This window comes from Culex pipiens, chromosome 3 (assembly GCF_016801865.2).
Source record: "Culex pipiens pallens isolate TS chromosome 3, TS_CPP_V2, whole genome shotgun sequence".
Taxonomy (NCBI): domain Eukaryota; kingdom Metazoa; phylum Arthropoda; class Insecta; order Diptera; family Culicidae; genus Culex; species Culex pipiens.
Genome location: NC_068939.1, coordinates 117,208,010 through 117,413,494, shown reverse-complemented (window position 1 = coordinate 117,413,494; position 205,485 = coordinate 117,208,010). Strand labels below are relative to the sequence as shown.

The 205,485-nt window shown below is 37.4% G+C and overlaps 4 protein-coding genes and 1 long non-coding RNA gene across 18 annotated transcripts in view; 3 read left to right on the top strand and 2 right to left on the bottom strand.

Moving 5' to 3' along the window:
* Positions 1-6,974: 6,974 nt before the first annotated feature.
* LOC120417913 (thialysine N-epsilon-acetyltransferase) lies at positions 6,975-76,179 on the bottom strand. 5 transcript variants are annotated; one of them, XM_052711055.1, is made up of 4 exons: positions 76,045-76,179; positions 12,160-12,264; positions 11,882-12,087; positions 6,975-7,332 (listed from the first exon to the last, which is right to left on the bottom strand). In XM_052711055.1, exons 2-4 carry the CDS (start codon positions 12,232-12,234, stop codon positions 7,026-7,028), a joined length of 588 nt encoding a protein of 195 aa, XP_052567015.1. In that variant the 5' UTR covers positions 12,235-12,264; positions 76,045-76,179; the 3' UTR covers positions 6,975-7,025. The 5 variants fall into 5 exon arrangements, with proteins under 5 accessions (XP_052567015.1, XP_039436083.1, XP_052567017.1 ...); XM_039580149.2 differs by lacking the exon at positions 76,045-76,179 and adding an exon at positions 38,953-39,071; XM_052711057.1 differs by lacking the exon at positions 76,045-76,179 and adding an exon at positions 17,757-17,889.
* LOC120417910 (box A-binding factor-like) lies at positions 18,134-70,588 on the top strand. Of its 4 annotated transcripts, none has more exons than XM_039580143.2 (8): positions 18,134-18,271; positions 39,639-41,088; positions 58,200-58,413; positions 58,485-58,617; positions 62,554-62,738; positions 65,230-65,394; positions 65,504-65,687; positions 69,108-70,588. In XM_039580143.2, the coding sequence occupies exons 1-8, from the start codon at positions 18,250-18,252 to the stop codon at positions 69,830-69,832; spliced, it is 3,078 nt and encodes a 1,025-aa protein (XP_039436077.1). In that variant the 5' UTR covers positions 18,134-18,249; the 3' UTR covers positions 69,833-70,588. The 4 variants fall into 4 exon arrangements, with proteins under 4 accessions (XP_039436077.1, XP_039436076.1, XP_039436075.1 ...); XM_039580142.2 differs by lacking the exon at positions 18,134-18,271 and adding an exon at positions 21,438-21,694 and having other exon boundaries at positions 62,554-62,726; XM_039580141.2 differs by lacking the exon at positions 18,134-18,271 and adding an exon at positions 21,439-21,694.
* A 294-nt stretch (positions 76,180-76,473) lies between the features above and the next one.
* On the top strand, positions 76,474-133,895 carry LOC120417911 (box A-binding factor-like). Of its 6 annotated transcripts, none has more exons than XM_052711051.1 (6): positions 76,474-76,604; positions 129,613-130,818; positions 130,879-131,163; positions 131,228-131,465; positions 133,170-133,494; positions 133,566-133,895. In XM_052711051.1, exons 2-6 carry the CDS (start codon positions 129,613-129,615, stop codon positions 133,657-133,659), a joined length of 2,148 nt encoding a protein of 715 aa, XP_052567011.1. In that variant the 5' UTR covers positions 76,474-76,604; the 3' UTR covers positions 133,660-133,895. The 6 variants fall into 6 exon arrangements, with proteins under 6 accessions (XP_052567011.1, XP_039436081.1, XP_039436080.1 ...); XM_039580147.2 differs by lacking the exon at positions 76,474-76,604 and adding an exon at positions 89,059-89,213; XM_039580146.2 differs by lacking the exon at positions 76,474-76,604 and adding an exon at positions 119,916-120,143.
* A 20,919-nt stretch (positions 133,896-154,814) lies between these two features.
* The window catches only part of LOC120425706 (GATA-binding factor A), a 67,966-nt gene continuing 17,295 nt past the window's right edge, over positions 154,815-205,485 (top strand). For both annotated transcript variants that reach the window (XM_052711053.1, XM_052711054.1), the window contains exon 1: positions 154,815-155,620. The gene's annotated coding sequence lies outside the window, so the exon portion shown is untranslated. The remainder of the gene's footprint in view (positions 155,621-205,485) is intronic.
* LOC120417882 (uncharacterized) lies at positions 196,526-197,460 on the bottom strand. The gene is made up of 2 exons (XR_005605517.2): positions 197,076-197,460; positions 196,526-197,008 (listed from the first exon to the last, which is right to left on the bottom strand). It is a non-coding gene; the product is annotated as an uncharacterized LOC120417882 (long non-coding RNA).

Sequence of the window (205,485 nt, the reverse complement as noted above, 5' to 3'; positions counted from 1 at the left end):
TTAGACCAAACCAGCCACAGCAAAAAATAATGTAAAAATGGAAGGTTGAAAACAGAATGTTGAAAAAAGGAATGATGAATTTTACCTCTATAATTGTTGAAAAACGAAATTTGTTTTTGTCAAACAGGTTTTACACAAAAAATGTGTAATATTACCTAATTTTTGATGAATATTCAACATTATTTTTGCTACTCGTATACTTGAGTAATATTCATCAAATTTAGGTACAATATTCAATCATTTTTTGACCCAGGGACTTTGACAACTGTCAAACGCAACGTTTTGAAAAGTGGTTGGCAGAAGCCTGTCGGATCGTGATTTAATCGTCGCGTGTCCGGGAGTTTTGGTCGCTCGTGCGTCAAACAATCGTAGCAGATTCTGTGCCGTCGTCGTTGTGTGTTTTGGTGAGTTTGTGTTGGTGCTTCTTCCGGATCGGTTTTGAGGAAGGTGCAAGTGTGTCCGGGTGTTTACGTCAAGGAATCGTCGCAGATTCCGTGCCGCCGTCGTCGTTTGTTTTGGTGAGTTTGTGTTGGTGCTTCTTCCGGATCGGTTTTGAGGAAGTTGCCAGTGTGTCCGGGTGTTTACCTCAAGGAATCGTCGCAGATTCCGTGCCGCCGTCGTCGTTTGTTTTGATGAGTTTGTGTTGGTGCTTCTTCCGGTTCGGTTTGGGAGAAGTTGCCAGTGCGTCCGGGTGTTTACGTCCAGGAACCGTCGCAGATTCCGTGCCGCCGTCGTCGTTTGTTTTGATGAGTTTGTGTTGATGCTTCTTCCGGATCGGTTTGGAGGAAGGTGCCGGGGGTTTTTGCCAGGAATCGTCGCAGATTCCGTGTCACCGTCGTCGTTTGTTTTGGTGAGTTTGTGTTAGTGCTTCTTCCGGACTGGTTTGGAAGAAGAGTCCGGGTGTTTTGGCCACTTGCGCACCCAAGAATCCTCAAAAGGTGGTGATTTTTTGGTTAAGTTTGGAGGAAGTTGCCTGTCGAGTTTTGGGGTTTGAACAGTTCACGATGAATCTGATGTACGATCCATTTATTTCAGGATAGTTGGTAAGTCGGGATGACTTGTTTATCGTACTTATTCATCCAAAATATAATGAAAAATTGAATTTTTCAACAAACGTTCAATTTGAAGTAAATTACCTCATGTTCATTTTGTAAGTAAAAACAGGACTGAAAAATTCCTAAAATATTGTTTTTAATTATTTCTCTGAGTGTTATCAAATTGGCTTGGTGAGAAGCATTCTTTGATGGCCCCTCTCGCGTAAAACGCATCTCTTTTCGGATTCTGGATTGACACCACATCAGTTAAGAGTCCAAATGACAATTTTAAATATCATTAAACATAATTATCAACTCATCTTTACAGCTTCTCAGAACAAACGACTCTTGGAAAATGCCAAAGCCAACGTGGAAAAAGCAGCCGCCATAACTGTGCAAAATTTGTTTTTCGGATCTAATCACCATTAGTCGACGTCTATTTCCACTTTTAGATAAGTTTTGTTTTTTTAAGATTATGACACTTTGTAAAAAAATCGTTTTTTGCAGGTGGATATTTCATGTGGGATAATATCTCAAGGATTTCAACTGGTTAAACTTCGTCTTGCAGCATTTTTTTTTGGTAAGTACACAGCAAAAAATTCGATGGTAAAATCGCATGCACACCCACTCAAATCAATCCGAATTCTGAAACGGAATCTAATTAGAATCGTACACAAATTCCGTTTCAAACGCAACCACCGGTTCGAACACGAAACCGGTTGTTGCGTTTGAAACGGAATTTGTATACGATTCTAAATAGATTCCTTTTCAGAATTCGGATTGAGTTAACTGGGCATCACCATTATGAAAAAAGTAATTTAACATTACACTTTGCATGTACAATTTTTGGAAACACAAAAAAGGTGCCACCGATGGGATTCAAACCCAACATTAACAGTATGGACTGGCGCCTTAGCCCGATCGCAATCAGACAGATGAAGAATTAAAAGGATAAACGAATCTATTAGCTTGACATATCGGTCAAGTAGATTTCCCATACTGATGGGCTACATATGTCAAGGTGTAATATTACATCAAATTTCATAAAACAATGCAAAATATATTTTACAACCAGGCTTTTTACACGCAGTCAGATTAATGCTTTTTTTGCTGTGTAAATTGCATGGTATCTTGTTTTCATTATTTCATTGAATTATCCTCCTTTTTGGACTCAATATTGTACTGACGATGCATAACGTCTTACTCGAAGGTGCTGGGGTACCATTTCGCAGAAAACAGTGCTTCAGATTTCAAACGCTAATATTTCGGTCCAGACGAATCTAAAATGCACGTATCATGCATTCGGTTCAAAATTTGTCAGAATTTTCTATCAAACTTCCTACAATCGTACAAATTTTTGTCCCTTGTTCCCTTCTCTCTGCTTTAACTGTTAAAACAATTCCGTTGGAATGCATACAATTTTAAAGCGAAGTTGGCTTTAAGCAAACACATAATTTAATATCCAGTTATATCAGTGCTTTTACTTTTTGTATATTATAAAAGAAATGGCTCAATCCTAAGTCGTACAATTTATGCAAAAATAATTTACTCTGGCTTAAATAATTTTCCAAATTCTGCTTCTCCAAATGTGTCGACTGCAGATCGTGAAAAAGGTTTGATTCCGCCTTCAAAGGCTCTGACTTAGCAGCTCTGCTGAAATTTTTTTCATTCTTGTGCAATGTTTAAACACAAATAATTGATTGAATAATTCTGGAGTTTTTTTTTTTTTTGAAAATGTCCTATAAACCAAATTTTATTTTTTTGGTTCTAAAAACACCCAAAAAGCAAAAATTGAAAATTTTGTTTATACGACCTTTTCAAAAAAAAATTCTAGAATTATTGAATTCCAACGATATAACTTAAGGTAAAACGGGAAAGCAGCGCCATATTGATACCACGACTAGCATTTTTGGAAGCACTTTTAAAGAAAACACCGTAACTTAAACATTTTCTGTCTGTTGCAGACGCTAAATAGGACGATAGCGAGCAACCTGTCGAGTTCAGACATTTATTTAATTTGAACAAAAGTTGTCCAAGAACTGGCGTTCCGTCTAACTTTAAAGTAATATTTGCTAAAAAACCAACCCGGGTCCTTAGAGCGATCAAGCAGTTGGCCGCTAACTGATTGCCACTCACAAAGTACCCTGAAAGTCATGAAAAAAATATTCGTTTGTATCAAATGTTTTATTTACGTTCTCTGAAATGGATGACAGTTCAATACCTATCCTTCCACTTTCTCAGCAACAAATTACACATTTTTTAATGCAATAATACACATTCTTTCGTAAAATTCATCATTTTTGCGGTAAATTTCATCATTTTTTTAGGTAAATTTCATCATTATTTGAGGTAAATTTCATCATTTTATGATGAAAATTCATCATTTTCTGATGAAAATTAATCATTTTTCAAGGTAAAATTTATCATTTTTTTGGCCACAATATCTGTCACCATTTCCTGATGAATATTACCATCATTTTTTTTTCTGTGAGTCGCATTTGACTCAGTTTAGGGTCGCATAGATCGAGTTTTAATAAAATTTAGGTTTCGGTAAGTAGTTCAAAAGTTATGTATAAAAATGTGTTTTCGCATATGTCCGGAGGTTAGATAAATGACTTGAAATCGTACCAAATGTCAGCATGTTATATATCGTTGGATAGATAATCGTAAGACCTTTCCAATAAGTCCAAAATATTCAAGATCTGGCAACCCTGTCTCAAGTTATGACCACTTATATCTGTGAACTTTTTTTATTCCGGATCTAAAAAAAAATTTTGATGAGATTTGTGTCCAAACCCATCATATCATCCATTTTTGGCAAAGAGTGAGGAGACACCAACCACATAGGTGGATTAAGTTAGTTTTTAGTTTTAAATATTTGGGTAGTTTTTTACCAACTCACACGAAATCGGGAAAAGTTGGCTCGACCCCTCTTCGATTTACGTTAAACTTTGTCCTAAGGGGTAACTTTTGTCCCTGATCACGAATCCGAGGTTCATTTTTTAATATCTCGTGACGGAGGGGCGGTACGACCCCTACAATTTTTGAACATGCGAAAAATGAGGTGTTTTTCAATAATTTGCAGCCTGAAACGGCGATGAGATAGAAATTTTGTGTCAAAGGGACTTTTATGTGGGGACTCAGAATTCCGAAAAAAACGTATTTTTCATCGAAAAAAACACTAAAAAAGTTTTAAAAACTCTGCCATTTTCCGTTTTTCAACTGTACAAATTTTTGGAACATGTCATTTTAAGGGAAATTTAATGTACTTTTCGAATCTACATTGTCCCAGAAGGGTCATTTTTTCATTCAGAACAAAATCTTTCATTTTAAAATTTCGTGTTTTTTCTTACTTTGCAGGGTAGAGAGAGAGTGTAATAATGTTCTACAAAGTTGTAGAGCAGACAATTACAAAAAAATATGATATATAAACATAAGGGGTTTGCGTATAAACATCACAAGTTATCGCGATTTTACAAAAAAAAAAGTTTTGGAAAAGTTACTTTTTGCGTTTCTCTATGTTTCGTCATCCGTGTCTGTCGCGGGTGACCATGAACTTTTTTTTCGTACAACTTTGTAGAACATTGTTACACTCTAAAAAATAACCCTGCAAAGTTAGAAAAAACACGAAATTTTAAAATGAAAATTTTTGTTCTAAATGAAAAAATTAACACATTAACTTTCCCATAAAATTACATGTTCCAAAATTTTTTAGAGTCTAGTAACGGAAAATGGCAGAGTTTTTAAAACTTTTTTAGTGTTTTTTTCGATGAAAAATACGTTTTTTTCGGAATTCTGAGTATGCCATCAAATCGGGCGTCTAATTTTACATAAAAGTCTCTTTGACACCAAATTTCATCGTTTCAGACTGCAAATTGGGTACTAAAGCCCTATGTCAATTTTTATCTACAACGGTGAAAAACACGATTAAAAACCATTTCTGATCACTTTTTTTATTTTAATGCAAAAAAATATTTTGACAAGACAACATTTTTTCGATGGATCAACTATGGTCCCCTTGGAACGAGCTGTCAAGTAGGAGCTTTTCTGTCAAGAAGGACCGCGAGGTTAATTTTTCAAAATTGATTTAAAAATCCATTTTAAACTCTTTGTGGTCGTACAAAGGGTCATTGTACTCAGAAAAATAAGCTTTATCGCTGTAAACAATAATATCAGCAATCTAAGCTTCATTTTAGGACCCAATTATTGAAAAACACCTCTTTTTTCGCATGTTCAAAAATTGAAGGGGTAGTACCGCCCCTCCGTCACGAGGTATCAAAAAACGGACCTCGGATTCGTCGGGGCAACTGCTGTGTGAGTTGGCGGAGAATTACTCATTTAGTTTTTAGTTTTAAGTTTTAAGTTTCAAGTTTTAAGTTTTAAGTTTTAAGTTTTAAGTTTTAAGTTTTAAGTTTTAAGTTTTAAGTTTTAAGTTTTAAGTTTTAAGTTTTAAGTTTTAAGTTTTAAGTTTTAAGTTTTAAGTTTTAAGTTTTAAGTTTTAAGTTTAAAGTTTAAAGTTTTAAGTTTTAAGTTTTAAGTTTTAAGTTTTAAGTTTTAAGTTTTAAGTTTTAAGTTTTAAGTTTTAAGTTTTAAGTTTTAAGTTTTAAGTTTTAAGTTTTAAGTTTTAAGTTTTAAGTTTTAAGTTTTAAGTTTTAAGTTTTAAGTTTTAAGTTTTAAGTTTTAAGTTTTAAGTTTTAAGTTTTAAGTTTTAAGTTTTTAGTTTTTAGTTTTTAGTTTTTAGTTTTTAGTTTTTAGTTTTTAGTTTTTAGTTTTTAGTTTTTAGTTTTTAGTTTTTAGTTTTTAGTTTTTAGTTTTTAGTTTTTAGTTTTTAGTTTTTAGTTTTTAGTTTATAGTTTTTAGTTTTTAGTTTTTAGTTTTTAGTTTTTAGTTTTTAGTTTTTAGTTTTTAGTTTTTAGTTTTTAGTTTTTAGTTTTTAGTTTTTAGTTTTTAGTTTTTAGTTTTTAGTTTTTAGTTTTTAGTTTTTAGTTTTTAGTTTTTAGTTTTTAGTTTTTAGTTTTTAGTTTTTAGTTTTTAGTTTTTAGTTTTTAGTTTTTAGTTTTTAGTTTTTAGTTTTTAGTTTTTAGTTTTTAGTTTTTAGTTTTTAGTTTTTAGTTTTTAGTTTTTAGTTTTTAGTTTTTAGTTTTTAGTTTTTAGTTTTTAGTTTTTAGTTTTTAGTTTTTAGTTTTTAGTTTTTAGTTTTTAGTTTTTAGTTTTTAGTTTTTAGTTTTTAGTTTTTAGTTTTTATTTTTTAGTTTTAGTTTTTAGTTTTTAGTTTTTAGTTTTTAGTTTTTAGTTTTTAGTTTTTAGTTTTTAGTTTTTAGTTTTTAGTTTTTAGTTTTTAGTTTTTAGTTTTTAGTTTTTAGTTTTTAGTTTTTAGTTTTTAGTTTTTAGTTTTTAGTTTTTAGTTTTTAGTTTTTAGTTTTTAGTTTTTAGTTTTTAGTTTTTAGTTTTTAGTTTTTAGTTTTTAGTTTTTAGTTTTAGTTTTTAGTTTTTAGATTTTAGTTTTTAGTTTTTAGTTTTTAGTTTTTAGTTTTTAGTTTTTAGTTTTTAGTTTTTAGTTTTTAGTTTTTAGTTTTTAGTTTTTAGTTTTTAGTTTTTAGTTTTTAGTTTTTAGTTTTTAGTTTTTAGTTTTTAGTTTTTAGTTTTTAGTTTTTAGTTTTTAGTTTTTAGTTTTTAGTTTTTAGTTTTTAGTTTTTAGTTTTTAGTTTTTAGTTTTTAGTTTTTAGTTTTTAGTTTTTAGTTTTTAGTTTTTAGTTTTTAGTTTTTAGTTTTTAGTTTTCAGTTTTTAGACCATAAATGGTATGGAGACTTGTATGGAACAAATATCATGTGAATTACTTTTTTTTGACATTATGAATGTAAGGAGTAAGGACAATGTTTCATCCAAATAATAAAAAAAAAAACTTTAAAAATAGCAAAAAAAGCATTTTTTAATTTATTTGGCATCGTTTATTATCAACAAAATCATCGGTGCGTGACAATTCGACCGCCCTAACCCTCGCTCAGCCGATCCATCTTATCCCTCGTCAGACGGAAAAACTCCCACTGCTCCGTTTCGGTTAAATTTTCCGCCCCCATTCGGGCGTAGAACTTTTTCGCCGGATTCCAGCCCAGCACGTGGAAATCGAACCGGGCGCATCCATTTTCGCGCGCGTGTTCCACCACAGCCTTGAACAGCACTTCGCCGTGCCCGTGGCCGCGATGTTCCGGCTTAACGTAAATGTCCTCCAGAAAGAGGGACTTGCCCCGCCACGTGGAGTACGAGTAGAAGAAGATTGCGTAGCCAATTAGTTTGGTGCTGTTGGGGTAGGGGGAAAAAAAGGAAACATGAGATGAGCTTGTTGTGTGTCGTAATTTGGAAAGTTTGACGAATTTATTATTTGGAGAAATGGCCGGACTGTGGACTAATTAAACAGAAAACGACGTTTATGGCTACGAGAGAATAAATTTGTTTTGATTGTGTCCAGTTTAAAGGTACTGAAGAGGCAGTTTGGGGAAAGAAGAGAGAGAGAGTGGGTATAAATCATAACATACATGAAGGGATGAGAAGAACTCGCAGGCAAGCAATGTTCAAATATGTTTAGTGATAAGATAAGCAAGCTCTCGGACTATGCTCTCTGCTCTGCTCTGGAGAATATAACTAGTCATGAAATAATAATGTTTGTTATCACCACAGCTGTGTGGTTTTCCATGGCGTCGAACAGTCAGTCAGTCCCGCAGCAGCAACAGAGTTTTGTGGCCGAGAGTGCTGTTCAAACTGCCGAACCGATGATGGACAAATATGAACAAATATGAACTAATACCGTACTGGGTGGATAGTATTGGACAAGTTTAATTATTTGATTTAAGTAACAAAAATGGAAGATCACAATTCAACTTTAGTAGTTACAATATTTATAAGGATTTGGGAAGTAATAGTCCAGCGTTTTTTGTACATATTTGATTTTTCACCGAATTTGAATTCGAAAACTATTAATGTCATCCAGAGATGTATTAAACTTGTGTAATTATTATTTTTAAAGGCGAATGCTTAAAAAAGTAGAAAACGATTGAATATAACTTAAATAAATATAATAGCAGAAAAAATCGATTTCCGTTTGAAGGCAGCAAATTTTTTTTTTGCTTTCCTCACCTTACTGAGCAAAGGCTATAAAATCACTCGAAAAATTAACTTCTTATTTCGACCTCGTATTCACGTATAAGTGCTGATATGGAAACATTAGAGGCACTATGAAGTACGATGCTGTTCCCCTAGTTGTTTTGAAGTGTTGAATTTTTTTTGCAATTGCTTTACATAAAAAGTCTTAGAAATATTTATTTTAAAAAGATTGAATATGGATTCTGATCCAGCACCTTGAAATTTAATTTTATTATCCGAAAAAAAATGTTCTTGTATTTGAATATTTGATAAAAAAAATTAGGAGAACATAAAATTTGGAACAACAAAATCAAAATTCTAATATAAATTTATTTCGTTAAGTTGTCATTTCGATGTCAATTTTTTATGTTTAAATTTTTAACGCAAAATAATTTTAATAATTTTATACAAACAGTAAGAAGTTCTAAAATTTACGCTTAATAAAATGAAAATGTTCGTATACAAAATCATTAGAAAATAAATATAAATTGTTCGCTCTACAGCATTGCCTTGGCGTTCTCGATTGCGAGATTCTTACTCGAAACTAGGTGTCCGAAGGCTTGGTTGTTGAGGCGATTGCAAACCTCTTGTTACACCTAAGCTTCCATCCATTCCATTGTCATTCCATTTGTCATTCAAGTCGCGAAAAGGTCTGAAACTCGTTAAAATCCGCAAAAACCGGGAAATAGTCGGGAATTTGTAATTTTTTCTCCAAAAGTTGGAAAATGTGTGGAATCCTTAGCATACTCGTCTGAAAATTATTTTCTATCTTTTGAAAAAAATTGTAATATTTTGTTCTATTTTGGATTCAATTAAACATAATTTGTTGTGAATACTTATCCACAAATTTTGTTGATTTTAATTAACCTGTTGAGAAAATATAATTTTCTGTTCTTCATTTTTTAAATGTCCTAAAATACCTGTAATGTATTAGGGGCCATCCATAAACCACGTGGAAACCATAGAGGGGGGGGAGGGGGGGGGGGGTTTGGAAATATTCTAAATTTAAGCCATTTCAAACATGAAAAAATTGAGGAAAAGTTCATAAAAAACAGGATTTATCATTCAAATGCAATTGAAAGCGTTAAAATACTGATACATTATTAATTAATTAATTAACATGTATTTTTTAAATAAAATATTTAATACACAAAACTGAATTCTTGGATATTTTGACACGACAAAACAAAACTTGTGTCATGCGAAGTACGGATATTTCGATATTTTTTGAGAGAAAAAAATAACCTTAGAATTTGAAATCAAATTAAGTTATTTTAAGTTTTATTTTATTTTGATTAAGTTTTCTTCCATATGCCTCAAGTAAAAAAGTAAGTCTTTCCCTGTTTATGAGGGGAACACCCGTGAAGAGTATCGGGGCCGAAATTTACAAAGCGGATTCAGTGACAGTTTATTAATCAACTTAATGTTAACATGTTGAGCTTAATGTTAACATTCCATAGGTTGTCTTCCTAAGGTGTCTTGATAAGATCCAGTTTGTGACGATACACTACCTTCCCTTTACTAAGCAATCGAATCCAGAAGAGAAAAGATCACCAGCCAGGATTTGAACCCCGATCTACCGCTTACGAGGCAGAAGTGTTACCACTGGGCTACGTGGCTCGGTCAGAGTTCTTTTTTTTATAAAGTCTGGAAGCCGGGCAAAGTTGGAAATTCAAAAATAAGATTTGAATGGCCACTGGAATGTCAAGAAAAAATTAAAATTTTGGAAAATCGTAAGAGAACCCCTGGCTCAATTCTTTATGTAAAAATAAATTTTATAAGTAACTGTGCCAATTTTGAACCAACCGATTTGGCTTTTTATCGTTGAAGTTTTTATGGGAAAATTCAAAAAAATGTATTGGGAAAAGCAAAAATTTCAAAATTTCGCCAAAAGGTGATGAGTTATTACCGGTTTAAAGGAGACGTTTTTGTATGAAAAGTTTTTTTTTTTCACCAACTTCAACGATAAAAAGCGCCCTAACCCTTAGCCGATTTCGCTCAAAATTTTCACAGTTGCTTAATTTTGCCTAAGGAATTGAATCAGGGGGTATCCCTGATGTCAATTGTTTTTATTGTCACCCTTTGAATTTCTGAAGTGTAAATTTGAAAATGAAAAAGTTTTTCAAAATACAACATCAAACTGCACACGATTCTACGGAAGACTACCAAAATGGCCTGCGAGATTCAGCTGGCTGAGGAACACTGGTTTAGCAGGTATTTTTTGACATAAATGAAACCTGAAGTAAAATTTTAAAATTTGAAAGCCATACATGGATTTTGATTTTAAATTTTGAAACAGTAGTTAAATTCCTTTATGCATAGTTATTAGTTATGGTTAAGGCTACCAACTGTACGAATTTTTTCCTTACCATACGGATTTTCGAACCTCTTCGCGGATTTTTAACAGGCCGGAATTTTTGTAGGGAATTTTACGCATAATACGGATTTGTACGGAATTTTAACAACTTTTTAATCTTTTTTGATTTGGTCGAAGCTTTTGTTAACCATAAGTTTTTATTTTTCTGTGAGTTTGATTTAAAAAGGGAGAGTTTTCCGGGGTTTCCTCAATTCAAACTTGGTTATCAATACTCGGGTGAGTTTTCAAAAAGCCGTAAGAGCCACCGTGACTTCCGACAATAATTTTCATTTTTCTCCAAATTGAAACAAAATTTCATTTATCTTTAATGTAGAGCACTTGAAGGACGTGTAGATGAACAATCTCAAGCATTTTTGAAATTGTTTTTTCGTAAGTAGGTCGAGTACCGTTGCAAAAAGGGCTTTGGTTACCAATTGCTCTTACGTCTTTTTGAAAACTAATCCGAGAATAATTCTAGAGTTTTTGAACTATTGTCTTTCATATGTTGATAGGACCTTTAAAAAAAACTCTAGAATTGTTCATTTAAAAATTCCTTACTAAATATATTCCATTAGATAGATATTCCTTTAGAGGCTTTCTAAAACTTGTGAAAACATTTGAACATTTAACAAATCTAGAGTATTTTAAAGGTCCTATAAACTGTTGTGTTTCACATGTTACAGGACCTTTTCAATAAAAAAAAACTCTGGAAAAGTGTTCGTGAAAACACTAAGAACGATATTATTCGTAAAGGCAAACATAATGATTTGATTCAAATCACGGTTTATTTTATGAATACTTTTAAACGTGCAAGTCATAAGCACTCTGATAGCATTTTGTGAAATTTGTTAGCTGTAAAAACGACACAGTTTTATATTTTTAATTCTCAGATTTATTAAATTTAATTTACCTAAATAATTCATTGACAGTTTTTGTTATACCATGGTGTCATATCGGCAAAGTGTACGGATTTTTGCTCAGCAAGAGTTGGTAGCCTTAGTTATGGTACAATAATATTCCACAATCATGGAGCAGTAATTAAATAAAAATCTGCTACATCCAGCAAACGTTACTTGTACGGTACAGCTACGAATATAGGAAAGTCCGTTGCTGAAGCTTAGAAATGGAAATTTAATTATTCCAGAAAAAAAAAAACACGGCAGCGCAATGTGCGCTGGTCTGTGCTGAAAAACAAGAAATGAGCCGCGGCCAGTGCTCAACTGTAAGCCCCGGGGACGGTTCCTTATCAGTGCTTTCTGTTGCCCCTGTGATGCTCAATACTCTCGGCCTGTCTGCCGGGCTTGGACGAGCCGAAGCTCAAGATTTATAAATGTTTTATAAATAACGTCTCACCGGGTCGAAAGGTCACCGCTGCTAGCGATCGTCGATGACGTTGATGATTCTTTGCTGGCGGCAGTCGTCTCGCGTTCCGTGAGTTCGAGCACAAAGCTCTGGAACACCGGCGAAGACGGTCCTTGATCGTCGAATCCACCGTCCCGGGCGAGGTCCTCCACGGTGAGCCGAGGGCCGTCGGACATTTTTTCAAAGTCTGCCAGCTCCTGTTGATTGAGAAATTTAAAAAAATCGATTAAGTTAGTCACTTTCTAAGCCACTAGTAATTTGAGCATTACCTGGATCATGCCGATGATAGCGCCGAGGTCCTGTTTCGTGGTTTTCCTAGCAACTACACCCGATTGAAAGGCCATGGTGATGTGAAGTCCAGAATCCGACCGTTTCTACGGATAATTAGCAACTGATTAGTAAGGAAGAGCTCAGCTGACGGTCGATGCTACTCCCTGTGTTCATTATCAAACGAATAAGTGCGAAAAACGTTTTATCTAATCAGTAAGCTGGTAAGCTACTGGTGGTGGTAATGGGTGATTGTATTGCTTCAAATCAGCTGATACTCATACAATTGGGGTGAAAACTGACGAGCGACATTTTAAGAAATATATATTAGGTTGATTCAAATTTTAAAACAGAATCGAAATTGATTTTTAGGATTCTTTTGTAATCACTAAACGACAAAACAAAACTTGTGTAATGTGAAGTACGATATCTCATCAGTTACTCAGAGAAAAAACTTCCCTGAATCCGATGCAATCGACAGAATTTGATTTTATGTCCACGCAGACCTAGACGCAGACTTAGGAGAATTAGGTAAAAATATTAACATAAAAAATCGAGCAATTGGGTCCTGAAATTAAGCTTAAATTTCAGATGACAACGATAAAGCTTATTTTTCTGAGTTTAATGACTCTTTGTACGACTGATAAGGATTTGAAATGAATTTTTAAATCAATTTAAAAAAAATCGTCTCGCGGCTCTTCTTAACAGAAAAGGTCTTGCTTGACAGAAAAGATCCTGCTTGACAGCTCGTTCCAAGGGGACCATCTCGGGGACCATAGTTGATCCGTCGAAAAAATGTTAACTTGTCAATTTATGGGTTTAATCTTAATTTTTCCGTTGTACATAAAATTGACATAGGGATTTAGGACCTTATTTAAAAAAACCATCTGTCTCCTCCAAAATATATGAGCCATCTGCAAGAATATGGAAGCGCCTGGTTCATAGCCCTTTCCTTTGAGCACAACGGAAACAACCTACATATCTGGAGTTTTTTTTAAAAGGTCCAATAATTCAAACCGCCTTGAGTCAGGGGTATTAAAAAACACCCGAAAAGCAAAAACTGAAAATTTGGTTTATTGGATCTTTTCAAAAAAAAAAATAAAATAAAGAAAAAAAAAACTCCAGATATATAAATGCATAGAAATGTTGTAAAGTTTGGGGGTCCACAACTAGCATTGTTTGTAGTTTAATTAAAATAAATATTCAAAGTTTAATATTTAAATATTTTTCAAAAAAGCTTGTTTTGAATTAATTTTTTTAATAAAATTGTTTAATATGTTTGTAACGTCATGATTCGAAATCCGGACACTTAGTAGCATATCATTTTTGTTTATAGCTGGCAAAAAATCATGTAATAAGTTGGAAATGTAGAAATATCATAAGGATGTAGTATAAACAGTCAGTTTCAAGAAAATGCATGCAAAATATATCTTTTCTAACAATTTTTGATCAGAATTTTAAAATTAAAATGACATGTTGTGCTTCGAATCCCGGACACCGATAAAAGTTGATTCGAAATCCGGACACTTTTGCTTCGAATTCCGGACACTCGATTTTACTTATGAATCGCACACATTAGGACTGAAATGTTAGTGAATGGCATTCTTTAGGTCTCAAATAAGCTGTTAACATCAAACAATCGATAGTTTATATAAAAATTTGCTAAAATTTAAGGAAATCGAAACCATAAATTTCTGCTTTGCCTTCCCGGTGCTTCGAACGCCTATGAAATATTTCAAGTGAAATGTTTCGCATTTTTTGTAAACTTATATTTTTATTGTATTTAATTGTTTTGGCATTAATTACAGCGTTCAAACAAACTTTAAATGAAAGTTGATGTTGGAATTCATCAAATAACACAGTTTTGACATTCATAATGTGAACTTATGTCCAAATAATTGATAAAACAAGATGAAGTGTCCGGGTTTCGAAGCGTCCGTGAATTCGAATCATGACGTTAACTCACAGGTCTGTGTGAACTTCGGGATGTCCAAGTTCATCCGAGGACTCCCTGAAGTTAAGAGGGCTTTTGTTAATTTGATTTGGTTAACCGCGGTGGATTTTCTTGAAATAATTCGAACTGTCAAAAATCCACCAAAACATCTACCACATTGATCACACAAAAAACTGTGGTAGAAAAGTATCCACCGGTAGATCCTTTGGTGGATTTTTGACAGTTTGAATTATTTCAAGAAAATCCACCGCGGTTAACCAAATCAAATTAACAAAAGCCCTAAGATCTTCAAGTTAACCGCCGTAACAAGCAAGAGGTTGTCGGATTTTGACCCCGGATCATGTGCGTATAGCATCAGTGGATATTAGGTTGGGTACGTTTTTCAAAAAGTTCTCGGATCAAGTTTTAGTATGGTTCCCCTTGTAGGGCATGCCCACAGGGACTTTCATGCCAAATATCTGCTCATTTGGTTGTAAACTGGCTGCGCGCATCAGGGTTAAAGTTTACATGGGAATTACTATGGGAAATTGGAACTTTTTGTTCAAACGCTCCTACAGGTCTGGGAAAATCACGCGCCAACTTCTGGTATTGTCAGGCCTATGGGGAATGGTCTGGAGAACACTTTTCCCGAAGAGAGCATATGGATTCGTTGTCCCTAGACCTGGCGCATCGGCAAACAATCCGATGTCTCCGGAATCAACGGTATTCCCTGAAAAAGCATCAAATTTTCCTTAGCATGCTATGAAAGCTTGATGAACACCGCGACGCCATACGTCAGGCAGCTGCCACGTAGGTGAGAAACGGCTGGAATATTCAATTGCAAACCTTTTTTTAACTAGAAAATGATCATTTCGAGTAATCCTGATATTATTTAGTCGATTTCAGAATCTTTGCATAGCAAATTTGTACTTTTTTGCAAATATAACCACGTGGTAGCTGCCTGACGTATGGCGTCGCGGTGTTCATCAAGCTTTCATAGCATGCTAAGGAAAATTTGATGCTTTTTCAGGGAAACCCGTTAATTCCGGAGACATCGGATTGTTTGCCGATGCGCCAGGTCTAGGGACACGGACAACGAATCCATATGCTCTCTTCGGGAAAAGTTTTCTCCAGACCATTTCCCTTAGGCCTGCCCATACCAGAAGTTAGTGCGTGATTTTTCCAGACCTGTACTGCCCCTGATTGCATAAATGTCCCATATGCATTTTCATCGTTTTTGAGTTATTGATGCAGTTTGGTTCAAAATCGTGTGCTCTTTCAAAAGAGCCTGCAACATCCAGTATTTTGTTCTAGAAATCAGGAGGAAATCCTGTTTTTTTCGTGAAAACTTAACACGTAGCCTTATGTGTGGGACAAACGTTAAATGCGTTTTTCTCAGCATGCTATTTTTGCATATGGGACATTTATGCGAACATGGGCAGTGTAGGAGCGTTTGAACAAAAAGTTCCAATTTCCCATAGTAATTCCCATGTAAACTTTAACCCTGATGCGCGCAGCCAGTTTACAACCAAATGAGTAGATATTTGGCATGAAAGTCCCTATGGGCATGCCCTACAAGGGGAACCATACTAAAACTTGATCCGAAAACTTTTTGAAAAACGTACCCACCCTAGTGGATATGGTAGACAACTATACTGCCCATGATCGCATAAATGTCCCATATGCATTTTCATCGTTTTTGAGTTATTGATGCAGTTTGGTTCAAAATCGTGTGCTCTTTCAAAAGAACCTGCAACATCCAGTATTTTGTTCTAGAAATAAGGAGGAAATCCGGTTTTTTCGCGAAAACCTAACACGTAGCTTTATGTATGGGACAAACTTCAAATGCGTTTTTCTCAGCTTGCTTTTTTTGCATATGGGACATTTATGCGAACATGGGCAGTATATGAATGTGTCGGGATGCCCATGGTCATTCGAGGACTCCCTGGAGTTAAGATCTACGAGTCTACCACCGTAACAAGCAAGAGGTCGTCGAATTTTGACCTCAAATCTAGTTAGATGCAAAAATATTAAAATAAATAAATAAATGAAGTAGTAAATCAACAAATAATAGGCAATGATAAACAGAATTGACAGCGCTGCCACATTAAGGGAAACTATTTGTTAAGCAAAACATAAGTTTGTAACAGCAGTATTAATTGGTAAAACAGAGTAGAATGCCCATTTAGAGATGATTTAGATTTAGAGATGATAGAATCTAAAGTGATTTATCAAAATCAAATAATGGATAATAAACAGAAGCCGTAGGTATTAGAAAATCAGTAAGACAAAATAAAAGCAGAAGATAGATAGTCGCTGAAAATGGAAAGAAGAGAAATCCCGTTTTGCGTTGTTTCAGGAACATCCACAACAGTTGACTCAACATGCTGCGAATCAAAACAATACCGTCTACAAGCACAAATTATATTCCTTTCCCACATTGGCGTGCCCTTTTCAAGTTATACATTTTTTTCTTATACATATATTTTTTTAAAACCAAATCTCTTGTTTGTGTGAAACACTAAGCTGGTTCGTTCATGGAGATCCGGGAGTTATTATTTGTTGGTTTACCACCGTAATAAGCAAGAGGTCGCTGTAGTTTGACCCCAGATCATATTAGTTTTGCTTCAGAGAGCATGGAAGACTATTTGCTGATACAATAGGATGTTCCAGGTAATCCAAGGACTTCTGGGAGTTACGAGCTGTTGGTCTACCGCCGTAACAAGCAAGAGATCGCTGGATTTTGAACCAGGCTCATATCCGTATTGCATAAGAGAATCTTTAAGAGATATAACTTTAGGATTTTTTTTGTTGAGTTCACGAGTTGCTGATTTCAGTTTTGCCAGATTCGGTGATGTAGTGGTAAACGTGATCATCCTCTGGCCAGGGTTCAATCCTAGTCGACCCGAATTTGATTTTCTTCTATTAAGTCCTTTCCACTTCGGTTTAAGAACTCACGAATCTTGGATTGCAATTCCGTACAAAAACATTTAGGACATCGTTTACTAGAGAGCTAACGTATTAAATATGTTAGCTCTCTAGTACATCAACAAATTTTCTTCGTACACCTACCGCGGGTTCACCCGTCCGTCAAGTCACTGCTGTACGACGGAGAAAGGCGAACGGAATGAAGTGTTGATAGGCGGCAACCAGCGATCGAATCCAAGTCGTGACTTGGGGCAGCGCCATTTTGCTTTTCCCAGCGTGCTTGCTTCTTGTTCATTTTCTTCTTTTCCGACATTTTACTGTACAATAATATTGAAACCGAAGCAGAGAGCAAGCGAGGTTAAAAATACACTTCCATCAGCATCAAACGACGACGACGACGTTGATTACGGGATTGGATCGAAGAAGCGAACAACGTGGCCGGTACGTGATGAACGCACATGCGTCGTCGTACAGCTTCGCTCGATGTGTAGAATCAGAACAAAGTAGAACAATTCCGAGTCCAGCTCAGCTCACCGGTTTATGTATACAGACATTTTACTGAACTGCTGGACTGTTTCAGGCCGCACACTCAAATCACTCAACGTTGCTCTCGACTACTCCTAGAGTCAGTTGTGGCGCACAGAGTTTGTATGTTTTCGTTCGCTTTCCATGTTCCGCCCTGTTCAAGTCCGATTGCCGTGCGACTACGACGTCCGAAGTCCTCTAACAGCAACTTACGCGAACAACAACTCACTATCGCGAGAACCGGTGAGTCTACACGGGCTTGCGCGCTCAACACGGCGGTGTTGATCAGTCCGGAATTGAACAATCACTGAACGGCTGGAAGCGGCCGAGTGTCCGCCGTGCCTAGTTTTTTTTCTTTCTGCATACCCCCGGAGTCTAGCTGATTACAAATTTCTGCCGGTTTTTATCAAAAAACGGTTTGCGGCGAAGAAAACGTGTTTCCTTTTATCTTTACGTTACTACACTGATAATAAGCGTCGCGCGCGCGTTCAAGTTCTCGGTGAGAAGTGTGCAGGGAGGCCGTCGTATAGATCTGTGTGTGGTGAGGAACGCAACCAGGAGTTCTACAGGGCGGTTGAGCTGATAAATTTTATCGCCTCCAACGTCAGCAGCTGGAGCAGGTCTGTGACGTGACGTGACGAGCCGGGTGACAGCAACCTGGTACGAATCTTGATAACGTGACCGCCACGTGCTCTGTGACGTGACCATGTCTACGAAGGACTATTTCGGTAAGTTTGCGAGCCGCGATCGATTCTTCGATTACCGGCGGGGTTGACCCCGGTACAACGGGGTGTTTACAGATTCCGTTATCATGTGACGAAACCCCGTTCGCCGATTGTATTATCTGTCGGGCGTTATGATAACAAGGCGAGGGGCAGGGACCAGTTTCAAGCGATAGTGGCCGCCGCCGGGGGCTCTCCCCGACGGGGTGATAACGGGATATCAGCAATCGGTCTGACGACGCGTCGGGCAACCCCAAACACTCCCGGTGAACGCTATCGAGCTCCTTATCTGCCGTTTTACGGTGGCGGCGACGACGACAACGTCTACGGCCAGGGAAAGTGTACTGTACACATAACCGTCTTATCGTTGAACGTGAGATTACCCGATGCAGCAGCATTCAGGCAGGTTCAGTCGTGGGAACGTCCTTGCTAGGAATTTCATCTGGTGATATGGGGTAGTGGTTATCTGCACGTGGGTAAACTATCGCATCGGCATAGTTTCATATCTAATTGGGTGAAACAGGTGCCGTGGTACTGTTTGGGTTGGGCCTTTAAAGTTGTTCAAGCAGATAAGATTGTCTCTCATTGAAATATGCGTTTCAAAGGTTGTTTTTGAAAATATTGGAATCAACATTCCTAGATCATTTTTTTTTCAATTCGGCCACTGTTGAAGTTGAGGTACGTTTTGGCAAAAAACAACTTCTCGTAAAAATGTAAATTATTAAACTTTTTTTTGTAATTTAATAATCTCTTTCCACATTGAAGTCTTGTTTTAACCCTTTTTTTATTTTCGAAATGTTTTGATGTTTTTTTGGCTTAAAAATAATTTTTCAAAAAAGCAGCTCTGAGAAAAATATTTTTTATATTCTGAGAAAATTTCCTATATCTCTTTCTAGAACTTTGAAAATCGGGAAATTAGTTTTTGATATACAGCCTCACAATGAATTCGAATCGATGAAAATGAATTTCTCGAAGTATCAGCCTGTAATTTTCAACTGACGATATCTGGGAAACAAATGGTTCGATTTACATTCAAACTTTTCTGATCTTTTCAATAAACGTATTTCAACAATTTTATAATCAGGTCAAAACAAAATAAGGAAAATTATGTATTTTTAGACCATTTCATAAGTTAAGCTTGATTTAAGTTTTTGAAATTATTGTTATTGCACAAAAGTTTCAATGTTTAACATTAAAATTGGGCCAATAGATTCCGAGATATCGTCTGTGGAAAATTACAGGCTAACTGGATTACACTTAGAAAATTTCATTTTCATCGATTCGAATTCACTGTGACTGTATCTCAAAAACTAACTGCCCGATATTCAAAGTTTAAGAGAGAAAATTATAGGAAATTTTCCGGACTTTTCAAAATATTTTTTTAGAGGTTTTTTTCTTCCAAGAATTATTTTTTCCCCTTAAAAAACCTATAAAAAATCGAAAATATATACCTAAAATTTGCTATGACTTGAAACATTACATTTTATCAAACAAATTGCTTTTCGATAGTAAATTCAATTATACTTTCAAAAATGGATTTTGATATTTTTTTGTTCCGGCTTATATCTCCTAAACAAGATTTTGCACCATCCCACTATGGCTCAGAATAAGATTTATTTATAGTCCCCTAAAACATATAAAAAAATAACGAAAATTAGAAACTACGTATTTTGGGAATTCAATTCAATTTTTTTTTTCGCGTGCCCACTTTTTTTTCTGAAAAGTCCTCTTCATAACCTAAAACTTTGCGCAAGACACCAAATCAATCAGAATACCCGTTCTCAAGATACAGAATTTTATACATTTATGACACATTCCGCCGTGACGTCGAAACGCTTAGACTTTTCTTTTTTCAGTATTTCGGCTGTAACTCAAAAAATATATTGAAAAGGTACATATGTTATTGCAGATTCGGAAATTATACTAAATTTCCTATGAGAAAGAATGTTGAAACATTATTTTAAGCGAATATTCTGTTTTTGAGAGGGGAATAAGTAACGTGACGTTGCAACGCGTGACTTTTTCTTAATCCTGACTTAATTCTTGTTTCGTCATAAACTCAGCTCTGTTATAAGGCAAATTTGGCGTTCTTCTTCCGTTTTTAGTGTGAAATTGGCCAACAAATCGAATGCAATCATTAGTTTTTCGAAAAAATCAAATCTTGATTTTTAAAGACCACTTACATTTCGTGACGTTGAACGCTCTGTTTTTGAAAACAGGGTTTTTCGATGCGTTGCAACGTTACGAAATTCTAGTTTCAAATTAAATCATAGTTTTTGTTAATTTGAACAACAATAGGTTATGATTTTATTAAAGTACAGTACAAGGACATGTTAATTGATCCCGCCTATTTTAGCCCTGCCTTTACAACGCAAAAAAATGGCAAACTTACACTAGTTCGAAAATATACTTAACATAAGATAAACTGCAAATCCATGACATTTCCGTTTAGTAAATCTAGAAGCCTACAAAATGCAATCTATAGAATAATTTTTGGATTTTATTTCTCGGAAAACCAGGAGTTTTAAGAAAATGGTTTTAAACGCTGATTTTATCACGAACAGATGCATAACTTAATCATCTTGTACATAATGATATTCAAATGATCAATTAATGAAAACCATGATTTTTGAAGCTTCAAGTAGTCAAGAATCGAGGAAATATATCCAAATAGCTCATACACGATTTTCAAAATTTTATTCTATGGTGTACATTGCCGGAGAATTGTGTCATTTACATACCCATTTTGCGTGACCAAAATTGTATGGAGACATGTATGGAAAAAACTAATGATGCAAAATTACTTCTTTTGACGTAGAGAACACATCGACAAAGTTCATTCAAAACAGAAAATAAAACTCAAAAAATCGACAAAAATTGCGAAATAATTATTGTTTTTCCAATTCCAGTTCCCGAATGAGTAAAAAAATACTTAAATTTGTTACAATACAATTCAATAACAAAGGCAAACTACGTTAAAGAGAAATTCAAATAGAAAACAACAATAAACTGTGCATCGGTGTAACAAATTGAAATGAAACCCCAACTAAACTGCCGTAACTGCGCCGTTTTGCTGTTCTATATGCCCGGTCACACACAAACTGTCGTCGTAGAAGTACCTAGAAACTCTATAATGTCGTTCGATCTGCTGGTGAGCCCGAGGCGAAAACGTTCTGTATGACGGCAAACTGGCCGGTTCGTAAACTTTGGCGGACACGGTTGATGTAACATTTAGTGCAATACTCCGTTGGACGAAAGGCAACACGTGGCCGTTGGACCGTTCAATGCTGAGGGGTGCATGGTGACGGAGGACGAGCAGGACTCCAGCTGGGAATATGCATTGTTTTGAGGGCAAGTCACTCTATAGAAATTGTTTTTTTAAGTGCGTTACCCGTGACTTGCGAGTGAGTTGGGAGAGCCATGAACTTGGTAAGAACTATGTTCATAGATAAACTGCTTTTAAGTTTTGTTTTAAAAGACGAATTAAGTTTTTTTTTTTCAATTCAATTAAAGCTTGTTTTTAAAAACAGAATGCATTCATGACACTTTTCATTTGAGGATACTAAATACTGACAACACTGTTCAAGTTACATGAACAATAAACCCATTCCAGAATGGCAGAGAACCTAATGGCCGATCCTAAACCATCAATCCTTAGGTGCGAGTTGGATTCCCACTTGAAACAAGTAGTTTTTGTTCATATTGTATGCTGTTAACGGTAGAGTAGCAATTGTAAAATAAATTGATTAATTTTGCTAAAATGAAATTCGAATCTATCCTAAGCTAGTATAATTTAGATCCGTGTTTGATTTGATTTTATTTAACAACAAATCGAAACTAACAAAAAACTGCCGACAAAGTGCATCGAAATTGAATAGGTACCAGGTTTCAAGAGTGCCCCTCAAGTATTTGTTTCTCGAGTTCCAAGTGGTCGGACCTTTTCCTTTTGTGTTTTGTATGATGCAGAAATAGATACACGAGCCTTGTCAAAATATTTTCCCAAATGCATTTTTTTGTCTGTTTTTCCATTGCATTGGGACCCTCTCTCGGGTCGCGTGGCTTATGCGTCTTGTGTCCACTCCACTGTTTGTTCTTTCTTTGTGCGATCGTTTTTTTTTCGTTCTCGTCTTGGGTCAAAACCGGAAATCTGGTAAAACAAAAGTATTCCATTTATGTGAGTTATGCGGCCACTTCCTGAATGTACGGAAAGTGTTTTTTTTTTGGTTGAGTACAATTTTATTGCACTTTTTTGTTGTTGTGATCAACTAGACTGTTTGCTGTGGAGTTAGAAATATTTGCACAATTTATGGTAATATTTACTGAATTTCTGGCTTTTATTTGCTTAGGATTTGAGCATTGTTTGTTGAATCTTTGGGACACATTTGGTCAGTATGTCAACAGTTTAAGAATTCCGAAATTTCCCAAAAAAACCACGAAAAGAAAACATCCATAAAAGTTGATCATTTCACACCTTTACGATGATTTACTGTGGCTCACAAGTGATGGTGGTGATCGTCATCTGGCAGAGGGGTTCACGCGTTGTGCACGTTAAAAAATATTATGACACTTGTTTTACGACACCAAACTTTTCTCCGGACTGTGAACCGAGTAAAGGCAGGTCATAAAAACAATCTAAAATTCCAATCCTAGCGCCATAAATTAGAGCAAACGATACGCGAACCTGAACACATCGTTTCACATGTGGCCACTTGAAACGTGCTATCGATTTCAAGGAGGACAACCATTAAAGATAAGGACCTCTTGACTGTATGACACATAACTACTGATATTATAGTTGTAATGATGATTTTATGACGATTTAGAACATTAAATCCTCCAGGAAAGTAACTTTCCATAGTTTTTATGTGTTAAAACTTTCTTGAAAAAGACAGTCCACCAAGAAAGTATGTATGTAATTCAAGCATAAAATGATCCACTTTGTCTAACCCATAAATCTTTCAACTTCACCTTAAAAACATACGTACACGGAAAACACTTGTTGCACGCTTAGTTTGGTTTCATTTTTTTATGCACTTCTTCAACTGAGTCCAACAACATCCACAAAAAAACGTGTGCTTACATTTTTCCTGGACCAGAGCGCGCTCTGTTTGCTGTGTTTACGCGGGGTCATAAACTAGGGATCCTCAACGAGCAGGAAATTCGAGCCGTCCGTTTCATTCCGGGTCGAGCAAAACAGAACAAGAACACACACACAAAAAAAAAGTCCTGGAAAATCCCAACCCGTGATGATACGGGAGAAAGTGTGAGAACGCTACTACAACGCTGTCAAATAATTTGTGGAATAATTAGGACCCGCCAGGGATTTGAGCTCTGATTAATTGCACTTGCTTTTTTAGTCGAGCTTCGAGAATCCCCAGAAGGATTAAACACGGTTCGGTTCGGGCCTCATTTGCTCGGATGACAAATCGGGCTTAACCGACGGTGTAATTGTGGTTGAGCAATTCTCTGAGATTTCGGTCATTTGATTTTTTTTTTGTATTTTTTAATCCGGCTGAAACTTTTTTGGTGCGTTAGGAATGCCCAAAGAAGCCATTTTGCATCATTAGTTCGTTCATATAATTTTCCATACAAATTTGGCAGCCGTCCATACAAAAATGATATGTGAGAATTCAAAAATCTGTATCTTTTGAAGGAATTTTTTGATCGATTTGGTGTCTTGGGCAAAGTTGTAGGTATGAATATAGACTACACTGAAAAAAATGATACACGGTAAAAAAATTTTGGTGATTTTTTATTTGACTTTTTGTCACTTAAACTTGATTTGCAAAAAACACTATTTTTATTTATTTTTTCTGATATGTTTTAAAGGACATCAAATGCCAACCTTTTTTTGTTTTTCGTGAAATTTTTCGATCTTTTCGAAAACAATATTTTCAAAAAAATTCAATCAACACTAACATTTCAAAAGGGCGTAATATTGATTTTTTGGCAAACAGTGACAAAAACTTTTTTTACCGTGTATAATTTTTTTTCAGTGTACTCCATATCCATGCCTACAACTTTGCCGAAGACTCCAAATCGGTCAAAAAATTCCTTCAAAAGATACAGATTTTTGAATTTTTATATATAATTTTCATATGGACAGCTGCCAAATTTATATGGAAAATTATATGAACGAACTAATGATGCAAAATGGCTTCTTTGGGCATACCGAAGGCACCAAAAAAGTTTCAGCCGGATAAAAAAATACAAAAATTACAATTAAAGAAAAAAGACTGATTCCGTAGAGAACTGCTCGGTTGCGAGTGAACGAACTTTGGCTGGGTACTGGAGAAAATTTGTTCAGGTTTTGAATTTGTGCTGCGATTTAATTTGGCTGAATTTGATTTTTGGTTTTAATTTCAAGCCTAATTTTCGAAATTTTGAAATAAAAGTGCAGTCATATTTGAAACAGTTTACAGATCGACCAATAAATGTTTTAAAAATAAACTTCGCTGCACGGAGAAATATCAATCCCAAAAATCGTTAACAAGCATTCATGAAATTCCGAACCACGAACAATGTGTTATGAAAAACTTGCCTTGCAATTTGAACAGTTTGTTCGTGGTACCGAATTTCATGGACGCTTGTTCACGTTTTTGGGAACTGATTTTTCTCCGTGCAGGAGATGGTGATTTTAGCGGATTGCAGACTAGATTTTGCCATGTCATGTGATGATTGTCTAAGCCCAAGTTGCCTAAGAATTTATAACTGGGAATAAAACCAATTCCACTTGAACCAGATGTTAGTCGTACCGGTCGCTCCAATCACCACCGCGCACCAAGGAAAAAGGAAAAGGCTTTGGAAGACGGGAAGTGTTGATGTTCCACTTTTTTAAGGAGACAATGGAAAACCTCCATGGTGTCCCCAAATTTGTTTCGCTTGGAGTTGGACGGTTTTTGGGAAGGTAGAAGGTCTATAATACGCTCTGAGCCAATAAATGTGTAAAAATCATAGAAAATCGATAATTTAACCGCTTGACTAAAAAGTTTAACAATTTTTCACAAAATTATTAATTACATTTTTACAGTGTTCAAAATTGATCTTGGAGAGCTGCAAATTTAAAAAAATGATTTTTTTGAAAACTGGTAAAAAGTCGAAATAGAAAAAGGTTGATTGCCAATTTGACCAAGTTGTTTTCTTCCTCAAAAGATGCCATTTTTTGTCATCTAAAACATATCCAAAAATGAGGTTTTTCAATACTGGATATTTTGCGCAATTCAATATTTTGTATGAATAGTCCAACCAAAAAAATAGTATTTTTTTAAAGGTAACTATTTTTTTCTGATAAGTCCTAAACAATATCTACACAAAATTTATCAGAAAATTCGTTCTTAAGGTTCTGAAAAGCATCATTCCTGGTCGGCCATTTGACGACCATGTTTGTTTTTGAAATACCGTCAGTGAGATTGGGTCAAAGTGATTTTTACTGATTTGACAATTTCTCAGGTTCTTCTCAATGAAATTAAATTCTGTTAAAATGGTTGAGTAGGGGACATCTTAAGATCACTTAGCTGAAAAAATCTCGTTCATACAACAAATCCTGTCATTTTGGCAGCTGTCTTAAATTGAGGTACGTTTTTGGCCAACAATTTCGTCTCGAAAAATCAACTTTTTAATATTTTTGCAGGAATTGCTCGAAAAGTACCTAAATGTTTGAAAAACTCTCCTTCAAACATAGTAGCATGTCAATACGATTCCCTCAAACAAGAAACACTGTTGGATGACTTGTTTTTACCATATTGTTGTATTTGAGCTTAATTTTACTTTCATTTGACCCAATGTCACCCCCTCTAAGGGGTGATATTAGGTCTATTTTCAAACGATTGGCATTTAAGGTAGAGTTCATCAAACTCCACCATATTTTGGGAAAATGTGTGTGAACTATCTAAGAATAATTCTACGTTGAAAGATTTTTGATTTTATTTAAATTGTTTTTGTTAATAAGAAATTACGAGTGGTGTATCGTTTTTTGACCCTTAGTCAACCCCACTGACGGTACATCCAAATCTTGAATCAGGAAGCACCAATCAAAAACTGGTTTTCTACACGTTGTTTTTAGAAGCCTCAGGGCTAAAAAAATGCGGTTTTTTGTCCCCTAAATTGTATAAAAAAAATCTCGAAAATAAAAAAAAACGTATTTTGGGAAAATTAGTTTTTGTGAAAATAAGTTAATTAATATTTTTTGCAATTTTACCGTTTTTGACTTATACGTCATGAATTTATTTGTGTTAAAGGAACGATAGTAAGTGGTATGACAACTGTGATAGTACTTTAAAATAGGTGAATATTCCTCAACAATACCTACAACTTTGCCGAAGACACCAATTTGATCAGATGATTCATTCAAAAGTTACAGATTTTTGAATATTTACGTACCATTTTTGTATGGACAGCTGCCAAAATTGTATAGAGGCCACTTTGGTCATAGGAAAGGCCCCAACAAAGTTTGAGCCAAATAAAAAATTAGAGAAAGTAATTTTGGTCGAAATCGGCCGGCTCAAATGATTTCGAAAAACTGTCAACGTAGGATTGTTCTTAGATAGTTTACCAACAATTTAACAAAATATGGTAAAATCATTTGAAAACTGACCCTATCTCACACTGTCTGACATTAGATCAAATGAAACTAAAATAACGGTCAAATCCAAAGAATGGGTTAAAACAAGTCATCCAGTAATGTTACTTTTTCCCTATCGTTTTAACAAGCTACAATGTTAAAAAGTGGAGATTTTTCAACATTTTGAGTACATTAAAAGCAATTTTAAAAATGAATAATTAATTGATTGATTTTTAGAGAGGTCCTTTTTGGCCAAAAACTTACATCAACTTAAGACAGCAGTCATAATGACAGATTTGCCTCCTCCTCGTTCCAGTTTTCGAGGTTCAGATCCGACTGCGCACCGCATTTGGCCATTTGCCAGGTTAGAACCAGGTTAGCCACTTCAATTTCCAGATGTTTCTTTACGGCCGCAACCACGAGTTATATTTTTGGTTTGTTTTGATGTTTTAACGTTTGTCCATCAGCCTAAGATAAAATTTGAAGGGTAGGAATACGCTAATTGATTAGCGATAATCCTAATCAACTAATTGTAAATTCTAATTAACTAAACGATTATTTTAAGTTAATTAGAGCGTGTGTCTCACCCCTCGGGATTTGTTCTAGGACCAATTTTTAGGTAATTTTTTTCCCAAAGTTTTCTTAAGACAAAACCCCCACTCCCCCCCCCCCTGACGTTTTTTTTTTAGTTTTGTAGAGGGGAGATTCAACCCCAAGCTTCATCCACTTTTTTATCGCTCAGATTCATCAATTTACCAAAAAACGTTTCCAAAACATAGTTCAAAATTTTAAGCTCGATTAACCTTAATGTTTCTCAAACGCTAGTAGTTTAAGCCTTGTAGTACTGGCTGTATTATACCCTTCGAGTGGTCAGCGGATTTGCATATCCTTAACTCATTCCACAATGTCCTGGCTTAGGTCTTGCCAGAAACTAACCGACCCTCGATGATGTGTCGCCAGAGGATCAACTTGAATGCATAATTCATTATTGTGACTTTTGGGCAGAGAACCGCATAATCGCGTGCTTGACGCCCACCGAAAGCTGTTTTGGAAACGTAGCTTACGCTTGTTATCTGCCCTGTATACAGATGTATCCTTAGAGCTACCAATCTGTGGAGTTAGATTACGAGCTCTGCTGGATGTCTAGCCCAGCCCAGCCAGCATGACGTGCGCCCGTGAAGTCTGGCGATACCGCAGAAGAGTTGCCAGGCGCATGTGCCAATCCGTCAACGAGCATTTGCCAGATGCCAACGCGAAATTCGGCGCAGGCGTCCCTCACTGCAATTCGGATTGTTTCTGGGCGTTGGCCATCGGGACGGCCTTCCACATTAATTCCATTCGTTCGTTCCGTTCCGTCCCAGTGTTGGTCCTCACTATCAGCAGGATATTTATAGGTCTGACCGCGCGCACTCGGGGCCATTCCGGAGAAAGGGGCGCATGTGCGCCTAGATTTCATCAGGCAAAATGTATGTACGCCCCTTTTGGAGATGACGTCGGAATGTTACTGCCAGAGAAAGAATTTCTAGCTGTTTTATCACAATCTTTGCACAACAGAGTTCCGTTATCGGAGCTGAGTTTGCTTTGCATGAGTAATTGTTTGCGCTGCTAGAGTGCACTTTGTTTCACTGTAAGGGCTTGAACAAAACATTCACAGCATCACTGGACCTCAGGGTAGGGTGTGTGGCAGCAAGCCTTCAAGAGATAAGGAGATGAGTCATGTTGGGTTTGGCAGGATTAGGTGAAGAGCAATAAAACAATTTTGCTAACCACAGGTGCCAATTATGCGAAAAAAAACATTTAGTTGCGGATGATCTTTCATGTCTTTAAGAATGAGTCACAAACAGTAAGAATTAGGAAGTGGCAAAACAAAAGCAAAGTATCTTTTTAATTTTGTGTTTATCACATTAACATCTTATGAACATGAATGAAAAAAGTGTTTTAAAATGCATCCAAAATGCAAACTTTTGAAAATGTTTGTACCAGCCTTAGTTTGATAAATAAAAACCTCACCTGACCCCTTAGTTTGATAAATTCTGACAAAAAACGTTACTTAATCCACCGTAGGGTGGTTGATGCCTTCCTCACAATAACACAGTTTTGTTTTTGGAAAATTAAAAATGTTCAACCTACAAATGATAGGGTTAGCAGATTTACAATCTTATAGTATCATTTGAAAGGCATTTTAATTATCCAACAAACGATGGATCGCATTATCGATCCGGATATTACTTTTATCGAAATATCTGAGATCCGGCTTCCAAAAACTGTACACCCAGAACAGGGTATCGGCATACGAGAGGATAAAGAGCACGATTCGGTAGTAAAATGGTACTGTGTGCGGACGGAGAGGATAAATCCCGAAATTACCGAGAGTACTTTACTCATGGTTCATCTTCAAAAAAAGTTCATCTATCAAAAAAAAAGTACCGGTACCGAGACTCGAACCCAAGACCTTCGACATATTGAACCGTGCCTTTGCCATATGGGCCACCATGGTTCGGTAACTAAGTGGCGGTCATTTGTCCATATAAGCCACTCAATAGGATGAACTGTTCCAATGAACGAATGAACACGCGAGAGGACTTTACTCTCGCAAAATAGCACTTTCCTCACGTTTCTTTTCGTGAGGACTATCCCCTCGTTTTTTAACTTTGGGTGTATAAATAACACTTAAGTGCTAATTACTTTTGATAGGGTTATCAGATCTTCGAGGTTTTAGACTCATTTCTCAAGGTCTTTCAGTTATCTAAATAACGACGGGTCGCGTAATGAACCTGAACACTATTTTCATCGAAATATCTGAGATCCGGCCTCCAAAATGTGTATAAATAACACTTAAGTGATAATTACTTTTGATAAGGTTATCAGATTTTCGTTAGAAAGGTCTTTTAAATACCTTTCTAAAAATGTATAACAAGAAGGGTTTTCTTACAAAAACCACCCTTTTTACTCTCTTCCGGAGTGCAGTCAAGATCGTTTTTATCATAACTTTTGAAGTACTTAAATAAACTTGCTGATTTTAAATAGAGACTTATGGGACCCCAAGATGGATCGAATGAGACCAAAACGGTCTAAATCCGCTCAGCCAATCCGGATATAATCGAGTGACAGTTTTTTGTCCACCCACCTACACACATCCACACAGACATTTGCTCAGAACTTGATTCTGAGTCGATATGTATACGTGAAGGTGGGTCTAGGAGCTCGTATTAAGAAGTTAATTTTCGAGTGATTGTATAGCCTTTTCTCAGTAAGGTGAGGAAGGCAAAACCGACTAAACCTGCTTCGGTAAAGTCGCTGGTAGGCGGCTGGACTCTTAATCCAATGGTCGTAAGTTCAAATCCCGTTGTGGTAAGCAATTAGGGACAGATATAGGTTTTTTGTCCTCCTTTCAAGCCTTCGGGCGCCTACATTTCTCAAAGAGGTCACCAAGACCAAGAGTACCAAGATTGAATGTTTCTGAATATCAAGTACATAAAAAATAACCTCATTTAACGAAATCTCACATAAAATCACCTAATTTTTTTTAAAGAGTTCCTAAATATCTAAAGTGTACACTTCAACTTTAATCTTATGCTTAATCGATGCAAACATCAAAACTTATGTGTTTTTTTCTAATCTTGAGTTGACTTGATTTAATTTATGCTTAACATTTAGGGAAATATTTTTTTCCTCAACTAAATAAAGAAAAGGTAATTGAAAAACATTTCTAGTTGCTATTTTCAAGAATTTTTATTATTAAGAATACATTATCCGGAATGGACGTTATCCGGAATGAAATTTCCCGAAATGGACGTTTCCCGGAATTGACATTTCCCGGAAAAGTGAGTTTTTTTATATTACCTGATTTGACAATGAATTGATTTGACCTAGTCACATTTAAGGAACTCGATATTTTGACAACAATATGAATGATAAATACATGAATGATAAGTGTAATGTTCGGACACGAACAATAGAAGCAAGCGTTGATTATTGAACCAATACTTTATTAACCACCACGAGATGTAACAATGTAGATCGACAGATATTAGAAAAACACTAGATGTTTTTATCATTTTTTCAATGTGATGTTATGTAAAAATTTTCTTTTCTTTTGTTAACACTGGAACGTCCAACGCATGTCCAACTTACATGGACGCCCAAGCCTCCCAAAAAAGGTGGAACGGTAACTTCAACTCGCTGGTTCTCGGGCATTACTCAACCAATCGGGACGGTTCTTGTTTCCAGTGATTTGTAAGAATGTCTAGATAATCCTAAAATTTTGCAGAACTTGATTTGAACAAATCTGTAATTTCTGCGATTTTTGGCGATTTTTTTTTTACGCGCGAAAAAAAAGTTGGAACGATGTTTTTGTTTGCAAAAATTACAGATTAGACATCCTAATAAATCACTGGAAAGAAGAATCATCTTGATTGGTTGAGTTATATACGAGAAACATTGAGTTGAAGTTACCGTTCCAACTTGTTTGGATCTTGGGCGTTGGAATGTTAATCAGTTGACTTTTGTGACTAAATTCTACCAAATTTTACCACAAAGCAGAATGATTATTTTCAAAGAAGGGAAAACCTCTAGAAAATAAAAATCTTTCATAAGATCAAAGTACAACGTGTACTTTCTTGAGGTTTTCGCTACTTTAAAAATAAACATTCTACTTTATAATTAAATTTGGTAGAATTTAGTCACAAAAGTCAACTGATTAACACAAGAAGGGAAATCTCTTACACGAAATCCCATCACATTGATGAAAGAGTGTTCATTTTCAAAGAAAGGAAAACCTCAATAAAGTACACATTATACTTTGATCTTCTGAAAGCTTTTTTATTTTCTAGAGGTTTTCCCTTCTTTGAAAATAAACATTCTGCCTTATAATAAAATTTAGTAGAAATTAGTCACAAAAGTCAACTGATTAACAAAAGAAGGGAAAATTCTTACATAACATCACATTGAAAGAATTTTAAAAACATCTAGTGTTTGTCTAATATATATCGATCTACATCGTTACATCTCTTACTTTACTTTACTTTACTTTTACTGCTCGTACAACCTCCGGGTCATGAGCTGTCTCCAGATGCGCTGCCACTGAACTCGGTCTTGGGCTGCTAATCTCCAATTCCGACTCGGAACTCCCACACTTCTCAGATCTTCCTCCACCTGGTCTAACCACCTCGCACGTTGCGCCCCCCTCCGCCGCGTTCCAACCGGCTCCGAATTAAACACCAACTTCACCGGATTGATAGTCTGGTTCGGTTGGCGCGCATCCAGCGCGTCCGGCATTCTTGCGACGTGTCCGGCCCACCGGATTCGGCCAGCCTTGGCGACCTTCCGAATACTTGGCTTGCCGTAGAGTTGCGCCAGCTCGTGATTCATCCTTCTCCTCCATACCGTGTTCTCACGCACGCCGCCAAAGATCGTCCTAAGCACTCGTCCCTCGAAAACTTCAAGCGCTTGCAGGTCCTCCTTGAGCATCGTCCACGTCTCGTGCCCGTAGAGGACGACGGGTCTTATCAGCGTTTCGTACATGGTACACTTTGTACGCCGGGAAAGATGACCAGACCGTAAGGTCTTGTGGAGTCCGTAGTAGGCACGACTACCGGTGATGATGCGCCTCCGAATTTCTCTGCTGCAGTTGTTGTCCGACGTAACCAACGATCCGAGGTACACAAACTCCTCCACAACCTCGAACTCGTCGCCGTCGATCGTCACGCTCGGTCCTATGCGAGTCCTAAGGGACTCGGTTCCTCCTGCCAGCAGATACTTCGTCTTCGCAACATTCACCTTCAATCCAACCTTATCCGCTTCCCGCTTCAATTCGGTGTACCGCCTGGCCACCTCCTCGAACGTTCTGCCGACAATGTCCATGTCGTCGGCATAGCAGATGAACTGGCTGGATCGGTTGATAATCGTGCCCCGCATGTTGAAGCCCGCCCGCCTCATAACACCTTCAAGCCCAATGTTGAAACAGAGGCCGGAGATACCGTCGCCTTGTCGCAATCCCTTGCGCGATTCGATCGGGTCGGACATCGCTCCCGAAATATTCACGCTGCACCGCGCCCCGTCCATCGTTGATTTCACCAGTCTGATCAGCTTCCCGGGAAAGCCGTTCTCGTACATGATCTTCCATAGCTCTTCGCGATCGACCGAGTCGTACGCGGCTTTGAAATCGATGAACAGGTGGTGCGTCGGGATCTGGTACTCGCGACATTTTTGGAGGATTTGGCGTAGCAAAAAGATTTGGTCCGTCGTCGATTTCCCCTCCACAAAACCGGCTTGGTACGTCCCTACGAAATCCTTTGCTCGCTCCGACAGACGACAGAAGATGATCTGAGACAGCACTTTGGAGGCCGCGTTGAGAATGGTGATAGCTCGATAGTTCTCACATTCCAACTTGTCCCCCTTCTTGTAGATCGGGCATATTACTCCCTCTTTCCACTCCTCCGGTAGCTGTTCTGTGTCCCAGACCTTGACTATCAGCCGGTGTAGACAGGCCGCCAGCTTGTCCGGGCCCATCTTGATGAGTTCAGCACCGATACCATCCTTACCCGCTGCTTTGTTGTTCTTCAGCTTCTTGATGGCATCCTTAACTTCCCTCATCGTGGGTGCTGGCTCGTCCTCGCCGTCCACCATACCGCTGACGTCGTTTCCCCCGTCGCCCTGGTACTCCGCCTCTGGGCCGTTCAGGTGTTCGTCGAAGTGCTGCTTCCACCTTTCGATCACCTCACGTTCGTCCGTCAAGATGCCTCCGTCCTTACCCCGGCACATTTCGGCTCGCGGCATGAAGCCAGTCCGGGATTGGCTAAGTTTCTTGTAGAACTTACGCGTTTCGTTGGAGCGATACAGCTGTTCCATGTCCTGGCACTCCAACTCTTCCAGGCGGCGCTTCTTGTCCCGAAAGAGATGGGTTTGCTGTCTTCGCAACTGTTTGTACGACTCCTTGTTCCCACGGGTGTTGCGCAGCAGCCACTTGTCCCGCGCTGCTTTCTTCTCGTCCCAAATCGCCTGACATTCCTCGTCGAACCAGCCGTTCCGTCGAACTCGGTCCACGTACCCGATGGCGCTCGATGCCGCTGCGTTGATGGCTGCTTCCATATGGCTCCAGCAGGCCTCCAGAGGGGCTTCGACGAGCTCACCCTCGTCAGGCAACGCAGCTTCGAGTTCCCGCGCGTACTGGGTAGCGACCGAATGGTCCCTGAGTCGCTCCAGGTTGTACCGCTGCGGGCGACGGTACCGGATCTTGTTGACCTCGGACAGGCGTTGGCGCAGCTTTGCCACCACCAGGTAGTGGTCCGAGTCGATGTCCGCGCCACGGTAGGTTCTGACGTCGATTATGTCCGAGAAGTGCCGACCATCGATGAGAACATGGTCGATTTGCGTCTCCGTGTCGTTTGGTGATCTCCAGGTGTACTTGTAGAGGAGGCTGTGCTGGAAGAAGGTACTACGTATTGCCATGTTTCGGGAGGTAGCGAAATCGATGAGTCGTAGGCCGTTCTCGTTCGTCTGCTGGTGAGCGCTGAACCTCCCAATAACCGGTCTAAACTCCTCCTCCTGGCCGACTTGAGCGTTTAAGTCGCCGATGACAATCTTGACGTCGTGTTTTGGACACTTCCTGTACTCGCGATCAAGAAGCTCGTAGAAAGCGTCCTTGTCATCGGCGTCGCTTCCCATGTGCGGGCTGTGCACGTTGATTATGCTCAGGTTGAAGAATCGGCCCTTGATTCTCAACCGGCACATTCTGTCGTTGACTGGCCACCACCCAATCACGCGCTTCGCCATTTCGCCCAGCACGATAAAAGCTGTCCCCAGCTCGTGTGTGTCGCCGCCGCTCCAGTACATAGTATAACCCCCGTACTCTCGGTGGTCCTTCCCCTTCCAGCACACCTCTTGCAGCGCTACGACTTCGAGGCCGCGGACCCGCAATTCGTTGAAAAGAATGCGGTCGCTCCCATCGAAATTGAGAGACCTGCAGTTCCACGTCCCGAGTTTCCAATCCCTGGATCCCCGAAAATCGGGTCGGCGATTGGATCGGCTCGCATCTGGAGCTCTCTGCACTTGGTTTTTACGGCGGGTGCGTGTAGCCATCACCAACCCCCTGTCTCGCCGGAGGACCGTCGTACCAGGACTGTTTAGAGTCCCACCCTGGCACTGGGACTTTTAATCAGCCGCCCCTAACCTGGGGAACAGACGCTCAAGGGGGGGGGGGGGTCCGAACTCTATTCGCTGTAAACCGCTCCTAACATAGAGTACAGACGCTTACCTCGACGCTGGAGCCGGGCACCGAGTTCCTTCAGCCGCCCCTGACCTGGAGAACAGACGCTGAAGGAGAGGGGGGGGGGGGGGGGGTGTCGATGGGTGCGGGACATTTCGCCGAATGTCGTTTCGCCGACGGTCATTTCGCCGAAGGTCATTTCGCCGAATGTCGTTTCGCCGCATGGGACGTTTCGCCGAATGGGACGTTTCGCCGAATTGACAAATAAACGTAAAATAAATATATAAAATGGACACAAATTGTATTAAAATATTTTGAAAAAGTATAATGTCCCTAAAAGGTGATATTGCAATCTTTAAAAAAAAATTGTTTTTGTTTCTTACTATGTTATTTTTATAAGTTTATGCATTATAACATGCAAAAACAATCGCTTAAAAAATAATCTAGTTGAAAAAAATTGTGCGAGTTTTTGCATTCTTTCAAATATAAGCAGTTATTTAATTGCAGCAAACAATTTTAAATCATTTCTGTGAGTTTTTGCATTAATTTCTGTTAGTTTTTTGCATTCTTGTTTTAATATAAAATTTGAATTATTTCTGTAAGTTTTTGCGTTCTGTTAATCATGAGCAGTTCTTTAAATTTTCTGCTTATAATTTTGATAAATTTCTGTTAGTTTTTGCATTCTTTGTTTTTTTAAGCATACACTCAACCCCCGGTGGTTGGTCACTTTTTCGTTTGACACTCTTTTAGTAAAAACGAACTGTCACTTTTTACACGGCGCTCACGCACACTATCAAAACAAACGTTTGGTAGTTTATGTGAACTCCGTGTAAAAGGGGTGTCAAACTAAAAAGTGACCCCGTTCGTTTAACAACAGTTGGTGTCAAACCATCGGGGTTTGAGTGTAATATTTGTATAATTTTTGTAAGTTTTTGAATTCTTTCCAACATGAGGAGTTCTTTTGTTTTTCAGCATAATATTTTGAAAAATGCTGGTAGTTTTTGCAATCTTTGTTTACTGAGCATATTTTTAAAATTATTTCTGAGTGTTTTTGCATTCTTTCAAACATGAACAGTTTTTTTTTATTTTCTGCTTATAATTTTGATTATTTCTGTTTGTTTTTGCATTCTTTGTTTTTTAAGCAAATTATTTGTATAATTTTTGTGAGTTTTTGAATTCTTTCAAACATGAGCAGCTCTTTTGATTTTTATTTGGAATTTCATTTTGGAATTTTTTTGTTAGTTTTTGCATTCTTTGTATTTAAGCATATTTTTTTTTTTAAATTCTGTGAGTTTTTGCATTCTTTCAAACATGAGCAGTTCTTTTAATTGGCTGCTTATAATTTAGATTATTTCTGTTTGTTTTTGCATTCTTTGTTTTTCAAGCAAATTATTTGTATAATTTTTGGAAGTTTTCGCTTTCTTTTAAACATGAGCAGTTCTTTTGGTTTTCAGCACATCATTTTGCAAAATTAGTTTTTGCATTCTATATTTTTGGCATACTTTTCAAATATTTCGATGAGTTTATGCATTATTAGTTTTTTTAAGCATATTATTTCTATAATTTTTGGGAGGTTTTGCATTCTTTTAAACACGAGCAGTTCTTTTGATTTTTTGCATAACATTATGGATTTTTTTTGTTATTTTTTGCATTCTTTGTATTTAAGCATATTTTTTTAATTATTTCTTTGAGTTTTTGCATTCTTTCAAACATGAGCAGTTCTTTTAATTGTCTGCTTATTATTTAGATTATTTCTGTTTGTTTTTGCATTCTTTGTTTTTCAAGCAATTTATTTGTATAATTTTTGGGAGGTTTTGCATTCTTTCAAACATGAGCAGTTCTTTTGGTTTTCAGCACAAAATTTTGCAAAATTGCTGTTAGTTTTTGCATTCTATATTTTTGGCATATTTTTCAATTATTTCGGTGAGTTTATGTATATTTAGTTTTTTAAGCATATTATTTCCATAATTTTTGTAAGGTTTTGCAATCTTTCACACATGACCAGTTTTTTTGTTTTTTAGCATAACATTTAGAAAAATTTCTGATAGTTTTTGCATTCTTCATTTTTTAAGCAAATTTGAATTATTTCTGTGAGTTTTTGCATTCTTTGAAACATGAGACGTTCTTTACTTTTTAATTTATTATATTATTATCTTGCCACTCCTTCTCAAGTTTGCATGAGTGAATTACAAGATGGCACTGCAGCGAACAAATAGCATAAATTGTACAAAAAAGTTAATTTTTATTCAATTCGGCGAAACGTCCATTCGGCGAAATGACTTTCGGCGAAACGTACCATTCGGCGAAACGACATTCGGCGAAATGACCGTCGGCGAAACGACATTCGGCGAAACGTACCAGATCCGTGTCGATCACCCCGAGAGCCGCCCCTAACCTGGGGAAACAGACGCTCACGGATACAAATGGTCGAACACCCTGACGTTTTAGGTCGCCCCTAACATGGGGAACAAGCACCCAAAACGGACGGAGGGGGGGGGGGGGGGCTTGGTTTTGCGACGGGGGTACATCTCGTGGTGGTTAATAAAGTATTGGTTCAATAGTCAACGCTTGCTTCTATTGTTCGTGTCCGAACATTTCACTTTCTTTTTTAACATTCATGTATTTATCATTCTATCAAAATATCAAGTTCCTTAAATGTGACTAGGTCAAACCAACGGGGTACAAACTTAATAATTCTTAACCACAAGTAAGCGAGTAGGCAAGATTCCATTCATTGTCAAATCAGGGAATATAAAAAAAACTCATTTTTCCGGGAAATGTCCATTCGGGGAAACGTCCATTCCGGGAAATTTCATTCCGGATAACGTTCATTCCAGATAATGTCCATTCCGGATAACGTTCATTCCGGAAAACGTCCATTCTGGAAAATGGAATTCCGGAAATTGTCATAGAATCTTGGACTTCAGATAATCGAATCACGATTAAAACAGAATTATCGTATTTTTACATTTTCTTGTTTTTAACACGAAATTGGAGTTCTGCAACCCCGTTTTAGTCAAATTTGAGTTGTTGATTGCCTATTAAAAAATAAAATGCATTTTTTGAATATTACATCACCGCTATTTGGCCGCCATCATGGATTTAAAAATTCTAAATCAGTCTAGGGGTCATACTTAAGCTCGACAATCAAAAATAAGACAGCGATAAACAGTTTTTTCGTGTTTCGATTATCCGGAGTTTTGATTACACCGACCAACAAAATTTCTGCGCAGGCTCAATTCGATGGAAAGCATGAAGTTTGGGGTCTCCAAAAACATGTGCACTTTGAATTTCAAAAAAATATTTGGCATGACCGAATGGGTTTTCTCCAAAGTATGTATGGAGAATTAGTGCTGTTCGCTACTTCTACATATTGCATACAATTTTTGCTGGTATGCAACAGCGAAGAACCGCACTAATTCCCCATACAAACTTTGGAGAAAAACCATTCGGCCCTGCCTAAATATTTTTGAAAAATTCAAATTGCACGTGTTTCTGGGAACCTCAAACTTCATGCTTCCCCTCGAGTTTAGCCTGCGCAGTTATTTTTGTCAATTTTTGATGGTCAGTGTTAGTGACATTTTTTCGAGGCTTTCAGATAATCGAGTCTGGACTATATCAAATATAGGTTTTAGACTTAATTTTCATCAAAAAACCTGAAATTCTGCTTAAAAAAGTGTGTAAATTTTACGTGTTGGAAATTTAATTACAATTAGAATGATAAAACGGATTTGGATCAGTATTTTTTTTGTAATTCTTAATATTGAACTTTTTTTTTTGCAATTTCATGAAACTTAGAAATCACAACTCTTCACTCCATTGCTACCTACTTCTCCAATCACTGCCATTCTCCGCACTCAAATCAATCAAAAAAAAACTCCGCACTCATGGCCGCCAATGATTATGCTCTGCTGTACCTACCTGCCTCTTGTTCACCATCATGTCCGATCCGATCTTCAATCAATTTTATATGAAAACCATCGCGCAGAAGCAGAACCAGGCGACTTCCCCCTCTCACGCTCTTTCGTTTTCTCGCTACTCTCTCTCTGAACAGTGTTGCTTTACCTCCTGCTTCGTTCGCACTCATTCAGACACACACAGGCAGAAGGGGCGGAGCTTCGACATCAAAAGCAAAAAGGGGAAAAATTTAAGCGACGACTACCTACTGAACTGAACGAGCATGAGCGTAACTCGCATGAACAGGAACTCTCCGCTCGGTTCAGCACAGTGAGTGAAGAAAGTGCTTCTTCAGCACGAATGAATCATAAAGAAAGTAAACGGGTGAGTCACTGCTGCAGCGGTCGCTTCTTTCTTTATGATCCTCGTAAAACCCCTTTTTGTTTGAGGTGAATTCTCGTCCTAGGGGGTTCATGCTTGGTTGCTGAAGGTTCACCAAGGACTGATCATCACATTATGTTGTTGTTTTGCGCGTAGAACGATCACGAGTACATAGAACGTCTCGATTGTGTTGCGTCCTGCTCTGGCCGCAAGATTCTTGGTGGTTTTCTCTCCTTCCGTCCGTTCTCGGCTCAGTTCTGCTGAGTTGTTACTCTTTCTTTGCTATAGTTTCTTATGTTTCGCCTTGTTTGTGTGTGCTTATGTTTCAGACGGGACCAACGATACGACGACGTACGATGTGGCCGTGGCTGCGTTCAAGTTACCAGTTGTTGTGTCACCACAAGCCAGTACACAGCATAACAGCGATAACGGCGGCAGTAGCAGCAGCTCGACTAAGCAGACCCGGCAGCAGCAGCAGATTATTGATCAGTGCGCGTCGATCGATAGCGGTGAACAACCGGGAGCGAACTGCAAGGAAGTTAGTGAAAGTGAAAACGCCACCTCTAGTAAACATTCCGATAACGGTGAGGTAGCAGTGAGTAGTGGCGGCGAAGGAGATAAGCCCGAGCCGTTATCAGGTCAACTCGCGAACGGTGAAGGTGTAGGTGGTAGTAGTGCGAATAGTACGGGTGATTCTATGATTTACTCAACGATACGAAGCAGCGAGGAGCACGTAAACACCCCTTCGGTGATTACATCCAGTTCTAAGCAGTTGCAAGAGCTCAAGTACGAATCGCTGGGTCACGGATTGAACTCGTCCCCACCACGGTACTCCACGCTACAATCTGTGATCAGTCCCGGTTTGGTGCATCAGCAGGTGCCATACTTCGGCTATCCCGGGCAGGATTCCGCCGCGTTCAACAGTTGGCCGTATGATCTTTCGTACAAGGCAGCTGATCTCGGACGGCACCACCACGACCATCACTCGGAGAGTGACGAGCGCAGCTTAAGCCATCACAATCACCAACACCAAAGAGACACCGGCTACCACGACAGCCATCATTCGCACAATCCGCACATCCCGCAGCAGCACCACCATTCGAATTTGAGCTTAAATCTTAATCCAATTAGTAGCGAATCGTCCGCCATGAGGAGCAGTCTGCTGGCGTTGTGCCCGACTTATCCCGGGGGACTTGCTCAGCACGTTGGGGACGATTTGCACCACCAGGCCGGCGGCCATCCCCACCAGCACAGTTCCGCCATCGACGAGGTGATCGCCGACACGCTCAAGGATGAGAACTGCTCGATCGTCGATCACTATCTAGGTCTCGGTGGATCCGCAACCCCCAACGGAACCATGGTCGGCCACCACGCAGACCTGTCCGAGGACTCGCCGCAGCATCACCACCACCACCACGACCTGCACGACCTGAAAGATTACGGCGCCGGCCTTTACCACAACAACAACGACAAAAGTGTCATCAACTTCAACCATCACCACCAGCAACAGCAGCAGCAACACCAGCATCAACACCACAACGGCAACAGCAGCGGGGGCGAGTCCCGCAGCCCCTCGGGCTACTCTCACGAGGAGCTGGAGACCGGCCTGACGAACTTCACCCAGCTGATCAACGTGCCGCGCGGCAGTGACACCGGCTCGCAGACCGTTTCCAGCATGTACCAGTCGTCGTCGCCGGTGCACGACCACGGGACGACCGCACTGATGCAGCATGGGACCAGCATCTACGATGCCCTGCACGCTGGTGCCATTCCCAGCAGGTGAGTTATTACTTCTTTTTTTCTTGTTTCGCTGGTGTGTAACACAATACCGGGGGGGGCTGTTCGATTTTTATGACCGTAGTTAATGACGGAAACCGTGCGACGACGGATCAAGTGCTGCGCTTTGAAGAATGAAATTTGTCATCACGTTTCGTTGTTCTTTGATTTTTTTTGCTTTGAGTTTAGTTTGAACGTTAATTGCTATCGAAATGTACGTGACGCATTGTAAATGTTGGGTGAATTGTTTGCAAAATTGGTCAGTTCTGTACCCGGTGCCAAGTTGGCACGAATAGCTTTTATCGAGCAGGAATGTTACAATCCTTTGGAAGAGAGAATAGTACAGATACCTTTTTGTGTAAATATTTTCGTTGATTGTTTGATTTTTTGACACGATCTTATTTTTGTAAAACTAGGAAGATCCAGCAGAAATTATACACATTTCCTTAAATTTCCTTGGGTAGATTTTGATCAAAAGTTAAGTTGTTTTCCAATTATGTCAAAAATATACATATTCTTAAAGCAAATTTGTAATTTCTCTTGAAATACGGTGGACACAAGGCATTGCATTAGACTTGAATAATCACGTTGAATTTATTGCCGTCAAACTTTGTTTTACATTTTCCAACCTACATTTGCAATAATTTCAAATAATAAACCACTTGTATGCAAAAGATAATAAAATAAACTTATTTTTATTCAAATTGTACATTTACTATAAAACTATTTGTATTGAAGAGGCCAGAAATGTTTTTTTTGACAAATTTCAGCAATACCGTAAACCGGGGTGACATTGATAGAATTCCAGTTTATTTTTGAAATATTTTCCAACTGATAAGGTTTGTCTTAAGATTACTATTTTTAAAACATGTACTAGGGTCGGCCACACGAAGTGCATGCACTATTTTTGATTAAAAAGTTTTTTCAATAGTGTTTAAAAAAATGGTTGCATCGAAAAAATTTATTTTGAATTCCGAAGTGATTTTGATAGTCATAGTTAGTCTTGTAAAAATCATATTCAATGTGTTCAAATTTTATGTTTACGTCAAATGTACCATCACTAAGGTGTCTGTAACAGCTTTTAAGAAAAAAAAATCTATGTTAATATATAGTTAACTAAGTTTATAAGCTTTTTAACAAAATACATATAAATTTTAGGTAAAATTGTTTAAAGTCAAAATTTTGCCTAAAATTCATTGAAACTAGTTTTGTTTATAAAATTATCGAATCATATTACACTATAAACAGAAATCGAAGCAATAATCAAAAGTTTTGACATTTTATATGACATTTGTTCTACTGAAAATGCCTATAAATTGAGAGATTTTTTTTAATTATGTTTCAAAAACACATAATATCAATTATTTACAAACTTATTTTACCTTCTCCTAGTAAAAAAATGTCCAAAGAATCCGAAAATGCATTCCCTTTTCCGATTCGAAATCATGTTCATTGAGAAAATCATGACACTTTCAGAATATCAAAATAATGCTATTTATCAACATTTTCTTAATTATAGTCGACTCACTTTTTAAACTTTTAAAATTTTATGAAAACTTAAGGGAGCGGCCGTGGCTGACTGGTTACGGTGTTCGCTTTGTAAGCGAATGGTTCTGGGTTCGATTCCATCTGCTCCCAACGAGAAAGTTAAGAACACATAAATTTGAAATGATGAATATGAACGAAAAATCAAAGTCGCTCGATGCGAGGTTGGATCCCCCGTCCTTTGGATTGGTAAGCAAAAATGCTAACCACTAGGCCATGACGACTTGGTGAGCATGGACTGGAATTAGGAATACTGTTACAGAGAGCGAGTTGTGGCGCTATAACCACGGCAAATAGTGTCCAGGGCATTCGTGGAAATACAATGTCCCATCCCAGAGGGTCCCGGAGTACCAAACCTTCTTAGCATGGTGCTCCCAACGAATACAACCAAAAATCTCGGAGCGTATGGTGGTGTGTCCCCACGCTTCTTCCTCCCCTGTCGACTCAGAATTGTGTTGTTGTTCGAACACTCAGTGCTCAAACTCAACCCAATTACGGAGTCATCTCTGCGATACGGCTTTACGCAGTAGGCCTGGCCGCTTTAACGCTTGTGATGTTTCAATGCATTCTAATGCAATGGCGCACTACAAATGTTAATAAATGACAAGAAGAGTGCTAGGCGTCATCTAACCTAAGGCACTCTCCAGGATCCCTTCGAAAGATTGGCTGCGCTAGGGTCTGATTAGATTAGATTAGATTTTAAAATTTTATGAAAACTTACTTTGAACGCTTCTCTACCACGGTTAGAATGATTCCATACCATTCCGTACGTATTTAATCTGTACTCTTTATTTTGCGGAAATCTCGAACCTATCAAAGTCACCCCGTTTTACGGTAGTTACCAATACATTGGTAGGTGCCAATACATTGTTTATTTTTTATTTTGAAAACCGTGTTTCAGAAAAAATAACTACTCACTAAAATTACATCAAATTACAAAATTATAGGAAATTGCACTGATTTTCACAAAAGAATTACTCCAGAATCGTCTTTGTAATGGCTTTCCTCCCCTTGAGACATTTAAGCATTGCTGTGGAGTTAGGTAGCAACTCCGACTCAGGATTCACTAAATTTGTCCAGGTACTCAAAAGTACTCTAATTTCCTTGATTTTGCAACCAAAAGCACTTGAATTGATCAAAAACTGACTGAGATTCATTATTAAACACAAACGTCCTGAGTCGTCAAGGGTTAAAACATGATTTTAATACGTTCAACTTCAATGAACTTACCAAAAATGCTTTTTGGTAGTTTTTTTACCCAAATAAAACAAAACTTAAATGGCAGTGTTGACAGTTTGTCAACAGTGAGGGATGACTGTCAGGAGTGTACACTGAGCCTCCGGTGGTTGGTCACTTTTTAGTTTGTACCCCGTTGGTTTGACGAAGTCAAACTAAAATTGACGAACTGTCACTTTTTATATGGAGCTCACATTCACTATAAAAAAAAAGTTTGGTAGTGTGTGTGAGCTCCATGTAAAGAGAGTGTCAACCTAAAAATAAACCCCATTGGTTTGACAACAATGGATATCTAAAAATCGGGGTTTCAATGTAATTGGATTGTTCAATTGTGATGGAAGCATGTAAGGAGGTTATGTTAGGTTCTGGAGGTACGTTGGGACAAAACTCTAATATTCCCCTAGCAACAGCATTGAAATATGAACATCCTTCCTAGTTTCAAGCATATTTCTTCTGAAAATTTATGTCGACCATCAGGTGTCGTGTCGTCACTTGGCTCGTCACTCCAGACATGACATTGCCATTTTCTTCAGCCTTGCAAAACATTATGTTTCTGGATGTAATGTGACCTTTTGGCGCGCACACTTTGGAATTTAGCTATATGTGTTCGAAAGCGGCTGTTTGAATCCAATTTCCCGTAATTCGTCACACACTCTTAGAAAAGCGGGGAAAGGGGGGAGGGGGGGGGGGGCTAGGAATAATGAATCGAAACAAAACGTCAACCGTCGCGCCCATAAACTCCAACACCTTAGCTCAGCAATGTTGGACGCGTCTTATTTACGCTGGATGTGGGATTTCCTAACTGCCTAGCGGGAGGGAACTGTAAACATCGCGACTTGGCAAACGGCGACACGCGACCTTTTCCTGGAAGTTGGTTCTAATACAAAAAAAAAAGTTCACAATTCGGGAGCAGCGTGGTTTTCGCGGTTTGAATAGCTGTGGTTAGCCGCGCTGGAAGAATGTGATGAATTCCGCCGACGTGGGTGTTTCAACGACTCATTATGGTCTTTTAGTGCGGTTACATAACAATAGCTGGAGTGTTCATAAGTCGAATCTGAGAGCAGATGTAAGCAAGAGTTGCTTAGGAGAGCAGCTAATGCCAGCCAATAATGAAAACTTGCAAGTCGTGCTTTCGTCGCCGTCTTTACGGTATTTTACTATTCGTGCTAAATTGTCAACTTTGCGCTTGGCTGTATTGCTCGACGGGGTTTTACGGTGCAGACGATGAAACGAAACTCTGTACCTCTGTAACATGATCTTAAAGAGCTGTTAAGGCTACCATATATAACACTTCCTCGCTCGGTTTTATTCTAATTTTTGAGTCAGAGTTTTCCTTACTCAGAAAAAGCCCAAAATTTCGTGATCGTGAACACCCACAGCAGATGGTCGAGAGAAAAATGGCCTCACATTTGTCTGAGAGTCTTTCGTAATTGCGAGGGGGTTATGCTCTAGAATTTAGAACTCAATTTTTGAGACCGAAGTCGCGGTACTGAAATTCTGAGGGCTTAGTTCAATATTAGGGTGATAGTTCGAACATCTTTTAGCGCAAAACACCTGAAAACAAAATAACAAGACCGCTGTCAAAAGTTCAGCGAAAGCACGATAAGACTGAGTTTTTTACTATGTATACAGTTCTTCACGGTAGATCTTCGCTGCGCGCCGTAGTGCGCGATCATTGTTCCGTGACCTTCGGGTACTGTCTGTCCGGGGTCCTGATAAGTGGCTCGATTTTGTTTTGATTTCCAGCGCCAGAACTCTTCGGCGAGTTCTGCTGGCTTCTTCTTTAATTGCTGTACGATCGGCACGTTTGCCCGTTACGCTCCGGTGGGATTTCGATCCATCACAAGTGGCTTGCGGGGATGAGATGGTGATGGAAGTTATTGGTTTCACAATCGCCTCACAATTGCCGGTCAGGGATTTATTTTTATGCCCCTGGCAACATCTACATCGATGGGCGAGGATTCTTGGGTAGATTAAAGTTCAAAAGAGATACGGTTGTTTTGCAGAGATGAACTCTGTACTCTGTAGCTTGTAGTTCATACAGATGTCAAGCCTTATGCTTCACATATCGATTTCAACCTCAAAACGCCCATTTTTTTTGCTATTATATCATCCGTCCATTCAGACCAAGCTTGGTTCGGCATGTTTGGACAAAACATAGAACCCAGTCTCACACGTGCCGCTCGTTCTAATTTAAAATCGTGACAAAAGCCAGCACAACATTGCATAACTGATGAAAACTGAGAATGGTCGCCTCACCTCGTGGATCCCTCAGTCATGCTTATTGTTATGCATGTGGTTTGGGACTTTGGGGTCCCACGGACATATCAGTCCAAAGCGTTTTCAAGACTTGTTGACTTAAAAGCCGTTTTACCCAAAACGTCCCCAAACCGCCAACCTGCAGTTGCTAGTCTTCCAGAACCTCACCATCGCAGCGCAGTGGGACAATCTTAGACTCTTGCAAATGCAGCAACGCACCTTTGCGCTGGTGAGTTTGGCGCGCCAAAACAGGCCAAAAGTCACGTGCGCGTCCGCGGCCAGAGTCGGGTAAGAGTTGTCAGTCACAGCTGGGCCAGCACTAGTCGGCCCAGCGGGGCGGTTTGGGTCAGTTCAGTTCGGTCGGGTTTTGGAGAGTCGGTCTTGTTTGCGGGAAAAACGGCCCACTTTTTTTTAAGGCGAAACGGGGATTGGTGGCTTGCGCTGGAACCAGGAGCAGTTCAAGTAGCGCGGGATCGGCAGTGATAAGTTGACTATCGGAGGGGCTGGACGCGCATTGTCGTTTGGTGGAGTCGTTTGTGTTGGCAAGTGTGATCAAGAAGGTGTTTGTGAAAATGAACTGAACGATAGTGGAAATTTACTTAGAATTATGATTTGACTAAATACATAAACTATACCAAAGATACTGAGTGAAGGAGATCAACATAAGCAATTCATGGATTTCCGAGTGTAAGTAAAAAGTGACCAAAATACTCAAAATTGAATGATATTTTTTCAAACTTTTTTTTTACGACAAAACAAACAAAACAAATTATCCAATTTTTTTTTTTTTTTTAATTAAATATACTTTATTGAATCTTTCTTATAATAATTACATTTGGTTTACATAATAAGTGGTCAGCTGTGGCTCTTCAGCTTTAATTTGCTTTTCGTGATTTAAACACTGTTCATTTTCATAACTTTAAAAATATATGATTTATCATTTTTGTAACACTAGGTACAATGAGGAAAAAAAAAATGTTAAGAAAACATAACCTAACCTAAAACTAACTTAAACCTACAATAAACTAAACCAATCCTTGAATCAAGGGGTATTCAGAAATAGCACATTTTTCCCTGAATTTCAAACATTTTTCTTGAATCTTCTGATCCAACATTTTTACTTCTGCTAATTCATGAACCTCACTTGATCTTGTCCAACCAGGAACATTCAAAACCATTTTGAGTACCTTGTTTTGGACACGCTGGAGCTTCAATTTATGAGTTCTAGCGCAACACTCCCAAACAGGTACTGCATACTCAATAACGGGGTAAATTATTTGTTTGTAAACTGCTAGCTTATTTTTCAAAGAAAGCTTTGATTTTCTGTTAATTAAAGGGTACAAGCACCTGATGAGAATGCTGCACTTGTTCATTATTTTGTCTACATGCTGCCGAAACAAAAGTTTCGAGTCAAGTATGAGACCTAAGTAGATAACTTCCTTTGACCAGGGTATCGACACATCATTCATTTTTATCAAAACATCATCCTTTGGGACAAATCTGGCCGATTTGGAAAGAGGAAAAATGATGGTTTGAGTTTTTGCTGCATTTATACGAATTTTCCAGTCGCCAAAGTATTCGGAAAGAACGTCAAGACCCTTCTGAAGACGGCCAACTAAATATCTGGTTATTTTACCCTTATAAATAACGGCAGTGTCATCAGCAAAAAGTGACAACACACCATTACCAGGAAGAGTAGGCAAATCAGATGTAAAAATATTGTACAGAAGTGGGCCAAGAATACTTCCTTGGGGAACCCCAGCATCAATGTTGAATAATCCAGAAGCAATCCCATTCAGAAAAACCCTGAACGATCTCTCCGAAAGATAGTGCTGGATAATTTTGATTAGATACATTGGAAAACCGTACAAATACAGTTTATGTATCAAACCATCATGCCAAACATTGTCAAAAGCCTTCTCAACATCCAACAAAGCCATAGCAGTTGATTTAGACTCAAGCTTGTTCTGCTTGATGATTTTAGTTACTCTCGTAAGCTGATGAGCAGTATTATGTCCCTTACGGAAGCCAAACTGCTCATTCAAAATTATATTATTATCGTTGGTAAAATCCAAAAGCCTTGAATAGATGACCTTCTCAAAGAGTTTGGACAGACTACTCAAAAGACTAATGGGACGATAACTTGTTGGCGATGTTGGATCTTTTTGAGGCTTCAAAATTGGTATGACTTTGCCCAGTTTCCAATTGGTGGGGAAGTAACCAAGTTGCAAACATTTATTGAAAATATTGGCTAGATGTTGAAAGAACTGATCACTCTGTTTTTTCAACACTAGATTAAAAATGTTATCAAAGCCAGGAGCTTTCATATTTTTCATTTGTTTTACTGCAACTTTGACTTCCTCACCAGAAACATGGGAATCTGCAGGAAATTCAAAGGTAGAGTTATTGATTGTTGAAATACTATTGGCAACTGATGTTTCTTTACGGCTGGTCATGGAAGCGCCAAGATTATGAGAACTAACAAAATGAAGCCCAAGTGCATTTGCCTTTTCCTCGGATGTGATCAAGGGAGAATCCTCAACAATAAGAGGAGGAATAGGCTTTGGTTTGTTTTTAAGAACTTTAGAAAGTTTCCAAAATGGTTTTGAATAATTCCCAAGCTGGCTTACATGTTTTGAAAATTCCTGATTTCTGATATTGTCAAGTCGGTCTTGTATGATTTTGTTCAAATTGTTCACTGAAATCTTTTTGTCATAGTCCCCAGTCCGTTGATATTGTCTCCTATAAACATTCCTTAGTCTTATCAAGTGTTTAGTATCTACGTCAATATCAGTTACCTTAAAATTAACAGGAACCTCCCGAACGTTGGCAGCCTCTGCTTGGTTGATAGCCTGCTGGATCACCTCCAGCGAACGATCAATATCGGTAGAAGTTTCCGGGTGTTGATCATAGTCGATGTTGCTGTCGACCACTTGCTGAAACTGCTGCCAGTCAACGTTGTGGTAATCTTTCCGGGTTGGTTGCCGCTGCGGAGTAACGGATGCTCCAACCTCCACAACCACCGGATAGTGATCAGAACTCAACTCTTCAAACACCTTAGGATGAGCCACGTTCTCAGCCATATTGGTAATGAAGAAGTCGATGATTGAGTGATTCCCAGACCGAGCCACCCTCGTTGGACGATCCGGACTCACAACGTTGTAGTATCCGTTTTGCAGATCGTTGTGCAGAATCACTCCGTTCCGATTCCTCCTGCTGTTGCCCCAAACTTCATGCTTCGCGTTGAGGTCACCAGTGATGATGTACTTTGCGCTCCGCCGTGTCAGCTTCTGGATATCGCTCTTCAGTTTTGCTGCTGAACCATCTCTGGAATTCACCTGACGTGGGCAGTATGCAGCAATGAAGAGTACTGGGCCAACCGAAGTGGGAATTTCCACCCCAACGGCCTCGATGATGTCCAGCTTGAAGTGTGGCAGCCGGCGTGGCTTGAGATCACGATGAACAGCGACAAGCACACCTCCTCCTCCAGAGGTGGTCCTGTCGAGCTGAGTCGCGATCTTGTAGTTTTGCAGATAAACTTTTTCACCGGGCTTCAGATGAGTTTCCGTGATGGCAGCTACGTCGATCTCCTTCTCGCGAAGAAAATCCACCAGCTCTAAGTTCTTCCTCCTAATGGAGCAAGCGTTCCAATTCAGCAGCTTGAGGGACCTACGATCCATACTGGATGACGAACGAGGTCAGCACTTCAATCTGCTGGGTCTTGGTTTTGCATCCACGCAGTGCAGCGGACATCTGTTTGAAAATATTGAGGAGTTCGGTTGAGGTGTAAAGATCATTACCATTTTCCTCAACTGCTGGTTCTTGGGTTGGTCTTGGCTCCTGGCTGAAGCCCGGTGGTGACGGTCTCGGCTCCTGGCTGGAACCCGGCCGCGGTTGATTCATCTCAGCTCTCTTCCTGGGATCCAACGGCAACGGTGCCAAGTTCGGGACCTGGCGTCGCGGTTGAAGAGGTGGAAAGTTTTGCTCCACCAGGGCTGGAGGAGTTCTACGACGCTGAGGCTGATTCTTCGTCGATGCTTGCTGCCGAATTTTCACGAACTCAGCTCTCTTGGGGCACTTTCGGTCGGTTGACGAGTGCTCACCGTTGCAGTTGAGGCACTTAACCAGCGAATCTTGGATGCACTGGGATGTGATGTGCGCATCGGTACCACATTTGGCGCAACGACGCTTTAGGTGGCAGTTCTTACCTCCGTGCCCGAAACCCAGGCAGTTGAAGCATTGTGTGACGTCACGGTGCACTGGTCGGTATCGCTCCCACGACACGATAATGTTGAAAACCGCTCGGATTGCCTTCAGCTCAGGAAGCGTCGTCGATCCCTTAGCCAAATGCAGCAGGTAGAGCTGGTCACGGTACTTGATGTCTTTGTTGCGTCGGCTCATTTTGTGCACGGCCAACACATCCAGTTTCAAAACTTTTAGCTCGGCAGCTAATTCCTCCACTGGCATGTCGTACAGACCTCTGACGACGATTTTGTACGGCTTATCCATGGCGACATCATGGGTAAAGTACTCCGCCTCGTTTTCGGTCAAGTAATCCTTGACCAGTTGATAGTGCTGCCTGGATTGCACCAGCACCTTAAATCCGTCCTGACACAGACGAATGTTGCCTTGGACTTTCCCAGACTTGATGAGTTCAACCAGCCCCGCTCGAAAGTCGATCGTTGCTGCTGATTGCCGCACATAAAAAGGAGGCAGTTTCTCCTTTCGCTGTTTCACTTCATTCTCCTTTGCTTTCGCTACCTGGTCCTCGTCAGGCAGTCCAGCAAACTTGTTGTTCTTCAATAGCTGCTCCTCGTGCGACGAAGAGTTCTCCTCCTCCTCGTCCATCGGTACAGTACCGTCGCTCTTTTTCGTCTTTTTGCTGTTCGATGTCACTTCCAAAAGCACCTTCCTCTTGGAAATCCCCGGTTTTTGGCCATCAGTTGAGGCCTCAACCTTCCTTTTGGAAATTCCCACTTTTTTGCCTGCTTGAGCCGCAGGTAGGGCGATATTGCCGGCGTTTTGCGCCGGGACGCGACGAGTCATGTTGAATCAGACAACCTTCTCCAACGAATGCTCGGATAACAATGAACAAATTATCCACTTTAATGACCCCCAGGTCTTTTGTGGTCTCTATTGCAAGTTTCTGTACTGGCTGGCTTGAATTTGGAGAGCACCCAAACCTCTTTCTTCTACAAGGAAGCTTCCACATCAGGGTTCGAACTGACGACCTTTAGACCAACCGCCGCCAGCGATTCCACCGAAGTAGGCTTGGTTTGGTGTGTTATTTGTACTTATTGCATGGAGACAACTCCTACACTTGGAATGACTTAACGGCCTAGCAATAACTGAGGCCGGGACCGACGTTTTACTTCCCCATCCGATGGAAGGCCTTTTTTGACAAGCTTTGATCCAAAATTTGGTAAAAAAGTCAACTCTAAAGCAATTAAAAAAATGTAATCATTAGAGGGGTGTGATAAAACATTGGAAAATATTTGAACCAGCCTAAATTGTAAAAAAAATCTAATTCAAATAACTTGAATTTTTTTTTTTGCACAAAATCATTGCTGAAGTTTACGCTCACAAGTACACGTACGCAAATAAAAATAACAGTTTCTTATTTAAAGCCATTTAGGTTTTCAACTAAAACATGTCCGATCAATTTTGAAAAAAAAAAATAGCTTTTGGAAGAAGATTTAGCATTGCTTGGAAATTGCACGTTTCTCGCAATTATTATTATTTATTTGTTATGAAAGAGATCTTTTTGTATAAACAGACTCAGTACAAACAATACAAGAAAAATAAAAAAAGTTTTAAAATGTCAATCAAATTTTGTTTCTGTTTGTTTTGGAAAAATGGATTGGTTGGATGCAGTGTTGAAAATCCGACGCAGCAAGTTGACGACTAAACCCAATCATTCAAATTTTTATTCGTCTATGCCACAGCCAGCGATCAAGTGTCAGTCGGGAAAGAAACGATCAAAGCATACTCATAGGGCCTTTCTTCAGGCAATCGTTATTCGCTCGAAGTGATTTTTTTTCAACCTTGGTTGAATGAGTTTTAAGGGCCTATACCAGGGGTGACCAAAGTATGGCCCGCGGGCCAAACGTGGCCCGCGAAGTGATTTTTTGTGGCCCGCGGACCAATTTTGAATGATCATGTAAAATGGCCCGTTGTTGTATTTTTTATATTTTTTATTTTTGTTAATATAAAACTGATAATTTATCCATATTTTGATTCTCATTTCACGACACAAATATAATTTTCAAAAATCTTTCTAATTGAAACAATTTCACACGTTACAATATGAATCAAATAAGTAGGGGAAATATACCCATTTTAATCACTCTAAGCCGTTCGACCAATTCTCATCACTTTTGCAGTTTTCCGCTATTAAATCAACATTTTCAGATGTATCAACAAAGAAGTTGCTTGCTCACTTTTATTTGAGCTATTTATTACTCTGGAACAGTCAAAAACACTTTATGAAAGCTGTAATTCATGATCAAAGTGCTGATAGGCCGATAATAGAAATAGGCTGAGAAAGGGTATAGTTCCCCTAAATATCAAAATTTTCAACAAACTTTTTTGGAAATGTATTAGAAACGTTCAAATTTGACTGAAGAAAAAAATGTAATTATGGCAAAAATATAAGTATTACATATAAAATTAGAAGTCTTGATGACCCTTTTTATGGACTAAGTCTATAACTTATCAAGCACTTAAAAATCTTCCCTATCGGGATTCGAACTAATGACGGTTGGATAACGAATCTGATTGACTACCATCTCATTCAGGCAGACAAAATGTTAAAATCAGAGGAATAAGACTGTTGCAAATATTTTTCAAAGCTTTTTTCAACCAAAATCTTCCTCAGCTCGAAAAATCAGAGACAACAAATATTTTTTTAGGCAAACTTACAAGTTTCAATTGAAAATAAAGTGCGATCAGCTGAAATCAATTTAAAATTCATACCTCTATTCAAAAATAATTAGATATCTAGATATCTAGATTTTCTTTTCGCTTAAAGTTTTATTTTCGTCCAATCTTACACTTTTTGAAAATAATACACCTTCTAAATTTTTTTTTCGTTGCAAAGTTGAAATAGTGTTCGCAATTACAATACTTTTTTTTACCTCCTCTCGCCTGAGTCAAGAGACAAAAACTTTTTTTTATATTTGCATCGACCTTATTGTTGAAAAATAATTTCGCAACTATTTTTCATTTGTTACATGCATGTAAAGATAAAATTGCACCTTACATAAATTGTTCAAACTTCATGTCACTAGTTTATATATTTAAAATTTCAATGAAAACACAAAGTTATACTAAAAACATGCTGTCTTTTACTTGTTAATAACGAAAATGTTCAAAAAATCACAAAAATTTCTTAAAACTTCAATTAATAGATGTAGTTTTTTGTCTTTAAATTAAAATAATTTTTTTTTTTAAATAACCATTTTTATACATTTGGCCCGCAAGCTCATTTGAGCTTCAAATTTGGCACGGCATCCAAAAACTTTGAGCACCCCTGGCCTATACACTTATAGATTTGCTATGGTTAAAGGACCATTTCAAATAAAACTTTATAATTACAAAATGAAGTTACTTTTTTGGAGTAATTTAAGGTCTTGAAAGTGTAATGGAGAGATGTTTATGTTCATTTATATTTTGGTTGAAAACATTTAAATTAAGAAAATCATTCTGTTAAACTAACGATAAAAAAATTTCTTTTAATAATTTTATGTACATTTTATTATGTTTAATTTAATCAATATGAGAAAACATATCTAAATAGTTTATATTTTATTTATTTATTTATTTATTTTTGTTTTAAATGTTTTAACTCCATGTTTCATTTGATGGAATTTTTGTGACTTAAATTTTGTTTTCAGTTAAAGGAATAAACTCAAAATTGTAAATTGTAAAATAATTCAATAATGTTTGACCCTTCCAAGCCTGATGGTGTATGACTAAGGCTACCAACAGGGCATAACAAACTGTGAAAAAAATATGTAGAAAAAAATGGAATTTGGGACATAAAACCCGATTTAATCCCACCTGGGGTGAGAAAGAGCCTTTCTTACTAAAGAATATAACAATGGTAGAACTTCTTTCAACTTTCAACTTTCAACATCTTTCAATTAATAACATCGACTTTGTTTATTTATAACGTCAGCTCAAAAGAAAGTCTTATGATGAAAGCAATGTATTATGATGATATTATGAGTATTATGAATGATATGATTTCCAAAAGAAATTAAAAACGCAATTTTCACCAAAAGAATATTTTAATCGTACAATATGTTTGTACGTTTCTAATCAAACAAGCGATTATGACAAACGCGATCATAGCAAGCTTCCCAACAACGCACACCGCGGTTTTGGTTTTCTTGTTTCGGTACGAGCCCTTTTGTGTGACTGTGTTGGTGTTTTGGTTCATCGTACCAGCGCACCAAGCCAAGCAAAACCGAGGTACAAGTGAACCGCGTGTGCCGCACGGTGCAGGGAAGCTAGCCATTCAGCTTCTACGAGAGTGACAGAGTCAGAGATAGCTATTTTTAACAACCGCACCACTACACACTCAATCGCGAGAACCTTAGGAAGAAAGCCTCCTATTATCCTATCCAATGAACCCTGTTAAATAAACTTACGAAATCACGAAAAAATGAAGTCTACATTTAGGCGATTTTAGGAGCGCACGGGAAACAAAATGATTGTAGCCGGATGAATGTCCTATGTCACAAAGGTTTTTGCATAAACATTGGACAGTTATGCAAAAACGCATAGGGCAAAAGAAAACGAAAAGCTACGATATCTTACATATTGAAGGAAACATCGGTAGACAAGCTACTACAAAATGAGTATAAGTCGAGCCACAAAATAGATGCGCCAGCATTCTCGCGCCAGTATTCGAAGCTCAACTTGACAACTTTTCGACTTGGCTACGAAGCGTCGAAAATCGATGAAGTGTGATTTTTTGACGATTTTTCCGATTAAAATTCATGCTGAATCGACATATTTACGAAGATGGAAATGACGTCCTGCCTTAAAGTAAAACCTATACCTTTCTTTAGTAAGAAAGGCAAAAAGTAAATCGTTCTAAAAATTGATCGGGATTGCCGATCGATGTCGAATTTGTTTCAGATGCTCACTCATGGTCTGTACTATGAATGTAGCAAGAAATTTCGAATAAAATCAGAAATGAAAAATGTTGGCGAAGGTCACCAGGTGGGCTTTTATAAGTTCAAACCCTGCTGGAGCTGTTGAATTTTGATTTGGTGAGATCTATCTATTTTATCTATCATTATTTGATAGATGATTTTATTCCTTTATTTTATATAATATTCTATTGATCAAATGATATATCCATATTATCCCTTTCCCACCTTCCCTTTCTCCTACCCTCATTTCCTCCCCCTCCCTTCCCCCCTCCCCACCCCTAAATATTATTATCTGCCAAATTTACACTTACACACCACACCACAACCGATTCGGAGCGTTTGGTACGGTATGTCCACGCATCCTTCCTCCCCTGATGATTCTGTAGAATGTGATCCGTTTACAGAATCTGTCTCTGCGGTTAATGCAACGCAGTAGGCCTGGCCGCTTTAATTGTTGCTATACATTTTCGGGGTAACTCGGATGTACTGTAATCATTAATATTGACAAGAAAGGACTTGAGGCGTAATCTAACCACAAGTTCTTCCAGGATGCTTTCTTCGGACTGGCTGCGCTTGTATTCGATTAGATTAGATTAGATTAGAAGGTCACCAGGTGGGCTTTTACCTTTTTTTAGGGATTTTTTTTCTTATGGTAGGTCAATCAAACGGCTCTAACTCCAGAACCATATTATGAATCTGGATGAAAATTTGGGAGGTTGTAGGGCTCGAAAAATGCAATTTTTGAGATAAATAAAAGATATGAAAATGAAAATTTTTTACCATATTTTCAATTGAAAACTGTGTATTTTGTTGAAAAGTCTGGCCGCATCCGAAAACAGATGGATATTTCGAAATTTGCGCGGCAACTCGCCCAGATTCAGCACACTAGCTTTCATCTGCATTTAAAAGAATCGAAATCGGATATATGGGAGCAGAGAACGGCGCGACACAAAATTTTGCAAAATTTTACCACATACGAACATCACTCGACCTTCACGGAATTTATTTTATCAAAATTCGAGGGTTGGAGATAGACGAGTTCTGTCAAGGTGAATCGATAGAGCGTCGAAAATCGATGCAGTGTGATTTTTTGACGATTTTTCCGATTAAAAATCATGCTGAATCGACATATTTACGAAGATGGAAATGACGTCCTGCCTTAAAGTAAAACCTATACCTTTCTTTAGTAAGAAAGGCAAAAAAAAGATTAAATAGAAATTAAAAAGCGCTGGTAGTGATTAAGTTTGGCAAAACCATATATTAATAAGAAGAACTACACACTCTTGAACTCTGATTGTAGTAATTGAAAAAGAGCAGTCCTTACTCTACATGTATACATAAAGAATTGAATTGAATTAATCTGAGTGGTATCCACAGCTTAAAAATTTGATTTAGAAGCTTGTGACATGCACGTTTTAAATCATTTTTTAAATAAACCGTAACTTACAGCACTAAATCTTTATGTTTTTCCAATTGAAACGTTTTAAAGTTCACGAACTGTCAAGTTTTCTTTTACGAGTAGTATCGCTTTGAGTTTTTATACGATAATTTCTTTTAGTTCAGATTTTAACAGGTTTTCTCAGGATTTTGAAAGCTCTTGGATATTTTATTGGATAAATTCAAAAATAATAATTGAAAGTAATGTTTGAACTATCAAATTATACTTTTAAAATTTAACTTACAGTTGAATAAAAATGTCTAAATAGCAATGAAAAGCAATTAAAAAAAGCAATTATATTAAAAAAGTTGTTATTTTCATCATTAATTTCTTTAAAAATGCGTATTATAAGAAAAAAAATCAGAACAAAAAACCGGCTTGTAAAAAAAAAACGTGAAGAGTCTCGAAAATCCGTACAAAACGAAAAAAATCCGTACAAAACGGAAAAAATCCGTACAGTTGGTAGCCTGTTGTATTTTTGTAAGGGACAAACAATCATTTCTTGACATTTTTTTGATAAGGTCCTATAAACAAATGTAAACATTGAGTGTATCCCTTTCACACCTTATGTCAAAGTCCATCGGAGTAAGCGGGATACACTCAATGTTTACTTTTGTTTATCGGACCTTATAAAAAAAAAAGTCAAGATTTCTTCAAGAAGTATTTTAGTAAAAATAATCACATAAATTATAAAATACACCTGTAACACCTGCCACAACTGTGATTTACTGGAGAAAATCACAACATCCACCAATCATCATTGGTGGTCATTTCCTGAACTGCAATTACCCTTCTCGATCATCAAGTGCCATGTCTCGTGATGGACAGGGCACCAGTCAGCCCGCCAGCTTGGTATACAACACCGTGCGTCGCAGCCGTTCCGAACAGAGGATGTTGTTGTTTACGAATACTTCCACCTACTCTGGGGCAGCGTGATGTAAACAAATTTGTGAACTCACTGGTCTGGTCGTCCCAGCGACTGTCCCAGCTGTGGGCCCCGTTCGCCCCCTCCCCTCTTCCCCCTTTTGGGAGCCTCCAGAAGAAAACGCGCATCGTTGACAATTCAGTAGCATTCAAGCGTCGCGCACGCGGATTCCGTTCTTGGGCTTGTTGTGGCGTTGTGCACACTTGCCACATGTGGCAGTTTGGTCATGTTTCATTTTGTTGCTTTGTGAGTTTGTTATTTAACTATAAGGATTTCGCATATTCGCATTTTGTTGAATTTTATAAAGTTATGATGTTGTTGTGACAAGCTAGCTAAATCCCTACGATCTGAAAGACTTCCAAAGTCATCAAACAGAAACAATTCGTTCATTTGATATATCAACCCATTCAGCAGTATTTTGCTTGTTCGACTCAGCGTTCGGGTCCGTTGAAGATGAAGATCCCCAAACAAACCCGTTTGTTTTTCGGTGCGCGCAAGGAGAGCAGAAAATCTCTAATGGTGGTCCTTCCCCGTTTTTCTTCCGCAGTCCTTCGTACAGCCGCTTCCCGTCGGCCTCGATGCAGTACTTCAACGGCAGCCCAACGCACGATCCGGCCCACATGTGGTCGCCGGGCGGCGTGTCCGGCCTCACCGAGAACGAGTACCTCAAGGGTGGTGGCCTGCCGGCGTTCCAGCGGATCGCGTCCAGCACGAGTGCGGCGGCACGGGCCACGAACCACTACGCCAGCTATGGACCACAGGTGAGTGACTTTTTGCTTCCCAGATCAATTGAGTACTTTATCTCATCTTTCAATTCTTCTTCTTCTTCCAGACCGACTCCTGGCCCTCGCACTACGAGGCGTACAGCGTCGCGACGTCTAGCTCGTCGGGCGGCAATGGGCGCCGTTCCACCACCACCGTTACACCCACGACGGCCTTCTCGGCGGCGGCATCGCTCACTGCAAGTAAGTGCGGTTCCCAGCAGTGCAATCAACTACAACTAAACTAACCGGTTAGGGGCGGGGGGCGTTCCAGTCAAAGTCAGAGTCCCAGAACCGAAAAAAGCACCAAAGAGAGACGCCGCAGCTGACTTATCAAGGGTTTTTGAATGCACACCAAATTTGACGTCGATCGGTCGGCTGTAGTTGTTATTATGCAAATTTCGGAACGAAAATACCGGTTAACCTTTTGGCCCTCGCGGGCCACTGATAGGTGTGACCCAGAATGAGGCGCGCTGCACTTGTTTTTGCGAGGTGTTTCGTACCAATATGGTTTCATTGGGGTGTGAATTGTAAGCTTCGTTACGAGGAGGAGTGATAAGTTCGCTCCAGGTAAAGGTGACTTTCAGTCTGTGGGAATTGCTACTAAGTAATTGTTTGTGTGAAAAACCTCTGTTATCTCATTAATTGAGGTAAGGTTGTGTGAGTGGATTTTTTTCTGTTCCTGCACTTATTTTAGAATAACTTCATGGGTGCTGTTTTGTTAATAATAGCAGCGCGGAGCTTCTTTTACACGTTTTCGGTGCGATAAGGCTTGTGGTTTCATAATGATGTACCATGTTTGGCTGCCTTCTTCATGGTCTGTACGAGACTGGCAGTGGAGCGTGATTTTGCTCAATTAATTGCTCGATTATGTAATTGTGGGTTCATGGTGTGCCAACACCTGAGTTGGAATGGTTGCAACTTCGTGTTCGATTTTGTTTATTCAATATTTCTGAAAGATTGAAAATCAAATGCCAATCATAAAGATTTCTTTTGAATTCACCCAAAATTGGTGATTTCGTAAAAAATACTCGATGTTTCTAGATTATTTTAAATTTTTATAAGAATAATGATTTAATGATACTTTTATAGAGATTTACCTTTCATTTTGATATCTTCAATTCTTCAATTCTTCAATTCTTCAATTCTTCAATTCTTCAATTCTTCAATTCTTCAATTCTTCAATTCTTCAATTCTTCAATTCTTCAATTCTTCAATTCTTCAATTCTTCAATTCTTCAATTCTTCAATTCTTCAATTCTTCAATTCTTCAATTCTTCAATTCTTCAATTTTTCAATTCTTCAATTCTTCAATTCTTCAATTCTTCAATTCTTCAATTCTTCAATTCTTCAATTCTTCAATTCTTCAATTCTTCAATTCTTCAATTCTTCAATTCTTCAATTCTTCAATTCTTCAATTCTTCAATTCTTCAATTCTTCAATTCTTCAATTCTTCAATTCTTCAATTCTTCAATTCTTCAATTCTTCAATTCTTCAATTCTTCAATTCTTCAATTCTTCAATTCTTCAATTCTTCAATTCTTCAATTCTTCAATTCTTCAATTCTTCAATTCTTCAATTCTTCAATTCTTCAATTCTTCAATTCTTCAATTCTTCAATTCTTCAATTCTTCAATTCTTCAATTCTTCAATTCTTCAATTCTTCAATTCTTCAATTCTTCAATTCTTCAATTCTTCAATTCTTCAATTCTTCAATTCTTCAATTCTTCAATTCTTCAATTCTTCAATTCTTCAATTCTTCAATTCTTCAATTCTTCAATTCTTCAATTCTTCAATTCTTCAATTCTTCAATTCTTCAATTCTTCAATTCTTCATTCATAGATCAGTAGTGTCCCTACCAATGACTTGCACCTATTATAAAGTATGATTTAACTTTTGGTTATTTTTGTTGAGAGCTTTTAAAAAATTTTGTTCATCGGGGCAAGTGTACCATATGGATTTTATGTATGGAAAAAAATACGAATTGCTGCAACAACATATTTTATTGAGGAAAAAATACATAAACGTACTAAAAAACTGATAAACAATTGTAAAAAAAAATGTCCATAGAAAATATAGTGATATTATGAAAATTTACTATTTAGCATCTATGTAATTAATTTTTTTCGTAAAAACGATCAAATTTTCAGTAAAATATTATTGTTTGTCTAAAAATTAAAGAAACGTTTCAAATACATTCTAATCTGATGTGTCTAAGTGATAACAGTTCAATTGTTAGCCAATTAACAAGTTGTTTCATGCATTGTTTCTCTTGCCCCAACGGGTTGTTCGTCTTGCCCCACTAGTTGAGTAGAACGTACGAAAAATCAAAACAAAAAAATGTTTTTGCATTAAAAAACAGGATTTTTTTTCAAAACTTGTTCTATCAAAGCCTTAGTCAAGACCTGGAATAAGATGATTATGAAAAAATCCGACAGATGTTTTAACGTTTTCAGTGGGTTTGAACGAACATATCCTTAGATTGTTACACTTGCCCCACTTTCTCCTATTTAGTTGTATACTTTTATCATTTTTCGATTTTTAATGGTTTTGGTAAGTCACATTTTTACGAAAAGTTGTTTCACATTTGAGGGAAGCACCTTTCGTGGTTACATTTTTTGGAAGTTATATTTTAAAAGTTGTTTTACATTTCAAATATTTATTAAATTATTTTTTTTACCTGATTCAATGCAATTCGGTTTATGGTGAATAACAAAATACGATAAGTTTTTTTTGGGAATACATAAATGAGTTTTGAAGTTCCTTTCAGCTGTGTATTACATCATAATCCATTTTGAAACAATTATTGCTTGTAGCTAAAGGGTTACCAAGAGAAAGAAAAAAAAAATAGAAAAAAACTTACTAAAGTTCCAAAATGATGAATATTTATAATTTAGAATTTTTACTCAAGCAACATGCTTTTTTTATGTTCTCAAAACACAACTGCCACGTGCACTGCACGACGTTATGCGGGTTAATTGCTGGGTCTCCCTCGGGAGGAACTCCAAATTCCGTCACTATCTCAAAACAACAGTACACTTCCTCCTTATTAGTCATGCGTCAAAAAATCATACTTCAACATTGTTCTGTTTAATGTTGGACCCAACCAAAAATCGAACCAAACCGGAAATTCCGACCCTCGTGGGGCCTCCCTGGCCAATGTTGGCCCTGTCGGACTTCCCGTGAGTGGCACTTTTTTTCTTGCTTTCTTTTTTACTGTTGTGTATTTTTTTGCGGTCTCAATGGACCCTCATAAACGGCTACGGCGACGCAAAACCAGAACCTCGGGAAGGAAGAAAAAACAAAACATTATAATTTGTCGCACTCGTCGTAGGTCTAGGCAAATAACGCACATAGTTTTTTTTTCTTGCTTGACGGTCTGTAGGGGATTCTTGGGTTGAATTTAGCTTAGCTGTTTTTAGTTGGGAAAAAAATCAAAATAGTGCGACTTGTATGCTCTCTCTGTTCTCTTTATTGGAGAACTTTGCAAGAGTCAGAAACACGCTGCAGAAGAGCGAAAGCAAAGTGGACGCGAAAAAATGCGCGAACGCGATTCTGTCGGAGAGAGTTTTTTTGCTTCTCTCTTTTTTTGATCTGCAGATGCAATAAAGAAGAGAGTTTGAAGAGATCGCGATAAAAATTATGGAGTGACGTATTTCTTCAAGATCTTCAGATTTGAACTTTTTCTTAGGGTTAAAAGGCCCAAGTTTGCCCCGGAATCCCCTAGCGGTGCGCAAATGGGTGCGCATAAGTGGTTTATTGTACATTTCGACATCGACTCGTGCAACCATGGAGGCCACGGGGTCTGATTGGGTTCGCTTCTTATCAGCTGACGACGGTACGGCTTCCTTAAGCTGCCGTCAACCACGACGACGACGACGATGCGGGACTTTCTTTGGTGCTTTATGTGGTCTGCTGGAAAGTTCAAGTTGGCAGGATACAAGGAACGGAATAAAAAAAACGGTCGGGCCGGGTGGTTTTCATCGAGAATTGTAACTCTTTTAATTAGCTAACTGTGAATATTTGCTGCTTTCTCTCACTTTAATAACTCCGAAGAACTGTCGTGTTCATAGCTCTGTATCATATCAATCATTGTTTGTGTCTTTCATTTTTGTTTCTCTATTCTTCCACCCCTGGCAAAAGTGGGCATTGATGCGGACTTGTTTACCGAGGGACGAGAATGCGTCAATTGCGGCGCGATTCAGACTCCGCTCTGGCGCCGGGACGGAACAGGACACTACCTGTGCAATGCGTGCGGACTGTATCACAAGATGAACGGAATGAATCGGCCGCTGGTCAAACAGCCCAGACGCTTGGTAAAAGAACCTGTAAATCAAACTGCCACATTTTTTTACTTATACTTCTTAATACCTCTATCAAAAGTTTAAAACCTCCCCACAAAACAAAAACTCATCCTCATTTCGTTCTGCTAATCGATATTGGTTCTCGCTTCATATTAAGAGGAAAAGAATTTTGCTTTAAAACTTGAATTTGCATCACTTTACGAACCCCGCCCGGCCGAACTTTTCGTTGATCTTCTTCCGTCAAAACCTACCCCCCAAACTCTTAAGTGTCCTGCGAACTTGAACTTTCTTTAACTGATAGTAAACTAATACCCCCTCCCTTTTTTGTGAAAGTTAGCGCTGAAAAAAAAAAGACAAAAAAAAACCAACCATCAAATTGTTCTTCCGCAGTGGCCGCAGATCAGGGCGGGGATCTCTATAAGAACTATGGCTACGGCAATACCTTGACCACTCGGAGCACCACCGAGGAGAAGCAAAGCCGAAGACTGGTAGGTGTTCGAGCGGAACCTCCCATTCCGCGTGAACCCGCGCAAGAAAGCGGATTCTTTTTCTCTGGATGTTTTCTGTAGTTTGTAGTGATAGTTGATCCCCTCTGTATCATCTCCCTTTTTCCTTCTCATGCAACTCATTTCATCATTTATCTCCTCCCTCTTTAGAGTTTCCTTATTTCCCCGTTCCTATCTTTAGAAGTAGTCTTGGATTAGCGCAAATTTGAGCTGTAAATACACTCAACCCCCGGTGGTTGGTCACTTTTTCGTTTGACACTTTTTTAGTTTGTACCCCGTTGGTTGGTCAAAGTCAAACTAAAAAGTGAAGAACTGTCACTTTTTACACGGCGCTTACGCACACTAGCAAAACAAACGTTTGGTAGTGTGTGTGAACTCCGTGTAAAAGAGGTGTCAAACTAAAAAGTGACCCCGTTGACAACAGTAGGTGTCAAACCATCGGGGTTTGAGTGTAGACTGTTGATTTTAACGGTGTTTTCAACCAGTAGAATTTTTAACTAACGACAGAAAAAAAACTTTCAATAATCATAGAAAATGAACAAAACTTGTACTTTTACTTTTTTATTCCGAAAAACATGATAAGTTTTCATACAATTTTGACAGCTTCTGATTTATGATCGATTTGGTGTCTTGGGCAAAGTTGTAGGACTTCTCAGAAAGAAATGTTACACTCTTACAAATAGTTACCATTTTTTTAAATTCGAATTTTAACGCGTGAAAAAAAATTGCGTTAAATAACCGTTTTTCAAAAATCTCATTTTTGGATTTTATTTAGGCGTCAAAAGATCCCATCTTTTGAGCTAAGGCACAAGTTGATCAAAATTCATTTTAAGTTGAAATCGAAAAGTACTTTGCATAATTTTGATATCGTGCACCCGTTTTTGATCGTGCACCCGTTATGATTTTCATTACGTGATTTTATGTTACCTGTAAAGGTCAAGTCAATAAAATATTTTTTACGAAGAGATTAGAAAATGTCATATAAATTAGGCTTCAAAGACATTGATGGTTGGATCAATGGCTACTGAAGGAGGTATTAGACTATGACAAACAAACAAACTCGCATTTTTTGACACTTTGACTTTTTGCTAGCTCTTTTATTACGTAACGCAAAAAAAAAATAGTTTACCCCACTCCACAGCCTTCAATCCACACTCCCCCCCTAACTGCGTTACGTAATAAAAGAACGCTCCCTTTGTTTGTTTGCCGTCAGCCTGAATACATTTTGCTTTGTTTGCGTGTTTGCCCCTAACAAGTTTGCGAGTTTAGCAAACTGTCAAAGACAAAAAATCGAGTTGGTTTGTTTGTTTGTCATAGTCTAATACCTGCTTGAGATACAGCCTGTCAAAATATGAAAGTATACTGAAATATTTGCAAAATTTTCATCTCAATTAATCCTTTGCCGTGTCGAAAATCATTCGAATGCTGAAAATCACAACTTTTCAGCACTTGTATCGAAAAGAAATACTTTTCAATTTTGTTTTAGAAATGTGACTGAAATGCAATAGGCATAATAGAAATGCTTTTTCCTGCTTCTTTTTATAAGTTTTCAATGCAACCCTCCCTTGACCTGATACAAAGTGTAAACTAACAGGATATCATTAACAAACAAAATTAAAATTACAACTGAATAATCTTTGCTCAGTTATTAAGCCTTGTGTTGAAATTTGATTTCCAAAAACTCTGTTTGAGACTGCGAATGTATTTGGTTCCTGATTTTCAACCGATTCGGCTAATATTTGTTGCAAATAGCTGATTTTTTTTTTAATAAATCCATGCTTAGGGTTAGCGAAATGAAATAAATGAATGATTATAAAATTAAAACTAAAATATTTATAAATTCATCAATGCTTAAAAGTAATCATTAGTATTATAGTATTAAAATCAACAGTTTTTCATTCAAATAATAGTTCAAATTTGCGCTTTCCTTGATCGTAGTCGAAGTGAACACAATTTCCATAAAATGCTAACATATTTTTCTCTCACCTCACCCAACTTGCCCCCAACAGAGCTCGGCGAGACGCGTTGGCCTGCAGTGCTCCAACTGTAACACCACCAACACGTCCCTGTGGCGGCGGAACCAGGTCGGCGAACCGGTGTGCAACGCCTGCGGCCTGTACTACAAGCTGCACAACGTGAACCGACCGCTGGCGATGAAGAAGGACAACATTCAGGTAATTCGCTCGTTTGTTGGTGTTACGGCAACGTACCATCACCACCTCCGTCTTCGATTAGAGCTGGTCACATGTAATGTAATGTGTAATGTTCTCATTTTGATTTTAGTCACGCAAACGTAAACCAAAGGGCAGCAAAAATGCCGATGGAACGGCATCGTCGTCCAACTCCAAGAGCAGCAATAGCAATAACAGCAATAGTAACAACAACAACAACAATAACAGCACTAGTACCACCAACAATAATAACAACAGCTCCACCAGTTCGACCGTACTGGGAAACTCTGTCAATGGTGAGTACTGTCGAATGTAATGGTCATGTCACCTGCTGACAGGCCACAGATGTTTTTTTGGAAGTACCCAATATTTTTTAATGTTATTTTACATTAGGGACCATCAAAAAACCACGTAGACATGTTAGTTTCAAATTCCACGTCCACGTGAGGGGGGAGGGGGTATGAGATTTCCAAAAAAGTGCCGATGAGGTTTATGGATGCTAAATTCAAAAAATAAAAATGGCAAGCTTCTCCTTCTCATCCCATGGAGACGCACGATATGTTGTTTGTTAAAAACGTGCTATATTTACGTGATCCATTTTGCAAAAAGTTTCACGGATCTATTGTTAATGCAAAAGTTGGCTGATGTTTGAGCTTAAGTTAAAAAAAAAATTATCTTGAAAACGATTTGCTTGATCAAGTTCTGTTTTCAAACAAATAAACAAATATGATAGAAATAGAAGTTTTTGCAACATGTTGCAAATCAAGCAAAACAATGCAGAAGGTCCAATGCCCTAAATAGGGAGACTGGTCTAAGTTTCGATCTGGCAACGTATGTTTCGAGCTTGGCAACACTGATAAGTTTTGCTGGGCGTAAAGGCAAATGCTCGTTTGGATACGTCAAAATCGTGTCTGTTTTGTTTACACTTCGGCATTGGATCTTTTGCATTGTTTTGTTAGATATGATGATGATCGACAGAGCCCTTTAGTTTGGCCTCCGTAGGTGGCCAACCCAAAAACCAAAAAAGCGTCGACAAGTATTACTTTTCAACAAAGTGCTGAAAATTGGGTCCCAAAAAGAATCGTAGATTGCTGATATTATTGTTTACAACTATAAAGCTTATTTTTCTGAGTACAATGACTTTTTGTACGACCATAAAGAGTTCAAAATGGATTTTTAAATCAATTTTGAAAAATTAACCTCGCGGTCCTTCTTGACAGAAAAGCTCCTACTTGACAGCTCGTTCCAAGGGGACCATAGTTGATCCATCGAAAAAATGTTGTCTTGTCAATTTTTTTTTGCATTAAAATGAAAAAAAGTGATCAGAAATGGGTTTTAATCGTGTTTTTACCGTTGTACATAAAAATTGACCTAGGGCTTTAGTACCCAATTGAACTTTTTAGCACTCAAACGAGTGCTGGAATAAACCTTTCACCACTATTATTTTTGGTGAGCGAAATGTTACTCTCCAATCGAAAGTTTAAGGTAGGAATCAGTTTTGTTTTAAAATAATAATTATTATTATTGTAAATAACAATTTCACAAAAGCGCGATGCTAAATAAATCGTTTAGCCCGTTGCAAATATTTTCAAAGTTTATGTCACCCCCCTTCCCTTCAAAAATGGTCCAAAAAATCAGGGGGCAAAAAAATTTTTTTCTCAAAAATCTTGAAAATTTCAAAGGAAATAGTAGTCTAATCAACTGAAAACAATCTAAAATGCCATATTCTGCATTGATAATCATAATTAACACAAAAATAAAAAAAATATAAATACTTAGAAATTTTTGAAACTTTTGACTGCAAAACAACTGGACAGATGTGAAATGCATTTCAAAAAACTTTTTTCATTCAAATGTTGAAACCGTGGCCTGTAATTTAAATTTTTTAACTTTTTTATTTTTTTCAATTTTTCTTGTCACCCTTAGGCACAAACATTGAACATTTCTGGAGTTTTTTTTGAAAAGGTCAAATAAACCAAATTTCCAGTTTTTGCTTTTTGGGTGTTTTTTTTTACTACCCCTGACTCAAGGCGGTTTCAAAAACACCCAAAAACCAAAAACTGAAAATTTGGTTTATTGAGCATGAGCATGAGCATGAGCATGAGAGATCACCCATGGTTGCCCCTCCGTTGCTGAACAGAACCGTAATATCCTTTCAGCACTACTGATTATAGGCTTCGACGATCTACTGGTGTTTCCCTTATCAACAGCATGTATGAATGCGCTGAAAAGATAAAACACCATGATTGCTAAAACTAGATCAGTTGCGAATAGGTAACAGTCATTGGCCACCAACGGCGCCCGCCATGTCAGTTTGTAGACCTCGATTTTAAGGGACGGGAATGTTAGTTAGCGCAGATTGCTACTAGGGCAGCTGATTTACTCTGTGCTTACACCCCACGAGCGCCAGGAACCTGAAAACTTGTTAGTAGGATAGGGTGTTTGGTCAGGATTCATCATAGAAGATGATGATGCGACCCAAAATCATAGTGTTTGTTGAAAGGTATTATATTTTATTCTCAAGGCAAACAATCGGATGATGCGGATGAGACATTTCCCGTTTAACTGTTGTTAATTTTTTAATGAAATGGTTTAATCTTAGACAGCCGGCTGTGGAAAGATAAAACCAAATAAAATTTATTTATAAAATGAGGTGTTAAACGCAATGCTGCAATAATAGCGTAGTCTGATTTTTAATTATATAATCATTTAGTTCATGAATTTGTTACGGAATAGACGCGACGAACTCAACCATCAAGTGCCTTCCGATCTTCTTTCTGTTAGCTATTTAAGGTATTGATTTTCGTTGCCTCTCGAGCTACGATGCTATGGAGAGGGCTTAACACACAAACAACCGACGTCGAGCCCTCCGAGCTATGGAGCTATGGGAAGGTCTTTTCAACACAAAAAAGACTCGCGTACCACACGACGTTCTTGATGAATCAAAATAATTTTGTTACGCGATAAACGAACTCAATCGTCATCCAATCAGCGATGATGAAGAAAGGGCTTGAAGCACACAATAACTCACCGATTAATATGAATAATTTTCAAAATCGATCTTGTTTTATAACTACAGCGCGACTCACTCCTGACACAAAAGAGACGAAAATTATCGCGAAAAAATAGGACTGCGCGTCCCCAGAAGCACTGCACTTATGATGCCTTTATTCAATTATACTGACCAATCACCCCATGCACACAAACAGCCACACAAAAGAGACGAAAATTATCGCGAAAAAATAGGACTGCGCGTCCCCAGAAGCACTGCACTTATCCAAAAACTGAAAATTTGGTTTATTGGACCTTTTCAAAAAAAAAAAAAAAAAAAACTCCAGATTTGTTTTACCTAGTCAGATAAACTTTCACTTCCATTACTCGTAAAGTTAGTTGTTTCCCCAACTCACCCTTTTTTTCTTCAAAGCTCAACACATGAAAAGCTCTGAACTAGCACCACCCAAAGCATAAACTTGCCTTGTTGCGTTCAAGCTGAACTTAGAGCCAACGGTGCCTACTTTTCGGAGTTTTACGAGCGAGAGCTTCGTTTGGTTTATTGCTTTGAGCTCATTCTGTTCTCTTTTGAATTTTCCTTCGACCGTTGAGCACGTGGTTCTTCTCATTTCGTATATGCGTGGTTCGTTTCCAATGCAACAAGCTTAGATTTATTACTTTGTTTCATTGAAAGCGAATTTCATTGAATTTCTTTATTTTTTCAGAACTCAAATCGCTCAAAGCATCGATCGCCCACTCGGGCATCATCCAGTCGACGTCCACCCCGTCGAGCGTCGGCAGCAACCTGTCTCCGGCGCACCAATCGGCATCGTCGCCATCGCATCACAACCAGCTATCGCCCCTCGCGTACACCCCGCAGGTTCCGTCACCGATCACGAGCACTCCAACGAGTGCGATCGTCAACATCAGCAAGTACAACCAACAGCAGAAGAGCGTCTTCATGATGCCCCCGTTCGGGGCGGCTTCGCTCGCCGCTAACCAACACCAGGCAGCCGTGGCCTCGTTGAGCCCGATGGGATATCATTTGAACAACAACAACAACAGTTCATCGAACGGCTCGCTGATGAGTCCAAAGTACCACCAAAGTCCGTCGGAGTCGCCGAGTAGCATGTACTACGACATGATGTCGGCGGAGGTCGGTGGAGTCGATCAGCACGGGCTGAACTCGATCGTGAAGATGGAACCGATGGTGGGACACTATCAGGCATACCATCAGGCCCTGCATCAACAGGTTGTTCAGCAGCATCACCAACAGCAGCAGACTCAGCAGCAAATGCAGCATCAACATCAGCAGCAGCAGCAACAGCTGATGCACAGCCAAAGTCGGAGCCCGTCCATTTCCGACGAAAATGACCATCAATCTCCCGAGGGACTCCAGGACAGCAAGCACAACATCACGCGGCCCACGGTCGTCTCCATGTCCAGCTAGGAAGCTGCGAACGGAACAAAAGACAGAAAAAAAACAACAAAACATTAGATATTTTGCTTGAATCTCATGCTCAGAAGCCAAACGCAGACAAAACCAAAAAGACTAATTTGAATAGCTAACGACTGAATCTTTCCTCTTGTGATGATTCATCACTGTTCGGTTCTATCCGGCAGGCGAGCTTTATCTTTCTCTTCCAAAAAATAAAACATGACCGTAGGAATAAGTGCACTTTAGCAAGAGATAGGGACTGCTGCAGTTAGAACACATTTTAAATCGTTTATGCACTTTCTAGAAAGTAACGAGAGCACTTAGTGTTAGAAAAGAATATGAACACCTTTACGACAACTGCACGAGAACGAGTGTATCATCTAATCAGCTGCTCTAGAATTTAAAAATATTTTGTTTGGTAAACCAATCATGTAAATAATTCCAATTCAACCGTGCGACTAGGTTAAAAAACGAGGGATTATTTGTTAAGTTACTTCATAAGACCATAGCGTTAATAGTTTTGGTACTCGTTTCAAGGCTCTCTAACTCATGAAAAATACTTCGTAAACTTTCCACTGATATAAAGCAAATGATTCCACCGAAAACAAATCAATGTAAATTTCGAAAGCAGGCGGAATCATGTTAATTAGTTTTAGAAATCGTTTGACAATCAGATGCATGACCTTTTTAATTATAAAAATTGTTATTTTACGTTACTTGTTAAAGTAGATCTAAATTTTATGAAATAAATTGGTTTTATAGCGTGTACTCAACGTAGTTTCGCAAATGTAGAAAGAAAACACTTGTCGTGGTCGTGCCTTTTAGTGTGTGTGAGTCCCAGTTGGACTCATTTTGGGTGTAGTTTTGCTGTGATCGTGTGAGGAAATATGGATATAAACGCAAATGTTTAATCTATGATAAGCGGAATGCCCGCCTCTCCGACGACGCTTGGTGGAGTATGTTAGCTGTCTGGTTGAAACATTGCATTCGTAGAATGATGAGTAATTCAAGCAGCACCACCACAAAAATGCTTGAATAAATTTATGATTTAGTATTTAAATGAAGCAACAAGAAATTCTCATAACTTTGGCAGGTTCAGGATTGGGTCATATTTCCATCCAATTTGCTGTTTCTCAATGTTCAAACAGATTATTTAACAAAACTTGAACTTGAAAACTTACTTGAAACGTCTTTTAGTCGCTGTTTTTGATCATCAAACCCAAGCAGGTGTGAAGAACAAGAGATCAATATTCCTGGATGGTATTCCGTAACCCTTAAAAATTGGTCGGGCAAAATTTGGTTTAATACCATTTTAAAGTATTTTGGGACCATCCATAAACCACGTGGTTTATGGATGGTCCCATTTTTTATATTGCAAAATTGTTAAATTTGTCGTTGATCGGATACCAAACTAGGGTACGTTTCTGGTAATACAGTATTTTATCAAATTCCTCTGAAAATATGAATTTCATTTTGTGCTGAAATGATGAACAAATATAGACAAATTTGGATTTTTTATAACCGGAAGCATCCAATTTCGTCAATTCTACCAAATGTAAGAATATTTTGAAGAAAACGTTACATTATCCACCATAAGGTGGTTGAAGCCTTTCTCACATTATTATACTTTTTTGGTTAAATAAAAATGTCCAACCTTTAAATCTGAAGTTTTTTTAAAAGGTCCAAATTTCCAGTTTTTGCTTTTTGGGCGTTTTTTAATACTCCTGACTCAAGGCGGTTTCAAAAACACCCAAAAGGCAAAAACTAGAATTTTGGTTTGTTGAAAAAACTTCATATACTCATAACTCGATAGGGTAGTCAGATCTTAAATCTTTTGGACACGTTGGATAGGTCTTTTGCCTTCCTCACTGAGGTAAGGCTATAATCCTGCTCTAAAAATGAACTTTTTATTAAAAGCTCAAAGACCCACCTTCATGTATACATATCGACTCAGAATCGAAAACTGAACAAATGTCTGTGTGTGTGTATGTGTGTGTGTATGTATGTATGTGACCAAAATTCTCACTGAGTTTTCTCAGCACTGGCTGAACCGATTTTGACCAAACCAGTTGCATTCGACTTGGTTTAGGGTCCCATACATCGCTATTGAATTGTTTGAAGTTTCGATAACTAGTTCAAAAGTTATGTTTAAAAATGTGTTTCACATATATCCGGATCTCATTTATATGCATGTAAACGATGTCCGGATCCATCATCCGACACATCGTTGGTTAGGTATTTGAAAGACCTTTCCAACGAGTCCACAACATTGAAGATCTGGCAAACCTGTCTCGAGTTATGACCACTTAAGTGATATTTATGTAATTTTTTGAAGCCGGATCTCACTTTAAAGTATGTAAACGATGTTCGGATTAATCATCCAACCCATCGTTAGTTTGGAAATTGAAAGACCTTTCAAACGAGTCCACAACATTGAAGATCTGGCAACCCTGTCTCGAGTTATGACCACTTAAGTAATATTTATGTAATTTTTTGAAGCCGGATCTCACTTAAGGGTGCACAGCAACGAAGGATGTTGTTGTCTTCTTATTCCAAAATTGTCAAACTTACGGACCCAATCCTGCAACAACGCGATTGTAAAAATAGTCAAACTTTGTTGTAAATTACTCTGTAGACAGTACATTAGGGGATGAATAAAAAAATATTTCGATAGTAACCGTAGTTTTGAAGATACTAAAATGTCTGTAACAAAAATCTGGGTGCAAAAGCTCTGGTTGATGTGCACCGTTAAATGTATGAAAACGATGTCCGGATCCATCATCCGACCCATCGTTAGTTAGGAAATTGAAAGACTTTTCAAACGAGTCCACAACATTGAAGATCTGGCAACCCTGTCTCGAGTTATAACCACTTAAATGATATTTATGTAATTTTTTGAAGCCGGATCTCACTTAAATGTATGTAAACGATGTCCAGGTCCATCATTTAGCCAATCGTTGGTTAGGTTATTGAAAGACCTTTCTAACAAGTTCACAACATTGAAGATCTGGCAACCCTGTCTCGAGTTATGACCACTTAAATGATATTTATGTAATTTTTTGAAGCCGGATCTCACTTAAATGTATGAAAACAATGTCCAGATTAATCATCCGACCCATCGTTAGTTTGAAAATTGAAAGACCTTTCAAACGAGTCCACAACATTGAAGATCTGGCAACCCTGTCTCGAGTTATGACCACTTAAGTGATATTTATGTAATTTTTTGAAGCCGGATCTCACTTAAATGTATGTAAACGATGTCCGGATCCATCATCCGACCCATCGTTAGTTAGGAAATTGAAAGACCTTTCAAACGAGTCCACAACATTGAAGATCTGGCAACCCTGTCTCAAGTTATGACCACTTAAGTGATATTTATGTACTTTTTTGAAGCCGAATCTCAATTAATTGTATGTAAACGATGTCCGGATCCATCATCCAACCAATCGTTGGTTAGGTAATTGAAAGACCTTTCAAACGAGTCCACAACATTGAAGATCTGGCAACCCTGTCTCGAGTTATTACCACTTAAGTTATTTCTGTGTACTTATTTTTCTAGATCTCAAAAATAGCTGAAGTATGTACCACTCATATTACCCATTTTTGATAAAAAGTGAGGAAGACATCAACCACATAGATGGATTAAGTTAGTTTTTTTATTAACTTTTGATAGGGTTGTCAAATCTTCGACGTTTTAGGCTCATTGAAAATGTCTTTCAAATACCTTTCTAAAAATATATAACAAAACGAGTTTTCTTACTAAAACCACTCTTTTTACAATCTTTCGAACTTAAGTCAAAATCTTTTTTTACATAACTTTTGAAGTACTTTTCTACATTTGTTCAGAACTTGATTCTGAGTCGATAGGATTACGTGAAGGTGGATCTACGAGGTCGAATTAAGATGTTAATTTTTCGAGTGATTTTATAGCCGTTCTTCAGTAGTCAGTAAGTCCGTTGCAAATATTTTTCAAAGTTTATGTCCCCCTCCCCTTCAAAATATGTTCAAAAAATCAGAGGGCTAATAAATATTTTTTTCAAAAAACTTCAAACTTTTTATGAAAATGTTAGTCAAATCAACTGGAAACAATCAAAAATGCATTTTCTGCACTGATAATCATATTTAGCATGTTTGGGCTTGTTTCAAAATATTTTGAATTTTTACTAAATTCCAATTTACGACTCATTTCGCAAAAAAAAAATCGTCAAGGTTTAGATATTTTGGAAACTAATGATTGCAAAACAACTGGACATGTGTATAATCGTTTTAAAACACTTTTTAGATTCAACTGTTGAAACCATGGCTCGTAATTTCAATTTTTATACTTTTTATTTTTTTGCCCCCCTCTTCCCATCGATTTTGGTCAGAGTCAAGGGACATAAACTTCAAAAATAAATGCAACGACCTAAGGTGAGGGAGGCAAAAAGGGGTAAAATGACTACCCGAGCGGTTGAGTGTTGATTCAAATATCAGGATTTCTAAAACATCAATATCAATCTTGAAAATCAAATCTAAAATATTGTTAGGCATTGGTTGGACACAGCAAATTTAAACGATTTCAAGGATTGCGAGAGATCTGTAATATTTGAGTGTCTCTGTGAAATTCAACGACTTCTGGGAAATCTCGTAAAATTATGTTTAATTTTCAAAATAGATACAGTCAAAACTCAACTATCCGAAGTCCGTGCAAGCATTTATTTTCGGATTATAATCGGACAATCAAATCACAAAAATATTTTTTTTGTCTTACTTTGGGTTGCTGAACTCAAATTTGACCCAAACATCTAAAGTAGGGTAGGCTAGACACTTTTGGTTTTTATTTTTCAAAGGATTTTGTATTTTTTCATCAGTGTTTTATAATGGGCTTTTTGTTGCATTTTCTTTTTATTAAATAATTCTAGCACTGACCAAAATATGAGATCGATCCGATCTCTACAGCCAGATTTATTCTAATGTCTCATTTTAGACGCACTTGGCAGAAACAGTGCCAACTTAAAACTTTAACTAACAAAATTTATAAAATTCTTATATTTATATTAAATTAATTAATATCTTTTGTTTAATGAAGTTAAAACTCAATAAATGTGCCAAAAATCACTATCAACTCATGTTTAGGAAGATTGATACAGATTGTGAAAAGTTCAATGAAGAAAAATCAAAGTGTCTCATTGTTACCCATGGGCTGAAACGGTTGGGGAACATTGAGACAGCCTGAAAATTGTGTAATCCAAAATAGTGGTGGAGGAGAACCGGGAATAGCAATTTTGTTACGTAACAAGTATGTAACCACTTGAATTTATTTAACTTGGGGTTGCTGTTCACAAATTCGATTTCAAGAAAAGTAAATTTAATTAAAATTCATGATTTGACTATCCGAAGTTTCTTTAAGGACCTTAGGATAAACAAACTTGAGATAATTGAAACTATGAATGTTTGTGGACTATATTTTAAGCTTTATTAATTGTTCATCACATACCGCGAAATTCAAGATATGAAATCTTGCCTTTACTGTTAATTAACAAGAAATAAATGCTTTTAAAACATGCAATTCATTTTAAAAAATCCTGCAAATTTCTCAAAAAAAAAATGTTTGATTAAAAAAACAAATAAACCTGTTTTTATGATTGATTTTGGTAGTACCTACATTCCAGGCCGGGAACCGTGGTGTAGGGGTAAGCGTGATTGCCTCTCACCCAGTCGGTCTGGGTTCGATCCCAGACGGTCCCGGTGGCATTTTTCGAGACGAGATTTGTCTGATCACGACTTCCGTCGGAAGGGAAGTAAATGTTGGCCCCGGACTAACCTAAAGGTTAGGTCGTTAGCTCAGTTCAGGTGTAGGAGTAGTCTCCCTGGGTCCTGTCTCGGTGGAGTCGCTGGTAGGCAGTTGGACTAACAATCCAAAGGTCGTCAGTTCGATTCCCGGGGTGGATGGAAGCTTAGGTGTAAAAAGAGGTTTGCCAATTGCCTCAACAATCAAGCCTTCGGACACCTAGTTTCGAGTAGGAATCTCGCAATTGAGAACGCCAAGGCAATGCTGTTGAGCGAAAAATTTTAGTTTATTTTTATTTATTTTTTTATTCCAGACTCGATTTTCCAAAGTCCTTAGAAAAAATCACTTATCAGATTTCCTAACATCTGGACTTAAATGAGTATTTTTTTCTATGTCACTTGAAAAGCTTGTCTGCAATCAACCCCAAAATATAATAAAGAGCATAAAACCTTACCTGGAACCACGGATTGGGTCTTTTCACAGAACGGGCAGATGTGTGCTGCGGTTGATGGCAATTCCGCGGGGAGGACCCTCCGAAACATAGAGACCGTTGTTGTGTGGTACAATCACGGTACCCATTTGCCGTGGTGTGCGTGAAAGGTGTTTGCGCAACAAGGTAAACTCTTTTTTATCAGCACCACAGCTACGTAACACTATCTCAACAGTTGAAGATTGGGCGTGATATAGATAACACCCCGCTGTACTTGATTTGTTTCCACCGTTGCTCTAATTCCAGGAATTATCAAACTCTTGGATTATAGCGTTTTTTTTCACTTATCTTTTCATACTTAGAATTTTTGACTGGCCACAAATCAACTTTGAGCTGGAATTTCGAAATCCTCGACATAATTGATGAGTGTAACGGGGATTAGACATTAATTCATCATACACTTGTATCCACACATAATCACGAAATCGATTTTCCGCCACAGTTTAGTGAAATGCAGTGAAAACACGTCGTGCTTGAAGAACTGTGGGAACATTTGAGCAGCAGATCACCAATCACAAAGTAAGGTATGTTTCAACTCGTTACTCCAAAATCACACTTCCCGCAAGGACACTGTTCCGGAGGTACACCGATTCCTCCCTGTGGGACCGCACCGCGTTGAGCAACTTCTAATCGCGTTCCGTTCCCTGCCACGACTGGCCATATCTGGCAGAAAATTGAAATTGAATTCCGACCGGCCGGGGCAAAAAAGAAGGACTGAAAATATTGTAATGAATATCTACGATAGTATTATAAGATAATAAGTTTGATAATGTTATTTACAGTAACTAAATCGTGGCGGACACCATCTTTATCTGTTTGTTAAGGTGAAAACCGGCGAGATAAAATGCCTCATTTATCTATATATATAATCACACTGATTGTCTATATCTTGAAAAGTGGTCGACAAACTAGAGAAGGAAGCCGGGCGGGGAACGGAAAAGGGAACGGTTGTACCTTACTGATAACTTTGATTGCACATTTCGGAACGCACCCACACCAGCAGCGTGCAACTACGGAGCTAGGGCTAGGTGCAACACACATGTGCAGCAGAGAGTGCAGCGCAAGGATCTCGCCTATCGTGCATATCGTTAAGAAGTTGTTGCACTGGAAAGAGAGAGAAGGAATCGTACCCAAAATTTGGCTTATCTAGAAATGCACATTTTTGTCATGGTGTGTAGCAGATAGCGAGTTTCGAATCTGACAAAGTTATGAATAAGTATTAAGAAAAACAAAAAATAAGAAAGTTACCATCTATCATATTAGCACTTTTAAATTCGATTGCAGCTCTTGAAAAACGTTTTCAAATGAAATAAAATTATATTTAGCTCTATAAGATGTGATGGAACAAGTTTCTATCACCAGTTTTGCTAATATTGTGTGAATATGAAAATGGCAAATTTGATGGAATTAGAATCCTTAACACGCCAAATATTCGTGAAAACCCCTGCATCATGATATCTCTCGTATTATTGACAAAAGATCACAGCTATCTGAAGTTTTCCAGCCTTTTTAAAAGATCTCCAAACTTTTGCCTTGCTTACAAAAGAAAGGTTTAAGGTTGGCTTTTGGAAAAACGCTTTACTTAAAAATCCCAGAATAAAATCCTATTACTAATTTGAAGGTTTGGATGCGCTCTTTCGATTGAATTTTGGCCCAAAACCCGGTACTTAAAGCCTGATTTTTTAGAGCTCTTTTTCTGAAATGCTTGTGTAAACACTTTCAAATTCAAAGAATTCAATTTCAAACAAAAAGCCATTCGAAAACAAAAACTGCTTGTGCCCAAAATTTGAAGCTTTTCCAAAATTTATTTCCAGAGATATTGCCAGATTAGTGTTTTACGTCCTATTTTTACCCTATTTTTTTCCTATTAAATCTTTGGTTTTATAAAGAATCATATACTGATCATCAAATTCGAAGTTTCAGTTCGTACAAGCCATGGTTTTAATAACGGTGTATTTTTTAGCGAACACGAAATCGGGAAAAGTTGCCCCGACCCCTCTTCGATTTGCGTGAAACTTTGTTCTTAGGGGTAACTTTTGTCCCTAATCACGAATCCGAGTTCCGTTTTTTGATATCTCGTGACGGAGGGGCGGTACGACCCCTTCAATTTTTGAACATGCGAAAAAAAAGGTGTTTTTCAATAAATTGCAGCCTTTTTTTCGTAAAATCGCGATAACTCGTGATGTTTATAAGCAAACCCCTTATGTATATATATCAAAATTTTTGTAATTGTCTGCTCTACAACTTTGTAGAACATTATTACACTCTAACAAATAACCCTGCAAAGTTAGAAAAAACACAAAATTTTAAAATGAAAAATATATCATTCTAAATGTAAAAATGATCCTTCTGGGTCAATGTAGATTCGAAAAGTACATTAAATTTACCTTAAAATGACATATTCGAAAAAAATGTACAGTCGAGTAACGGAAAATGGGACAGTTTAAGTGTTTTTTTCGATGAAAAATACGTTTTTTTCGGAATTCTGAGTACGCTATCAAATCGGGCGTCTAATTTTACATAAAAGTCCCTTTGACTTCAAATTTCTATCTCATCACCGTTTCAGGCTGCAAATTATTGAAAAACACCTCTTTTTTCGCATGTTCCGCTCCTCCGTCACGAGATATCAAAAAACGGACTTCGGATTCGTGATCAGGGACAAAGTTACCCCTTAGAACAAAATTTCACGCAAATCGAAGAGGGGTCGGGGCAACAGCTGTGTGAGTTGGCGGAGAATTACCCATAGGGGGAGGGGGGGCAGAATGGCCCGCCTAAGTAAAATGCGTCAAAAACCATAGAAAAACATGAAAACTTATGAATTCAGTGTAGTAGGCTTATGCTTTGGGATGTTCCCTTCAATGTTGTATACTTGGTTGATGAAAATTTTTATCTTAAAACTATTTTTGAGCCACTTTAAAAAAAATGTTTTTTCGACTTCTTTTCCAGGGGTGCGGGGCAGAATGGGCCACCCTGCGGGGCAGAATGGGCCACCTTAGAAAACAAGCCATTTCGTCTAATACAACGTTGAAGGGAGATAAGAAATGACTTAATGTACCTTTCTAACATAGTTTCCATGAAGTTAGACCACTTTAATAAAAATAGTCACTTGCCAAAACAAACATTTTTGAAAATAGTGTTATTATATTGAAATAAGTCACTATTTTTACAAATAAGCGTCAAAACAACTAAAAAATCAACTTATGTTGCATTAAAGGTGATTTGTGAAGCTACCAGAAGTGAAATAATCCATTTAATCCAAATTTCATAACTTTTGATTGTTTTTATAAGGCAGGAAAAGGGTGGTCCATTCTGCCCCCAAGTGGATTTTAATTTAACACTTCCACCACCAAGCCTCTAAATGATTTTAAGGTTCCGTTGTTGTTTGTATACCTTGGTAGTAACATCTAGTAATGTTATAAGCATTGAGCAAACTTTTTCAAACAATCCAACTTTTCAGAAAGCTTATTTAAAAACCTCGAAATAAACAACATTTGCGTAGTTTTGTCAATAAATTTACATTTTTGCTTATAATTCGAAAAATACAATGAATTCAAACGTCGTTTTCGGTATGGTGATGCTATTTAACGTCCTTTATAAGACCCTTATCTTACAATTGGTCTAAATCCATTCTAAAGCCCAAAACCAAGGGTGGCCCATTCTGCCCCCCTGGTCCATTCTGCCCCCCCTGCCCCTATATATATTATGTCTGATGTTGGGCACCATGAATGAAGGGCTGTTAGATGCTCAAATTTGTATCCGAGAAACATGTTGCTGTTTTTCCATGACAAATTGTACAAAGAAATGATTCTTCAGCTTTTATTTTGGAGTCATTTCAAAGAAAACTAAAAAACTGGTAAATTTGGATCGGATTTTTTTTCACTGGAGGTCTAATATTGGTCAAATATGTAAGTTATAGTCTCCCAATGCAAATTCATAAAAAAATTGATGAATATGTACCATTGATTTCCATCGATTTTCAGCGACTTTCCTGAAGAAATACTTATGTGAATCGAAAAAATGTCGGGAAAAGGCCCTTCTTTCATGGTGCCAAATATCAGACTCGCCGAATTGTTTTATCCTAAGGGTGCACAGCAACCAAAGAAGCTTGCTGACTTCTTGTTCCAAAATTGTCAAATTTACGGACCCAATCCTGCAACAACGTGATTGTAAAAATGGTCAAATTTTGCTGAAAATTACTTTGTCGACAGTACTTTAGGGGATGAATAAACAAATATTTCTATTGTACCTGTAGTTTTGAAGATACTAAAATGTCTGTAACAAAAATCTGGGTGCAAAAGCTTCGGTTGATGTGAACCGTTATGTTTGTTCTACGAAACACACCGTGATTAACATTTGAATGAAAAAAGTGTTTTGAAATGCATTTTTCACCAGTCGAGATATTTCACAATAATTAGTTTGCAAAATATCTAGCTAATGACGAAAGACATATCTTTCGGGAAATAAAACTTATTGCGGTACTGTGCGTCGGAATTTCACAGCAATTCAAAATAGTTTTTTTACGAGCCACTTCCTTTTTCATTACAAGGTTGTACAGAAAAAACACAAAAACTTTGAAAAAACTCATAATTTTTCAAAAATTTTAAGATAAGGCCGAATAGATTTTCTCCAAACTTTGCATGTGGGTAATTCTCCGCCAACTCACACAGCAGTTGCCCCGACCCCTCTTCGATTTGCGTGAAACTTTGTCCTAAGGGGTAACTTTTGTCCCTGATCACGAATCCGAGGTCCGTTTTTTGATATCTCGTGACGGAGGGGCGGTACGACCCCTTCCATTTTTGAACATGCGAAAAAAGAGGTGTTTTTCAATAATTTGCAGCCTGAAACGGTGATGAGATAGAAATTTGGTGTCAAAGGGACTTTTATGTAAAATTAGACGCCCGATTTGATGGCGTACTCAGAATTCCGAAAAAACGTATTTTTCATCGAAAAAAACACTAAAAAAGTTTTAAAAATTCTCCCATTTTCCGTTACTCGACTGTAAAAAATTTTGGAACATGTCATTTTATGGGAAATTTAATGTACTTTTCGAATCTACATTGTCCCAGAAGGGTCATTTTTTCATTTAGAACAAAATTTTTCATTTTAAAATTTCGTGTTTTTTCTAACTTTGCAGGGTTATTTTTTAGAGTGTAACAATGTTCTACAAAGTTGTAGAGCAGACAATTACAAAAATTTTAATATATATACATAAGGGTTTTGCTTATAAACATCACAAGTTATCACGATTTTACGAAAAAAAGTTTTAAAAAAGTTGGTCGTCATCGATCATGGCCGTTCATGGTCACCCGCGACAGACACGGACGACGAAACAAAGAGAAACGCAAAAAGTAACTTTTTCAAAACTTTTTTTCGTAAAATCGCGATAACTTGTGATGTTTATAAGCAAACCCCTTATGTATATATATTAAAATTTTTGTAATTGTCTGCTCTACAACTTTGTAGAACATTGTTACACTCTAAAAAATAACCCTGCAAAGTTAGAAAAAACACGAAATTTTAAAATGAAAAATTTTGTTCTAAATGAAAAAATGACCCTTCTGAGACAATGTAGATTCGAAAAGTACATTAAATTTCCCATAAAATGACATGTTCCAAAATTTTTTACAGTCGAGTAACGGAAAATGGGAGAATTTTTAAAACTTTTTTAGTGTTTTTTTCGATGAAAAATACGTTTTTTCGGAATTCTGAATACGCCATCAAATCGGGCGTCTAATTTTACATAAAAGTCCCTTTGACACCAAATTTCTATCTCATCACCGTTTCAGGCTGCAAATTATTGAAAAACACCTCTTTTTTCGCATGTTCAAAAATGGAAGGGGTCGTACAGCCCCTCCGTCACGAGATATCAAAAAACGGACCTCGGATTCGTGATCAGGGACAAAAGTTACCCCTTAGGACAAAGTTTCACGCAAATCGAAGAGGGGTCGGGGCAACTTTTCCCGATTTCGTGTGAGTTGGTAGAGAATTACCCATGTAGAATTTTAGCGGTGCCAAGAACTCGTTTGGCATATGTACGATTAAGAGAATCTCTATTTTATAATTCACAATTTACATTTCTATGCCGAAAGGGAGCGTTCTTTTATTACATAACGCAAAAGTTTGGATTTTGGACCCCCTCCCCCCTTGCAACAAAATAAATTTTAAAATGTTGTATGGAGCGTAAACAGCCTACGACCCCCTCCCCCCAACTGCGTTACGTAATAAAAGAACGTTCCCAAAACATGTTGAAAATTTTAACAGTTCAGCAGTTCGTTATTGAATCAGAACATCTTTAGAATGTAACTTAAATGAGAATGGGAAAAAATTCTCCCATGCGTTTCGGTAAACTAAAAAAAAAAGTATAGACTTCAAGTTGCAAAACGAGTGCTAAAAAAATCATGTTTTGCAACGTGGTAAAAAGATTTTTCACATTTTCGAAAAAAAAAATCGATTTTTTCAGTGAAACGTTTGTTTTTCCGCTTGAATGTCATTTGCCGTCAACATTATGGTAAAACCGACGACGTCAAACTCTGAACCAGTTATACTTTTCGATACAATTGCTAAAAAGTTGAACTTTTCAGCACTCAAATGGGTGCTTAAATGGTAGTTTATGCAACATTTTGCAAAAAGATATTTTCAGCACGAGTCGTACGAGGATCTGCCGAGATCGATAAATACGACGAGTGCACTATGGTGCATTGGGTGGCCAAGTTTAAAAAAAGTGACCTTCTCCAAATATTTTTTGGTATTTTTTTTCTCGAAAGTAAACATTCTAACTAAGAAAAGTCCAAATTTTCAAAGCTCTGTTTGTTCATTACGGAGATACGCAAGCTGAAAGTCAAAAGATGGAGTAAAAAACTAGCGTTTTTCGTAAAAAAGGTTGATTGTTTAATTTTAACATAGCTCAGCCATTTTAAATATTTTATTAGGACAATTATACATCGTTGGAAAGGTAATGAGATAAGCTTTGAAACTATTAATAGATAAAATGTTGTTTCCAAACCAAAAACTGAAGTTTTCATCGAATAACTGGAGCGTTTTTTTTAATAAAACTTTTTTTTTTGTGTTTGTTAATCGAGTACTTTTTTTGCTAACCGATGCTAAACATGAAACTAAGATCACTTGAAAGATTGGATCATAATCTAACATTGCTGAAATTTCCAGCCTGCGATTTGCCATTTTGAACATTTACGTTTAATCAAAATTTGCTGCAATCTACATATGCGCCCGTTTATTTCACTTGCTTTGCTACCTACTTCGTGGGCATCGTCGCTTCAAAAATCAATACCTGGTTTCAAGAAGTTCGAAATGACTTTATTGGAATTTTCTGTTGCCTACATTTAAAATTGAGTATCTTAGTTAAAATAAGGTATTCGTACCGAAATTTCTCAAGCAAAACTGGAGAATGGAGAATCTCAGTTTGAAGTATTCAGCCAAATATTGACTATATTCAAGTTATATGGCATGGACAAATATTCAAGTTATATGGCATGGACTCACAAAAAGAAACACACAGCAGTAGGGGAAAGTGGGGCAAGTGTAACAAGCTAAGGAAATGCTCGTTATAACCTATTATAAACGTTAAAAAATCTGTCGGAGTTTTTCATAATCATCTTATTCCAGGTCTTGACTAAGATTTTGATAGACCAAGTTTTTAAAAAATCCTGTTTTTTATTGTCAAAAATTGATTTTAACATTTTTGATTTTCCGTACGTTCTACTCTGGGTGATGAATAGAGAGATTGCGTAACGCGATTTTCGAATGATCCCACTTTGTTTACATCTATAAAGTAGGAGGCTGTTCAAGCACAAGCATGACTTTTTTCTTGCTGGTAAATGAGCTGTTTAATAATCAGTAGTATGTGTTTTATTTTGTCTAGTTTTTGACATTTTTTGCTAGAAAATTGTCGCGTTTCGATCGGTTAGAAGAGATTTTTTTACGGGTGACGAAGAACTGCGGCGAGAGTGTCATTCTGCGATGTCGCAGATAAATTCCCTGACTGATTTTGGAATCCTGCAGCTCTTCCTGGTCCAGCGAAAAAACATCGCTACTTCTAGCGAAGCTGATCCAACAAGCAGAGAGAATTTTAACTAAACCAGGTTTTCAAACGGAATCAAACAATATCTGGGTGGATACAACCGCATCGACACCATGAACAACTTCCATTCATAATTATACAAAAATGACGATCTCGCCTTCATCTTTCTTAAGATTTCTTGACTTCAACTACAGGTCCTCAAAAGCCACACATTTTTCATTAAAAAAAAACAATTTTTAATGATCGATAACAATAATCTCTACTTTTGGCGAACAGTAAATTGGTTCCACTTTGACAGTTCAAAATTGAGGCCGTTTTGCGAACCACTATTCAGCATCCAGGTTCTACTCAACTAGTGGGGCAAGACGAACAACCCGTTGGGGCAAGAGGAACAGTGCATGAAACAACATGTTAATTTGCTAACAATTGAACTGTTATCACTTAAATACATCAGATTAGAAAGTATTTGAAAAATTTCTTTAATTTTGAGATTGAATAATAATATTTTACTAAAAATTTTATTGTTTTTACAAAAAAAAATATTACTCAGATGATAAATAGTAAATTTTCATAATATCACTTTATTTTGTATGGACAATTGTTTATAACTTTTTTAGTACTTTTATGTATTTATTTTCCAATGAAATATGTTGTTCCAGCAATTCGTAATTTTTTCCATACTAAAAATCCATATGGTACACTTGCCCCACCTGAACAAGATTTTTTAAAAGCTCTCAACAAAAAAAAAAAACAATAGTTAAATCATACTTTATAATAGGTGCAAGTCGTTGGTAGGGACACAACTGATCTAAGAAAAATAGCATTTTGATAAAATGAGCTTTAAAACGAACCCCAAGCCTTATTTTGTACATACCAAATAATATAAGAAAACAAAGGTTTTGAAAAAAACTTCACTAAATCTTATGCCCCGTGGCGTTTACGTCGTTTCGGCGGTTATGTGGTAGTATAATCAGCTAATTGCATTGCTAGCAACAATTCCTCATACTGGAAATAATAAAATTGTAAAAATTAAGGCCGTACGAGCGATTGTTCCTCTTGCCCCATATGGTCGTCTTGCCCCACCTTCCCAAATATTTGACTTAAAATGAATTTATTACGCTTATAAAAATTTTGTTGGAGGGGAGGAGGGGAGGGGTCAAAGAAAGAGGGGGGAGGGGTTGTGTCCTTAATGTGGGGTGTATTAGCTTATCCATAATTTAATAATATAAACTCGCAATACAATATTTACGCAATTCTGTTGTACTTGTAAATGTATGAAAAGACTATTTATTATAAACAATGAACTATTGAAAAACATGAAAGTACATAAAATCAACGTATACCATTTCAATACCATATATTTACCCAAATTTGTATGAAAAAACATTTAAAAAGCAAAAAAAAATTTGGCAGCCTGTTTGTATGGGGATGGCCTATAGTGGAGTGCTGAAAAAATCAAGTTTAGTTTTTGTGTTTGTTAATCGAGTACTTTTTTTGCTAACCGATGCTAAACATGAAACTAAGATCACTTGAAAGATTGGATCATAATCTAACATTGCTGAAATTTCCAGCCTGCGATTTGCCATTTTGAACATTTACGTTTAATCAAAATTTGCTGCAATCTACATATGCGCCCGTTTATTTCACTTGCTTTGCTACCTACTTCGTGGGCATCGTCGCTTCAAAAATCAATACCTGGTTTCAAGAAGTTCGAAATGACTTTATTGGAATTTTCTGTTGCCTACATTTAAAATTGAGTATCTTAGTTAAAATAAGGTATTCGTACCGAAATTTCTCAAGCAAAACTGGAGAATGGAGAATCTCAGTTTGAAGTATTCAGCCAAATATTGACTATATTCAAGTTATATGGCATGGACAAATATTCAAGTTATATGGCATGGACTCACAAAAAGAAACACACAGCAGTAGGGGAAAGTGGGGCAAGTGTAACAAGCTAAGGAAATGCTCGTTATAACCTATTATAAACGTTAAAAAATCTGTCGGAGTTTTTCATAATCATCTTATTCCAGGTCTTGACTAAGATTTTGATAGACCAAGTTTTTAAAAAATCCTGTTTTTTATTGTCAAAAATTGATTTTAACATTTTTGATTTTCCGTACGTTCTACTCTGGGTGATGAATAGAGAGATTGCGTAACGCGATTTTCGAATGATCCCACTTTGTTTACATCTATAAAGTAGGAGGCTGTTCAAGCACAAGCATGACTTTTTTCTTGCTGGTAAATGAGCTGTTTAATAATCAGTAGTATGTGTTTTATTTTGTCTAGTTTTTGACATTTTTTGCTAGAAAATTGTCGCGTTTCGATCGGTTAGAAGAGATTTTTTTACGGGTGACGAAGAACTGCGGCGAGAGTGTCAGTCTGCGATGTCGCAGATAAATTCCCCGACTGATTTTGGAATCCTGCAATTCTTCCTGGTCCAGCGAAAAAACATCGCTACTTCTAACGAAGCTGATCCAACCAGCAGAGAGAATTTTAACTAAACCAGGTTTTCAAACGGAATCAAACAATATCTGGGTGGATACAACCGCATCGACACCATGAACAACTTCCATTCATAATTATACAAAAATGACGATCTCGCCTTCATCTTTCTTAAGATTTCTTGACTTCAACTACAGGTCCTCAAAAGCCACACATTTTTCATTAAAAAAAAACAATTTTTAATGATCGATAACAATAATCTCTACTTTTGGCGAACAGTAAATTGGTTCCACTTTGACAGTTCAAAATTGAGGCCGTTTTGCGAACCACTATTCAGCATCCAGGTTCTACTCAACTAGTGGGGCAAGACGAACAACCCGTTGGGGCAAGAGGAACAGTGCATGAAACAACATGTTAATTTGCTAACAATTGAACTGTTATCACTTAAATACATCAGATTAGAAAGTATTTGAAAAATTTCTTTAATTTTGAGATTGAATAATAATATTTTACTAAAAATTTTATTGTTTTTACAAAAAAAATATTACTCAGATGATAAATAGTAAATTTTCATAATATCACTTTATTTTGTATGGACAATTGTTTATAACTTTTTTAGTACTTTTATGTATTTATTTTCCAATGAAATATGTTGTTCCAGCAATTCGTAATTTTTTCCATACTAAAAATCCATATGGTACACTTGCCCCACCTGAACAAGATTTTTTAAAAGCTCTCAACAAAAAAAAAAAAACAATAGTTAAATCATACTTTATAATAGGTGCAAGTCGTTGGTAGGGACACAACTGATCTAAGAAAAATAGCATTTTGATAAAATGAGCTTTAAAACGAACCCCAAGCCTTATTTTGTACATACCAAATAATATAAGAAAACAAAGGTTTTGAAAAAAACTTCACTAAATCTTATGCCCCGTGGCGTTTACGTCGTTTCGGCGGTTATGTGGTAGTATAATCAGCTAATTGCATTGCTAGCAACAATTCCTCATACTGGAAATAATAAAATTGTAAAAATTAAGGCCGTACGAGCGATTGTTCCTCTTGCCCCATATGGTCGTCTTGCCCCACCTTCCCAAATATTTGACTTAAAATGAATTTATTACGCTTATAAAAATTTTGTTGGATGGGAGGAGGGGAGGGGTCAAAGAAAGAGGGGGGAGGGGTTGTGTCCTTAATGTGGGGTGTATTAGCTTATCCATAATTTAATAATATAAACTCGCAATACAATATTTACGCAATTCTGTTGTACTTGTAAATGTATGAAAAGACTATTTATTATAAACAATGAACTATTGAAAAACATGAAAGTACATAAAATCAACGTATACCATTTCAATACCATATATTTACCCAAATTTGTATGAAAAAACATTTAAAAAGCAAAAAAAAATTTGGCAGCCTGTTTGTATGGGGATGGCCCATAGTGGAGTGCTGAAAAAATCAAGTTTAGCAACTTTTCAGCGCCAAAAACAGGGGGAAAGTAGGCCGTTTAGCTTCTCCCGAAGGGCAGGAATAGTTGATAGTTTCACAGCGGAATTGCAAAAAGTAATTTTCCGCACTGTTATTTCTGGCGATAAAAAGTAGGCCGTTTCGTCATTCGAGAATGACAGGAAAGTTAGTGGTTTCACAAAGGACTTTTGCAAAAAAGTTCAGCAGATTTGGGAGGAATTTCCATCATACTTTTAAAACGTTTGTAAGCAATACGTTAGCCGTCATTCGGGAGAGATTTTTGTTATCATTTTCCACCACATCTTGTGTTAGAGTTAGGAAATCTACAAAATAATAAGAAAAACAAAAAAAAAAAACATCGGCGCATTGCAGGAAATCTCAAAACATGTGCATTCTATACATTTTGCAATACCGCTGCTCTTGAAACTGCACTCCTTGGAACCGCGGCTGGCTTGCAGAACTGATTCCAAACTGATTCGGCCGTTTTGTCGCAAGGGAGATACGGATTGATAAAATTGCTGTTTAGAGATACGCGGGCGGGAAGGGGGAGTCATCATCCATCCTCGTCCTTGCCGTTCACCACCGCGCCTATACACCTATGTTCGAAATAATCAGCTCCTCTAGACCAGCGAGATACGCGCGGAGATAACTGTTTGGCACCCATAGTGCGAGCGCTGAGGTGTTGGCTTTGCGTGACTTGCTCAGTGTTTGAAATTTTGCTTTCGCAGTGGAGAAGTGCTAAGAACTTGCAATGTTGAGAGGTTTCCTCGTTGTTATCCAAAGTTCTTGTAGAAAATAAGATTTGTGATGGTTTCACTGTGAATTCGAAGAATTTTTGCTCATGTTGTTTGATTAAATTCCAATACTGCGCGAACAGTAAAGCCGTGAAATCAGGAACAGCGAATTGATATGTTAACTTATCACCGCACTTCACTATCTGTACCGAGATATAACTTTTGAAAAAAAGTTAAATTTAATATTATATTATATTATCACCATATTTCAGGCATCCCATTCCGGAGGAAAGGACGGAACAGTGTGCGCACGCCGTTTTGCACAATTACTCGCGATAGTTCGGGCGCGGGTGGATTTGTTGTTTTTTTTGTATGATCAATTAAGTACGATCGGTTGAGATGCTGTCGAGCTGTCGTCAGGATGGAATTGTCCAGAATTGTATGGTGGAACAGTAAGTCGCTGGAGGAAAAAAGCAATATTGTCCGGACCGTATTGTGATTAGTCGTCAATCAATTTGAGTCTTTATTGACCGGCGTATAATTCTCCTGACTTGTTTCGTGAGTGATGAAATCGTCTTGGAGATATTTATCTCTGGTGCATATGACTTTGCCGGGTGTTTGTTTGTCCACACTTGGCGGCTCTACTAGTCATCGAGTTCTTCTTATTTTACTTGTAGACCTCTCCGGAATAAATGTAATTCATAAGCTTGTCAAGATGTCCAGAATTGATATTTTCGGGTTCGCCCAGCGCTCGAGGTAAACTTTTATTGCCGTGTAATATAAAATTCAACTGCGATCGATCGGGGTCTATTTCATTTTCGAGCAAATCGGAAAGCATCGGAACTGTTGACGTGGACACCGCCGTCTGGCCACCAACTCCGGTCAGAGCTTTAGGCAGTGAAATGGAACAAAAACCACGTTCAAATTGGTTCACTGATAAGAGGGACCTGTATCATGTGGTACACCTCGACTCGGCGATACCTTGTCCGCTCTTATCAAAAAACGGCGTGCTGTTTTCATTGTTATCGGGGCAGGGTATTTACCTGGGGCTTCTAATGAGTCCCGGCCGAGGTGGGCTGGGGTAGTGATAACAGCAAAAGCCTCGAGGCAAATGAAAATGTTGTGTTGAAAAAAAAAAACAACAACACCATGGCAGGTGGGTGAGGAGGTGAGTCTCGGCCAGCTAGCCAGCCTCTGAGTTGATTGATGGTGATATTACCGATTTTGGTGCGGTGTTCCATTGTGTTCGTCCGCGGTACAAGACTGTACACAATGCTACGAAGTTACGACAATGTAGTTAGGCACTTGTCCCGAGGTGCATTTATATCATACATTTTGAATCGGCCAATAAAAAATGATAGAGTACAAAACCTGAAAAAATGCATTGGTCTTAGGTTGCAAGGAGAACAAATAGTACCTGAAATCGTGAACATGTGTTCATGAAAATGTAATGTAATTTGAACAAAGTGTTCACTTTGTTAATGGTTTCCATTTTCATGTTTGTGTCAAGAGGGAAAAACTGAATTACAAATATCAAACCTGTGAACGGCCCGAGCGGTTTAGGCTTTCAGGATTTTTGTGATATTTACTTGTAGAGTCAAAACAGATCAGTAAACTTCACTTATCTGTATATAACACTTTTTGAAGATTACATTTTTGCGGTAACACTTTCAACTTTTACGCGCACGATCACATCACTTTGCATTAAGATCTTCGTCGAGCCAGTTCTCTACGTTGAAGCCAGACTTGTCCTCCAGACCAATGCGCCGAGCCATGCCAGACCCCGAACTCCTAAGTCCCGGGTGGACTCTTCACAGCGGCTAAGTCCCGGCGGACTCTTCACAGCGGCTAAGTCCCGGCGGACTGCGGCCTCCACCGCTAAGTCCTGCTGGACTGGGGCCTCTGCTACTGGTGGCTGCTGGCGGGTCCGGCTGGTCTGGGGCTTCTTCAGGATCTGGAACTGGACTGGGCTTGAACTGGCTGGAACTGACTGGAACTAACTGCCCTCCTCAAGAATTTTGGGGATTTTATAGTCAGTCCCCGAAAACTCTACTAAATTTTGTTCTGCTAAAAGTGGTCCGTTTCGATGAGAAGCATCGATGAACCTCATGAATTAAATTATGCAGACCTCTGCAATTCTTCATGACTTTCCGTAGTGAGTACACCTCAAAATCGGAAGTCATGGGTTCGAACCATTGTCGTGAAACTTTAAATTATGTTATTGGAATATTAAAATTATGTTCCTAAAACATTCTCAAAAATGTATGTCAATAATGAGAAGGTCGAATTCTCCATTGAACAAACATGCCAATGAATTTGGTAAAGCCACACCCTCAATTTCCCCTGTGAAATAACATTGCACATTCATAATTGAAAGCTTAACCTTTTTTTTTGATTGTCTAACAATTGATTTAAAAAAATGGTTTGGTTAATCTCCCCCACACTTATCAGCTAGATGATCGTCTGAAAGAAATGATCATCTCTGGAAAGAATATTGTCGGGTGTAGTGATCGTGCGGTTTACAATTTGTTCTTCTTGTGCTTTCTTGTAAATTGCTTTATAATATAATTGTTCTTTTGATTTTTCTCCTGTAAAAATTATTTGCATTACTTTTTTGATCTTCTGTCCTGTTAAATTACTTGAACTACTATTTTGAACTTCTCTTGTAAAAATATTTTCGTTGAAACTGATTTAAATAAACTTGCATTTGAAATTAATTTTCATTATATCTCCTAAAAAAAATCATTGCATTTTTCCCACTGTAAGCAAAATCTGTTGTAGAACTGTGTTGATCGGCTGGTTGTTATCGTTGTCGTCTTCCATTAAAAATCGTCTTTATCGTGAGGCTATTCATTCCACAGTGACTTGGTCAATTGGTCAGTTTGCGAGGCTAAGGTGCTGAATTTCGTCGATTAGTGCAACTGTCGTTTCCATCATGAATTATGCTTCATAACTCAACTGTGAGTTGACTGTGGTCAATTTTGAGAGTGCATTGACTTCTCACTTGCTGAGTAGTGTGAATTGTTCGTAAATCCAGTATTTTTTTTGTCCAAAATTGACTTTTCCAGTTGCTTTGTATCTTTGAAAATATCAAATTATTGACATCGGTTGATGTAATTCTTTTTTCAAATGTTTAGGAAATGTTGTTTGTCCAAAATTGTCTTTTCGTGTAATTTGCAACTTTGGCTTTTGTAAATTAATGACATCGGATGATGTTATCATTTGTTTATCATGATCTTCTCCTTTTCAATAGTTTCAGACGTGCAGTATGATCTCAACTTGCATTTTTGTTCCATAATTGATGTTTCAATCATCTTTACTTCGCTTAATTCCACATTTCGATTTAGTAATTTGTTTTACGTGAATGTCTCGTTACAAAAAATGCGATTTAATTCGACTTGATCCTCATTGATATGACCTTTTACAACAACATCAACACCGTTACCTGTCCAACCTCCCGCATGACTTTGCCACTCACCATCTTGCCATCACAAACTTCTGCATACGAACGCGTAGAACCAGCATACGAACGCGTCGATCCTTGTGTTTCGTCTCCCGTCTCTACCATATTTTGCTTCAGTTTTTAGTTTTGTTTCTCCCACAAAAATTTAAAACTTGTTTTCTTCGCATGAACAATATTTTATAATTTTCAGGAATCTATCATTTAATTTCTGTGCAAAATTGAAATTCAAATTTACTTACAATCTTATAAATCTTGTTGATATTTTTATATGAAATCAGTTCTATTTTTTTTAATACTTGAAAAAATCAGTTCTAATTGACTATTATTTTTATACTTGAATAAAAAAAATTACTCTATAAAGTTTTTCATTGATCTATACGTCCTATCATCTTGTCATTGCAAAACTGCGTATGTTAAAATATCCTTTCTGTTATTCCAACTTTTTATGAAATCTGTATGTCATTCAGTGTTTTCAAATCTGTTACACTCATTCAGTCAATTTGTTTATTTGAGCAATTCGCAATAAAATGTTGATTTTGCAAGAAAATTTGTTGGTTCAATTTTCAGTCTAATGATAATGTTCTGTTTTTTTCCCTCTGAATTTTATCAGTTTAAAGGTGTTCTTCCCTTGAAGCATTATTTTATCCCTTAAAAATCCCTTGAAGCATTATTTATCCCTTGATTTTCCCTTGAAGCATTATTTATCCATTCCCTTTAATTATCATTTGACTATCCCCGTAAAGTGCAAATGTTTTGAAATGTTATTAACATATTGAATCCCCCCATGGATTACAACTGTTTTGAAGCTTTATTCGACATAACAACTCTTCCCATAGAGTATATTTGTCTACTTTTTTTCCCCCTTTGGCGTTGCTTTATCAGTTTATGTATCCCTAGATCGGAACTTATACCGTTCTTTTCGATCTTTTTAGATTCCCCACGATATACTCACAAATTTTACCTTTCCTTGAGCTGTAGTTCATATTCGTCCTTGTTGAAATTGTTGTCTTCTTGATCGTCTTCCAATGGTTTCCTGTAAATCCTTCGTATTAGCGTAAAAAAATCTGAAAATATATTCTTAATCCATTGTTAAGTAAATTATAAAACACATGTTTACATTCAACTTTCATTCTGGGTGGCCTTCCCTTGTCCAATTATTCTCACACACATTCTTACTTGCATACATGTTGTTTTGGAACATTTAATAATCACACCATCTTCATTTGCTTGTCGTTGAAATTTCATTATTGTTCAGTCCGTTTGATTTGTTTTTATTTGTAGTTAAAAATTGCGTAATTGTTTTTCTAAAACCCTGTTAACCCATTTAAGCTCAATTAAGTATATTCCCAAAATTGCAACCCAACAGCTTCTTAATTGTTTTAACGTGTTTCATCACTGCTTCATTATTATGTTTATATTTGATCATTATCGCTTCACGTGGTTTTGTTTGTTTCTTTTTTAAACCCCATCAATTCAATCATATATAAAAATTATCTTTCATCCCAAATTCATAACATTCTTGTTTGCGCATTTTTTTAGATAATAATCATTCATATTTTGTTTAACTCAACATTAATTCATTTATCATATCAAATCAATCATATATTCTTTTTTCATGTTTATTTTTCTATATAAAAAATCAGTATTTGTAACACATTTGTTTGATTCATTTAGTTCTCTTGATAACAATCGTTTTTTTTCTAATTCATCAATCATATCAATTCAATAAGTTCTTTTTATTATTATTTTTATTTTTGTTCAATATACATAAATAATCCCGTGTGTTAAAAATAAATATTTTCATTCCTTGTAGGCTTTTGATATTAATCGTTTATGATACTATGTCATTCATTGCATAAATCGCTTATTTTTTTACTTTATTTTAACTGTACTGTAATTGTCATTTCAAAATATTTTTCTTGTATTGGAGCATTTCATTTTAAATTATGATAAATGTATATTGTTAAAAAAAAAATATTAAATGTATTTTAATACGGGTACATTGTGATCTATCATTTAGTGTTATGTTAATCATTATATTTTCTAAGTCTATTATTATGTACATTTTCAAATTTGTTTCCATTTTTAATAGTGGTCGTTTGATCGCTGTTAAATTTAACGATATCGTAAGGGCCTCGCCACTTATTTTGTAACTTTTGACCAATTCCTGTTTGTACCATTTGTACCAAAACTCTATCTAGGAAATAAGGAGCTGTGGCGGAGATTCAAAGAAGCTTTGGCGGTGTTTGAAATCGCTGATCCAGCCAGGCGGACAGCCACCGATGGAAATCGTGTTTGGAAAGCCACGGGGAGATGCGGAAACGGCAAGGCTTCTCAATAATTTCTTTGTACGGAGCGTGGAGGAGATAAATGCAGGGATTCCAACAACGACGTTTACGCCTGAAGAAGGAGGGACGGAACCGGAGGAGCTGTTGAGTGAGTTTCACCCAATAACACTTAGCAAGCTTAAGGAAACGGTACGATCACTGAAGGACTGCGCTGGTGTTGAAAACGTCACGAAACGGGTAATGGTGGACGCTTTGGACGTTGTTGCTGTGGACTTACTGGACATCGTCAACAAATCGCTGTTACGAGGTGAATTCCCGGACGCATGGAAAAAGACCTTAGTAATTCCAATCCCGAAAATTCCAAAATCCAAAAAACCTGAAGACCATAGACCTATCAACATGCTGCCGCTGTATGAGAAGGTAATGGAGACGATCGTGAAGGAACAACTGGCGGCGTTCATTGATCAAACTGGCGTGCTGCTGAAAGAGCAATCTGGTTTTCGAAAACATCACTCGTGCGAGTCGGCGCTGAATCTCCTGTTGCTGAAGTGGAAACAGTGCATTGAAAAAGGAAATATTGTTCTGTCAGTCTTCGTAGATTTGAAGCGGGCCTTCGAGACCATTGACCGGACTAAATTGATACGTGTGCTGAAGAAAAGCGGGATTCGTGGAACGGTCTTGAAATGGTTCAGCAGTTACCTAGAAAACCGGAAGCAGGTCACGAAGTACAACGACGCAGTCTCAGCGGAAACAGCAGTGGATCTTGGAGTACCACAAGGAAGCGTGCTAGGGCCACTTTTATTTATCCTCTACATAAACGACATCAAACAGGCGCTGAAGAGAGTACAGGTAAACCTGTTCGCCGATGACACGGTACTATTTGTTGTTGGTGACAGCTTCGATGAGTGTTTTGATATTATGAACGAAGAGCTGGGCGGGTTCTCAGAATGGTTAAAGTGGAAAAAACTGCAGCTGAACATTACGAAGACAAAGTGCATGTTGGTGACGACACGGCAGACCAAGGCAGAGGCGTACTAAGGCCGGGTGTCACCCGGGGCGGGCTGCCCGGTGTCACCCCTCACCCCCCCCCCCCCTCCTTCTCACACCCCCCTTTCTAGGTTTAATCCCACCAAACTTATGTCACATGGTATTCTTCTTACAAACTGGAATACTAAATAGTACTCTGCGCTAGTCTGCATCGATCTCTTGATGCGGTAGGACGTAGCTATCGGAGCTCCTCTGCGCGTTTCAAATCGTTTCGTTACGCTCGCGGTCTGCACCACTAGTTGGTGCAGATTTTAAGTCGTTTCTCGTCAGTTTACCTGACGACAGGTTTAATTTCTTTGCGTACCGGATAGACAGTCCGAACACGCAACTATGTCTCAAGTGAGAACTCGCGAAAACACCTTCAAGGTGGACTTATCGAATTTTCCAAAGCGACCCTCCATTGAAGAACTCCAGAAGTTTGTTCTAGTGAATTTGGGACTGGCCGTAGGTCAAGTGAAGCGATTCCAGGTGAATCATGCGCAAAATTGCGCACATGTAAAGTGTGTGGATCTAAAAACCGCTCAAGACGCTGTTGCCAAGCACGATGGGAAACACGAGATGGATGTGAACAAGACCAAGGTCAAAGTTCGCTTGGTGATGGAGGACGGGGGAGTGGAAGTGAAGATCCACGATCTCTCGGAGAACGTCACTAGCGAGGAGATTGTGGCTTTTCTGCGGAACTACGGAGACGTACTCAACATCCGAGAGGTACCCTGGGGAGAGAGTTTCCCTCTCCGTGGCATGCCATCGGGCATCCGGGTGGCGAAGATGGTTCTTCGCCGCCACATTAAGTCGTTTGTCACGATCCAATCGGAACAAACACTTATTTCGTACAGAGGGCAGCCGCAGACATGCAAACACTGCACGCTTACCCAACACGTAGGCATCTCATGTGTGGAGAATAAAAAATTACTCAACCAAAAGGCCGACCTCAACGCTCGTCTGGATAAAAACCGAGGATCAACATCTACAAGCTACGCAAGTGTGCTCAACACTAGCGCATCTGCCACTAACACACTGCTGCCGGCGTTCAGTAGTACAATTCTCGGTCCGGTCAAGCCGCAACGACCGCCACTGACTGTGCTCGAGAGCACGGCACCTAACGGCTCTCTGAGTCAAGCGACGACGAACGTGGCCGGCCAGCCAGCTGCTGGATCGACGATCATCAGCGAAAACACTGCTCAGTCTGTTCACACGGACGAACAGATGGACGTTGCTGAACTCTCAGTTGGCTTCCAGACCAGCGGAGGCAGCTCGTCATCAAATGCTCAAAACATCCTCACAAGCGTCACCGAACTCTCAGCTGAATCAGCTGCGGCTGCCAGCGGAGGCGGTGCGATCGTATGTCCAAAGGAGTCTGAACGCTCATCTGAGCCGACCGTGGACGCCAGCGTGAGTGACGTGATGCTCTCTCCACTCTCCCCTGCTGTCTCTGCCGCCCATGCCGCCCCTGCTGCCCCTGCTGCACCTGCTGGCCCTGCTGCCCTTGCCGTCCCTGCTGGCCCCGCTGGCGGCCCTGCTGCTCCTGCCACCCATGCTGCACCTGTTGCGGAAGGAGAAACCCGTGCTGCTGTCGAAGATATGGAAACTGAGGACCCAACTGCTGCTGAAGGTGCCGCGGAACTCTGCACTCAACACGTGCACGAGTTACTGCAACCGTACGATGAGGACGCAGAAATGCCGGCCTTGCCGGACTCCGCATGCTCAGCCTTGGTGAGTACCTTTAAATCGCCTCTCCCCGTCCCCGACCTCAAGAAGGCGCATTCGCTCAGTTCCATCACTGGTGGGAGTGAGAGCGATAGCAGCGAGCACTCAAAGTCTGGTGAGCAGTTCACTGAGGTGAAAAAGAAGAGGCGACCAGGTCGCCCGAAAAAACCGAAAATCAACTAGCCTAGAACCCTGCAGCTCCCACTGCAATGAACTTGCCTTGCTCGTACAACATTGCCACCATTAACATAAACGCCATTTCGAACGAAAACAAACTAAATTCCCTCCGATCCTTCATAAGACTAACCGATCTCGATATAATTCTTCTTCAAGAAGTTGAGAACCCACATCTCGTACTTCCGGGATTTAACGTTTTGTCTAACGTAGACGAACATAAGAGAGGAACCGCCATTGCACTTAAAGCTCACATCCGTTTTTCCAACGTCAGGCGCAGCGTAGACTCGCGCATAATTGCTGTAACTTTGAGTAACTCTGTGACAATTTGTAACGTTTACGCACCGTCTGGGACGTTGAATGCTAAAGCTCGTGAACGACTCTTCAATAGCACGCTTCCGTTCTACCTACAAATAAGCTCTGACCACTACATCCTCGGCGGTGATTTCAACTGTGTCACCTCCTCGAAGGATTCGAAGGGCAACAGCAACAACAGCTTAGCTCTTAAGAATCTAATCGACAACCTGGCCCTGAAGGATGCGTGGGAGGTTCTGAAGGGAAATCGAACCGTATTCAGTTTTATTCGTCCTAACTGTGCTTCGCGTCTCGACCTGAGTCCCTGGTAACATCTCTGCGTACAGCAGAGTACCTAGTAACGTCCTTTTCCGACCACAAGGCGTTCAAAGTAAGGTGTTGTCTCCCAAACCAAGGTAGAGCCCATGGACGCGGCTTCTGGTCAATACGCGCTCATGTTCTAACGGAGGAGAACCTGGCCGAGTTCGAGAGCAAGTGGAATCGCTGGTTACGAGAAAAACAAAACTTCGGAAGCTGGATTGACTGGTGGGTCCGGTGCGCTAAACCAAAAATCAGAAGCTTCTTCAGGTGGAAGACCAATGAAGCCTTTCGGGAGTTCAACGCTGAAAACGAACTACTCTACATACAACTGAGGACTGCCTACGACAATCTCCACCAAACCCCTGGAATGGTGTCTGAGATCAACAAGATCAAAGGAAGGATGCTTCTCCTGCAGAACAAATTTTCGAGGGCGTTCGAGCGACTCAACGACAAGCTTGTCGGGGGTGAGAAAATGTCTTCGTTTCAACTCGGTGATCGCACTGGACGGAAGAAGAACAGCACAATATCAGCTATTGAACATCAAGGAAGGTTACTCCAAGATTCTGCTGAGGTCGAACAACACATCTTCGACTACTTCCAGCAGCTGTACAGTACCGGATCTGTGGAACCAAACACAAATTTCCCCTCTAACCGATCTGTGGACGCAGCCTCTGAAGCCAACATCCGGTCAATGGACGAAATCACGACAGAGGAGATCTTTACTGCCATCAAGACTAGTGCTTCACGAAAATCACCTGGCCCTGACGGTATCCCGAAGGAATTCTATGAGAAAGCGTTCGACATCATATACCGACAGCTCAACCTGATCCTCAACGAGGCACTCCAAGGACAATTTCCGGATCAGTTCCTGGAGGGTGTAGTGGTTTTGAGCAAAAAGAACTCCAATTTGAAGACGATCAAAGGATACAGACCCATCACTTTGCTGAACTATGATTACAAGCTGCTGTCACGAGTGCTTAAGGTGCGACTGGAGCGGATCATGCAAGAGAACGGACTACTGAACTCAAGCCAAAAGTGCTCCAACTCCAACCGGAGCATTTTTGAAGCTGTGCAAGCGGTAAAAGATAGACTAGTTGAGCTCAACTGCAAACGTAAAACTGGAAAACTTATTTCGTTCGATTTGGACCATGCGTTTGACCGTGTGGATCAAGGTTTTCTGCTAAACGTGATGCGCAGCATGGGATTCAACGAGGACCTGGTGGCTCTCATCGCCAAATTGATGGCAGCAGCTAGATCGCGAATTATCATCAACGGGAATCTGTCTGCAGAATTTCCCATCCAAAGGTCGGTACGCCAAGGCGATCCCCTCAGCATGCATCTATTTGTCCTTTTCCTGCATCCCCTCCTTGAGAAACTCCTGTCCATATGTAACCACCCCCAAGAGCTATTGGTAGCTTACGCAGACGACATTTCCGTCATACTGGTGGAAGAGTCGAAGCTGGCAGACATCAAGCAGGCGTTTGAGGACTTCGGCTTGTGTTCGGGAGCAATGCTGAACTTGGAGAAAACCGTAGCGGTGAACGTGGGAATACAACGTGGAACTGCAACGGGAGCTGTTTGGCCGACTGTTGCTGACTCTGTAAAGATCCTGGGAGTGATATACTTCAACTCCTTGAAACGGACCATCGAAGAAAATTGGAGCGAACTTATTAGGAAGACTTCCTTCCTCATGTGGCTTTTCAAGCCACGTGTCCTTACCATTCACCAGAAGGTGACTCTGCTAAACGTCTTCGTAACTTCTAAATTGTGGTATTTGTCATCGGTGCTTAGTATGCCAAACGCTGCGGTAGCTAGAATGACTTCTCAGATGGGGCGGTTTATCTGGGGAAGGTATTCATTCAGAGTACCCATTGATCAACTGGCATTGCCAGTAGCCGAAGGTGGACTCAACTTGCACACGCCCAGAGTGAAGAGTAAAGCTCTTCTCATCAATCGCTTCATTCGTGATACGGAGGTAACTCCTTTCGCTTTGTCGTTTACGAGTCAACTTGAAAATCCACCTAATCTTAGTGGAATCCCAGCGATGTACCCATGTTTGAAGGCGATTGCTCGTGAGCTGGCTTATGTACCACACAGCCTGGCGACGAACCCGACTGCTACGGAGTTGCACGATTTCTACCGAAAAACGCTGAGTAAACCAAAAGTCATGGCGGAACGCTCGGCCACATCGTGGAGACTCGTTTGGCACAACATCCGGTGTAAAAGATTCACATCGGCAGAGAGGTCTACGTACTACCTGTTAGTCAACCACAAGATCTCGCATGCAGCGCTGCTGTTCCGGCAGAACAGACAGGACAGTGAAATGTGTCAACACTGTCCCAATGTAGTTGAAGACCTGAAGCATAAATTTACCAACTGCAGTCGAGTGAAACATCTGTGGGAGTACCTTCAGCCGAAGTTGGAGGCGATTTTGGATAGAAGGGTTAGGTTTGAGATGTTTTTAGTGCCAGAACTTACTCATAGCAGTACAAGGAGAAAACACAAGGCTCTTAAGCTTTTTATTGTTTATATAAATTACATTCTAGAGCCAGATTGTCCTCTCACAATAGAAACACTCGAGTTTGAACTAAACATGATTGAACAGTGAAAAACCTAACTATGTAAAACAAATCAGAACTAAATAAACGATTTTACAAAAAAAAAAATGAGCAAAAATCTTGTAATATAAAAAACACAAATATTTTTAACAATGAAAATTAAACTTTTTTTATATTAAAGCAAAGACTTTTTCAAAAAGTGTTTATAATTTGATTTTTTTCTCATATGCAATAATTATAATACGTGTATATAATTATCGAAATAATTATATCGAAGAACATGTTCAAAAAAGAACATATCATTCAGCTCGGCGATTTTCCTTATAAATAACAGATTTTTTATTCAGAAAATATGTTGTGCCATCAAATACACAATACATAATTTTTATCGTTTGATAGTGTTTGCACAGAATATTCTTTTAATCAAAATCAAAATCATTTTCCTTAAAATTTAAAAAGATCAAAATTCATACGCTCAATAAAAATATTTGAATTTCATTATTTTTTTAAGTAAAACATTATGCTTTTTAAATGATGCATTTATTTTCAGAAAATTGTTCGATACGAGATTGAAAAATACGTAAATTTTGAAATTCAAATATTTATTTTGAAAAAAAATGCGCGGTATTAGTATTCTCTAAAAATGTTGTTAAGATAAATGGAGAGCTCTGGCAACGCTTGCTGGATGCGGTCGAGTGCAAAATCGCGGTCGTTTATTTTTTCGATTTTTCGCTGCAAAAAAACGATTTTTCTTGTTAAAAGTGGTATCAATCGTCGCGGAATTTGCTCGTGGTGTCAGAGAACATGGAGTTTTCCGATAAATTGTGGTTTTTTCGTTTTAATTGTTTCATCAAAGTTTTGCTCCTGTTGCAGCGGTGCCGATATTATTTGAGGTTTTGACAGTTGCATACGCCTTCAGTGCTTGTGTGTGCGTGTGGTCAAGCAAAACTCGAGTTCTAGGGAGGTTCAAATTTAAACAAAAGATCGAATTTGCAAGAAATTTTCGTGCCGAGAGAAAGTGAAAATGAGGAAAACAAATCTAATTCTATTCAAAGTGATCCAATGATGTGAGCCGAAATTGGAGAGCTCAAAGTGTTAACCGCGCGTCTTGTTGGTGTCCTACTGGAAACGCGTTTTTTCGGTGAAATCGTGTTTTTTCGTTTTAGAGTCGGTGTGGATCGAATCGGTTTAATGTGCGCGTTTCGGTAGTTATGGAGTGACGCGGAAAAATATGCTTAGTGTTGATTTTTGGGATAAAATTGACCAAAATTGTTCCCCCAAGGCGAAGTCGACGAAAGAGGCGATGGAATAGTCGCGACTCGCGAGTGTTTGTATTGGTATGGTTGCTGCTTAAGACTGAGGAGCCGGGATGGGCGATCAAGGAATGAGAGGACGATTCCGACGTTGAGTGGCACATACACTCTGGCTCGAGCCGGCTCATCCGAATTGGTTGACCGGCTCGCTTGGCAGCGGAGTTGAGGGCGATGCGGCTTAATTCTTTCCTGACGAGGAAGCGGGTGAGAGCGTTCTTTTTGCACCTTTTATTTTGGGTTGTGGGCTGTTATGTGTGGGTATGAGGGTGCATGCTAGTGTTGGTGGATAGTGCGGGTTTGCGTCAGGGGGGAAAAGGAGAGAGAGAGTAAACAACATTGCGCGCTCTTTCAAAATAAAAGTCGATGAATGTGTTTGTCGACAGAAGAACTATAGTTTTTTGTTGCCAATGCCGGGTAGACCTAATTAAACAAACTTGCATGCAATATTGTATAGACATAAACCAGAAGGCAACTGATGAAAATATTCACTTCAAATTAAATTCCAATTGTAATTGTTTTGCCCGTAGTTCGTTTGATACTATTAGACAGCTCAAGCCAGATTTCCACTACCATATTTGCCGTTTATCTTCCCCACTTTGTGTGTGTGTGTGTGTGTGTGTTTTTCTTTTTTTTTCTTCAGCTTATTATTCAGTTAGGAAGGATTAGGAATAAAAATAAGTGACAATATTTTGACCTACGATTCGGTCTTTCCACAGTCGGCTGTTTAAGAATGAATCGATTCTTATTAAACAAAATGTAATATGCGCTTATATTCTTTTTAAACTTATAATTTTTGTTTTATAGTAATTTGTAATTTTGTTATTTGTGCGCTTATTTATAACGATAACCAGTTAGTTTAAAACTTTTTATTGTTCTTTGATGTTTAGCAGATGATTCGGATTTTGCTGTGTTATTTTCAGTCGCTTTCATGTGTGTGAATTGGAATATCTCTTTGAAATCGTGATTTTTGTGTTTGTGTATTATTTTTGATTCTTAGGTAAAGAGATTAGTGTAGTGCCTATGAGGACGCACAGTCCTGTTTTTTTTCGTGTTATTTTCGCCTCTTTTGTGTCGTTGTTTGTTTGCATGGGGTGATTGGTCTTCTTTTTTTTTTAAGTTTTTTTTTAGTTCGTGCGTTCGTTGGCCGATGAGTTTTTTTTTTTTTTTTTGTTCTATTAATATAGTTTTCGATAGAAACGATCCGAATTTTTTTTAAGACGAGCAAGTCGTATTGCTGGATTAAGTCCTTTCTATATCATCGATGATTGGAAGGCACGCCGACGAATATATTTTAAGGCTTATGACATAAACTCATTTAATGAATGAAGCCCTTCCTACATCACCGTTGATCGGAAGGCACGACGACGAAGAATTTGTGGAGAATCGCGGTCGAATCGATACTATAAGGATTTGCAATTGTTTCACGGGAAGATTCGTTTTAAATTGCGTTAGCAAAATATAAATTATCATTCAATTCGACCATTCGTTTCCCGCGAATCACGGCGACAAATATTGTTTCAACGCGATTGTTCAAGTCCTTCAGATAACATCATAACTCATCAGTCATTAATTGGTCGCTCATCTTATAATAATTTAAAAGTATAAATAGTCTCAGGTCAACTCTACGTAAATATGTTACGCTGAGTTTAATATTTCACCTTTTAATCACACATAATTTTGATTCTATCTTTCCACAGCCGGCTGTCTAAGATTGAATCATTTATGCTAAACTCAACACCAAATAACCGGGAACAGTCTCATCCGCATCATCCGATTGTTTGCCTTGAGAATACATAATACATCACCCTATTCAACGAAATTCATTGATTATTGGGCCACATCATCATCCTCTATGATGAATCCTGGCCATTACCCTTTCCCACTAACAAAATCCCAAGTAGAAGTAGTTTTCCAGCACACGCGGGGGTGTGGATATCGTATAGAACCCACCCTTGGTAGCAGCCTGTGCTAACTAACATTCCCGTCCCATCCCCTCGAGATCTACAAACTGACATGGCGGGCGCCGTTGGTGGCCAACGACTGTTTCCTATTGCACCGGCTCTAGTTTTGATGATCGTGATGTTTTATCTTGTCAGCGCATTCATGCATGCTGTTGATAAGAGAAACATCATTTGATCGTTAAAGCGTGTGACCGGTTGTGCTGATGGGATATTACGGTCCTGTTCAGCAACGGAGAAGGACAACCATGGGTGGTCTCTCATGCTCATGCTCATGCTCATGCTCTAAAAATGTTGTTAAGATAAATATTTCTTTTAATAATTATAAGACATGACATTTGTTCAAGCTTTATAAATCTTTTTCCAAAGGCAACAAATTTAATAAAGCAAACTGATTTGATTTGATATACATAATGTATAGCCGTAATTAAAAAAACATCTATTCCATATTTTCCAAAATCTTTGGAAGCTAAAATAATTGTCAGTTTAAACTTAAAAATAATTTAGAGTAGAAGTTGCCGTTGGGCGTCCGTGTAAGTTTGACATGCATTGGGTGTTCCAGTGTTAACATAAAACTTCAAATTGTAAAATTTGTTAATCAAATAAAAGTGCTCAATAATTTTCTATTAAGTTTTAAAAATAATAAAAACGGAAAAACACAAAAGGGTAAATTTTTCAACTATCAATGAATTTTATTTCAACCAATAATTTAATTTTTATTTTTTTGCTTTAAATAGATTTGTTTATTTAAAAAAACAATTTGTTCAAAAAATCTTAAAATGGTTTAATTTTTTAAAATACATATTTAAAAGTTTATTTTTAATTATTTTATAAATTAAAAATTGATTCCGGAAAGATTAAGAACTCGGTGATGTCTTTAAATGAGAATTGAAATGTTATTTTTTTTATTGTGCAAATATTTTGATGCATGTTTTCCCATCAATCAAAACATCAGAACTAAAAAAAAGTGGTTAACACTGAATCCAAATACTTGAGACATTTTGCCTTGAATTTTCCTTGAAAATAGAATCTTTTTTTTGTTTTTAAGACTGAAGGTAGAGGTAGATTCACCTTTCAATATTTGTCAATATATTAATATTGCCTTGACTTGAAAACACTCACAAAAAGAATGGAGTCAACTCAGTTTTTTTAATTGGTATTCAATGGTATTCAATGGATTTTCACGCATCTTTGTATTTGTAACTTTAATATTATAAAAAATCTGATTTTCAAATGAACAAATATATATATTTAATATTTAAAGCTTTATTTTAACACTGGAACACTCAACGCATGTCAAACAACTTAATTCATTTTATTTATTTAATTTCAGAAAAATAAGTATTATTTTCATTTTTCAAGAGAGTGCCCATTTATGGAAACAGTTGCAGAATTTGAAAAAATCAGAAAAATAATAGTTGAGATATAACCTTTCTGACAAAAAAACATTTAGAAAAAACTTCCATTGAAAAATGAAAACTATTTGAAAAACATGAAAATACCTTTGTTATTTTGAATTTTAAAATTTCCAAAATCTTAAGTAAAAGAATTTCATATCTTTTCAAATCAACAAAAATGTACATACTTGGGACTGCTTTAAAAAAAAAATGCATTGGTCCTTTATTGCCTTTAACTTTAAAATAATGCCTTTTAGTAATTTTCAAAAAACTTTACAATAGTTAAGTTTACTATATAATTATTTTGAAAATAAAAACAAAAAAATGCTTTTGAAAGTGCTATGAAAACATCCTAATATTTTTTTAAAATCGCATTTTGTATCATACCGCCATGAAATTTTTTGACTATCTCTTTCATAAAATCAAAAGATGTGTTTTTGATTATCTTAAATTTATTATAATCTAAAACAAAAAAAATCGAATACAAGGATTTTCATATAATCTAGAAGCACGGCAACAGTACGAGCAAAGATTGCGCATTCTGTATTTTAATGTAATTGACGATTACTCCACCTTTTTTGCTGTTTTTCAACTAAATTGCATGTGAAGATATCAAAATGGTTTTTGTGACAAGTAGTTTAATGTTTCGTTAATTTATATTTTTAATTGATCATAATTTAGGATATTTGTTCAAATATCCAACGTTTTTGGCATGGATGCTTTTTTTGTTTATTTCAATTATAATAGGGTTTGAAAAGTGGATTGCTTGAACATGTTAAAGTGGATTGCTTTGCTTTTTTTAGGATTTGAAAAGGTTGTTGGGCACTCTTGCCGAGTCTTACTCTAACTTACAATTTTTGTATGGACAGTTGCTAAAATGATATAGAGATTTGCACGCTGGTCTCGCGGGCTGGTCTTTAGATTACTGTGGAATCCGGCCAATTTAGGATTCTTCTTATGAAGTTGTGATGAATAAGTGCTTTTATAAACAAAAATAATAAAAAAAACATGAAATTTAATAAAAACAATAAGAATCTACAATTACATTTTAATACCTAATATATTTATGAGTATTCGGAAAATATTGAATAAGCATTAGCACATTTTCCAAAGATTTATTAAACGTTAAAAACTAAAGATTTATTAAACGTTAAAAACTAAAAAATATAAGTGAAGGGAAGGTAATGGAAAAAAAAAATTTCCTTCGTTGAAACATAGATTCTAACTATATTCAGAAGTAAATTTTATTAATTTCAAAATCATAATTCTGTGGACCCCTTCGGATCTGCCTGACAATTTTTAATATACAATTTAAAACGTGGCCGTTAGTGCTCGGTCGAAGGAAAGTTCGATAAAACAATTTCATTGAAACAAAAATAATAAACAATAAACAAATTTAAATTAACCTGACAAATGGCGATATTTTGCAAATAATATCTCGAATCATGTTATCTATCTGAAATCAATACTATCTAACAAGAAGGAGTTACAAATTTTAATCATTATAAACAACAAAAAAATCATAATCCTAATAAATGTTGTTTAGGAAACGAATTCGGATTTTTCGTACCTATTTGAAATTGTCATTAAATTTCCCATCAAAATTATTATTTTCATATTAAATTCTACTACCCGAATAACAAAAAAAAGATGATACAATTATATTTCATATAATTTGTAAGTTTATTCCTCATCTTTTTTATCTTTTATTAATAATTATGAAATGTTAAAATTTGGTACAAGAATCTAATTAAATACATTTTTTAAGAAATTTCAATTTTAAATATTCTCTGTCAATTTAATGAAAAAGAAAACAATGGTAACGTTAAGATTGTTTTGTATCTCTCATTATTGCCTAGTAAAGATTTTGGCTGGAATATTTATTAATTGAAAAAGCGTGTGTTTTCTTCCAGTAAGATCGTTTAGATTTAGAAAAAAAATATTTGGATTTTTTTCTACATTTAAACACTGATTTCCGAAAACATCATAATATGCATTGTTTTGCAAAACATAAATTTCTCTGATGTAATTTTTGATTAAATTTATTTTTTAGATTTTGTTTCAATATTCATTCAAATTGAAAAGAGTAGTAAATAAAATGTTTCTTTACAAAAGGGATTTCTGTACATACATATTTGTAAAACTGAAAAATAGATTACTTTCCAAAAAATCTTAAATTCGGTGAAACAAACCTTAAACTTAATTGAATTAATGTATCGAATTGAATAACAATTATTTTTTGCACAGGCAATTTTATTAGAAGGAAATTTATGAAAAGGGATTGAGACGGACGTAAATCTTGATATATATTGAAATTTAAAACATTTTATTAAATCTAAAAATCAGGTTATACTTTGACCTTCCTAAAAGAAATACGGTGAATTTTATATAAAATAATTGAATACATGAATAAAAGAACATGTCCAAATAAAAAAAAATCGAAAAGGAAAATGTAACCAAAAAAACATCAGTCCGTTCGGTGAAACACCGATTTCATTACTACACTTTCAGATGTAACTTCATACGTCGAAAAATGGCTTGTCTCATTTCGTAGAGTAACAATGTATGTAAGTAAAACGATATAAAATAATTTAAGTGTTGCTAACAATCAAACTCACAAAAAAATCTTCAACTGATTATTTTTTTTAAGTTCTTGCGTGTTTCGGCTCCGGGTGATGAAAGTTCGCAAGCGAAACAGTTTTTTTGGCGACTACTCCATCCCTGATTGTCATTAAAATAATTTGCCGTTTTCTGCACCCTTTTATTAGCTTCCAGTTTTGATAGCAAACAGTTGTCTTATTAGTATTTCAATTCTAAGTGATTTTTTTATTATTCTTGCTTTCAATTGATACATTGCCGAAGAAAACAAAAATAAACCCACATTCCGAGAAAATTAAAAAAAAAATCAAACTCAAGAGTGGTTTGTCACAAGAACATTTTTATGAGAAAACATTTTCCATTTAACTCTTTTTATAAGCTTGTACATTAATAATATAGGGGTGACACCCCTTACATATTAGTACCTTTATCAAAATTTATTTATTTGATGATCGGGTGTCACCCCTGAAAATTAAATTTTTGAAGTCTTCAGTCTTCATATAAACATGCACTTTTACTAACTGTGAATACTTAACTTCATCATTATAAGCATACTATATTAACATATTCTAAAACATGAGTGTTACTTTTGGGTGTCACCCCCATCTAAAATGAATGTTTCAGAAAATTTAAGTTGTATGTTTTGTTTATATTAGTTAGATACTTGATGATTTTTTTATGAACATATTTTAGGTCAATTATATTTTTTTCTTCGTCCGAGTCAGGTGTCACCCCATCAGCTTGGGTGTCACCCCAAGATGGGTGACACCCGGGGCGGGCCGCCCCCGCCGCCCCCCCCTTAGTACGCCACTGGACCAAGGATTGCAGAAGGAGCGTACATATGGATGGAGGAATCGTGGAGCGTGTCGAGACGATGAAATACCTCGGAGCCATGCTGGACGAGAAGCTGAACTTCAACGAACACATCGATTACACTATTCGGAAAGCAGCACGAAAGTTTGGTGTTTTGTGTAGGATTAATCGTTACTTGACAGGTTCAGTTGTACAACTCGCTGATCGCGCCGCACTTCGACTACTGCTCATCGATCTTGTTCTTGGCAACACAACGGCAAATGAAGAGGATGCAAGTTCTCCAGAGCAAAATCATGCGGCTCATCCTTAGATGTGATCGACTGACACCAAGACGGAGCATGCTCGAATGTTTGCAGTGGATGTCGGTGAAGCAACGGATCGAATACAACACACTTGTTTTTGTTTTTCGTGTGAAGGAAAGGATGGCACCACAATACTTGACGGAGGCCATGGTACGCGGAAGGGATATCCATGAGCACGACACTAGAGGAGCTGACGATCTCAGGTTGCAGATTTGGAGGAAGGCTTGTACACAGAACTCGTTGTTTTACAAAGGTTTTAAACTATACAACCAGCTTCCAGAGGCAGCAAAGATGACGAGCAACATAAACGAGTTTAAACGGAGCTGCAAGGAGTTTGTACGGCAACGGCCGTTGGAGTAGAAGTGACCCACGATGGTACTGTGACGAAGAGCACGTTATGACGGTCGGCCATCTTCATTATCGGTACACATCGCATGGGATCACTTTGGGCCGCATATGATAAATTTATTCAAAAGTAACGCGAATCTGGGCGCGGTTTAACCCTATGGGCTCATATGTGCGTGGAATAGCAAATGGTTCCAATACCCTAAATGGATAAAAATACTGCAATCTGATTGATAAAATGACTCGACAAAGGATTTGTTAGAGCGCCTTGAGATAGGACACGAGAGAAATGGATGGGCATACACGGAAGTAGAGTCAATATTACAGGACACTCTCAAAATACGAACGACGAATTATCGAAAGATATCTGCTCGTAAACCTTCCATGCTACAAAAACTGTGTATGGGTAAGAGGTGGGCCATCCAAGGAAAAAAAAAAAATTATCTGAAATATTTTGTCTATTTTGTTTTGCTTGTTGACGAGTTGTAATTGCTACTAATTTTGATGCTTGTTTATCATCTGCATGATCTTCATCATTATTTAAACGTGAGAGAAAATCTGCAACCACATTGTCCTTTCCTTGCTTGTAACGAATTTCACATCCAATGCCTTGGATTTTCAAACGAAGTTTTGTCAAAGTTGGTGAAGTTTCCTTCAAATGCCATAGAGCTACCAACGGTCTATGATCTGTGTAAACGATAAAATCTTGGTTATAGATAAAATGTTTGAAGTGGTCTACTGCCCAAACAATAGCTAGTAGTTCCTTCTCGATAGTAAAATTATTTCTTTCTGCCCCGATAAGCGCACGACTTGCGTAAGCGATAGGGTGATCATTTGATTTCTCATTAGTAAGAACTGCTCCGATAGCATAATCGCTAGCATCAGTTGTCAAAACAAATTTGTCATTGTAGTTCGGTCTAACTAAAACTGGTTCTGAAATTAAATAGTTCTTTAATTCTTCGAAAGCATTTTCACATTCTTGTGTCCAAATAAATTTCACATTTTTCTTTAATAATGCATTAAGTGGCTTACGTTTATCTGCAATGTTTGGAATAAATTTTCCATAAAAATTAATAGTTCCCAAAAATGATCTCACATTTTTAATCGTCTGCGGCCTTTTCATGTTTTTGATTGTATCAATATTTTCACTAGTTGGTCGAATACCTTCTTCATTAATAATATGACCCAAATATCTGACTTCTTTGGGTAAAATTTTACATTTTGATGGTTCAACTTTTAAATTATGTTCATGTAATGCATTCAAAACTTTATATAAATTTTCATTGTGTTCTTCGATAGTTCTACCGAATACAATAATATCATCCAAGTATACAAACGCATTAACTGGTTGTATTTCATAAATAAGTGTGAATGTAAATTTTTGAAATGTTGATGGACTATTTTTCAGTCCCATTGGCATTCTTAAAAATTCATAATGTCCTAAAAATGTTGAAAAAGCGGTTTTCGCAGCATCCTTTGGGTTAATTGGGATTTGATAAAATCCTGATTTCAAGTCAATGGTTGAGAAATATCGAGCTTCTCCAATACTGTCCAAAATTTCGCTAATAAGCGGTATAGATACACAAATGGTTTAGTTATTGTATTTAGGTCTCGAAAATCCACTACAATTCTGTAGCGTTTATTGCCTTCGGCGTCTAAGTCTTTCTTTGGGATGCATAATACCGGTGCATTCCACGGACTTTTACTTGGGCGTATTATCCCTAATTTTAGCATTTCTTCCACTTGTTCTTCTACGTGTTTCTTGGTAGCTTCAGGAAATCTATATTGTCTTTTATTAATTGGAATTTCAGTTGTTGTCTCTATATCGTGCATGGTTAAATTGGTATAAGTCAACTCGTCACCCTCTAAATAAAATATTTCATTAAAATCATTCAAAATATTATTAATTTCTTGATTGATATCGCCTTTCAAGTGGTCTGTTTTAACCAATTCATAAATTTTTCTCATTCTTTCATTGCCTGTAAGTTTCTCATGCTTCATGTTTTCAATCACATCATAATCCCGATCATTTTCTAAATTCATCTCTTTTGGGTAATCTTGGTTATCATCATCAATTTCAATTTGATCACCATAATACTCTTCAATGCACGGTTGGATTCTGCCATTGCAGCCATTGTCATTATCATAATTATTTCCATTATTTTCATCATAATTTGTATTAAAATTGTCATAACTATTTGCTTCAATACCTGCCATATTTACTTTGTTTATATTTTCAATGTCATTGATTCTAAATAAATTGGTCATTTCATGATTATTATATTGCATATTATTTGTGTCAGGCGTTCGTAAAACTATGTTGTCGAAACTTTGACTAATATATAAGGTGTATTTCTTTAGAAAATGTGCTCCAAGAGTTGCAACATCAGCAAAATGCTTCAAAATGTAAAACTTTTCCTCGTATTTTGAATTTCCTATCAATAAAATCATATTTACAGATCCTACTGTATCTTCTACTATTCCATGATAGTTATAATTATTATAAATTTGTGAAATTTTGTTGGATTTGCCAAGGTAGCAATATTTGCATAAAATATTGAATCATTATTGAAATTGATTTTTAATGTTTCATGTGGTGGAATGTATTCGTTAAATTGCAGTTTAAAATTATTTGGAATTTGATTTTTATTGCGTCGACTATTTGTATAAGTTCGTTTTAAAGTGCTCTTTGCACTTTCGTTTTATAACATTCATAAAATTTGTTAGCTTGATAATTATTTCTTTGATAAATTTTTTTATTTTTATTGTTCCTGAAATTTCTGAATTTTCTGTCAAAATTAAGGTTTGAATTTTCAGTACTAGCAAGTAACCTTTGTTCGAGAGTTCTTAAAGACTCTCTGTCAATTCGTTCATTTTCTAAAAATTCTAGCAAATTTTCCAACTTCATATGACGGTTATTAGTGGCAATTGCTTTGATTTCATTATTTATAATTCCAACTATAAAGTGGCTTTTTAAGCAATAAGCTGTAAATGAATTTTCGTTGTAACTTTGATCAATTTTTATGATTTCGTATTTTATGTCAAGAACTCTTCCTGCATATGATTTAAATGATTCATCCCGTCCTTGTTTCAGAGTTTCAATTTGTTCAATTATACTACCAAAAGTAGTTTTGATACCAAACTCTCTAATTAAATTTGCCTTGGTTTCTTCCCAAGTGCTTGCATAAATTCGGTTAATACGTGCTGCTGCTTTAAATTTTAGTTTCATAAAAACAACATTTAAAAATTTACTTTGATCTTCGCCTTCAGGAATTTGATCAGCATAATATTCTATTAATATTAAAAATTGCTCCAGTGAGTCTAATGACCCATCAAATTCTGGAATAAGCTGGATTAAATCCGTCATCTCCAAATTCGCCATCAACGGTGCACATCAACAAGAGCTTTTGCACCAAGTTTTTTGTTACAGATATTTTAGTATTTTCGAAACTACGGGAACTATCGATATAATGTTTTATTCATCCCCTAAAGTACTGTCTACTAAGTGATTTACAACAAAATTTGCCTGTTTTTACAATCAGATTTGTGCAGGATTGGGTCCGTAAGTTTGTCAATTTTGGCATAAGAAGACAACAACTTCCTTGGTTGCTGTGCACCCTTTTAAGCGTGTTTTTAACTATTTACATCAAATTTCGGTATAACTTTTGTTTACTCACCCTAAACTGCCAGATTTCCATGGTCGTCTTCTTGGGTGTCCGATGCGGCCGAATTTCGTCTCCAGTTGATCCAGATGATCTCGTCATTGTTGAATCCCTAGTGTTGTCCATCGTTGGCCGGTTTTGAAATTTTCGATGCTTCTGCCATTGGTCGAGCCCGTTTTGGTTCCATCTCGTACTGCTGCATATTTGCTTCCATCTTAGAACTCCTCACATAACATTTTCTTCAATTTAACGTTTTTTTTTTACACTATTTTAACTGTTTGTTACTTCGCGAAATCATTTTGTTCATTAATTTTCACACATAGTCACATTTTCAACTCTCGGTTTTGTCCAATCAAAATGGCGTGTCCAAACACACACAGCGTTGCTTTCCGCTAGTCACCACCTGAACGGCCCGAGCGGTTTAGGCTTTCAGGATTTTTGTGATATTTACTTGTAGAGTCAAAACAGATCAGTAAACTTCACTTATCTGTATATTACACTTTTTGAAGATTACATTTTTGCGGTAACACTTTCAACTTTTACGCGCACGATCACATCACTTTGCATTAAGATCTTCGTCGAGCCAGTTCTCTACGTTGAAGCCAGACTTGTCCTCCAGACCAATGCGCCGAGCCATGCCAGACCCCGAACTCCTAAGTCCCGGGTGGACTCTTCACAGCGGCTAAGTCCCGGCGGACTCTTCACAGCGGCTAAGTCCCGGCGGACTGCGGCCTCCACCGCTAAGTCCGGCTGGACTGGGGCCTCTGCTACTGGTGGCTGCTGGCGGGTCCGGCTGGTCTGGGGCTTCTTCAGGATCTGGAACTGGACTGGGCTTGAACTGGCTGGAACTGACTGGAACTAACTGCCCTCCTCAAGAATTTTGGGGATTTTATAGTCAGTCCCCGAAAACTCTACTAAATTTTGTTCTGCTAAAAGTGGTCCGTTTCGATGAGAAGCATCGATGAACCTCATGAATTAAATTATGCAGACCTCTGCAATTCTTCATGACTTTCCGTAGTGAGTACACCTCAAAATCGGAAGTCATGGGTTCGAACCATTGTCGTGAAACTTTAAATTATGTTATTGGAATATTAAAATTATGTTCCTGAAACACCCTCAATTTCCCCTGTGAAATAACATTGCACATTCATAATTGAAAGCTTAACCTTTTTTTTTGATTGCCTAACAATTGGCGAAATTTAATAAAGGGCTTTTCAGGTGAGGATGACTCATGATCCACACCTGTACATAAGCTTAATTGTTTGTCGCGCAACACGAGTCGACGGGTAAAATTATTTATGCTTGCGTAAGCGCGCATGGTCAGAACTGTAGTGAGGTTCGAAAAATGGACAAATTTAATGATTTAAATTTGAGGTCGCTGCACCTGTTTTACAAAAAATAGGCGAAACGTATCCAAAAATGCTTTATACATCATTACAGTTATGCTGCTACCGAAAATTTGCAAAATATCAATTAATTTATGATAATTTTCTTTTTCCTAATCCAATGTGGTCCCAAAATTCAAAAATTGAAAAAAGCTAAAAAAAGTCTTTATTTTATCAAAAACATAAATAAGCATTATGCAATGTATTCTGAATAGTTTACAATCGATTTAAAAAGTTTTTTCACTGAAAATTTAAATGTTAGTCAATACAAAAACAAAAACTTGAAATAAACATGGCCTTATTTGATTCAATATTATTTTTTAACTATATTATGTCAATTTTATTTCAAGTTTTCAAGTTTCAATTTTAATATTGCTAAAGCAATCAATACATTTTTCAGTCACTTCAAGTAGAATGCTTTGATAATTCGTTCTATAAATTCATGTCTCCCGCTTTCGACGGTCCCTTCAATATCGACAACGAGAGAGTTGACTGTATTTAGAAGGCATTGTATGCTTTTTACTTTTTTGTTTTGTTTTGTTTTTTTTTTTAACGATCGGAAAAAGTTATAAAACCTTTCGTAAACTCAGCAGCAATATAAAATTAAGTTTTTTGTCCCCCCCCCCCTTCATCGATCTTGACCAAAGCTGAACAAAAACTGTTTTTTACTAGTCTTAGGCCATTGCACAGTGGTCCAGATCGCAAAATTAAGTGGAAAACGGATTTTCCGAAAAATGGTGAAGTTTTGGAGCTTTGGTGTCTTCAGAAGAGTTGTTGCAAATGGAAAGGGGCAACTTTTGGTTTGGTTGAAAATTAGGGTGGTTCACTATTAGAGTGATTTAGAAAATCTAACTTTTCAGGAATATTTTTGGGATTTTTTTTTGTCTTCTGGAAAGCTTGTCAATTCAAGCAACTTTGTCGAAGACACCAAAATTTTATCTCGTAATCTACGCCTTCTACGACCAAATTAATAGAAAGCATCTGAGCAAACCTTCAAAAATCAGTTTTTTGAATGTGGCAATTCAGGGTTAAGTTTTAGAGAAAAGTGATAATGGGGATACTTTTAGAGCTCTAAAAAACAAACAATTTCATTTTTTGACAGGTCAATTTGGACTTAAGGGTCAAAAGTTACAGCCATTTTAAGGCAAAAAAGATGCAAATTTAAAACTTAAATATCTCGAAAAGGCGCAAGCCAAATTTTAAGCACCAGGTTGCATTTGAAAGAGGAGATCCAGCCCTACAAACGCTGAAAAAATCTCAGGGGTGTTTTTCTTTAAACTCGAGATATCTTCCTTTGAAAAAGGCTAATTTTCGAGGGAAAACCATATGGGACCACCCTAACGAAATTCGAAAATTATCCAAATATATGTTTTTCCATGTAATTTTGCCCGCTGAATCTGAATCTGCCCTCAGAATTGAGCCAAAGTGTCGCAAAATCGATTTTTGCTCATATTTTGGGTTTCCATGTAAAATTATCATTTTTGAAGGTTTGCTCAGATGCTTTCTATTAATTTGGTCGTAGAAGGCGTAGATTACGAGATAAAATTTTGGTGTCTTCGACAAAGTTGCTTGAATTTGCAAGCTCAACAACTTTCTAGAAGACAAAAAAAATCCCAAAAATATTCCTGAAAAGTTAGATTTTCAAAATCACCCTAATAGTGAACCACCCTAATTTTCAACCAAACCAAAAGTTGCCCCTTTCCATTTGCAACAACTCTTCTGGAGACACCAAAACTCCAAAACTTCACCATTTTTCGGAAAATCCGTTTTCCACTTAATTTTGCGATCTGGACCACTGTGCAATGGCCTAAGACTAGTAAAGTAGTTTTGTGTAATGTGTATTTATACTATAAATTTAATGTCAGAAAATTTCAAGGCTCTAGCATGTATATAGCAAAAGTTATTGCAAAATTAATTTTCAAAAAGGCCGAAAAGGACCCCAATACCGTAGGAAGGTTAATTTTGCGATCTGGACCACTGTGCATTGCAATTATTTTTCAAAATTCCCTTCAAAATCGAGCCATTATTATTTTTTTCCTGTAAAGCTTTTAAAAATATTAATGGTAATAGAAGTCTTAACAACTGAAAACAATTTGAACATAATTTTCCTTCGTTGAAAATCATATTAAGCATGTTTGAGCTCTATAAAAAATATGTTTTATAAAAATTCGTATAACTCCGATGTACAGCATCGCTAATGCTTTATTATCACGATTTTTCTCGATGCTAAGATATTGCGAAAACTAATAATTGTAAAACAAATTGGTTAGTGTATTTTTTTTTTAAAACGTGAGTTTCATTTAATTGTTAAAACCATAGCTGAGCAATTCTCTATGAAATCGGCCAATTTCGACCATTTTTATTTTTTGTATTTTACGATTTGGCTCAAACTTTGTGGGGGCCTTCCCTCACAAAATAAGCCATTTTGTGTCATTGGTTTACTCATACAAATCTCCATAGAATTTTGGCAGCTGTCCATTAAAAATGGTACGTAAATATTTGAAAATCTGTAACTTTTGAAGGAATTTCCTGATCGATTTGGTGTCTTGGGCAAAGTTGTAGGTATTGATGAGGGCTATTCAGGTACACGTAAAATAATCTTTCCGATATTAAAAAAAATCAGAAGAACTCAATTTCCCAAAAGAGCAGTTCTCTAGGATTTCGGTCATTCGATTTTTTTTGTATTTTTTTATCCGATTGAAACTTTTTTGGTGCCTTCGGTATACCCAAAGACGCCAATTTTCATCATTAGTTTGTCCATATGATTTTTCATACAAATTTGGCAGCTGTCCATACAAAAATGATGTATGAAAATTCAAAAATCTGTATCTTTTGAAGGAATTTTTGGATCGATTAGGTGTCTTCGGCAAAGTTGTAGGTATAGATACGGACTACACTGGAAAAAAATGATACACGGTAAAAAAATTTGATGATTTTTTATTTAACTTTTTATCACTAAAAAAATTTGCAACAAAACACTATTTTTATTTTTTTTATTTTTTGATATGTTTTAGAGGACATAAAATGCCAACTTTTCAGAAATTTCCAGGTTGTGCAAAAAATCATTGAGCGAGTTATGAATTTTTGAATCAATACAGATTTTTTCAAAAAATCGAAATATTGGTCGCAAAAATTTTTCAACTTCATTTTTCGATGTAAAATCAAATTTGCAATCAAAAAGTAAAAAAAAAGTAAATCTTTCCCAGTTCCAATATTACGCCCTTTTAAAATGTTAGTCTTGATTTGAAAATTTTGAAAATATTGTTTTCGAAAAGATCGGAAAATTTCACGAATGTTTTATATTTTAACATTGAAAATCGGACCATTAGTTGCTGAGATATCGAAATTGAAAAATTGTGGGTTGTTTGGGTGAGACTTAGAAAACATCAATTCTCCTGTTTTTAAACCTTTGCATTGCAATATCTCAGCAACTAAAGGTCGTATCAACAAAGTCCGAAGAAGCAAAATATAGAGAATTTTTTCAACTTTTCAAAACTATTTTTTCTAAAAGTGTTCAAACATGTGCACTTATTTAAAAAAATGAAAAACTGGGACTATTTTTAAAAAAGTCACCTAAATATGGATTCAACTTGAAAACGGTGCACTTTATCAAAATTTCACTAAGGTACTTTTTGATTGCAAAATTTTTGCGACCAATATTACGATTTTTGAAAAAATCCGTATTGATTCAAAAATTTATAACTCGCTCAATGATTTTTTGCACAACCTGGAAATTTCTGAAAAGTTGGCATTTTATGTCCTCTAAAACATATCAAAAAATAAAAATAAAAATAGTGTTTTTTTGCAAATCAAGTTTTAGTGATAAAAAGTTAAATAAAAAATCACCAATTTTTTTTACCGTGTATCATTTTTTTTCCAGTGTAGTCCGTATCCATACCTACAACTTTGCCGAAGACACCAAATCGATCAAAAAATTCCTTCAAAAGATACAGATTTTTGAATTTTTATACATCATTTTTGTATGGACAGCTGCCAAATTTGTATGGAAAATTATATGGACAAACTAATGATGCAAAATGGCTTCTTTGGACATACCGAAGGCACCAACAAAGTTTCAGTTGGATTAAAAAATACAAAAATTAAAATTGAAGAAAAAAGACCGATATCGTAGAGAATTACTCAAAATAGATATTTTTTGATTTTCAAGACTTTTTGTTGTAGGGGACCAAAACCCGCATTTTTTTTAGCCAAAAGAAGTATTCATCGTTAAGACATCTATAATTAAGATAACAGCTTTTAAAGCATACACGGATTTTAAACTTTAAGGAAAAGTCAACGATTAGTGGAAATATATCAATTTTAAGCCTAACAAGCGGTCGTGTTTGAAATGCTGTATAATCTGGAGTGTTCCTTGAAATTTACTAAAACCAAGTACACCAACAAGTAGAGCAACTTTTTGTGAACATTTCTGTTTATTTTTACTTTTACTAAAAGTTATTCTATTCCTTTTGCAAGCATTTAAACAAAATATTTCCCAAATGTATTCTAATCAGACGAGAATGCATTGGGCCATGCCAATTTTTCTATTTTCAGCTTAGTCCTTTTTTCTCCCAGTGCTCTTTTGGGTCTGCTTAGTGCTGCCAATTGTGATGGAATTTTAAGCGAACACTTACGAAAAGAAGCATTTATAGAGAAAGTTTCCTGGCAGCACTGGCTCACTCCAACAGCATTCTGGTGGTGTTGGTGGCCACCCTTTGTTCTTTATTTGCCTTCGCTTCTCGCTCGGTTTTCTTCAGCTTTCAAACGTCAAAAGACTTGACGCGTTTGTTTTTTTGATAGCGCTTACTAATTATTTACATGTGTCGGGATTATTTTTCAAGTGAGTGTCTAACTAATGTTCAAAAGAACATGTTGCCGGTAGTTGGAAGCAATTTCATATCTTAAGCGCTTTGAAAACTTAAACGCAAGTGAAAAAATATTGATGGCGAGATTCGTTAAGCAGTTATGCTCTCATCTTACGATGTGTGTGCAAACAAAATAATGAGATATGGTCTCGCAAAATAGAAATTATGATCAAAACTGCATTAAATTTGATCTTTTTGGCCAGTAGGTGGCATACATTTGCGTGCTTACTCGAGGCGGTGCTGTTGTTTGGAAGTTTATAGCCTAAATAGTATTTTTGGAGCTTTAATCGAGCATCAAATTCTCCCTATGACGAAGATAGGTTTTTGATTAGAAAGGGTTCCCCTAGTATGGCTTTATTTAGAAACAGCTTAATCATCAACCTCGATTTTTTTAAGCATTGAAAAAATAATTTTCAAAAAACTTTTAAATGCAAACATTGAAGGTGCGAATCATGATCATTTGACCTGAACAAATAGGTTCAATAGACCAAACTTGGCTTGACCCGCCAAAAGGCCACATGCCATTCTGAAATTCGATCCGTTTCCCAAAAAAAGATGTTTATCCAAACGGTCCCATTTTGATCCGATCCGCGCGCGCGCTTCGAAGCGTCGTTGCGTTTGCGTGTTTGTCCTGATGGCTTTATTGATTTCCAATAACTTTATTTACCCCGGGCGTTGGTTGGCCGAGGGGGTTCGGGAACTCACTTATCTTATCGAACTTTACGACCGATGTGGGAACCTCCTCGCATTGATCAGGGCTGCTCACATAGGCGCACATTGAGTGTCGTAAAACTGCCACCATAAACTGCTACCTTCTTCGCGCTGGGATGGTCAGTCCAGGTTCCCGATGGCCTGCTGAAGGATGTGTTCGCCCGCTGATGGGTTCATTAAGGTTAGCGATATCCGACGTGAGGACAAATTCTTTAATGAATGGCGCATTGTTCTACGTGAGATTGCTCAAGGCATGGCCATTCTTCCCGCTCTTAATGTAACAGATTGAGCCTAAACAAATAGAGAGCAAAAAACCCCGAACCAAAAATAAACCGCCCTCTATTGCATTCAAGTTGTGCGGAACAACGTGCGACAAATGCGGCTTGGTTCTGCACTCTTCCAGATATTCCTACGAAGCGACGAAGACACGCGAAGTACGGCCACAAGTTTTGTTTGCCCGGCAGAAGGCCGTAAAGCCGTAATATGAGCGAAAGAGAATTTAGTGCAAACAAACATCAAACACCTTAAAAAACCTCCGGTGAGGAAACGACGCTTTGCGCCCGTGGACTGCGGATAATTTGTTGTTTGCAAAGTGGGTTCTTTCCTCCGCTCGGAGGTTAGCCTAAGGGGCAGGGTTGCCAGATTTTAAAGTCTTTCAGAGCCGTGTGGCTTCTGCTTATTTCAAATTGTCATTCTTGGACTTTGTTTAAATATCTTTCAATGACATGCTACGTTTTAAGAACTCCTCCCCTCTTTTGTGGCGAATCGAATCGTGGGCCTTTTTAAGGTATTTAATTTTAAAAATATTTTTTGTTTTAATTAGTTTGAAAATTAGTCGATCTCCATGGAGGGTTGCCTGGATTAGCATTAGACGGAGTAACCAAATCATTACAGTCTTTTCCAAATTAGTCTTTAAAATACATCAGTGATTGTTCCTCTGCAGATTCAAATCAAATTTTTGTCCACATCGAAGTGATCGTGCTATTTTGTCACACCCACCGTTTTGATGTTTCGAGAAAAACGGATTTGGTTGGCTTGAGTAAACAAAAACTAGAGCATGCAATGTAAACAATAACAAACACTGACCGTTTTGAGTTTTTTGTCCGAAACTTGATAGAATTCGGTTGCCAGACTCCCAAATTATAATTTAAATATAAACAGCACTCGGGCATGTACGTGTGACAAAACGTCCTCTGAATTAATTCCCTTGGGTCAGTTGTCGCAATTGCAGCAATTTTCAGGATGTGCCAAGCGCACGATCAGATCGAATCTTTAGTATAATGAGAAACAACTTTGCACGGAGTTTTAACTGTTTTTGTTGAATATCTCAGGATTGCTATCGATTTTTTTCAGATCTGTTAAGGTCAACAGGTGCGGAATTAAAAGCCACACAAGTTACCGTTCTCAATTTAGCCCACGTCGAAATCTTAACATGTACAAAAAAAATCGAATAAAGATGAGAAAAAAAATAAAATACTTTTCGCTCCTGCCATTAAGGCCGTTGTAAATATTGTTCAAAGTTTATGTCACCCCTTCAATATTAACTCAAAAAACTCAGGGGGCAAAAATATTATGTTTTCAAAAAACTTCAAAATTTCAGTAGACGTGTAAACAATTTTGAAAACAATTTAAAATGCATTTTCCTGTGTTTTAATAGTTTTTATCATGACTAAATTTCTTGAATTATTGTGAAATTTTGGTATGCAGTACTGCAAAATGTATTTAAGCTGGTACAAATTTTATTTCAATTTTTTGTCTCCCCAGCCCTTCAAAGTCTGCCCGAAAAATCAGGAGACAAAAAATTATTTTTTTTTTCAAAAAAAATCAAAATTTCAATGGAATTGTAACTGCAATCATCTGAAATCAATTTTTAAATGCATTCCCCTACGTTTAGAATCAATTTAAGAATGTTTGGGTTAATTAAAAAATCTTTTTAAGTTTTGGAAGTTTTCAATGTTTGGCTCCGCAATTTTTTTTTCGCAAGATCTTACATTTTTTGAAAAAACTAATGATTGCAAAGCACTTTTTTCATTAAAATGTTGAAAGTATGGCTTTTTATTTTGATTTTTTATTTTTTTTTTATTTTTTCACCCCTACCCTCGACCCCGCCCGGAGCCGAGGGACAAAAACTTTGAAAAATATTTGCATCAGCCTTGTTTCTTGCAAAAAAAAAATCGTCAAAACTGAGATATAATATCTATTATTATCTAATATTCTAAGTCAAACTGACTAAGAATATTGGATAACAACTATTTCCATTTTTCTTTTCTTTTTTAGTTTTTGCCCGCTTAGACATCGGATTGAGCCAAAGGACATTAACTTTGTATATTTGTAAAAATAAATGTAAAAACATGCAAAAAAAAAGTGGCTGGTAAACTAAATAAACACAACGATGAATAGATAAAACATAGGGTTATATTGTAGGTCCATCCTGAAGATCGAAAGTTAAACGACATAAATGCATTGAAAATATTGAAAATGAAAGATTTTCGTACAACAAATGAACATAACACGGATAAAATGGGAAATAAAAGTTAGATAGTAGAGGGATAAAATGGCTAAATGAATTGATGAATATCGTAAGCATTGCCGTCATGAACTAACAAAGACTGAAAAAAAAAATCAGCAATGATATTTTGACTTGACTGGCATCCCTGCCCCCACCACATGGCCCGTTCGCGGGTCAACCCCGGACCGGCTGGAACTGGCTGGCTGGCTGTTCTCGGTACAAAACTCTGCTCAAACCAAACTCCGAGGCAAGGCACAGACAGTGCAAACAAAAAGTTCGTACGCGCGACCATTTCCTCCTCTCTAGATGTTGAATGATTTGGTTATTTTAGGTATCGGGTAGGATGTTGGCCCCAGCCGAGACTCGAGGTCGCATACGAGTTTTGGCGGTTCTCGGGGCACGTACGAGGCTGAGGTTTTTTTGAACGGACTGATTTTTGAATTTCGAGAACCGAGCACTCTCTAGCATTCCGTGAAGTTATAAACCATTTTGTGATTCTGATATCAAACCGCATTCGCCTATGTGTGTAGCAGATCCTTACGAAATCAACGGTCTGGGGGGTTGGGTTTGTGAGTGTGAGGTTCGTGTATTCAATGATGGAGTGTGCGTTTTGATATAAGTTACCTGCCGTGGTTGATGGGTGATTTCACTGTAACAAACCCACTGATAAGATAAGAAGGAATGCCAGCCACACTCTTGGAACGGGTTGGTTCGTGCTGCGTTTGATATATAATATTTTTATAATTTTGCCCATCAATTTCGTTCAATATGTACTTTATTTGTGTGGCTCGGTAGTCGCGTACTTCACCGCTCTTAGTCGCAGTGAGATGTTCCTCGTGACTTGGACAAAACGGTTCTTCGCGAGATCCTTACGGTGAAACTCCAAAGTGTTACCAAACGGAATTCAAGTGTTCAACAAGTGGTCCCGCAGTGCAGAATGAAAATGACGGTGAATCCAGTGCCCGCTGGGAATCCCTCCGACGCCAACAACAACAGCGTCTCCGTGAGCTGTCCGAGCAGCACCTCCGCAACTCCAATAACTTCCACCAGCACGGCACCGGCGTCAGCTTCCGGTGGAACTGCTGCAACTGCGGCTGCAGGTCTACCAAAGGTAAAGTGGCGCGAACGCGTTTTCCCCGCCAAAAAGCGCATCCAATCTCCAGGTGATACCGGCAATCTTTTCGCGGAGATACCGCGATACGGCGATAGACTCCTGGTGGCCCCCGCGGGAGATAAAGTTTTTATCAGAGTGCGTTTTCTAGATTACGACATGTGTGAAGGAAGCCCGCGGGAATGTTTTGGGCGGAAAATGTGTGTCAATACGAGCAGCGTTGATTTGATTACCGGTTGAACATGATGACGATTTCGATAAAGTGACTGGGATGCACTTTGCTTCGCGGAGGAAGACAGAATTGTGCTAAGAGTAGTGAGTGATTCAGTGAACTGTTGAAACTGGGACTGTTCCTGTAAACAAAGTATATGAGACGTGTTCTAAAAGTAGTGAATTGCATAGACTAAAGAAGCCACTTTGTCTCACTGGTTCGTCCAAACAAGTTTCAACTTTGGTAGTTGCCCAAACAAAAATAATTTAAAATATTTGAAAAACTTTATTCTTAGGAAAAGATTTTCTGGTCGAGTTGGTTTCTCCAGCTTCTCAGATTTGTTGACTCCGATTTTAACTTCGGATTTTCTAAAAAGTGTCGATCAGCGATGGAATAATCATCATCAAAAGAAAATCATTGGACGTTCATCAAGAGAAAAAATCCGAAGGGAGCTTGGCTCTCCGCTCTCGCACACGAAAGATCAGTAAAAGGAATCTAAAAAAATCATCATCTTGATTATTTGGCGGAACATCTTTTTCACTACTACACTTGCAAGTGTTACTTCACACGTCGAAATTTTACCTGCCACGTTTTGTAGATGGACAATGTGTGTAAACAAAGTGAAAAAAACGTTTTTAAGTGGTGCTGACAAGGAAATTCACAAAAGATCATCAGCAGATTGATTTTCTTGGAGAAGTTCAGGAGCGATTTTCTTTTAAGTGATTTGCCTCCTCTCTCTTTCGCGGGTGAAGAAAGTTCGCAAGCGAAATTGATTTTTTTGCGATTATTCCATCCCTGGTGTCGATTTTACCGACTTTGATGTCAGTCTGAAACTGTCAGTGTTTTCGAAAACGGATTTTTTTTTTAGTGGCAATACGTGACTTCAATAGTTTGAGAAAATAATAATTATTTTTCTTCAATGAATCAAGCTCAGTACCCCCTTGCAATTTTCCCTGAAAGGATGGTGAAGTGTAAATCTTGAATGTGAAACATTCATGTCTCATTTAGTCAAATTATAATGTTGAAAACTCGGCTTTGAGGAACAGTCTCTTGAGAGTCAGGTTTAATTTCGCCTAAAATTGTTTCTATAACTCTGGATAATGCAGTAAATGTCGTATAATCTTTCGAATCTTTTAATTCTTTATTTGTACAATCGCATAATAATCACGATTGTTCCTAAAATATTCAAATTGAAAGTAGTGACAACAAACAAAACCTTATCTAATTTTGCAAAACTCATTCCTAAACAAAACGAACAATCCTGTACCTCACCTTAAGTAGTGCCATAAATCACCAGCAATTTACTGCCAAACGACACCCAAAGGTATCGTTTGACATTGAAACCTTATGGCATGCGATTTCCGGCCGTTTTTTCCAATCCTCCTTTGGCAGGCTGCTGCCTAGGTGGTACGCACGACGACCCTGAAGGTAATGCAAAGTTAGCCAGAACGGCAATAAAGACTTCGAGAGGCGCCCAATATAGCCATAACTGGTGGCGCCTAGCGTTGACTCCTGGCTGTGTTTCAAAACAGGCGTAGAAAAAAAGGACCGCTCTGTCGACCTCTTTTCATTGATCCTTTTTTTCTCGGGTCGGGACTCTGGATCTCTGCTGGTCAGTTTGGACATAAAACATTGAATAAGTGCAGAATTGTGTAACATTTCGGAGGCGCCAGAGGATCGTCATGTTTCTTTCCAAGTTGATAAGCCATCCCTTAATGAAGAAGCGTAAATAATTCAATTAAAGCGTAGATCGACTCGGATCGTTCCGAATGAAAAGTGTCTCGTGCCTAGATTCACCTGTTTGCTCTAGGGGTCCAAATCAGGTGGCAGCTGCCTGCTAGAAGATCTTGACAACATTCTGGGCCACAGCCGCGATAATCGATCTAATTAGACGGGAGAGAAAGACGTTCCACTTGAAACCTATGTAAAATTGGTCAGATAACATGAGTTTTATGTCCTTCCCCCGAGGGGAAAACCCGCGACCGCTATCGGCGCCAGCTCACCTGACCATCTTTGGGAGGAATACCTCCACTTATCGTTGCGGGTTGTATCCAAAAAAGTGTATAATAAAACATTTTTATATTTATAGCTTCTTGATAGAGATGTCCAACGTGGTGTGGTTGGTGTCTGGGAAGAGGTTCGCGGCTTCAATGATGAATGATTTGGGAAATGTGATCTTTCAGAATAACACATTGATACTCTAAAAATAAATAAACCTATATATTAAAAAAAAAGATCTCTTCAATAAAAAAATAGGATTATGTTCAGATAGGATTCAAGTTCATTTGTTTTGAAGAATATATTTATGGTATTATTTGAATAAAATTTAAATGTTTTTAACTAACCTCAACCAAAGTGAAAATAAAAAAAATCTTGAAGTTTTCTTCGGTTAAGCAGTCAATAAAACAGTCCGGCAAGAAATTATTGCATTTTAAAATGAAAACGAAGCAGGAATCAAAAGTTTTCGCATTTTGTATCAAACAAGCCTTATCCGACAAACTTCTTTCTGCCTTTTATTTCGTTTGTTGACGTTTTTTGCTTTTTTGCTTATTCAGCCTCCTGTCATCAAAATTTGATTTTACGTAACTTTCTCCATACAATTTGTGGATGCTCCGGAATCGGTTCCAGAGTGGCCAAATTGTCAATTAGTTAGCGTATAAACCTTCCTTGGGCTTATACGAACCCAACGCAACAAAGAGCACCTCGATCCGACGCTCCGTATTGAACTGATTCGCGTTCAAACAAAACTGTCGAATTTTTTTATATATAGATAGATTTGTTCTACTGAAAATGTCTATAAATATAAAGCCTTTTTTCGAATTGTGTTTTTTTACGATATACACGGAGAAAAAAGAGTTCCCAAAATCGTGAACAAGCGTTCATGAAAATGGGAACCACGAACAAAGTGTTCAAATTTCATGGTACGTTTTTCAAAATCGTACCATGGGATTTGAACACTTTGTTCGAGGTTCCAATTTTCATGAACGCTTGTTCGCGATTTTGGGAACTCTTTTTTCTCCGTGTAAGGATGGTACAAATTTTATTTAAAGTGTTGTCACCCGTCCCCTTAAAGTTGGCCCGTAAAATCAATTTTTTGTTTTCTTCAAATCTTACTTTTTTTTTAAAACTAATGATTGCAAAAAAACTGAAATAGTCTAAAATGCATTTTAAAACACTTTTCGCATTCAAATGATAAGACTATGCCTTGTTATTTAAATTTTTCTATTTTTCTATTATTTTGCCCCCCCTCCCCACTCGACCCCGGCCAGAGCCGAGGGACGAAAACTTTGAAAAATATTTGCATTTGAACTCATTTTTATTGAAAAAAATCATGACACTTTGAGAATTTTGAAGTAATCCTAGTTATCAACATTTTCGAAATAATGATAAAAAAAACTTTTTTGCAATTCAGTCGTGAAACTACTTACTTTTCCTATCATTCTTAGACGACGAAATAGCCTACTTTTCTGTACCAAAAATAACAGAATCGAATAGCAACACTTTTTAAAACAAATGCTGAAAAGTTCTACTTTTTAGCACTGAAATGGTGCTGAAAAGTAGAACTTTTCAGCACTTGTTTCGAAAAGTAACGATTTTCAACATTTTTATGATTTAAACGATTTAATGGCAAAATACATGAAAATTTGACTAAAAATTTCCCTCAATGGGTTTTTTACGAGGTTCACCGAGTTGGATAAATACGAAGAGTGCTGAAAAAAGTTTTGCAACGAGTTCCATACAACATTTTTTGCAATTCCGTAAAACACCCATTGAGGGAAATTTTGTGTCAAATTTTCATGTATTTTGCCATTAAATCGTTTAAATCATAAAAATGTTGAAAATCGTTACTTTTCGAAACAAGTGCTGAAAAGTTCAACTTTTCAGCACCATTTCAGTGCTAAAAAGTAGAACTTTTCAGCATTTGTTTTAAAAAGTGTTGCTATTCGATTCTGTTATTTTTGGTACAGAAAAGTAGGCTATTTCGTCGTCTAAGAATGATAGGAAAAGTAAGTAGTTTCACGACGGAATTGCAAAAAGATATCTTAAAACTGCTGTCCTTGCTGAGATTGAAATTTCGAGCTAAATATATGAATTTAAGTTTGAGAAAAATGACAAATATAATGAAAACAAAGACGGATTCAAAAATATCCAGGGATCCCGGGAATTCTCGGGATTCTTAAAATATTTCCCCGTTTTCCGGGAAATCGATAACCCGGGCAAATTGGATGTTTTATTTGTTTGAAATTAAAAAAAAGAGAAAAATATGAATTGCAAAACATACCAAATTGTCCCAAAATCTTAGTTTCAACTTGAAAGTACCTTTTCCGCAGCCAAAGACGGACGATTTCGCTGTTCAAGGCCTATCCACAAATCCTTCATTTTAGCGACGACTTCAGGATGAAAGAAAATTAACCCCAGCAAAAGCTCAAGCAACTGCTGCGACAAAAAAATCGGGCGTGTTTAATTACTCGGCCCCGGTCCAGTCCTGCTGCGGCCTCGCAGGAATTCCAAGCCCGGGCCGACGGCGGCGCTGGTTATCAGTGCCTTTATTTTCATTTTATTGCACACGGCAGATAAGAGGGCCTTTTTATGGTACGCTACTGACATTTATGGTCTTCGGGAGAGGAGGCCCAAGAACCGAGAAGAGTTGGTCCAGGGGGCGGTCCGTGAGTAGCACTAATAAGCCCCGAGGTTTGGCTCTATTGTGAGGATGATGAAGAAGAGGTTCCTCCAAATTAGACCAAGTAATAAGACGAGTGGTGACCCCGAGGACTCTGGCGCCAACAGATGGCAGTTGGTTGACCTAAGCTCAAAAAGTGAGTCACATGTCAAAAACTTCAGAAGCTCCTCCCGGTGTCATTCTGCACAGTTGCAAAACAGCTGCAAGAGTGCTGGGCGTAGGTCAAGATCGGATAAGATACCACACCCCGCGACTTGCTGTTTGCCGTTGAGGGACCAGATATGGCCAAGAATCAATCTTAACTCTCTCGAGGTGTCATCGGTTGGCACCGATAAAGCGATTGCTTATCGGGGGAAAGCCGGGCATCGATGATGATGAACGATGAGCAGGAGGAGGAGGAGGAGGTCTTTGCACCAGGTGTCAGTGGTCTGCATTGTTGTACACCAGGTACATCGCGAACATTTCTTGACACTTGACAAGCGAATGGCTTCAATTGCTTGTCGGTAGGAGTGGCGTTGGACTTTGAGCTTGGGGCCGATTCAGGTTCTGTTCACGTGAGATTGCCTTCCAGAGTTGATCTAGATTGATTGAAAGATGTGAACAACGTATGGACATTTGTTTTGCATATTCTTGGTAGCTTAATGGGATTGTTTCAAATACCCTTAATGTTAATTGTGATGTTTTGATAACAAAATGAAAAAAAAAAATATTCCAAAAACCATTGAAGCGTCTGAGAATACAATGCAAAAATGCATCAATCATCTTGGACCAACATCATAATTACGATGACAGTCATCGCCGGCCAAGCTTTCCCCAACGTTACCGGAAGCGATCTGTTTGAACGGAAACTCCGGCCAACGGATGTTGCTTTATTGGCGCGAAGCTTAGCTCGGTGCGCGTACGCTCCACGTAGTCACCTTGCGACAAAACCGATGCGCGTGAGTCACAAAGAGTTTGGGAGGTGTCTTCTTCCACGAATTGCGTCACAAATCTGGAGGGGTGGTTCTACTTTGGCGCTAAATTAAGCCAATCACTCGGAACGCGTCTATGACGCGAGTACTTTGACGATGTTTGCAAGCCATCAAGCTGCAATTGGAGTGAATCACCTGAGCTGAAGAGTTTTGTTCGTTCGTTTCAGATGGAATCCAGAGACTCGAAGGACAGCACGTCCAAGACCGACGCGGAGTCCCCCGAACAGCACCAACCGGTTCAGCAGGATCAGCAGCCGTTGCAACAGGTTGAAGTTCAGGAAATCATCGTACCTGCCGAGATGACCAACGCTGAGGGGCAATCGCCGGCTTTACCGACGGCAGTGATTATCAACCAGCACAAGCATCGAATGATTACGACCTCGGGAGAAATTGCCGAGTCGCACGAGATTCCACATCCGGACGCGACGGAATACGAAAGTGTGGAGTATCATCAGGCTACGGTGACTACCGCCGGAGGTCAGACGTACGCGTATGAGCAGATTCCGACTAGTCAAGGGAATAATGGAGCGGGAGCTTCGCCGGTGCCGCAGTACCTGAAACGGGAGTCCAGCTTGGAAAAGGAGCGGCTGGTCGCAGCTGAAGCCCACGGCCAGATTCCTGTGCAGACCCAAACCATTTTCGTAGAGTACAAAAATGAAGTTGAAGAGCCTGTGCGATACGGGAACCCGTCGTTGGTTCGATACGAAGACCTCAAGTACCATCCACACTACTTGCACTATCAAAAACCACATCCAAGTTTGGCCATTCCTCACCATGCGCATCCACACCACGCCCATCATGCACATGTGCAACAGGTTCAACAGCATCCTTCGCAGCAGGAGGTTGATTCCTCGATAAAAGCAGAACATCTGGAACACCAACACCACCAACAGCAGCAACAATCCCATTCCCAACTCCAGCACCACCATCAATCGCAACAACAACAGCAACACCAGCAGCAAGCTCATCAACACACCATCCACATCTACGAAACGCACGAAGCTGCTCAAGCTGGAGAAGTCCAGCAATCCGAGGCTCCAGCCAGTGAGGTTAAGACGCACTATACCAACCTGGAACCGGTGCACTCGTTGTCGTCCTCGCAGAACTACTACATCGCTCCGGAAAGTTACCAATCTACCGCCAACTACCCGTACATTCCTACGAAAGAGACGGTGTACTACCATTCCGCAAGTCCGAACACGGTACTGTACAAGAGCAGCGATCCCACGCTCACCTCTTCCTCGATAATACCAACCAAGCAGATTCACTACACCTCGCAGAACCTGTACGAGAACACTCCGGCTCACAACAGCAGTTCTCCTGGAGCTCAGCAGATGTATCCGTACTGGAATGGAAACATGGACTACACTACGGTATGTTGAACTTCTTCACCAAATTCTATTATTCATCTTAATCAAACAACATTCTTCCAGACATTCACCGGAGCGGTCGTCATGGACCAGGCTCCTTCCGGCGGAGCCGAGTACGGCAACAACGGACAGGCGTGGCAAATCGGTAGCTTGAACGACGGCTACGAACCGTCCATCGGACTGCCAACCGAGCATCGCGAGTGCGTCAACTGTGGCAGCTCGGACACTCCCCTGTGGCGAAGGGACAACGTGGGCCACACGTTGTGTAACGCGTGCGCTCTGTACAACCGCCAAAATCCGGGAACCAATCGGCCACCGAACCGCAGCCAGAAAGCCAAGCAGGCACCGGTGAGTTAAACGTCAACCGTTGAAGTATTGCCAGAAAATCTTACACCCTACATTAATCTTCCAGAAAGCACCAGTACCTGGAAACCGGCGAACGGGCGTCACCTGTGCCAACTGTCAGACGACGACGACCACGTTGTGGCGCAGGAACAACCGCGGCGAACCGGTGTGCAATGCGTGCGGGCTGTACCACAAGCTGCACAACGTGGACCGGCCGCTGACGATGAAGAAGGATGGGATTCAAACGCGGAAGCGCAAGCCCAAGTCTAGTCAATCGATACCGTCGCTCAACGGGATGGTGAGTGGTGAGTATTGGAGAAGTGGGGAAATTGTAGTTTCCTGAAAACTTGTGGTGTGTTTAAAATAATATTGGTTTTGGGGGTTCCCAAAGTTTTTTTTTTTTAAATTACTGTCCAACCTCGATTATCCGAAGAATATTGGCCGGCATGTTGGATTCTAAATTTCTATATTAATTTAGAGCATTTTTGGGGTCATATTTGTGCCCAATGACCCCGATAATGAAAGCGATAATTATTATTCGTTGATTTAGTTTTCGAGATACAGCCCTTTGGAGATGTTACATTCGATTTTTAATAAGAACATTTCAAAGAATATGCATTTCGATATAATGATGAATTTGCTTCATATTACTGTCAAGGATCTTTGGGCCAAATTTCATTAGGTTTGCTGGTGTAGTTCTGGAGATACAGCCATTAAAATGTTATTTTCGATTTTATATAAAAAAATCTATAGAGTCAATACAATTTCAGCACTTTAAAGAATATTCATTCCGAGATAATGATGAACTTTGCTTCATATGACTGCCAAATATCTCTGGGCCAAGTTTAAGAAGGTTTGCTGATGTAGTTCTCGAGATACAGCCATTTTAAAATGCTATTTTCGATTTTTTCTAAGAAATTTTTGAAAATCAATGCAATGTCAGCACTTTAAAGAATATGGTTTTCGACAGTCATATGACTGACACATATCTCTGGGCCAAGTTAAAGAAGGTTTGCTGATGTAGTTTTCGAGATACAGCCATTTTAAAATGTTATTTCCGATTTATTATAAGAAAATCTTTCAAATCAATACAATTTCAGCACCTAAAAGAATATGTATTTCGAGATAATGATGAATTTTGCTTTATATTACTGTCAAGTATCTCTGGGCAAAATTTCAGAAGGTTTGCTGATGTAGTTCTCGAGATAAAGCCATTTTAAAATATTATTTCCGACTTTTTCTAAGAAAATCTATATAACCGGCGTGAAAAAGTCGGAAATAGCATCTTAATGCGGCTGATCTCAAAAACTGCATCAGCAAACCTTCTGAAACTTGGCCCAGAGATACTTGACAGTAATAGCAAAATCTATCATTATCTCGAAATGCATATTCTTTGAAATGCTGAAATTGTATACATAGCAAATTCTGATGTTCGTTTTCAGTTAATATTTATTGAAAACTGCACTACTGAAATTTTCAGTTAGTTTTTCGGTGAACTTCAGTTAAAATTTGTATGGAGCTGTCAAAGTTTGTTGAAATTTCAGCAATTTTTCATTTACTGAAAATTTCAGTAGTGCAGATTTCAGTAAATTTAACTGAATTCAGTAATGAGAAATTGGTGTGGTCTATAGATTGTTTTGGTCTTATTATTGAAAATCGGATGTAACATCTTAAAAAGGCTGTATCTCGAAAACTACATCAGCAAATGTTTTCATTTTTTGCTCAGAGGTGCGTTATGGTGTAAGGAATTGATAGACACTACGGATTGCATTTTTTTCATAATAACAGTATTTTGAGCACCGTGCGATAAGAATTATATAAAATTCATCAGAGTGGATGAACCTTTTTTTCTGGAACTCTTTGGAATCAGTCAAAACGCTTTGTCTTCTTTAGCCACTTTGGGTTACATACAAAACTGAAACTTTTTTTTTTTTCAGCAAAACCTTTCAATTATATTACTGTAAAATTACTGTTTCAGCTAAATAAATAAATCACTCTTCCCGTTCCAGAAAAACTTCTCCCGTCGATGATCCCAAACCAGCTGCATTCGGTCGGAGGCGCCGCCTCCGTTGCCGCCGGTGGACCTCAAAAGTTGCTCCTCCAACCACCGCTCAGCCACATGGTGGCCGTATCGTCGTCCTCCCAATCGATGGATCTCCACTCGAGCCATGCCATCACGTCGTCCTCCGCCTCGTCGGTGTTGGCCCCGACCTCGTCCGCGTCGGGCATCAACTCCGCCCAGGACCAAAGATTCGTCGACAGTACTTCGACGGCCAGCAGCATGTCCCCGCATCTGCCCAGCAGCAACAGCCTGACGAGGCACGTCACAACCAGGTGTGAGAATCGATGGAATGGTTGTTTCCGTAGAGGTTTGATGTACTGATGATGGTATTTTTATTTTGCAGCGTACCAACCTTGGACACGACGAGCCGACCTTCGAACGGAGAAATCACCAGCGTAATCACGAGCACCGGGGTCACCGAACGGTCCAGTAATTAGTGCCTAAACTTTAGATAAGACTTTTCAATCACCAAATATTTAGTTTTACGCGTAAGCCATATGAGAATAAGATAGTGAAAGTTTAAACCGAATAGTTATTTAAACTAATAGCTCTTAGAACAACAATCGCTGAAGGAAGCATTTTTTTGTCATATCTCAGTGAAAGTAAAGCATTTAGTTAAGCACCCGAGCATGTTAAATATCGGAGGAGGAAATAAATGTGCGTTCCGAGATTATCTCGAAAGTGAGTGAAATTCGTCGTTCCTTTCCCAGGTGACTCATCCATCAAGAGGCTCCGGAGTTGGGACAGACCTCGTAACGCTGGTATAGAACGATGCTGGCGCTCGTCGCTTGTTCTGCTTTCAATTTGTAATCTATAAGTCCATTAAATTTATCCGTTTAATGTGAGGTGACTAAACGGAGGAACGCTGAGGGAGGTATGCATTTTTTCTTGGATGAATTGCAAAGTTTCTATCTCTTTTCTATTTCGAACGTAAAATAATTGAAAAACTAACTTAATCCGCCTATGCGCCTTATTAACTTTTTACAAGCAATAGTCACAAAAAAGATTCCTAAAATAATTGATGCTGACATCAAATTTGGTTTTTGGTGCGGAGCCACTAAAAACAAAAGAGGCTTAAAAATGTACATAAATATCACTTAAGTGGCCATAACTTGATATAGGATTGCCTGATCTACATAGTTTTTGACTCATTCGGAAGGTCTTTCGATGATTTCATGTCAGAACAGCATGATCCAGAACAAAAGTGCTCCGATATGGCTGACATGACTTTTCAGGATTCTGAGATAGGTATTTAAAAAAAAAAAAAACGGATTTCGGTATATCAATCAAATTTAAAGTACCATGCTTCCCCATTGAAATGAGTTTCCAGTACATTTTGCTGGAGACGCATGGTGCTTTTTGTACCATAAATGTACCGAATTCCGATATTTTTTTATCAAAAAACCTCAGAAACTGGATACAAGTTCATCGCTGCTCGTTAACCAAAGTACTCTTTTTAAGTTGTCATTATAATATGTGAAAAAATGTCTGGTTGTTATTTAAGAAATTCTGAAAAAAATTAATACCTAAAAAAAAACAGTATCGAAATATTCAACGATTTACCAGGTATCTCAAAAATTAAAAAAAACAGCTTTGATTTTTTTCATTTCAAATGAAAAATAAATGCAAAATAAATAAATTGAAAAAATTGATCAAATTGTTTGTAAAATACTTAAATACCACAAAAATACCGAAGTTTGTTATCTCGATTAAACGGTTTTGCAAATTTCCTTAGAGTATATATCAATAATTACAAAAAAATATATATTTTTTTTCTAATGAAAGCTTTTGTTTTTAAATGTCATTTAGATGCAAAATAATGACCTTGTCAAAATTGGTAAAATTTTTAAATAGTTCTAGGTTAATTTTATAACATACTAAAATATAAATAAATACCAAAGCTTGGTAACCCGACCTATAAATTTAGGGAGAACGATTTGACAAATTTAGGGAGTATGTTAATATTAAAATAACTAACAAAATGAAATGACCTTGTCAAAATTGGTCAACATTTTTCCATGGTTTCAGAGGAATTTGATAACAAACTGTACTACCACAAAAATACCAGAATTTGGTAACCGGATTTCGTCAGTTTTTCAATTCCAGAATAATACCAAAAAATGGTATGATACCGAATTTTACACTTCAATTGTCCTTAGAACAATTTTTGGCATTATATTGGCCATGAAATGTGGTCTTTTAAACGAAACTTTTTTGAAAAACGTAAAAAATTTGAAAGTTGTTTCTTTTAATTATTCTTTCAAATATTTGTATTTCAATAATTAAAATAATTCAACAGTTTGATCGAAAATGTTGTACATAACGAAATATTTAATAATTATATTTTAACCCTAAAACATTCAACATTTTGGTAATTTGCTCACTTGTATATATCTTGCCTGGGCTCTGTTAAATTTTTATTTTTTTCCAATGTGTGTGTGTGTGTGTGTGTGTGTGTGTGTGTGTGCAACCAACCAAACGGGACCACGCGGTCACTTCTTACAAATTGAGTTGTTTCCATGTATTTTTAGATCTACATTCTATACATGCAAATAACTCGCATAGGCATTTGGAAGGTGTTAGCTCTGCCGAGCTTTGGTGACCCATTTCTACGCTGGCTAGCCGAGCGCGAGGTACTTCAGCTTTATCGACAAGCCCCGCCCTGAAGAACGTTTGCACCAATCGGGTTTAAACGTTATTTAGAACTTCCGAACCCTTGTCAAATGGACAAGGACCCAGCGCGTATATAGTTGATAGTAACAGTATTCCTAATTCCAGTCATAGCTCACCAAGCCGTGATGGCCTAGTGGTTAGCATTTTTGCTTACTAATTCAAAGGACGGGGGATCGAACCCCGACTCGAGCGAGTTTGATTTTTCGTTCATGTTCAGAGTTTCAAGATTTATAATTCCTATACTTTCTCGTTGGGAGCAGATGGGAATCGAACCCAGGACCATTCGCTTACAAAGCGAACACCGTTACCAGTCAGCCACGGCCGCTCCAATTTTTATTTTTTTCCAATGTCGAACAAAGTTTGTAAGCCATCAGCCAATGTTTTCTGATTTTATTCAACATTTCTTTGGAACCCATATTAAAATTTTATAATAAGCTAATAATAAGAAATCAATATCAAAATCAGTTATTTGCTAGTGCAAACAAAACATATCTCACCAAATAACGTCATGATTCGAATTCCCGGACGCTTCGAAACCCGGACACTTCATCTTGTTTTATCAATTATTAGGATGTAAGTTCGCATTATGAATGTCAAAACAGTGTTATTTGATGAATTCCAACATCAACTTTCATTTAAAGTTTGTTTGAACGCTGTAGTTATTGCCAAAACAATTAAATACAATAAAATTATAAGTTTGCCAAAAATGTGAAACATTTCACTTGAAATATTTCATAGGCGTTCGAAGCACCGGGAAGGCAAAGCAGAAATTTATGGTTTCGATTTTCTTAAATTCTAGCAAATTTTTATATAAACTATCGATTGTTTTGATGCTAACAGCTTATTTGAGACCTAAAGAATGCCTTTCACTAACATTTCAGTCCAAATTTGTGCGATTCATAAGTAAAATTGAGTGTCCGGAATTCGAAGCAAAAGTGTCCGGATTTCGAATCAGCTTTTATCAGTGTCCGGGATTCGAAGCACAACAAGTCATTTTAATTTGAAAATTCTGATCAAAAATTGTTAGAAAAGATATATTTTGCATGCATTTTCTTGAAACTGACTGTTTATACTACATCCTGATGATATTTCTACATGTCCAACTTATTACATGATTTTTTGCCAGCTATAACAAAAATGATTTGCTACTAAGTGTCCGGATTTCGAATCATGACGTTATCAAATTGAGTTATCGGAAGCATTTTCTTCTCTGTTATCGAATTTTCTTGTAATAATTTTTGATAACAGAATGAGTTATTTTTCGAACAAATCTCTATTATTATTATATGTTATTGAACAGATAATCTGGGGCCCGTGGGAGTCGCTCAACCTGCATTCCTGTCACACATGAGGTCTGCACAGCTGATTCCACGTAGATTTTTCCCGCCAGTAATGACAGGAAACGCTGACAAACGGAACATGTGCCAAAATCATAAGTGGTTTTTAACATATGAAGGGAAATCATCGTGAACTGGAACTGCCGGCCGTTAGCCCGGGTAAAGTGGAAACGTTGAGATGATTGTTGTCCTCTGCTCTCATCTCGCAAAAAGCCATACAGAGAACCACGTCCCTTTCAACCGGCTCCGTGGCTTAATGGTTACGGCCTCTGTCTCCCAAGCAGAAGGTTCAGGGATCAAATCCCGGTCGGTACCTTTGAAATTTGGAATCAGGAATTTGAATATGAATAAAAACTAAAATGAATCAGGTGGGATTCGAACTCACACCTTTGGATTGGTAGTGGTCTGGGACGCTAAGCAGTCGGCCATCAGAAGGTTTACACTCTAGCAGTGAATTGATCCGTAGTGTTGAAACATGTTATCTCTTCTTCTCATATTATTAAATACGCGCTGATCCCTGATTTGCCTGAGGGGATTGGAAGTCTAAATATAGATCGAGTTTTTCTTCAGATGCTTGCTTCTATGTTTAGGCGGGGCCGAACAATGCCCAGCGACCTCGGAATTGGACCGCAAGGAGCTCTGTCATTCTGAAATGGGTCGTTGGAAGCAGCGCGAGGGCTATCACCACCTAATACCTGGGACTGAGATAAGCTGTATCAGCATTCGGCATGTACACAGTCTGATACAAATTATACTTTCCCATAATTTCGCTACCGGTTAGCGGGTATTGGATTGGACCACACACATACACACACACACACACATGTTATTGAACAGATAATCTGGGTGTTTTAATAACAAGTTCTGACCTCCTGATAATAACAGAACTTGAACTTTTCCAGTCATTTCCACCTGCTCGGGATTGTTGAGAAAACTGACTTATTGGTAACACACAGACAGGCAGACTTTTGTTCAATTTTCGACTCTGAGTCGATAGGTGTACAAGAAGGTGGGATTACGAACTTTCTGTGAAAAGTTTGTTTTAAGAGCAGTATTACAGAATAACCTCAGTGAGGTGAATACCATCCTTTCGTTTGATTTTTTGGATTTATTTTACTCATCCGCTGCTTAATTACTCTCTCTCTCATTATGCTAAGATCTGAAATTGGTCCGCTATCCCAAAAGCCGTGACCATGCTCTGTGAACAACTTTTGGAATCTGCCACAAGAAGGGCCACGCACGACTTCATGAATCGGTAATCTTCTTTGATGGTTCGCCCAGCGTGCCACCATGGAAATTTTCGTGGATATGCAAAAAAAAAATCGGCAGTTAATATTTTCAGATTTTTTCCTGATTTTTGATTTTGCATAAATGAAGCAAATCTTTAGAGATTATGTTTAATTCAAAAACATATCCACAATATATTTGATAAATGCTGATGCAGAAAATAAGATTCATTTATCAAAGAACTGGTTTCTTGCTCAAATGAGAACATACCTCGAAATGCCCGCAAGGATCAAGGCGCCACTTAAAATGTATGTGTGTGTCCCACTCCTTCCCCTGTAACTAACCCCTAGCCCCCCACCATTTCTTTAAAATCCATTTAAAGAGATTGCAGATTTTCTTTCATTTGTTTTGCTTGCAGCTTCTCCCGCTCGATTTATGCTGTCCTCTCCATTACAGATGGCCATCAGGGGGTCCTCCTGGTGGAGCCTTATTTGATTTACGTATTTATAAGAAAAGAAAAATTAATCAGATAATGCACGCCAATACGCCAGCCAGCCTCGCCGGGAGGGAGGGATGTTGGCGCTTGGTCAACGCCATGCCGCCTGGCGTCGCGACATGCTTTCAGACTGCAACATAGAATAGCTTTTACCGCACCACACGGTCAAGATTCTTCTCGCGGCGGCATTCGATGGCCAGGATGCTGGATCTGGGAAGTAAGTGGCGCGAAGTGGGCTTTTGCTTTCCGGGGAAGCGAATTCGTGGTCGTGGTTCTGAGAGATGTATTGTTCTGGTTTGCTGAATGGAATTATTTCTAGCTTCAGAAATGCAATCAATAAAAACCTTTTTTTTTACCTTAAACTTTGAATAAATATAAAAATAAACTCAATTTCAAATATATTCTAATCAACAGGATCCCCACCCCCCTCCATTCTTGGACGTAATATTTGAACGAATCTAGCTTTTTAAAAATAAATTGGTTTTAAATATGAGTCTTTACTTTGTTTTCATACTCAGTTCTTTGAAAACCAATTAGTTTTCCTTGTTTTTGCATCGTTCACGCAGGATGATGTAATAAGGTACACAGCTAAAAAAGTAGTAATCCAGCTGCGTGTAAAAGTGCTGGGTGTAAAATAAATATTGCATTATTTTATTCAATTTTATGTAATTTTACGCCCTGAAATATGTAGCCCATCAGTATGGGAAACCTACTTGACCGAAATGTCAAGCTCATACATGCGTTTATCCTAACAGCTTTTCATCGGTCTGATGGCCGAGTGGGCTAAGGCGCCAGTCTTTACTGTTGGTGCTGGGTTTGAATCCCGTCAGTTGCAATTTTTTTTTGGGTGTAGAAAAATTGTACATGCAGTGTGTAATATTAAGTGTTTATTTTGACGAAGTGATGTGCATGTTTTGCATGCAATTTTACCATCGGATTTTTTGCTGTGTAATGCCATGAAGTTTTGTATCATTTCCGGCATTGTTCTGTGGAAAAGCTTTTGTTATATCATTCATCTTATAAACAATTCCGATCTCAATGATTGTCCATGATGGATGTAAAATGTAGCCTTTAATTTAAGTATCACATACTCCTTTGTGTTTAGCCTTTTCAGCCCTCAAATGGACTTTTCAGCACCGTTGAAAAAATGTTGAAAAGTATTACTTTTCGAAACAAGTGCTGAAAAGAAGAACTTTTCAGTATTTATATTGAAAACTGTTGCTATTCGATTCTGTTATTTTTGGTACACAGAAAAAAAAGTTGAATTTTGGAATGTTGAAAATTTGGTAGGTTGAATATTAACTCTATTTTTGAGTAATATTACATAAAAAATGTGTAAAAATGTGAACCTGATGAATATTCATCAAAAACTGATGAAAATTCATCATTTTCTGGGGTAAAATTAATCATTTTTTTTGCCACAAAATCTGTCACCATTTCCTGATGAATATTACCATCGTTTTTTTTCTGTGTACAGAAAAGTAGGATTTTTCGTCGTTCAAGAATGACAGGAAAAGTAGGGGAACTATACCCTTTTTCAGCCTATTTCTATTATTGGCCTATCAGCACTTTGAACATGAATTCTAGCTTTCATAAAGTGTTTTGACTGTTTCAAAGTAATATATAGATCAAATAAAAGTGAGCAAGCAACTCTCCATTGTTGATACATCTGAAAATGTTGATTTAATAACGGAAAACGGCAAAAGTGATGAGAATTGGTGATGAGAATTGGTTTCACGACGGAATTGCAAAAATGGTATGTATTTTTCAAAAATGTAATATTATGAATTTGAATAAAGGTTTGTTTTATTGTAAAGCATTTTGCAATGTAAATATGTTTGTCTTGTGGTAAAATTTTGTATCTTGAATTTAAGCTAATTTACTATCTTGGTTACTACCATCCACTGAACTACACTGAAAAATATATTCTGTTTTCAGTTATTAGTAATGCAATTAGCTTACATCTGTGAGCCCATACTTCCAATTGAAATTTGGTCAAAGACAAACTTATGGGAAATTGGACGAGCTTTCCGGTAAAATCATTTACGAGACTGAAAAATCAAGTCTTTCATATAGAAATTGTCAAAAACCATCAAACAACAATTTTTTCAACATTTTTATTTTTAAACCCGCTGTAACTTCACAAGGATTGGACTTAGGACAATGGTCAATATAGAGACTTTTATGTAAAATTGTCTGGAGAATCGATTCCCGTATTCGGTGTTTGACTATTTTGACGTTTAGAGAACTTTTCAAAAAAACAGTTTCAGTAAATGATTTTTGTATTTTTTTAGGTTAGTTGCTCCATCCTGCATTTTTCGTGAGTCTTTTTGTAACATTTTAGCCTATCTTCATAAAAATTTTGAACGAAAAAAAATCGTGGGCTCACCGTCAAATTTGACTTTGAAACTTAAAAATCAAAAAATCTCATAAAAGTGGAGTGTTTTTTCTTTCAGTGTATTTTTTTCGGAAAGCCCGTCAAATTTCCTACAAGTTTGTCTTTGACCACTTTTTGATACGATGCAACGGCTTCGAGATACAGAAATATTTAAATTCCGAATTACAAAAATATTTAAAACACTTACGCCCTTTTCAAATGTCATTCTCAAGTGAAACTGGCTCGTAGGCGTAGGATAACATGTCTACAAAGTTTCATTGAAATCGGAGAGGGTCGAGAAAAAAGTACCTAAAAATTTCCTGTTTTGGGCTGGAATTGCTCAGACATTAATTTCTTCAAAAACATTTCTGGAGTTTTTTTTAAAAAAAGGTCCAATAAACCAAATTTCCAGTTTTTGCTTTTTGAAACCGCCTTGAGTCAGTATTAAAAAAACACTAAAAAAGCAAAAACTGAAAATTGGACCTTTTCAAAAATAAAAAAAAAACTCCAGAGTTCTTTTAAATGTTAAATTTACCCGCTTTAACTCAAAATATCTCTGAAGGTGAACTCTTTAACCTAAAGAAAAATGACCATTACCCACATCGTCCCACACTGGCGGATCAGCGAGGTTGGCCACATTTTACGTGTCCGGCGAAAATATTTCGTCCACTCTCATCATAACTTTCTTTTCAGAAGGGTGCCGCGCTGCGATAAGAACCTATTTTATAGTTCCCATTAGCCCATCGGCGAACACAACCATGGTGGGGTGGACATAAGCACACACAAACACACTCACACAGCTACACTTACGCCGTATTTATGTGTGCGACCACGAAGGTAATATCGAAATTGAAAGAAAGTCGTTACTTTCTTCCCGTGGCCATCGTCTCATTGCAGCTCCAGGAGGTTTTGGACAAAGAAATGGCGTCTTCTCCGGGCGCCACGATCTCTGGCCGTGGCCATTTTGTGGGAGACAGAAGCTATTTTAATAGTGCACTTTGGCCGTTTTACGACCTTTTCACCCCTCGGTGAAGGTTCGTCCCTTTGTTCTTGCTTTACGGAGGTGAAAATGAAGCTCGCTGGTTTCGAAAGAAAAGTCGTTACCTTTCCAAATCCAAGTCATAAAAATATTGAATAAATCTTTAAAAGGGCTACCGCGAAACTGCTTGTGCTTTTTTAAAAGTTTAAGCAACTGGTGGGAAGGTACGAAGTTTTCCACCAAAAACTCTTTCGTAAGTCAAACCATAAACATCGCACCAAATCTTTATTGGCTTCCAAAACAGCAATTCTGAACAAAGTTATCAAAGAATTACGAGAACTAGTCGATAGTCGCAGTTGAATCCACCCAAGCCACGGAAGAAGCTTTGAGATATTCAAATGATGACCATCCTCCAAAGGTAATGAATGAATTTCGATTAGGCTTACATTATCGAAGCAAACTTTATAACCAAGATGAGACAGTTTGGATATTACTTCTTGGTTTATTTTCCTAAAGGATACATACACAATCTTCTATGAAAAAATCAATTTATTCATTCTACAGCATTGCCTTTGCGTTGATTCAAAAATTCATAACTCAGTCTAAGATTTCTTGCTCGTTTTGGAATTTTCAGAAAAGTTGGCATCAGAAAAAAAATTAAAAAAGATGTTTTTTTTTGCAAATCAAGTTTTAGTAACAAAAAGTGAAATTAAAAATCACTAAATTTTTTTAACGAGTATCACTTTTTTTCAGTGTAGCCCTTATCCCTACCTACAACTTTGTCGAAGACACCAAATCGATCAAAAAGTTCTTTCAAAAGATACAGATTTTTGAACTTTCATATACCATTTTTGTATGGAGAGCTGTCAAGTTTGTATGGAAAATTATATGGACAAACTAATGATGCAAAATGGCTTCTTTTGGCATACCGGAGGCACCTAAAAAGTTTCAGCCGGATTAAAAAAATACAAAAATTAAAATTTAAAGAAAGATCAATTTCGTAGAGAATTTGCTCAATTTCATAATTTTATCATGATAACAGTCCACAACGCTTTAAAAAAGTTATAACCGAATATTGAAGTGCAAGTGAGACAATTTAATTGATGACAGTTAGAAATACAGTCATGCCTCGGTTTAGCACCGCATATGGGGGATGCAAAACCGAGGCGTGCATAGCCGAGGCACAGAGCTTATGGGATTGTGGCTATATGGGAGACATTGGCTTTAATCGTACGAAAAATCATGCAAACATCAAAAAATTATAGTGTTTTGGATTCGGGATGATGTCAGCTATCCTTTAAAATTATTATTTCATGAAAGTTTTCACAAAAATACGTATTTTTCCTGTATTTCGAAAATGCATTTTTTCTCTAAAGAAACCAAAAATATATTGTTATTGCAATATGGGTATCAAATGATCAGGTTTTTTTCATACATTTTGGATATAATAACAACATTTTTAGAAAATACTCAAAATTGTCACAAAAATTCGTTTTTTCGAAAAAAATACTCAAAATTTAAATTTTTACAATATGGGTATCAAACGATCGGGTTTTTTTTATACATTTCGGATGTATTTACAACATTTTTAGAAAATATTGAAAAATTTCACAAAACTACGTATTTTTGTAAAACCTTTAAAAATTTAAGTTTTTACAATATGGGTATCAAATAATCGGGCTTTTTTCATACATTTCGAATGTATTTACAACATTTTTTGAAAATACTCCAAATTTTCACAAAACTTCATATTTTCGAAAAAAAATTATCAAAATTTCCGTTTTTACAATGTGGGTATTGAACGATCGGGTTTTTTTCATACATTTGGAAAGTTATTAAAAAAAATAAAATGCACAAATTTTTCACAAAACTACGTATTTTTGAAAAAATACTCAAAATTTCCGTTTTTTACAAGAGGTATCCCGATTATTGATACCCATATTGTTAAAACTGAAATTTTTAGAATTTTTTCAAAAATACGTAGTTTTGTGAATCTTTTTCAGTATTTTCAAAAAATGTTGTTATTACATTCGAAATGTATGAAAAAATCCCGATCGTTTGATACCCATATTGTAAAAATTGAAATTTTGAGTATTTTTTTTCGAAAAAACGTAGTTTAGTGAAAATTTTGAGTATTTTCTAAAAATGTTGTTATTAAATCCGAAATGTATGAAAAAAACCTGATCATTTGATACCCATATTGCAATAACAATATATTTTGGGATTCCTTAGAGAAAAAAAATGCATTTTCGAAATACAGGAAAAATACGTATTTTTGTGAAAATTTTCATGAAATAGTAATTTTAATGGATAACTGACATCATCCCGATTCCAAAACACTATATTTTTTTGATGTTTGCATGATTTTTCATACGATTAAAGCCAATGTCTCCCATATAGCCAAAAACCCATAAGCTCTGTGCTTCAGTTAAGCACTGGGCCGTGCTTAACCGAGGTAGCTGAACGGTGCAAAACCGGGGCAGTGCAAAACCGAGGCGTGCAAAACCGAGGCCTGACTGTATATCTGTTCTCCTAAATTTGCGTTGTCCCAGCCTCTGGCCATGGTTTTATTATTTCAGTGAAAAAGTGTTGATAATTGTATTTTACATGTTGTTTTGAGTTTTTTTTTCAGTAAAGAACAATTGAAATTTCATGAAAACTTAAAACAGTTTTAGTAGTTTTAAAAATATTTCCATCTTGCCAAAAATGATTTTTAACACAGGACAATGCAGTTTCTCTTTTCAGTTGAACGCACTTTTAATTTCATTGAAATGTTGAATTCTTTTTGCCGCTTAAGCTTCATTATTTTTTTTTTGTAAACAGAAAATGAAGTTTTTGTAACTTGATAACTAATATTTCGACAAAAATAAAACTTACGTGTGAGATACGTAAAATTAGTTCTTTTACTTTTGTCAGAAATGTGAGTTATCAAGTTCCAATAACTTCATTTTCGGTTTACAACAAAATATATTTGTAAAGTAAATAATTTTGCATGGGAAAAATTCTATAATTTTCATAAAAAAGCCAAGTCATTTGTGGATGGCAACTTATTTAAATTCCTCGTTTGTTTGCCCACTGAGCAACCAGCATGAGCAATTTCGCGTTACAGCGTAACAATGCCCACAGCGCAAGCCATAGAGAATACGTGCGCTAATCTAATCGCCGATTAATGAAATCGTATAAATAATACATCTCTATTAAGTGCAGTGAAATTCACGTCCCACCACTGGCCAACCACATTCAGTGACAAAACCCCCCCTCTTCTCTGAAGGCATCCATTACGACAGCAAGGGAGTACCCAGAAAGCTCGCGCCCAAAACTGCCATTAATATTTATGTTGGTTTTATTTGACTAGTTTTTTATTGCCTCCATTCCGACCATAAATATTAATCGAAACATTTAAAACACCATATAATGGGACCGCGGGGAGAAGTTTGCTTGCACGTGAGTGGGATAGTAGGAGGAAAACTCCTTGCTATTCTGTTTTTTTTGGGTAATATATTAAGGCAGAATGTGTTCACTAGAACTAAAATTTTGTTATCAGGAGCCTAGAACATCAGAATGATATAGTGTTAAAGTAAACACTGTGTTAAAGTTAAAACATTCTTAGTTTTTGCGGAATGAGGAAAAAATAAAAATTTCAGCTTGATAAAAAACGAACACTTTAAAGTCTAGAAAACAATTTCCTCCAATTCATGTAGACAAGAGAGCATGAACATGACATGATGTGCAAATGGCGTTAGAAAAAAAAATGTTTGGAATTTTAGAATAACGTCTTCGATGATATATAACTGTTTTTTTTATTTAATTATCCAAGAATTCACATGTTTTAAAGTTTTATCATGATTAGGTTTGGATTAAAAATCAAATATATTCGTTCTAAATATTTTTTAGAGTTTTGTTTCAAATGTGCTATTTTTTTTGGACATTTAAAGTGCCAAAAAATTGAGTATCAATTCTCAAAATTATATCACGATAAGGAAAAAAAACAATGGCAAATTAGTTTAAGGGCTTTAAATTGAATGTTTTTTAAGCTCTGTTAAAAATTTAATGTTTGTTCTGAAAATGAAATGTTAATCTAGGAATAATTGTGATTTATTTTTGAGTTATGACTCACTGGAAGAACAAAATTTTAATCGTTCACGCAAGAAACGACTCCTACTCCAATATCACTCAAATTAGAATACTTTGATAATCCTAAACCGTCGAATTATCTCCAAACACTTGTAACTGAATCCAGCCGAAAAATAAGTCATAGAAGACCCAGAACCATTCACAACTCAAAACGAATACCACACACAATCAATTGTCTTCTTTTCCCTGCACCTTCAGCATCCCTCTTCTTCACCGATGACGCCAGTCCAGGAATTCCGAGAAATCACACGACAATTTCCAGAATTCAGGGTGCGCCAGTCTGACACGTCAGCTCTTGAAGTGGCCGCGCCGAGGTGCATCTCCGCTGCCGCCGATGACGCCGCCGCCGGCTGGCCTTCGAGAAGATTGAATTAATTTATCACTGCTTTACCATCTCTTCGGGATCGGGAGTCAACGCTGCGGTCCAGCCCATCAGGGATTGACCAAGACAACTTCGAAACCTTTGAAATTTATTTCTCTCTCCCCGCGTGTGACAACCATGAATGGAGACAGTTTTCATGTTCCGGAGCTTCAAGTCAGGCAGACAGTAGACACATAAAACATAAGGGTCCAGAGAGTGGAACGACGAACCAATTATTAGACCTACCTTTTCCAACGCGGTCGTCAGAGGTGAGGATTGCCTCCGATCCTGGACGCTTCTAGTTTCAAATCTTGCTCATATGTTACGCAATGGAATGCATTGCGGACTGGACAGAGAAGCAGCAGACTCATAGCTTTGGAATTTATGTTTTTATGTCCTTTTGATAGACTGAAGCGATGGCTACTCGAAATTTTCACGCTGTGAAGCTTATCACTTGGAAATGTACCGTCATCTGGGGCGAAACGGAACTACAGTCTGAATAGGGACAGCAAGTTTTAGAGCACTTAAAAGTTTGAAATTTGGAAATCGATGCACCATTTTTGTTAATCTGTATCTGTTCTATCCGAAACCAACCAAAAATAACCAATTGTTGTGCAGTAGCAAGGCTATAACAGTTGTCCCGATTCGCCCCATGTGTCCCGATTCGCCCAGATGACGGTACTTCTCATTTTTCCGGAGGATATAAATTTTGAACGAATTACGCGAAATGGATATTGCTATTTTTGATTTTTGATTTAAATAAATTTCTTTTCATGCCCAAGAAATTTGGAAAAACAACTAGGGTTTCTTGAATCGAGAAAGTAAAAATTAAAAATAATGCATGAAATTGTTTGTTAATTTTTTTTTACAATAATAATAATTTAGAACAATAGTTTAACATTACTGATTATGCCTAAAATTTTATATATTTATTTATTTTCGTGGCTCTCTAGTTCAGATATCATATCAGTAAAGTGCGATCCGTCAAATAATTTTAAATAATTTTCACGATATAAATCGGAATATTAAACCTCCTCAATTTCGCAATTAAACGTTTATGCCAAACACTTTCAAAAATGCTTTTCTATTTCTAGAAGAACAGCGCCAGTGAAAAAGCATTCAGATTTGTTGCATCTTATAAAGTTATCGATTGATAACAAATATTACAAACTGAATTCGAAGCACGAATAAAAAGTTTTCACATTTTATATTAAATTCGTTCTACTAAAAATGCCTATAAATTTGGAGATTTTTATTGGGTTGTGTTTCAAATACACAAAAAAATATTATTTTAAGACTATTTTGCCCTTCTTCTTATGGAAAACTATCAAAGAATCCAACAATGCATTCTTTTTTTCGATTCGAACTCATTTTAATTGAGGAAATCGTGACCCCTTGGGTATTCTGACATAAATGCTTCTCATCAACACTTTCTTTTAATGTTAACAGTTAATAAACTTTTTGAACTTTTCAATATTTTATGAAAACTTCTTTTTGAAGAACTTTTAACACCTGTCTACCATGGTCAGTACGATTCCATACCAGTCCGCAAACGTATTAAATTTGTACTCTTCATTTTGTGGAAAAAATTCAAACCTTTCAAAGTCCCCCCGTCACCTTCTGGCGTTCCAAGAAAAACTCGAACTTTTATTGTTAACTTTTATTGTTTGACCTAGAAGATACGCAATGTAAACAATAACAGCGTCACTGTCGTGCGACAAGCACGTGAATTTTGGGTCAAATCGAGTTAAGCACACCGTTTTGTGCAGTTCAGAATGCCTCACCTATTGACCTTCACAGATCCCCAATATTCGATTTCAATCCTGAGATATTCAATAAAAACTGAAAAAACTCCGTGCATTGTTGAACTATAAGTGAAACTTGCTTTAAGTACGACACCTTACCAAAGGACCTTCAGGTCAGAACGTGTTTGACACACGTACATACCCGACTACTTCACTGTTTCATCTGTTTATGGGACCTTTAAAAAAAACTGTAGAATTATAACTCGGGACTCCAGCAGCAAATTCAACCAAAACTTTGGGACAGTGAACAGAATTGTGTTTGTTATTGTTCACATAACGTTCTTTGTTTGTAGTTTACTTAATGTCAAATATTAAAACGCATTTTTCTCGGAACGTCAGAAAGCGACGTGCGACAAGATAGCACAACAGCGTCGATGCTGTTAATGGTTGCGGTTTCTTTCTCACAAGCAGATGGTTCAAGGATTAAACCCAGTCGGTAACCTAGAAATTTAGAATCTGGAATTGTGTCCCAAGTCACAATCAAAATTCAATAGTCTGATTGAAAATACACTTTGTATGAAGATTTACCACATTGTAAAGGACTTTCGTTGAAAATTGAAAATCAATAAATGAGGCATTTAAAGCTGCATAGCATGGCGTTCTTAACTCAGTTTGGCCCAAAATCGACATGCGGCAAGAAAGCACAATCACAATGAAATGCCTAGGAGGCAAGAATATGGTTTTAGCCGCAGAATCCGAATCTAGAGGGAAATTACATGTTAACAGTGAGAATATGAAAGTAATTTATTCCAAGAAACATGGCACGGCATGAGCAAAAACTGTTCAACATGTTTTGGAGGTACCTAGCAATACCTCATAAAAAAGGTTATAAACATGTGACCATTAAAACTTTACTTCTCCCCACATTTCACAATCGATTACCACAATCAGTTGTTGGATTCAAACACGTTCCAAATCAAAATTCCACCTCGTGTAAATGTGCCATTTGGTGAAGTTTCCGATTGCCACTAGTTAAATCCCCTTCGATTCAACTCAAGTCCTTAAAGCCAGCATCCGTTTACGCACCACGCCACAACACTGGCTGGCGGGAATGTGTTTTCAACAATTATACGCACACTTCAAGTTCATAAAGATTAGTTAAGCTGACCAAACGGACCCAAACGGGCAGCGGATTTCGTCCGCACTTCTAATCATAATCGTGTGCTTATTTTTCATATGAAATAAAAATTAGCTCGCCCCTTCTGGGGCAGGAAAACCCACGGCAGCACCGAGGCGGTCACATGGCGACAGTGGCGCCGCGTATCGCACATTTTTCATACTAAACGAAGCTGAGGCTAATGAATGTGCGGGGTTCGCGTTTGGGGCGGTATCTAAACGAGCTGATTAGAGCGGAGTTCGCCGCAAGGTGGATTAGCTGGTTGACTTGGCTGTGGTCTACCTTGGCGAAATGGCCAAGTGCTCGCGACTCAATTCCAGTAGCTTATTGTCATGACGGATTTGGACGGATTTGCAGATTTATCTATCTGCAGCGTGGAGTTTAAGTATGATCCTATGATAATAAGAGCTCGTGAAACAGACAAGCAACGTAAAACAAGACATAACAGCGCAAGTATGCATACATTAAAAGTCTAATAATTACAACAATAACGATAATCGCGCTTTTGTCTGGCGAACTGACAGATAACGCAGGCGAAAACGACAACCAAAACAGCAAAATGGTAAACAGAACGACGAGAGTATGATCGTGAAAACGGCGGTGTGCAAAAGGGCCAACACAGAGGAGAAACGGCAGCTATATCATCGGTCCCATATCAAGGCAACAGTCGGCAAAGTGAGGCAGTGAAATTGATATTGCGCGATAGTCGAAGAAGTCGGAGATTGGGGCACGAGAGAGGGCGTGTGCTCAAGCCCGAATAAAGGCAAACGCAAAGAAGTAAAAGCAAAAAGGGAGAAGAAGAAAAAGAGTGGCTCCGCCTTCCGTCGTCGTCGTGAATCTATAATTATCGCGGCACGGTCGGTAGTAGAGCGATATGAAAAGCAGCAGGGAAGGGAAGCCTCTTCGGGACTGGTCATCCAGATTGCGATCGATCAACAATTTTTTTTGGTGAAATTCCGTTGTACAGTACTGCAATTTTTTTTTTCGATAAAAACAATATGTCACCAATACTCTAAAATTTTGAAAACTAAAGATTTCAAAACATCTGGGCAGGTATAAAATGCACTTTGAAATACTTTTTTCATTCAAATGTTGAAACCATGGCTTGTAATTTCAATTTTTATTTATTTTTTATTTGTTTGGTTTTTCCATTCAATTGGTTTTGACAAATATTGCTGCATTCGTTTTTTCCATTTTTTCAAATGGGACAATTTTGCAGGCATTTTAGGGAATGATCCCCTAAGTGTACTAAGCCCGAATCTCAAATTTGAGCTTTATTGGTTGCAACAAAACCTGGCGCTTTGATTTGAAGTTTAAATGGGATTTAACCCGTAAGATCGGTGCGTTTTCGTTTTTGGCAGTTTGCTCCTTATGAATTTTTGATTTTTTCAAAAACTTCAAGAGCTCATAGTTTGTGTTCCAGGGAACAATTTTGCTGAGGAGTGCGAAAAGATTCGTCCACTATTATGAATGTTACAGAATTAATTTATTTGCTGCTACTGCAGAAGAGATGGAGATGAGCATCGCGATGCTTAAGCCTCGTGGCGCGGTGGTTAGCGGCTTCGGCTGCCGATCCTTAAGTTGCTATGGGGCGCGGGTTCGATTCCCGCCTTATCCTCCTGGCCTTCTATCAGATGAGTAAGTAAAACGTCGGTCCATTTGCGTAAAAGAGGTTATGGGTGACTTACCACACACTTTTTTGGGAATCTGTTACCCCCCCCCCCCCCTCGTAGACAATTGTCCATACAAAAAAAAACTTTTTTGTATGGATCGTGGACAATCGCCATACCCCCTCCCCCCCTGGAGTGTCCACGTTGTTTATGGATGATCCCTAAGCATGGAAACTCAAATCTGATCTGATTAAAAAGTAAAAATTGTGCAAATTTGCTGATGTTTAAATCATTAAAAATTTATAAAAATTAAATAACCTGCTCAAATTCTTCTGAATGCAATGCAATTTCTTTCGATGATACATGTCAGTTCATTTTCAAAATTGAATGCGCTAGCAAAACAAACAAAAAAAACATTTTTAAATACTTATTAAGTCTGAAATAATGCAAAAACTAACAAATGTCTGACCGATTCTTTGGCTTCTTTTAAAAAAAATCTTAAGTTCTTTCAGCGTTTGGGCTGTAGTGGCTCAACAAAAGAAGAAACCTCCCAATTTTTCCCATATTTGGAAAGATAATTGATTTTCCTACATAGAAACGTCATGTAGAATAAACAATGTTGTACCTGTGCTTCCCCTGAAATGAAAATGTAGCGTGACGGGACAACATCGTAAAACTGGACTTTTAACAGTCTGGATCCGAAGCCTGATTTTCTGTTACATTGTTATTGGAATTCCATATAAACTGTAACGGGAACTACAGGGACCGAATCCAGACAGTTTAAAGGCAGACCAAGACAATCACTCCAGTTTTTCCAGCTGGATTTTTTTCAACTTTTGCTTTTCCACACATTATAACAAATTGAAAAACGAATCTTGTGGTCCTTAAACTGAACGAATTGGTTAAAATTTTAGCTTACTCCTGCCATTTCTTTACGTGACGGGACAACGTAAGGAGCAGATTTATGATAAAACTCCTCTCCCATTCAATGGCTTGCAGACCTTATTTGGTGAATATTTGAGTTTGAGGTAGGAAAACGTATTTAAAGCACATCGCAATAATCGAATCGTAATAAAAACTAATTATTTTATTCAAAAAATTGCATTGAAAATTGAAAAAAGTTACATTTTTGTGCAGCTTCGCTAATAATCGGTCATCTCATTTTAAAATCACTTTCTAATTCTGTATGAAAAAAAAAAAAATACAAAAAGTTCAATCATTATCAAAGTTCATCATTATCTCGAAATGCATATACTTTGAAATGCTGAAATTGTATTGATTTCACTGATTTTCTTAGAAAAAAGTCGGAAATAACATTTTAAAATGGATGTATCTCGAGAACTACATCAGCAAACCTTCTGAAACTTTGCCCAGAGATACTTGACAGTCATATGAAGCAAAATTGATCATTATTTTCGAAACGCATATCATTTAAAGTGCTGAAATTGTATTGATTTTACTGATTTTTTTTAGAAAAAGTCGGAAATAACATTTTAAAATGGCTGTATCTCGAGATCTACATCAGCAAACCTTCTGAAACTTTGCCCAGAGATACTTGACAGTCATATGAAGCAAAATTCATCATTATCTCGAAATGCATATTCTTTGAAATGCTGAAATTGTATAGATTGTTTTGGTTTTCTTATTGAAAACCGGATGTAACATCTTAAAAGGGCTGTATCTCGAAAACTACATCAGCGAATGTTTTTTTTTTTGCTCAGAGGTGCGTTATGGTGTAAGGAATCGATAATCTCGGATTGCATTTTTATTTTCATAATAACGATATTTTGGGCACCGTGCCCCCCTCCCCCCCACTTTCCACCCGCAGGAAGGAATTCCTCACCGGTTGAAAACCGTTGGATTACACCTACATACAAATTATTCAATTGACTCTTTATGGAAACGCTTGGTAATTCACGTGTTTCAACTCATACGAAATCGGGAAAAGATGCCCCACCCCTCTTCGGTTTGCGTGAAACTTTATCCTAAGAGGTAACTTTTGTCCCTGATCACGAATCCGAGTACCATTTTTCGATATCTCCAATATCAAAATTCCGAAAAAAAAACGTATTTTTCATTAAAAAAAACACTAAAAATGTTTAAAAAAAACTCTGGCATTTTTCGTTACTCAACTGTAAATTTTATTGGAACATGTCATTTTAAGAGAAATTTAATGTACTTTTTGAATCTACAATAACCAGAAGGGTCATTTTTCATCGCTTCAAGCTTACCAATGCAAACACTAACCACGTAACGTCATGATTCGAACTCCGGACACTCAGCACCATATCATTTTTGTTATAGCTGGCAAAAAATCATGTAATAAGTTGGAAATGTAGAAATATCATAGAATGTAGTATAAACAGTCAGTTTCAAGAAAATGCATGCAAAATATGTCTTTTCTAACAATTTTTCATCAGAATTTTAAAATTAAAATGACTTGTTGTGCTTCGAATTCCGGACACTGATAAAAGCTGATTCGAAATCCGGACACTTTTGCTTCGAATTCCGGACACTCGATTTTACTTATGAATCGCACAAATATGGGCTGAAATGTTAGTGTATGGCATTCTTTAGGTCTCAAATAAGCTGTTAACATCGAAACAAACGATAGTTTATATAAAAAATTGCTAGAATTTAAGGAAATCGAAACCATAAATTTCTGCTTTGCCTTCCCGGTGCTTCGAACGCATATGAAATATTTCAAGTGAATTGTTTCGCATTTTTGGTAAACTTATAATTTTATTGTATTTAATTGTTTTGGCATTAACTACAGCGTTCAAACAAACTTTAAATAAAAGTTGATGTTGGAATTCATCAAATAACACAGTTTTGGCATTCATAATGCAAACTTATATCCAAATTATTGATAAAACAAGATGAAGTGTCCGCGTTTCGAAGCGTCCGGGAATTCGAATCATGACGTTAGTTCTACATCTATCACATTTACAAACGTTCGTTTCACCAATCATGCGTCTCCATCATTACAAGCTTTTTGCCAAAGCAGACTTCGGAAGCGGCCGCCTTGTCCTTCGTTTTCCCAAGCTTCCCCGACCTAATGGGTTTACATTGCCCCAGTCCCAAAGCCGCTGCGGGCTGGCTCTTCTTTCGCTTGGCACCGCTCGCTCTCTGGTGAACTTTATCCTCTGCTGCTGGTTTGGCGCACGATGCCGTCGGTCGGCGGCATCCCGCAAACTTCAACCTCGTGCGATCCGGACAAACAACCAGTTTTCGTTTTCACCTTACCGCACAGCTTTTCTCCCTTTCGCCAACGTTTCGTCCGTAGCAGTGTTGTCTTCTCGAAGGGACGGACACAAATTCTTTTGAGTTTTTTTGTATGCACAGCAGGTTTCGGCGCGTTGGCGTCACCACTAGTAAGAGTGAGTCAACAGGAGGTTCGACGTACGTAACGTTGCATAGTGTGCCAGAAGGAGAAGGTCGGCAAGGTGGAATGAAACGAGAGAAGGCGCAAACTAAATGCGAGAGAGTGAGATCGAGGTAGAAAGAGCGAAAAAAGAGGCAGCGACTTTGGGCCGGGATTGCGCCACTCTGGGTTGTTAGTTGATTGAAGTTATCGAAAGGGATAAGACGGCTTTTTATGATAATTTCGGGAGTGCGTGGTGTGGCGTGCTTTTTGTCTGGATCGGAATTGACGCGCGAAGGTCGGGGTGTCAGTGATCAGAGATCGTGATAAGTGTGTTGATTGCTCGCCGATTACCAGATTAGGCCGTTGTCCGTTGACAGATTCCGCTTGAAGAGAGAAGTGATTTCGGGAGTTCGCGAGTATCGGAAGTGAGTGGGAGCGTCGCTGAATGTGATTACTACCATGTCGAATGAATAATTTATTCATATTTTGTGAGATATTACACTTTATCAACAAAAATAAAGCAATCGCTTAAGATTACCGACTTGTGGTTGGCAAAACCAGTTCCAGCTGAGCTCCAGCAAGTGTGTTGTGATGTATTTATCGTGGTGAAGCGTGCCCGGGCAGCATCCAGCGTGTGCCGCCGTATCAAGTTTGACCGTTTTTTTGGTGGGTCAACATCCAGCGGCCTAACGCGTGGGCAGCCAATGTTCACTGCGTAATTCAGTTCGCAAAACTTCAACGCAACGCTGATACCGCCGTCGTGGCGTGGCGAGTTGTTATCAGTTCGCGGGAGTCCCAATGTGTCACATGGCCTAATCGCCAGTTCTGGAACTCAGACCTCAAAGACCCAGGGCAACGCAGATCTACAAAACCTTCTGCGAGCGTCGCCGTCATCTACACTCTCAAGTAAACTAGGTGAGTTAATTGATCTTTACGATTATGGTTACGGTGCGCGTGGAATGGGGCCGCCGCAGGATGCGATTTACGGTAATGGCCGTGCAAGTGACTTCGAGAGCCGCCAGAGTGCGGACATATTTCACGGTGTGTGCTAATTGACCATTTGCGCGGGGTAAATATTTCATTAGGAAACGAGAGCGCGTGGCTAATTGATGGCGGAGAGCTAGCTAGAGATGGCGGAGTTTGTTGTAGGCTATACGATGTACTACTTTGTAGCACGATGAAACGTTTTGCGAGAGTTTCCTGGTATTTAATCGCTGGATATTTTTTAAATGTTTGCATAGCTTTTGGATAAACAGTTTAACTAAGTATCTAAACCAGGATTTGGGTTATTCAAAGTTCTCAATAGTCAACAGTCAGGATAGTCATAATTTTGAAACTTTTTGATTTTAAATTTATTGTATTGCATCTTTCATCAACATTTAATGATTTACTTTGTGCTGGAAGAAAATATTGAATGGTGTTTAACCAGAATAAGGGTCTACAGCTGTAGTTATTCCTCTCTTATTGTAGATGCACTTATCAGAAACAGCAAATTGTCAAGTTTTTCTTTTGTTTCATTGCAGGTGACTTGCAGTGACCATTCAATAGCAATTTTGTCAGCTTTAAACTTCAATTATCAGAAGTTTAAGTTAAAAGAACTAATAAAATCGTAAATATCAAATGAATCACTTTATAGGTATATTTGATTCTCAAAAAGTGTGTCGAAAATTACTTTCAATTCATGTTTTAAACGAGTTTTATGGATCATAGGCATAGGTTGTTTAACCCATTTAATCATTGTTCTCTTTGATCCATAATGACTACTCTATAAATAATATATTTTAAACTACTTTATATTTTACTATTGTTAGTATCTACTATTGTTGATAATATCTACTATTGTTAGTATATTGCTATTATGTACTATTGTTAGTAAAAACACGTTTCAAATTAGTTGCATATGATTTTGTTTTAACAATTTCACGTAAGTTAGAAAATTGGAGTTGTAATTTTGATTTAAAAAATAATTAAATTAAACATTTTTGAAAAAATAAATAGATCTTATTTATCCTATATGAACAATACGTCAAATGCTGTATCAAGTAGGTGAAAGCCTGTTTTACCCCTAATCCAACAAATTGTTAAAAAATATTTTAATTCATTATAAATGGCAATTTTTCCAATCAAATTTACAACTCCAATACTTCTAACTTACGTGAAATTTCTCCGAGGATTCCGAATATGACAAAATTGAGACCAAAAAGTGCCGTCTTCTCGGCCTACAGGGCAAAAACTAACGTTGTAAAATGATTGTTGTAGAAAAATTGAAAAACTATGAGAAAAACTGCGATTGGCCAAAAAGTTTATACCATAGGCTTAAAGTGCATGAAATTACTTATCTTTTGACCTATGGGAGTATAGGTGTTGGAGGCTGTTGCAAAAAGATATTAAGGTTTAAAAAAAAAATTGACAGTAATTTGCAAAAGCTAAGAGAACCAATCCTGGATGTCTATGGCACATTTTGAAGTGCTTCAAAAGACCCTTCGAATGCATCTAAGAGAATTCGAATTAAAGAAGTTTTACGGAAATGCGAGCAATTTTAAGATTTTTTATGTTTTTTGGACCTCAAACTTCAAAGCCCGTTTTACCCCACTTCCCTTTGTCGTAGAGGGCTCATATTTGGCATGAGTTCATCTCATGTATAGGCAAACAAACGCTGAAAGTTTCATCCAAATCGGAGCACCTCGATACGACCTCTAGAACAAACCGAGCAATATTTACAAATACTGCCTCTTAAATCTTTTGTCAAAAGATGAACTTTTATTAAATAAATTATGTGGGACATTAGGGTGTAATTTGGTTGTATGGAAAAACAAATAAAGTTGTCCAAATTTAGTGAGCACAGCAACTTTTCAGTTCCATTTGGGGTCCTAAACAACTCCCTAAAGTTTGGGAACGATTGGTTGAGTCCCTGCTTTGCGCAAAGCGATTCAATTTTGTATTTCTATCAAAAATCCATCTAAACATTTTTTTGCGCCGAAACCAACACCATTATCTTGTAGGTAACAATTTTCTGAACAATTTAAATTTTTTAACAATTAGTTTATGGGTCATTCCACCTGAAGTGTGCAAGAAAAAATACAAATTTGAAATCCCTCTCCGATCCTGCTCAAATTTGGCAGGGCTGTTGATACTATCAAAACATGCAAGAATCCCGAATTTCTTCCAAATCGTACCACCCCCTCAATTTTGGTACCTCCCAAAAAAATTGACTTTTTGGCGATTTTTGAGCGAAGGCCCTATTTTCAAGCGGCGATAGCTCAGGAATGACAAATCTTAGAAGGTCGGCCTTAAGCTCAATTTTGAAGGAAATTAAACGTAGAATCCATTTCCGTGATCAAAATTTAGATTAAGATATATTTGCTACCTGTATTGCGCAATTGAAAACTTTAAATGGCCGTATCTCAAAACACCCCTTTTTTTAATTTGAACTCACAATCGCATTCTCCTGCCAATTTTACATAAGAATCACTTATTGCCAGAAAGGAATATATTTCGTTCCAGAGATATCGAATTTTAAAGTTTTGAGTTTTTGAGATTACCTCAATCAGCTTCATTCGCCGCATCTGCTACATTTAATGTGTAATTTTAACTCTGAAAATGTATAATTCTACAACTTAAAACAGGTAATAAAAACTGCTCGACGGCGGGTACATACTCCATTGGCTTTAAACCTATTCCGGAGTGTATAACTAGGGGAACAGCATCTAATTCAATAGTGCCTCTAATGTTGCTAATGTTTGACGTTCAATTACAGCTCATAGAAAGTAATTTCAACTGAAATCGAGTGATAAATGGCACAATAGGAAGTGATCAAGCAAGTTTTTATGCATAGTTTGCAAAATAAGTTGTTTAAATAGTGAAAATCAGCTAATTGTATGGAGTTAGGAGCAAGTTCATAACCTGCCAAACATACGAGAATTTCCCCTAGTGTTGTTCAAGCTTTTTATGGTTTATTAAATACAAAGCAACATAAAATTAAACTTTTGAAAACAGGTTTACCGGTACCTTGTTCCTTTGGAATAGATTCTCAAATTCTGTCTTTTTTATACATTTATACCATTCAATTGCGTCCAAAAGATCGAGAATCGGTTGTCAAATTGATTTTTTGCCAGCATTTTCAATTCTGGGGGTCAAATAGACTTCTTAAAATAATTAAGGAGAAACGGAAAGGCAGTGGCATATTGACACCCAAATCGAGTTTTCGGAAGCATTTTTGAGGAAAATTCCGTAACTTACGATGTTCTTTTTTACAGACGCTAAATGTGTCAATAGCAAACAATTTGTCGAGTTCAGAAATTGATTTAAGTTGAACAGAGGTTGTTCAAGAACTGGCGTCCCGTTTCACCTTAACGAAAGTTTTTTAATGCCTAAAGAAAAATAAACGGTGCACATCAACCAGAGTCTTGTACACCCAGATTATTGCTACAAACACTTTACAATTTTTTAAACTACTGTAACTATCATCACCTAAATAACAGATTGTTGCAGGAATGGAATCGGCCGACGTTTTTGGAGGAGACAACATCTGCCTTGGTTGATGTATACCCTTAAACATATTTCCCACATAGTCATCGAACAACTCTATTATCCATAAACCATTAAATGTATCTAGCGAGGATTGTATGGAATGTCTCTATAATGATTTCTTTCAAGGAAGTCAAATTGCACTTAGTGCGTTACATGGGAAACCCTCACTAGGACCTCTCACCATTTCTACCATTCAATCGCACTGCATAGCACAACCGCTAATGCGCCCGACAATTTAATCATAAATCACTAATGAGTATCACTCGCACCACACGCGGTGCGATGGCATCTCCCCTCAACCTGCTGCTTAGCAGCAGTGAGCGTACGATGCCTTACGATAAAAATGTAAACATCGTAAAACCGTTTATGGCCGCTTTGAGACTGATCAATCAGTAACCGGTTCTCGACCAGGAGGGGTTCGTCGCTCCAAATGGATCCATTAGTATGGAGAGGTACAATTACCCCCTTGTTGAGTGAAAAGTCAATTGATTCGTCATCGAATCATCACTCGATTCCTGATTATGATCAGCCCAGGATCCTCAGCTGTCCGCTTCTTTCTCTAATGGACCTCGATCGGATCGTTGCGATCGCTATGGGTCATTGATCACCGCGGGACCGCGCGGAATGCGAAATATTTACGACCCCGCAGGTCCGTCACTTCTGTGGTTCGGTTCTCCGAGTCCCCCAAATCCCAAAAAAGGAAGATCACATTTACGATTATGATCTGCTGATGTCCGGAGACACAGCCCGATCGTAAACTGCTAAAAGGTTGTCGTCGTCGTCTCCAGAACGTCGATGTCCACCCGATGATCGTGATGCTGCGATCGGATCAAAGAACCGTCACGATGAAAGCATCTCGTTCCACCTGCAAGGCACTGCTGGTGTGGTGACACACTCGCTCTAAAGTGATTCTGATCCGCTTTGATCCGCTCCTAGAAGCTGCGCGCGGTGCGGCAAACTCCAAAGGCACGCGATGAATATTTGTTGGGACCGTCGGCGAATTCAGAAGCGACGATCGACCTGCCGACTAATGCCACCGCCGCCGCCGCGTCACGGAATAACTAATTTGGCTAAGCCTACGGGACAAGGTTTTGGACTTAGTCGAGAGTCTGGGGCATATAGGAGGAGTGATTTATCGCACTGGGTGGCCAGGCTTTGGGAGGTTTGCCGGCCGTGACCGGTGGCTTTGGGAAGAGCAATGGGGATGCTGGACTGGCAGGACAGTGAGTGATGCTGTTTTTGGAGAGTCTGGACAAGCGCCGATGACCATCGGGGAGGATTTTGTTTTTTTAATTGAGTGCGGATGGAGTGATCAATCCATCATTTGCTTAATTTAAAATAGATCATTTGAATATGGCCAAGCAATCATACGAGAACAGCCAAATCTTCTGGAAACTTTGACAGAAGCTTTGTTATCAAATGCCAGAATACTCTGACTGACGTCGAATGTGACCTTGGCAGCAGTGGTCCTTCACTGAGCACTCAATGAGAGAGTTTCGGAAAAATATTTCCTCTTTTCGGCAAAATATCATAAGAGTCGAAATCAATTACAAGATTTTTGTGATTTTTTTTAAATCGGTTAAACGTAAAGGTATTTTGAAAATGTAGTTCTAAATGACGACAACTTTATCCACCTTTATACCCTAGTTTCAATTTCACGGTACTAAACCTGCACTCACTGCCCACGGGAAATCACTTGAAACCCCTTACAATTACGGATGCCTTCATTGCTTCTCTTTTCGTTTCGGGGTGACTCCAATAAAACTGCTTTTTACGAACTACACACTTCAGGAAGTCAAGTACTTGAAGAGTCAGCTTTTACTGCACTACCGTTGGCTCAACCTTAAAAAAAACGAGCATCCGCCTGAAAGGCCAAAAAGTGCACTTTCAAACATTGCCGCCGTTGCGCTTAAAGAGCATCTCTATTTGGGAAGGGACTTTTTAAAAAGTCAGCTTTTTTTGTTTCGAGGTAAAACACGAGCAAATGTACCAGACGTTAAAAACAGCGCAAGAGACTAATTATGATCCAATAAAAGTTAATATTTTTATGATGATGGTTGTTTGGCTTTTCTCTGTGATTCTTGTGATTTTTCCCGGCAGTGAGGCAGGGGAGGGGAAAAGGTATGAATGAATGTTTTTCTGCTCCAGGCCAGGGGGAAAGATTTACGTTACCCTCGCTGTGATATCACTCTTTTGGTCTCTTTCTCGCTTTTGTGGAAGTGGAACCGTGTTTATTGGCTTTTCTTGATGGACCCTCACTGACCGTGGTACGATGGCCCCTGGTGCCATGCCCCGGGCCTGTGTGTAATATTTTTACTGTCTCGCATACCTGCTTTGCAGCGATGATTTATGTGTTCATTGAAGATACTTTGGCTCGCTGGTAGATTTATGGTATCCCGCGCCAGCCTGCCTACCTGTGGCAGTAACAAACAGATTCATGGAAGGAAATCTTAGTTTTAAGGGTGAGGCCGAGGGTTGGGTACGATTGCGCTCCCGCAGGGTTTGATTTTTTGTTAATCTGTTTGTGTTTAAGTTTGATTTTGATATCTCAATTTCAAACCCGTAATGTTAATGCAAGCTAAGTTATTTCAACTAATTTGATGGTTCTCACTATTTAAACAAATTATGTTCTAGACTTTCGTAGACCTTCATGTACACCTATCGACTCAGAATGGAAAAATGAACAAATGTCTGTGTGTTCGCCTTGGTGTTCAAATTTCTTGCCACCTTTTCTCGGCACTGGCTGATCCGATTTGAGTCAAACAGGTTGCATTTCGATCCGGAATGGTGTCCTATATTGCGCTATTAAATTTCTTGAAGATCCGATCAGTAGTTTAAAAGTTTTGTATAAAAAAAGTGTCAAAGTTGAGAATCGGATGCTGGATTTTTATGGCCGGATTTCAGATATTGCAATGAGAATAAGATCCGGATCCACTTTTTGACTCCTCTTGGATTAGTTTATAAAAATTCTTTTCTAATGAGTCTAAAAGTTTAAAGATCTGGCAGCCCTGTCTCGAGTTATCACCAATTAAGTGATATTTGTACTGTTAGGTACTATATTGAAGCCGGATCTCACTTATCTGTTTAGAAACTATGTCCGGATACAACAGTTTTTTAATAACAACTTATATTAAATATTTGATCCATAAAGACTTTTAAAGTAAATTTAATTTGTTTTTAATTGAAAAGCGTGATATTACCCATTTACTGAGATTCACTGAGAAGTGAATGCTGCAAATACGTAAATGATGTTAACACTAGGGCGTCCAATTTTCCCGGGTTTTGAATTTCCCGGGAAACGGGAAAAATATTTTTGGAATCCCGGGTATTCTATGTTTCATTACATTTGTTATGTTTTCAAGCTTAAAATCATAGAATTAGCTTAATAATATCAAATGGTAATAATCCTCACTTTAATCTAAACAAAGACGACAGTTTTAAAATAGCCTAAGAGATTTTTTTGTCGTTGTGGTGTTTAGGATTTTATATCAACTACTATTTTTAATTCCAGTATGATTAATTATTTTTTTATTTGCGAATCAAATTACATAATTCTTGAGTTTTTTTTGTGAAAAAGTCCAATAAGCTTTTGTCTTCCATATGTTTATAGGACCTATTAAAAAAAACTCTGGAATTCTTTTATATTTTTTTTCATTTATATATATTTTTATATGACATGACTAAAACAGCTTAAAAAATTTAGTTTATATGTCTAAAAAACATATAAAAAAACGACAATAAATAAAATGATACCAGTCAATGTAAAATTTTAGATCAGTTTTGAATTGTTCTACTATTTTCACAAACAAATCGGAATTTTCGGACCAAAATATGATATTTTTTTCAATTTCGGGAATTCCCGGGACAAATTATAGAAAATCCCGGGATTCGGGAATTCCCGGTTTTGGAAAAATCCCGTGATTTTTGTCCCGGGAATTCCCGAGATGGACGCACTAGTTAACACAAATCAATCAGATAAAAAAAAACCGGAATCATCAAGCTATCACAAGGATGATATCATCTATCATTTGATTGCAGTTATTCGCATACCAACAAGTTTTTTATTTTATCTTTTTCAACTAATTTTTTGTAATTTTTTTTCCAGATAAAACCGATTTTTGTTAAATTTGAATGGATTTATTTTTAAGAAATTTTAAATTGATTTTCATGTAAAACATTCATGTGAAAGTAACATTCAGTTGAAAAAAAGAATTACAAAATATCATTGACCGGAGGAGCAAACAATAAGAATATAGATTGAAAAATTGAATTCCATCAGAGTAGAAAAAATATTGAGAAAATAGATTGCTATTTAGAGTATCAATAATAGTTTATCAGTTTTTTTAGGAAACTAACTAAATTTAGTAACATTTTCATTCGCTGTTATCACAACTTGACTATGATTTAATTGTAAGATTATGTTGAAAGAAATTAAAAGGTCAAGCTTGGTTTGTTGAAAAGTTTTTTTTATCTTTAAAGTCAACTTTTAAGGACATTTCAGATTTTTTTTTGTCTTAGTCCTATTTAATTTTCACGATATTTGATTATTTTGGTGGATGATTCCCGAAGAAGAGCAATTCTCTGAGATTTCGGTCATTCGATTTTTTTTGTATTTTTTAATCCGGCTGAAACTTTTTTGGTGCCTTCGGTATGCCCAAAGAAGCCATTTTGCATCATTAGTTTGTCCATATAATTTTCCATACAAATTTGGCAGCTGTCCATACAAAAATGATATGTGAAAATTCAAAAATCTGTATCTTTTGAAGGAATTTTTTGATCGATTTGGTGTCTTGGGCAAAGTTGTAGGTATGGATATGGACTACACAGAAAAAAAAATGATACACGGTAAAAAAAATTTTGGTGATTTTTAATTTAACTTTTTGTCACTAAAACTTGATTTGCAAAAAAACACTATTTTTATTTTTTGATATGTTTTAGAGGACATAAAATGCCAACTTTTAAAAAATTTCCAGAATGGGCAAAAAATCTTTGACCGAGTTCTGATTTTTTGAATCAATACAGATTTTTTCAAAAAATCGAAATATTGGTCGCAAAAATTTTTCAACTTCATTTTTCGATGTAAAATCGAATTTGCAATCAAAAAGTACTTTAGTGAAATTTTTATGAAGTGCACCGTTTTTAAGTTATAACCATTTTAAGGTAACTTTTTTGAAAAAGTCACAGTTTTTCATTTTTTAAAAATAGTGCCCATGTTTGCCCACTATTGAAAAAAATATTTTTGAAAAGCTGAGAAAATTCTCTATATTTTGCTTTTTCGGATTTTGTTGATACGACCCTTAGTTGCTGAGATATTTCCATGCAAAGGTTATAAAACAGGAAAATTGATGTTTTCTAAGTCTCACCCAAACAACCCACCATTTTCTAATGTCGATATCTCAGCAACTATAGGTCCGATTTACAATGTTAAAACATGAAACATTCGTGAAATTTTCCGATCTTTTCGAAAAAAATATTTTCAAAAATTTAAAATCAAGACTAACATTTCAAACGGGCCAAACATTCAATATTACGACCGTTTGAAATGTTAGTCTTGATTTATTTTTTAACCATTGCATGAAAATATCTCAGCAACTAAGGGTCGTATCAACAAAGTCCGAAAAAGCAAAATATAGAGAATTATCTCAGCTTTTCAAAAATATTTTTTTCAATAGTGGGCAAACATGGGCACTATTTTTAAAAAATGAAAAACTGTGACTTTTTTCAAAAAAGTTAAATAAAAATGGTTATAACTTGAAAACGGTGCACTTTATCAAAAATTCACTAAAGTACTTTTTGATTGCAAATTCGATTTTACATCGAAAAATGAAGTTGAAAAATTTTTGCGACCAATATTTCGATTTTTTGAAAATATCTGTATTGATTCAAAAAATCAGAACTCGGTCAAAGATTTTTTGCCCATTCTGGAAATTTCTGAAAAGTTGGCATTTTATGTCCTCTAAAACATATCAAAAAATAAAAAAAAATTAAAATAGTGTTTTTTTGCAAATCAAGTTTTAGTGATACAAAGTTAAATAAAAAAACACCAATTTTTTTTACCGTGTATCATTTTTTTCCAGTGTAGTCCGTATCCATACCTACAACTTTGCCGAAGACACCAAATCGATCAAAAAATTCCTTCAAAAGATACAGATTTTTGAATTTTCACAAATCATTTTTGTATGGACAGATGCCAAATTTGTATGGAAAATTATATGGACAAACTAATGATGCAAATGGCTTCTTTGGGCATACCGAAGGCACCAAAAAAAGTTTCAGTCGGATTAAAAAATACAAAAATTAAAATTGAAGAAAAAAGACCGATTTCGTAGAGAATTGCTCAGGGGAACTATACCCTTTCTCAGCCTATTTCTATTATCGGCCTATCAGCACTTTGATCATGAATTACAGCTTTCATAAAGTGTTTTTGACTGTTCCAAAGTAATAAATAGCTCAAACAAAAGTGAGCAACTCTCCATTGTTGATACATCTGAAATATTAATTTAATAGCGGAAAACGGCAAAAGTAATGAGAATTGGTCGAACGGCTTAGAGTGATTTAAATGGGTATATTTCCCCTATTTTTACTGGGAAAAATGTTTCAGAAAAGTTTATTTTTTATTTTTGTTGAACATTGCTTTGATATGAATTTCAATAAAATGATAAAATAGTAGCATAAAATGTTGATTCTGTAAATTTAACATAAGATTTTCATAGTTATTTAAAAAAAATCACGTTCCGTGAAATTTGGTGTTTTGAAATTAAGATGAAATAAGATATTTTTGAGCTTGATAAATCACTATGCCTATACACAGAAAAAAATGATGGTAATATTCATCAGGAAATGGTGACAGATTTTGTGGCAAAAAAATGATAAATTTTACATCAGAAAATGATGAGTTTTCATAAGTTTTTGATGAACATTCATCAGGTTCACATTTTTACACATTTTTATGTAATATTACTCTAAAAAAGAGGTAATATTCAACCTTCCAAATTTTCAACATTCCAAAATTCAACTTTTTTTTTCTGTGTAGATGACCACATAAGTGATATTTATGTACTTTTTTGAAGCCGGATCCAAGTTAGACGAAATTATAGATATTTTGTGTAATCAATTTTTGGTTAGGAGTGAGGAAGGTATCAACCATATAGGTGGATTAAGTTAGTTTTTATCACATGATATCACATAATATTTTCGAATTTTTTTTAGTTGGTACCTCATTAAACTTACAGAGAATTTCTCAACTTAACATTTTCTGAATTACCACCCAATTGATCCAATAACAAAAATATAAATTAGTACATTTTAATTAGACCTAGTTAAGCACATTTTTCCTACCCACAGTGACAACCGTCTAAGAAATGCCAGAATGTACCGCAAAGCAGCGAACCCGCTCGAGCGCCACATAAATTTCCCAACTAATCCTGCTCTCTCTGCTGTGCTGTGCTCCAAAGTTCTCCGGACCTCAACCACCCCGTGCACAACGAACGAATAATTACCCGCCACTTAATGGGCCGATGCCATGTGTTTGCATCGTAAAACAATTTGTTGGCATTTGGAGTTTCTCCCTCTCCCTCGGCAATATCAGAAGAATCGACGCCGACGGAATTGGGTAAATTCGAGGACGGAGGGGTCGAATCCGGCCAATCAACGCAACCGCTGGAGGGTTGTTGGCTTTATTTTCGTCTAATGGGGGAGGGTGCGGCCATGTTTGGAATGCAGTTTGAGTTTTATTGAGTTGTAGCGCTCGGGATTCGAGGGTAGGCCTGCAAGGTCGTCCGAGGCGAATGCTATAGCTGTCCGCTGCTCTAGGAAGTACCGCGATGTCGATAAGTTGAGCTATTTTTACTACTTTGAATATCACTTTCATCTGGGGAAATCCCCTCCGTCAACCGACTCCCCTCAGACAGACCATCCATGAACAACGTTAGGGTGTTACTCGAGCTTACTTAAACTCGTAAAACTCTTATCAAGTTCAACATTTCTGTGAAGTATCTCAGACATACCGAATTTCGCTAAAAGTTAGTATGATCTTATCTTGTGCTTTTGGATACAATTGAGGATCGCCCTAATACGACGTGTCTGATAAATACTTCAAGTCAACAATCTTACGACTCCGTATTAGTCACTCAAGTTGTGCAGCTTGCACCGGGTCTGTGACTTGGTTGATGTGACTAATTTGTCTCCGCAAAGTCGAGGAGACACTTCCCGGGGACCACCCTAGCAGCTGGTACAGCTGGCACGGACTCAACCCATTACCGAAAACCACAAGTACCCAAAGAACATAAGTTTTCGTGCACTTGTGATCCCGAATCCTGCGCTGATCCTTTCTCCGAGGAGTTTCAAGTGGGTAGCCACTTTCACCCCCTCAAAAAAATCGGGACTAATTTCCATAATCGGTACTCAAGTTCAGCAAACTTCTGGTATTACGGAGATCGCGTCAGCGATTGCGCACCAAAATAACTACCACCGAAATCCCGTGCAGATGGCTCGAAGAATGTTGACATCTCCAGCGCGTTCTTGCAGCTCTTGTATCTCTACTGAAGACAACAAAAAAAAACCTTGAAATATGATACTTTTTTTCAAATGACAGGGTCGTTGTTTAACGTGTTCGTTGAGTCCCCCGCCGAAGTTGATGGTTTCTTGGCTCCACGACTTATAAAAAACCACTGTCCGTTGCGGTTCGTTACGGTGCTACTTCTGAATGAATTTGTTGTACTTGTTGTGGTCATCTGGCGCAGGTTGATGGCTCACTTTGTCCGCGCCCTCCATTAGATTCATTGCATGGAGTGGACCAGGGCCGTAGCCAGGATTTTTGTTTGGGGGGGGCTTGGATTCAAAAACTCAAAGGATATAGAAATCAGTAAATCAGAAATTCCATTTGTTTAAATTCACCTGGCTAACGGTATGATTATTGAGACGAATTATAAATCTGTAAAATAATGTATTAAAAAAAGCTTCATCCTATGTTAAAAAAAATTAAATTGAAGAAAATGCTTCATCAAAAATCCGCTTTTTTCATATACCATGTTTATATAAAAAGACATGAAAAGAAAGTGATTTTCTTACATTTTCTTGGATTGTTGACATTTAAACGAATTTCATGAAAAACTGTCCGTTAGCAAATTATCGTTAAATTTAAAATATACCCTAAATAAAATTTGATTAAAAAAATGCCCGAAGAATGTTAATTTATCTCACTTATGTATAATTTAATTTTTCAACAAATCTGGATGAAAAACTTATGAACAAATAAAAAAATAAAAATAAATTTCTACTATCTAATTAAAAACTGTTTAGATTGAAATTTTCAGCTGTGTGTATATTTTGATGGCATATTTTATAATTAAAAACTATGAACTGAAAAAAATTGTTGCACGATTTTTAAACAAAATAAAACTCATATCTCATAACATTTTCGAAAAATCGGTCCCGGCAAAAAAGATATGCGTCGCGCCTCGCGACGCCCTAGACGCCATTTGATTTTGCCGGGGCCGATTTTTCGAAAAAATGCCAAACTTTGAAGGTCTGTACCGAGCTCCAGAGTGCTCCAAATTTCAATGTTATATATACCAAAAGATGCGCAAGGATCTGGCCTACACGCCAATGATGTTGAAAATAAACGCTTCAGTGGCCAAAATGCCTCAAAAAATTACATTTTTGAAAAAATCTTTTTTTACGGGTTAAATCCTATTTAAAATTGAAGGGCGGAGCGCCAGCTCCTGTTACGTCCAATCAAGCTCATATTTTGGATTTGGGCTTAGTATACCCACCGGAACAAACCCTTGAATGCCCGCCAAAAAGTCATTTTTGTTACAAAAAATGCATTTATTTAAAGCAAGTTTCAATCATAATTTGATTTTTCCCGATTAAATAAAACAAAAAAATTGCTGAAAAACTGCTTCAGAAATTTGAGTATTATTAAAATTATGCAAATCGTTGAAAATTTTTAAATCAGATCCTTATTTCAAAAAGTTTATTTTTAATAGCAAATAATATATGGTTGAGTGCTGTCAAAATTTTATCTTCGAATAAATATAGTTAAATTTTTCCTTTAATATATTCCAAATTGAAAAAATCCAGCAAAGAGTATCACAATATACTTATAAACATTATTATAGGTATAAATGATTTCATAAAAAAAACATTTATTTTTCAAAAGAAAATGTCTTTTCCGATTTTCGACCAAAAATCCTAAATTCACAGTAATCTTCAAAGAGATAGTGCATTAAAAAATGTATTGAAAATAGTGTACAAACAATTTAGCAAAGTTCTCAAATGAGAATTTGTTTTTAACCATGAATTTGTTGTTAAAAATTTGTCTACTCGTTCTTGAGACACAGCTTCTTGAAATTTAAAATAAAATTGTGCGATAAAAAATATAAATTCATATAAACACGATTAACCCATTGAAATCTTCAATTAATTTTATTGCTGTCCGAATTATATTTTAATCTGAAATGAGTTTTGATAGAAAATATGAGTGTACATGAAAATAGGAGAAAAATTAATGTTTTACTAAACTGTTGATAAACATGGCTGTGTTGGTTCTAGGAACGTCTAATGCTCTCTTAATCTTTTTTAGCAAAATTAAAAAAATACATATCACAATATTTTTTTCATTTCCCTGATTTGACTAATAAAAATGATGTAAAATTATTTAGGTTTTAATATTCAAGCAACATCGTGATACTGGAAACGAAATCCTACAAAGTTTAGGATTTAGATACTTTTTATGTACGAAATCTGATTCAATGAAAAGTCAAGAAAACATTACATAAGAATGATTAAAACAATGAGGCTTTTCCTGTAAATCGAATCTACGTCTGGCATTTTGCTACTAGAACCATATTTAACATTCAAAAGGAAATAAAAAAAAATTGCCGTATCATGCTAGTAAGGAGCACGGAAGGAACGTAAAATTCCATATATAAAAAAACGCTCAAGCAAATGTTGTATATGCTAAAAAAATATTAAAAATCCATAATTTAGTCCATTTAAAATATTTAGGAATTCAAAAGTTTTAGAATTAGGTAATTCTAAAATCAAAATCAATAAAAAAACGCAAAATTTTAAAAAATAGAAAAATTTAAACAAACAAATAAAATTGAGCATTTATGAATTCAGTAATTTAAGAATTTCTAAATTCAAATATTCCAAAATACAAGGTAAAAACACTTTTAAATAAAGAAAATTAAATCTAAAATTATTAAAATTGTGAAATTTCTCAATTTAAAATTAGGCCGCTGCGAATATTTTTTTAATTTCTATCTCTCGATTCTGACCAAGGTCGAGCAGGCGGAGCAAAAGCAAATAAAAAATATATTAAAAATTTAAATTATAAAACATTTACATGTGTTTTAAAATGCATTTTGTACCAGTTGTTTTGCATCCTAAGTTTTCAAAATATCCGGCTAGTGACGAAACCTTTTTTTCTTTACTGTACATCGAAATTATAGAAAAAATAAAAATATTTTCAGCAAGGCAAAAAATGTCGTATTATTGACGCAAGAAAATGCACTTCAATTTGTTTTCTACATAATGGTGTGAAGTTATTTGAAACAAATGTTCTATTTGTCCTTCAAATTTTCGGACGAGTTGCAGAAGAGGCAGAAATATGAAATTAAACAAATAAATATTTCTAATTTTTTACTATTTAAAAATTAAAACTCTGAAATTCTAAATCTAAAGATGCTGATTAAAAAAATCAGAAAGTTCAAAGTTTGAAAACAGAAAAGTATAAAAATAAAATATAATGTCAAAATTCAAAAATTACTTGAAAAATGCTCCAAATATAAACTCCATATTAAATTTAAGAATTTAAAAAAAAATCAATAAATATTAAAAATAATAGAAAAAATATTTTGAGAATTTTTAGTTTTAATTCAATGATTTTTTTCATTTGAGCAACTCTCTACGAAATCGGTTAATTTCGGCAATTTTAATTTTTTGTATTTTTTTATTTGGCTCAAACTTTGTGGGGGCCTTTCCTGTGACCAAATAAGCTATTTTGTGTCATTGGTTCACCCATACAAGTCTCCATGCAATTTTGGCTGCTGTCCATACAAAAATGGTACGTAAATATTCAAACAGCTGTAACTTTTGAGTGTCTTCGGCAAAGTAGTAGGTATTGTTGAGGACTTTCGAGAAAAAATAGGTACACGGAAAAAAATTGCAATTTCGAGATTTTTGATATGTTTGAGGGGACAAAAATCCGCAACTTTTGAGCCATAGAGAAACATGGTCCAAAAATCTGTCGCCGAGTTATGAAATTTTGAAAAAATAGTGATTTTTGGAAAAAATCATTTGACGTTATTTTTTAATTGAACTTGCAATCGAAAAGTACATTACATATTTATTGAAAAAAGGGCTCCGTTTTCAAGATATAGCCACCGAAAGTTTGATTCTGGCCAAATATTTGCAGTTTTTCGATTTTTAAAAATAGTGACCATGTATGACCATTTCCGAAAATATATTTTTTGAAAAGTTCAGAAAATTTGCAATAAAGTTGTCTAAGAGACATTGAAGATTGGACATCTGGTTGCTTAGATAATGTGGGTTTAATAAAAAGAATCAGGAAATTGAAGTATTCTAAGTCTCACCAAAACAACCCACAATTTTCTAATGTCGATATCTCAGCAACTAATGGTACGATTTTCAATGTTAAAACATGAAACATGAAAAAATAAAAAAAGTATTTTTATTTACTTGATTTTAAAATCAAATTCGGCTTCTGCCACCTCATTTCAGTCAAATTCAATATTCCATCACCGCCATTATGACCGCTTTCTTAAAATCACTTTAGAAAAGTACCGTACTTAAGCTCGAAAATTAAAAATAACACACTTTTTTTCGTGATTCGATTTTCGAAGTCAAATTATTGCAAGGTCTGCGGGAAATTGAGGCTGGGCCGAACTTTATTTGACCTAGGCGCTCTTTTGGACACTTTTTCTTCTTTCTTCTTTGAAAGATAGCCTAACGTCTCAGTGTAGGATAGATTTTGCACCAAAGTAAAACGATGTTCAAATATGCAGCTCAATTATTGAATATTGGATATATATATTCCACAATGTTTTTGGCCGGCAATGGACGCAAAAATTACATAGTTTGATTAATATATTCTAGATTCTCTATCTAACAATCTATTTCTGGGAGAATGAAAGAGAACACACAATCATCGATTTTAGATTTTTTTTTCGATAGTACATAATAAAAAAAATATGGGAAAAATTTCGGGGGGGGCTGCAGCCCGGTAGCCCCCCCCCTGGCTACGGGCCTGGAGTGGACCTTAATGGGACTGGACGTGACCAACACGCGGCGGCGGCGGATCTTTTGTGAATGGAACAAAGTGCATCTTTTTGGTGTGGTTGTAAACCCGCATGGCGAGAGGTTGTGGTCCGAGACAGTTTTTAATGATGGGTCAAGGATTAAGTTGTGAATGAAAAGAAGCAATGTGATTTTTTTTCCCGTTCATTCATTCTTCCCGATGTGGGACAGATTGAATTTGGTTGCAGGAGTCCAGAGTTATAATCAAAAATGTAAACAGTAGACGTGAATGCACTTGTGACAAAACGGCCTCTACTGAAATTCCCTTTGGCAAGTTGTCGCAATTGCAGGTTGTGGCAAGATAGCTCGCTTGATCGGAACTAAGTTTGATATGAAGAGTGGCAACATTGCACGGGGTTTTCACGGTTTTTGTTGATGACCTCAGATTTGATTTCGAATTTCGGGGATCTGTGGAGGTTAACTCAATTTGGCAAGTATCGACTTGCGCCAAGATAGCACGATCACGAACAAATGTTCAAGTTTCACATTTTCGACTCTTTGAAATCTTCCTTTCCAATATTTGAACAAATAAATATTTGTATTACTTGCGTACATTCGCAAACAAGGGAGCGCTAAGTAAACCTCGCGCGAGAATAATGAATCGTGATAACCGCTGAAGGCAAAACACGGATCTAATCTAATTCACTTATGATAAATGCACGTACTAAGCAGCGCGAATCAACCTTCTGCCACTCAGAGCAGTGAACGCAACGGGTAGTTTCTTCCACTGTTTCCCACGTGTGCGCAATTGCAGACCGTAGTGCTAAATACAGGAAAAAAACGAATGATTTATGAAACGTGCCACTATTCTGACCCAACGAGGTTCGTTCCGTTGTCCGGTGAGAAGTGGAAATTGACTTTCCTCATAAATCACGCTTATGGGCAATTAAAAGCATAAACCTTCCATAGATTATCAGATAACGCGTCGCGCATTTTATGGTTTCGATTGCCATCATTCACTGTTTCTGTTGTGGTGCATCTGCGCGCGAGATGTGCCGTTGACGGCGTCATCTGGACAACCGGTTCCGTCGCGGCACCATCAAAAAGCCCCTCTCCGGATGATTGATTCTTCACCTTATTCTTCGCCGCATCTCTCCGCATCCACCATACCATGGGAGGAGGAGGGATCCACTCGTGGACAACATTATACACCGTCGTCACCCAAAGTCCCAAAGTTCCAATTGGCTAGGACCAACATCGCTTCCCCCGCGCTCCCTTCGCCGGATGGCCATAATTATACACTTTTATTATGAAATAAAATTTCACTTAAAACATTACGCACGGGGCGCGGCTCCCTATGAAGAGCCGGGGTCTTTTTTTTGGTGGTAGCAGTTTCGGCTGTCGTGAAGTGACCGTTACGGACCGCGGCCATTCGGGCGGGCACGACCCAAAACACACCGCGCGGCAGCACGAGAGGACGCGGTAAAATTATTCAGACTACATTGAAATTCAGCGGACTTTGGGGATCGCGCGCAGAGACCATTAGAGGCAGGTTCGTCCTCGGGGAAGAGTTGGAACAGAATCAAAACACAAAGCCCGCTCAGCGGCAAGAAGTCAAAATATGCAAATTTTATGCGACAGCAATTTGTTTTAATTGATCATTGATTGAAAATTTCAATTAAGACCACTCACGCCTCGCGGCGGGATTCAGAGGCGGCCGCCTTCCTTTGGTGGTGGTAATGGACAAGAAATTAGAGAAGAAGGTTTAAGGACTTGAGCTTGCCATACTGATTTTTTAAAGAAAAAAAAAAATGAAAAACCTTCCAGCCAGTTGCTTCTTCTGGGTAAAATTTTCGAATTTGGAATAAAACAATAAATTTCACAGTCCAACAAAATTTAGTATTGGACCAAAATAGTGTATATAGGGTAGAGTAGTCATCAATGAGACACGGGGAACAATGATAAAAGGCTGTCACAAATCGTAGTTTCAACCAATCAGGCTCATATTTGGGGGAAAGGTGTGTCACGTCTGCCATAATTGTGACTTTGTTTATGGACGCTCCCTTGCAGAGTTATTCATAAATGTTTGATTCTGGGGTGTAAAAGTAAATTATGGACAAAAATTACTTTTTTGCTCGTAGGCTGCCATTAAAACCAAAACTAATATTTCTTCAGATTTCTTTCGACGTCCCATAGGGAATGAGTTGGGCTACAATGCCCTCACATTAGGTTTGACCAAAATTAAGAATATATCCAGAATCCAGGGCTGTCTCATTGTTCCTCACTCTTTTCAGCCCATGATAACAATGAGATACTTTGATTTTTCTTCATTAAACTTTTCAAAATCATTGGAAATCTTTCGTAACATGAATTGAAAGTAATTTTTGGCATATTTATTGAGTTTAAACTTTGTTTAACCAAACATATAAAGTTATTTGGTATAAATATATGGATTTTACAAAATTTAAATACTTTTCAGTATAAATTTTGTTAATTAAAGTTTCATGTTGGCAAAATTGCTTTAAAATGTTCAAGGCAAGTCACCTGCAATGGAACAATACAAAAACATGATGTTAAGCTCGAAAAGTATTGATTTTCAGAGAGTGACTCATTGTTCCCCACCTGTCTCATTGTTCCTGCCAAGTGCGTCTACAATGAGACAGTTGAATAACTCTGGCTGTAGAGGTCGGATCAATCTCATATTTTGGTCAATATTAGAACACTTTTATAAAAAGAAAATGCAACAAACAGCTCATTAAAAAATGATGAAGAAAAAATACAAAAATCGTTGAAAGTTGAAAAATTGTCTCATAAATGACTACGCTACCCTAAGCCTATTCTAATCACTTTGGTGCCCTGATATAACTAAGTGATATAAGCGACATTTTGCAACATAGTGTTTTGATATTTTTCCCGTAATGAGCATTACTTGGGAATCTTTAAAATGTTATTATCTCAATTTGGCGTTTAAGGCAATATGGCATAGAATCACAGCTTCCAAAAAGTGTTTTCGCCGATTTCACCGATCTTTCAAAATTAAGTTTTGATTATTCAAAAAATATAACAAAGGAAGTTGTATGTTTAAACTCTTAAGTTCATACCTTTATTATTTTGTTTTTTTTTTATGGTTTTTTGGTTGTTTTCACTTTTAATGTTTTTTTTTAAAGGGAAAGTGGAATTTAATTTTAATGCACAGTTCATTTTAACAGTTGAAAAATGTAATTTAAAAATGCAACAAAATTTTTGATACGCGTGTCTTCAAATCTACGGAAATTATCGATATATTTTTTATGCATATCCTAATCTACTATCTGGCTAGTGAATTTTCACGATTTCGTGGACAGCGTGAAATTCGTAAAATTCTACAATTGCCGCCAAATCCCGTGAAATTTCAAGAATTTTGTATATCAATTCATTAAATAACAAATTTTACAAATATTTCTTCCAAAAAGGATTTTAACGTAAATTTGATTAGTTTCCAATTGAAAAACGTGATCATTTTAATAGAATTGTTTAAAAAATATAATATATAAATACCTAATTGAAGGGAAAATCTACAGTTTTTTTTTTTGAAAACGTCCTATAAGCTGATCTTTCATATGTTTACAGGACCTTTAAAAAAACTCTAGAAATATAGACTTAAATAAAAAAACAAACTATTTTCGGAACAATCAAATGATTCCAACATGAGAAAATTATGATTGCAGTTAGGTTCAGGCAAATTTAGTAAGAAAAATTTGTCTCCCCACATAAAATTTGTTCACAAAAATACATTGTATTTTGTGTATTTTAGCGATTTTAATTTAATTTGGCAATTTGAAGCTTTTTTCCAAATTTTTATTTTTGGAACCACAGTTTAGAAATACCCGTTTTTTAAAGGCTTTAATGATATTTTTCGCAGTAGCCTCAAACATATATTTTTTTATATTTAGTAACTTTTTAGTTTCATTGACAAAAAACAATATTTATTCAAAATACTTTGAATAGTTTAGTGAAAATAGAAGTGCAATCAACTGAACAAGTTCATTTTCCTGCATGTATCGTACTTTTATCACAATTTGACTCGTTTAAAAAATAATATTTATGAAATTTCCATGTTCAGTTCGGAAAAATTCTTTTATTGCCGTTTTTTCGGGAAAAGTTTTTTTAAACGAATTATACTGTTTAATGGGCAAGGTAAATTCCATGTAATAACAATTTCACTACCATTTAATTTTAAAGGTAGCATTCAAAAAGATATTATAAGGTTCAAATTCGGTTCATTAAAGGTTTTATTACTTGAGCTTTGAAATATTATTTTCATTCTGAAAATCAGCCCTTTTTGGAATATTTTAGTTTAGTTTAGTCTCGTGAAATTCCCGCAAAGTTTGATTTGATGTTTCCGTAAAAACTGGAAATTTTCAGCTAGAAAAAACACTAAGCATGGAGGCCTAATGTATATTTTTTATCATTTTTCATCTTCCGTGAAATTTTTAATATTCGGATAGTGGTCCTCGTTAAAGTTATGTTTTAGCGTGAAAAATCAGGCTTAGTGATTTTTGTGATTGTTGCAGGACCGTAAATGCATATGAAACCTATCGCAAAAATTGATCCCATTTTTACAATTTTTCAAACAAAACATACCAGCCCTCTAAAACAACACTCAGCGAAGGTCCCATCAATCTATTTCTCACCATGTCCTAACCGTACAACTAGCGTCTAAAAGATTATGTCAAAACAAAAACAAGAAAAAAAAACAAAAGCCTACCCACCAACTAATGGACACCCCACCCTTTTCGTCCAGGATCAGATCTAGAAAATTTCAACAATTTATTGCACGGTTCGATACTTCTGCTCTGACACTTGATAGTTTATTAGGTTTCCGTCTCGACAACTTCCTCTCCCTCTGTCCTGGGCAGAGAGGTCTAGCTTAAAAAACACACACACAAATTCTCCACGGGGTCGTAACACAGGTAGTGGTTTCCATCAGCAGTCCTCTAAGCATTCGTGTCGAGATCGAAGCAAAAGCGTTCTGCACAGATAAGGCGCCTCCGCACTCTCGGGGAGGGATCCGATACCTTTCCTCATCGCGATCTGCGTAGAGGTAGCCAGCAAAGCTGGAAGTGGCTGTTTTCGATCGGATTATAGGGATTAACTTTTTGACCGGTGTCAAAAAGGGGACGACGAGAGGCTGGAAAACTCCCTGAAACATTATTAGTATTATTAGATAATGAGTTTCTGCTGTTGTTTGTGGATCAATTTCGGATCAATGAATGAGTCAGTCCGTCAGCAAACAGGTAGCCAGAGATGCCATCACTCACTTTGCCGTTGACAGGGCCAAGATTGATGTTCGCTGCAGCAGATCAGTGCAGTGTAGACAGATCGAGGTGTCACCGTGCCGGAGTCTGGAGAGAGCGCTCTGGCTGGTTGGTGTCTAGATACTTCGTAATAGGCTTAAGCCGATATTGGCCTCTGGAGAGCAATAGTTACACGGCTACCACATTTTTCTGCTCTCGACGACTACTTATCGATGAGTGATTAATGAACGAAGTGGTTGTTGGCTGACTTGCTGGAGGAGGTCGAGCACACGTCTTAGGGCGGAACCTGGTCGGTCGTGTGGTAATGAATATTAGGTGTAAATGTCATTGCGGAGTAGAGTTGGGATCATCATTAGTAAGGGGCTTTGTCGCGGGTTGGTGACTTAAGAATCGATCATTGGTTTGTTGAATTCCTGCAAGTAACACTTTGGCATTGTTGAGGTGCCAGCTGAATTGTGTCATCCAAGCCGCCTTCTTCCAGACTGTCGACAGACCGTCCATCCTTTCTATTCGACACCCACGACATCTCAGCTGCAATTCGCCCCACAGTCCGGTCATTTTGGCTACTGGGCCGGTAGTCTGGCCGCGGATAAAACAAGCAACATCAACTGAATTATTTACAAGGTGCCTTAATAAATGTAGATGCATTTAAAAGGTAATTAATTTTAATTGAGACCGACGCGAAATGGACACCGAGATGCACTTTAGGCACTTTGGGCGGTGGTTGAAAACTGCATCAACAGCTGGAGTATCCTCGCGAGGTAAAACTGCACTATTTCGCTTCACAGTTGGTGGCGACCGGCGAAGCGAAAACATCACTACAAATTATTCTCATTTTGGCGCGCAAGATGCTCGGGAGGTGTGTTAACACGTTGTTGCTGCTGCGGCGGATCGCTCAGGTGTTAACGGATGCAATTAGCTCGTGCTGTGTAATTGAGAAGGCCGGAATAGTGGGACTACAGGTGCGTGAGTAAAACGCACAACAATGTTTTATTAGACACCAAGCGACACATTTTTGGAATTGTAAACTTAGTAAACACGTACTTCGAGCGGCAAAAGAACAAGGCTTGGAAGTAAAAAGGTAAAAAGGTAGTAAAAAGGCTGAGGTTCCATTCCGAGATCTTTGACTCATCAAAGTAGTGCCTCACCAGTAACAGCCATTCCGTCTCGATAGGCTGGTGAAAATTAGTCAGTAAATTCTTAATTTCGTCAAGGTATGATAGATTTGGACTCCCTGAGCATGCTCCAGTCGACAGAGTTGAATTTTAGTGAATTTCTTGCCAATAAATAACATTGTAAATTTCGGGTATAAATGGTATGGAATCATCTCAAGCATCCGAGGGCTGCCGCCTTCCACCGCCCCCACCCCTCTTACAATTTTTACTCGAAATTTACAATTTTATTTATTAGCAGGAAATTTACTAAAACTCGCGTGGATGCTTAAGATAAATCCATATTATTTATACTCGAAACTTACAACTTTATTTATTGGCAGGAATCAAACTTAACTTCAATTCTGTCGATTAGAGCATGATCAGGAAGCCCAAATCTGTCATACCTTGAAGAAACTGAAGCGTTTACAGACATCAACTTCAAAAGATGTTAAGTTGTGTTATCTATACACCCAAACGGCGGTCGCATGATTGTGATGCATGGCGGCATGAAAGTATATCAGAATCTGCATGAACACTGTCCTCATGCATTTTTTTGCGATATAGGGGTATGACATTTTTGCCCGTTACCGACAATTATCGACATTACCGACGGCTATTGCACAAAAAAAAACCTTAACATAACGCGGATTGAACCATCAACTTCTTAGTTGTTGATCCGACACGCTACCACCGCGCCATGGACGATTGATGAATTGAGAGAGAAAACCTAACTTGGTTGATGTCTTCCTTACTCTTTTCCAACAATGGGTGATATGTGATATGATGGGTTTGGACACAAATTTCGTATAATTTCGTTAAGTTCCGGAATACAAAAAACACACATATCACTCAAGGGCTCATAAGTGGCATCATAAGTGGTCATAGTTTGAGACAGGGTTGCCAGATTATCAATGTTTTAGACTCGTTGGAAAGGTCTTTCGATTACCTTACCAACGATGAGTCGTATGATGGATCCGGACATTGTTTACATACATTTAAGTGAGATCCGGCTACAAAAAAGTACATAAATATCACTTCAGTGGTCAGAACTCGATACAGGGTTGCCAGATCTTCAATGTTTTAGACTCGTTGGAAAGGTCTTTCGATTACCTAACCAACGATGGGTCGGATGATGGATCCGAACATTGTTTACATACATTTAAGTGAGATCCGGCTACAAAAAAAGTACATAAATATCACTTAAGTGGTCAGAACTCGAGACAGGGTTGCCAGATTATCAATGTTTTGGACTCGTTGGAAAGGTATTTCAATTACCTAACTAACGATGTATAACATAATGATGTTTGGTTCAGTTTACTGCCATTTAATCAACTTCCGAAAATATGCGACATTTTTATACATAACTTTTGAACTACTGATAGAAACTTCAAACAATTCAATAGCACCGTATAAGACCCTAAACCAAGTCGAATGCTACTGGTTTGGTCAAAATCGGTTCAGCCATTGCTGAGAAAACTGAGTGACATTATTGGTCACATACACACACAAATACACACAGACATATCGACGGTAACATTTCAAAAGGCATCATGTACATTTTGACACTTTCTGGGTTATTGGCCTAAGGCTACCAACTCTTGCTGAGCCAAAATCCGTATACACTCAAACCCCGATGGTTTGACACCAACTGTTGTCAAACGAACGGGGTCACTTTTTAGTTTGACACCTCTTTTAGACGGAGTTCACACACACTACCAAACGTTTGTTTTGATAGTGTGCGTGAGCGCCGTGTAAAAAGTGACAGTTCGTCACTTTTTAGTTTGACTTTGACCAACCAACGGGGTACAAACTAAAAAAGTGTCAAACGAAAAAGTGACCAACCAGTGTACTTTACCGATATGACACCATGGTATAACAAAAACTGTCAAGGAATTACAGTGGACTCTCTCGTTGTCGATATTGAAGAGACCGTCGAGAGAGGGAGTTATCAAATTATAGAACGGAAAATCCAAGCAATCTTCTTTAAGGGACTGAAAATTTTATTGACAGCTGGAGCAATATTGTCATCGAGAAGATCGACAGCCAGAGAGTCCACTGTATTTAGATAAGTTTGGAATTTGGGAATTAAAAATATTTTTGTTAAACGTTTAAAAGTTTACGAAATGTCAAGTTTGCTTTTACGAATAATATCGCTGTTAGTGTTTTCACGAAAACATTTCTAGAGATCCTATAAATACAAGCACAACACAAGGTTTTCACAAGCCAAAATTTGATCTGATATTGGCAAGGTCCTATAAATACAAGCACAACACAAGGCAAAATTTGATCTTTAATTTAATAAATATGTTTTGTAAGGATTTTGAAAAGAACAATCATTGACAATCAAGTTTGAACTGAGGAAAACCCGGAAAATTATGCAAGGTATCCCTTTAAAATCAAACTGACAGTTAAATAAAAATATCTAATTAGAGAAAGCTTTGGCCCAATCAAAAAAGCAATGAAATTTTTAAAAAGTTGTTAAAATTCCGTACAAATCCGTATTATGCGAAAAATTCCGTACAAAAATTCCGGTCAGTTAAAAATCCGCGGAGAAGGTCGAAAATCCGTACGGTAAGGAAAAAATCCGTACAGTTGGTAGCCTTAGTTATTGCATATTCTGAAAGTACTCCTAATAAGCTACCTCTCCACCAAAAATGAGCAAAAGTTACTTCAGTAAAGACTGTTTAATCATGATTTTAAATAAAGTATCTAAACAAAATGTCTGCCATCAGCAGTCCCTGTTTATATAGCCCTGTCAACCTGTCAAACAAAAGACTACATGAACCTCGTGACGGAAAAAAAGCTACATGAACAAAGCGCCATGTACATTCGGCGAAGTAAAACGAATCATAACAAAGCGCCCCCCCCTCAATGACAGCAGGGTGATATCGACGTTGGTGATTTCAAAAGGAGTTATGTTTGTTTTACTCAAATAAAATTACGGAAATGATGTTTTATTGAATTTGGATGATCAAGTATCAATAAAAGCAACGTTTTTCATCGTTTGTTATCATTAGAACATCTTATTTTGCTTTTGTATTAAAATGGGAATTGAAAATGGATGCTCAACATTCAAATGCGTTTTTCTCAAAAAGGATGGTGTGTACATGATGCTTTTGAAATGTTGGCGTCGATATGTTCAGTTTTAGATTCTGAGTCGATATGTATAATTCAAGGTGGGTTTTCGAGCTTTAAATAAAAAGTTCAATTTTAGAGCAGGATTATAGCCTTACCTCAGTGAGGAAGGCAAAAAGCACCAACATATACTCTCTTTAAAGTGTTGCTCGGGGACGCGTCAGCATTATATGTGTTAGTGAGCACTGCAGATCGCTGACATGTTTACACGCGGGCAAAAATGAGCTATGAGCTTGCTGCAAAAAATGTTATAAAATGTAACATTTTCTGCAGCAAATCCACTGTTGCAGATTTTGATATATATTTTTCCTTTGGGTGTATCCCAAGTAGCACTCATAACTTGCCGACTGTTGAATAATAGTTAGACAATTGTTTTTGATAAACATACAAGAAAAAATCTGAACATAACTTAAATAACAGTTTGTTTCACTGCTTGTATAACAGACTTATGTAACTATCGTGTTTTGTGCCACAAAAGTGTTAAAACACAGTCAACATCACTCTTTTCCAACTTTAAAACACAACATAGGGAAAATTCTCACCTATTTGGGAGGTTTAGAACTCGCTCCTAACTCCATCCAATTTGCTGATTTACACTGTTTAAACAACTTTTTTTGGAACACCTTCGATAGAAACTTGCCTGCTCACTTCCGTTTGAGGTATTTATCACTTGATTTCAGTCGAAAACGCTTTTTATGAGCTGTAATTAAACGTCAAATTACTGATATGCCAAGATGCTGTTCGCTCATCTGCAATGTTTTCCTCGAAAACAGTTTGTTGAATAAGAATAATATTGCACTGTTTGTTTCACTGCTTATCTAACATTGTCATGAGACGGCATCTGAAAAATGGGCGTGGCCAACCATTCTATAAATAACCTTAGGTTTTCTCGCTTTGTTACACAAATGTTATCGGAGAATAGGTTATATAACTGATAATCAACAAACATATTCAACTTGACATTGCGTGTTGTTAGGTGGTGTAAATTTGTACGTGAGGTATTTAGAGTTTCATTAATGTTTTTTTATCGAAGATTGCAATATTTTTAATTGTTGACCGATTATTTATAAACATATCGCCGGTAAAAGCTACAAAAAATATCAGCTTAAGGAGTTCATGATAGAGAAAACAACAAATTTAAATCACACCAATTTTCAATGTTACTCCGTGGTACGGTAATCGAAATGACAGTTTAAACGGTTTGTTATAACAAAGTTACATAATGGAGTTACAAAAACTGACTTGAAACAAACTTATATAACTTAATTTCCAATGACAGCCATTTCTGGAGTTAAGTTGTATAGCTGACAGCAACATTCTTATTGACGATTAGGCCAGCTTGTTTACTATGAAGCCTCGTGGAGAGAAGTGGAAGCGCGCCTGGACCTGCCGTGGAGATAACAACAAATCGTCGAAGTCATCGGATCGAATCTTGGGAAAGACGAAGTTCATCAAATAAGGAAAATCTGAAAGTTTGCCATGAAGGGGGTTTCACAAGAATCACAGTAGAGAGCGCGATAGGATTGTTTTTTTTTCATACAATTTCTATTTTTTTCTAAATATATCGAGCAGAAACAAGCGTACCAAAATAGTCAGAGATACTATTGTTTTTGGCTTGGTCGTTGATTGAAATTCTAATAAGAACTGTTTGTTTACATTTAAGTTGGGTAACGGTTAGACAACTGTTTTCAATCTATCTTTCCTTTTCAGTGTGCGCTTTGATTTGACAGCACAGCCGTTAACCACGCCCCTTTTTTTTCGTTGAATCTCTTGTTAGCTAGCACAGTGTTGTCAAATACATTTGTACAACTTACTCTGATAACTTGCATCTATTTCTGGCAAGTTATACAACAGAAAAAAGTGCGCTTTTTCCAATGCACAGGAGTTGTAGAACAAGTTGTGGTAACGAGGCCGATCGGTTATACAACCAGTTAGGAAATACGTTTATTTAACAAAGTGTGTTGCTTGGGATGGTTGGTAATGCTCAAAATCAAAACTTTCACCACCACTAAGCTACTTTATAAAGTAAACTTCGCACAATCATCAATTTTTCATGATTTTTCACCCCCCAAACGCCCTTTTCTGGCCTTGAGACTACTGACCCAATGCGTGCCATGTAACAATAAATAGCACTTAAGCTGACGGTGCAAAATTATGAATAAATTTTCCGTCCATTCGCTGCCTTCCGCCGTCAAAACCATCTTCAACCTCCTCGAAACAAAAAAACAAAAACTTTTTAACTCAAAAACCAGTAGCATGGTTGCCGTCAATTAAGAGTCTGGACTCTAGACAGACCGAAAATATGATGAGAACCGACATGACTGATAGAGACTTAATTTCGCTGACGGACCTTCGCCGCAGACATGCTGAATATCTGAGCCGCTTCTTGACGGATTGACGCGAAAATGGCGGCAGAATATTCTGCTTCTGTATTTTCTATTAGTCGTGCTCCCAATTCCGAGCTTATTTGCCGAGCAGTTTGTTAGCCCTGGCAATAACTTTTAATATTTTATTTATAACCGCACTCGCGGAGTTGCACTCCTTCTTACTTGAGCTCTATACGAGAAAAAAAACCAAGGGGGTACAAATTCATAAATTAACATATTTTTTCCCTTTGCTTGAGGTAAAAGATTTACGGGTTGGCTGCTCGTTGGTTGGCTGCACTCGCGGTGTTCGCGAGGGATTTCATGGAAACCCAGAGCTCGAAATGACCAGCAAAGGAGGGGGGCCTGCAACAGAGATGTTTGTTTTCATGAAAAATTAATTTCCAGCTTGTTTGTTGGTCGACTTGAATGTCGAAAGTATTTGAAGCATGAGTTGGACTAATTGTAAGTTTCCTTATAATGCATTTTATTGGTAGGTTTGAGTTACTGTTCTGTAAACTACCTTTTTTTACAAAGAGCAAAACCAAACCATAAATAACTCATCTAATTGCCAGACACTTTGCAAAGTGCTCCGGCGCCAGAAGAAAGCAGTGTCCCACTGTGAACACCTTCGACCTCTCTCCGGCACAGCAGGAACCGATGCGTATTTCAGGGATGACACAACCGAGTACTGCACGTGTGCTGCTCAAGATCCGATGCGACGCTCTGTTCAGCTTCATCGACCCACTCCAACGCGTAATGAGCCGTAACCGGACAACAATACTTTCACTCGAGTCGAACTCAGCCGGACGGCGGGATCCAGTATTACACCCAGAGGTAGTTACACGAAAATCCAGTTGCTGCTGAAAAATTGCACCATAAAAAGCTTGTTTTACACTCGCTCCGTTCCCATATTGAGCGGGAGAACCAGGCGGGTGGCTAATAAATCACACGTACGAGAAATCCTGCTCGAAAAAAGTTGCCAACTCGAACTCGGCTCAGCAGCAGCTCGGAAAGGTATCAGTTACTATCTAAAGAGCATCGCATGTACCATCTGAGAGATTCAACTACTGTGCCGGTGTAACGAGTGCTCGCGGATTCTGGACGAGTAGCCAGCTACAACGTCCACCACATGATGAGTTATGAGTATTTTTTGGTGGAACATGCTCTCACCGAGGTGAGCAGAGTTGTTTCCCAGCTGAGAATCGCTGGGCAGGAGTTCGTAGCGTGATTTATGGAATCGTTGCGAAGGTTTGCGTACATTTGCGTGAGTATGGAAAGTGAAATATGTGTGGAAAAACTGCCAAACATATTACTAAACAAGTTTTTGTTGAAATTAATTAAGCACTGCTGAAAAGCGTTCTGAGATTTTTCCAAAGTTTGCGTTTCGTTGGCGTGCTTTTTACAGGTCAATAATACTCGTTTTCAAACAGGATAAATTCAACTAATGATGTAAAAAATCAACGTGCATTGTTTTCACTCGTCTTACAAAATTTGTTCTAAACGAGGTGCATCTTGCTGCGTTCCACAAAATCATTGCATACAGATACAGATTGCCATACGCCATATTTTTTTTTGTTGTTCTTAGAGAAGCGTCAGGATTGAATTTTTGTATTTTGCATGGAACAAAAACGAATGAGCGCTTCGCAAAGTCACTCAGACAGTCTTTTGACTCTCACCATCTCCCTCATTCGCGCAGAGCTCGTCCGTTTGAATTGTAACGAAATTCCGATCACCTTACCCAAGCTGCATTCAAATGATTGTTGTCACTAACAGCAGCGCACAAGCAAACAAGAGAGAGAAAAAACAAAAGAGATAAAGCTTGTGCCTTCGCGTTGCGCGGCTGCTTGAGTTTCGAGCTCGGCCTTCGTTCGTTTTAACTTCGTGTGAGTTCACTGACGGTGATAGAGGAAAACTGTGCTGAGCAATTCTCAGAGACTTTGGACAACGATTATTGTTTGCTTTTTTTGATTTAAATTAAACTTTGTGTGAAATTTTTCTTCGACCAAAGAAGTCATTTTGCATCATCAGCTCGTCCATACAAGTCTCTATATAAAGTTGGTTCCCGTCCATATATACAGCCATTCCACGTCAAACAGGAAGTCTCCAAATCTAAAGTGCTCCGATTTGGCTCAAATTTGGAGTGGGGGTTCTTTGGCCCAAATAATTAGACCCGTATTTTTTTGTTTGGCGATTAGGGTGGTCCTATCCGAAATAGGGTGGTCCAAAAAAATGCGTTTTTCGTCGCAAAAACCACATTTTTCAAAAAATCATATCTCCGGATCGGCTGAACCAATTTTGAAGCGCCACAATTCAAAAGAAAGGTTATTAGTTGGGCTTTTAAGGAAAAATATGTTGAGGTCTAGCTAGCTGAATATTTGAAAAGGTCCTATGAAAATTTCATATGCCGATTTCATGGTCTCGGGACCGAAGAGCCCATGTCTGAAAATATTTTTCCCTGATTCCTTGTAATATTTTACATAACATATAAAAAAATTGCGGATATCCATTTACACGTTTCGGAGATATAATTTTTTAACATAAAAACTGGGTTTTTCGACGCGCCGCGCGCGGAAACGGGAAAATGACGAAAACGGGTAAAAATCAACTTTTTTCACTAAAACTGCGATAACTTGAAAATTTCAGTGATGACCTGTACATGTTTGGGTACCAAAATTTTCGTAATTGAAAGACGCAACTTATAAATGTAAAAAGTTACACTTTGTGAAAAATACCTTTTTTATATTGTTTTTTTTTTTACCAACAAAATTAATTGGACAAACAAAATTCTGAGAATTGTCATTTTTGGAAAAGGTTTTTTATACTACACCATAAGCGCGTCAAATTTTAAAGAGGCGATTACTCCGAAAATTTGCGTGTGATTTTCAATTCAAAATAAATTATTGTGAAATATTCCTATCTTTTGAACAGGGATGGAATAATCGTGAAAAAAAATAAAATTCATTTGCAAACTATCTTCACCCGCGAAAGAGAGAGGAGGCAAATCACGCAAAAGAAAATCGCTCCCGAAATTCTCCAAGAAAACCAATCTGCTGATGATTTTTTGTGAAGTTCCTTGTCAGCACCACTCAAAAATGTTTATTTCACTTTGTTTACACACATTGCCCATCTACAAAATGTGACAGATTCTTTTTACCGATCTTTCGTGCTCGATAGAGGAGATCCATGCTCTTTTCGGATTTTGTCTCTTCATGAACATCCAAAGATTTTCTTTTGATGATGATTATTCCCTCGCTGCTTTTGGATAAAAATGTTTTCAAAATTTTCAAATCAATCCTGAAATATGGTCGAAAATAAGTGCCGCTCAGCTGAGCTCTTTCAAATTTCTGACAATTATTTTCATTCACCGTTCCTTTTATGAGCACTGCTCAACACTCTTACTCTTAGCTTAAATGACAAATTTTACCCATGGGCCATTTTGTCAAAAAAAAAAAAAATGGTCAAATCTGCACTGATTTGGCTTAAAATTGAAAATTCGAAAAAAATGTGTTGTAAATGAGTGATAGAAAAAAACTATCATTTGATGTTTCCTGCACCAAAACATCAGAGGATATAGCGACCATTACTATTGGTTGTGAGTTCTTTTATTTTATCTCGTGATTCTCTTTCTATCACTCTTTCCTTGTTCACGCGCACTCGCTGAAGATTAATTTGTTTTCTCTGAAAACAGCAATCGAGAAATTAAAAGCGCAACATGGAGTTAAACTTTCTGTCAAGCTGTTGTGAAGTATTCCATGATAGCTGTGAATGTTTCACTCCATGTTACCGGCTCACATCTCTCTTTTTAATTTCTAGATCGAAGAACGCGAGAGGGGGATTGTGAACTGACCACGGATTACGTCCCGTTAAACTGTGTTGGCCAATTTTGTTTTGTGGCGGCTTTTGTGGCTACGCTCTGTTGAGGGGTGGATGATTGTGAATGCGGGAATTAGAGTGAAAAAGAGTATGTCATACACTCATACAGGATTGTGTAAACACGAGATAGAGACCGGCAATCTACGTGCGTATGCATTGCGTGTACGTACACGAAAATAAAGTGAGGTTAAATTTTGTCAGCCAGCAAAACCAAATGGTGCGCTAGTGTGCGTACGAGAAACGTCATAAAGTTCTATTCTTCTTGCTGTGATCTCGCGAAAAAAGGGCAGTGAATATTGGGAGATGATATTTCATTATAATTGCAGTTGCTGAGAACTGAAAGTTTGATATTTTTAAAACCCTTATCGATTTTCATACAAGGCCAAAACCTAAAAACCTCCCCTGCATGGAATTTGCACAAATTTCGGCCATCTGCCTTATTTTGCATATAGAATCGAGGAACCTTTCGCAAAACGGATCCTCTACTCGTACATCCATACAATTCACCCCAATAATGGGAGGCAAACAGTCAAATTTAAAGCATCATATTCTCCATAAAAACAAAAATGGTTTGGTATGAATTGTGGACAATTGCCAACTGCCAAATAGGATGAGAGTTGAACTTTTGTGTAAAGGGCGTCAGATCGAATCTTGTCGCTATTCTAACACATAGATGCCAGAATATCGTTTTCTGTATAACATCCGTTGGTATATCCTCAATCAAAGATTTCAGAAGATTTGGCGGCTCCCATTTCGATGTAGATTTATAGCCTTTCTACAAGAACTCAAATCTTGATGGCGTCAAGAGAAATTCTTTCCCCACCGCCCTTCCGTCACTGGCGTCATCGTCGGGACGCCAACGCCGTTATCGATCCAATCTCCGCTGTGACGTTGTCCGGGTCTCCCACGCCCAAATTCATTCCGCCTTACATCCCGTTTTCCGGGTTGCCTCACCGAAGACGCGCGGCAAACTCGAATTTGAGATACAACAAGATCTCGAAAGATTTGTCTCCTCCTTATCGGTTCCCGTGGCCACGAAGCGGTTCAAGTCGTCGGCACAACTTGAAACGAGAGTTGGCGGCTGCGCCAGGTCCCGACGGCGCTTTCGGTGACATTTTCCGCTCGTTGAAGAAAACAGACCCCGGGACTATTAAAATGTTTTTTAAGGCAGTAAAATAGAGCCGGGGTCTTTTGCTAGTTTTTTAAGGGAAAAACGTTCCACTCTATTAGTCGGTTTGACAAATTTATCCCAGAGAATGATGGGTGTTTTATGTGATTTTCTTTTGCTTTCTCAAGCCCGGGAAAGGGTTGAGCCGCTGCTTAAAAGCCTTTTTCCGTTTGTCCCACATTAAAGTTTTTACGAGTTTAATTATTTGAGAACCAGAATGTCCACGGCGGCTGATGCTGCTGGGTGTAGCATCTCTTGAGAAATGGTTTCATCCCACGGTAATGATCCTGCTGGAGATCGGCTCGAGCGCACAGGTTGTGAGCAGATGATTCATTTCCGTCACTTTGGAGACCGCGCGGACCAGTTTCCTGTGCCCCCCAAACAGGAAAGACCACATTACCGCAGTTAATTGAAAGAAATTAATCTAATTCCCTTACCCGGCGGCGGTGGGGGCCATTTCGCTCACGAAGGCGCTCCCCCGAAAAAAACGACATCTTTTCGAGACGGGGACACCAAAGTTCGATTCCATGTAGCCACTAATGGAGCCCACGATCGCCTCTTTTTCCTTCGCTCAAAAGTCGCGCCGCCGCCATTGGAAGAAATATTTTCGAGCATTTTTCAAATTTGTCGGCACGTTTTAAGGTTCGTCGTCCACCGCCGCCGTGCTATCGCGCTTTTCAGAAAAACCGGATTTCGAATCTGGCGTCGTCGATCGGCGCAATCTTCCGCTCCTTTTGGAATGCCCTCCAGGGTCGGGTGCGTCCTGAAAACGTTGAGATCTTTTTTTTCTGTCCGTACTCGCGAAGACGCCACCAGCAACGGCTGAGGGAAATTGTGCGAACCATCGGTACTTCTTGCCTGGATGGTCGCGGGGATATTTACGACTTGCTCGTCCGTAATATCGTAAATAATTTCTCAAACGCCATCTTTGCTGGCCGTGGCATAAATCTCGAGGGTGCGTGTTCGTTTCTTCTTCTGTCTTTGCTCTTTTCGAGTTTTATTTTGCAATTTTAATTACATTTTTTACTTCGATCATGGGAAAATTTTCCACATGAGGGAATTGTATCTGATAAATTTGGCAAATATGCTCTATACAATGTTTAATTCCATTTATTTTTTTAAATTTAATTGTAAAGATGCAGCCATTTTGCATGATTGATTTCTCCATGAAAATTTTCAGTCTAATTTGGAGGCTGTCCACTAGGGTGACAACAAAAAAAAATTACCTCAGGGATACCCCTTTATTCGAGTCATTAGGAAAAAAAAGTTGTTATGAAAATTTTGAGCGAAATCGGATAAGTTTTAAGGGGGTTGCTTTTTATCGTTGAAGTTGATGAAAAAAATCTTTTTTTCCACTTAATTTTTCCATTCCGAATGCCACAGAATTGAAAAAAAAGTTTTCCATGGGTTGAGAAACGAAAGATGGTCTAAATTAGAGTGTAAATGATTTAAAATGTGTTTGAAGTACCCACATTATTTGATCTCTTTCATCGTGATTCATACAACATAATATCAAATATATTCTGTTTAGGCTTAGTGATTATTCACGCTTCAAAATTTCAATTTTCACGGGAACCATAATTCCAAAACAGTAAATTTCACGGAAATTTCACGGAACGTGAAAAATGTTAAAATAAACTTAAAATCTTCTGTTAAAATTACAGAAAGTACTATGTATACTTCAATTTATTTTATTTTTCAATCAGCTATGAATTTTCTTCACACAATTTCATCAATCTTTTTTTAAAATTTATTTGTTCTTTTTTGTACGTACGTATGTTCTTAACATGAAATTATCTATCGAATATAACTAAAGCAAACATTTAGAGTGAAATATGTAAAACACCTTATCATATGTTCTGCAAAACTAGTTCTCTCCCTTCAAAAGTTTTAAAAAAGTATTAAAAATAAATTCTCTAAATTTCAAATTTCCACAGGGACCGTTTAACAAAATCATTAAATTTCGTGAAAATAACATGGGACTCAGGAAAAACCTTAATTATTCTAAAAAGGCCAGATTTTTTCAGATTACAAAATAAGACTTGAATAAACCAAGTTTAAATGTTAAAATTTAAATTATCACAAGGAGTGAAAATATGATTAAATTTAGTATGTTTTGGAAGAAAACTTTGATTAAAATACAATCAATGCTCCAAATTAAGATCTTTGAATGCTATTTTTATCAACTATTTATCCACGAATATTATTTATCGAGTTATTCAGTGTAAATTTTGCTACAATTTGGTTTAAATGTATTCAATTAATTTTTAACTTATATTATTTGGGTAATTCTCCGCCAACTCACACAGCAGTTGCCCCGACCCCACTTCGATTTGCGTGAAACTTTGTTCTAAGGGGTAACTTTTGTACCTGATCACGAATCCGAGGTCCGTTTTTTAATTTTCGTGACGGAGGGGCGGTACGACCCTTTTCATTTTAGTACATGCGAAAAAAGAGGTGTTTTTCATTAATTTTCAGCCTGAAATGGTGATGAGATAGAAATTTGGTGTCAGTTTTAAGAACTCTGCCATTTTTCGTTAATTGAAGAAATTTTTTTTGGGACATGTCATTTTAAGGGAAATTTGTATGTACTTTTCAAATCTACATTAACCCAGAAGGGTAATTTTTTTCATTTAGAACAAAATTTTTAATTTTAAAATTTTGTGTTTTTAATAACTTTGCAGGGTTATTTTTAAGAGTGTAACAATGTTCTACAAGGTTATAGAGCAGACAATTACAAAAATTTTGATATATAAACAAAAGGAGTTTGCTTATAATCGTCACGAGTTATCGCGATTCTACGAAAAAAGGTTTTGAAAATGTTGGTCGTCGTTGATCATGGCCGTTCATGGTCACCCGCGACAAACACGGACGACAAAACAAACAGAAACGCAAAAAATGACTATTTCAAAACTTGTTTACGTAAAATCACGATAACTCGTTTTTAAGCAAAACCCTTATGCTTATATATTAAAATTTTTGTAAATGTCTTCTCAACAACTTTGTAGAACATTGTTACACTCTAAAAAATAACCCTGAAAAGTTAGAAAAAACACGAAGTTTTAAAATGAAAATTTTTGTTCTAAATGAAAAAATGACCCTTCTAGGTCAATGTAGATTCGAAAAGTACATCAAATTTCCCTTAAAATGACATGCTCCAAAAAAATTACAGTCGAGTAACGAAAAATGGCGAGTTCTTAAAACTTTTTTAGTCATTTTTTTCGATGAAAGTTCGTTTTTTTCGAAATTCTGAGTATGCCATCAAATCGGGCGTCTAATTTTACATAAAAGTCCCTTCGACACCAAATTTCTATCTCATCACCGTTTCAGGCTGCAAATTATTGAAAAACAGCTCTTTTTTCGCATGTTCTAAAATGGAAGGGGTCGTACCGCCCCTCCGTCACGAGATATCAAAAAACGTACAATTTCACGGGATTTCACGGAAATTAACAAATTTCATGAATTTCACGCAGTCCGCGAAATCGTGAAAATTCACTAACTTTAATTATTTTGTATAAATTTGATGTTCATGAACAAAAAGGGAAAAGGGTTGAAATCTAAAATTGTTGACATTTTTTTAACTGCTTAAATATAAAAAAAGCAAACTTTTCTTTAGGAAGAAAGGCAAAAAAAAACAAATATAAAACAAAGTGGTTTAATTTTAAAAACCATTTTTTTGGGAAAAAAAAGATTTTTTTTTTAAATTTTATTCCTGATTGAACCTATATGCTGGGGACAGAAATAAGCCTGATATAGTCAAAAGGACCTTTCATAAAAAAAATATATTGTTTTTCTCATTTCATTTTTCATAACACAAAATAAAATTGCGGTGAATATCCAAAACTAATTAAACTTTTTTTCTCTGTTTCAGGTAAAAAACATTCAACAAAAATACTCTATGATTTTATGATCCTGTGTTCATTTTGTAAGTTTTAAGAATACGAATAAACTTTTTGGTAAAAAAGGAACCTGTGTTCCTTGTGCATGGGTTTTGTTACTACAATTATTCAATTCAATTCAATTTAGTTTTTATTAAGTAAATAATCAATTCACAATTTGCTTTGCAATTGAACCTAATAGAGATTTGGGGGTCCTTTCAGCTATGTGTTGATAAATTTGTCTTTCGACATAGTTGGTTATTCTAAAGGCTAATCACAAGTAGGAAAAAGTTCAAGAAAAAAAACCTACACAATTTACTACAATTATCATTTTGATCATTAAGTCAGGAGATTTACTTCAAGTTTGCTTCAAAAAGTTTAAAATGTGCTAGGTGAAACTTTCGACAAGCTCCATGCATTGGTTTTACTTGCTAATATTATTTGCTCAAAATAAATTGGCATTTAGAATTTTTATTAGGAATGGCATTTTTTCGACATGGCGCAAATGGGATAGGCTTTTCTGGAGTCTTCCATAAATTTAATGTAAATTTGTAAAAATATTGAACTACTTCGTATTATACAAAAGGTGCCCAAAAAATGCAAACATTTTTTGAAAACTCGCTTCAAATATTCGAAATTTTTAGTTGTGATTGCATATGAATGGTAATTCAAGTGAAAAAGATGATTTTCAAGGCAATGCTAATTTATTTATTCATGAACTCAAAGCAGTATGATTTGTTATGGAAAAATATTTGCCATAAAAATCATAGTTTCTGCTCTTTTTATCATTACAACTTGATCATCAATATTATTCTTAAATACATTCTCTCATACTTGTCAAATTTAAAATTCATTTTATGATTTTGGAGTCGTTTTACTAACTGTCCAAACACTGTGATTTAAAAAATATACATACTATTTTTTGATCTTTTGTATGAAGACAACTCATAAATTTAGAAAATTTATATATTTTGTTGAAGTTGTATGTTTTTTACATTTCCCGAGAAATTAGTTGATAATGTCCCGTTTCCCGGGGAATGTTGTAGCCCCGCGAAATTGGACGCTCTAAATGTCCAATTGAGCTTATTTCGAGGTTTGGGCTCAGTTCAGCCACTGAAAAAGTTCCTGATTTCCCGCAAAAAGTAATTTTGGTTACGTCCTTATAGTCATGTACTTCAAGTGGAAAACTATTATTTGTTTTTCCAAGTTCAGGTGGACAAGACAAAATGTTATCGAACTATTTACGTTTCCAACCAAACATAAAGTTTCCCGTTTTGCAATAAACTCGTCGCAAAAATGCCTTCGTTCATCATCCCCAAATAATTGAACCCGATTTGACTTGCAAAACCGTCTTTTCCCAAAACAATTCCAACGGCCAGAACCGCGAGTCTTTCGTGCCCGCTAGCCATTTTCCCATTAATTGTACTATTCCGCATGTTCGAAGCTGGCCGGGAGCCGCCATTGGCCCCATCGGCCCCATAAAACCGGCCGTAAAACAAAATGATGGACCGCAATAAAATTATGAATCATGGAATTTTGATACACTTTACGACCATCAACACCCCCTTTTTCCTAGCCTAAGGCTTAGTGCGTCTAGCGCGCGATTTTCTAAGACTTGACCGCGCGCGCCATTACGCGACCATTATCATACCGCATCACGGAACGGCGGGGCAGTAGATTCGGGATGATTTCTTAATTTTTACGAGCTGAAAAAATACAATTAGCTTATCTGATACATCTGATATCTCAATGCGTAATTCCAGCGAATTCGACCGCAGCAGGCGCGAGCTTTCGTTCGTATAAAATTTACAGCTTTTTTTGTACAATAGTTTTATAGATCTTTTATTTCTTTGGGCAGACCCGGCTGGAGGTCGGTGTTCTAATTGAATTCACCTCTCTCATGCCGCGAGAAAACTTTTTCTTGGAGTGCCTCCCTAGCGTGATTAGAGACATAAACACACAGGTCTAGGTTGGGGGTGTTGAAATTGCCTTTTTATGGGCCGAATTTTGACCAGTGTTTTGGTTCCGCCTTCAAACGATGCCGTCCGGCGGTTTCGTCCTATAACTGTCCGGCGGCCATTTTCCCCCCAGAGAGTGGCTAAAACTTGGAGGGGTTTATTCTTTCTAAATTGAATCCTTATCGTGACTGTAAATCGACAGTTTTACGATCGTCATTAGCACGACTCCATTATCACTGGCGCGGTGGTTGGCGGATTGTTTTTATTTTAGTTTTGTTTTTGATTCAGTTTAGTTGAACCGAGGAGGAGAAACGTGCCGAAAAGCGGCGCCTTTCGCTTTGATCATGTCCGCGCTTCCAGAGTGGGAAGAAATGGGATTTGAGGGGGACATAACTTTTCCAGGTGTCTTCCCTGACTCTGCTTTTGGATCCGGAACAATCAACGAGTGCCAATCTTATCGGAATCGGTAGCAAACGCTAGAGTTGAAGGTGGTACAATGATTTACCGGATCCAATCCGGAAATTGGATTAATTTTTAGTTCAAACCAAATGTATAAGGTATGCCAACGTTACAAAGAGTAACTCACTTCATCCATGAGTCCCAGGGAACTCAATGTTGATCATACCTCATCAAAGCCAAACCCCCTTTGATCCGAGCCGTCGTCGTATCACGCGTCGTTGACATGGCTCACCGCCATCGATCGATCGAATCTCGAATCGTTTATGCTAATTCGGTTCACGGTCCCGGTCTATCTATCTAAATCTGTGGTGCGGTCCCCCAAAGTGCTACCGAATGGGTGTAATTTATCAACAACAACGATACCGCCACCGCCGGCGGGGTATCGCTTTGTCCCATTAGTGTTCAAATTTGAAGACCGCGAGGATATTTCAGGGGTAATTTGGTCTAAATATACCGATATCGGACATCTCGTGTGCGTCGTTGATAATTATGTCGGAACGTCTCGCGTGAGACGTTTTAAGACACTCTGTCAAGATGACGTTCATCGGGTTAATTATCGGAGACTATCGTTGATTTCACGCACGGTATATCCGATTCCCTATAGCAACACATTGTTTTGCCGGATTTTTTTTTCAAAATAGACCTAAGAGTGAAATTCTCCCGCTCGGTTCATTATGCTCTCTGTTGAATCAGGTAGAGCATCACCGGCTGCTCTGAGGAAAGGAAAGCCCAGGGATCATGTTTCATGTTTGTTTCCCATTTATTTTACTCTTTCCTGCTATTTCTTAGCCCTATTCATCTCCTACTCTTCTTTTCTTCTGAGTCACTCTACTCACTGTTTTTCTTCGTTTTCTTCGGGCCCATGATCTTCTGCTCCAGTCGTCCCAAAACTGCACCGTACCTTGTCCGACGAATCTCGCCACGGCCCGACACATCGGGTTCGAGTCAGCCACCACCTTCGCACTGGGTTTGTCAGCACTGGGCCAGATCTCGCATACACCTTCCTGACGATCCGCTCGACGTGTCAGGTTCCGTGCGCCCGATGTCAGGCTTGACGTCGGTCGCGTTCTCTACCGGGTCGAGCTCCTCGGGTGTCGATCCACCAAGATACGCTCCTCGTCGACCTCCCCGACGCACGTAGTGCCGAATATCGAGCTCCTGTCGACCGGGTGGCTCTTACGGGGAAGTTCGCAGCATTCCAGCAATCCAAAACAACGCCCTGTAGGAATCGGCAATGATTACCGTAGGGGGGGGGGGGGATAAATGAAGATTGGCCGGTTTCTTACCCCAGTGGTGATCCGGGGGCGTTTTCTTAAACTTGTTGGCCGCTTGCGTCCGACGCAAGTCCCGTCCGGCCTGTAGAAGCTCTCCCTTCTGTGGTGCCGTTCCGGCACTCCAATCAATCGAGGGGCTGGCAACGGCTTCGACGGTGGCCTCTCCAACGGCCAAGGAACCGTTCCGGCCCGTGGTGCAGACGAGCACCAGCCGCGGCAACGACGCGGACTTTCTTCCTCTTGGCGGCCAACTGGCCGAGCCCGTGACGACGCAACTTCACGTGGAACGATTTTGACGTTTCTTCCTTCTCTCTTCGCGTGACATTTCTACCGAGTCGTCGTTGACAGGCGTGCGAGTAGTCGAGTGAGGGGTGTTTTCCAGCAGTTTTGTTTTGTTTCGCACAGTGGGATTGATGATAATCTTACTTTTCTAAAATCTTTGACAACATTTATCCAAAAAGCATACAAAATAACTACTAACGTTACATCTCATTGGGAGCCTCTTAGTCCGTTTACTGCAAGTTTCTGCTCTTAGTCTGAGAGGTCTGAGAGCTATTTTCTCTCGGATGGGTGATGCGCTGTTTTGGATGTTGATGTAGTCCAAAGGGGCCAACCATAAACTACGTGGACATTTTAGGGGGTTTGGCGGTTGTCCAAGCTTCATAGAAAAATAGTTTTTTTTGTAGGACAATTTTGTGGTGGTTTACGGTTGGTCCCAAAACAAAATTTTACTTTGGGAAAAACATAAACTCAATCGTCAATAGGTGTACTTCAGTTTACGGTGCAACGAGGTTAGGACACTCAGTTCTAAAGTAACTCCCCCGATCGGTCCCTTTCACAAAGGCGCATCCCTTCTTCATCTTAGCGCCTCTGCTGTCGGAACATGATTTTCGGCTTTCCGGCAACGATCGATATTTCTCTCCACTCTTTCCCTCTGTAGTCTTCCCCAAAAACGTGGACATCGTCACCAAACTACCATTACCCCGTCATCGTCGTCGGCATTCGGAACCTTTAATCCCTGCGTCCGTGTGTGTTTTTGGATTCTGTGGAATGCCTTTTCGGAGAGCGCATTCGAATAATGTTACGCCTGGTGTTTTGATTAATTAATTCACCTTCCCGGCTTCGGAGCTTCGGCTTAAGAACCAAAGAGAAACAACAACAAAAAGTATTGGAATTCCTCGGACCGACGGTGTGTGTGGACAGTATTTTGAAAGTCTCTCTCTTTCTTTCTTTCTCTCTCTCGTGAGAGGTGTCCGAGCCCAAGCTTATGCAAATTTCCGCCGCTCGCAAATGGGACATTTTTACGACCACCATAACCGTATATTATGGGCCACTTAAGGTTCTCCGTTGAGGCTCCTTTGAACTGCCGGAACCGAACCGAAACGCACTCTTTCACTATACTTCTGCGGGTCGCCGCGATCGCGAATGTCTTCCGTCCGAGAAGCAATCACTCAAGATTCGTTCGCGATCGGAAATGATCGCGCAAATCATAAAAGAGGTGACCCGATCGCTTGACCAACGATTCTTGATGATCGTCGATGCCGAATGATCAATCTCCCATCGAGTGTGTTTGTGTGTGTGTGACGATTGTCGGTGATCGTCGCAAAGACAAAGACTGATCACAAGCGCGAGCAAGAGTAATGTGAGTGAGTGTGTGAAAGGGAGGAAGTGAAGAAAAGAGAAAGAAACGGGGAGAAGGAGAGAGTGCGGAGAGGCGGAAAAGAAGTGTGGAACGACAAAATGCATATTATATGATAATTGAATACTTGATCATTTATTGATTTTAATGGAAATTGTATGTTTTATATGGTCACCTGAAGGGTACGGCGGCGCTTGAGAGTGGTGTCGTTCAGGACACGAAAAAGTGGCGAAATTGACTGCGGTAAGTGCAGTGACGTTGAGCAGAAAAAAAAATAAAACGTCAAAACTAGTTTCTTTTTAAATTGACTTTGTTAATGTGCCTCGTTGGACCTAATTGATGAGGACGGTTATTATTTCAATAATTTCGTTGAAGTCGTTGGCAACAAAGTTGCATTTTCACTGTGTGTTCTTTGAGGTGTTTTACATTTGACATAATTTTTATATTCGGAACACAAATTGTACATTTCAGGATGGTGACAAATTGCATTAACCTAAATTGGCCTGTAAATTATGCGGTCTATAATTATGCAGTTCTAGTTTACGTTCATTTTATTATTATGAATGCATGAAGAGCATTTTTTGGTTTATAACTGCGATGCTTTGAGACTGTCCTAAAAAGCAAAAAAAAAATATTAAAAATTATAAAAAAGAATATAAATCCATTAATTGTTGGATTCTTGAATTCTTAAAATTTTTATTTACAAAAACTTTCAATTTCTGCTATTTTGGCACCATTTAATTTAAACTGATGATCGATATCGCCGATACCTCTCCAGCTGGTTCCATCTCCAAACTATTCAAAAACCCATCGTGCGCTATCCCTTTCATCTTCCACCTTCTCCATTAGTGAAATTAATTGCAGCAAATTAAAATTCTAACACCAAGCATTATTATAATGTATATGGTCATATAAAACACACACACGGCTGATTTGAATAATTCTTTATTTGTTTTAGGTTTTATATTCTCGTTTTATTGGCTTTCGGTTCTTTTTTATTTTCTTCCTTTTTCGGCACTACAATCTACTTGGAACTTTGTATTTGAGAGGGTGAACATTTTAAGGAAAGTTCTAAACTCCTCCGAGGAGCTTCCACCTGGGGCAGGACATTCCTCAGGAATTCCTGGTTGTCGTCGAATGAAAAAGTGACGAAAGAAAAAGCTTTCAACGGCTTGCCTCTAGTCAGCCTGGCTAAAGACAAAGACGACGATGACTAATCCATATTCAATTTTTGATCGCACACGAATCTGGCCGCGACGGTGTTGAGAGAGGCTTCGGGGTTTACAGTCGTCTTTCGAATAGTTTGGTTAAAAATACTTTTTTTTTTGCATTGATACCAGGTTGAACAAGGTCGATTGTAATCAATTCAAACAGAAACTTTCATTAAATTAGCGTGAAAAAACTAACCAAACAAACTGCTCGAAATTTGACTGTACCAGAATCAAAGCTCGAAATTGAATTCGCTCGTGCCGCATTTCGCGACAAAATCGAGCGCGCTCTGAACCGCATCGAAGTGGGATTTTTGGCGGATTGTATTGTTGGCATTTGGCATGGTCGGGAAGTGACTTTTGATGTTTGATGTCATACTCGATTAGCGGGTGCACCGCGAGAGTGAGTCTGCAGCAGGGCCGAATGCGACCGCAGTTTCATTCATAAATTCGACCACGAACATGGAAATGGTTTTTAAGAAGGGAGTGAGCAAGATTGATCTCGAGGACCTTTAGAATTGGGTGTTATTGTGTCGATTAGTGTCGATCAAAACAGGACAGAAGTTTGAACATATCAGGTTTTGAATGGTGAGAGGTTATTCAAACATCCAAACTAATATTTAAACATTGCAAAATAACTGTTCGAAAATCAGTCCTGGGCTATGGAAAATCAGCTGTTTTTGTCTGGCTATGGAATTTTTTAGCGGTGATAGAATATATTACAAAAAAAAAGTTATTTAAAGTATGTGCTGTAATGTAACATTCTCTTGAACATTACTCAATTTCACAAATATCATTACTTGAAAATGACGTAAATCAAAATTGTGTTCAGGGATTCAGTGACAAATATTTCATGAAAATCATGAAAAATTAGGTTGGACTAGGCATATTAAATTTATTCCATTTACTTGTAAAGGGAGATTATTAAGGTTGCATGTTGCAAAATATGCCTTTAAACTATATCCAGCAAAAATACAAATTTTCAATGAAGAAAGTAATAAGACGCCCCTCTTCCGCTTTTGAACTTCCCCCCAAAATCCTATTGAAAGTGTACATTTTTCATTCAAGAAAAAAGCGAACCGTCCGTCTGTCCATCCATGGGGAGCTGCAAACATAAAACAGATTCTTTCCATTAACTTCTTATCGGTGGAGAGGCGCCATAAGCGCGTCGTCTTCGATCGACCCTGGTGCGAGGGAATCGACGCTGAAATTGTTGTCTGGAGTTGGCCATAGTGCCTTCGTCTGCGCGGGAAGTGCCGGTGAACTCTGGTGGCCCCTCCGAGGACGGAATCTGTTTATTCTCAGACTTATTTTTTTTTCTTGATGTGAGAAATGGGGATATGTGGATCTTATAAGGTTGAAGGGTAAGACTCCGTCGGAGGAAGATGAAAGATCTGAGATGTCGAAAAGCCGAGGTACGTTTTTAACAGAAAAGAAAAGTTGAACCGTGCTAATGAAAAATACTTTTGCTAACTAATTTGCCAATTCACTTTTTTTTAAACAAATTATTCGAGAGAATTTTGAACCAAATGTATAACTTTTTTATAAATCTCGCTTTCAATAAGGATATTTTTGAACTTTTAAAAATGGCAACGTCGTTTCTGAAATAACGTCTACGATAAAAGTGTAAAATTGCCTCTCACATGTTGAAAACCCACAATAAAATAGAAAATTGGTATTAAAAAAAAAAAAAATTCAGAATTACACAATGTTTGACGAAAAATAAAATTACATTTAATGTATAGCGTCCAATTTCCCATCCCGGAAATTCCCGGGATATCCCAAAAAATAATTTTCCGTTTCTCGAAAAACGGAAAAGTTTTCCCGGGAATTCCCGAAATTCGAGCTGACATATGCATATTCTTATTTTTTTGGATCATTTTTCTAAAATAAAAAAAAATATGAAAGAAATCAATTTTATTTTATTCACTTCAATTTATTGTTCATATTGAATTTATCAGTTCGTCTGAGAATTTCATATCAAGAATTATTTTAGATGATATTTAATTATGAAGCATTCACAACTGGGAATTGATCTTGTTTATATGTTGAGCAACAAAAATTACGATATAATGGAATGAAAATAAACTATTATAATTTTGGTAAGTTTTTGAAAAGAAAAAAATGGTTGAAAATTGAATTGGTATCATTAAATGTCTTAAAGAGGGTTGTGCAAGAAGTATTAGATCAATTTGCTAGAAAGGGCGTAAGAGGTTTAAATATGAATCAACTAAAATACTTGTTTTTGCTATGAAAATTTTTTTAGCCGACTTAATTTATTAGGCTGAATCACTTAAAAATAAAAGGTGCCCAAAAAATGCAAACATACATTTGGAAACTTTGAATTGTTATTGCAAAATGGTATTTCAAGTGAAAAAGCTTATTTTAAGGCAAATTCAATGCTAATCTACTTATTTATGAGCTCATATCAGTAATATTTGCTTTGAAAGAAATATTTGCCTTAAAAGACATATTTTTTCATTTTATTCCGATTCAACTTAATTACACAGTTCAACAAAAAATCAAATGTTTCTTGTCTCTGAGACGAGAATATGTGTTCCTAGTAGATTTTTGCCTGCTGAATCCGAATCCGGGTCCGGAATTGCTCCAAATGGTCCCAATTTTAAGATACACCCGTTTGAAATGTAAGTTTATGCCAAAATTTGCTACTTTGTCGACTATTTTACAAAAGAACTATTGAATAAACAAATAAACCAATACATGTATCTTAAAGTTCACGTTCTCCCCTTTCTGAAACACCCCTGGTTTTTTAAAATTTGATTGTTTCTACGCATATTTATAGCCATTTCCAAATTAGAATTTGACTTGCATGCAAGTTGGAAAAATTTGAATGAGAACCAACTGAAAATATAATTTTAAAATAGCTATAAATATGGTTAGAAACAATCAAATTTTAAAAACCAGGGGTGTTTCAGAAAGGGAAAAACGTGAACTTTAAGACACATGTATTGGTTTATTTGTTTATTCAATAGTTTTTGTAAAATAGTCGACAAAGTAGCTAATTTTGGCCTAAACTAACATTTCAAACGGGTGTATCTCAAAATTGGGACCATTTGGAGCAATTCTGGACCCGGATTCGGATTCAGCTGGCAAAATTTTACTAGGAACACATATACTCGTCTCAGAGACAAAATCTTGTTGGGCTGTGTTATCAATATTATTCTTTATAATATTCTCTCCCGCTGGTCAAAGAGACAAATTCAATAGCCATTTTATGGTTTTGGAGCATGGATTCATTGTCCAAACACCATGATTAAAAAAAAATATATATATTTTTTGAAAATTTGTACGAAGACAGCTTATAAATTTAGAAAATTTCTATATTTTCTTGAAGTTGTATGTTTTGCCACAAGCAGTCAAGGCATTAATTGATCCTCAAACTTATTTTGACCATTTAAGTTGCTATTCTATACATTTTTTTTAGCATAATATTAATCAGAACCAGGATAAGAACAATTTTCGATAAATTTATAATTTCCCGGGAATTTTGTAACCACGGGAAATTGGATGATCTAATTTAATGTAATGATATTAATTACTGTGTTGATTGCTTTTGTTTATTTTTAAACTGCATAATAATGAAAATGTCACAATCAATAAAAAAAAATTAAACAACAGTTTTCAACATTTTTTTCATTTTACCGAACTGTTCAGCAGTTAAAAATTCGCTAAAATTTACCGAATTCGGTGAAAAATCTTAGTGTTTATGGATTGTTAAATGTTACAATTAGGTCCTTGCGAAATTATTTTAAGTTTCAATTTCATTTTTAAATCAAACATATAATATTTAATATTATATGTTGTAAACTGTTATTGGGATTGAAATGAAAATCTAGTGTTTATGTTCTTGTAATATTTTTTTATTTATCATATCTCGAGCTAAGATTTTCCAGTCAGTAAAAAAAATAATTGATTTTTCGCTCCACTCGAATAACCAAACGGAGAGCGTCCCCACTTCTCTCGCGCAGTTCTTTCTCATTGCGCTCCCTTCGAGCACTATCTCTTTTCGCCATTGATATTCTCATGAGCGTGTTTGTGTGTGCGCGGAAGAGGAGACAACAACGCAATCCAACGAACCAATCAGATGCTGATTGCCCTTCCTCTCTCTCGCGCGGACTAATCGCGTTACCCCTCCGCGGGACAACCAGAGCGAGATAGATAGACGCTGATCAGGACAGACAGAGATCAAACCAGTTTGCCTCTTTTTGATGATGTTGGTTGGGGAGGAAGAACCGATCAAAAGGAAGGCAAACGAGGAAGCATAAAGCTTGAATAAGTGTGCAAAGGATAGAGGTTGGATGTTGTAAAGAGATTTAGGGTTGAAGAGACTATTATTGTTATTGTTTCTAAAATTACTTGAAAAAAATATTTTTTAAGATTTTCAATTTTAACTAATTTCCAATACAAAATTGTTAAATGATCCAAATTTATTACTTTTCGCATGGAATTCTTGTTTTAAAGCACCATGAAACCGAGAACATAAAACTAAAAGTCCAAAAACAGACCCAACAAACCATTTGCGAAAGAGGCTGTCCAATAAAAGCGATGAAAGATGGAGATTGGAAGGGAGTTCGTTTGGTCATGGCGCCGCCGCCGTTGCCAGAAGGGGTCAAGATGCTCATTATGTCTGGCTTGAAGGGGGGAGCATCGCGCATAAGTATAAGAAGTCGAGATGAATCGCACGATGAGTCGCGAGAATATCTTGCAAGAGAGAAAAACTGGGGAAGTTTGGAGAGGATGCTGCGATATGGCGGATAAAAGCCGAACGGACGGATGGGATAGGAGATCGAAAGGAAGGAGGTTTTGTGCGACGACAAATGACGACAGGGTCGTAATTTATGACGGTCAACGGGTTGTGATTAATTGTATATTTTTACGTATGGAAAGGTATAAATCAAAACGGGTTGTGGGAGTTTGATGGATTGCTTATGTGTTTTGGTGCGGGGGAAATTCGTGCACAGTTCTGGGGAAGAAAATGAGGATTGGTGAAAAAATATGGCTGCACTTGTGAAGTTTGATTTATTCTTTAGAATGATTTTGAACATTTCTCTGACTTTAAAATATATTTTACATATTCCAGACTTGATTATCCGAATTTCCTATCATACTTTCGGTCGTTGAGTTGAATTCATATGATCATAGAAATTCTCAAACGTGACCAGGGCTTTTGGTAATAGGACTCAAACATTCAAATTTGTTCAATTCAGAGTCACTATACTGAGCCATTTTTAGAGAAATTTAATGCACTTTTCGAATTTGCAATAACCCAGAATGGTAATTTTTCATTTAGAAAAACAAAAATCATTTTAAAACTTCCTGTTTCTTGTAACTTTGCAGGGTTATTTTTTTGGAGTGTAACAATGTTCTACAAAGTAGTAGAACAAACAATTACAAAATTTCTGAATATTTTGATATAGAAGCATAAGGGGTTTATCGAGTTATCAAGTTTTTAAGAAAAAAAAGTTTTGAAAAACTTTTATGTTCCTTTTTGTTTCGTCGTTCGTGTCTGTCGCGGGTGACCTTGGATGGCCATGATCAACGAAGACCAACTTTT

Bases quoted from the DNA above. Each gene is read 5' to 3' on its own strand.
- LOC120417913 (XM_039580149.2), bottom strand. From the start codon at position 38,973: ATGATGGTGAACAAGAGGCAG. The intron at 12,265-38,952 runs GTAGGTACAGCA...AATTATCCGTAG, and splicing joins TGATGGTGAACAAGAGGCAG to AAACGGTCGGATTCTGGACT. The intron at 7,333-11,881 runs GTGAGACGTTAT...CTACCCCAACAG, and splicing joins AGCGGTGACCTTTCGACCCG to CACCAAACTAATTGGCTACG.
- LOC120417910 (XM_039580141.2), top strand. From the start codon at position 21,601: ATGCATTGTTTTGAGGGCAAGTCACTCTATAGAAATTGTTTTTTTAAG. The intron at 41,089-58,199 runs GTGAGTTATTAC...TTTCTTCCGCAG, and splicing joins GCTGGTGCCATTCCCAGCAG to TCCTTCGTACAGCCGCTTCC. The intron at 62,739-65,229 runs GTAAATCAAACT...TGCCCCCAACAG, and splicing joins GACGCTTGGTAAAAGAACCT to AGCTCGGCGAGACGCGTTGG.
- LOC120417911 (XM_052711050.1), top strand. From the start codon at position 129,224: ATGCATCAATCATCTTGGACCAACATCATAATTACGATGACAGTCATC. The intron at 129,413-129,612 runs GTGAGTCACAAA...CGTTCGTTTCAG, and splicing joins TTGCGACAAAACCGATGCGC to ATGGAATCCAGAGACTCGAA. The intron at 131,466-133,169 runs GTGAGTATTGGA...TTCCCGTTCCAG, and splicing joins GCTCAACGGGATGGTGAGTG to AAAAACTTCTCCCGTCGATG.